At 48.2% G+C, this 252,404-nt stretch overlaps 7 protein-coding genes and 1 non-coding gene across 28 annotated transcripts; 5 read left to right on the forward strand and 3 right to left on the reverse strand.

Annotated features, from left to right (window-relative positions):
• Positions 1-8,267: 8,267 nt before the first annotated feature.
• On the forward strand, positions 8,268-8,339 carry TRNAD-GUC (transfer RNA aspartic acid (anticodon GUC)). Its single transcript has one exon. It is a non-coding gene; the product is annotated as a tRNA-Asp (tRNA).
• Positions 8,340-13,483: 5,144 nt separating this feature from the next.
• Positions 13,484-19,603, forward strand: APBB3 (amyloid beta precursor protein binding family B member 3). Its single transcript, XM_065030167.1, has 13 exons — positions 13,484-13,644; positions 14,530-14,720; positions 15,020-15,096; positions 15,356-15,431; positions 15,596-15,736; positions 16,118-16,245; positions 16,364-16,369; positions 16,457-16,571; positions 16,658-16,745; positions 16,898-16,981; positions 17,165-17,280; positions 17,448-17,630; positions 19,400-19,603. The coding sequence occupies exons 1-13, from the start codon at positions 13,596-13,598 to the stop codon at positions 19,601-19,603; spliced, it is 1,458 nt and encodes a 485-aa protein (XP_064886239.1). The 5' UTR covers positions 13,484-13,595.
• Positions 19,604-19,608: 5 nt separating this feature from the next.
• Positions 19,609-21,822, forward strand: SRA1 (steroid receptor RNA activator 1). The gene is made up of 5 exons (XM_065030164.1): positions 19,609-19,795; positions 20,262-20,387; positions 20,835-21,064; positions 21,256-21,364; positions 21,471-21,822. The coding sequence occupies exons 1-5, from the start codon at positions 19,771-19,773 to the stop codon at positions 21,677-21,679; spliced, it is 699 nt and encodes a 232-aa protein (XP_064886236.1). The 5' UTR covers positions 19,609-19,770; the 3' UTR covers positions 21,680-21,822.
• A 771-nt stretch (positions 21,823-22,593) lies between these two features.
• Positions 22,594-138,064, reverse strand: ANKHD1 (ankyrin repeat and KH domain containing 1). 17 transcript variants are annotated; one of them, XM_065030152.1, is made up of 39 exons: positions 137,584-137,989; positions 122,571-122,724; positions 94,667-94,823; positions 91,895-92,042; positions 90,885-91,032; positions 89,646-89,879; positions 88,087-88,181; positions 85,062-85,299; positions 84,665-84,856; positions 83,131-83,240; positions 78,440-78,499; positions 74,121-74,208; positions 73,401-73,528; positions 73,091-73,234; positions 72,270-72,372; positions 61,090-61,833; positions 53,334-53,479; positions 53,087-53,198; positions 51,649-51,794; positions 50,538-50,680; positions 49,599-49,812; positions 48,238-48,413; positions 47,446-47,608; positions 46,237-46,332; positions 45,383-45,499; positions 44,514-44,688; positions 43,710-44,163; positions 43,197-43,274; positions 40,969-41,115; positions 39,408-39,518; positions 37,751-37,900; positions 35,824-37,442; positions 30,683-30,829; positions 29,367-29,621; positions 27,885-28,060; positions 26,656-26,820; positions 26,159-26,205; positions 22,995-23,168; positions 22,594-22,814 (listed from the first exon to the last, which is right to left on the reverse strand). In XM_065030152.1, exons 1-38 carry the CDS (start codon positions 137,857-137,859, stop codon positions 23,015-23,017), a joined length of 8,010 nt encoding a protein of 2,669 aa, XP_064886224.1. In that variant the 5' UTR covers positions 137,860-137,989; the 3' UTR covers positions 22,594-22,814; positions 22,995-23,014. The 17 variants fall into 17 exon arrangements, with proteins under 17 accessions (XP_064886224.1, XP_064886223.1, XP_064886219.1 ...); XM_065030151.1 differs by having other exon boundaries at positions 27,885-28,057; positions 30,698-30,877; XM_065030147.1 differs by having other exon boundaries at positions 27,885-28,057; positions 30,683-30,877.
• Positions 138,065-138,205: 141 nt separating this feature from the next.
• Positions 138,206-152,944, reverse strand: SLC4A9 (solute carrier family 4 member 9). Its single transcript, XM_021289176.2, has 21 exons — positions 152,180-152,944; positions 150,260-150,420; positions 149,914-150,063; positions 149,724-149,785; positions 149,490-149,647; positions 147,661-147,748; positions 147,221-147,375; positions 146,468-146,584; positions 146,081-146,255; positions 145,653-145,786; positions 145,267-145,538; positions 144,543-144,598; positions 144,266-144,448; positions 144,059-144,172; positions 143,325-143,486; positions 142,942-143,120; positions 142,626-142,698; positions 140,988-141,056; positions 139,957-140,130; positions 139,368-139,517; positions 138,206-139,026 (listed from the first exon to the last, which is right to left on the reverse strand). The coding sequence occupies exons 1-21, from the start codon at positions 152,446-152,448 to the stop codon at positions 138,976-138,978; spliced, it is 2,952 nt and encodes a 983-aa protein (XP_021144851.2). The 5' UTR covers positions 152,449-152,944; the 3' UTR covers positions 138,206-138,975.
• A 2,461-nt stretch (positions 152,945-155,405) lies between these two features.
• Positions 155,406-162,637, forward strand: HBEGF (heparin binding EGF like growth factor). 2 transcript variants are annotated; one of them, XM_065030165.1, is made up of 6 exons: positions 155,406-155,563; positions 155,909-156,079; positions 158,523-158,700; positions 160,707-160,862; positions 160,972-161,064; positions 162,155-162,637. In XM_065030165.1, the coding sequence occupies exons 1-5, from the start codon at positions 155,521-155,523 to the stop codon at positions 161,042-161,044; spliced, it is 621 nt and encodes a 206-aa protein (XP_064886237.1). In that variant the 5' UTR covers positions 155,406-155,520; the 3' UTR covers positions 161,045-161,064; positions 162,155-162,637. The 2 variants fall into 2 exon arrangements, with proteins under 2 accessions (XP_064886237.1, XP_064886238.1); XM_065030166.1 differs by having other exon boundaries at positions 160,972-161,059.
• Positions 162,638-166,946: 4,309 nt separating this feature from the next.
• PFDN1 (prefoldin subunit 1) lies at positions 166,947-197,818 on the forward strand. Of its 3 annotated transcripts, none has more exons than XM_065030208.1 (4): positions 166,947-167,077; positions 167,257-167,423; positions 180,555-180,639; positions 197,483-197,818. In XM_065030208.1, the coding sequence occupies exons 1-4, from the start codon at positions 166,985-166,987 to the stop codon at positions 197,642-197,644; spliced, it is 507 nt and encodes a 168-aa protein (XP_064886280.1). In that variant the 5' UTR covers positions 166,947-166,984; the 3' UTR covers positions 197,645-197,818. The 3 variants fall into 3 exon arrangements, with proteins under 3 accessions (XP_064886280.1, XP_005503601.2, XP_064886279.1); XM_005503544.3 differs by having other exon boundaries at positions 166,966-167,077; positions 197,598-197,818; XM_065030207.1 differs by lacking the exon at positions 197,483-197,818 and adding an exon at positions 197,434-197,469 and having other exon boundaries at positions 166,966-167,077.
• A 3,155-nt stretch (positions 197,819-200,973) lies between these two features.
• Positions 200,974-227,815, reverse strand: CYSTM1 (cysteine rich transmembrane module containing 1). Of its 2 annotated transcripts, XM_065030209.1 has the most exons (3): positions 227,657-227,815; positions 215,465-215,718; positions 200,974-201,433 (listed from the first exon to the last, which is right to left on the reverse strand). In XM_065030209.1, exons 2-3 carry the CDS (start codon positions 215,697-215,699, stop codon positions 201,327-201,329), a joined length of 342 nt encoding a protein of 113 aa, XP_064886281.1. In that variant the 5' UTR covers positions 215,700-215,718; positions 227,657-227,815; the 3' UTR covers positions 200,974-201,326. The 2 variants fall into 2 exon arrangements, with proteins under 2 accessions (XP_064886281.1, XP_005503605.3); XM_005503548.4 differs by lacking the exon at positions 227,657-227,815 and having other exon boundaries at positions 215,465-215,722.
• Positions 227,816-252,404: the final 24,589 nt, after the last annotated feature.

Here is a 252,404-nt window from a genome sequence, read left to right on the forward strand (position 1 = left end):
AAGACTAGATGGTACCTTACGTGTTCAGTCCTTAACCCATGTTAATGCCTACATTTACATTCAAGAAATATTGTTAAGTATCACTTTGTTCACATTCTGGATACGCGCTGCCTGTGATCCTGAGGAAGCGGTTGAGTTCAGAGCAGAGATGAAGGTCAGTGCAGTTCTGTTGAGCTGGTTGTGGTCAGCGTTTTATCCTCAGTCCATTTGCACACGTTATGAGATTAGTGTTTTCCTAGTTACAGGGCTTTCTACGTGCTTTTTTTAATTATTAGTATTATTATTATGTAGGCTTAAAACACGTCATAGAGCTTTGCTTACATTAAAAAGTGAACAAAAATCTGTGGATTACAAGTACTGACCGAGACCTGTAGGTCACAGTGCAGAGCTTGGCATGCGCTTGACACATACAGTTACTGGGTTGATGTTTATTAATTTTTCCATTTCCCATTAACGCATAGTAAGACGGGGCAGACTTACCAGTCCGTGTGGATAAAGTGGGTGAATTAAGTCCTCAGACATGACCATGGGAGATAAAAACATGATTTATCACAGGATAGAGGGATAATTCTCTGCTTACATTCTTTAGGTTCTACTGATACATTCCAAAGTACATCACCAGTATTCTGTCATCTGTGATCAAATCACTAGTTCTTGAATAGGTCTGCACAGAGGCCTGTTTTATTAGTTTTCTTTACTTCGCACGTGTAAAGCATATTAAGTATTCTTAAAAACACACTTTCTGAAAACATCTCAAAAGATGCTGTAATACATTTGTAATTATTAACGTGCTAATGGAATATGTTTGAGCAGCCTAGGTTTGCATAGCTGAGTGCCAAATCCTGCGCACCGGAGTTCCCTGAGCAGGTGATTCTCTTCAATGGGGACAGTTCTGAACTGATGAGCAAGATTTGGCCTTGGGGAACACGGTAACGCTACTTTACATATTCCTGCTGGTGCTAAATTGTTTGCTGAAAATCAAGATTCTAAATAGAAGTTGTAAATAAAATGTTTATGGCCTGGTCCTTTTGACAGACTTAAAATGTATCAGTTGCAAGTATTTTTTTGGCCTTATTTCAAGTTTCCCGTGTTTTTGTTTGGGTGGGTTTTTATTTTAGGGTATGTGGCCTGTGTTTGTTAATGTGACAAGTCATTGGCAGGTTTGGCTTCCTGTGCATTTCTGTAAGGCCCAAAACATTCGCCACGTGCACGATGACTCTTCATTGCTGGATTCCAGTGTTACCCTTCAGCTCGTCCTGTCATTGTAGCTGGTTAAACAAATCGTATCAAGTGGAACACGGTTGGCGTTTGTTCTCTGCTAGAAGTTCAAGAAAGTCACCATTTGGGGAAGTAGTCGAAAATGCAACAATACTCATTTAAAATCATTTTAAAAGCTAAATGTGTTAATTATTCTTGCCTGTAAAATGAACTGGAATGGTGTGTATCAGTTGCTAATCTTTGCTATAAATTGCTCGCGTTTCACAATTCTTCTACCATCAGTTTAAGAACATAGTAAATACGAGTTTTGGGAGGAGGTTTGTTAGTTTTGGGTGACAAAAGAATTATAGGACTAGAGAATTAGTATTTTGAGGAATATTAAATTACAACACCCGGAACCTGAAAATTAGTGTGGTGATGTTATAGAGACAGGATATAGGGGGCTTTTGATAATGTGCACTTTTTTACGTTTCTGATTTTTGTCATTTTATCCACCAAGTATTTAATTTTCCATCTGCTGTCTTGTCACACGCAGGCCTTCTGTTAATCACCAGCCGCTGTCTTCAAATATTGGTGTTGGTTAGCAAAGCGGACAGGCGGGTTTATGACTCGTAAACCCGTGCAGGATGGTCGTTGTCCAAGGAGCCGTTTGGTTAAATTGCCTTATTCGATTCCATTGCACTCACGTTCTGTCTCCACTTCCTTGTTTACCGTTCAGACACTGAAGATGTGATGTAAAAATAATGTGCTATAAATTTTTATTCATAGATTCCTGATTAATACCTTTGTGTCACCTGTTAATACAGCTCTTGTAAATGATACCCTTACGCCATCTGTAATACAGCTCTTGTAAATTGTTTAAATTATTTTTCTTTTATAGGTTCTCATTGAATGTACAGGTTAGATCCCTTTAATATGTCACAGTCATTTGATTTGGGCCCAAATACGGCCAGTGCCGATCATTCATCCCATCAAAACTGTAAATAATTCTTTACTGCTTGTTTGCATGAACGAAGTTTGGATTTCATTTGCTTTGTCACAACCCAACTCCTCTGTGATGGGCCTACTTTCTACAGTTTATTTTCCTGGTTTTATTACCATTTGTTCTGTATGAATGTTGAAACAGTACTTTGTCTTTTCCTAATAAATAATTTGAGATTGTTCTTTGTCTACATTTGTGGGGCCTTGGGGAGGGATTTCTGGGTGTGTTTTTTTCCTTTAGCATCGTAAATTGCTGTGATACTTGATACTGGGGCTGGTTGTGTAACTTTTCATACTAAGGAAACATGACTGGTGTGTTTTTCACCCTTTTCTTCTCCTTTTATTGAAGTCTGTGCTTTGCAGTTCTTAAATTTAGGTCTTGTTTTTAAAAAGATGTTTGATGCCCTAGAGAACCTGAGTTTTGCAGCCTTGAAGCAGCAGGTGTGCCATGAAGCTGCCCTAAGCTTTTGCCTTCCAAATTAACTAGAGAGCTGATTCATGCACACAGGTGATGTTTTCCTGTGGAATAAAATACCTCATGTATGAACCGCACGTCATACATAAACTGCACTGACTCCTCTGTTGGAATTGTTGCTTGCTTATGTTTTGGCAAAGCCAAATTGCACTGTGCTGAAGCGACTGTGAGCGGTGCCCGCCGGGCGAGGAGTCAGGACTGGGGTCTGTGTGCTGGAGGTGTGGCTGGTGGTGGGCTCGCCCTGTCACAGACTGTTCTTCAGGGTTCACTGGGCAGGTATTTCAGCCATCCGAACTACAAAGCGTTGCTTTAAACTGCCAAAAATGAAACCCTGAAAATTCCATTGCGTGTTGTGTCTCCCTCGAGTCTGGCACAGGGGAGCTCTGCACCACGGTCAGTCTTTTACCCGGAGGAAATGAGCTTGTAAGAAATACAAGTTCCTTTACAAGCTTAGGGCCTGTTCATTTGTTCGATTTGCCTTTTTTAAAAAAAGAAATGCAGAAATACCTCTTGTTTCTTTGCACTGTAGTATGCTTTTGTGGAAGCTGGTTTGCATTTCAACTGGGGACCTTCACTGCTTGCTGGTGCAGCCCGTGTGCAAGCTCAGGGCCCGGCTGAGCTGCGTGAACGACATTTAGTTCTGTCTTAGCTGTGGATCTGATTTAAACACAACCAAAAAAGTGAACTCCCTTTGAGGTAGGGCTGTTGCATGGCAGGCACAGGGTCTGGATGCAACCTCTAAGTGAAGTGGGCGCCGGTGTCTCCTCTGTAACCTCACTGGTCAGGGCCCGGTCGGGCTGGAGCAGGCTCCTGCGCTGCATGCAGGAATGGAAATGATAACAACTACGGGAGAAGCAACATCAACTTTCTGCAGGTCAAAATTCCTCTTCCAAGGGCACAACAGAGCTCTTCAGTTCCTGGAGGTGACTTTCTGGGGAAGGACGTAAACGTTTGCCACGCAGAAAGGAAATGTGTGTGCTGAGAGCACTTGAGGTCTGAGAAACGCGTTTTGAGTTGAAGAGCAACTTGGCAAATCTTTAACGTGGGGACAGATACCTCTGTGGTGTATGAACACTTGATCCTATCAACCTTTTAGCTCCTGGCTGAGCAGTGTTGACTGAGAAAAGCTGCTGGCCGTGGTTTACTGCAGCATTCTCCTTTGTTTTTCTTGATGTAATTATAAAGGAGGTTTACATATCATTCCTTTGCCCTAAAACAGCCTTACAGAGCGAGGGAAGCGTTCTAGCAGATTTTTGCATGACGAAACTCGAAAGGAAGAGGGATTCAAAATGACAGTGTATTTCAAGCACATAATAAAATACATTCCATTAACCAAGGGGGAAGAAATGCAGAGCAAAGACTCATTGCTGCAGAGGAATGCAAGCCTGGGAGCAGCGAGGGAGCCGCTGTTCTACGGGGGAGTGCAAGGAAAGGTGCTTTGCATGGTACATGTGAAGAACTAATGCCCAAATCGATGGCACTAGAGATGTTTAGGGGACAGAGGTGTCACCGGGGGAACTGGCTGTATAGCAAATTAAATGTGCTGCTTTTTAAAAGTCCCGTGACTCAGTGTTTCTTCCCTGGGAGCAGTGCCAGCTGTTAACTCCAGAGCTGCCCTTAGCTGCAGCATCTGACTCTGGTCTGAGCTTGCAGCCCCTTGTTTTTCTGTCACAATCACATTATTATGGGTTACCCCTTCATTTCCCTGGCCAAGTCCTGCCGGAGGCCATGGCAACAGAAACCGGAGCATTCTCCATTTTCTCGTTTTGGGTAGATACGCACAGAATCACAGAATGGACTGGGTTGGAAAAGACCTCAGAGATCATCAAGTCCAACTGTTGGTCCAACTCCAGTCCATTGACTAGATCATGGCACTAAGTGCCATGTCCAGTCTCAGTTTAAAAACCTCCAGGGCCGGTGAGTCCAGCACCTCCCTGGGCAGCCATTCCAATCCTGACCACTCTCTCTGCAAAGAATTGCTTTCTAATCTCCAGCCTCAATTTCCCCTGGCAGAGTTGAAGCCCATGCCCCCTTGTCCTATTGCTGACTGCCTGGGAGAAGAGCCCAATCCCCAGCTGGCTAGAACTGCCCTTCAGGTAGTTATAGAGAGTGCTGAGCTCAGCTCTAAGCCTCCTCTTCTCCAGACTAAACAAGCCCAGCTCCCTCAGCCTATCCCCATGGGGCTTGTGCTCAAGTCCCTTCACCAGTTGTGTTGCTCTTCTCTGGACCCGCTCCAGCACTTCAATGTCTTTCCTGAACTGAGGGGCCCAGAACTGAACACAATACTCCAGGTGTGGCCTCCCCAATGCAGAGCACAGGGGTACACCTCTTTCCAGGACAATCCCCAGCAGTCCTACCGCTTACCTGTCTGTGACTTTTCTTACTAAAACCGCATCTTCTTACAGCATTTCAGGCTGATGGATACACTGGACAAGTGCAGCCTCTCTAGGGGGGAGGCTGAGAGGCTTTGCTCAGTTCTGCATTGATTTTCCAGGGAGTTGCACTTCACTTGAGGAACACCCTACAACGGCAGACTCTGATTTAAAATATTAACTGAGATCTACAGGTTTGCTTATCAGCTTTGAGATCAGCCTACCACCCGTAATACAGCGCTGTTCTCACTTTTCTGAAGGGGCTGTTGTCACGGAGGCACCCCGAGGTTAGTTTAAGGGACAACAGGGTCCAAAACAACTTTTATTAAACCAGTGAGAAACAGGGTTTTAGCACTCCAAAGTGACTTGAATGCAGGTTCAGATATCAGTTGAGGAAAATTATTGAGGGGCAGCAACCAATAATTCAGGCGGTCCACAGAGTGCATGCACGTGGCTTCACCAGGAACAATGCTGGAGCCACCCGAGTCCAGGAAGAGTCCACACCTGCCTGAACATGGTGTGGGATTATTTTAAAGAGATACATGTACTCGTAGTGAGTACGGAAGGTGTACACTCACGATTGTGCGAGGATTAATTTATAATACACTTGCAATCCTGTGAGGGTTAATACACGTGCAAATGTGCACGGAATATTACACGTGCTTATGTGGAAGCACGGGAGGAAAATACACTCGCGATTATGTGAGGATTAATTTTACACGTGCTCATATTGAGCACGGAAAGTACACGTGCATATGTGCACAGAAAGTAAATACACTTGCAATCCTGCGAGGGTTAATTTTACTCACAGCCGTGGTGGCCAGGCAAGCAGAGCCTCCATCCCGGGGGGCTCTGGGCGGCAGCATCTCGCTCGTGCTCCGAGAGACCCGCGACAATGGGTGAAGTCTCGACGAGAGTCCTGTTTTTTTATAGGCTGATCGGATCTGACTGTGGGCATTCCAGAAGCTTCTCTGCACCCCGACCCTGGCTGTGGGTGCCCCTGAAGCCTCCAAACATCCCCCACACTGGCCGTGGGTGCCCAGCGGCTCCTGGCGCCTCAGCACTCCCTTCTCCTAATGGCCCTGGCCAGGGGCTCTGCGGCCAAACGAAGCTGTAGCAGAGAGAGGGAGATGTACCTACTCCTTCCATGATGAAGGAGGGAGGGGGAGAGAGGGAGGCTTGCATCCTGCCACAGCTGTATTAAATACATAAAAGGTTGTGAGGCTTTCATACCCCAGACATGCAAGTTGTCTCTGACATAACCTGTTTATGTACTTTTTATGTCACAGGCTTTTGCAGGTTGCAAACTGTGGCAAGTTGATGATGTCACCTGATAGAAGACCACTGAGATTTCCCAAGGAAGGTGTAGGAAGTGCAAGGATTTACATCAGTAATTAAAAACTAAGAGGAAAAGGCATTACTACTTAAGAAAGACTTTTCAAGCCGCTATTGGAGAGCTGCAAGCAGAGTATGGGCAATGCTGAACTGCTACTTGAATCTCTTTTCTGTCTATGACATTTACTGATTTTAGATTGCAATGGATTAATCTTTCAGTCTGGGTTATTTAATGGCAGCCAGTTGTTAGAGCCACCACTAGGCTGAAGCTTGACATCAGTCACTGCTCTGCTGGGAAAGGTGATGAATTTCAGTGCTGGGAGACCCTTTGATTACAAACTTATAGAAGGAATCAGTTCAGAAGCCGCCCAGCCTCTCTGGGCATCGGTTGCACCAGGTGCAGAGCTGGAAGCTGCAGCTGTGTCAGCTGTTCTCGATTAATCCATTAGTACCTCTGAGTTAACACCCTGCCTGTCTCTGGCATTTTGTGGATATTTGTTTGTCAGCTCAATGGAGATCTGCATGAGACAGGAAAAACACGTCAGTCCTGCAGCTCTCATGTCCTTTTGAGGATTAGGGTTTGATTGTGATACCACAGGAAAACGAATGATGTGGAGAATGATGGAGTAAAAAAAACCTTCAGACCAATAGATATTAGTTCTGCTATGGGACAGTTAAAAAACAAAACAAACAAAAAAACCCCCAAACAACAACAACACAACCTCAACCAGTTCCAGCTTCCACCAGGAAGGTATTGTAGATGTTACAATCATCTTTCACACTAAATGCTGCGGCTCTTTGCTCTGATGGGGTGAGAAGGCGACCTCTGGGGACTTCATAAATGATGTGCAATTTCAAGTTCTTCATTTTTGGCTGCTCTTCTCCTGTGTACTGGGGCCTGGCACAGGCAGGGGGGGCAGAGAGTTGCTCCCCAGCCAGAGAGGAGCCTTAGGCAATCACCACAATGTGCGGGAGCCTTCCTCAGCACACAGATGCAGTTACAAAACACCGCACAGCATGTTCCAGCCTGGGAAATTAATGCAGTGTTAGTTTTAAGCTGTTTGGTGACAGTTCACCAGCTGTGGTTGTGCTTTGGCTCTGCATCCACTTCCTCTGTGTCAACTGCCGGCCCCCAAATTAGTCTTGACACAGGAATAACAGCTCATTTCCCACCCACGGCTCCATAGGTGCTGCCTGGGTGTGGCGATTTCCCCCAGCTACAGCTGCATATGACTGATCAGGAGGGGTGGGAGCCCCCTCTTGTCTGTAGCCCATGACAGTGGCACTAGATGCTCACCCTGTGTAGTTTGGTATCATGTTTTCTTCTTGTTGTCTTCAACTCTTATGAGAACTGGCAGTCTCTTCTATTTTTTCCCTGTATCTCCAGTATGCATTTCCTTGTTTCCCCAAACTGGCAGCAGTTGGGATATAAAGAAATGTTTCTGAATCTTCACCAATATTGTTTTCAAACTTTTTGCTGTTAGTGATGGATCTTAACTCAGACACTGACACACCAAGCCCATGAAAATGGATGTGAGGCAGCATCATAAATGCAATGTCCCAAATTGCTTTGATAACAACAAAGCAGTGATTCTGCACCTACACTGCTGCAAAAAGTATCAGCACTGAGCTTACATGTACACCCTGTAGGTATATTATGGATATATTTGTGTGCAAATATATTTGATGTATTTTGTTTGCAAATATTGAAGCCCGAGCTTGGCCCTTGCACAGGAGGCTTTGAGGCTCTTCCAGCCGCAGGAGCGCGGGCGGTGTGAGCCTCTGCGCGGGGAGGGAGCGAGAGCGGGACAATTAACACGTTCTAAGGGGATAATTAACACGTTCCGGGGCCGCTCAGATAAGGGCGGTGCGCAGCGGACCCTCGCTCCTCGTTAGTATAGTGGTGAGTATCCCCGCCTGTCACGCGGGAGACCGGGGTTCGATTCCCCGACGGGGAGAGACCGTCACCTTTTCCAGTCCTGCCGCTCTGTGGTCGGTTTTTATTTGTGCTCCTGTCCGTCCAAAGACGAGGCGGGGGCCGTGCAGCCCTCTGTGTCCGGTGGCACCCATGAAACCACCCGTGAGCCCGGAATGATTGATGAGTGTAAATAGGCTGGAGGAGCAAAGGGAACGATGGGCTCTTGTGTGGTGTAACCCTGTGCAGTACACACCTCTGCTCCCACAAACCTTGCCCTTGGCAGAGTGTTGGAGTGAAACTGCTCAAACAAGTTCTCTTTAACGGTTTAGGCTTAATAAAATATTCCTTAAGCCTCTACATTGTTTCTGCAAAACCTTCCGTTGGTCCTTTTAGGTCATCTGTTGTCACCTTCTGCCCTGGTGCTGCTATTAAAGCAGCTGTGTGTTCCTTCACTGTACTGGCACCTCTCTGTAGCTGACACCATTCCTTCTGGGGCAGCAGCTCCTGGGTCTCACCTTCGTGCTCATCCAGTGGTTCTGGTTGACACCAGGTTAATACAGTGATGGAGACACCTCCAGCTGGCGCTTACATCCAAATGTTTGCCCTTGCGTGTTCCCAGCAGGCCAGCAGAAGAGCAAAATATTGAGTTCAGTGCACTCTTGCTTGCTTGATGTTTTTCTCGTTTAAGGCTTGAGACAACTTGTAAATGCTTAAAATAGCATGAAAATCCCTGTGCTGGCACAGATTCCCAGTCTTGTTGGAAGGCTGTCTGCTGTTCCCCCAGTGTAAAAGTTTCATATGTTCCACAGAACCATTATGGTAAAGCAGAATTTTAAATAACTAAAACTATATGACAATTATCATTTAAAAGGAAATCCATAGCTTAAGGGTGTTAGAATAATGAGTGGATTGAAAAATAGGAATTGATGACAACCATCTGTCCATTAAGTATCCTGGCTTCAGGGGTCTCCTATAATATAATACTATTGGTTTCTACAATTTTGCAGGAAGATATTAACTATGAATAACTACAGTATTGCCGGGTTCAGTACATTGACAATGTCACAAGCTGAAAAGCTTCTCTGAGCCAAGGAAGAAAGAAGCAAAGAGAAGGACAGGGAACTGCTGGAGAGAGTCCAGTGCAGCCACCAAGATGCTGAAGGGAGTGGAGCATCTCCCGTGTGAGGAAAGGCTGAGGGAACTGGGGCTCTGGAGCTGGACAAGAGGAGACTGAGGGGGGACTCATTCCTGGGGATCAATATGGAAAGGGGGAGTGTCAGGAGGATGGAGCCAGGCTCTTCTGGTGACAGCCAGTGACAGGACAAGGGGCAATGGGTGCAAACTGGAACACAGGAGGTTTCACTTAAAGATGAGAAGCAACTTCTTCATGGTGAGGGTGGCAGAGCCTGGCCCAGGCTGCCCAGGGAGGTTGTGGAGTCTCCTTCTGTGCAGACATTCCAACCCGCCTGGACACCTTCCTGTGTAACCTCATCTGGGTGTTCCTGCTCCATGGGGGGATTGCACTGGATGAGCTTTCCAGGGCCCTTCCAATCCCTGACACTCTGTGGTTCTGTGAAGGGTAATGGGCAGCAGCTGAGCATCTGCTCCTGACAGCAGCTCAGAGCCTGGCAAACCAGCACCATTCTGCATGCGCCGTTTTTGAGCTGCAGTACCAAATTTTTGTCACCAGGTCGCAGCACACAGCACCTTCAGAGGGACACTGAGCAAGGATGGCTTTCGAGCTGCCGTACTGAGTTCTAATCACCAGACAGCAGCACAGACGGCGCTCAAAGAGCGTCACTACAGCGTTGCGCAGCTGTAACAAATGTACTGAGATCGTGCTCCTGTTGGCATGCCTTTTGCAGCCCCAGTGTCCCTGGAGCTGTAGGCTTTGTGGCTCTGGGAACCTTAATTCTAAACATACCTGTACACCCTATTGGCAGCCTGGTCCTTGGCCTCAGGTCTCCATGTACATGGGTGGCTCAGATGTGAAAGGTGTGGGGGGAGTGGAGCTGGTACAGTGCCATGTTCCCCTTGTCAGGCCTTTTGCAGTCCTACTGTCCCGGAGCTGTAGGATTTTGACTCTCATAACTGTAGTGTTAAACATTAACCTAAAGGCAACCTGGTCCTTGAGCTCAGGCCCCCACATGTATGGGTGGCCCAGAAGAGACAGGTGTGGAGGGAGCTCCCTTTGGCATTCCTTTTGCCACTTCAGTAGCCCCGGACTTGTAGGATTTCAGGGTCTCTGAAGCCTAACCCTAAACCTAATTGCACCCAGCAAATTGGGTGTCAGGTCCCCATATGCATGGGTGGCCCAGATGATAAAGGTGTGCAAGGAGCAAACTTGGTGCAATGCCTTGCTCCCTTTGGCATTCTTTCACAGACTCAGTGTCCCTGGAGCTGTAGGATTTGTGCCTCTTAGAACTCTATCCCCCACCATGTCTGTATACCCTAAATGTAGCCTAGTCCTTGGACTCATGTCCCCACATCCATGGCTGACCCAGCTGAGAAAGGTGTGGATGGAGTGATGTTGATGCAGTGCCGTGCTCTCCTTGGCATGCCTTTTGAAGCCTCAGAGTCCCTGAAGCTGTTTGATTTGTGTCTTTCAGAACCTTTACCTTACCCCTAATAGCACCCAGCAACTGGAACTCAGGTCCCCACATGCGTGTGTGGCCCAGAAGAGAAAGGAGTGGGGGGAGAAATGTTGGTGCAGTGTTGGGCTGTCCCTGGCATGCATTTTGCATGTCCAAGTCTACAAATAGGAAAGAGCTGGTGGCTAAAGAAGGGCACCTTGTAAGCTGGGTAACACCAGCAACGCTGATCCACCTGGGAGACAGCAAATCAGCCATGCATGTGAACGTGCACGCTTACAGATTCTAAGCATGGGTCTCTGGTGGCCAGCATCCAGATGCTCAGGTTCCAGACTCTACATGGCTGGGCACCAAGATCTGTCTCACTGAGCAGCTCATCCTGTCTGAGGTTCACCAGCTGGTCAAAAACACAAGCTCGAAACAGGGAGAACAGTCACATGGAAGAACCGCAATTTAATAACCGTATAGAACAGACTGCAGTGATGAAACAAGATTCTCAGGCAGGCAAGCATACCTACCACTGCTTACAAGCTACTGAACCCTTTTCTCCTTTTTCTGTTTTCCCATGCTTGATTCTTCCGTGATCCCTCCCTGTCCCCTTCCTACATTTCTTCCCCTAAACATCCCACACTAAGTTTCACACAGTCCCTAGGTTCCTCTCTGCGCCATCCACAAATTCTCCTCCCTCTGTGTCCCACCATAAGTCTCATATCACTATAGGCCATCATTGCCAGGAGAGAGAGCAGCCTTCAGGAAGTCACCTTGGTGGGCTTTGCTGAGCAGGAAGAGGAGTGGGAACAGCTTGTTCCTGGTAAGGAAAAGGTCTCTCCTGGGCACTGGAAAAAGAGGAGGCACCACTTGGTCTGGGAAAAGCAGGGGTCAAGGTCAGGCCCACAACCCCCTCTGGCTCCTGTCACCTCAGACATGTGTGAATGCAGAGAGCCAGGAGCCTCCCTCGCTCCTGCTGTGCTGGGATGGGTTGTGTTGGGTTAGGCAAAACACATCCCACGGACACAGTGCTTGAATGGGGTCTCAGAAATTCCTCTATCTCTGGACAGATGCAGAATAGCTTGTAGTCACAAAAGCAGATGCCAACTGAAGGTACAGATTGCGGATGACTACACAGTTGCACTATGCAGCTGGTGCCTTTCTTAGGCTGGTAGACATGACCAAAGTTAAAATGCTGGTAGGAAGACTGTCTCACAAATGTAGGGGTATGTTAGCCCATGGAGTGCATGAATGAGTGCAAAGAGGTAATGCCTTGCTGAAAGAGAGGAAGCAGGCATGGAAAATTCATTTTGCACTTCCAAAAACGGCAAGCTCTGTGGACAACTGCATGGAAAGAAGTGGGGCAGCTGAGATGGCATGGGAGGCTCTCAAGGACACAGGTGACATCTGGGACTACTAACTTCTGGCTCTGAAGGGAAGGTTTAGAGGCCATGATGGACTGCCCATATATGTCATGGCTAGCAAACCACCATCAGACACCTGCATCTTGGAAGAACTTTATGGGTGGCTTGATGGGAGAACTGATGTGTACAACAAATGTCTCCAGAGCTTCTGTCCTCAGGTACTGAGCATCAACCAGGATTGTCAGCTCAGGGCAGCATGTAAAACAGAAGTCTCAGACTGGAGATGCAAAGCTCTTGTCCTCTGCTGAGAAGGGGAAGATGAGCAGGATGCACATTTAGTTGTCTTCAGTACTGACTGAAGGAGGCTGGACCCTAGGTGGTGGGAAAAGTGAGGACCAGAGCACGGAGGAGAATGAATGTGGAATAAGTGTGGATGGAGAAGAACAAGGGTGATTTGTGGAGAAAAGAAGGGGAATAGAGGAGGAATTTCGCATCTGGAATATTGTGTCCAGTTGTGGCCCCTCAGTTCCAGCAGGACAGGGAACTGCTGGAGAGAGTCCAGCGCAGCCACCAAGATGCTGAAGGGAGTGGAGCATCTCCCGTGTGAGGAAAGGCTGAGGGAGCTGGGGCTCTGGAGCTGGACAAGAGGAGACTGAGGGGTGACTCATTCCTGGGGATCAATATGGAAAGGGGGAGTGTCAAGAGGATGGAGCCAGGCTCTTCTTGGTGGCAACCAGTGACAGGACAAGGGGCAATGGGTGCAAACTGGAACACAGGAGGTTCCACTTAAACATGAGAAGAAACTTCTTCATGGTGAGGGTGGCAGAGCCTGGCCCAGGCTGCCCAGGGAGGTTGTGGAGTCTCCTTCTGTGCAGACATTCCAACCCGCCTGGACACCTTCCTGTGTAACCTCATCTGGGTGTTCCTGCTCCATGGGGGGATTGCACTGGATGAGCTTTCCAGGGCCCTTCCAATCCCTGACATTCTGGGATTCTGTGACCTAAGAGCACTTGGAAGGCAAGGGGAAGAAACGGGAAGAACTGATCGGCACAAAGGGCTGATCTGGACCCGCTCCTGCACTCAGAATCCTCCTTTCCCACCGCCGAATGCCGCTTCCCCACTCCAGTGCCCCATTTTCCTCACCAAAACACCCGAAGGACCTGACCGCCCCTCTGCACCCCGGTAACCCCACGGGCACCGGACACCGCGTCACCTCCCGCTCAGCGCCGGGACCTCCCCCGCCCCGCCCCGCTCCCCCCGCCGCCCCGCCCCGCCCCTCCGCCGCAGCCGCCGCTGGGTCCGGGCCTGGGAAAGCGGCGGCCGGGGGGGCCGCGCCGGGGTGGCGCAGGGACCATGCTGGGCAAGGACTACATGCTGGCCATCGTCCTCGTCAACTGCGACGGTCAGCGGGGTCGGGGCCAGGGTGCGGGGCCGGGGCGCGCCGGGGTCCGATCCGATCCGATCCGGTGCGGGGGCGGCGGGCGCACCGGGCGCTGTCCGCGGTGCTGAGCGCGGCCTGTGAGGAGCGCGCCCGGCAGGCCCGGCCCGGCCCGCGCCGCCTCCCCGCCCCTCCCAAGGTCGCGGGGGGCACTCCTGGCCTCCCCAAACACCACAAGCCCACCCTCCCCGGGTCGGGGTCTGGGGCGCACGGGGGTGGAGCCACGCACAGCACCGGTCCCCCGGCAGCACAGCGGGTGAGCGCCCAGGAGGGTGCGCCGATCCCTGCGGGTTTTGGGGTGTGTTCCCAGGATCGGAGCACCGCGGGCTCATCGCCGAGACTTCTCCAGGGCGGGGGGTGCAGGGAGGAGGAGGTTGATCTACCCCTTCTGGCTGCAACCCCCCCTCTAAGCGTGCTTTCCTCCTTCCAGGCCTCAGGGGTCTCTCCCCAAGCCCTTTCCCCAGCAAAGCCTCCTCGGGTGTCGGCAGAGGGCTGGGGGCCGCATGCTGGCAGGGAGCTCTGTGCTGGCAGCCCCAGGCTGGGCACCCCTGCAGGGTGCCGTCCCTGCCAGGCTCAGGCTGCTGCACCCTCTGTGCCCCTGCTGGGATCACCCCATTCCTCTGGGCACCAATGAGGCCGCTGCCTGCGCTGATCACGCGCCCCAGGTCCACCGCTACCGCAGCCCCTCTGGCGTCACGCCAGAACTTCTCTCGTGGGCCCTGTGCCCAGCCACGCACTCGGAGGCTGCTGCAGGGCCTGTCAGAGCTGGGTGAAGCTGTTCACTTCTCAGGGTACCCTGCGGCTGGTGGACTTCCTCCACACCTTGCCTCACAGTGTCCCTCTGCACAGACAACCTCTGGAGTGACCAGAGCCTGGAGACGGACCCCGACCTCCCCCCAGGCTGGAGGAAAATCCGCGACTCTCTGGGCACCTACTACTGGCATGTGCCAAGCGGCACGACACAGTGGCAGCACCCTGCATGCACCACCAGCCCAGGAGGGCACCCGGAGGCAGATGGAGAGGACACGCTCCAGGGAATGGTAGGGGGTGCGGGTGGGGGGAGAGGGCTGGTGGTGGATCCCACTCCCTGGCAGAATCCTGCTGAAGGGCCCTCTGGGCACTGCTGGCCCAGCCTCCCCTGGGAGCAGGACTGTCACCGTCATTCCAAAGTCTTGCTCTTGGCCAGGTTTAAGCCCCCTGAAAGGCTTCAACAGGCCCCATATTGGCTGCGTGGGATGCCTACAAGATGAAGTGCTGCTGTCCTGGAAGGGAGAGCTCCCACCTGGTGCCTCCTGACAGCCCCTCTTGCTGCCCTCCCCTCTTTCCTCTTTTCTCCCAGGACAGCCAGCCCCCCATGGCAAAGCACTCAGCAAAGGACAGGCCCATTCCCAGCCCCATGGCTTCGCTGTCCCGGAGGTAGGTCTGCCCACACGCTCTGCCAGCTTGTGGGGTACTGTTGACTCGTGACCACTGCTGGGTGTTGGGTCCCGGTGCCCTCCAACAGAGCAGCCCCATACATTGGAGCCAGAGGGACCATGCTGGGCACCCCCATGGGATTCTACCCAGCTGGTGGCATGGTGGTCTGCTGGTGCCAGGGTACCCTGGTGGTTCCTGAGTGCCTTGGGTCTGTCCTGCTGAGTGAGAGCCATCCTCTCACCACCCCGTTCCTCTGCAGGACTTCGCTGCCCTGGCACAGAGACGACTTCCAGCACAGAGATGACTTCCAGCACAGCACAGAGCCTGGCTCCAAGGTACCACACTCAGGGGCTTCACTGCAGAATCGTGGGCTGTGGCTGCCAGAGGAGGAAGAGAGGGATGGGAGCAAGCACGGGGGGACCACACGGGCATGGCAAAGGGCACGGGACAGCAGTGGCTGTGTTGGCTGGGCACTGAAGCCTCATGTGTCTCTGCTCAGTGCTTTGCTGTGCGCTCGCTGGGCTGGGTGGAGATTCCTGAGGAGGACCTGGCACCTGGCAAGAGCAGCATAGCTGTCAACAACTGCATCCAGCAGCTCTCCAACAGCAAGGGCCAAGGCTCTGCGGAGAACCGAGGCGAGGTGAGCGCCTGGGACAGTGCTGTGAGGCAGGGTCCCCTCCCGGGGCCACCGCTGCTGGGGTGACTGTCCCCACCAACAGGCACTGTGCCTGGGGGGGACAGGGACCAGCGCCAGTGGTAGAGTGAACTCTCCACATAGGGCATCCCTGCGGTGCTCCCAAATGTAGGGTCTGACAGAGGACGGTGCCAGGGTTGCTTGAGTGGGCTGTCCCCACACATGGCAATGGTAGCTGGGGACGACTGTGGGGAGGACGGCGCAGTGCCCGTGCTTGGTGCTGTGGGAAGAATAGGCTGGGGAATGAAGGGTGTCCCTAGGTGTGGACTGGGTGCTAGGGATGCGGGGGCCACCTGCCAGGCTGAGGGAGCCACTGACCCTCTGCAGGGCCAGGACCTGCTGATGATCCTGAAGAAGGACACCATGAGCCTGGTGGACCCTCTGGACCGCAGCCTCATCCACCACCAGCCCATCCTCAACATCCGTGTCTGGGGTGTTGGCTGCAACAACGGCAGGTGCCAGGGGCTGCGGCAGAGCTGGGGGCTGGGAGGTGGCTCTGCCCGCTCTGGGGCGAAGCATCCCAGCAGTGACCTGTCTCCTCTCCTCCCTCCTTGACTGCTACCGTGGCTGCAGGGACAGGTAAGGGGACATGGGGCTGGGGGGAAGCACAGGGAGCGAGGGGGCTGCCTTCGCCAGGGTCTCACCAGCTTATTCATGGCCTTGCAGAGACTTTGCCTTTGTGGCCAGTGACAAGGACACCTGTGTCCTCAAGTGTCATGTCTTCCACTGCAATGTGCCTGCCAAGGGCATCGCTAAGGCCCTGCATGAGATGTGCTCCAAGGTGGGATGCAGGGTCCCCAGCAGGTGTGGGCACGGTCCAGAGGTCTTGAGGGTGAGTGGAGGCACTGGGCCCCCCATTTCTTGCAGATCGTGGCTGAGCGAGCCATAGTGAGCAGCAGGCTGCCCTGCAGTGCCACACTGGAGCCCATCTCTGACACGGACCTGCCGCTGCAAGGTACTGTTCCCACAGTTCTGGCTGCTCCCCCTGCCCAGAGCCGTCCCTCTGGCTCAGCAGCCAGAGCCCCTTGGCCTGCCCAGCATGTCCCAGGGGCCCTTGGGGATGGGGGAACAACACGAGGGCCCCCAGCCCCTCTCCTGTCCCGGCAGTGGATATCCTGGAAGCAGTGAGGCAGTCGATGCAGACCTATGAGGCGCTGTACATCGGCAGCCTGCCTGTGCCCAGGGCCATGGGTAAGTGCCGCCAGCTCCGCTGCGGCTGGGGGACACCCGAGAACCCCCCCACCGTGGGGTGGCTGAGCAGCTGTGACCCAGCATCGGGCAGCCCCTGCCTGTGGGGCCAGCTGGTGGTACCCTGCCTGCCCCACACCTGCAGCTGGGGCAAGGGCCAACGGGGTGGGGTCTCCTGCTCCCCAGGGATGGATGTGCTGAACGAGGCCATTGAGAAGCTGATAAGGGGCCCCAGGCGGGAGTGCTGGACGCCCTCCCTCATCCATGTATCTGACACAGCCATGAGGGTGCACCCTGCGCAGGTGGGGAGGAGGCCGGGGGCTCTGGCCAGAGCAGGTGCCCTGCTGCCACCGCGGGGGGACAGGCAACCCCCGGGGGGTGCCCGGCCTCCTGGCGGAGGGGACCTGCTGGGGGTGGCGGGGCTGCCTGGGGCGCGGCTGGGGTGGATGGGTCCACGGGGTCCCCGCAGGAGGACGAGGAGGCAGCGCACATCTGGGAGTGCCAGGTGCGGTACGTGACCTTCCTGGGGGTGGGCCGGGATGCCCACACCTTTGCGCTCATTGTGGACACGGGGCGACGCTTCCAGTGCGCGGCCTTCTGGTGTGAGCCCGACGCCGGCACCATCTCGGAGGCGGTGCAGGCAGCCTGCATGGTGAGCAGACGTGGGGAGCCCCCTCAACACCCCCTGCTTCCCAGCCCTCTGGGGATGCCCAGAGGTGAAGGCAAGGTGTGGGATGGGGGAGGGTAAAGCTGGGGACAGCTTTTAGGACACCCCACCCTGGGGAGGGCAGCGGGGATGGGAGGGAGTTAACCCCACAGCCGTGCCTTGTGGGTTGTGTCCAGCCCCACAGCGACGCCACATTGCGCTGCGCCCCATGGCGACACCACATTGCACTGCGCGCCATGGCGATGCCACATTGCACTGCGCGCCATGGCGATGCCACATTGCACTGCTCACCATGGCGACGCCACATTGCGCTGCTCACCATGGCAATGCCACATTGCACTGCGCCCCATGGCGATGCCACATTGCGCTGCTCACCATGGCGATGCCACATTGCACTGCGCCCCATGGCGACGCCACATTGCGCTGCGCCCCATGGCGACACCACATTGCGCTGCGCGCCATGGCGACACCACATTGCGCTGCGCCCCATGGCGATGCCACATTGCACTGCGCGCCATGGCGATGCCACATTGCACTGCGCCCCATGGCGACGCCACATTGCGCTGCTCACCATGGCAATGCCACATTGCACTGCGCGCCATGGCGATGCCACATTGCGCTGCTCACCATGGCAATGCCACATTGCGCTGCGCCCCATGGCGACGCCACATTGCGCTGCTCACCATGGCGATGCCACATTGCACTGCGCGCCATGGCGATGCCACATTGCACTGCGCCCCATGGCGACGCCACATTGCACTGCGCGCCATGGCGATGCCACATTGCACTGCGCCCCATGGCGATGCCACATTGCGCTGTGCCCCATGGCGATGCCACATTGCGCTGCTCACCATGGCGATGCCACATTGCGCTGCTCACCATGGCGATGCCACATTGCACTGCGCCCCATGGCGATGCCACATTGCGCTGCGCCCCATGGCGACGCCACATTGCGCTGCGCCCCATGGCGACACCACATTGCGCTGCGCGCCATGGCGACACCACATTGCACTGCGCCCCATGGCGATGCCACATTGCACTGCGCGCCATGGCGATGCCACATTGCACTGCGCCCCATGGCGACGCCACATTGCGCTGCGCCCCATGGCGATGCCACATTGCACTGCGCGCCATGGCGATGCCACATTGCACTGCGCCCCATGGCGACGCCACATTGCGCTGCTCACCATGGCAATGCCACATTGCACTGCGCGCCATGGCGATGCCACATTGCGCTGTGCCCCATGGCGATGCCACATTGCACTGCGCGCCATGGCGATGCCACATTGCGCTGCACGCCATGGCGATGCCACATTGCGCTGCGCCCCATGGCGACGCCACATTGCACTGCGCCCCATGGCGATGCCACATTGCGCTGCTCACCATGGCGATGCCACATTGCACTGCGCCCCATGGCAATGCCACATTGCGCTGCTCACCATGGCGATGCCACATTGCACTGCGCCCCATGGCAATGCCACATTGCACTGCGCCCCATGGCGATGCCACATTGCGCTGCTCACCATGGCGATGCCACATTGCGCTGCGCCCCATGGCAATGCCACATTGCACTGCGCCCCATGGCGATGCCACATTGCGCTGCTCACCATGGCGATGCCACATTGCGCTGCGCCCCATGGCGATGCCACATTGCACTGCGCCCCACAGCCGTGCCGCGGTGCGTGTGACCTCCCCGGGGACGCCACGCTGTTCCCCCACCCCACGGCCACGCTGCGTGTCTCGTGTCCCTGCAGGTGCAGTACCAGAAGTGCCTGGTGGCCGCGGCACCGGGGGCTCGGGTGAAGGCCGGCCCGGCGGCCTCGGGGGACGCTGCGGGCGGGGCGGCCAAGGCGAGCGGGGGCAGCGGAGGGGCGGCGGGGCCCAGTGCCCGCAAGCGGGGCTTCTTCTCCCTCCTGGAGGCGTTCCGCCTCCGCCGAGCCCTGCTCCACTCCCCGTAGCGGGCCGGGGCGGGGGCCGGGGCCGCGGCCGGACGCTCCATCCCCGGCCCCGGTCCCGACCCCCGCCTCCCCGGCGGGGCGGGGACACGGCAAGCCCCGCCCCCTCAGGGCCCGCCTTGCCCCGCCCCGTCGGGCGGAAGGGGCGGGGCCAGGCGTGACGTGGCGGGATGGCGGAGTCCTACGTGAAGCCGGGTGAGGGGGCGCGGGTGGAGTTCCGGTGCGGCGGGAAGGGGCGGCCGGGGCAGCGGGTGGTGCGGGGCTCAGCGGCCCGGGCGGCTGTGGGCATGCCGGGAGGACGAGGCCGGGGGTGTGTGGGGCGCGGGGCGTGTCCATGGAAGGGGTTGTCAGGTCCCCGTGTGCGGAGCCCCGAGGCAGCCGTGTCCCGGGCGGGTGTGGGAGCCCGTGGGGCCGTGTCTGGGAAGGGCAGCGCTGTCCCGGTGCGGGGGCAGCGCCGGAGGTGCCATGTCCCGGGGGGGGAAGCCTTGGCGCGGCAAGGGGGGATCCGTGTCCTGGTGAGGGGCGCGTCTGGTGTGGGAGCCCCAGGGAGGTGGTGTCTGGGGAGCGGGAGCCCTGTCCTGGCACAGGAGCCCGCGATCCTGAGTCTGGGACGGTCCCCGTGGTCCCCCACAAGGTCTCACTGTGCTCTTTGCTGCTACAGGGAACCAGGAGCGTGGCTGGAACGACCCCCCCCAGTTCTCCTACGGGCTGCAGGCTCAGGCCGGGGGTCCCAGGCGAAACCTGCTCACCCGGCGGGCCCCTCTGCCACCCGAGGAGGCTCCCCCAGGTCAGCGCTGGCAAAGCCCCCAGCCCACCCCGCTGCACCGCTGCCCGGCTGGGTGCTGCGCCGGGGAGCCGAGCCCCAGCACAGCCCCGAGGCTGTGAGCTCCGCAAGAGCCTCTCCTCTTCTTCAGGTCCCTCCTCCCACCTGGGTTCGGTGGGAACTGCAGCCCAGCCGGGGCATTTGGTCTGGCGCTCCCTGCTCCATCGCAGTGGTGGTGGGGGAGCAGAGCAGGTGGCACCTGCCCTTGCTGCCAGCCCTGGGGTGCCGAAGCCATGCAGTGCCACCCCTGTGCAGGCAGAGTGGCAGCACGGGCTGGGGGCGCTGCAGCTTGAGCCCTTTCCTTCTGCTGGGCTTCTTTAATGGGGGTGACAAGTGCGTGGTTCCCCACACCTGGCTGCTGTTGCTGTGTCTGGGCTGATGGGGCTCTGTGCTGATGCCTCTTCCCTGCAGGTGCTCGTCCAGACCTGACCAGCGCCCCAGCTGCCCCCACCGCACCACCCCCCCGAGCACTGGGACCACCCCCCCTGGGGCCCGTCAGCCCAGCCCTGCGCGCAGATGGCGGGAGGCCGAGCCCTGTGTCGTGCCCGAAGGAGAGTGGCCCGCAGGAGAGTGCTGTGCCCGCCACCACCGTCCTCGCCCCGCTGAGGGAGGCCCTGGCCGCCTGCCGCCCTGCCGTGCAGGTGAGGCCACGGTCCCTTCCTCCGCCTCTGCCTCGCGCCGCAGGGGCACCGGAGGGACAGCGGCTGGGAGAGCCAGGCAGAAGCTGCCTGTTCCCAGGATGCGTGTGGGATGAGGGGAACCACAGCTTCCCTGGGGGCTCCCCAGAGCTGGCAGAGGGCAGATACCCCTTCCAGCTCATCTCTGCTTCCAGAAGCAAGTGTGCGATGACATCGGGCGGCGGCTGACAGTGCTGGAGGATGCCTGGGCTCAGGGGAAGCTGTCAGCCCCGGTGAGAAAGAGGATGAGCCTCCTGGTGCAAGGTGAGGGGTGACGGGGCTGGATCCGGGCCTGCACCAGGCCACTGGGCAGGGGGCACCTGCAGGAAGACTGATCGCCCCACACTGACAGGTTTCCTCTTCCCGGCAGAGCTCCAGCAACAGCACTGGGACGCAGCTGATGAGATCCACCGGTCACTCATGGTGGACCATGTCAACGAAGTGAGCCAGTGGCTGGTGGGTGTCAAACGCCTGATCGCCGAGACGAGGAGCCTGCCGGCTGTGGTGACGGATGGCAGCGCCGAGGCTGGGCCTGGCCAGGAGGAGCCCCAAGGCCAGGAACGGGGCTGTGGACTGTGAGCAGGGCAGGAAAAGGGCCCCCTGCCTGAGGGGATCTGGGCACCTCTGCCTCCCAGTCCTCTCCCAGGAAAAGATGATTTTAATAATTGTGACATTTTAGTGGCAATTCACTATGTTTAATAAACAGCACGATTCTGCTCCTGGCCACAGCCTGCCCTGGGGTTCTGGCGCTGGATGGGTCCCGGTTCTCCCCCACGAGCAGCAGGAGCCAGGACTGCCGGGCAAGGCCACAGCGGCTTCAGGCTTGGCCAAGGGGCTCCCACCCTGGCAGGGTGCTCCCAGCTCACAAGACAAGAAGGGCAGGAATCGCTCCAGCGTGACCCAGGTCCAGGGGGCAGCAATATGTTTCCCTGCTGCCCTGGGTGACACAGAGCTTGGCCTCCCTGGGCTGGCCACATGGCCCAGCTTTTCTGCTGGAGGTGGCCCCCAGGTCCTAGGCCAGCTGGGGAGGGTGACCTGTTGCCAGTCCAGAGCAGCCTGGCACAGCCAGCGTTTGTGCTGCAGCTACAGCCCCTGCTCCCCATCTGGGCTCCTGCCTGTCCTGGCACAGCTCACACCCACGTTAGGGACCCAAGAAACCTGGGTGGCCTCAGGGAGAAACATCCCTGTGCCAGTGATGCCCACCAGCTCAGGCACACCCAGGAGTTGTGTTGACCCTGGACAGCAAGCAGACTGTGCTGTGCTGCTCCCTCTCTCACTTGCAGGGAGGTGTTACCAGCTGCCCCACCCCAGCTGGGGGCATGTGCAACCCAAGCCTGGCAGCAGAGGCCCTGTGTTCACCACCCCTAGCATGCAGGGTCTCAGTGCAGGAGGAAGATCCTCTGCACCCTCATAAGGCTCCCAGTGCTGCTCCCCTCCCCAGGGTGCTGAGGACCCACACAAGCCCCAACGTAGAGACGCACAACATTAGCACAGGGGTTTCATGGTGTTTATTGATCAAGCATGAGCTCCTAGGCAATTGCACCAGCCAGTTGTGCTAGAGCCTGAGGTGTCACATGTCCATCCCCAGCATCAGAGAGGGCTGCAGCCAGCTGGTCACGGTGCCAGCACCTCCACGAGGCCCAGGAACAGGCCCAGCCATGGCCTGGAGACTGGGAGCTGGAAACCCAGATGTCCATCTCAAACTAGTCTTGATCTGCAAGGATACAGAGGGATACAAGGCGAGGGTTAGGATGGGGCTGCCTTGGGAGAAACATGCAGGCAAAACAGGGGAGAAGCTGGAACCAGGGCTGAACTGGGATTTCCCCTTGCCCTCGCTGCCAGGTGGGAGCCCCAGGCAGCAGGTAGGCAGGGGCTGTGTGGCTGGGCTGCTCACCTGGCATGGCTTCTTCGCTCTCATTCCGCTCCTTGAGCTCCTCCAGCTTGACGAGGCTGGACGGGGCCGGGGATATGACACCGGGGATCTGGGGCAGGCAGCAGGGAAGGGTCCTGGCCACGGGTGAATTCTTGCACTCCAGCAGGAACTTGCGGTCGTAGATGATGCGGGTACCTGCCAAAAGCAGGGGGTGTCAGGCACTGCCAGCCCCTGGCCACTCCTGTCTCCGAGCACCACGGCCTGAGCCTGGAGCAGGGGGTGCGACCCAGCACTTGGCCGCAGCTTGCGGACACAGCTGCCTCTGGAGCCACTCGCCACATGGCAGACTCTGACACTTGTCCTGCCCAGCAGCTCTTCCCCACGGTGTTCCTCGCCTTAGCTCCTGGAGCTCTGCCAGGGCACAGCACAGGGGGTCCAGCCCTGACGTGAGTGCCCTGTGGCAGCTGACACTGCAGCCACCCTGTGCTGCCCAAAGGCCGGGCTGGCACTCGGCCAGGCAGCAGGCAGGCCCCCAGCACACCCTGCCCGAGGCGGCTCCCTGCAGCTATCAGAGCAGCAGAGGCTGGGTGTCCTCCCCAGCACCGCAGGCAGCTGTACCTGAGCACCCATCCCCATCGGCTCAGCGGGCGAGCCACCAGCTGCGCCCCACGCCAGGACAAGGCGGCGGGTTCAAGAGGACAGGTCCTGCAGCGTGCCAGCCTGCTGGGCGCACAGCCTCAGGCAGTGCCCCCGGCCTGCTGTCCTTGCAGCCCAGCACAGACGGCCCTTCAAGGCACCACGAACACCTTATGCAACCCATGCCTGCCCCAGGCCTGGCTCCCCAGCCCCAGATAAGCTTATCAGAGGCACACAATGGAGCCAGCACCCACGGGCGGCTGAAGCAAAACACGCCCAGCTGAAGGACAGGGCACATGATGCCCTGCCAAGAGACAGCAAAGAAAAGGATCTGCTTGACAGCTGAACCACGAGCTTTGGCGGGGGGCAGGGTTGGAAAGGGGACATGAGGGCAGACCTTGGGTACTCCTGGAGGGAGCTGTGCTCCCCAGTACCTTCCTGCAGGGCTGGTGACCTCGGGTGGGAGCAAATGTCTTGCATGAGCCCCCCGCGCCTCCCCCAGCCAGCTGTGCCTGGGCATGACCTATCCGGGAGGGCCCAGCGCCGTGTCCACCACCCCAGCATCAGTGCCGCAGGGCCCGCAGCACCTCTGCCTGCTCCCACCCGGACCACGGGGCACTATTGTCCTACAGAGATTTGGGGTTGCCTTTTCCAATGCAGCCCTGGGCTGCCAGGGAAGCCGCCACCCCATGGACCTGCCTGGATCTGATGCCCAGAGCAGTCGCCCGTGCACAAGGACCGAGCTGCAGGGTGGAGAGCCCAGGAAGAGAGTGGCTCAGGAAGGAGCTGCCTAAATTAGGCAGGGATGGGGCAGCTGAGGCCACTGTTCCGTTTAATGGACAACCCCATCCCTGTGCTGGGTCTTACCCCCCGGGCTCGGTGGAGTAGACGGTGCCCACGGGGCGTGGGACAGGGAGATGATGGTGGCTCCCTGGATGGGGCAGGGGGTGGTGGTGCCCATCATGGCCATGGAGCTCACACAGGTGGGTGGGGGCACCGTGGGGGCATCCCCTGCGACTCACCGCAGGAGCAAACACTTATTGCACTACAATACCATTTGTTTTCAGTGCAAATAGTGTTAGCACAAGTGTTTCTCCTTTGGTGTTTGCACTACTGGGTGCAGCAGCAGTTCAATGTTTTTTTTACATTTCTTCCTTGAATACTAGAAATATCTGAATATATCATCCAGTAGCATTTCTGAGGTTTCTTTGCCTTCAGTACTCAGATATTGCTTGTGCACTTTGGGTTTTCAGTGCCTCTCTTCCTGGGGAAACTGTTGCTGCATGTCAGGATTTGTCTGGAGCAGGTGCAGGAAGGTGGAGAAGTCTCTGTCTCCTCCAAGAGCACCGAGAGTGGCCCATGAGACTGGACACTACGTGCACTGTAGTTACCTGCTTGAGGAATGGACCAAATATTCAGTGTCGTTACTGCACTGCCACCGAGCAAAAGCAGAAACAGGCACAGTAGTCCAAATGCAGAAAGAGGAGAACTTCTGCATCTGGCTAGAGAATGACCATTCTTCTTAAGCAGTATGCAAAAATCCCTTCCGTCCTCACGGAAAGGACTTGAGGAGCTCTTACCAGATTTAAAGGGTTACAAGAAGCTTTGAACCGAATTTTTCTCTCGTGGGAAGTGGTCTCTCTTTTCCTAGGAGCTGCTTCTAGGCAGCTGGTCCCAGTGTGCCAGGTGAAGAAACCCTGCATTTACCTACGAGCTACCTTTTTACTTTCGGTACATTAAGATGCCATCAGTTGCCACACTGTCAACTCAGCCCTCATCTCCAGCCCCTGAACAAAACCTGATCTCTCAGGCAATTCACCTGGAAAAAGAGCGCTAGAAGCAGCAGAACTAATCCAAAAAGAAAGAAGAGTAATGCATAAATGTTTCCACACGCAGACACACACACACACACACAAGGCTAACGACCAGCAGGGGAAGGACTCAGCAGACCTCCTATTGCAGACAACAAGCCTCCCCCAAACCCTCGCTGCATCCACGTGCTGGTTACGTGACCTGAGCGGATCCAGCACCGGGCACAGCAGCAGCTACTGATGACAACATACATTCTCTTCCAAAATTCTCACGCACAACCTACAAATACTGTTCGCCTTTTATTGAATATTCAGGTAAATATTTCACATTAATACAGGCTACATAAAGTAGAGCCACTATACGACGTGAAATTTACTCAGCTTTTCCTTTTAAGTATGTAAACAATTATACACGTATTTACCACCCCCTTTTAAAAGGCTGAAATCATATAATCAGTTAGTTCTCTGCTGCACACACAGAGCATGCAGTAGTGTTTAGCCAAAAGCATTAGTTTCGTCTTAAGTTCAAAACAGCTAAACTAACTGGAGAACTGAATCACTTTGTGTAGGTAAATCAATTTGTTCTTATACAATGGGTAATCGAGTTTCCATTGGTACAGCCTACAAAAAATTGCTTAGTTAGGCACATTTTAAAAAATCCCCAGTGTTCTTCAAGATCATAAAGATTCCCAAAATACGGCTAAAAAAGGAGAGACCCCCTTAAATCAGTTGACGTACTTGAGATGCATGTTTCCAATGTGAGGTGCCCAGGTGCCAGGCCAAATCTACAGCAAGAAATAAAAAGACAAGTCTATTATGAAAACAGATCAAGGTTCCTTTAACAGTGTTCAACAGAGCCACCAGAGGGCAAGCTTAAGGCTTCCCCCTAAAATACAAGCAGACCGTTCAAAGGCCTCTTCAGCTCTGGCAGAGGTTTGACTGACAACTTGCAAGATTCTGAGTACAGATACAAACCCTCTCCCTTATAACAAAGTCAATTACCTGGCTGAGCAGTCTTGAAATGCTGCTTATTTTACCTGAAAGGTTTGGTACAGATAGCACTATATAAACACACACTAACTGGAGGGGAAAAGTCATGCAAACAATCTCAATTCTGGTATCAAAGCACTGAAAAAAATAAATGGCACCTATTCAAAAACGAAGAGAACCAAACCAAAGCACAACACCATAAAAAGCCTCAGGTAAGCAAAGGTGGAAAAAAGCAGCCACACTACCTGCTGAGCATCAGTACATTCTGTTGAGTTCTGGACAACTTTGATCATGGGATTCCAGGCGGGATCTGGAGTATGGAGCCCGTTAAAGAGGGGCCCTCCCGGGCCATCCGCCAGCTGGGGGTGCGAGGGTATTAGAGTGCCGCCGTACATGGAAATGGGCAGGCCCTGGAGGAACAAGAGGAAGCGCTGTCAGTGAAGCAGGCCGTGGTCGGGAAGGACCACGGTAGTACTGCGGTTGCCAAGATGACAGAGGCAGCTCACATCCATATGTAACATTTGCCTACTGGCAAATATCTTAGTGCTGCGAGGAACCGGTGTCACCACACGCCTAGGCAGAGTACGGAATACAGTGACTCCTCAGTGCTTAAGTTTCAGGTCAGTTTACCCGTTTTTCTGGAACTACGCCTCACCAGCGAGCAGTGGCACAGCGCTTTCAGCCAGACACGGCAGCTGTACGGTGATCTCAGTGCTCCCTCCCAGGCTCTAACCTTGGTGCACGCAGGACTGCAGCCAGGGGCTGCATTTCAGCAAAGCCCCTATGCAGCTGGAGCCTACAAGTCTCCACACTGAAGATTTTCTATGAATTACTAATGGTCATCTAAAATGTTCTGCCGGTTCAGAGAGAGAAAGAGAGCAGCTTTCAGCACCTGTCAGATTCCTTTCCCATCTCTGAATGACTGCTGCTCTGCAATTCTGAAGATCCCAAGAGCACACGCTGTAGCTCCTTCTGAAAGATGCTGTGAACACGTCAGCTGAGCTGACTATGGCTTGGCTGCATCCGTCTGCCTCAAGCTGCTTTCCAGCATTAACATACAAGGCACAGGCTCATGAGCGGTGCTCTCATCCTGCCGCTTCCTTAAGAAAGGCATGAAGCCTTCATGGGCATGATTTGTACTCAAAGCCTTAAGCAAACCTCTAAGCAGCCTCAAGAGCTGAGCAAGCCTTATGAAATGTTTCCAAGCAACTAAGCCCCTGAGAAAGCAAACACTGGCGAGCAAGGGAGGTAACCAGCTACTTGACAAGAGAGCAACTGCAATCTACAAATTCTGGGTTTGTTTACACATGCCATCAGGCTTGGGCACCTTTTCTAGTCAGTACTGGGATGAGAGGAGGCTCAGGACTATGTGTGGCAAGCAATGGTAGAAGAGGCACACTAAACAGAACGGGAAATAAAACAAAGGAAGTCCTTGTGTAATTTTATAGACTAAATCCAATCCTCTGAAACTTACTTTAGAAAAATCCACAAAACTGTTTGGCATAGGTTGGTGGAAAATATTCGAGGGAGCCACTATTCCGGAATCATCCCTCTCCATTGGCTGATGCTGAGAAAATGTGCCTGGGTCTGACAGCTGCTGATGCATCGGATGATTTCCTATGACAGGCTGAGACCAACCCGACAAGCCTTCTGGAAAGGAGGAGATTGAAAATGGCTGATTACAATTCATGCAATATACGTTGGAGGAGAATTCAGCATCTGTACACACCTACAAACATCCAAAGGCTCCCTGGAAACACACAGCCACAGAGCTACCTTAGGGCAGTTTTTAGGCTAATAACCCATCACAGACAACGCAAATCCCCCAGTCTGATCTGTAGCATCAAGGCTTGTCACAGGGAAGCTGCAGCAGGTAACACTATCTAAGGCTGGCTACATGCACACACACTTTCATTCCCTCCAGCTCTCACATGCTCTCATGTATCATAGGAACATGGAAAAAAGTTTCACTTAGGACAGAGGCAAAAAAAGGGAAACAGAGGGACTGGTGAGGCCATGGAAGCCTGGCCAGGCACGTGCTGTCTGCATGTAGGTGCTGTCTGCATGTTCGTCTGCATCTTGATCCTCCAGACAAGCACAGAGATAATGGGGACTGCTAATGACTGCATGTTTCAGGTGTCCACAGCAGCACAGCTAAGATCCTATAAACCTCCAAGCAGCGTCTCCGAGCACATCCAGGCTGTTACTGAAAACATACAGTGACACTGAGACACTAAGTTAATTGAAGCATGGAGGGCTTCATTGAAAAATGTAACACATACAGGACTATTAAATATTTGTCTTTAAAGTTAACAATGGAAACACTTTACACCTCAAATGCTGCAGCTCCTCCTTTCCACAAGAACCTCAAGCTATTGGGAAACCGAATGTAAAACTTCAGCTGTTTCAGAGTTATTCTGAAACCGGGGCTGCCTGAAGCAGAAGTCACCCCATGCTATTCAAGAAGAGATCAATGCAAAAAATCAGCATCCACAACTGTTTGGTTCTGGATACATTAGCTGCACCACAACTGACATTTGAAAGTGTTAACAGAAAGCAAGCTAGAAACATGGACAGAGGCAGCTGTGCTTTTAGGCCAAGGGTCAGACTTGGAAATGAACCCCCTTAACAGATAAAAGTTGTTTATTTTAAAAATTCTGTATCATTAAACACACTTAACAAGACATTTCTGAACTGTTGTCAGGGCTCACAAGTGTATGCGGACAGACAGTCTAGGTCGGGTGAGAATCACCTACGTTAGGAACTGAAACCACAGCACTTTCATTGATACACACTCTCCCACTGACACCAGTTTTCCCGTTAGGACATACCACATGAAAGCTGATTACTCTCTGTGGAACTTCATTCCTCCTCCTCAACTTTCTTTTCAAATGTAGTACTTCTAAAAGGCCCTACGAGTTTATTTGGGCTACCCCAGGCTGTACAACAGACTTACCAGACACGCTGTTAACTCCAAAGGACCAAATACCGCTATGACCAACAGGAGCCGTGAAGTTGGTTCCTAAGGGCGTAGGAGTGACAGATCCTCCCTGCCGAATTCTAGCGAGCCTTTCTGTCCCGATGGGAGGGGGGACCTTGCGATCTTGATTGGCGCTACCCGTTTTTGGCTGGCCCAAGTTAGAAGGTGCAGAAGCAGCTGAAAGGGGCGAAGATGATCCTGAGGAGACTGATGGAATAGGAGATTCACCTGCTGGAAAGAACATTTCTCTTGCTTAATTGCACACAAAGCACGCAAGCTAGCAAGCATCAATGCTACCCGCTCTATGCCCCCCAAGATTATGTCAAAGCAAATGATAAAAGGGTTTGAGAGGCCTTTTGTGGCAAGTATTTTTCAAGTCTTTCACAGAAATTCTGCTTAATTTTAACTCTAAAAATCAACAGTATAACACAAATGCTTTCAGCCATCAGAATCCAGTGATATTCTCATGACATAGCAGCACAGCTAAATTAATTACAAGAAAGAATAAGAAACATGGAAGAGTTTCAGGAAGAGGTGAAAGCATCAGCCATCATACCATAAATATCGAAACAGCCTGGTTTTGGTATCTACCACTTCCAGCAGAAGAGAAATTAGACAGCTTCCCAAAGCCACGTGTGTAACATAGGAGTGTAAGTCCCACCAACTTCAGAAGCGTCACTGACTCTTCTTGGGAAATCCAACTTCCTTTGAGCACTCATTTAAACGTTTTGGATCTTAAGCTCAGAGTGGCAATGAAGTTGCATGCAGTGACATGAAAAGCCTCTTCACTTCAGATTCTGAATCAAAGACCCACATTTTCTGTAAAGCTACTTCCATGTTCTTCCCATTAGGAGGAAAACCCACTGTTACTTCAGATGATGCTTAAAGATTTTGGAACATTTTAAGTAACATGAAATAATCCCAGAATCCCAATTAAAAAGAAAGAAAAGAAAAAAAAGGCAAGCATAACTTCAAACCATGGCAATTGCGATATTTTCACCTAATATTATACTCATGCTATTTAGAGGGGATCTTTAGTTTGGTATAATCACCTCAACTCCCCCACAGCTTCATGCCCGCTCAGAGCCTACGATGACTGATTTTTTTTGCCCAAATACGCCTATAGTAATCCTACCAGAACTAGTGGCATTTTACATGGGAAAAAACACATGCCATCCTCACACCTGCTAAAAGCAATTGGAAAGCATTTTGTGTATCACTGGCTAATTTCCCCTCCAATTACAAATCTACTAAAGACAATAGCTATGAATTTATAGTTAACTAAGACAGACCCATGAAGTTCCTACATGAATTTGTTGCGCTTGTCCAAGGATGTGGTGAAAAATGCTGTCTGTTAAAGCTGGGAGTCCCAACAGGCGCTGGCCCTTGAAGGTAAACCCGTGCTCCTTGTATGTTTGCTGAAAAGCCTGTCAAAGGACCTGAAGAAGAAGTTGTAGAGCTGTTGGATGGATCTAGAGAGGGTAAGCCTGAAATAAACATAAATTTGATTAAATAACTCTCTTTGGGAACCTGCTTCAAAGCACCAGAGAGAGCTAGTGCTCCAAATATAATTCAAGCATCTCATCACCTTTGGGGGTATCTGCACATAGCAAGTTCATTTTACAGGTGCACGATTCTCCTCCCTTAGAAACCGACAGAAGGCATTGCTGTATGCTCTCTGTTTTGGTCTGAACTTTTAACAAAAACAGCCATCCCTTTGGTCAGTGAAAGGCAATGATCTTAGCAGGGAGCGCAGAGGAGGAAAGCTTGGAGTGGCAAGGATCTTTGCTTACGAAAAAGCCACACAAGTGAAACAGGGATACAGGGCTCTGTCAAAGTCCCAGGGGAATCCAGCACCAGGAAAGCAGTTCTCTGCAGTATGGGGGTTTTTTGCCATCCTATAGGTACATTCACATATAGATCATGCTGTGCCCACAGAAACAGGGCTGACGCACAGCATGACGGTTGAGGGGTCTTCTTTCTACAGTGTTGCATGAGGAAGGGAGAGAAGGAGAGAAAGTTCAAAGTCCCACAAAAATCATTAGCAAGGGGGAATTACAGTTTTTTAATAAGCTGAAGCTTTTAAGCACTTTTTCCAAAATGTTGTAAAAACTCTTATCACACATTACTACCTGAAAGCAGAAACGGGCATGGCTGTGGTTCACCTGAGTTTTGGGTTTAGTTTCAAGGGCCTATTAAACAAGACTAGTTTCAAAACCATTTAAACGTTTCAAAATGACCACAACCAGGACCAGCCTATATTGCTGCAGAGCAAGGTTGAGGGTTGTACCTACGTACCCCAGAGCAGTCTGCAAACAGCACTGGTGACAGGCAACACCTTAACTCAGAGACTAGAGGTGCACCCTTCACCATCTGGATCTGAAAGCCAGGTCTTCTTCCCCCAATATTATCAACCAAGCCAACCTGATTTACTGCTTCCAGAAGTATCAGATCCAACCTGACGCTGACAGAAATGACTCGCTGGATTTGATGTAGGTATTTTTTTCACTAGCCTCATCCCAAAGGTTAAAAAAAGATAAGTTTCCATTACAGATAAGGAGAAATAAATCACCGCCACCGCGGGGTGCTCAGATGAGGGGACCTGAGTGCGGGAGGACCAACTTTCAGGGTTTGTCACAGCACAAAGTACAAGACTCCGTGGCTACAAGGCGGATGCTAATGAGCGTGCAGGTTCCCTGCAAACACAGTTTGCTTGATCTGCGTTTGTCAGGAGCTGCAGACTGGTCTCCAGCATGGAGCCCGGACATAAAGACACTGCAGCAACTCCAGCCGAGGCCCTTCCCTGTGCGTCTGCCGTGAAGCTACTGATGGGACGCTCCTGTTAACCCTCCATCCACAAGTCAGCTCAGAGGTAGTCCAAAGGCCCCTGTGGTAACCGACTCCATCGCATAGCAAAAACAAGTCTCCAGCTGGCTGACAAACCATCGAAGGTCCCGAGTCTCTGCCTCATACAGAGGGGTAACGGGGCTGCTGGTTTCCTAAACAGAACAAGGCAGAGATTGTGACGAAAAGAGCTTTTCTGCAGAAGAGAGATGCTCAGCTGTGCCTTTTGGAGGCTTGGTAGGACAGGTACACAGCTATCAAAGTGCAGTGACTGTACAGCCAAGACCACTCAGCACTGCTGGGTAACTTTCACAGGTTGCCATAGACGATGACAGCCATGGATGCACAAATTCAGAGTGATCTGTTTTCAAGTTGTAAAGAACAGTTTTTACAATTATTCTGCCTTTCATAAAAGTGGGTGAAAAGCACCTTTGCTCAATAGTAAAAATGGCTTTTATGAACAACGACTTACAGAATCCTAATATCAGTAATGAGCTTCCTATTCACGTACCTAGCCACAAAATTAAGCTCTGCAATACTAAAACCTTTCGCAATACCGTACTCTGCAGTTACGCTGGCTACGAATTCAAACTCTTCATCATGCTCTGAAAGCACAACTGAGCTTTTCAGACGCGTGTATCAATCTCACACAAACTCCACTCAAAATGCAGCCTATCAAAGCCCCCAGGCACTTCTGCAGAAACTGGTTACTCCATGAGCTACCTCGACCTTTAGAGAAACAGCCACGACACTTGGTCACGCCATGTAAAACTGGAAGGCCAGTCATTTCATACAACTTCGTACTCATGCGCTTACTTCCTAAACTGGCGTATTTCATGTTTGTGGTACCTTCTAATGCCACATGAGCAAGGTCTCAAACCTGTTCTTAAAATGCACAGGGGAAAAAAGTAACAGATACACTTCTTTTGGTCTTCTCCACAGCCTTCCCAAATGGTTGGGTCAAGTCTGCCCTCAATCTGCAAACTGCTAGGACAAGAGGTCTGAAGACATAAGTGAGACAAAAGGCCATTTCCAGAACAGACCCGCAGCCGGTGAGGAGATCTGCACATGTATCTGTGCCTCAGAGGAGCCACCGAATCAGAGAAAATTCACACTGCGAACGAGCTTACACATGAACAGGTAAAGCAGAGCACCCAAACTCCACCCACCCTGTGGTGACAACTTGTTACGAAAAAGCTGGTTTATTGTACAATTAAATTATATTAAACCTCCACAAAATCAGCTTAGAGGTGACCACTAAGAGACACTGCCTTGCGGAAAAATTTGCCACAGTCCCACTGTGCAACCAGACACAACAGACAAACCTCTGCTCTGCGAGGCTTAGAGTCACAGCTGAGGTTAGGGAACGTGCATCCACCTGTTCTGACAGCCGTTACTGCTCCTCTCATCGCACACAAGTGCCCTGAATGGCCAGGCAAGGCCCACCCTGCTCCTTGCTCATTGTGCTGTTGGCCAAAGCGCGAGCCAGTAGTAACAGACCCTTTCCCCCAGCTTCTCAACATCTCATGAAAGCTGCCGCTGAACACGATGGAAACAGCCACGGTTGTTCCCAGTTCAACCCAGCTCGGAGGCTGAGCTGAGCAGAAAGGCCCAATCCCCTGGGAAGAGCAGGTGAATGAGACGAGTGGACACACCACAGCACCACACCTGCACCCCAGGGGAAGGCATGGGGAGGTCCTCAGCGCACCATCCCCTCTCACCCCTTCTCCCCAGGCTCCCCCCTGCCTCCCACACAACAGACAATTTAGACTCTGAAACGAAAGTGATATAAAGGAGTATTAAGTAGAGTGACATTAAATGAATCAACTAAAGACCTACGTAATCAGTCACCTCCTGTCAGGCAGAATTTTAGTGGCACATCTACCAACTTGTAGTTTTTCTTCACTTTGCAATATCCTAATTGAATTCCAGCTCAGAAAAAATGTATTTGGTCCAAATATTTTTTGTGTGTGAGGTGAGAAGAACTTCACACTTATCTCCCCAGAGACAACCACATGAGCTCTCCTTGAGTACCCACCTAACCCTCCTAATTAAGGGAAGAAACAAATTTAGACTACCTTTTCAACACTTAGGCTCATTTAAGGGTATATAAAAGGACCAAGAGTTCTTTCCCAATGACAAACAGATGACCTTGGCATAAAGGTACAGTAAATTTTTTTGCTGCTATGGGAAGTCCCAGCCAGCCATATTTGTATATGCAAGATGCAATCATCAGAAAAATCAGCAGATCCCACCTGCCATGAGCTTCCTTCCGCAGGGGTTATTCTAGCATTAGCCAGCTCCCGGTTTAGAGCACTGCAGAGAAAAAGCTGAGGCAATATAAAGTGTTTCTGAAGTCTGCTGAGGAGGGTCTGGCAATTCTTTTACTAGCAGCCTATATGATGAACAAGGTGCAGTTACTTTACCTTCCACGGCCTTACATCTGGTTCTGCTTATTGCTCTGGGACCGCACGTGGCACAAAAGCTCTAGGTATTCGCTCGCTTTGCAGAGCTATATGGCCCAAATGAAACTACTGAGAAAACTTCAGTGCTAGCAAACATCCAGTTTTGTGGTTAAAGCTAGTCAGGGAGATGTGTTCTGGTTTTCAGAAGTCCTGCATGTCTGTTAAGGAACTGAGGGAAAGGGAATGCCCCCTTCTCCTTTCAGTCTGAAAGTCAAACTACTGGCCTTGTCCCAGTCCAGCATTCAAGTCCTGAAGGGTTATTCCAAACATCTAACATGAACTGCAAGACTAGAGACACCTTCAAAGCAAGGCTCTCTAGCTACGCAGCTTCAAGGCACCATAAAGCCGTTACGGCAAGATCGAAGGGGAGAACAGGGTGGCACAGACTAGATCTCTTGAGGGTCCCTTCCAGCCATGTGGGTGCAGCCACTTGCCCACAACATAGTCTGAACACTAAGATGATAATAATCCTTTAGGCAGAGCACAGCAAGGGCAGGGAGTGTGAGAGCAGAGTGAGTGTTCCTAACCTATTTCAAATATGTGCAGGTAAGCTTGAACTGCTATACTTCACAGCAGGAGGACAGTAACTTCCTAATAAAACACACCATGCAGCACATCGATTTCCCAAAGCACAACGTAAGCTTATTAAATCCCAGAGCCATATCATGAGACAAAAAGAACAGAGTTTATCCTCACTGAGTCAACTGGAGTCTCAGGTGAAACAGTGACAACTGCCTGCAGTCACTCCTGCGGCTGGAACCTGTCAGGAGTCCTGGCCCCACTATTTCAGGTTTGTTATCACCCGACCCAATGTTCCATTCCAACCCAAAAGCTAAAATCAGTGCTACTCTGAACTCTACAAAGAGGTGGAAGCACTCCTGTGTCTTACAGAGGACAAGCAATGCAACATCTGCAATGTTCCAAACACCTAACATCCTAGAGGAACTAAAAAGGACAAAAATCGTCATCAACATTTTAAAAAGCACTTGGAAGAAACAAGCCATCCTTGTTACATTTGTATTCTCTAACTGTCCTTTGTAAACTACTTGTCAATCAGTTTGAGATGATCGAAGTGTAACGGTTGGAGAAAGAATTCTGTCCAGCGCATGCTCTTAATGACTTACCTACAGGACTAGTCGAAACCCGTTGGGAAGGTGGCCTGAAACCAGGAGCCTTGGAGTTGTCAGGATGTACATTTTCCACGTGTCCTAGCACAGAGTTATTCAGAAAGGTAGACTGAACAGTGAAAGATGGGTCAGCTGCTGCTCGAGTGGACAGTGGACAGTCTCCCCATCCTTGGTTAGCTGGCACCTGGTTGCTATCAAAAAGACTAGTACTAAAGTGATTGAAGAGCGTTGCTGGCCCAAAAGTAGGAGGCAATGATTTGTTTGCTGGGTTAATGTGCATCTGAGAACTGTTCATAACATTCATGGCTGACGAAAGCTGCACTGCAGCAGGTGGACCTTGAGAAGGTGTTAAAGGAACTTGATTAGTAACAAAAATAGACTGAGGATCTTGGTGGAGGTTTGCATTTGGTACCACTGAATAGAAAGAACCTCTGGACTGCATCCTGTGAGTAACTCGAGGTGCTGGTACAGCTACTTGAGGTAAGTTACTGTTGTCCTGATTATCTGCAACAACTGACCTGGGTGATGCTAAGCTTAAAGAAGCAGGTTCTGAGCTGGATGAAAAAGGCATTGACATAGAAGGATTGATCTCCGACACGCTGGTTGGCAGTATCTCATCTTGGACATTATTTAGCGGTGCAGGACTGCTCGATGGGCGAGTTTCAGTGACTCCTGAGTTGCTGCTAGCTGACATACTGCAACTACTTGCAACTGAAGATGGTGTGCACGCATTTGCAGTGGGCTGGTCCGGCGTTGACACCTTCTCTTTGGGTGCTGAGACAGCCGAGAAAGAGTCCGCTTTAGGTGCAGAATGCTGTGTTTGTGGAGCATTAGGTGGCAGAAATGCTGTGGGCACTTGCCCATTGTTTGGGGGGGCAGAGGAAGTTGAAGGCAGAGTGCTACAGGTGCTCGTCACAGTTGAGATCGCCGTTGCTGCAGCACTCGTCTTGGGAACGCAGGCAAACAACTGCTTTCTGACGGAAGAGGGAGTCCGATTACTGGTTACACATAGTGGTTGGGTGGAAGCAGCTACAGAAGAGACAGTAATGGGACAACTAGAAGTAGCTAATCCAGGAGACTCCGTCTGTAAAATATTTCCATTCTGACTACCTACACGACTTGAACTGTTATGCTTTGGAGAGCTGTTTGTGCTGCCAGGGTTAACTGGTCTCACTGGGAATGGTCCCCAAGTGTTCGGTGAAGGTGAAAAAGTTCCTCCAAACTGGGCCATAGGTAAGCGAGGGTGCCGGATCTGTTGCATAGTTTGGGCAGCCAGCAAGGCAAAATGAGGGTGAGAATAAGCTAGAGGAAGAGACACCGGAAAAGATGAGCGCACATTTGCTGGGACGTTCTTGTTTAATTTGTTAGCAGGCTGAAAAGTAGATAGTGTTGATGACTGCGATGTGACTATGGGCGGTGCTCCGAGAGGAAAGGAGTTCTTGTTTGAAGCAGTCGCAGTGCTGACTCCAGATGAAAAGTTTGCATGGATTGATTTGCTACTCGAAGCAGGCGTTCTTATATGAGTTTTAGGAATCAAGTCTTCCAGTTCCTTGGCAGGATCTTGAATGAGGGCATTAATGAGTTGCACTGCGTATCGTGTTGACTCTGTACCGCCCCTAGATTAAATACAGACATATTTATCTTTTGCAAAAGGAAACCCCACTTTGTGCAATGTTCCATAGGCTCAATTTGATACTGATCTGCAAGTCTATTTTCTGTTTACTTCAAGAATTTATTTACTGAATTTTGTGTTTCTTAAGGATTATCGTTGAAGAAACAGACCTTCAGCGTATCTTGGCAGCAGTAATGTAACGTTCTATTCTAGTAGCAAGAAGCTAAATATGTTCCATCTTCAAATCCAAACAAACTTCTTAATAAATGACATTGTGGATTAACTCAAGACTTTCATTTCTAGATACTGTACCTTATAGTGATCATTCTCTCTCCATTCTTATCTTTTTGCTTATCAACATCAATATGGGCACCAGTGACATCTTGAATTGCTGTGATGTTGCACCCACCTCTTCCCATTATTCTAGATACGACAGAAGCTGGGACAGATAATTTCTTTGACCTATATCACAAAGATTAGAAATCTGTGAAATGTATTCAAATTTTACAGGCACACAAAAATCCCTTGCTGTCTGACAGGTGGTATATTTTTAAGTTTTGGGGCAGCAAGTGGTTTTCTGCTGATATTTTCTTCACCCTTTGGAGCCCCTCTAGAACTCCCCCACTCGAACTACTCATCATCCTCAGTACCCGATGAGGATTCTCCAGAAGCATTCATTCCACCACTGTTGTAAAACAGATGTATGTACCTCACCCTGCTCCAGAAACATTTTTGGATTTTATCTTATGTACCTTTGAAGTGAGACATATCCTTAGCTTATCAACCTATATTTATATAAACAGTGTTCTTTTGAATATCAAAGCCCATGGCTTAGCTACTTCAACCATTTATAGTAAGGAGAAGGTGGTTTTCTGATGTTTTCCCAGTGATCAGCTTGGTAATAACACTCACATCCACCTCTCTCCAGGCCTCGTGTTCTGAAAGTTCATGTGTGACACTACACAACAGCAGATGGTTAAACTGTGCAGCTCTGTGATTTAAGGAGCTGCGGGAAGCCACTGTGAAAGCAGCACAGATTTGCAGCAGCAGGCCCACTGTCAACCTACAACACTGCAATCAGGGAAATAAGTCAATTTAGGATTTTTCTAGTTGACATGGTATCAGTGGATCAAGTGCAGGGAAGTCTCCGGTGACGGGGCACGCTTGCAGCCAGACCGCAGCCGAGGTCTCGATGGGCCATCACTGTTCCCAGACTGTCCAAGCAGAACCTCTCAAGCCCATATACCGCTCTCAAGCTTGCCAGTGATGTGCAATAGTTCAGCAATTAGAGGGGATTCAAAGGGCTTTCAGAAACCGCTGTGATCACAACACAGATACCTCTGAACACTGTACGCACAGACCACCAGCACCCCCCCTGAAGAGGCTGCCGGCTTCACCCAGCTATTCCAGTCTCAGAAACTTTGCAGTAACTTGATCCTCAGGAAACTGTTTCTAACTTAACAGGATTTAAAGGAAACCCAATTTATCTTAAAAACATCTAAATACATGGAAATGCTCTAAAGCATCACTTCATCTTGCCAAGGTGAATATTCTTCCCCCCTCTTCTGCCAGGAGAGCATGCTACAACCCTCCCCATCCCCAGCAAGCAGGTTCTCAGAGCATGCACCCAGCTCTCCTCCCAAGGCTGTTTGATGCTTTGTGCTTTCTTCCCCTCTCCACCTCCAAGTCTCCTCTCTCAAGCCAGACATCCCAATCACTCCCTCCTCAAACCAGGGCTCTCATCATCACCTCACTTTCAAAATACACCCACATAGGGCTCCTAACCATACCGTGGTCTGCTTCCACCTCAGCCCACGAGGAACCCCATGCCACCACCCACAGAGACCTTCCTCCTCCAAGAAAGCTTGTCCCAGTGCCCAGGCCCCCACCTGCCCATCACCCACTATCATTTCCCTCCCTACCTGCCAAGCTTGATGGTTTTTACCTTGAGAAGTGCCCCAAACAGTACCTTTTTGCTCCAGAACAGCAGCGACCTCCTCTCTGCAGCTGAAACTGTTCGATTGGTGTTGGCTGCAGATTGTTGCTAGGGGGAGGGTCTTTCAAAACTCTGCCTACTTGCCTGTCAAGGGCAGAAGGGATGTTTTCAGTGGGCATTTCTTTGACAGACATCCACCCTAGCCAGGGGGTTACTCATGGAAAGTGGGGAGAAGACTTCTTGTTGAGACCAGGAGAGATTTTTAGGAGAGGAAGGCGTGCAGCTCCTGGACATTTTGCATACACATCTAAAATCACCAAAAAGCTCTTTGACGGGCCACATGTTTTGATCAGCCAGGGCACAGCAAACACCAGTGCAGAACACTTTATGGGCACAGTCTTTAGGAGACAAGGCCTGATTCCTCAGGGGTGAGGAAAGGCGGGGTTTTGGACGCCATCTCTAGAACCCCACCATCTCCAGCAAAAGAGCAGACAATACCCAACCAAGCGGTTGAGTTGCGCCTACGTGACCCGAGAGACCCAGGAGGACAGACGGAGCAGCTCCAGGGGCAGTGGCAGGGAGTGTGTGCAGCCCTGGAAAAGTCAGCCGGCTGTCGAATGGTTTAATGTCTGCAAGACTCACCAAGTGTGGGCTCTCTGCGGCCACACATTTAGCAAGGTCCCGTCCCAGTGGAGAGCCCCATTTGGAGCACAACAAAAGGCAGAGACTGAACCAACTCGCTAAGGGTTCAAACGCTTGAAGATTAAAATGCCTTTTTAACCTTTATTAAGAACAGTCTGTGGCTTTCACTAATCTCAACGCATAAATGCTCCGCACAACTATGTTCTTTGCACATAGCCTAAAATTCTCTAAAATGAGCATATGTGGCCACTAGCATTGCAGAACACAAAAGCAGGAGGGCATCATAAGTGAAGCCGAAGCATCTGCCATTTGTATGTTCATGCTGTGTTCCTTTTTGATAAAGGGAACAAAAAAAGGAAAGCCAGATGATCATTTCTAGTTACAAGCAGTCGACATCATAAAGATTATAGAAAACATATTGGGGTGTGAATGGCCACATAATAAAAAATAGTACATTTTCAAAGGCGACGTTTGCTTTACAGAAAATCTCTGAATCTAACTTCACCTCTAGCACTCTGAGGTTACAAAACTTTCCATGCAATTGGCAATCGAGGTCACAGCCCAAAGCACTATGAATTTTAGCCTTGAAGAGATCATCTGCCTCTACTAGCATCCATTCTGCTTTTAGTTCATCTGCTGGGGGGGCTTTTCTGCCATCTACTCATTCCCCCCTTTATATTATTCCCACATCCTTTACCCCACTGGAGTCACAGGTGAAGAAAACCCTTGTGCCAAACAAGATGTTCATGTCATCCTGATGTGAAGTTAGCAAAGAGTCACTACAAATTAGGACTGCAACTTGTTTTCACAGAGTAAGGGGGGGTAGATGTTTTATAAATCAACTTTACAATTAAAATAATTAAACTAGCTTGCTGGACATTCTATATTTGGGAATAATTTACAAATTAAAAAGCTCACAGACAGTTCCTAAACATAGAATTAAAGTCTTTACCTTCTAACCACTTCTTTCCAGCCTTCTTCTCTTTTCTGGCCTCTTTTTGGACTAGTCAGATTCAGCTTTACATTTGGAGAGGTCAGAGGCAGGGAAACAGGCTTGTAAGTATTTGACAAAGAATTTGAATGACCTTCACCATCAAGTCTGGGAACAGAAAAGTGCCGGTTACAAATTACAGAATAAAATGACAGCATTACAGTATATATTTTTTTCAGCTTTTTTACCTTCTAGTCCACATTCTATACGCTTCCTCCAGAAAGTGAGGTGCTAAACTGAATAGAGTAATACCAGAAACACTAAGGACGTCAGATTGAAATAGTTTATAACAGGTGGCACGCAGCCACTTAGACACATCCTGATTACGTGTCTATACTGCGTTCTCCTTTTTGAATAGCTTTTTAAGAAAATGTACGTTGGTCACAATGTCTTTTACTTACTAAATACTCGAAACTGTCTGTTTTTCAGCTCTTACTGTTACAGATTCCCTGGAAAGTGCTTCCACCCCTCACCCCTCCATCTTATGAACAGGTAACTGAGGCACAGATATTTGAGCATATCTATGTATTTAAGTCCTAGTGATATCAATTTGGAAGCAGATACCCAAACATTACCTGTATTAATACAGCTGTAGCAATAGTTTAGTGATGCAGACAATGCGAAGTTTGGGGGAGAGAGAAAAAGAGAGAAAGAACGAGCCGTCTCTTGTTAAGCCAACTGATCTATGTGGAGGTAAAAATAGCAGCACTGGGAGTGCACAAGTTCATGTGCAGCAGTGAAACAGTCTGCAGTCTTCAAAAGTCACTGAAAAAAACAGCCTTATGTGATTTGCCCCAGCAAATCTATGGCATAGCTGGAAACAGCTGTCCTGCTAAGCATCACTCCTCCTCTCCACTATACGCAAGTTTTTATTCTGCCATTTTATTCCCCATTCTTTACAGCATTTTATGTTCATTGCATCTTCTTGCAGACAAACTGTTTACTTATACTACACTTTACACAAACTTCCACGATCTACCCACACTTAATTAACCCAAGCATACTGATTATATGAAAAGCAACGTCGAGACAATATGCCTTTTTAAATGGCAGCCTTTTCTCTCTTACCTTAGTCAGTTCTAGCGCTCTCATAATACACCTGCCTGAGGCATTTAAAAGTTCTATGGAGAACTCTACTTGTTCTCAGGTAAGACTGAGGCAAAGAGAACAAGAAAATGAATATGAAAGAAAAGAACAAAGTCCATTGTGGAGCAGCACAGAATCACAGAACAGTGGGGTTGGAAGGGACCTTCAAGACTCCTCTAGTCCAGCCCCTGCCACGAGCAGGGACATCTTCAGCTCCATCAACTCCAGAGCAGACTTTTTTCTGCTTTGTTTAAAAATGTTTTCCAAAAAGCATCATTATGAGTTCTGCGTTTCAATTACAATAGCCTTGACATCAGTGTGTCCATGACTAAAGGGAAGAGGAATTCAGGAAGAGCAAATTTAGAAACCATTTTCAGACAGCCTCTGTAGCGCAAGAGCCAAAGAGCACCTGCAGAAGCTCATAAATTCTACTAGCCCCATTCTGATGCTTATATACTGTCTTGTTTCTAAGGTGAACTTTATCTAACAGAAGCACCACCACTACGAACAAGGAGTTCCAAGTATGTGTTTAGTTAGTCCTGCTGTAGTGACCTGCACAGGATTCCAAGGCTTTTGTAGGAGACCTTGGACAAAAGGTCCAAGGCAGAAACAATATCTGTTCATAAAAAAAGAACATAGACAAAAATCCCATTTTTAACATTTCTAAGGGTAATCCAAAGCGACCCCCACAAATCCATTCGTTCTGCACCTAAAGAAAAGAAACCCCAAATTTCTGACTCTCTTCCCACTCCCAGACAAGTGCCTCAATCAACTGGCCACAGCCCTCTCGCTTGCTGCCCTTTTTGATCCCATCTTTGCGTTCCTATCGAAGCTGCGTTCTCAGTCAGCCAGCTGCCCTGTAGATCAACCTCCATACCTGCTCCCCTCCCTTCATGCAGGAAAAGAAAACAGACAATTACAGAGGATTAGACTCATACTACTTGTACGTAAAAATAAGCAAAGACTACAGATTCAGATGGGATATAAGCTTTTTGATTCATATATATATTATAGAAGTTATTAGCTCGTTCTGTGGCAACTGAATGGTTTTCCAAACAATTCATATGGCCCTTGTACATTCACAGAGTTCTTTTGACTCTCACCTCTGGTTTGACAAAGTTAAATCAAACTGGCCATCGACCTGGCAGCCGAAAGGCTCGGAGTCATCAACTTCCTCCCTCCTTAAAACAAAGAGAATGAATTCAAACGAGTTAATGATGAAACAACCAAAACGTAATGAAACCACCTCTGTGAAAAGATTATAAGCTAGCATTTCCTTTTTAAATTCCCAGCTTATTCACTTTCAAATCTATTCTGATAAAGCTGACAGTGCAACATGGATACCTTAATAGTGCAGAGAGAAAAGTGGCTGTTTTCTAAAGTAGTATAAAAACTAGCCAGCAATCCAAAATAGAAAAAAGCTTTTCATTATGATTTTAAAGAGGTTGTGTTCAACAAACTTGACAGTATTATTTAACAGCCACGCAAATAAAGCAAATTCAGTCTCTCTAGACTTCAGGAATGTACCAGCTGGTGTAAAGCTTAAGCTACAGAGAATGTACAACGGTACAGGTAAAACCCTGTGAATCAGAAGGGAAGCAAGACAGCAGTCTCACCTTGTTGGTGTTTTCGAAGCCGAGGTGCTCGTCTTCTCTTCCTGGGTGGGGATAAGCAACGAGGCGTAGCGCCGCTCAGAGGCATTTGTATCCATCGTGAAGTTCAGCTCTTGGCTTTTACTTCCACTGCTACTTTCGCTATTGCAATCCGTGCTGTCCAAGTTATCTGAATCGCTATTCCCACTTGCGCCACCACCTCTTGGCTCTCCGTTTATTTTATTTTTATCTGCTTTTTGCTGTGCTAGAGATATATGCTGATCTGGCAAAATTATCTGCATATTCTGAGGAGTCTCTTTTGTTTTGTTTTTCTTATTTTTTCGGTTTGTGCTGGGGGTAGTCACCACATTAGCTCTCTTCTTCCCAAAGGCGTTGGTGAAAGTAGTTGAAGTCGCAGAAATTCCAATTGTAGTTGTAGTAGTTGCACTGGGAGGCTCTATAGGAACTTCTTGCTCCACTGAAAGAAAAACAGTCAATGTACAATCAAAACCCACAAAATACAGAAATCAGTGCCCTGACTGAAGTCACTGCAGCTGAAGTTCTGCTCCTTGCTGAGCTGTCAAGAGTATTAGCACCACATTCAGCTGTAAATCCTCCAAGAGCAAAATATTTTGGGAACAAAGGAGGGGGGAAGAAAGTGAACAAAGCCATTTTGCCAGGAATTCTGACTGCAGAGGGAAGAACCAGGGCAGAAGGTATGCAACATCACAGCACCAGAGAGCAGCTTTCAGAGAGATTTCCTTACATAGACGGTTAAAAAAAGGCACCTGCACAACTACACTGTTCATAGAAACACTTGTTCTTTACCTTCATCGTCATTTTCTTCTTCATCATCATCTTCTTGCAGTTCCAGCGTTTCTTTAGGCTTGTTTTCTTCATCTTCTTCTTGTTTTCTTTTTTGTTCCTCTTTCTTCTTCTTTCTCTTTTCCTTTCTTTTCTCCCTTTTAGCTGCAAGAGCTTGTTTTCTGCTCTCCTCTCTCGACTATGTAGGAGAAAAGGATCCATATTTAAACATTTTCACACAGACTAAATTATAGTTATAATTCAGATCTTCCCTACACATCTGGGAGGAAGAAGAAAGGAGAGGAACTAGAATGAACTAGAATGATTTTGTCACATACTGAATCATTACGCAGAAACTGGGCAGACCTTACGGAACACCAGGACCAGCTGGTCACAAATAAATTCTAAAGAATGACAACTTAAATAACCACCAAAACAGGGGTATTATAAAACATAATTTAACTGGAAAACCAAAAAATGCCTCATCACTTCAGTCCTTTTTCAAAAAACATTTAATAGACGGCCATACAATGCTTATAGTCTACATGTTACACAATATATAACATGCCATGTATATACCGCCAAGAAGACCTCCCTTATTCACACATCAGCTGTGCTGAAGTAATGGAAGAGAGCTACTACCTAAAGTAACTATTGCCAAGTCCAGGCTTTCCTAAAAATGACAGTTTTTAGGCTGAAGAGAAGTCTGTTCTAATTTGCCACCCTCAGTATACATTTCACTTTTTGTATATTAAAGGAAGGAAAACACATGCAGTCAACAGCATTAAGAACTATGGCCCCAAGCAGCACCACAGGAAACAGAGATGAACACAGCCTATAGATGAACACACAGTTCAAACCATTAGGCTACACAACAGCAATTCTCTACTCACTTTTTCGAGGTCTAGCTCCTTCAGCAATATAGTTGCATTCTTGTTTGCTTCCGCAGCCTGCTGGTCTTTAGCTTTCACAATCGTCTCCACACACTGGTGACACTTTTTCAATAGGTCCTGGAATGCAAACTTATTTTACTACCTCTGTAATAAACTACAAGTGATGATTGAGGCTTGCTCTACAAACAGGAGATCAGCTTCCCTGTGTTCATAAACATGCAATCTGTATCCACAGAATAGTACTCTGAATCCAATGTACGTGAGCAAACATGTACATTCATTTTTTGAATACTTAAAAATTTCATAGAATCATTTTGGTTGGAAGAGACCCTCAAGATCATCGAGTCCAACCATTAACCCAACATTGCCAAGTCCACCTGTAATCCATGTCCCTGAGAACCTCATGTCCGTCTGTCCAACCCTCCAGGGCTGGTGACTCCAGCACTGCCCTGGGCAGCCTGTTCCAATGCCCCACAGCCCTTTGGGGAAGAAATTGTTCCCAGATCCACCCTCACCCTCCCCTGGCGCAACTTGAGGCCGTTTCCTCTGCTCCTGGCGCTTGTTCCTGGGGAGCAGAGCCCGACCCCCCTGGCTCCAAGCTCCTTTCAGGCAGTTCAGAGATCAGAAGGTCTCCCCTCAGCTCCTGTTCTCCAGCTGAACCCCCAGGTCCCTCAGCCGCTCCATCACACTTGTGCTCCAGCCCCTCACCAGCTCCGTTCCCTTCTCTCCACTCGCTCCAGCACCTCAAGGCCTTTCTTGGCGTGAGGGGCCCAAAACTGATTTCTCATTTATATTTCTCATGTACATTTCTGCAGAGAATAAAGGACAGGGTCTTTTCCTGAAGTTAAACTCACCTTGTCAGTTATTGTCGCTATGTATCGCATGCATTCAATGTCCGAAGGAAACTGGTTAACTTCTTTCACCAGGAACTGAACTACTTTCACATGCCCCTAGAATAGTAAAAAAACCCTGTAGTCTCTTGTATACAATTGTCAACATTCAGCATCAAAATACAAGTTCGATATATCTTCATCCAATACAAAAGACTGAAAAAAAAGCCAGAACATTTCTGGTAAGCTGCTCTTTGGGAAGAAACAGTTACTGCGTGCTCAGTGTTGACAGCATGTTTGCTGTTGTACATCATGGTGGCCAAGACAAGCTCTCCCACAAGTAAAGACCCTCTTTTGACTCCACCTGTCACGCCAATCCACTCCCTTGTCACTTAAACCACGGAGCTCACTTAGATTGTTCAATTCCAAGGTAAATCCGATCAGGGAACTGCGCCCCCTGAATATTATCCTGATATCATCCTGGCAAAAACATCCCCTTGCTGCGGGATCCACTCGTTGACATGGCACACTGTGCAACCACACAGAAGATACGCAACTGTTGTCCCCGAAACTATTTGAATGCTGCGGAGGGACAGCAGTGACGTGCTCAGTGTTGGTGTTTGTCAAGAAAGCTGTACGCTTGTTTGATGTCTTGTTAAAGGCAAAGCAGCTACAATTAATAAACTCCTCTGCTATAGCTATGGTCCTTGCATCCAACGACGTAAACGATGAAACCACCACAAAGCAATGTTCTTCCTCCAAAAAGGAAAGATGATGACAAGAGAGCTGACTACGCAAAGCGTCCCACTCAACAAGAGATTACGAGTGGAACAGGAAAAGCACAAAGGAGTCAGGGCAGCTTACTACATACTGGTAGTTTGTTCATCAAGAAAGCAGGACTGAAACAAGCAGTATAATCTGCAGAAATTTAGAGAGGACCATGGTAATCTCAAGATGGTAAAATCTCAAGCAGTGTAAGTTTTTGGACAGTGTACAACTGGAAATAATAAAGTTAACATACTTAATGGAACAAAGCTTTTCACCTCTCACAAATTAGATCTGTATGATGGACACAGATTATGGCTACTTTAAAACAGGCATTTTATCACAATACTAATTTTGCTTTGTTACATTGAATTCTTCCAAACCCAAGCATTCAGATTTAAGAGTAAATAAGAAACTGTGTTTTGAAAACATTTAGCACTGAAATAGAAAGTTAGGTTGGTCTCCTACCTTGCGAAATGCTGACATGAGAGGTGTAATTTTTCGGTTATCTGCAGCATCCACGTCCGCTCCTGCCTGCACCAGCAACTGAACCACGTCATAGTGCCCACCATTAGCTGCCAACCACAGAGGTGTGTTTCCTTTCTTGTTACGAACGTCAATATGTGCTCCTCTAAAAAGTACAAGTGTAATTGAGAGAAACGAGGTATAACTAAAGGTGGAATCTGGGAAGTAACACCATGAAAGATCAGAGTAAAATTGGATATATAACTTTAATTACTGGAATGTAGCGGCTAGATAGAGAAATTCTGCCCCTGAGATCTGCTGTTTAAGTTGTAACATAGTGACACAAGGGCTGTTTAAATCTCCCTTACAGAAACAAACACATAATGTAGCCTACTGTACCACAGCTATGCAAGCAGCAGCCATAGGTCCTTTAAATTATGATTAGTGTGGTGACAAGATTTCAGCTGCACACAGCATTACGCTACTGCCAGGCTTCGCCCCCGACGTGACGGCGGGGAAATGCCCATGTTGGAACTACTAGACTAATGCACAGCTGACAGAGCTGTCAAGCCAGACACTGTTTGCTTACCTCTGGACCCAGCTGCCTGCTTAGATTAATTAACACTGGAGTGGCAGGATACTCCAGAATACACTGGAGAGGAAGGAACAGATACAACTACTTATAGAGCTTCCCATTCCCTTTGCTCTCAGATGCATGAGGCAATGTAAACAAGGGCAGTCTTGCCACAGAGGAATACAGAACGAACGTGCCTTTAATGAGAAGAAGTAATTTACCGATTAATCAGGAGCTCACAGAACTTGTAGTGACCCTTATCTGCTGCAATTGTTAAAGCTGTATCTCTTGAGGAAGGCACAGGTGGAGCATTAACATCTGCTCCTTTATCAAGGAGAACCCTTCCGACCTCTGCATATCCTCCTGAAGCCGCTTCCATCAGAGGGGTGAGGCCAGTCTGTGCAAAGAGAACGACTTACAGAGTGTGAAGTTTCTACAATACACTTTGGATAAGACATAAATGATTTCTACGTGGGGGAAACCAGGTTCTTTTTTAAGCTGTCTATATTTAGTTTAGAAGCCTAAAGTTCAAGCAGTCTCTTTCTCAAAAAAAAAACCCACCCCAAATGAAACAACCCCCCCAAAAATCCCACAACGCAAAACCCAAATTCTCTTGGGCTTTGATTTATACAAACCCAGGCAAATGGTTGACTAAGTACCAACAGATACCTGTCTCAATAGCAAAAACAAAGTTTACAACAGGATCTCTAAAACAGAAGTTAGAACAGATGCAAATGAAGACACAAGTGTTTCTACAAAAATGTCCAGAAAATGGCTTTATAGCTTTTCTCTAGTCTCCCTTAGCACTGAGACTGATCTGGGCCCAATTTATTTGCCAGGCTAAACTGTTAAATAAACTTATACTAGCTGCTAACATGCCCAACTGACCATTTGAGAGCTGGCTTTTATCCATATCCCCTTTTCTCCAGCCACAGTCACTCCAGAAGCAGGCGGGGTAGACAGACACAGCAATTATTTCAGCAGCCTTAGGAGTTACCAAAAATTCCTTTGTGCTGGGGAAATCAGTCTGGCTGTCTACACAAGCTTTAAGCTTGCTTTATGGCAGGAGACACAAAGCTGTCCCAGAGTACCAAAGGATGGGACCTGTGAAGCATTTCAGAGGCACAGAAAGTCACAGTACTGAAGCCACGGGTTCTACAAAGCTTTACAAAGTTTGATTGCACTACTGCTGTTGTAGACAAGAAATCTGCTCTACATGAGAATCACCATAAGCAACACTATTCTTTTCCTGCCTAAACTTCAGTCATGTGTAAAAAATATGTATATCTATCCATTCTGTTAATGAATTTCACATCAAGCTTAAGCACTGCAGAACAGAGCCAATCTAAGCTTCATTATGAACTCAGAAGGACCAGTCAGCTTTCCCTAATGCAAAGAAAATCATCATCATCATTGATGCTTTCTGTTTGTTTGGTTTTTAAACCAAACTTGTTTCAGAACTTTTAATAAATCCTCTGAGCTCAGAGAGGCTCAAAGCAACAGGGAAACTTGAAGAAACTCAAAGACTTGGAGAAACCACCTGTTAGAAATAAGTCATAAGACAGGCGACTCACACACTTACCTTTGCCCTGTGCTCGACGTTGGCCTTCCTGTCCAAGAGCAGACTGACCACCTCTGCTCGGCCTTGGAAACAGGCCAGGGTGAGGGCTGTGTTCCGGTTGGTCTCAATTTGGGCGTTAATATCAGAACCCATATCGAGCAATAGCTTCACAGCAGGTACGTGGCCGTTCATAGCAGCCAGCATCAGAGGAGAAATACCGAGCTTGCTCCCAGTCCTGGAGGGAAAGAAAACACCGCAGTTCTCAGAACTGGAGGAAGGCTCTGGGAAATGTAAGTGTATCTACATTTTGCTGTAAGCCAGAAAGGAACACATAACATATATAAATATAGACACTGACCTAAAATACTGGCATTTTTTGAATCGATTAGGAGAAACCATCAGAGTAACTATGTGCAGTAGACAATTACAATTTATAAAAAAGGAAAATACATTCAGCTTTTAGACATTTAAAAGGCTGAAGTACACATAAGCCTTAAACTACATATACTAAAAATCAAGGCTGCATCTGATTCATCCAGAAAAAAAATGCTGCAGTTTTAACTTTCAGTAGTGATAGAATATACGTAAGCTTTGTAAATTTGCTCCTCTTACTGAAAAAGACATGTTCAAACACACACATAGAGCTGCTCTGAATGCTTTGCCTGGCTCCTTTACCTGGTTCTACTGGAAATGCAGTTTGATTTCTAGATCCTAGAATGGTGGAAAAGGGAAGGAGTAGGTTTGCAAACGAGAACAATCCCTTAAAATTTCGGTATAAGGGAGATAAAGTTTGTGGTAGTTAAAGGCACTAAGATAACAGGAACATAAAGGATAACATCAGTGTAGAAAGGCTGCAAGGAGGTCTGCAAGCACTAGAGATTCCACCCTGCGCCTCGACATGTAGACAAAAACGGATCATCTGTGCTACAGTGCATTCACCCAGTGCACATCATACATTACCTTGAATTAATTTCTGCCCCAGCATTGAGAAGAATTTTGATGATATTAACATAGCCACCAGATGCAGCAAGGCTTAACGGTGTATAATCAGACACATTCCTATGTTCCTTATTCGCTCCCCGGGCCAACAGCAAATCAACAACCTGAAAAGACAGCATGCATGTTAAAAAACATACTGTGGCCTTCACTATTATCTAGGAAGTGAAAGGATGTTATAGCATGTTCAAACCTTCCAGTTTCCATTGTCAATAGATAAGGTTCTACAGGAAAACCCCTCTCCTCTCTTGCTTTACTTTTACGTACACGCTGTACAGACTTAGCAAGGAATGAATACAACAGCTAATCTGCGTGGGTTCTAGCGGTGTAGCACTTGTCTACCAGAAAGATTATTTTACCTAATCAAAAATGCAAGGCTTTAAAGGGAAGATCTTTGTGTGAATCTTAGCTTGGCAATAAGGGATCTATCCCACTCCCTAATGGCTCACACTGTTTGAGTGCCTCTTAACTCCTACTACTTCAATTCAAATGACATTTGAACCAAGTTTGACCATTTTTATTATATGCTTTTTCCAACAAAACACACGGTAAAAATCAGACTGACCGATGTTACTGGAACAAGGATGAAGAAGGACTTCTCTATCAGAAGCTGATTTATCAGCCCTGCAGATTACCACCAACACCATGGATTGCCAACACAAAATTGGCGTTTCTGTCCTTCTGTGCCTGCCCCGGCTGTTTTAGTTTTGAGAGCACGGAGGATGCATAAGGTGAGTGTTCAATGAATAAAGTTATTCATTAAGCATCTTTACATCCCTCACAAAAGGACTTACCTTGCAAGGATACATGGACTGAAGAATGACCACAAGTTATAACAACCATCAGCTAACAAAACTAGGATAGCCAAGGGAGAAAAGAATAAATTCCCTTTCGTCTTAGAAGAAGAAAAAGACTTCAACTGGCTACACTTATAAAGGCTAAAAACCTCCCAGAAAAAGGATCATCTATTATACCATAAACAAAATAAAACCAAAACCAATCAAACAAAAACTCAAAAAAACCAAACTACCTACAAAAACCAAGTCAAACCCATTGAAGACAAATAAGTCTGTACCTCTTGGCGTCCACCGGAGCATGCCAACGAAAGCGGAGTATCCTTTGTGCGCTCAGACTGTGCTTCTATATCCCCACCTTTATCTAGAAGAATTTCCACTACCCCAACATGTCCAGCAGTTGCAGCCAGAATCAAAGGTGTAAAACCTAGTTACAAGAGATCATGTTTAAAACAACCTTTAGACTCGCAAAAGTATTATTAAGGAGCAAAAATGCACAAAAGGGTTAATTCACAAAGACTTCTGTTGATCGGATGTGTCTTCCTCAGACTAGAAGTTTCCTCATATAGGTCACAATCTCAGACCCTTGATAGGCCTCTTCTGACCCTTACACATTTAGGCTCTGATTCCAGCCAAATATAATCAAAGGCTCTTCAAAAGAAATCTAAGCAGTACTTGCACTGATAATTTGGAGTGTTCCAACCAACTCATCTCTTTCGAGAAGTCACAGCTTTCCACTTGATTCCTGTTTAATAAAGCTCCAACAAGTGAACACATCTGCACTGTGCATGCTGCTTATTTCCAGTGGCCAAGGTGAGTTCCGAGGAGAGAGACATGGTTTTGTTCTCCCAGCTCTAAAAGACTTCAGGTTTTGCTGAACTCCGTTAGTGGGAACAATATGATACACAACCTGGCGACTACTCCCCATTCACTTTGAAAGCCAAGATTTGGTAGTTACCACCATTAGCCACTCTATCTAGTATGCTAAGGTCTTTTGTAGATGATGAATCACAAGTACAAAAGTGCTCCATATTTCGCACATCTGCTTAACATATCGCTCAGATGCACTTCCCTTCAAAAATACACAGAAAAGGTCATGCAATGTCACTGGCTTTCTATGGCCAATATTTCTAGATGAAATGTAAGAATGCAGTTCCATATTTTTGCAAGCTTTGGTCATTTTTGGTCAATTACTGGAGGGAGTCCAGCGGCGGGTTACAAAAATGATGAGGGGTCTGGAGCATCTTTCTTATGAGGAAAGACTGAGAGAGCTGGGTCTGTTCAGCCTGGAGAAGAAGCTGAGAGGGGATCTCATCACTGCTTATAAAGATCTGAAGGGTGGAGGTCAAGAAGATGGGACCAGACTCTTTTCAGTGGTGCCTACTGGGCACAGACTGAAGCACAGGAGGTTCCATCTAAACGTCACGAGAAACTTCTTTCCTTTGAGGTGCCAGAGCCAGGAACAGGCTGCCCAGAATGTTGTGGAGTCTCCTTCTCTGGAGACATTCAAAGCCCATCTGGACACCTTCCTGTGCAATCTACTCTAGGTGAACCTGCTTTAGCAGGTGGGCTGGACTGGATGATATCCAGAGGTCCCTTCCAACCTCGACCACTATCTGACTCTCTGATTTTCTGAAGCAAAGAATCCCAGATCCCAGTTTGAAATTCTCTGTTTCAAGTTGTAGTTCACGGTCAAACTGTTCTACTGTTTCAGCTTACCCTTCTTGTCTCTGTGTTCAATATTGGCACCACGTGCTATCAGCACAGATACAAGTTCTTCATGACCTCCTGCGCACGCGAGGGTCAGAGCAGTGTCGTGATTACTTTCGGTCTTCATGGTTGGGAAGAAAAAGAAATATATTCCAAAATTAAAATAATTCAAGAGAGCTTTAACATTTTAAAGACAGTACTAGAATTAGAACTTAGCAGAAAGCAAATCCACTCTAAACCAACTGCAATCACTCACGTGTGCATCGATGTCAACCGAAGGATACATGGGAAGCACCGACTGGGAGGGCACGTTGCTCGATGCCTGTGAACAGGGCTCAGGCGTAGGGGACTCGGTGGTGTGCAAGGAGCTGCTGGAGCCACTGGGCACTCTGCTGTTCACAGCTGAAAAGTAACAGTGTGTTATTAACCCACTCGGAGGAATGCCACACTTTATATGAATAAAGATTTAGTCGCATGAAACTGCAACAGTCTAATATCAAAACAGTAACGGGGGAAACACAGCAAGTGTTCCTAAACAAAACCAAGTTGGTGTCTTGTGCAAGGAGGTTTTGCGGCAGTTAAACAGTATAAGTATCATCTCCAAACTGTGTTAAGTTAGAAAATAATTTTATTAATTAGTCCGTATGCATTATGAGTATGAAATACAAAGATTATTAGTTACCCTTCTTGAATTGTACCCTTCCCTGTTAGAGTTTAATCATAGGCTCAGTCTAAGCAAGCAAACGATCGATCGCTAAAACACAAATGGAATGTTCAGAAATACAGTCTAAATCTGGAATTCCAAAGTTTTTCATGTAAGGTTAGTGCACACCTAGTTTTCAGAGCAGGTTTTCAAAGCAAGATAACCGACAGCAACTTACACCATTAATCACGTCTCAGAGCTAAAACAACCCAGGAAAGGTGGAAGAGAAGCAGACAGGAGGGGGCAGTCAACAAAATAAGCTGAAAACTATCTGTGCTCCCTACAATTTATTCTGACTGATCCACAGCCTGTAAAAGATTTCATCGTGAAGATCTCAGGGACACACGGAATGCAACTTTATCTTCTTTAAAAAGCAAAACCAAAAAAGCCTTAAACCAAACAAAAAAACCAAACAAACCAAAAATGGAGAAGATTTTATTCAACTGGTTTTAAATGAGACTTGAGCAGAACAAGCAGAGAAATATCCCTGCACATATATATCACGGGGCCAAGAGAGTCTGAGGGGAGCCCAGATGAATCTAAGGCTCAGCTGGGATAATTGGCAGCAAGGTTTAACAAAGCTCTGTACGAGCTATGAATGCACTTTAACTCTAGTAAGCCATGCTAATATAGCAGCTGGATTTGACAAGTGTTTTGACTTTTGGATTGCCAAATTTCTATCCCGTGCAGCTTCATTAGATGGAATACCTGGTTAGCTTTAATTACTCCAAAACACATGGTATTCGGAGCATTTCTAAAACGAGCAATTGATGGAAAACACTAGCTGCAGGTAAAAAACAGCAGCATTTTGCTTTTGTCCAGGTGTTTCAAGCAATAAGGGAAGATGAAGGATGAACTGAAACCTGTGTACGTCGGAGAAACTTGCAAACCTTTCCCAGCTCCACCTTCCATCGAGAAATGACACACCAGCCGTTACTCATAGGAAAATGGTGCAGATGGAAAGTCTTAGAAAAATCCTCAACGTGATCACTAATAGCACTAATTCAGCCTACAGGACTGTGTATGAGCAACAATGGAATCACAGGCTGGAGCAAGTGCAGACGGGTCACCTCAGCTGGGTTCTGGAACATGGGTGTCGGGGGGTTGTCACTGAAAGTTTGGGAGGCGACAGTTTTCAATCGTATTTTTTAAGTAAAGCATTCTCCTTGACCTACAGGCAAAAGGCAGCATTAACATCCAGCTACTACATTTAAGCAACAAAATATTGTATTCAGAGTTGACATGACGATCTTCACAAACCAGGTTGGTATTAAAGTTCCAAACAGAAAAGCTCCAACACTTCATCTGCCTACTACGGATTAGCACTTCCAGCAGCAGATGAGCATTAATTACTGCAATACGATTGCTTCCTTGCTCAATGCACTCAAGTGCAAGATACTAATTGGATTTCTAAAGACTATTCCTTCCAAAATACAAGACACCAAATCACTCCGTTAAGGACCTAGATGAAATCAAACTGGTCTGTCCTCATGAAAGACACCGGCTCAGTGCTTTCAGACCTTGTAACTACAAACGTACCTAAAAATATGCACACAAAGCAGCAGTGTATAGAGGGAGTCCCTTGAGCCAGTTTAAGAGTCCTTAATGTAATATATTCAGTGTTGCTGTTAGAGGTTCCATTAATTCTCTACACTTCACAACCACGACTGAAAATGTCCAAGTATTTCTTGCATACTTTAGATTTTCATCATGTGCCTGAAATATGAGTGTGCACTCGGGACTTCACGTGCACAGTAACAACATCAAATGTGAGAGAGAACACCAAAGGTGGCAGAAATGCAGACGAACCAAACTCTTGATTAAAATAAAATCTTACAAGAAACAGTCCTACAACACCCACTGACAAAACATCCTCTCTATAACTGCTGAGTTTGCAAAACTGCAGGACTTTTTGAAGCATCATTTTCTATTTCTTTAGGGCGGCTGGCAAGCTGGCCCCATGGAGCACCAACGTAATTCATGCTCTGTGGAGCAAAACACGTTTGAGAACTTCCACCTGCAGTTTCATGGGGCTGACTTAGCTCAGCCTAAGCTACATAAAAACATATAGACTTTTAACTCAAAGATGACCTTGGAACAAAGGTTCCAACATCCCTTCACAGACATTTGTATGAAATTGCAGCTAACTCCTATTTCCCCAAGTATGTTTCTGCATTGCCAAACACAACCGTGGGAGGAGAGACCAGCTATGGCTCCTGAGAACCCCATCCAGGGAGATGAGGCTGTCCTACCAATGGGACACACACCAGGAGAGCCAACTGCAGAATATCAGGGATTGGAAGAGACCTGGAAAGCTCATCCAGTGCAATCCCCCCATGGAGCAGGAACACCCAGATGAGGTTACACAGGAAGGTGTCCAGGCGGGTTGGAATGTCTGCACAGAAGGAGACTCCACAACCTACTTGGGCAGCCTGGGCCAGGCTCTGACACCCTCACCCCCAACAAGTTGCTTCTCACCTTTCAGTGGAACCTCCTGTGTTCCAGTTTGCACCCATTGCCCCTTGTCCTGTCACTGGTTGTCACCGAGAAGAGCCTGGCTCCATCCTCCTGACACTCACCCTTTATATATCTGTAAACATGAATGAGTCCCCCCTCAGTGTCCTCTTGTCCAGCTCCAGAGCCCCAGCTCCCTCAGCCTTTCCTCACACGGGAGATGCTCCACTCCCTTCAGCATCTTGGTGGCTGCGCTGGACTCTCTCCAGCAGTTCCCTGTCCTGCTGGAACTGAGGGGCCACAACTGGACACAATATTCCAGATGTGGTCTCCCCAGGGCAGAGCAGAGGGGCAGGAGAACCTCTCTGACCTACTGACCACCCCCTTCTAACCCACCCCAGGTACCATTGGCTTCCTGGCCACAAGGGCCCAGTGCTGGCTCATGGTCACCCTGCTGTCCCCGGGACCCCCAGGTCCCTTTCCCTGTCACTGCTCTCCAACAGCTCGTTCCAAGAGCTCATTCCATTGCTTCTCATTGAATAGGCATTTTGTCTGTTCACCAGGAAGGGTGCAGATAAACATGCTGATAGCCAGGCACCAAATTAAAAAGAAAAAAAAAAAAAAATCCATTTTCACAATGTCCACCTCAGATCTCTATAAAATACCTATTTTGTGACACAGGTTTTGGTTGTCTCCATAGACTTTAGTATGAAAAAGACTTGTATTAAAACCCCAAATTATTCTCCACCTGACAAAATCCAGGTCCCCCACACTTTAAGAAGGGCGTGCAAGTTTCCAAAAGGACTTTCTTTGAACCAGTGTGAATTCAAAGACAGGTCTCCAAGGACACGGATGATCATGTTCCGAAGTTAAGAAAAAACACCACAGGAAAGCTGAGTAAAACAAAATGAAGCAAGAACTCAGTATTTTATGTCAGTATGACTGGGGAGGCACTAGCAGAACCTCACGCAAATAGCTCTGGATGAGTCTGCAGCTGTAGTCTGAACCTGCGTCTGGATTTGAGTTCCCCTTTCCTCAAAGGAGCTGGGATTTCCAAGACAAAGAAAACTATCTTTGTTCACGACCGAGCAGCCTTTCAGTCTGTCCACCCAGTAACGTGTTACTGCCATAGGCTTTTGCCCATCAGTAAGTGTGTCTTGTTTTAAGAGTCACCATTCCAGATTATCCTAGTAACCAGCTTTACTCCAAACAGCAATCCTAAATACAGTAGCTCAGGTGTCGCCTTCCAAACCATTACCTTAAAATATCACAGTTCCGTAGAACTGACCACAACTAGAGTTTCAGAAACCAAATAACAGTTAATAAAGTTTCTCAAAACACATCTGGAATTTCAGCATATGAACGGGAGCTCACAGAAGACTGAGAAGCACAAAGAGATGCCACCTCCTGATGAAAGATACCAGCTGAATAGAACAAACAGGAATAAAAATATTCCAGCTGGAGTAGAAAGGCAGCAACAAAGAAAAGAGAGCTCCTCATCTTGAGTTCCCTAAACCAGTAAAACACCCCAATTCAGATGCTGCCAACTAAGAAATCTACTACAGTAAATGCATAACGTGAACTGAAATGAAACTCCAACTATGAAATGCAAGACACTTCAAGAAACCACGTGTGCCAAGTAATGAAAATTAGATCCAAAACATCCTCTTCTACTGGAATATGTGATCCAAAATAATTTATCACTTTCCCACTCTAAGCAACACAGCTTTTGTATCTTGTAAACCAAATTAAAATCTTGACCGTAATAAGTCCCACCTACAAAGATAAGATTAGTTGCAACATTTTTCTTTTAAGCATATCTGTGTAAACTCCATTACAACCAAAACGTTCTGAAGTGGAAAGAGCTGCTTCAGTTTTAGGTTTGATGTAACTTTCCAAAGGTTGCTCGGTTATGTCTGCACAGAATCACAGAATCACTTGGAAAAGCCCTCAGAGATCATCGAGTCCAACCCTTGGTCCAACTCCAGTCCATTGACTAGATCATGGCACTAAGTGCCATGTCCAATCTCAGTTTAAAAACCTCCAGGGCCGGTGAGTCCAGCACCTCCCTGGGCAGCCATTCCAATGCCTGACCACTCTCTCTGCAAAGAATTGCTTTCTAATCTCCAGCCTAAATTTCCCCTGGCAGAGTTGAAGCCCATGCCCCCTTGTCCTATTGCTGACTGCCTGGGAGAAGAGACCAATCCCCAACTGGCTAGAACTGCCCTTCAGGTAGTTCTAGAGAGTGCTGAGCTCAGCTCTAAGCCTCCTCTTCTCCAGACTAAACAAGCCCAGCTCCCTCAGCCTCTCCCCATAGGGCTTGTGCTCAAGTCCCTTCCCCAGTCTTGTTGCTTTATGAAAGAGGGGACTCAGGTCCATGTCTATCAGTGACTTACTGCCAGTGAGACTTCCACACTTAGCACCTTGATGTCAACCATCGCAACACCTCGCAGCAGACTGGCGAGATAAAACACACCATTTATGTATGTTGCCTTAATTAAGTTAAGCAGGGAAATAAAGATTCAAGGCTTTGTAGAAACGCAATTTCTCCCTTACAACTAGTCTCAACTGAGGCTTTAAAAACTTGCTTCTTACTTCACCGCTGTTAAGAACAGTAAAAGGTATTTCAGTGCAGGGGGTAAAAAGCTAATTTAACATTTCTGTTCTTCTGCAGTAGAACTGATACAAACTGGAACAGTCGGCAGAATAAAAACATTCATACCCCTTCTAAACCAAGAGTTGCTCCCCACGGTTCCTGCAGCTCCAACTTCCCGCATGAGAGCCCCTGAACGTTACCGGTGTCTGTAGCACGTATGGATAGATCCGCTCTCAGAACAGTTTCTATTGCTCCAAATTCTTGATAAAATTAAGGACTCATGGGGAAATTTGTGGAAAAAGCTCAAGTGGATTTTAAATACAGACAAAAAGAGTTTGGAGTATGAGTAGGTAGATATATGGTTTGTTTTTAGATGCGCATAAATTAGAGATACAGTAGGACTGTAATTTACACAGAGGTCACTTTTAGTCTGGATCTAAAAATTCACCAAATATCTAATTCTGTTTGAACAGTTTTTTGGAGGGAGGGAATTAAAACAAGCATGAATTTCAGAAGAAAATCTATTTCAGTAAAGCAACATTTTTGCAGGAGCGTCTGGAACTGGTTGGCTAAACTTTTTAAAGTTGCATTTCTGTAAATACCGTTTCTAACAGTTGTAGAACAGCATGCTATTGGTTTTGACTTTTGAAATAAGATAACTTCTTAGCAAAAAATGTCTTTAATTATTAGCAAAAACTAAATAAACAGCTTCAGAAATGAAGGTTTAAAAATTATTGTGAAGACCAAATTTTTCTGGTTGTTGGCCATCTCTTCTCCAATGGCACCGTTCTCACTCAACTCACCGCAGCACTATTTCATTTGGGTGCACCGAATGTTTTGGATGCAATACACAGCTGCCAACCATGGAAGGGCATAAAACACATGGTCTTGTGCTAGGTATGTTAGAACTGTCAGCAACAGGAACCGCTCCAAGAATTAAGCTCTTGTTGATGATGTTTTGCATCAACGATTCAAATTTTTGCTCCTCACACGCACCAGTACCAAATCTTCAGTAATAAAATTCAAGAAGAATCCAATTGTATTTTTGTTTTAATGTTGGCTGAATAGTCTGAAGGGCACTGTAGAGTGGTGGTCGGAGACACGTCACAGCAGAAAAGGGGGAACCAAGACCAATTCTCTCTAATAGAAGAGGATCTCTGAATGACAGCGTATGGCAGAATGGTACCACACGCTGCTCTGTCCCAGCAGCTCTGGTTTCCGCGGGCTGTTGCAATGTTGCAGGAAGACTCAACTTGCATAAGCTTCATGCAATGACCATTCTAAAAGTTCATAGGAATAGCTAACAAAAGGTCTTACCGCATGTTTCTACAACTTCGAAATGAATGTAAGAGGACAGGGCAGTGACTACAAGGGGGGTTGAGGGAGCAGGAATATAAGGGCTGAGGGACAGACACAAGGTGCAAACAAAAGCTAAAAGCCACTGAATTAAAACAAACTACAGACCAAACAACACTGGCTATATCCTACATACCTCTAGAAGCAAACATCAATCCTAGTCAAATCCACGAAACGAAGTCAGCCAAAACAATAGCTCTTTATTCCATACGGAGATTCACACAACCCAATGTGTAGGAACTTCCATTCGTCTTCACACCATTATCAAGCAATGGAAGGATGTTTGGATTTTTGCTTTTCATCCACAGAACAGGACACATTTTTGCCAAATGTTACATCTAACAAACAGATATTCTTGTGCAACAAGCGGGGTTTAGCGTGTATTCCGAAAACACAACCATTACACAACGGAGCAGTTGCGTGCGGTTTCCAGGCTGTGTTTAAACTATAGCAACACCTCCAGCAGCACGGACAGGGACACATTTGCCCATACAATAATTTGTCATTTTCTAGAGATGGCTACTACACTGAAGTCACCGAGGTATAAGCCTGTATAGAAAATCCTACAGAAGATATAAAACTATCATGCTTTCAGGTTTCCGAATGGACACTACTTATCACTCACGATAGGGCTTTTTAAAGCAGCACAGAGAAAAAGATGAAGCCAAAGGGGCTCAATAGGTCTCCAGTACAGGAAGTTTTGCACTTTGGAAAAGAGGTATTTCAAAGTCTCATGTTAGAATTGGAAGTCACTGTTAGGATTAATAGCACTAATCAGGAACTTCATTCTTAAGCAAGTATTCTCAAACTGGAAAACCCCAAGATGTTTTTGGAGGGAAGGAGAGGAAAGGGGAAACTGAGCACACAAATTAATGCAAAAAATAGGTATATTTCTTAACCCACCTGCTATTAGGTCATCAAGAGTGTCGGTAAGCGTCTGTGCTGGAGTGGCAACCATTAATCCGTCTGCTTCTTGAACTAAGAGCCCCTGCCCAGCAATTTGCTGCTGCTGTCCTACATTCTGCTGATTCCCTAATGCTTTCTGAAGTTCAAGAGACTCTGTTCCATTATAACCCAAATTACCAGAAAAATTACATTGCGGTGCTGGCAAAGGCTGGATAGGGACAAACTCTATTTGTTCAGCAGGTGGTGGAGACTGTTGTTGCTCGTCATCTTTAGACAAGATTGTGTCAACCTGAGGTAACCCTGACAAGTTATCCTCTGGCAGACCCTTATCGGCTTCCACTTCTGGGAAGACCCCTGTAAGTGGGCACTGCTGCTGCACGGGAAGTGGTGTGTCTGTCTGCCCTTTGGTCTCCAAATATTCTTTGGTAAACTGCTGTTGAGTTTTCATCTGCAACTGCCTTTCCACCTTCTGCAGCTCCTTCAATATTTTCTTCTTCTTCTGTACTTGTTCTTCTCTGTTCTTTTTAAGTTCTTCAATCTTATCTTTATTTAAAGGTTCACCTTGAATTAATTCCAATGATTTAAGTTGTGCTTTTTCAATAGCACTAATTCTCTGTCCAAGTTCATTCAGCTTGCCTTCAGTCTCTTCTACTATGCATTCCAAAGGCTGGTATGGGTGAAAAGGTGGCAGTAGGTCCTTATCTGCTACCTGCAGGGAACTTGACTTCTGCTTGGATGCACCTAAGCACATGAAAAATGTTTGAAAAAATGCCATGCTGAAGATATCCCAAACCTCCCCTCTCACCCACCAAAAAATAAAAAAAAATAATTAAAAAAAATATTAAAAAAATCTTTACAACTAACACTTCACATCTGTCAAACCACAGAAAGGTAAACCCTGCACTCCATGTTAAGACAGGAAAAGACAAAGCATACAGCTGGAATTTTCAATGTTGATCCTAATATCCCTTTGCACACAGCTATTTTAATACGAAACCTTTACTTTCTGACATACATAACCATGCATCTGGGAGGTGAAATCAGCAACACGAAAAAGGCAATTTAAATAACTTACTGAGGTCCCAAAGTTGTTCTGGTGTGTGGAGCAATTGAACTAGAACTAACTAACTTCCAACAGCGAGGTTACAAGCAAACCAGTCTATATTTGAGAGAAGACTATCTCGACAGTACGATCAGTTTTCTGCACCAGTATTTGTCCAACCACCACAGCATTCCACCTTTTCATTACAACCAGAACCCTGCCAGTGCAGACTGACTGTATACAAATACATTATGAAGCTTCAGCACCTTTTTCAAAGTTCTCAGCCAAAATTCATAGCTTGCTTGTCTCCCTCTCTCCAGGAACAAATTAACAATTCTGCTCACTATTAAGACTTGTTAAAAAATAACCTTCAACATGAATCTAGGAAGGAACACCAAGGCAGGGCAGCGCTCCGAGTGCTCGACAAGCAACCCAAAGCTGCTCTCCCCAAAGCCACGTGAAACCTCCAGTCGGATCCTGCTAGTAGCACTCTATTCAGTGCTGAAATGTTAATTATGACTTCAGCACAAGAAACTTTAATTAACAAGGTGGAAGGTTTTGGCCAGATCAAATAATTTTCTATGCTAACACCCACCTGCTATGCCCAAACAGGGACAAAACACACACAATAAACTGGAACACACAACAAAGCAGACCCATACAATTGATCCTTAAAAGGGAACACAAATTACGCACAGTTTGAGCCACGGCTTCACAAAATTACCTAAATATCACACAGTTCAGTGAAAATCTGGATGCAAGAACTAAGTCCCAAATCAGTCGCTAAATCTGGAAGGATGAAGTTTCCTAAAACACTGACTGAATCATCTGTGGGCCTTCCTTCACCAAAATGCCAATCCACAAGAGATTTCATTTTGCATTGCTGTCAAAACAGAAGTCACATAAACCTCGCCCTGAAATGAGGCTTTTTTAGGGGAACTCATGAAAAAAGCAAAGCAACGTGAGAATTTTCTCTTCAAAGAGATTTTTCTCTTAGAGAGAGAAAGAACAAATATTAAAACAGAATTGAACCAACTCTGTGCTGAATGTGTTCACCACACTCTCTGGAGTGAAAGCAAACCATATCTAAATTCAAGGGGAACAATAAAAACTGTACTAACCCCAGGAAATAGCCCACGAACACCGCAGATACCCCTCAGTGAGCTCTTTTTCCGCAGTTGCCTTGCGTAGATCAGCAGTTCCAGCCGCACACCTATCCAGTCACTACCATTATTTTGTCTCTGAAGCATAAATGAGTCCCAAGACAATATCCCAGAAGACGATAAAGAATTTGTCTGAAGTTTAGCAATAACTTGCTTTGTCCCGGCTGGCAGATATGTAGCTCAAGCCTTGCTTACTTTCATTTTTAACAGTGTGAGTTATAATGGAAACTTTGTGGACCACTCTTGAAAAACGTATTTGCACTCACCAAAAATGACAGAGTGTCAGGGGTTGGAAGGGCCCTGGAAAGCTCATCCAGTGCAATCCCCCCATGGAGCAGGAACACCCAGATGAGGTTACACAGGAAGGTGTCCAGGCAGGTTGGAATGTCTGCACAGAAGGAGACTCCACAACCCCCCTGGGCAGCCTGGGCCAGGCTCTGACACCCTCACCAGGAACAAGTTTCTTCTCATCTTTAAGTGGAACCTCCTGTGTTCCAGTTTGCACCCATTGCCCCTTGTCCTGTCACTGGTTGTCACCGAGAAGAGCCTGGCTCCATCCTCCTGACACTCACTCTTTACGTATTGATAAACATTAATGATTACTGAATCAATTAAAAAATCGACAAAGTGCTTGTCTATATCTGTGTTAGAAACTAATAAAAGTCAATTGGGATCTTTTGAAACTAAGCCACTCCACTGCTGAAGTACCAGAAACATTACAGTAATTTAACTGTAAATTAACCCTGCCTTTAAAGTGCGACTAAGATGGGAACCCTTTGCACTGCTCTGTTTAATGTCTTTCCTAAGGTTAGCGGATCTATTGCTTCCCTCCTAACACAAAGCCTTCCCATGACCTGGCTTCCATCACTCCGTAGGAAAGAAAAGCTGCATTTCAAAAAGCCTCCAGATACTAAAGTACTAATATTGTCCCTCTCAATTCAGCCCCACCTGGGCAGAAAACAGGCCTCTCAGAGCAAAGCTCTTCTCCAAGGACAAGAGTGAAGAGTAGAAGAACAGCCTCATATTGAGACCTGGAGTGAAGTGAGGAGCTGGGCTCTCACCTTCCACAAGAGGTGCGGAGAGTTATTTTAATCAGCTTCTAATTAGTTGGCAGGGCAGTTTGTTAGGTTCCAGATATCCCTTTCCATACTAGAAAATAGTTGCAAACTGCAATCTTGGGGACACTGGAAGAGGATGGGGGGTAGGAAGAAAGATCTGCTAAACCTGCCATGCACACCTGCACAGCCAGCTCAGACCAGAGGTGGAGAAGATGCTGTTGGTAGATTCAAATATGTAAGCACTGTAATTTAATAATGTTGCAAGTATTTAAAAGTAGCAATTTCCTGTTTTATCCAAATACCTTCTATATTACAATACCCTGAAAAATACCATGCCTATTTTAGTGAATAATTATGAACAAGACACTACTTTACACGTTCACTTTTGAAATATGGAAGTGCAGTAAGACTTAAAAATCCAACAACAGGCCAGATCATAATTACATCAACTTTTCTTCCCCCTACCCTATTTTTTTCATTTACTTTTTTGGTGGAACATCAACCTTCTACACAACCAACCTTCTGCAAAATTAAACCTAGCAATATTCAGCAGTCCATCTATCCTCTAAAGCAACTCTTCTGGCCACCTTTAGAAGACTTCTTTAGTATCAAGTGAAGACTGAGGATCAATGAGAACCAGATATTGCTACACAAATACCACCTGCCATCAGGTAATCATGATTACAGGACAAAGAATTGTTTGGTTGATAGAAAACCCACAGTGGTTATGGGTATGCCAGGGAAGCCAGAGAGTAAGGTGACGACTGTTGCCCAATTTATTTTGTGAACAGTAGCATCAATTGCTCTTTTATTCATATTTCCGTATTCCTACAGGTCCTGGTCACTAACCTGACCAGCTCGGCCTCGACCAGCGTTCCTGCAGAGCACGCACATGTCTTCAGGTGCTTTTCTGACCAACACACGACTCAGGGTAAGACCAACTGTGCACAAACGCAGCTTCCCATCCATTTCTCTGACTTCTAATTCTCTTCTCTGACTTTTAATTCTCTCCAAGAAATGACAGCTGAATGGTTCCTATGGAAATCTCCTGTACTTCTCCTGTTTGCTGTAGATCATCTCCTAAGAACCTGAGTTGCAACAGTGTCTTTACCCAGACGAGCCTCCTCCAAGCACCACTCCTGGTCTCTGGAGCACATAACATGTAGAGAGGATGTCATTACCAGTTTTTAATGCCTTCTGGCTGCAAGTAACATTTAAAGGTCCTAGACACTGCGAGCAAAAGTTTGGAAGAGTAACGTTCTTGTCTTCAGGTGGCTCTCCTAAGCAATTTAACTCTTCTAATTTCAACTTGCTTAAAACTCATTCACTCTTCATAGGATTGCTGCCTATGAACAAGTCTGACACTGCATTTCATCCCGAGTGCTTATGATTCTCGAGACACTTGCTCTTCTAGCCCTTACTTCTAATGCATAGGCTGTCGTCTTCTCCCAGGAAAGAAGTGATTTATATGCCCCTTTCACAATTAATAGATCAGCAAAGGTGCGATGCTACCAGTCAAAACAGAACCAGCCTATTGACCCCAATGATGGTGTTATTAGATGTATCGTCTCCATTTGCTAATACCCAAACGACAGCCTCGTATTTGAGATCAGTAGCACAGGCAGGTACTTGTGTTGTCCTCTGCAAGTCTGAGGACTGAGATATTTACTCGGAGGAAATGTCCAAGAAACAGGAAGATGACCAATAATTTTCCCGCTTAAACAAAGCCCAATTCTGATCTTACCCTAAATGTACTAGCTGATGAATTTGTAAGGGCAGATATCTGTTGTATTTTAGAGCAAGCCACAAAAGGTTAAGAAAAATCATTAGTTTTAAGATCTTTTCAGAAGATTAAAAAGGCCAAAGGTTTGGTTTTACTATTTCTTGTGCTCATCAGGAAGTTTCTGTCAACGAAATATGCATTTCAGCTTAGTGGTTTTCATCTCAGTCACCACTTCAGACAGTTACATTATACTTTACTTTTTCTTAGATGAAATTCTGGGACTTGCTGACAACTCCCTAATTTCTAGAGATATTTAAAAAAATAAAAAGAATGGATCAAAATGCAAAACATTACATTCAAAAATAATTTTTCCAGAAAGAGAAAAAATGGCCGCAAGAAAAACGTTCAGCTGTGTAATATATGTTTCTACGTTTAAATACATCATCTCTGCTGTAACCAAAACCTAGTAGATTGTGCTGGTTTGACTGAAAAGGGATTAATTTTCTTCATGCAGTTAGAAACCTTTTTTTTTCACAGCATGGTCATTGTTCGGACTTAGATTGAAAACAAGAGAGAACACCCAGCACAGAGCTAATGTTTTGAATTGCTCTGGTCTGAGTGCTCTGCCCACAGGTGTGAGAAGGGGGGCAGAGCTTGACTGCCATCCAGACTGATCAATGAGAGTATTGCCGCCCATTAGCATCATGCTAGTTATTTAAGAGTGGGGCTTTCCAGTTTCTGGCCCCTTTCTCTCTCGCTCTCTCTGGGGCACAGCCGGGGCAGTTCGGTTCGGGACGTTTAGTTCAGCTTTCTACCACTTTGCAGAGGCCTCTCAGCCATTCACCTTTTTCCTTGTTTTCCTCTTTTCCCTCTCTGGGATGGGCTGTTGGGATCAGGCGCTGTTTGCTGGGACAGAATTCTAAGGAATTGCCTTGAGTATCTTTTATTTCTATTTTATATATATATTTTACTAGTAGTGTATAAGTATTTTGTTATTAAACTGTGTTTCTCTTAATCCAAGTTTTTCCCCTTCCCTTTCCATTCTCACCTCTATTTGGGGGACCAAGAGAGGGAGTGAATGAGCAGCTGTTGCAGTTGCTTGGGTTAAACCACAACATATACAAATCTCTGGGAATCACCACATCATCCTGATAGGTAATATTACCTAGAACTTAAAAAATAAAGGCAACACAAAATCACCCAACCCAAACCAGCCAACCAAGGAAACCAGACTCAACCTGTTCCTCACTTCACAAAAGGCAAATGTCAGGAAGCGTCAATCTGTCCTAAGATCTTTGTGCTTTGTTAACAGAATTGCTTGTCCACTGTTCTTGCACTTTAGAGTGTTTTAAAAATCTGACTTGACTCGGAAGTAGAGAGTTAGATTTGCAGTCAGCAATTTAAATTCACCAGCCTTAACAATAATAAGGTGAGCTCAATATTGAATTTTCATGAAAATTCTGTGTTTAGCTGTGATTTGTATCTGTAAGAAATTCAGCTATAAGAACCAAGGTAACAATCAGGCAATCCATACACGCACAAATGCGAAGTACAGTATTACATAATCTGGCTAATTGGACAACAAAGAAGTAGTCTACTTGTCCCAAGTAAATTCATCTTTGACACTGGGTTTAATACATACTTCATTCTTCTTTATAAAGAGAAGAACTATTTGTGGAGGGCTGAACGATCAGTTGAGTTGGCATTTTCACTATGTATCGGCAGTGTTTTTGCCAATCTTTATCATTCCTGCAATGATTTCTCTGGAAAACTCGCAGGGAAGAGGTGCAATAATACCCAAGAGGCAATGGTTAACCTCCCTGAAATCAAGCCAAACTTAACTCCGTTTTTTGACATTCAAAAATTACTTTGCAGTCTTAGTCTTCCTCCCAAGTTTCTTCTGGTGGCTTGACAGCCAATAACTGGAAAATTGCTAAGATGTAATTAAATTAGTTGGTGGCAAGCAGGTGACTGAAGCTTCACAGGAGTGGAATTGCACAAACGACTGGGAAAAGATTTGTATATGTTTGTGTCTTGGTTTTCAATCATCTGCCTGCGCTGCTAACGATTTGCATTAAAAAGTAACAAATCTTTAAGTCCACTAAGCAAAGAGTGGCCAAGTTAGAAAGCCATGAGGCACGGACCGTTGCGTTTCGCTTGGTAACTCAACCCGGATAACGGGGTCAGCCGCTGACCCGGGGAGAAAACACGGAGGAAACGGCAAGAGTCAATCAGAGGATGGTAAAGTCCATGAAATAATGAACAGGTAGCTGGACTGTGCAGTGGAGAAGTCTAAAAGGAGACAGAATGGAAAAGCAAGAATATCAGCTTGCTTTTTTAATGCCTTGAGCTCAACGAGAACAATATAATCTCACCAGTTCTTCCGTTAACCTTTTTCAATTAAATCACACAATGTGTGAGATCTCTGCCAGTAAAACACTCAGTGTGAAGCATAGAAGGCAGATATTGAAGTTAAAATATGTATTGAATTGGTAGCTATTGAATCTATGTGGAGTTTGTTTTTCTTTCCTCTCTCCAAGCCATTAGACTGTTAGATTTAGCACAGGGATGCAGGGGATGCCATATACTGAAGGTCTAACTTTAAGAGCTTACAGATTCCAAAAATGCTACAAGTTCAAGGGAACTCTGACCCTTCCCAGGGATCCAAGGCAGCTTTCACACGCACAACTTTAGTCTACTGGGTCTTGCGGAACTCTGAAACACATGCACCCCAACTGAGACACTCTCCAAGTTACTGCCCACTGCAAAACAACACAGGAGAAGTCTCATCACAGTATGTTGATAGGCTTTAAGTATTCAGTCAAGGTCAATTAGTTAATTTGCAAGCAGAATTTCAGATAACCTATGAAGTAAAGCAAATCTGGAGAAAAACTTACAAAACAACTGATACCACAGCCTCCAAAAACAGACTACATTTTGATATGCTTAAAAACGCCTTATGTAGTTCAAATATTTTGACTCAGAAAACAATCCTGCTGCTTTCCGCAGACTCCCTGAGCATCCCCTTGTCGCGGTCGTGTGTTGGCTTTCTATAACGTCCTGAAAACATGCCGTGGGTTCAAGCCGGTGCACTCACCAGGCAGACTCTGCGAAAGACTAAGGCAGAATCACAAACACTGCTAGGAGCTCCAGATCCCACCCTAACTAAACATCAGCTTGCATTGCCAAACTAGACAAGATTATAACAGCAACACTCTTACACTGGCTGATTGCCTGAAGCAACCCAACAGCATTCCTCTGGAGCATCCCATGTGCTGAGCACCCAGAGCCCGCGCACCAGGGAACCCGATGCACACAGAATCCCAGAATGTCAGGGGTTGAAGGGCCCTGGAAAGCTCATCCAGTGCAATCCCCCCATGGAGCAGGAACACCCAGATGAGGTTACACAGGAAGGTGTCCAGGCGGGTTGGAATGTCTGCACAGAAGGAGACTCCACAACCTCCCTGGGCAGCCTGGGCCAGGCTCTGCCACCCTCACCATGAAGAAGTTTCTTCCCATGTTTAAGTGGAACCTCCTGTGTTCTAGTTTGTACCCATTGTCCTACCATTGGTTGTCACTGAGAAGAGGCTGGCTCCATTCTTCTGACACTCACCCTTTACATATTTATAAACATTTCCAAACTAGCCAAGATTATCAACAGCAACACTATGACAGCAGCTGATTGCCCAGCAGCACTCCTTTGGAGCATCCCACGTGCGGGGCACCGAGAGCCCTCGCTCCAGGGAACCCGCTGCAGGGGCAGTGGGAGCTGCAGCACAGCCCCTGCGCTTTGCAGCCCTCGCAGCCCCAGGCAGAGGGACCCGCTGCCCCCGCAGAAACGGCACGTTGGCTTTTTGTAGCCTAAAGCCTGTGTGCAGCTGCTGCATCAGAACCGCTGCCGAGCAATCCCGACCGTGTTCAAGCGAGGGCAGCAGCAAGTGCAAGATGTGAAGGAAGGAAGGAACCTTCTGCCTCTCCCCACAAAAGCACAAAGAGCTGAACTTCACTGGGATTTCACTTTTACATGGACACAACAGACACATGCTAAACATAGTCCACTAAAAATAACCCTTCCTAAGAATGAGTTGAGCTCTGTTCAGTCTCGTGAACTAATTCTGCTGCTTCTTTCCCCTGATTTTTCCGCAGCTCTTTAGGAGGTTACTTTCTGTGCATATCACCTTTATCTGAGTCTCTCTTGATCCACCATCAGCTCTGAAACGTTTCTCTTTTCAGTTGCTAAACATTGATATGAAATCCTTTGCCAAAGTTATTATTCCAATGGCAAGTACTCCGTAAGCCTTCTTACTTTACTGAAGAATAATAATAATGTAAATCAAAAGGAGACCGTAAATTCCTCTTGAAAAACCTCACACCATATTTCAATCATAACAATAACAAACAAGTGCACTCTAGTTTTACACTTGATTTGCCAAGAACTCTTCAGGAAACAAGCTGTTACTATTGCATTACTATTGCTCCTCTGCTCCTTCCAAGTAGTTAAGTGTTAGTACAAAGACTCAGGGGGCTACTTCTAACTGTGAAGGCGAGAAATTTGTCTTCCCCAGGATAAACAGTTTTGTTATATGAGAACTTAAGACTGCTCCCCCCAATCATGGAAATAATGCACACGTCTTTATTCACACCCTCTTTTGCCCCTCGTCTCCCAAGAAGTCTAACGATGAAACTCTCATATATTAAAGCCACGTGTGTATAACAAGTTCAGAATGGCAGTTCGGCAAAGAACACTAACTCTATTGCAGTTAAAATAGCAGAGTGGTATCACTACAATGGCCACACGGTGTTTGTGACAAAAATACCATTTTTCCCCTAAAAATTTAAGATACACAAGAGCTTTGCACATAGAGTTTTCAGGAATGCTTCATCAGCCCAGTGCCACATTTCGGATTGCTACGCCTCTTACAACGTATCACAGATGAGCTTTGTCCTGAGTTTCTATGCCAGTTCCGACAACGCGGAAACATGCTTAGAATACGCGCTGACATTTGCAATCATGTGTTTTTTAATTTTTTCCGATACTACAATCAACTAAAATAATGAGACTTTAACCTTATAACCTTAGTCAACTAATCCCTCATTGATTTCCCATGCGTCACAAAACATTCTTCCAGAACACTGACCCACTCGCAACACTAATAGTTAATTGTCAGGGCACACATACTGGTATATATTTGAACTAGAAGCTGCGTATTCTTTTCACTTGTTTGGTACTCATTTTTATGAAATCCCAAATATCGAGTGTTGCACACCCTGGGAAAATGATACAAAAAGTGCATTTGAGGCGTCACACGCGGCATATATGCCACACCATTCAGTACACGATTATTTTCTCTCTTCATTTGTGCCCCTGGGCTTTTTCTGTTTGTTTGTTTGTTTTAGGAAGCAGGGAGCATTTCCAGAATAAAGGAATTAAGTAAAACTAGCTAATAGAGCTTTGGATACTATAACGTTTAACATCCCCATCCAAAACTGTAAATCAATACGAGCTGCAGTTTGTAACTTTCCACTTGAGAAGCTGCTTCTGTTTCTGAGGTGACTTAGCAGATGTGAAATATTCATTACAGAACCCACAGCTGGGAAAGAACTGCTAAATTCACCATTTAATGACTGCAAACATTTTTAACCAGTCAGTTCAACCCTGTTCAAAGCAAAAACCCCAATGTTATAATTACTTGCAAAAGTGTTGTTACTAATAGAAGAAAAATTCTCCTGTCAGCAGATCTGCATTGGCATTTTGCAGTGCCCTGTGTTTGCATCGCTACTGCAGGAACAGAAAAATGTTGATGTATCAAGTTCATGGATAATAGAGTTGCAGCTATTCTAGATGACCACCATCCAGTATTCAAAGGTTAACATTAATGAACTCTAGGTGTGGTGGTTTTTATCAGTCTGCACGATGGCAGCTACCACAATCATTTTCTTCTAAAAAAATCAGAATAAGCGCAATTCTAATAAATTAGAATAAACATAATAAAATTAGAATAACCAGTGTTCCTGTGCTGTAGAAGAAAATAAGCAAAACCTATACACTACATAGAATGCTTTTAAGTCCTGCTTCATGAGAGGTGTTCAAGAACTGATGAAGTGGACTATACTATGTATGAACTCTAATAAAACTGTCCCCAGCCTATCAGTTTCCAAGTTCTGTATATTCTCTAACAGCACATACTAACCTTTCACCACTCCCAAGAGAGGTGGCGAGTTCTCTTGAGGGGTCCTGTCAGGTTCCTGGGGAGGTACAACCATAGCGAGCGTATGCACCGGTACACGTGGAACCTTCAAACAAAGTCACAGACACACGCTCAGATTAAAGCAAACAAAGCCCCCACAACCAAAAAAACCCAAACAACTTTGGAATGGTCCAGACTTGAAGTGGTAAAACAAAGACCCGTTTCTCCAGCAGACCTCCACTGCACTTGTCCCAAACTCCGTACGCTATGCTGCCTCTTGGTATGACCTGTCCCATGCTGGTTTATTGTGGATAATATGTCGATGTTAACTATGTTGCTCTTCACAAAATCCTGGGCTGCGTAGGCTAGAAAACTGTTAACATCTTTAGACTTTTAATCAACTAATTCCACTGGAAGGCTATCTGTCCAGCCAGCAAAATTCTAAATTTACACAATATCTTTTCTTCGATATAACAACCAAACCCGGCAACAATATTTGAGCAGCACTGTCACAAGTGTTTGGAACTGTCGAAACAAAATACTGAGCAAATGCAACAACAGCAGCAAATTCTTCTGAGATTCCAGGTTTGGGGCTACCCCGCGTAAGGAGCAGAAACGGGAACACAGTGCACACGCTCTTCAGGACACTGCGGACAGGACCAATCCACTTGCTCACTCTCTACCATTTCCAAACACACAGACTTTTAAAAACTCTTTCCGCTGTCTGTGTTCACGTCTAAATTGGCTTCAGAATTTAACTAGTGAGGAAGTGCTTCTTTGCAACGTTTATGGTGATACTTAAATAAAAATTCCTTTTGCCTTACCTGAGACTGATCCTGAGATGGAGGTGTGAGCTGAGACAGGTCTGCTGCAGGAACCGACAGAACATTGTTTGGGTAATCCAGCAAGTACGAAACAACATTTGTATGTCCTCCTTTGGCAGCTTCAATGAGCATCGTTGAGCCATCCTGAAGTGATATTTCAGAAACAAAAAGCCAGAAGATGAATTTTGCTACCTGGTGCAGCATGTAAGATATGAATCAGACCATTTAAAATTGCACGTTTATTAATGTACTAAATCAACGACACGATTTTTTTGGTAGCTATGATAAACGCATGGTTTAAAGTGAATACCTTGAGCCGATGAGTGGGATCTGCCCCGTGAGCCAGAAGGAGCTCAACCACTGCCAGGTGACCTCCCGCACAGGCCAGTGACACCACCGTGTGGTCATTATTGGCTGTAGCCCTGTTCACATTGGCACCTAGAAAGAGAAGATATCTCAGAATTAAAGACGAGGAAATTCTTTTTAAAAGAAAGTATCAACAAGTAGAGTATTTTCTGGAACAGAGAGAAAACTTTGCTAATCTTCCTAATTCCTACACGCTCTGGGGTAAAAGCAGGGGATTTTGGATAACTGGTGGTTTCTACACATCATCCTCATCTTGTAAAAACAAGGCAGCAATGACAGTAACAGTGGGTCTCCTAAGTGGGAAGAGGGAACACTTGCAGTGTACAAAGTACAACTTGTACATTTTCATTCTAAGCACTTATCACGGTGCAATTTGTGTTGTTTCAGACAGTACTTGAAGATGTGTTTTTTCTGAAGAAGGGAGTTCATTTTAAGAAATGGAAAATATTTGCTGTATTTCAAATCTATTTATTAATCTGTACAACAGCAGGAAAAGTAATGAGCGAAGTATTTTGTGATTTGTTGCATCACGAGCAAAATGAAATTCAAAAAACCCTTAAGCATTTGGCAAATGTTCACAACCAGATTGATTTTGAAGGATCACAAACATGCATTATTTTTAAGTGGCATTTTAAGGTTTTAAATCCTTTAAACTACTATTTACCTTTGCTAATAAGGAATTGCACAGTGCATAAATGACCAGCTCGTGCAGCCTTCATTAGCGGGGTTCTCCCACCTTCAGATTCATGTTCCTATTGTAAAGAAGAAACAACAGGTGTAAAGAAATGGGCAAAACTTGGACCATTTTTTCAGCTGTTGAACCATCTCATGATGGGCCAGAATTACCTGTATCAGCAGAATATCTATCTGTAATCAATACAAATGTTACCTTAAATACTGAATCACAGAGTCAAAAAGCATTAAGGCCACATCCATACTGTTATCGCACAATGAAGTTTCCCTGTTTACATACCCCTTTTTTGTTTAGTGTTCATAACATACTTGAGAACAGTAACATCTTGCTTCCCCCTCAAGAAGGGACGACTATTTAACACAAATACGTCCGGCATCAGCAAGTATACAAGTAACTATGAACTGATGTGCTACAGTTCCGAGAGCTGTCACACGCTGCACAACAGACCTTTAACATGGCAATAATGGCTGAAGTGCAGAAAACATATTTAACACACTGAACAAAATCAGCAATAAACAGGAGACAAACCCCTGCAAGTCACCACATGTCTCTGAATAAGAGGGTTGGACAACAAAGCAGAAAAACGACAAAAGGATGATACAAACCAACATGAAAGGAACAAGCAAAAAGAACAATTTGCTAATTTTAAAAGTTTCCAAATACTGGAAAGATGTGGCTGGATACAACTGCATTAGGGAAGTTACAGAACTAGAAAATTTGCCCGCTATGTAGACATGATCAATCCCACAAAGAATGCTGACTAATACACATCAACCCTCCCACAGCAACATCCTCTTCCTGGGAGCACTTGTATTTGTGCTTTGAATATTCAGTCTGATCAATAATATATTAGGATCTTGGGGTTTTTTTTAATTAAATACCTGGGAAGCTAAGCTCTAAATTCACTGTTTCCTTCTGGAACTGCCTATATACCTGCCAGTGACAGTTAACATTCAGTACCAACAGTGGATGATGCTGATAGTTACAGACATAAAAGGACAAGGATAGATTTGACAGAAAAAATCAACTCCTTCACAGTTTCAGTGTTCCTGAAAACTCTGCATATGTCCTTCGACGTATGGCTTGCCTTGGTTGCAATCTGTACCTTAAGTTAGCTTTCTATTGATACACTCAAGGAAGAAATCTCTTGACTGGATATTCTATTAGAGAAAATACAAAACGATGCTTTGCCATAATGAAGGTTACACCACCCCTCTCCTATGAGCTTTGGAAAGAGCAGAAACACTCTGCTCCTGAGCCTTCATAAGAACTTTGTATTATTGCATACCACTTTAACACACATTTAAACTCTATATTTGTTCTCTGATTTCTTTGCTTACTTGGTAGCATAATGCACAAATGCAGAGCCAGCACTGGGCCCTTGTGGCCAGGAAGCCAATGGTACCTGGGGTGGGTTAGAAGGGGGTGGTCAGTAGGTCAGAGAGGTTCTCCTGCCCCTCTGCTCTGCCCTGGGGAGACCACACCTGGAATATTGTGTCCAGCTGTGGCCCCTCAGTTCCAGCAGGACAGGGAACTGCTGGAGAGAGTCCAGCACAGCCACCAAGATGCTGAAGGGAGTGGAGCATCTCCCGTGTGAGGAAAGGCTGAGGGAGCTGGGGCTCTGGAGCTGGACAAGAGGAGACTGAGGGGGACTCATTCCTGGGGATCAATATGGAAAGGGGGAGTGTCAGGAGGATGGAGCCAGGCTCTTCTTGGTGACAACCAGTGACAGGACAAGGGGCAATGGGTGCAAACTGGAACACAGGAGGTTCCACTTAAAGATGAGAAGGAACTTCTCCATGGTGAGGGTGGCAGAGCCTGGCCCAGGCTGCCCAGGGGGTTGTGGAGTCTCCTTCTCTGCAGACATTCCAACCCGCCTGGACACCTTCCTGTGTAACCTCATCTGGGTGTTCCTGCTCCATGGGGGGATTGCACTGGATGAGCTTTCCAGGGCCCTTCCAAACCCTGACACTCTGGGATTCTGTGAGATACAGCAGATAGGGAGCCTTACAGACTTACTACTGAAGTTGCCATTTTTGGCTTTGGTGTGGTTGTTTGTTTGTTTGTTTGTTTAAAAATAAGGAGATTCCACTCCCAGGGGAGTGCTTAGCTGTCAGTAAATACATGCATACTTTTGGATTGTCTGCATATCAGAAATATTTGCAGGACATCTAAAGCTAATTGTGTTAGTATGTGGCCCAATGACGTGCAAGAATTAGTAGCATGCCCTTGAGCTCTGACACTTACTTTGGTATTTGGCACAGATTTTCCTGCCTCAGCCGCTGCCAAGAGATCATAAAAAGCCAGATGCTGCTGTTTACCTTATGTACAGTAAACCCTTAATACTGGTGGCAAATCACTCACAAAGCAGCTATGGACACAACAAACTACTGAACACCACTTCACTCACTGAGCAGGGCCAGGACACGACTGCCCAAACAATCTAATACACATTCCTACATCCCCACTGATGCAGCAAAGAAGCAACATTTATTTTTCAGTCATCTTAGCTACAGTCAAGATAGTGAAAAGCCATCCTATATTGCATTCAGATGTAGCATTTCTGATAACTAACAGAAAGACAGCATTATTTGCAACATACTCTATTCCTAACAGACTTCGCAGTTGAAATCTCACCCATGGATGTCAGGAGGCTGCCTCATTTAAATGCAATGCCGCTCTTCTGCCCAGCGTAACCAACTGTCACTTCATCAAGCAGGCAGAACTTGATCCTCAACTATTATCAAACACTTGCAGTACAACACACATCATCAGTCCGGCCAAACTAAACCATTTGTGTGCCCACCTGCTGTGGATCTTCAAAAGTTACTGCGTTGTGATCGCATTTTTCACAGTAGAAGACAGAAATGCATAATTTAAGATGAAATTAATTCTGATTTCACCACTCTACTTAGTCCTACTAAAGGTCAGCAGATAGGGTCAACTCAAGCTTTAAGGGTAAGCATCTAAATAAGGCAAAATAGGCTGATCCAGCGCAGTGCCTTTGTCTACTTGCATCCATTCTTTCACCTGGAATGGCCATGAATTTCAAAGACACTTTTTATAGCTGCAGTGGATAATCAAATCAGCACATAGAAAGCTGTCCAAAAGCGGCCCCTCTCAGCTTTCCAATGCGCTTCTTCCTTGTATTAATATGAAATACATGCAAATGCTTATTTTGTAAGAACAAAAACTAGCAAGGAGCACTCATCTCCAAAGCCAATTTCTTGAGCTCTCTGCACTGCAGGACTCAGCACAACATTCTGTCTCTCCTCACTGTTCCCATCCTGAGAAACAGCGCAGATAGTACGGTCAGAAAGAGATAGAAAGGAGAACAGCTATGCCAGTTTTGATTAGAACAGCCCGTCTCTACACACTTGAGCGATGTGCTTTCCTGCTAATTCTGCTTCAATAGAAAGAACACTTGAGAAGAATTTTCTGTAGGTTTGGGTACGGGATTGGAAGGAAACGGACAAAGTGAGAGTATTACCCAAATCAGGTAAGAGTTGACATTATCTGCACCTTTTCCACTGGGACTCAAAAAGGAGATGAGAGTCCAGACAATTACAATATTTTCCTTCATAGGCAAACCAATAGTTCAGAAAGTATAATACTTCAGAAGCATCTTTCGACAATAATCAGTATTTGTTTAGTCTTGATTTTGAGTTCTGTTTCAGGCAATTCCAAGATCCGCTACATAAGGGGCTCTCCCTCCGCGTCATTCTCCTTGGTTCACAAGTGTTCACGGTTGCCAAGTATTATTCACTAGGAGTTTGTTTCCAATGTTGTATGTTATTTAAAAATTCTAGAACAAAACCTGCATTTTCAAAGGACTGGTTGCTCTCTTCAATTTTTTAACCAGTTTCTCTCATCCATGACAACAGTGAATATTTACCGGAAATCCTAATGCTATTCTAAGCAAAATGATTTCGACAAAGTTTTTCGAAGCAAAACAATAGCCAAACAATACGTTTTTTAACACTATGCCACTTTGCCACCACCAGAAATATGGTATTCTAACAGTCATCAACCTAATTGTTCCAGATAACCTTCCTGAGTCATGGAGCAAAGTCGTATTTCAGAGGCACTTGAAAACTGAACTTTTTATTTTTGTTTTAAACAGGGCTTCAGAAAACCCAAAGGAAGGGAAAATGCAGGACAAGGATGGCCTGTCTAGTCTACATGGCGAGTCTTTGTATTTTTTAAGGAACTGAGATGCGTTAAAGCCATGCTTGTCGTTAGCTTGTATCCTGAGGCTGCAGCTTACAAGCATCAAAGGCCAACCTCACCTGATGCTTGCCCGGCTCTATGCCCTCCAAAATAGTCTTCTTTAAGTCCTCCTGCTTGTCCTGCGGAAGGAAAAAGAAGAACTCACGGCTCTTGTTCTACAAATAAAGGTTCTCCTTGGTCATGAAGACCTGGAACGTGAATTTAAATGGATCAGATCCACCAGGTTTTGCTGCAATTAGGCAGGTACAAACGTACGATCAAGCAATGCAGCTCTTGCCAGTTAAAGACTTCTACCACAAGCCACTCAGATTGATGAAGATAGAACAAAGGCCATATGCAGCATCTTGTTAAATTCAAGATGACTTTTTGTTCACCACTGGCCAAAGAGAAGATTTAATTGTACTTTGCACCACGCAGAGACTGCAACATAACATCCAAAAGGTGTTAACTGCAAAAACCAGCTTTGTGTCTTCTGCAACATTTGGCTTTATTTGTAGAAGACAGAGGGCAAAGCCTAAAAAAGATCTGAAATCCCTGACGGTTCAAGAAACACTATGGAAGAACATGACAGCTTTGCAGACCCCTCACTGCAGTGACAACGTAGCAATCTCCAGCATGGCTCCACTCAAATCCGTATCGCTTGCTTTTGTAGATGTTTACATGCTGCCTTTCGTGCAACGGCATCAAACATGCAGTGTGTTATACACATAAAGGAAAGCGAGTTTCTTAGTAAGGAGCCGTGTTAGTGTGAGGGACGTTAGCAGCTGGGGGCAAAGCAACGATCCCTGCAATGAAAAAACGTGTGTGTGTAAAATAGGTGGCCAGTTTGAGTTTTCAAGGAAAGTCACGCGTGGAATTTTAACGGGTACAAAGAGCTTTGGGGAGAGCCTGACGGTGTAAAATGAGAAGAACGCAAGGATGAAGCTGCCCTCAGGGTCCTCTTCCATCTCTCCATTTCAGCATAAAAGCGCTCGTATATCTTCCAGTAGAAAGGTGAACTCCAGCATGACATCAGCTCCCCCGTGCAGCAGAGCCTCACATGCAGCTTCAAGGCAGCCCAGATCGAAAACCCCAATTTAAAAGGCTTTTCTGCACTTCCCAGCTGAGAAAAGCTGGGATCTTCTTGCTGCTCCAAAAGGAACAATCTCTTTTGTTTTCAGCTGCACTGAACCAAGCAAAGATGCAACCAGCTGGTCAAGAGCAGTCTTGCTTTCACTGGAATCTCCAGTCAGCATTTCATCCAGGTCTGAGTCAACACCTAAGGGGAACAGGCACCCCAACAGGTGCTTTTAGTTCATAGAAAGGTATAGAGCTTAAGAGCAGGATATTACCTCTCACTAAATACCACCACTACTCTTCGCGAGCTTTACAGTCCTTAACCTAGGCCCTGTGGGAACATATGTACACCATGCATGTCTTACCTTATAAAGGCTTGGAGATAAAGGTAATTGCTAGCAAAGACATGAAGAAGGAAAAAGCAAAAAGAGAACTCTCATAGGAAGAACAAGTGCTTCCTCTCACCTTTGAGATTAGACAAACCTTTGCTGCACAGGTAAATAACTGTATTGCTGAAGTGCTGGTTATTTTCTCCTAACACCATTAAACCATACCAGCACTTAAGAAAAATGCTTTTATTAAATCATATTTCAGAGCTCTAATCGCCAAGATTTTGCTCCTATTAGTCACAAAATCTAAAGTAGGTGTTTTGTCCCCAGAAAGACAATCGTAAACAAGTAAAATTTCCATTGGGTCCAGTGGCAGGAGCTCAGACTGAGAGCCTGAAAGGCTCAACTCCTGCAGGCGATAACAGAACTAGAATGCAACTAAGGCACAGATGGGATCACAGGCTGAAGTCTTCAGATGTGCCTCCTATTAAGTCACTCATATACTTGGCAAAAGCGAGCCAATTTCAAAATGCATACATTAACAAGGAAAGGTACCGCACTGCCAAGCTAGTTTTGCTACAGATTTTTACAAGCCAGCTTTGTCCCTGAAAGGACATGGAAAAGCCAGATCCCTTAAAGAAGGGCATCAGAAAAGCATCAGAGTAATTGGTAAGAAGCCAGACTTCATAAACAATTACTCATAAGGAGATACGAATTCATCAAAATACCATACACGACTGTGCAGCTCTCCAGCAGACAGAAACAGATGAGCATGTGCTTTGACACCGCAGAGTTTTAAGGAAAAATTAACATAAGCCAAAGAAATTTCAGCTCAGCCATCATTTTCTTTTAGTTCTCCTGCTTATAATGAAGCCACGTTCCTTAATGAATCTAACAGAGATCTCAAGATCTTCACTCATTCTTGAACTGAATTATCTATGTTAGAAGATCAGTCCCTGAAAAGCAAGAGTTCCCATTATCTACGTGCAAAACCAGCAGCCTTTCTGTGCTGAGATGTGGTGGTAACAACCTCTCCCTGTTCAGACAAAACTCTACGAGGACTAGAATCACTCATCATATTGATCATAGAACAGTTTGGGTCGGATGGGACCTTCACAGTCCATCTAGCTCCCCCTCTGGCCATAGGCCACTGGATCAGCCCCAGCCAACCTTGAGCTTTTCCACGCATGGAGCATCCACAACTCCTCTGGGCAACTTGTTGCAGCATCTCACCACCCCCATCGTAAAACATGCTCAAACTTTAGCTCAAAGTTCTATTTTGAGACTGAGAAAACTTCAACTGGACATGACCAACAGCACTCAGGAATCAGTTCAGTAGAGTGATTTGGGTTGCTGATGTTTCAGCAAAGTTGGAAGATTCCATTTCTCAGTGAGCACAATACAGGGAACACCCTGACAGGAACATCTCTTGCCCTTTGCCAATTTGGCTCCTCTTCACACCTGCAGTCTCAAAGTTTGCACCTCAAATCCCATTCAGTCCTGAACTCCTGGCAACTGATAGAATCACAGAACCATTTCATCTGGAACAGACCCTCAGGATCATTGAGTCCAACCACAACCTCACTCGAGCACTACACCATGTCCTTGAGAACCTCGTCTAAACGCCTTTTAAACCCCTGCAGGGATGGTGACTCCACCAGTGCCCTGGGCAGCCTGTTCTGACTTCAGAAACATTCCTCTGAACAATTACAAAGATAACAAACCTATTTAAAACAGCTTACAACTTCTAATAAAGCGAAACAACACAGAGGTTTGAAAGGAAACTTCTCCAAACCCAAGGCAGCTGTTGTAAGCACCGCTGCACTTTGGAAGGCATTTCCCTATTTACTTACAATCAGAATTCAGAACTGGTAGATTTCTATGGCAGGTGTCCCTTTCATGTGTGATTTTCCTTTGCTTCCTTACTGTTTTTATTTTGGCAGCTCCCCATTTTGATTGGCAGTGCAAGAAAATGAAGTAAAATAAAACTAAACTTTAGAAAGGCACGAGACTTTTCTCAACAATCCTGATTAGAACTAGATGCTAAAAGCCATGAGCACTGCTCACCTTAGTGATGAGGGGGAAGAAATCAAAATCGCCTTTAAAAATATCCAATAACACCCCAAAAACTTCTCCTGCCTCTACTGAAGTGGCCGATGCTTGGTACCCAACACCGACTTGAGCCAAGTGCAGCTGGTGTGCCAAAAACCCCAAAAACGCACACACCCCCCATTAACATGACCTTCCTCCCGCTAGAAACAGATGAAGCAGAACTTCACTGCAGAAGCACGAATAAGGCCTGAAAAGAAATATACTCACAAAGAAGGGTGGAAGCAATATTAATTCACAATTATAACATGAATTTGTATCGGTAAATATAAACTTAAATAATAAAGTACTTCATTTAAAGCTGAAATTTAAGTTACTTCATAAGGATGTTTATTTATCAGGTTCAGTGATACAACCACCAAAAAGACTCAAAACCCAACCAAACCCACCACACACCCCACACAAGCAGAGAGTGCAAAAAGAACAGAGAATTGTGGGAGAAATAAAAAGGGCAACCAAAATAAGAGTCTTTCCTGCTTTGCCCTTAAGGCTTTTAAAACTCTTTTAGAAGACTAACGTATCCATTGCCTTCTAATGCTTAAAAGCCAAACAAACATGATATCCCTGTAGCAAATGAAGAGGCAGTTTTAGGTCTTCCACTGCATAATACGAAAAAAGTCAATACGGTTATGCAAACAACTTATGATTAAATGCATTTCAGAGAACAAACACTGTGAAAGCAACACGCTGATACCAAGAGTTATAAGAAAGAAAAGAGTTCTGGACCAAATAAAAGAGATTATCTTACAGTGGTCATTTAAAATCCATTGCCTGGTTTGGGTTGGTTTGTGTTGTATTTGTTTAGAAAGTTAAAAGACACAGAGTGTTGAAAACGTAACGCATTAAAATAGAGAAGCAGAAGTTCCCAACACTAAAATATTTTGAATTTCGAGCAGTGCAGCAGGTAAACTCTAATCCAAAAGAGTTCAGCAATAGTAAAGAAGCCTAATGAAAAAAGGCAAGGCTGAAACACAGCCTGCCAATCAATTCACCTTATGGACTATATTGAAATTAAGATAATCAACTGTCACAAGTGTAAACTACAGCTAAAACTTTGCACTTAATGGAAGAAAGATTGCTCAATAAGATCTTTTATTAGTCAGACCAAATGGAATATGCATGCTTTCAAAAAAGTTCTTCCTGACTCTTTTCACACCCATATACAAAGGTCAACTGCTTAAATCAGCTTCCCGCTCTGTAGGCACAAAAGCTTTGGCACAAAGCACTTTCCCCACAAGCTGTAGCAGAAGCCTTACCAAATCAGCACCGGCTTGAAGCAACACATCTGCAACATCTGTATGGCCGTTTTCACAGGCGTAGGTCAAAGCTGTGTCTCCTGTGGCTGTGGTGGCGTGAACGTTGGCTCCTAGAAACACAACATTTCGGTTTTTCTCTTATTGGTTGTCTCGTTATCAAGTATTTCGTACCAGATAAACACAAAAATCAAGGCGCTTTCTCTGTGACAGTATCTACATCCTACCGATGAACGGCTTCTGCAGCCCAAGGGCATGGCTCTCGTGGTAAAAATTGCTCTCATAGTAGAAATGCTCTGATGGGAGGGGATGAGCCAAGGCCTGGAAGAGGCATGACTGGCAACCTCAGCGCTTAAACCTATATACTCACTTATTCCTACACTCCCTCTGCAGCAATGAAGATTTCAGTTTTTATAACAAATAAAAGTGAATCCAGACAGCTGTCTAGACTATCCGTTTGACAAGGAGCTCCATGCCAAGGAAAACCAGACAAAATGCACGTTATTGAATTAATATTAATACTACAAGACCACACACTTCTACAAATTTCATTTCTTCTTTATAATAATTTGCTTTAAAACCACTTCGTTGAAATAATTTGCCTAGCTTCACCTACACGAAAACTACGCATTACTCTTACTATATAATGCATTATTCTTAAAAAAAAAAGCCAATGTGATTAGCCATTTTCTTATTTGCAAGGTGTGAGATATATTCAGAGACTCCCCGATGCCAAAACCAGGTTTCTCAATTAACTCTCGACATGATCAGCAATGGAGGGCAAGCAGCATTCCAAGTGAGCCGGTGACGGGGGTCACATACTGGTATCACCGCACAACGATTCACAGTTGTTACTGTCCCTTGATGAGCGGGGGTATTACCTTCTAGAACTACAAATCCAGGCAGTTTTATGCTTATTCTTAGAAAAGGGCATACAAATATATCACGTCCCACACCACAATGCAGCTCCTTTTATTTATTATTCTATTTATTATTTTGATCAGTATTACTACCCCTTAGCCTCTACCGCTGCAATTTGACAGGTGAGCACTGAAGAATCATATCCTCTCCAACTCCAGCAAAATCTAATTTTTATTACTATATAATGCACTAGTAAAACTCATTCACCGCGGAAATTCAGCACATTCCAGAATCTGTATTACACACTATTTCACAGGGCACAATTCCTAATGTGCTGGTTATTCGGGGAGACAGGCTGCACATTATCAGGCTCAGTCAAAGCAAGAGTAACAAATCAAACAAGTATGATCTGTATTAACATTTTGTCCTAAACGCAGTCAGCTGGAAACAACGTTCCCAATCAACCTTGATGTATTTTAGATATGCAACAGAACCCAGTGAGGCACTTTGTACTGTTAACAGTATCAAACAATATTAAGGTATAACATACGCTTTTTTCTTCTCACCAAGGTATCTGAGAATATAGTTTCTTCTTACAACACTGCCACCATCAAGCCTGTGTATCTTCTAAATCACATAGAACATCGAGTCTATAATACCTGTGGGCTGCACATACCTGCTGCCAGCAAGTATTTCACCAATTCCAGATGACCCTCTTGAGCAGCTTCCATCAAAGGCGTTGAGCAACCAAGCTCGATATCGGCTCCTGCCTTAATAAGGAAGTCGGCTACTTCAGAAAACCCTCCGCAACATGCCAAAGTAAGAGCCGTTTCCTGCGTTTCTTCTGTCTGCGCATTTATATTTGCCCCTGGGAAACAAAATAGCTGTTATTTTGACTGACCAGACACAGGGTCATCACCTCCACAGTTTGGGTGGTTCAGCGCTGCTCTGTAGTTACACCAACGAGCAGTGAAAACCACACACGACATCAGAGGAATTTGCACAGAATACCTCATTGCAAATGGTCAACACTACACTCTTCACAACAAACGCTCAAGAAACAGTGAGCTCACCTTGTGCCAGCAGCAAGGCGACCATCTCTTCATGGCCTTCCCGGGCAGCTTCCATCAGAGGAGTGTAACCTTCATCATTAACCTCCTCCAGGTTGGCTCCCCTCTCAATCAGAAGAGCTGCCAATTCCACGTGGCCACCGCAAGCAGCCAGAGTGAGCGGAGACTCAAATGAATCCGCAGGCATGTTCACTTGAGCACCGCTGTCTAAAAGCAAGCGCGCCACTTCCACGTGTCCATCCTACAAAACAAAGGCGAACACGCAAATCAGAAACACTCAAAGTCAACTGACGCTGGGGTTGCAACTACTATCATACTAGGTCTGAAAATGATCCTAAAAAGACATGGTCTTTTTCCTTATGATGGTTCAATTTATGACATAGTTATGGTTATACTTGGATCAAACTGACATTTAGTTTTCCACCTACATCAAAGTTAGGTTTAAATGCATGAGGAAATATATGTTGGGGTTTTAATCTTTCTCGGGGGAGCAGGGAAAGTGTTATGGGATAAGACTTTCTTAAATATCCAGCAAAACACCTGGGACACAAAAGTAATAGAGATAACAAACAAGTACCATAAGTAATAAACCCACTCCATGACTAAATCCCCAAAAAAGCATCAGAAAAGAAGATTTTCTCTGCAGTTGATTCATGGCTAAAACAATCTTTGCCACAGAGGGAAGAAAATGAGGATTGCCAGAGCAGTCTGTCTGACCCCTTACCAAAGTCTATGAATGCAGCTGTCGGCTTCTCAAGAAACTATCACTAAACTCCGCAAAGTTACTTGATAGAGACCAAATACCAAAAAACGCATGTTTCACCTAAGGTCTCTCAGAAGAAAATGTCAAGAAGTTTGGGCACCAGGAAACTCAAATGCTTTCTCCCTCCCACATAAGTTAAGAAACTGGGACTCAAACTTGTGGAATAACTTGGAGAAGAGATTTTGGAAAACTGAAACAGGTTACAGACTGCATCTAATGAAGGAGGAAGGTTCGAGACACACGAAGGATGCTCACTGAGATATAGCGTGTTTAAGGGCATTTCATACTGATCTTTCTTCGGCATACACAATTAATAGGATAACTTAAGGATGGAAAGGGAACTCCAGCTTCAGTGGAAAGTATCAGATGTTTTTATGTGGTGGTTGTAGAAGAAAATCTAAATAAAGTTGGGCAACACTAAAGGGCAAAAAACAGACATTAGAAGATCCCTCTGCACAAGGTTCAAGCCAGAGCTGTCCAGGCTGGGGCACTAAGTCACCTAAGGGTGATTTATAAAGTTATAAAGCTAAGAATTCCAGTAATTCCCAGAATTCAAGAACTTCTTATGTATTAAGAACAGCATCCTCAAGCAAACTACCAGTTCCCCATTCTGATGCCACTAGAATTGTCAGCCAGTGACTCCAACAGCTACCACAGAGCTATAGAAAAGGTGGTAAGAGGGATCTCAAACACGCAGCTCCTGTCAACACTTTTCTTAAGTTGACCATGAAGCAGGTACTAAGTAACCTGAGACTGACGGCAATCGAATCTGTCAATTAAAGACCGGCCATCTGTTGTTCTCAGAGGAGCTGGCTAAAAGCCAACAGCAACCTCGTCTCACTCACAGCGTTATCCTAGGTGTGGCACTCCGTCTTGAACAAACATACTCAAACGCAGAGGCACTTACAAGATAATTGGTGATCAGAGACCAGACGTCTCAGCTTCCTGTATTTGTAGCACTCATTAGCTGGAAAATGGTGAAGACTGAGAAAAGTCACAATAACTTGGTGGAACGGTTTCCTTCTGCAAAGGTGGAGTCAAAAATATAACAAGGAACGAACTCTATCATTCAACTTGGAGTTGGGACCAGCTTATTCTCTGTTGCTTTTAAAGGTCACTACACATTCTGTAATACAAACTAGCCTGAAACATCCAAGAGCTGAAAACGTGCAGGTGACCTCAAAACTTCATCTTCTGCAAGCAAGACACTTCACAGCCTCCAAGTCAACCCAGGGCTCGGAGTGTATGACCATGAAAGAAAACAAAACCCTACTAAACCTGAACAGCAGGCTGATGATATCACTTAGTTTGCAGTCATGCTACAACCTCCTTTAGGTGACAGCCTACCGCCAAGAAGGAATCCACATGGGAAAGATTATTCGAGGATACTATTACCACTTCACTATTGGAAGACTTCAACACAGCTTGAGACGTTACAATCTGACATTGGTCCTTTGCATCATCACCTCACAACTGCACTGAAAGAACACTTGATCCGCCAGCTCTCGGGAGACCGGAGGAACATTGCAGCCTGTCTTCTAGGGATTATAGGCTACTGGGAACAAATTAAGCTTTCCTCTGTTCGCTGGGCTTCCTATGAAAACAAGGTCACTGTTCTTTCTTCAAAGAGGTTACCCAGCTTGAAGAATAAATAAAAGGTCGCCCAGGGTCTGGACATCAATGGTTGCAGATATACTTTGACACAACAGCATGCTATTTATCAAGATGAAGCTCTTCAAAAGGGAGGTTTCTCCTTGATGACTGCTTTGGAATGATATGAGTTGCTCAAGAACTTAGAATTAAACTACTTTTGACCTACTGTTTTATTTCCAAAAGAAAAACCTCACAGCACCATTTACAGAAACCAAGAAGAGATGCAAAACTCTTCCCATAGTGGTGAAAGGCCAAGACAATGCGCTGGTCAATCCAGCTGACTGCCCTTCTGGAAGGCTCATACCATGATGATCTGAGAGGTCTTATTTCTAAAGACAAAGGTGGAAAACTAACTCTTACACTGCAAAAGAAACAGAGAGCACTTGAAACAACACATCACCCCCCCCAAATTAGAATAGTTTTTCTCTATGACCAATTAGACTGATAACCTGGCCTCCTGTGGTACCTATAGTAAAGGATTTCTTATGATAAAAACACATGGTCACTGCAGATCCAAAGCAGCTTGTTAACAAAGGCTCGCTTTATTTTATCATCTCTTTTATTCATTCCTCTCTCATTGAACAGGGAGCAGTAAAAAGAAAGGCTGTTTACCATGCAGGCCTCCATTAGCGCCGTGTGCATCTCATCTGTTTTGTGTTCTTGATCAGCTCCAGCTTCAAGCAAAAACCGAACCATATCTAAATGGCCTTCAAATGAACAGATCAAGACAAATAAGAATTTAATAGCGTAAACTTTGAGTAGTAAGGACAATACACTTAATGAAATTTTGATTTTCATAGCTTGCTGTTAGAATTTTTACAAGTTATAATTCGCTAATCTGTTCTTTTTAAAGAGCAATGCAAAACGGAGAGCCAGACGAGACGGTCGTTCCCAAAGATGCTGCTCAACTGCTAGATGAAGACAGTCCTCTCTAATCCAAGTTTACTCAACAGGAACCTTTCCTTCAGACTTCAGCCTATAAAAGACTGTGCTTACTCCTTGTTCAATTGTAAAGTGATGTTTCATTTAATCATTCCATGGCAGCATACATTTGGGGGGGGTTATCTTTTAGAGATAGGTCCACATAGATCTGAACTTAGCTTTAAGCTTTTTAATCGTAGCATTCACAGACATTTCTGAGAACTAAGATACACACATTATGTCATATTATCTGATACTATCTTTGAAAGCTCCTACTGAACTTTACCAATACTTGTTTTTTAAGTCTGTTATGGCTCCTGTCATTTTAGAATTTGTCCCTTACAAGTTATTGATTTTATCCTTAAAATGAGCATCTTCCTCCAAGACAAGACTTAGTTTTACATAAACTGATAGGAAAACAAGCTGGCTCAACCATCTTGCCAAAGATAATACAGGAAATCTCTAGTCCATAAAGATTTTACATTACATTGCTCTAAAGTTTTAGGTCACAAGAAACAAGAATGGCCCTCCAACATATCCAGGAGAATTATTACAGAAATTTCTCTATAAGAAACTACTATATGCTGCAGAAAATCCACGACAAATCCAGATGCAAGTTTTCGGATGGGTTACACATAGTATGGTTCCTCCAATTCTGACCACACAGGCAAAACCTGACGTTACTATGACAATAATCCACATCCTTAAAACTTCTATTAGTAGAAAAACAATTGTTGGAAATTTTATGGAGGTTTTTGGAAGCAAAAGACAAACTCGGAAGCACATTGGATTACCATTGTACTAAGTTACTTTATATAGAAACTTTAAATAGCAAAAGAAATTAAGTCAGAAGTCCATAAAAGTTCATAACACATAACAATTCATAGACAACCTCAAATTATACCAAAGGAAAAGTATCCACTAATAATACTAGCATTTTCACCCCATTGGGTATTCCAGAAACATTGGTTCTAACTTCACATTTTCCTAACAACTGATAGGTGTGTTTTCAGATCTTGCAGATCATTGGTAAGTGGAATCTGAATGAAACAGACACTACAAAATTGGGGGAAGGGGATGGTGGTGTGTCAGAGCACAGGCTTGTATGCAGCCCGTCACAAGTTCTCCTCTGCAGCACGTCAAATCCATGTCTACCACATTTGGATGCAAGTAGACAGGCTTAATACCACTACAGCATGGATGAGCATTTAAATTTAAACAAGAATACAAACCAAAGCAAGAAACAATACCTTTATAGCATGCAAGTGTAAGTGCACTTTCTTTGAACTCGTTGGAGTGAGTGTTGATTCCTGCACCATATTCCAGCAATACTCTTGCAACCTCGACATGACCTGCGCTGGCCGCTTCCATTAAGGGGGTATGGCCGTTCTCATTGTGGTCTTCTATATTAGCACCGGCTTTCAATAGCACCTTCACTATGTCAACAAAGCCCCCAGCACAAGCGTAAGTGAGAGCTGTGTTCCCTGCAGAGAAGAAGAATTTGACATGAAAGCCCTTTCCATCATCCTAACACAGGAAACAAAACGAGTTTGAGCAGCTCTGAACAAACCCAAGTACATCATGAGCAGGAGCCTTTTACCCCACAGCGATGTCACTCCAGCCAATCATTTCAGGCTGGGTACAAAATGCAACACAGCTATAACATGAAGGAGTTTAGATGCTAATATTACAAATCAGCAATTCTTTGATTACTATGTTTACTACTCAGCACGCAAAGAGAGATCAAATACACAAAAAGATCAACAAATCATCTTCATGCTCATTGTAGAGCTGGGCAGAGGGGCGATGGGGAGGTTGGGTTTCTTTTGCCTCAAACTGTATCCTGTCATCCCTTGAAAAACTTCTACTGGCTGGAGGAAAATCAATTTATAATGTAAAACTCTGGTACTGTAAGTGACTGACAATCACATATGGCTCATGTTTTAAATGCTACAGTCAATTTTAAGTTGAGTTCTGCTTAACATGGCTAAACATCAAGATAAAAAGAACATTTCATAGTTCAGGCTTTCAAAACATTTGAACCAATTTTAAATTCTATCTTAATATTAGCAGAATATAACTGCAGATTAATACTCTCAGTTAAGCTGTGGTCAAGCATCAGCAATGTAGACAACACTCAATGCTCAAAGAATTGTAGCTCCTCTTCGGTAAAAAGCAATTGACCAAAAGAACTGGTCTTGGCCAGATGTATCCCACGGTTGTCTCACTGCGTAACTTTGGATTATACAGATGAGAAAAACTAAATTTAGTGTATTTTTCTGGTCAACTAACACCACAGTGTATTTCACAGGAACTGTGTTAGAGCTTCTGCTAAAAACAATCTTTAATATCAGCCAGGTAAGATTCTAAACACATCCACCATGTATCTGGCCTGCTCTTAATAGCTTCTGTCACGTTTTCTTGTGAATGAAACCCAGATGTTCAGAACAGCTGCACGTCTCATGCGCTAATCTTCACGTTCCAGTTACCTGTTGAAGACTGTGCGTTGACATCTGCACAGTGAACAATGAGAAGTTTAACAATATCTACATAGCCTCCACTGGCGGCTGCCATTAAGGGAGTTATGTCTCCTTTATTCCCTCGATCTTCAACGTTGGCGTGCATCGCTAGTAGCACCTAGAGAAACAAATTAACTTTAATGAGTAATTTGGAACACCAATACTTTGCTTTCAGTTCAGCGGGGCCAGCCATGCTACGCCCTTGCAGTAATCCCCCCAGTGGGGAAGCACTGGGGACCACTGAGAATTACTGCCCGCACCATGCCCCGCTTCAGGAAATCTTGGGTTTTTTCTACATTTGTTCATATCTGCTAAAAATCAACATTAAGTTCCAGTGCAACACTGACATTTCCAGAAGTCACAGGGCAATTCATGAACCAGAATGACAGCAGATAAACTATAAACTTGCATTAATGACCACAGCACACATTGGGTCAAGCTTCCAGTTTTCCCCCTGTACTCTTGCCCTGCACCAAAACTCCAAGCTGGCCAGTTTGAGAATTATCACCTTAACATCTTCAATGAAGCACAAATTCCGCCTTTTGATATGCAAGTATAAAAGCCAAAATTAACAAAGTTAATGCATTGTTGATACAGATGTGATTATGTGACTGAGATGTGAGTTTTTAGAAGGTAACCACTTGTAATGTTTGATTTTGCTGCTATTTGAGATCCTTTTGCAATGTCTACTTGGCAGAATGGCTTGACTGCATCTAGAACAACGCCAGAAAAGTACATACATCATAAAACATAAGATACGTTTCCTCAGATAAGCCCACTAAACCTAAAGGCATATATGACAGTATTTTCCATTAAAAATACAAACAATAACTGGAAGCCCTCAATAGGAAATATTAACTGATACACTGGTTAGATTATAAAATATTATTATAATCAGAATAGCTAAAATGTTTGCCTATCAAAGAAGCCCCTTAGACAATGCTTCACAAACATTTAGTTGGGATTATTTTTTTACTTACTTGCGCCAATTCATAATATCCTGCTGAACAAGCCAAGCAAAGGAGACTCTCCCCTTCTTCAGTATGTTCATTTACGCTTCTTCCTTCATCCAGCAGCTTCCGGACAGCATTTACATCCCCATCTGAGCATGCTTCTGCCAAACTGCGACTGCAAAAGCCAGTTACCACACAATAAGCTCAAAAGAAACCTGCAACAGATGGGTAGCTTTCCTATGCAACAAAGAAGTCTTTAAGACTCATGACAACAGTACTAAGCCTTACTAGAAAATACACCTTAGAGATTTTTAAGTATTTATATATATATATATGTATATATATATATATATATATGTATATATATATATATGTATATATATACATATACACACACACATTATTTCCATAGGTGGAATGGAGATAAAGACCTTGCTTATGTCTAAATCACTACTAACTACCAAGGCAAATTTCCAGTAGAGATCTGGAACATTACTAACTCATCCTGAAGCAAAAAAAGTCGACCCAGGCACCTCAAGACGTCTCCCAGTTTGCTCCCTGCCCAGGTTCCCTTTGAGATATTCCCAAGACGTTTTGTAAAAGTGACACGAGTGACATTGGGATGCTCTTCTCAATGAAGCACAGGATGCTGTTGACCTTTGCTCCAAGGGTGCATTGCTGGCTCATGTTCCACTCCTTGTCCACCACGAAACTCAGGTCTCTTTCTCCGATGTCGATTTCCAACCATTCAGCGCCTCCCATCTGTTCCAATGCACAGATATTCCTCCACAGGTGCAAGACTCTGCGTTTCCCTTTGCTATATTTCATGAGGTTCCTTCTGGCCCCTTTCTCCAGCTTGTCAAGGTCCCTCTGAATGGCAGCACCTGGTCCATCAACCACTCCTTTCAGTTTTGTATCACTGGCAAACTCGCTGAGGATGCACTCTGTACCATCCCATGGGCCACTGATGGAGACATTAATCAGTACTAGTCCCAGGACCATCCCCTGGGGTACAGCACCAGCAACGTGCCTTCGCATGGACTTTGTGCTACTAACAACTGTGAGCCTAGCAGCTCAGACAGGTGGCAATCCACCTAACTCTCCACCTACCTGGTCTGTACTTCATCAGTCCCACTGAAGCTGTGGGGTACGGTGTGAAAAGACTTGCTCGAGTTCAAAGTAAACAGCATCCACTGCTCTCCTCTGCTGTACCAACACAGCTATCTCATTGTGGAAGGCTCTCGGGCCAGGCTCAACCTCCCCTCTGTAAAAACATGCTGACTACCTCCCATCACGATTTTGTACTGACTATGTTAGGAAATGGCTTCTAGGAGGATTTGCTCCGTCATCTTTTCAGAGACCAAGTCCCTTGGATTCTCTTTCTTGCCCTTCTTGAAAACAGGGGTGACATTTGCTTTCTACCAGTCTTCAGGAACCTCCCTCACTGCCCATAGCTTTCCAAATAAGTAGACACTGGCCTCACAGTGACATGGGCCAGCTCCTTCAGTACTCATAGGTGTGTCCTATAAGGTCCCATAAACTTGTTCACTGGACTATTTACAGCCTGTTTAAATGTCCCTTGACCTGACGCCACCCAACGACAAGTCCTCCTTGCTCCAGACCTTCCCGCTCCAATGAGGGTTTGGGATTCCTAACAGCAAATCTCACCAATGAAGTCAAGGCAAAGGCAGCATTCACTACCTCCCCCTTTTCTGTGTCCCCATCACCAGGTCTGCCGCATATATTGAGGCAGACCCACATCTTCCTTTTGCAGATGATACACTCCTTTATCTTGTTGCATTTCATGCCATCTGACAGATTCAACTCCAGGTGGGCTTTGGCTTTCCACATCACATCCCTATACGCTTGGATATTGTCTCTATATTCACCATGAGCCACCTGGCTCGTTTCCACCCCTTGTAAGCTCCCTTTTTACATTCAAGCACGCTTCCCCAGCAGATTTTCATATGTTTTGAACCCCAAGTAATTCCTCTGCCTTCACTTAGGAAATAAAACTCTATTTGTCCTATATTTGTATTCACATTTTAAACAGTGACTCGAGATTACTGCCTTTACCGTAAGCATTTTGTTTTGCAACTCCTAAGTCTGAATTTCAAGAGGTTATCCATATGAAAGGAAATTTAAAGACTTAATGTTTTTGATCCTAGATCTGAAGTTCAACAGTTTATGTAGTGACACTATCCCAACATTTTAGGAACTATTTGCATCACTTGTTTCAGGACCTCTAAAGATGCTTTGAAGTCAGTGACATGGCAGAAAGCTTTTGACGATGTAGGACAAACTCTCAGTTCTGTCATGACGGACGTTAACTATCATCCTCATTAATTATCAGTTACAAAAAGTTACCTGATAATATAGTTTTGTTCTACCCCACATTCCTGAGCAAGATCCTGGGGAAAATCGCTGCCTTCTAAGTATTAGTATTCTCTTCTGGCTTTTAATATCATGAACTAGATTCCTTAGTTTCCAAAGGATGCAGAGGCATATCTCCAACTCCTCTACAGATAAGAATTCAGCCCATTTTTTAAAAAGAAATCAACTGTCTAGTACATAGAAAGAGCAGCAGGTTAGAAAGTAACTTTTTTATATACTCTCCTCGTACACTTGGAAGCCAACAACCCTATGGGACAGTAGTCACACCTTCAGATTCAATAACTTTGCTTCTACTAGAAGTAGAGCAGATCCATTACTGAGTACTAACCACAAAACGAAATTCAAAATACAAACTCGCATCCTCTAGTTGGGAAAATGGGGGGGCAGGGAGCAACCAATACATACTTGTCCACTTGTCCTGCGTTGTGATTGTTCTCTGCTCTCATCCGCGTCAAAGCGGCCGCAGCTTCATCCAGCGCGCAGCTGACAGAGGACGTCAGTCTCCGGAGAACCTCGGGATCTGCGAAGGCTTTACCATCGGCAGTGGACAATTTACCAATTCCTTCAGTGCACGTTCGTTCAGTCGGGTTAGTACGAAAGTCACACAAAAGAAATGCAAAGACACTATTTTAGATTTCAGCCACATGCACTATTAGTCAAAAATAATTTGCAAACATGCCAGAAAATTAGCTACTCAAAAGTAACTGTTAACGTTTGCCTAAGACATGAACATTTAATTAACCATAATATGGCAGTAAGAAAACTATTTTTCAACTGGCAGCTTCATCATGTCCCAAATTCCCAACTCACACTTTCAAAGAATTAAAAATAAAAGTGTCTGTGGAATAAGAAAAAGTCCAGAGGTCAAGCCCCAAAAACACAAGGTGGGGACACAGATATTATTCCAGCCTTGGTTTCATATTTTCTGAAGGTGAAGAATTTTTCAATTTAAATTGTATACATTTAAAATGTATAGTTATTACCCTTTTCCCACCCAGCTCCAACCAAAACGAAGTTGACTAATCTCTAACATACCTTTTCTTTTTTAAGAGTTTGAATACAACTTAAAAAGCTATGAGCTTCAATTCTCAATAATTTAACATTCTGAACTGCACAGCTCTAGCTACAAACATTATGAAACAAAATTTCAACTATTTTAAGTATACTTATAACCAATGCCTCCTCTACACTAACATTGCACAGTAGAAATACTTATCCAAAGAACTTTTCTAACAGCTTCTTTTTTTAAAAAACAGTTTTTTTGCTGCAAGACTAAGGCTGAAGGCCAATACAGAACAGCACCAGAAGCAGATACCTATCCCACTCATTTATATGGTTGATACAAAGTTATGGTACAGCTGTTTTACTCCACATGGGTTTTACCCTATATAGTTCATCACAAACTTGAGAACAACCTATTTTACATATGCAAACAGCACTGCGCAGCTGGCTCTGCAGTGTAGGCAGGACTTATATTTGCATATGCAAATGTGCAAATAGTCTAAAGAAATGCACTGATGAACAGTATCCCCCGATCTCACGCTCCAAAAAGTAAAGGGTTACTGGTTTATAGATTAGCTACCTTCACCAGTGATGAATCAGTCACTTTTCAATTCCTTAGCTGTTAAACAGGGTCAAATTAGACATAAATCTTACACCTCAGATTTGCTATTTGGCATGCACATATCTCTCTGAGTTTGATTTACACCACCTCTCCCACAACCCAGCTTGTAGGTACTACAGAATACTGAAATCATACTTTGAAATTTTCCAACACTGTCCTCAGATAATTTATTTCCCCAGTTTGAGAGCACCTATTTTGTTTGTTGTTAATGTAAGAATCAATACATACCATATTTCTCCATCCTGAAAACAATTTAGGCCAGCATACGCCAGGCATGCTCTGTTACATTATCCTACAAGCACTGTTGGTAAGTGTTGGCTTATAGTATTCAAACTCAGTGTTGCTGGAAATGATGCAGAGCCCCTATCCTGTCACCAAGGCATACACCTCGATGGGGTGCAGGAGGTTACTTGGCCACTTGAAACCAAGCATGGACTGATGGTTGAGCTGAGCTGCCCAACACACTTGGTCAGCTCCAAGGGCACCACCGACCTGGCTCCAGCATCCTCCTCTGGCTGAATTCAGCACTGTCAGCAGGTTATGAAAAGCAGTTTATAATAAATTACCCACTCGATGATAAAATGAGAAATTACAACTAGATGTGTCCACACCACACCCATCTGGTTTTTGAGATTGTTTAGTGCACTGCAGAGCAATTAGAGCAGAGAAATGTCAGGTCACAGGCTCTTGACTCCATATACTACCATCCACATGCCCCCTTCCACCTCCAAGCTGTTGAGGCCATAACCTTTGTAGCCACTGCTGTTAAATATAGGGAGGCTATAAATAACAAGCCTCAAACACCACAGCTTACACCTCACATATCAACATCAACCGAATTTGTTGTTGGTTTAAAAGGGGATGTCAGCTCTGCAGTTGCGGCAGGTGGGACAGCAGAGAATAGTCACCGTGAAACTAAACTGCGGCATCAATTTAGTACCTAACGCACAGCAAAAGTGATAGTTTTTACACAGATCTGCTTCCCCAGGACTGCTCATGGAGCAGCTACACTAATGTTTACACTAGCTATTTCTGGTGGCAGTGCTGGCTTACACTGGCTTGCAGTGTACATAAAAGTACTGCCTCAGGAAAGACAGGGAATTAAGTCTTCACAAGTCAGCAGTGAGGCTTCAGCTAAGCCCACTGCAACCCAGGCTGAACACTGCAGTAAGCAAGGTGGAAAAGTACCCAAGAGAAAGCCACAGGATTTAGAAAAACGACTCCTGAGCAAAGGCTGAAAGAAGCAGCAGATTTAGCTAACAAGGAGCAGCACAACGGCAATTACCCTCCACTTAGAAATGTCTCATGAAGGAGCTGGTAGACAGTTTTACTGCTGGTAAAAGAAGCGGGACATAAAGGCCCGTCAAAACAAAACAAACACCTGCAGGGCACAGGGAGCTGGACACACCTTTGGTTTGTCTTTGTGGAGCAGTTCTTTAGCCCAGCACCTTCTCCTGAAGCCACGTGCCAGTGTGTTCACAGAGCCTGGGGGGCCCAAGGCTGGCAGTGCTCAAGGTCGGGCTGGACGGCCCCGAGCAACCTGATCTAGTGGAAGATATCCCTGCTGTTCTACCGGATGGTTTGTGAAGGTCCCTTCCAACCCAAAACCATTCGATGATACTACAGTCTTCCCTGACTGGAAACGGATGACCCAGCTCCTCCCCACCCAACACAGTAACACACAGTAACATCTCTAAATCAGAGAGAAAAGTACGCCAAGAAAACAGTTCTGATTTCCCAGATCTGCAAGCAGATTAGTCCTTCTGCTGGCCCACGAACCACCAGTTCTATGGTACACAGATTGGGGCTTGCATCTGTAAAGTGTATTTCCATGAATTTACACAAGTCAACAATTCACCAGTTTAAGAGAGATGAAATGTCCAGTACAACTGCCTACTATGTGACTAGGTTTAGTGTGCAGCACACAGCACGACTGAACTTAGTGGCAGATAATGCCAGATGTTCCACAAGTTAGTGCCGTACTACTGAACTACTGAACTATTTAAATGAGCCTGAAGTTGATTAGAGAGGTATGTTAGAACAAGAAGCTCACCTTTCAAGGGAAAAGCTTGCTCATCAGACACTACACACCTATAATCAACACTCCAATTTGAAGCATGGGCTTCCTTGTTGACTTATATTCCTACCACGTTAACTACAAAGGTTAGAGTTTTAAGGTAAACTGAAATGAGCTGGTAACCTCTCAGTGTGATCTGCCTCAGTTTAACCAGTCGAAGATACCTGTACCAGCTCAGAGAAACTGGAACACAACCGGGTTTGTGTCTTTGGAAAACCCCAAAGGGCAGAACTTGACACCACTGGTGGGATTTTGCCATGAGGAATTAGAACCTACATTCTCTGAAAACTGTCTGTATATTTTCACAGTCTGAGCACAGAAGTTGAAAGCCATGAATAAATCTTAAAGAAGCAACACAAATAACCAAGGCCAAAGTTGTTTCAAGTTCACTGCAGTAAAGGAAAAGGTCAGACATCCACACATCCACACTAGAGCAACCACTACCTTCCCTTCCATTTCAAGAAAAGGAACATTCTCACAGGAGTATCAGCTGCTCTGCCCTCCCTAACTGGAAAAAAATCATGTAAAGGATACAGAAAATACTTAAATGTAGTTTCTAGCTAATAGCTCATAATTATCACCATTTAAAATAATTTAAAAGGAAATTATTCTGGTATGGAACCCACAGTTAAGTTCCTCATACCATACACTAGCGTCAACATATATATGTTTTGAACATCAAAGGAGATTGTTCCAAAGGGATCAACACACCTAAGTGTAAGACGTAACACCCAATAATCCTCACAAAAAACTGCAGAATCAGTGGCGATTATGTTCCTTCACGGTCAGTTCCACCACACCATATGTTCTAACACACACTTGAGGCCATTCACCTGCTAGCATGTCCAATTTATGGCCTCACGTTCATGACAAAGTCCATCTCAACTTCAGCTCACATGGAATCATTTGCTGGTCCCAGAAGCTTAGAGGGATCCTCCTTAAGGTCTTACATCCCTTTTCCCCAAAAAGGCAGGTTTTGACAGGAATGTGGACAGCTTTAAAAGCCCAAAAGAAGAATGACATTAGAATTGTGGCCCAGAAATGTGTCTGTCTTCAATCATATGTCAAGAACCTGCTTTAATCAGCATGGTGTACAAGTGGCACCTCAAACAAGGTGAAGAGGGTTCAGGGAAGGTGAGAGGAGACTCTGTTTTAGCTTCTTTATTAGAATCCCCATTCAGAGAACTGAGACGTTCTAGACTGTCAAAAGCAACTGCTAACAGCCTTGTGCCAACAAGCAGTAACTCTACTAGAAAAGTATTAACTCTGGCACATCATGGGTGCTACCACAAGGCAAAAAGACAGCAAGCAGAACCGAGCACACCCTGTTCTGTAAAGTCTCAGGTGGCTTAACTCAGATTCTCAACACAGGTATGGCTCCCTGAACAGCACATCACAGGAATCCAGTTCAGACATGTTAAGAGTAGAACCTAAGGGAAGTTTTCCTAAAGAAAAGAGATTTCTCAGGACCTTTTGATCCGCACATTAGGAGTTTATTTCTGGTAACACTTAGGAGCAGCACAGCATCTGCATAAAATTACCACATACTATTTTCTGTAAATTCCAGTGATGGCAAAAGCAATCACAGATGGTATCCGTCACCTACTGAACAGCACACTGCTCAGCTCCGCCACCATGGACCCTCCTGCTTTGTGCATGTTCACAAAAAACTATCTCTAATTTCCCATGTAACTAACAAAAAAAGTGTGCACTTTGCTCCCCTCCCATGACATCCAAATATTTTCCCAAACATTAGATTCATATTATATCATTTTGAGAGCCAGCACACCCAATTATAGTGCTGTCAGCACACTCACCAAGATCCACACTGATTGTCCAGCAAACCCAGGAAAACACCATGTCAGCTCCAACCTGCTGCCCATATCTAATGCCTAAGCAAGGCTTGCAAAATTTGAGTTGCCCTGAACAAGTAGCTTAAATTAGGAGCCAGGCTGGGAAGCAACTGGGATTGGCAATGATAGAAGGTGCCAAGAGCACCCTCACTGCCAGTTTTGTCTCCCCAGTTTTCTAGTACAGCCCAGCTACAAAGAACAACAAAACCAAAACCACCCTCCCACACCACAAAACAAACCTGGGTCCTGCTGATTCTGTGATCGCGCACCAACAGAAAGACAGACATTTGAGTCTTGCAAAAGAGATTTCAGCAAGGATGCGACAAATTATTTCAGCCCATCTAACGTGAGAATGAATCGTGCTGGCTCTATGTTTTCTTGTAAAAAAGAAGCCCAAAGCCAAACAAATTAAAAGGAATAACCATTTTCAAGATTCACTGTTTCTGCATCAAAATATCTAATTTACAACATCAGAATGAGGGACATAATATATTTACAATTTTTTAAATATATCTTAAATATTAAAAGGTGTTTTATTGTATGCTGATCGCTCAGACTAAAGTCCTCAAGGAAGAAAGCACATGTTGAGCAGTGCTCTTTGTATATAGTCATTAGGAAAAATACTAATAACTCATTCAGTGTAGTAATCTTGCCAAAATTCATATGCTTTTGAAAAGTTTAAGATAATGTGTTGCTAAAAAAAAGGTAATTCACACTAAGCTAAAGAATATTAGTTACAAGGGAAGGTTTACTTGCTGTGTAAGGTTTAAGTCAAGAGTACAGATGGAGCTATGCCATTGGCATTTGGGGTAAAACATTTGGCTTTAAAAACAAGTTTCTTCATTAAAGCAGTTAAAGGTTCAAGTTCTCTTTATTAACCATGCCATACTTAAATTTCCTTATGATTCTGGCTGAAGAATTCACACAATATTTACAGACCCTAATCACATGTAATGCAGCACCAGGGACCACGTGTGAAGGGAAACCTTTGGGAGTTTAATCTGAGGATGCACAAAGAAGAGCTGCACTGAAATCTGTTAAGATTTTGCATCTGGACTACCCACATCTCTAAAAAACACACACAAAAAAACCAAAGCGTGACACAACAAAACAAACACCCACCACACCCCCAACTAATTACTTCAGACACTGTATTTTGCCTTAACTGCCTACATTTCATTGCTACCATTATTTGTATAATGACATAAACCAGATTCAGGAATAGCTGGTTCTTCTTTGCCTTTAAAAACCTCATATTTTGACACCAATTTCATACCACACAAGCGTCCTCCTGACATACCTGCCCTTAATAAATACACTGGTAGCAAACACCCTCTTACCATAATTCTTTTTACCTCATCTTTCACTTTATTCAGAATAAAAATGAACTTTGAACAGAAACACTTTCAAAGTTCTTGAATTCTCACACATTTAAAATGCCACATACTTCTGTGTTGCAACAAATTTGCTTATCATCTTACCCTGTCATCCCAGCCCAAGAACACTTCCATTATCCTGGCACATCCTCGAAAAGATACCTAAACCACTTGGCAACACCCCTTCTGATCACTGTAACAGATTATCACACACTCCAGTGCCTTTATGTACGAGATTACCCATTAATGCTTAAATCAGCAGGCAGCTTCATAGATAATAAGAATCTCTTTAAACACCAATAATTATTTTGAAGAAGAAAATATCATGAACTAAATTGCTTAGGTCCCCCCTTCCTGATTCTGATTCTTCCTGAACTGTGTAATACTCCAAGAGAGGAAACCTTCATCGCAATTCAGCAGAAAGGGTTCTTCCCAAAAGACAGATGTGAATGCAAATCAAAGTTACGGTGACACATATTGACCATCTTTCCAAAGGCCTGCTCAGTCCTCATTCAGACTAAAGTAGTTCCCCAGCCCATCTTCGTCAGGCAGCAGCAGGAAAGAAGTACAATTATATACCTGCCCTCTGCGATTGAGTCTATATATTGTCTATATGCTTAAATTGTGACTCAGCTGACCATAACTAAACTTCTTGTTAGAATTCACAACACTCTCTCAAATAAGGCAGGGCTGGATTATTCAAGTGAACTAAATGGCACATATGCTTTATGGATATAATTTTTGTGCTCCTATAGCCTCCTCTTTACTAGGGCAAAGTACAGTGCCTGACTGATTTGTCTTACAATGAGCCATAACATAACCAAAAGATTTCTCCTTTCTAACAAATACAGAGGGTTCTACAAAAGCACCTCCCAAAGTTTTTGCACCTCAACTAGCATCACCCGCTAATACTTGTGGAGAGCTAGTATCATTCTCTGTTACCACACTGATGACAAATCAAGCTGTGTGAGGGCAGTGCCGCTCCCCGGGGAGCAGGGCCCGGGATCGCTGCAGTCCCACACCTGCTGCCCTGGCTCGCTCCTCCATTTCCACAAAGCCAGGAACTCCTCTTGCACAGCGAGCTCAGCAGATGATTTATCAGCGGCAGGTGATTTATCACCTTATAAAACCAAATGGGAAACCCAGAGCAGGAGAACGTCCCTTTTAACTGTATTCTGTGTTTACCAGATTTCAACACAGTGACATTCCCAGATTGAAATGGGAAGCCCGAAGTTTACATGTTGCCAAAGAGATTCAGCTCCTTGGCTGTTTTCTGTTGGTTTTAGTAGTAAACCTATCAGCCTGTGAAAGTTCAGGTTATTACAAAGCAAACGTAATATATCAAAAATACTGGTTGTCTTCTGCCCCAAAAGCACTTTCTAAGATAAACCCCAATGAATATTTAAACACAAACACACCCCTACCCCAAAGCCAAAATAGTTCAAAATCGTGCCTCAGTAAGACGCCACCTTCTAGTTAAGATATAAAAATCTTCAGACCGGCACTGAGTTTTCTGTTGGCTACTCCCCACCTGCAAGTGCCAGATTTCGAGGGGAACTCAAAACTCTAAGTCTTCAGCAAAATGTCATGTTTGTTTCCTCACTACAAAATCTATCACCTAGACATGATTCTTTCATACAGAACTAGATTTGAAGTTTTGCAACCACCTTCTTCAGATTAAAAAAAAGTTCAGCACTTTCACTGGAAACAGATGATGCGATAAGGTAAATGAAGCATCTTTGTGACACGATTGGTGAGCAGATCACCACTGTTACGCTCAAACAAAATCTCACTCTAGAAACCTTTAGAACAGACTCAGTTGTTGCTGTCTCATGGGATTCCTCCAAACAAACATATGGGCAAAAAATCCTGCAGACGTCCGACCTGATCACCTCATGTGCAGCCAACACAAGCCATAAACCTTCATAGAACCACAGCATCCCAGAGTGTCAGGGGCTGGAAGGGCCCTGGAAAGCTCATCCAGTGCAATCCCCCCATGGAGCAGGAACACCCAGATGAGGTTACACAGGAAGGTGTCCAGGCGGGTTGGAATGTCTGCAGAGAAGGAGACTCCACAACCCCCCTGGGCAGCCTGGGCCAGGCTCTGCCACCCTCACCATGAACAAGTTTCTTCTCATGTTTAAGTGGAACCTCCTTTGTTCCAGTTTGTACCCCTTGTCCTATCACTGGTTGTCACCAGAAGAGCCTGGCTCCATCCTCCTGACACTCCCCCTTTCCATATTTATCCCCAGGAATGAGTCCCCCCTCAGTCTCCTCTTGTCCAGCTCCAGAGCCCCAGCTCCCTCAGCCTTTCCTCACACGGGAGATGCTCCACTCCCTTCAGCATCTTGGTGGCTGCGCTGGACTCTCTGCAGCAGTTCCCTGTCCTGCTGGAACTGAGGGGCCACAGCTGGACACAATATTCCAGATGTGGTCTCCCCAGGGCAGAGCAGAGGGGCAGGAGAACCTCTCTGACCTACTGACCACCCCCTTCTAACCCACCCCAGGTACCATTGGCTTCCTGGCCACAAGGGCCCAGTGCTGGCTCATGGTCACCCTGCTGTCCCCAGGACCCCCAGCTCCCTTTCCCCTACACTGCTCTCTAATAGGTCATTCCCCAACTTCCTAATGCTGCCATCCTTTACCCCAATATATCCACAGAGGAGCAGCAGCATTTCTTAGTAAATACTACAAATGGAATTCACTGGCTGCAATTTTTATCTTTATTCTTCTCAACTGATTTTTGGGCATGCTAAAGAAGACTCCTCTAGCATGAAATTAAGAGCTACAGCTTGGGTGTTTGGTGGGTTTTCTGAGTAATTAGCATTTTACAATACTTCATATGTCATCATCACAGTTCCTCACATATTTCCAGAGCAGCCGAGTTTTCAATTTCTACAGATCAGATTTGTGACAGCAAACTATCACACTCCAAAATGACATTTTCAGTGTTATCTGAAAAACAATGTTCAATGTTCATCTGCTAAGCATTTTCTGGACATGGCAGAAATATGATTTTTTTTTCCTGGGATGTATTTCATGGTCTTAATTTTAAAATATCCCTTCTTTCACAAATCCCCACTCCTGCAAATAACAGGAACTCACCTACTTGAGCAAGAGCCCCAAGCGAAAGGGGATGTCTGAAAAAACCTAAAAGGTCATTGTGACATACACATGCCTTCGGAGAAAACTGCTGCTAAACCCAGCTTCTGATTTTTCACTTGTTTGACACTGCAAACTCTTAATATTACATTCACATTTACATATACTGCAATGTAGTTACTAGAAGAAAAGCCAGAAATCTCGATGAAATTTCTCTCTGCTTTCCAGTATGGCAAAAGTAGCAGTGAGATTTTTTTCAGAATCAATAGCTAGGAAGTACTTCTCCGGCTACAATTAGTTCTTATTGTTATTTTGTAACATTCTGATGACAAGGGTTCCTTTTTGGGATCATGTGCTTTTCCATCAGTGTGCTCAGATATTTCAAAATCATAGAATCATAGAAACATTTTGGTTGGAAGAAACTCTGAAAATCATTGAGTCCAATTGTTAACCCAACATTGCCAAGTTCAAGTCTAAACCATGTCCCTGAGAACCTCATATACGCATCTTTTAAACCCCTCCAGGGCTGGTGACTCCAGCACTGCCCTGGGCAGCCTGTTCCAATGCCCCACAGCCCTTTGGGGAAGAAGTTGTTCCCCAGATCCAACCTCAACCTCCCCTGGCGCAACTTGAGGCCGTTTCCTCTGCTCCTGGCGCTTGTTCCTGGGGAGCAGAGCCCGACCCCCCTGGCTCCAAGCTCCTTTCAGGCAGTTCAGAGATCAGAAGGTCTCCCCTCAGCTCCTGTTCTCCAGCTGAACCCCCCAGGTCCCTCAGCCGCTCCATCACACTTGTGCTCCAGCCCCTCACCAGCTCCGTTCCCTTCTCTCCACTCGCTCCAGCACCTCAAGGCCTTTCTTGTATAATCACAGAATCATAGAATGTCCTGAGCTGGAAGGGACCAGGAAAGTTATTTATAACTATCCCCTCATACTTTACACCTTATTTAAATTCCTGACCATGACAGACTTTGCTACAGCATTACTCTATTTTTTGAAAAAAAAAAAAAAAAACAAAACAAAAAAACACAACAGTTTGATTTTTTCAAGCTTTCACTAGGCATTGCTTTTCTCCCACTGTATGAAAACTGAGTTACCTTTTCTAGAGCTGAAATAACATGAGCTCTTGTGTGCTGATCTAATATTTGGCCACTTCGCGGGTTTCCCCAGGTGCTCCAAGCAACCCCATCCACTCACAGGTAAAGAAGAGGGAGCTTTGTACCAGCACAGCAAGACTCATTTGACCAGCAAAGGGTCTTTCTAGCCACCACCAGAACTGGCAAGATGAGAGATAACTGCGATAACAGAAGATTCCTGCCTGATGGCAACAGCAAATAGCCACTAAAATACCTCATCCACCTTACACACCTTCCCCTTGGCCACTCATACAGAATGTGCAAAATCTTTATGTTTCCTAATCAAGTGTCTTTATAAAGAAACCCAACCTTTCTGTTTTTCAAGATTCTGTTCTAAATAAATCTGTAGCAAAGAAACATTTGCTTACTACAAGGTGACAAGTTTCCAGATACAACCGTCAACTCTGCTGATCCCTTACAGGAGCCAGGCCCTGCAGACACATCACATTCATCCTATATGTGCATAAAGTGATGCTGATCACTCAATCAAATGCACTTTGATCCCATACATATTAAATGTAGCTAAAATGGAAGCATCATTAATTACTCCTGTATCATAGCTATAGAGGCACTTCATCATCAACAGCTTCTTCACCCATCTCACTGCAGGTAAGTGTCTGGAAAAGGTATCTGTCTCTTGGATTACCACATGCTATAAAGCAGCAGCTACAATTAAATACAATAATACAGTAAAAAATCCTACCAGTTCTGTCACAGCCATCATTTAAACTGCAATTCAATGGCTGAATTGCTTTAAATAAAGCCAACTAATGCTCAGGGGATAATACAAGAGAGCTTGTAGTTCAACACAAAGCCTGAAGAATTATAATCAAGAACGTGGCCATATTTCCTCTAGCAGAGAAGTAAAAACTTAACACAATTATGAACAGGCACTAATGTTAAAGTTGTCTGGGTTGGTCTGGAGTGTTCACTCATTCCCTCCTTTTTCTTTGGGTTTTGGGTTATTGGGGTTTTTTGGTTTGGTTTGTTTTTTGGGGGGTTTTCAAGTATCTTTGGAAGAATTAAGCCTTGGTCCAAAATCTAGTGAGTTTCGTTTCTTCAAGGAACCTAGTTTTGGGTTTTGTTTGTTTTTTTTTTTTTTTTTAAAAAAAAAAAGAAAATAAAAAACTGTAAGGCAAAAGAGATTAAGCTCAACTAGATCTTTTCAATGTGTGCCAACAGAGATTCCTGCAAAAGAGGTTCGTTCAAACAATCTGAGTTTTGGCTTGCAAGACACATCAAATGCAAGCACAGATATTTGAATACGGCCTTGGAGAAGGACAAAGCTGCTATTTATTCATTATGAGTTAAGAGCAAAAGTAAAAAACAAACCACCAAAAGCCCGACCGACATCCTTAGAGACTGCTAGGCAAGAACCGCAATGGAAAAGTCAGACAAAGCTATTACTCGTCAAGCATTTGCTCTAACCCTGGAACAGGTGCAACCCAGTAACTACAACTGTCAAGCCGAGGATGATCCCTGCAGCACAAACTACTCTTTTCCCAGATTTGCTCAATCTGTAAAGATCTAATGTCTACTAGGCATCTATATCTCTCTTCATAAGAAAGGTGGTCTAGGCCCCTCAGCATCTTTGTGTCCCACCACTGGACTCCCTCCAGTAACTCCTTGTCCTTAAACTGGGGAGCCCAGAACTGGACCCAGAACTGCAGACGTGGCCTCCCCAGGGCAGAGCAGAGGGAGAAGATTCACCTCCCTCAGCCTGCTGCTCACTCTCTTCTTCATGCACCCCAGGTACTGCTGGCCTCTCGGCCACAAGGGCACATTGTTGACTCATGGTCAGCCTGTTGTCAACCAGAACACCCTCGTCCTTCCCTGCAGAGCTGCTTTCCAGCAGGTCCACCCCCAGCCTGTACTGGTGCCGGGGGTTATCCCTTCCCAGGTGCAGGACCCTACACTTGCCCTTGTTAAACTTTATCAGGTTCTTCTCTGCCCAGTCCTCCAGCCTGTCCAGGTCTCGCTGGATGGCAGCACAGCCCTCTGGTGTGTCAGCCCTTCCTCCCAGTTTGGTGTCATCAACAAACTTGCTGAGGGTGCAACTCAGTCTCTTCATCCAGGTCATCGATGAACAGGTTGAACAGGACTGGATCCAGTACTGACCTCTGGGGAACTCCACTAACTACAGGCCTCCAAACAGACTCTGCACCATTGATCACAACCCTCTGAGCTCTGCCATCCAGCCAGTTCATGACCCATCTCACCGTGCATTCATCCAGCCCGCACTTCCTGCCTTGCCTATGAGGAGGTTGTGAGGGACGGCGTCAGCAGCCTTGCGGAAGTCAAGGTAGACAATGTCCACTGCTCTTCCCTCGTCTACCCAGCCAGTTATACCATCACAGAAGGCTGTCAGGTTGGTCAAACATGATTTCCCTTTGGTGCACCCATGCTGACTTCTGATAATCTTCTCTTCCTCCACATGCTTGGAGATGATGTTCAGAATGAGCTGCTCCATCACCTTTGCAGGGATGGAGGTGAGGCTGACTGGCCTGTAGTTTCCTGGGTTGTCCTTTCTGCCCTTTTGGAAGACTGGAGTGGCGCTGGCTTTTTCCAGTCCTTAGGCACCTCTCCTGTTCTCCAAGACCTTTCAAAGATGATGGAGAGTGGCTTAGCAACAACATTTGCCAACTCTCTCAGCACTCCTAGGTGCATCCCATTGGGGCCCAGGGACTTGTGCATGTCCAGATTGTTTAAATGATCTCTAATCTGATCTTCTTTGATCAAGGGAAAGTCTTCCTTTTGCCTGACTTTCTCTTCTGTCTCTAGGGTCTGGGATACCTGAGGACCAGTTTTAGCAGTAAACATGGAAGCAAAGAAGGCATTCAGTAACTCTGCCTTCTTTGTATCATCTTTCACCAGGACACGCACCTCATTCAGCAGCAGACCTACATTTTCCCTAACCTTCCTTTTGCTGCTGATACACTTGAGGTCCTTCTTGTCCTTGATACCCTGGCCAGATTTACTTGCAGGTGGATCTTTGCCTTCCTCACTGCATCCCTGCATACTCTAACAGCCTTCTTATATTCCTCCTAGGTGGTCTTTCTCTTTTTCTTAATGCACATTACATAAACATCCTTCTTCCACCTGAGTTTTGACTGGAGCTCCTTAATCATCCATGCTGACCTCTTACCCCCTTTACTTGAATTCCTCCTCATAGGGATCCATCACTCTTGCTCCAGACGTGAATTTGTTGTGATGCTTCTCTAGGATTAAATGGGAGGTATTTTATATTGCAGTTAAACAGGGGCTTATTACTTCATTTTTGAACGACCAAGTCAGAGATTTCTTTAGGGATTTTTTTCACCCTTACCATAAATAAAAACCAGCAATACACAGCCAGAAAGATTTTCCATGACAGCAAAATTGCAGTAAAGTACTTGGTTGCCTGACGCCTTTCCCATTGCCAGCCTTCTCTTCCCTCCCTCGCCACCTCCTCCTGGAACATCTTTTCCAGGGCCGCAGCATCAGCAACTATTCGAGTACATTTATGCACTTAAAAAAAATGCTCTTCTGGTTATATCAGGCTCACCAGTGTTACTGTGATTAGCTAAGGGAAAACTTCAGCCACAAGCTGAATTGTTTGCCTGGCTTTGTTTAGCTTTTAAAGCGACGCAGGCTCAACCAGCAGACTCAGCACATCTCCCCTAGAGACAAGCAGTCACCTGCTCGGCAAACGAGGCGTGAGAGCACACACACACATACCAGCACATCGACCGGGTCGGAACGACAGCGGACAGCGCTAAAGCAACATGCAGCAACTGGTGTCATTTACTGAGTGCCCCAGCAAGAATCAAAGGAGCCAGGCGCCAAATTCAGAGTTCTGGACATTAGCTCTGACACTCCTGTATTTCAGGGAAGCATCCAGGCTAGAGACCAAGAAAAAAAGAAACTGATTGCTTCTGGTTGCTTATACAAACTAGTATTAAAACTTCAAGTCACTCCTGGGGAATTTATTGTATTCAAATTGAGACTGTAGTGCTTACAATATTTACCCACACAACTGTAAAGGCCGTGACTTTGTAAACGAACCAGGAGCAGAAATTGTGAGCTTTGTAAGGAAAGCTTCAAAATAAATCATTTCACAACATCAAATATGGCAAAATTTACACGGTTTATTTACTTATTTTACAGAAAAATACTGAGGCTAACAGTAGGCAATTACTCTTTTAATTCCTGGTTCTTCCTTTCATGCCTTACAGATAAAAAGCAGTATTTCCTCATTTCAAGTCTGACAATTCCTGGACACCTTCCTGTGTAACCTCATCTGGGTGTTCCTGCTCCATGGGGGGATTGCACTGGATGAGCTTTCCAGGGCCCTTCAACCCCTGACATTCCGGGATTCTGTGAATTGCTTGTCTCCAGGAATGTGACAGATACACCCCGAAGAGCTGAGCCTGCTGCTGAAACGTGGAAATGAGGAACATGGAAATGGTGTCATCCATCGCGGGAGGGTAAGGAGCAAAGAAAAACCTCACACATCCCCAAGAAATGGCAAGAGCAGAAAAGAAAAAACAACTATTCATGCTGAAGAAGATGCACAGAATTCCTCATCTTGACTTTTAGCATTCTGAGTGAAATATTTAAAGTCTTATCTACTGTAGGGGTTCTGACCTTTGAAGATAAGTTACTTCACAGACATGTTCTCCTATTTGGTGGTAGAAGGAGAAAAGAGAAGAATTACTTTCTGCTTTTTGAGTAACCTGAGAATCATGGAGGAGAAGCATCATACCCCTATGGAGACTAACGCCAGAATATGACCCCCATGCACAACAGGGATGCAGGAAGAAAACTGAGATAACCTTTGAGCACTATTTATAGGCAAACAGCATGCTTGGACTCTTTTCTCCAAACTTCTAGCATTCAGAGGGAAACTGAGTCCAAAAGGGCTGCAGGTGCCTCCCCGAATCACAAAATGGGAAAAAAAAAATTGAAAATACTTCTGCATTTTCAAGCGAAGAACTAAGAGTAAAGTTTGAGGGCCAGTAATGTCATCAACTTAACACAGAAGCACACGGACTTTTAGACCCAAGTTTATGCCAATTATGTACAGCAAAGCAAGTCAAAAATACTGAAGTATTTTCAGAGGCTGACCAAGCACGCTGCTGCTTCAAAATAGAAATCACTACTGTAATGGTATATAGCACGGACTAGTGTAAATCCATGTTTCCAACTGAACATTTGAGAAACTAGTCATAAAATCTCTCCTCTGCCTCAGATCCACAGCGTTTCAGGGTACTGTCATTGCATACATGCTGTGTATCCTGAAAATAAGATCTCTGGGATGCCAGAGTAGATTGCAGAGTACAAAACAATGAATGGATGCTACAGTCTTCAGAAAGAAGGTGATTTTATTTTACCACAACACAACTTGAATAAAGAGCACACCCATCTACTGTTACACGTTAGAAAAAACACCCCTCTACAAGAAGAGTCCAGGAGATTCTTACCATCACATCTTTTTTATTCTTTGGGGCACCCTCCTAAAGTTCAAAAACAAAAAGGGAAGAGGATGCACGTGCAACAGGAGATGCTCTTCCACCTCGGTCCACGCCTCTGAAGCTCCGCTTTGTCAGACGGAGTTTTAGCCCCTCGGAGGTCACAAAATCCAACACGTAGCACCACAGAGCACAAGCTGTACTGAGCTTCTTCAGCACACAATGCAGGGAGAAATCCTAACAAGTACTGATCCAACGGACAGCTTCTGGATAGAGTCGCTTCAAATAAAAACTATGGAAAAGCGAGTCCAGTTAAGATGTTACTAAAAAACACCTTTGCTCTTACCTGCATGAAGTTGTTCTACCTCTTATTCTGTCTCTACAGTCTCTGAAGATCAGCCACCGGGTGTGCCCATGATAAGAGAAGGCTAACAACCAAAAAGCACGGCCACGCTGCACGCTGCTCTGCTTTACATTATTAGATCTTCCTACATGCTCCTTTCCCTCTGCAGACTTCTAAACATGCTGCTTGCTTGGTTTTTGCAAAGTGAACTTTGGTTGGTTATTGGCCAGGTTACTTAGAATATTCTTGCTCACTGTGCCCTTCCTCTCTTACTCAAAAGCTACATAATTCTTTGAAAGGAAAGACAGAATTGTAGCCTTTATAACAATTCAGATTCAAGAAGTTTTTTTGAAGGACATATCCAAACAGGAGTGTCAGTAAATATAGATATATCTAGAGAGAGAGATGTATACATTTATGCATACAGGAATAATCAGCTGCACAAACACAGAATTTGTTCAGGTAACAGTCCTTCAGAAAAGTATTGGTAGATTTGAAATCAAATTCAACTTGAAAACCAACATTTCTGCTGCAAAAGGCAGACAACAAACTGAGATGTATAAACAAAAGCACAGCTTGCGGGACAGATGAAATAACACTCCTACTCTCCGTGCATCAATAGAGCTCAACTTGAGTAATATGCTTAATCTGGGGTAAGAAGCTACAAAGTACAGAGGTCACAGAGAAGCTCCAGAGGAGAACAAGAGTAGATTGAAGTCTAAACATAAGAGCAGAGAAAGATTTCATGTTATTTAACCGAAACAAAAAGAGAACTAAGGAACGTAACAGTAGAATCATAGAATCATCAAATGTCCTGAGCTGAAAGGGACCCACAAGGATCATGGAGTCCAACTCCTGTCCCTGCACAGGACACCCCACAGGTCACACCATGAGGACGTTGTCCAGTCTCTTCTTGAACACTGTCAGGTTGGGGCCGTGACACCTCCCTGGGGAGCCTGTTCAGTGTCCAGCACCTCTGGGTGAAGAACCTTTTCCTCATGTCCAACTGACCCTCCCCTGGCACATCTTCTGCCATTCCCTGGGCTCTGTCACTGTCACAGAGCAGAGCTCACCCTGCCCCTCCTGCTCCTGCTGAGGAACCTGCAGCCCATGAGCTCTGCCCTCAGTCTGCTCTGCTCCAGCTGAACAAACCCAGGGACTTCAGCCGCTCCTCATACAGCTTCACTCCAAACCCTTTACCAACCTCATAGCCCTAAACAGTCTGCAAGCTGGTTCTGGGGATGGCTGCAATGAAAAAGGGAACACTGGACTGATGCATAAAACAAGCAGCCAAAGCAACTCCACTTGAAAAAAACGCCAACTGCTTTACTGTGACAACTCTCTTCCGTGGCGAAGCTCTTCCAAAGCAGCTCGACGCCCCTTTGGCCCCCAAGTTTCGCATTTCAGCACGGAACACTGAGGACTGATCCTGTTCTCATGCTGCGGCGGCTCAGTGTGCGGAGCTCCCGGCATCGCAGACACTGTCTAACCAGTTGTCAAAGCCACCCGTCCGGAACGGCACGAGCACAGCTGGATCTGCCTGGGGAGAAGGGAGAGGAGAGAAAACTACATCTACCGAGCTTTCAGGCCTAGTTCTGAAAGGGTTTTAAGAAGCTGTGGAGAACTTGAGAAAAAGGTGACGGCTAAATGGCAAGTTAGTAATTGCTGGTTTAGAGATAATGCTTTGTTACACAGGGGAAAATTAATTACAGAACTGCACTGTGCCTTTTGTTCCCACAGCAAGTATTTTCTTGATGGATGTGAGGATAAATTTATGTAATACAATCATTTATTTTTTAAAAAAGTTTCCCTGTATGTGTTGAATCCTCAAGTATTTTAATACATCAAATTCACAAAGAATATGAACTCCATTTTGTGCAAAATGATTTAAAACAAGCTGTAGTACATTAAGATATTTAAGTTCTTTCAAACTTAAGTTCTTTCAAATTTCTGAGCTTTCAAAATAACGTATTTAAAAAGGCAGAAAATAAATTATAACAGGCAATGAAGGTGCCCCATTGCAAAAAAAAGCTACTTGCTTCCATAAGTAGAATCAAAGATGAGTGGCAGTATATTTTACATAATTTTTTCTTTAATGTGGTGAAAACTAGCTTGAATTTCCAGAAATAAGCAGAATTGGATCATTTACACTATGCATATATTATATTATATTATCATTTATTTTCCTAGAAACATGTTTATTGTAATTACTTCTTAAGGACACAATAGTAATATTTTATCAAAAGCAAGCTCTTAACTGAGAAAAGCAACAGATTTACCTGTTACACCATATAAAGTATTCATGACTCAGTATAATCTGTTGTTTCTGACACTCAAGACCAAACAAACCCTAACAGCACCATAAAACTAATACAAGAACAATGTGTTGCAGGTCTGCCAACAAGAGCTCAGTTAATTCCTCTCACGTGTGCAGCGATGCTCAGCACGCCATGCAAACCAGACGCTTTCAACAGCCCTTACATAAACAGGTAGCAGGAGCCCTGCTCCCAGTATAATTATGTTAACTCTCCCAGTTAATACCTCCAGTCAGGCCCTGAAAGGGGTGGACACGTCCAGATTACCAACCTGACCTACCAGCCTGTCCAGTATGGAGCTCAGTGGCTGGCACTGGGCACTGCCACCACACTTTGCCATTAAGTCACAGAACATCCAAAAAGGGAACTCTGAGCAAGGAGATTCAGGTCAGATCATCAAGTATTCACCTGATGCACTCTGCTCTAAACACTTCTAAACTCACAGTATCACAGTATGTTTGGGATTGGAAGGGACCTCAAAGGGTCATCTAGTCCAATCCCCCTGCTGGAGCAGGAACGCCCAGGTGAGGTCGCACAGGAGCATGTCCAGGCGGGTTGGAATGTCTGCACAGAAGGAGACTCCACAACCCCCCTGGGCAGCCTGGGCCAGGCTCTGCCACCCTCACTGACAAGAAGTTTTTTCTCAAGTTTAAGCAGAACCTCTTGTGTTCCAGCTTGATCCCATTACCCCTTGTCCTATCATTTTTTGCCACCGAGAAGAGCCTGGCTCCATCCTCATGGCACTCATCCTTTATATATTTATAAACATTAATGAGGTCCCCCCTTAGTCTCCTCTTCTCCAAACTAAAGAGACCCAGCTCCCTCAGCCTTTCTTCATAAAGGGAGGTGCTCCACTCCCTTCAGCATCTTCGTTGCCCTAACTAAACTCTGCTTTTAGCATGTGCTAAGGAAACTACATGACTGACAAATGCAGAAAACAATTAAAATAATGCAAGCTTAAAACTCAAGTCTGTGTAACTGAGTTTTTAAAATGAACTACTAATAGAGACTTCTTGCAGGAGACACAAGCAAGAGACACAGGATACCCCACCTCCTCGCTCCTCCTCCACTCTGCCGATGTGCTTAGGGAAGAAGAGTTACCTTTGGATCAGCTCGTATAGGAACTGCTTCATTTCACAGAATCACACAAAACACAGAATATCAGAGGTTGGAAGGGCCCTGGAAAGCTCATCCAGTGCAATCCCCCATGGAGCAGGAACACCCAGATGAGGTTACACAGGAGTTTCACAAGGTTAACATCTACGCTCTCCTCTTACACAAGCATCACAAAGCAAGCATCATACCAGTAGCCATCTGTTTAGATAAAGCATGCACAAGTATAAAAGAAAAGAACACAGAAAAAATACTGTACCACGCTCAAATAAGAGACATTCTGTGGTAAGACACCGGGCTCAACAGCAATATTTACCAGATACTAGTTTTGGGTGACCTGTGGTTTGAGCTAGTGTTCTATTATTTTTTCTGTAACTGATTAACACCACAGACCCACATAACCAGCTTTCCTGCAGTATTACCATGCAAGATCTTGATTTACCAACTCTAGCACAAATCTCAAGACAACCAAACCAGAAACTTCCTTCAAGGTACTGTCACCAACCAAGAGCCCTTGTCCCCAGCCCAGCTCCCAGCCCCCAGGACAGCACAAAGCAGCACAAGCTTCTGCACCCACTGCAAAGCCTTTGAGGGATGTGGTAAAAAAACAACAAAAAAACCCAAACCTAACCCACAAGAACAGGCTCCTCTTGGTACCGGTGAAATTCCATCTCTATTCAGGTGTTATGTCACACTGGCAATAAAGCATCGCTGCCTTTCTCCTGTTGAAACACTCCCTGCTTTCCTTCTTTGGCTGAGGCTACTCCAAGTACTAACATAACAAGAAGTGCTGAAAACAATCCCGAATGGAAAATAGATTTTAAGCAGGAATATCCTCAGATTGGAACAGGAGAGCAAAGGGGATTTTATCTTGCAGAAGAATTCAACTTGCGTGAAAAATAAAAGATGGCAGAAGTCAAATAGAAAGGTGAAGTACATTTGAAAAAATATATATGTAGGACGTTGAAAAAAAACTGTGTTAAAAGGAGAATTGCACAAGTTGTTTACGGTATGGTCATAAAGCACTGGCTGATTAACAATGACCTCTGAGTTCTATACAGACAGATATATATATATATATAGATACATATAAATATGGAGACAAGAGCTTGAGGAGTACCCTGGCCAATTTTAATACTTTACAAATTAAAACTCATCTCTTCCCACTCCCCATCCCTGCAGAGGAAAAGTTAAAATCTCAGAACTATCTTATTTGCTAAAGTATTCCAAAAGCACTAAAGTTCAAATCTGGTAAGATAACTTAGCTGTCTGATACCTAAAAGCATCAATTTAAGTGTTATGACAATGGAACTGTTCTTCACAGCAAAATCCAACTGAAAGAAAACCAAAAAATATGAAGCTGGTACACTTAACGCATTTTCAAAGAATGGAAGTTAATTTGAATAAGAGCAGGATTAGACTTGATTTGTTCTCATCTAAAAGCCTACTAGGATTAGAAAAATATATTGAAATCATGCAAAACCTCAGAGAAATAGAATATTAATAACTCAATTACATGCACAAAATTCAGACAGTTTATCCAACTTACTCAAAAGCACAACACGTGTATGTTTCACATACCATATATTTCTTCCCACTCTGAATCTTTAGACGGTGAAGAAAGAAAATGAGCAAGTCACTGTAATGTGCCAGTATCTCAAAAGGCAAAAGTTTTCCAGTTAACAACACAGTGGCAATTTTAGTAGCAGTACAGCTTTGATCTCTAAAGGAACACCCAAAATGAAGCCTGTTTGAACTTCTGAATGAAAACTCTTCCTCTTGTTTAATCTGTATCCTGCATCCATATAAAACCAAGTATTTCAGATCAAATTAGAGTGAAAAGCCTTTCTTGATATAAAAAAAATAATCAGGCCAAATAGTCGGACTAAGGTAAGGCTTTTGCCATGTTGATGGCAGCTAAACACACTTCAAATTTGATATTGCTACATTTTTACAATAAAGTTCCATCTTGGCTCAAACGCCAGCAATCCTCCCTCATACTTATCTTCTTTTTTATTCAAGAACATACATACAGATATAGAAACGTACGTTATATTCCACGAGCACAGAGATGCAGCCAGTAAATTGACAAACATGAACTGCCCATTTTTTGCAGCCCTCCATTTCTCCAGATTGAAGCAGAGCTTGGATAACCCTTCAGAGCTTAAGTTTCTAATGGATTAGATGCCTACCTCCATTTAAACCACAGGTAAGTTACCCATCAGCCCTAAGAAAAGCAACACCAGGTTCACACATGAATCTTATCAATTATAGACAACATGATCAAAGAATTGATCTAGCCCGTCTCTGACACCATCCGAGGTGTCTCTCCAATGTAGGATAAAGCAAGCCGTGCATCTTTTGTACTGTTCTTTTAGAACCCCCGGAGTGCTGGATCACAGGTCTATCTCGGCACACGCAAGCTGCCTCATGTTGGGGGAAACAAACATAATTTACTTTATCTTAACTAAAACAAACAAACATACCCCACCCGAGCAACTACAACAAAAACCACACACAAAGAAACCCGCACAACAACCTTGCTGTTAGTGAATAATGAATGGGTTTGGTCACATCACCCAAAGTTGCTGAATCTCACTCTATCCTCTCAGTTTATCCTAAAGCAGGCAGATTTTATCTGGGCCCATTTGTATTTTGACCTGTGTTCTGTATTTCCACTAAGTAGGTGATTACATGCACTTTTTGGCTTCCACAGCCCCAGAATACACGACCCATTCCCTCCCCACTTCATCCTACCAGCTTTCCAGAGAGCAGCATCACGTCCTCATGCCTGAACCAACTGCTGAAATTCACTCGGGATTAACAGACACTTCTTAAAACTACATTTCTTTCTCACAATTTACACTGCATTTAATCCCCCCAAGTCTCAAATACAGCAAACCATCTATGAGAGGGTCTCTAGTCACCTTTAATCCTGTATTTCAACAGAAAAAGGATGTATATAGTTCTGCCCCCTATTTGAACGTAAGGACAGACTACTTGCATCTGTTTCACTGAGCAAAGCTTTGGCGGAACACAGTTCCTCTCCAAAACACGCCAATTTTCCTCACAAACCTCTTATAAACAATAGCAGGACTTCTGAAGAACTCATTCCTAACGAAACTCCTCCCTGAGTAGATACTCAACAGGAAGACCAAGTGCTCCAATGCTAGACAAAGAGTTTCTTTACCACTTTCTTCTGCATCTAGTTTTTGATGTTGTATCGGCCAAGTGCAGGCTGAGAAGGAACATGCTCAAAAGATCTGCTGGTAAGGATACAGGTGATCAGTAATGTTCTATGTCACTTCTTAGAAAACTCACCAAAATCATGCTGAAACACTACAAATAGGATATTTTAATTGCAAGAATCAATATTTTGACATTTTACACCTTTCTGTGGAATTCCATCTTTTGGGTGCATCTGGAATTTTTGACTGCTTGCTTCAACCAACACTTTTTTCTGTCCTCTTGAAGAAACAATCTGTACTCCAGAAAGAGGACCGCACTACATTTTCCCTTCCTAATGCCTACAAAAGGTGGGACCAGAAAACAAAACAGCTTTAACCTGTCAAACTTTCCCCAATTCTTTGGAGGCAAGTTTGCCCTTTAAAGAACATGTGCCGAGGGACCCACAGAGGAACCTGCCGAGAAGAAGAGCTCTGAACACTATAGCCATTCATCCACACAGCAAAGAGCTCTCATCCTCCACTGGCCAACTACTGCCCCTAAAAAGGAAATCTAATAGGAAACCTTACTGAAGGTCCACAAAAACCCCATGATTTTTCAGAACTGGAATATTATTTTAAGAAATCAACAGCATCCTAATTAACAGTAGAGCTGAATGTTTCCAGTGCAGAACATGAATCCACTGTCAGAATACTGAGAATCTGTTGAATCACAGTCTGAAAAACAGAAGTATCTCCAAACAGTATGGTTCTCTTTCCATAGGTTATTTTACCTACAATTCTCTTCCTTGCTACTAAGAGTGAAATTGAGGGAACGTATACAAAAGACTTGGGTTTTTAAGGTTAACTTCCAAAGAACAGGATTCAATTGTTTTAGTTTATCTTCAGTTTCTGAGGATGAAAACAACCCACACTTATGATGGTCATAGAATAGTGAAGTCTCTCTGTCTTCAGAACGTAAAACTAGTTTTTTTGTGAAATACAATCACTGACAGTTGTTTAAAGATAGTTTTTCATCAACAAAGTGGCTGTGCTTTGCTTAAACAGAGTACTGAAGGAAGTATGGTTGTCCAATGCAAAGCAAATCAGCAAGGTTTTCAGAGAACCTAGTAAACAGGAGGAATCGAACTGTTGTGTACACATGTATATGTTCACAACGTGTACACTTGCTGCTTCATTACAGGGGGGTGAGGCACAACCCTCTTGCTAGAAATTCTGCTTAAGGCTGTCACCCTCAGCATCCAAAACCAAACCACAAAAGATTTTAAGTCTTCTTGAGAACAGAATAAACAAGCTGAACTGTGAAAAAATATCCAGTAGTCTTAAAATGGGTCAATATAAAGTACAGAGGTATTTTAAACAGTTCAACTAACCTCTTGCCTCTACACTTGCATATGCAGACCTAACTGGCTCTCCAATCAAGACAGCTACTTAAAAACAGATCTCCCACAAATTTTGAAGAGTGCAATGGTTGAAAACTACTTCTGCATAAGTAATTTGAAGAACATCCCATCTGGCTGCAGTTGCTAGAACTTCCCTTCCAGAATTAATAAGCAGTATGTCCATGTGAGATCTGAGCTTTAAAAGATTCATAAAGAATGAGAAAAACCAGTTTTGCAAGTCGTACTCATTAAGATCCTAGTGACACAACCACAAACCTTGCACGTGAGAAACCGTAAGACATCTGAGACACTAAACACAAGATTGATTTTCCACTGGGTTGTAAGTTAGGATCAAGTCTCTCACAGGAGAACAGCTCACCACAGCAAAGGCCAAGCTACCCTGGAAACCACATAAGACAAAGCCGTGACTAAAGGTTGGAAGAGACCCTTAAGATGTTTGAGTCCAACCATAACCTAACTCCAGCACTAAACCATATCCCTAAGAAATTCATCTATATGCCTTTTAAACCCCTCCAGGGCTGGTGACTCCAGCACTGCCCTGGGCAGCCTGTTCCAATGCCCCACAGCCCTTTGGGGAAGAAATTGTTCCCACATCCAACCTCAGCCTCCCCTGGCGCAACTTGAGGCTGTTTCCTCTGCTCCTGGCGCTTGTTCCTGGGGAGCAGAGCCCGACCCCCCTGGCTCCAAGCTCCTTTCAGGCAGTTCAGAGATCAGAAGGTCTCCCCTCAGCTCCTGTTCTCCAGCTGAGCCCCCAGGTCCCTCAGCCGCTCCATCACACTTGTGCTCCAGCCCCTCACCAGCTCCGTTCCCTTCTCTCCACTCGCTCCAGCACCTCAAGGCCTTTCTTGGAGTGAGGGGCCCAAAACTGAACACAGTATTGGAGTTTTGGCCTCACCAATGCCCAGGACAGGAGGATAATCACTGCCCTGGTCCTGCTGGCCACATTATTCCTGATACAAGCCAGGATGCTGGTGGCCACCCTGGCCATACGCTGGCTCATGTTCAGCCACTGTCACCAACAGCCCCAGGTCCTTTTCCACCAGGCACTTTCCAGCTGCTTTTCCCCAAGTCTGTTGCGTTCATGGGGTTGTTGTGACCCAAGTGCAGGACCCGGCACTTGGCCTTGTTGAAGCTCAGACAATTGGCCTCAGCCCATCAATCCAGCTGGTCCAGATCCCTCTGTGTGGCCATCCCACCCTCCAGCACATCAACACTCCCACCCAGGTTGGTGTCATCTGCAAACTTACTAAGGGTGTATTCGATCCCCTCATCCAGATCATTGATAAAGAGATTAAACAGAACTGGCCCCAGTACTGAGCCCTGGGGAACAGAAGTTGTGACTGGCTCCCAACTGGATGAGACTCCGCTCACCACAACTCTTTGGGCCTGGCCCTCCAGCCAGTTCTTTACCCAGTGAGGAGTCTGAGGAATAGTTCTGCCACCTAAATTTGCAAGCTAACCTTAATGCCGGGTTCTAAAATGTAAATAACAGGAGAAATCACTTGCTTTTGCCAAACTGCAAAACATACAGAGTCCCAACACTAGGCTGCTTTGTTTGTTGCCATGATGGAAACCTAGAAGCTCACGGTTAGAAAGGGGATTTTCAGCCAAACCAGCCAGAGAATTCCAGTGAAGATTTTAGAACACCTCCCAGAAACACGAGTTTCTTTTTTGATCACTTTCAAATTATGGCTTTTATTAATAAACTACCAGATTGTCAGTGCCTCCTTTAGGTTAGTCTAATGATATTTTTAGTGTTCAAATTTGTAGTGGGAAAGACCAGTACTGCTTAACTGGAGGACTTTCTCAAGTGTTTTCAGTCTTTTGATCTCACACATCCACCAAGAGGCATTTATTTTGTCCAGTCTTTTTGGAGAGGGTGATGGCGACCCCAAACAAAAGCACTCATCTTTTTGATTTGCTTCTTTCCAGATTCCTTTTGTTCTGCCCATTTTCTACATCCCTTCTCCAAGCACTCAGGGAATCAAAGCATGGAAACCTCAGATTAAAAAGAAACCACCTAATTCTGGGGACAAGTGGACGACTACTGCTTAGAAATCTAAAGAAAGCATTCTCACATGCATTACCACAAGCAATGGTACGTCCTAGATTTGTTAAACACCGTGAAATCATTTTGTAAGCACTGTGAGACTGCCTGCCCTCTTAACGCTATAGCCAGCAGACATCTCAATTGACAATTTGTAAAGGCAGCAAGAGGTTTAGTCAGTCACCAGGTACATGAAACAAACTGCCACTGATTTCCATTTTAAAAAATGCTTAAAAAGGGATCAGATTATTCAAATTCTCTTAGTGTCTGGAGTGTCCCAGAAACAGTCTATCTTCACCACACAGCAAAGTTTGGTCCTCAAGAGTTATATCAGGTTTAGAATAATTTGAGGGGATCACCTTTAATCAGGCTGCTGCAACACTCTCCTGACAAAAGCTATGCTATGTTGTAAGGTGAGTTTTTTCAAAATCAAAATGCAAAAGGAGCCCTTGCCCCTTCGCTTCCTCAGAATGAATGTTTCCTTTAAGACTGTACACAGCTTCACATCTAACCACCTACAAATAAATGCTATTTTATCTAACTCTTAAGTGTGTTCAAAGCTAAAGTCTGAAAACCCCATTTCAGCACAATCTCACTAGTCTGAGTATGCATCCATAATAACCCAACCGGATCTGTTTCAAAGCAGGGTTTTTACATCTTTGTCCTTGGAATTTTGAAACTGACAAATAAAACCCATTACAACACCTGAGTCACAAACCTTAGAAAGACTTAAATTAGCAAAGCTTTCACTATAGAAGTAACAAATGCAGTGGCGCTATTTTCATCCAGTCTGGTTCCAAAACACGAACATTAAAAGTGTATTTTCCAACTGTCATATCTCAGAATTATAGAATAGAAAAATACTTTTCTGGAAGTTAAAACAGAGAAATAAGTATTTAACCTGTAAATTTCTGGAGTAATGAATTAATAATTATATATTGACCCAAGCAGCAGCAGAGAAAGTCATTTTAGCCAGCCTACTTCCTTCCATTCTCTCCCCTTTAGTTACCACAGGGACAACACACGAAATCTCATCTGGCCAATGAAATACCATTTAATTCAAGTTGACTTTTGTAACTCTGTATGTACAGAAAGAATGGACCAAGCCACCCTTAACACCTGTAAAAATCATGAACTTGTTTTCCGTGTTCCACGTTTCCACGTACCATCATCATGGTAAAATTTTAGACTTGTGAATACTTCACTAGGCTCAACATTTATAGGTTGCCAGATGCATGTACAAGTTATGTTCAATAAAAAAACCCAAATGAACTATACAAAGAAAGTACCTGCTGCCTCCAGTAAGGCTTCTAGTCTTGCTTGTGTTTCTGGATCCACAGTTCTCAAGTCCGCACCTTCTGCAGCACTCGATAAGAATAACTCCGACGTGGTTTTAAGTACTGGGTTATCAAGATCCTCTTGGTCCAAAATAAATGATTCAACCTGTTCGCCAAGTTAGAAAAATAATTTTAACATTTTGGATATTTTTTACTTAATCTAAAATACTAGAAAAAATAGAAAATCATGTAACCTTGCTATCATAATAATGTTTTAACTGTACAGATGATAGGGCAAAATTGTGAAAATCATCTGGTCAACTCGCTGAAAAGGTAGTTGAAATAACAAATAAATTCTACACGAAACACAGTTTACTGTAAAAGTTACAATTAACAGGATCTTAAACTATAGCAAGGGCAACTCGGATCACATAGTAAAAAATGTTACACGTTTGGAAAGCGAACCACCAAACCAGACGGCCACAAGAGGCTGCAGCATCTTTGTCATCACAGGTCTGTCTACCTTGTTATTCAAAAAGCTGTCAGTAATGACTTCAGTATAGATGAACCTAGATGGGCACCAGTGAGGGACTGAATGATTTCCCAAGATACCTTTCAGTTCTGTTTTTGAAGTAATTTCAACTAATGTAGGACAAGGATTTTGTTTGTTTTGAGTAGAAACACAATTGTTGACTAAAATGCACAATAAAAAATTCTGTTTCCAAGCTTGCACTTAGTATCACCCAGTCATTAATGTCTTCTACACAAGAACAGATACGTAGAACAATTAAGCAAGCAGGTATTTGAACCGAGCATCAATAATGCCGTCCCACCAGTTGCCCACACAACGTCCAAATACAAGCTCATGGAATTACTCAACAGAACACACTGTAATTTTAGGACAGCTTGCCAGAGTAAACAAGGAGCATACCTGACTCATACTCTAACGAGAGCACAACTACATTTCAGAATCCATCCCAAGTTCAGACATAGTTTCCTCTATGTTGAGTGATATTTTAAGATAAAAACACTTTCATAATCAGACGTTACCTGTTCAACACTTATCGGTGCCTTAAATATGCGGCAGAAACGAGACATGCTCACCATACAGTCATTGCCACCCTTTCCCACTCCATGCCCCAGACTCATCTTCCTTTCTCTGCTTTCTCCCTAATACTTCCCCGTCTTTCTTATGCCAGCAGTAAACTACCATCATATTCAGCCCTATCACACAACACCCCACAACACCTTAAGAAACAGGGTTTATACTTCAAAATAATCAAATTGGACCATCTGCAAACTCATTAAGTGCCCCATTGTGTGAAGAATGTTAATGCTGAGAGCTACATAGAGTACTGCAATTCAAGAGCAACTTGCGCTAATTTTTTCCCCTTTTTGATATGTAAATCTCCTGCAACATTATCCTCCAGTGGTCAAGCCAATCCGCGGGTGCCCAGTGAAATACAGTGTTAACATATGAATACAGTGGGCATGGGGGGGTGGAGAAGAAGTGGCTTTTAGGAACAGGGAACATGAGTTCCACATCTCAGTGGACATGCATGACTTGGGCAAACTTATGAAAGCTAAGACAGAAGGCTCAAAGAAGCAAGATTTCTACGTTAGCCCAGACAATGATCCTAAAAGAAGAGAACTGTTACTGTGAGAAAGAGTTGAACATTAAACAAGCAGAAAATTAGTGACCCAAATGTGTGATACGCATTTTCACTACAAGCAAAGAAGAGTTATTTACAACTCGAACCAACACATATCTCAGCAGTAAGATTCAGTAATCCACCTGCAGTGCTGGTCCAGCTCTGAGTCCCCAGCATGGGACACACATGGACCTACTGGAGAGGGGCCAGAGGAGCCACAGGAATGATCCAAGGCTGGACCAGCTCTGCTGGGAGGACAGGCTGAGAGAGTTGGGGTGTTCAGCTGGAGAAGAGAAGCTCCGGGGAGACCTTATTGTGGTCTTTCTGTACTTAAAAGGGGCCTATAAGAAAGATGGAGACAGACTTCTTAGCAGGGCCTGTTGTGATACGACAAAGGGTGATAGTTTTAAAGAAAAGTAAGGGAGATACAGGCCAGACATGAGGAAGAAATTTTCTACAATGAGGGTTGTAAAATACTGGAAGAAGTTGCCCAGAGAGGTGGTGGATGAACCATCCCTGGAGACATCCCAGGCCAGGCTGGACGGGGCTCTGAGCAGCCTGAGCTGGTGAAGATGTCCCTGCTCATGGCAGGGGGGAACTGGGGGAGCTGGGAACGTCCCTTCAACCCAAACTATTCTATATTCTATGATTCTCCTGTGCAGAACTCAAATTCCAGGTCAGGTCCATCTAGCCAGCTTAAGGACTCCCTGCTGGCTTAAGTTCTGACGCAAAACTGCCTTCTGGAAAAAATCACCGCTATCTACAGGAGTACTTCAGGGTTTTTCATTCCCCCCCTGCCCAAGACTACATAAGGCACTTTGTCTCACCAATATGCTAGAAACATCATTCCTAGTGCAACAATGTTTGTGTGATCTGTTGACTGGTAGAAAACCCCACCCTGTGCATGAGCGACTATTCATTATATGTAGTTGTATATACAAGGAATTAAGATATGGACCATTTTCTCCTGGACTGCTGCCACCCCAACCTCACTGGTACATATTTATAGGACATCACCTGCAACCTGCTCTTGAACCTGAATCAGCGTCAGTTCACCATTCACAGATACTCTGTCAATTTGGGAGGAACTTCTATCTCTCCCCCCAACAGTAGGAGGTATAACTTGTTTTCACGAGTCTCTAAAACAAGGCTATCTTTTTAACATCCATGATGCAAATGCTACTTATTAAAGCAAACTGCAGATACAGCTTTTTCTAAGGCTACAAGCTGGGTAGTGCTGGTGCAATCTGCTCTTTTCACCACTGCCTTTCAGCTCTTCTTTACGTTTGCAACTGTACTTCCAGAGACCTCACACATTTAAAGTCTCACACAAAAATCTCGCTTCAAATATAGTATTTTCATCTTAGTTTTCTATCACAGCAAGAAAAGGCAGCTGCTTTCATTATTTCTGTGCATGTTGAGCATCAAATTTTAGTTTGTTTGGATTTTTTAGTAGGAACTCAATAACATACCCACAACACAAATATAACTTGAGTGTGAAAATACTGAAAATCCCTATGCAATATGTTAAAATAGCTGTACCATTGCCAGTCTCCCAGAACAAGTTTCAATGCATTTTCAAGTCAGAACATCTGACATTTCCATAAATTGATGCAGTTTCTTACACACTAAGAGACGGCACTGAGAGGATGAACAGCTGGATACCTTATCACCAATAGCAAAGAAATTACCCCATCAACCAGATGCCTTTTGTGAATGGAAGTGACCTGCGATGATCACATATTAAAATATTAATAATAACAAGTCTCGAACGACTCCAAACATATCAAACGTTAATTTATAAACCAAAAATAAACTTTGTTAAAAAAAAAAAAAACAAACACACACAAATATATTTCACGTTAGCATTCCTGGAAGACTTAATACACTGCTCATGTTGCAAAATTTAGGTACTCCGCTCTATCTTAATCAGATCTGCAGCAAAGTGATAGAGTAACCAGTCACCGAGCTATTTTTGGATTATTTTGTGAGCTGCTTTGGGCAGTTAATAAGCTGGTAAGGCTCATTAGGAACACATGGATACAAGACACTATTCTAACTGCCAAAACAATCACAACTAGGAATAATTCCCAATAAAAATCCCCAAAAAGCTGCTAGCTGTGTGGGACCTGAGGACAGGGCACTAAACACCAGCACACTTCACTACATTGTTGTGTTTCACGCTCATCCACAGTAACGATGGAGCTTTCCTGAAGTTCTGCCAAGGACTGCAGCAGCCTCGCAGCTCTGCAGATCCAGTTACACCACTGGTTCCTCCCTCCATAGCAGCTACATTCAGAGCTATTTGGACTGAACTAAATCAGTATTTGTATGTTAATACATGATTGAGTTTATCTCAGGTCAGGGGTATGTAAAGGCAACTTTGCAAGCATTAACATCACAACCAACACTACCAATTCTTGCAAGATGGGCAGTGACATACAGAATTTGAAACATATTTCTAATATTAAGTCTAAACTGATCTTTCCTACATTGCATTGCTGCAAAAAAAAAGCACTTTTGCCAGAATAGCCTGGACCTGCTCACAAATAGCACCTTTCTCTCCTCCGCTACTGCAGGCAGTATGCAGGCTCATTCCACATTCTCCTTCCATTTACACCACACTAGTATTTCTGGGAAGCCTACCTTTACAAAAAGTGTTGATAGGAAAAAAGAGAGCTGCTGTTAGGCCACTTTCTTGAACTTTCATTTTCCACATAACCCCAAGCTGTGACACTTTTCTGGGGTAACACCACTACAATGCTTCTTGTGTCTCCAAATGAGGACCTGAACCCTCGACTGGGACTCCTGAACTCATCTTCATTATGCAAATAAACAACTACCTGATTTTTGCTTTTGTGTTAGGTAACCCTGCCTATGTTTTTCTGTAACCACTCAATTTCAACTTATGTCTAAATACATGTGAACATATGCAGAGGGACTTTGGCTTCCTTAAGGCTAATACAGGCCTGTATATCAGACCAAAAGTTCATGCTGATGGAGTTGAAATAGATCATCTACGTTTAAACTATTTTCATTCCATAATTAACAAGATGTGTAACACTGCATTAGGGACACGCTAGGAAGATATTGTAGTTTTGTCTGATAAACCCAACCTCTGACAGCTGATGCTGCCATGTCCTTTATTACGCTGGAGGCCAATATCTGATTACTACTTGCAATCCTGCTCTGAAAGTTTCAGGGAATGCCGAGAGGATGTCAGATACCATGACACTAAGTCAAGACTGAAAATCAGTTTGTATTTCAAATTGAGAACCAAGCCACTTCAAACTCCACGTCTGAAGAATGTCAGTTTTAAAACTATTAAAAATAATTATTCCAATGAGAAAGTAAAGGACTTTGTCACTGACACGGCACTCTCAGGAGCTTCCTGTGACAAGTGCACCACTACACCCTGGTGTAGCCTCTCCATAGTGGCCAAAGGCCTTGCTTTGCTTTACCTTAAGAGTCACCGTCCCTGGAGGTGTTTAAAAGGTGTATAGATGAGGTTCTTTGGGAGATGGTTTAGTGACAGTTAGTTTATGGTTGGACTCTATGATCCTGAGGGTCTCTTCCAACTAAAATGATTCTATTATTCTATGTACTTTTCAACACTGTCCTGTCCCCAACCCAGCCAAGCCAGGCAAACCTTTCTGTACCTACTTCAGGGATCCTCCTGGCATTACTATTTCAGTTTCAAGCAATGACATAACAGAAGAAGAAACAACACATACAAATGCTGGTATTTTCACAAAACCTTTCAGTGACACCTCAGTACACTACCCTTTCTTGCCACACCAAAGCTAGAGAAAGAAAAACACGTCTGAGTTCTTCACAGTCAGTATATTGGAACACAATATCATCAATGTAAATAACAATTTAGGTATAAATAAAGACATAAGACCATACCCACCACTCTGTTAGGCTTGAACTGTAATTTCCAAAGACAGCTTATTTAATTAAAAAGAAGTTTCAACCCCAGAAGACCGAAACTGATAAGATCTGTGTATTGCCAAGAGATCATCTTCCAGTGCCGGCCCAATGGATCTTGTGATTACAAATGACCCTTGGAACCCAAGGGAGCCACAGGATGCTTGGGGACATTGCCACCTCAACGGAGAAAGCATGAAGTGTCCGAAGCACCATTTCCAGTCACCACTCATCTTGTCACCAGGTATGCAGTTATCAGACACTTCCATCAGTTGATTTAACACAAAAGGATAAAAATCAGGTGGGTGGGATGGAGGGGTGTAAAATAATTTTCTACCACTTTCTGAATTTCATGGCCTTACAAAGGGGTCTGATGAGCTGGAACACCATCTTCTTAGATCAGCTCAGCTCTCTGCTGGGCTACAAAGCCCACAGCCCCCACACTTATGCAGAGCTGTTAGTACCTGCTTGGCAATCTATAACAGTTTTGTAGGCAGTAAATTAGATAGGGAGGGTGGGTGAGAGGAGGGGTGCAAATCTATTTAGCTCCAATTACAATAGGAAGTTGGCTAACTTGAGGAAGGATTATCTAAAGGACAGCCTTTATTCCAATATAGATATTAAGCAATTATCAGATAATGAAACAGGCAGCTATAAGATCCAGGCTGCAATAAATTCATTCCAAAACAAAGATTCATCTTGCAAATGCTGCTACAGATACAATGTAAATAAAGACGGACACAACTTTATGCTTTGTCACTGGAGACAAGGAAAGTGTGGTCCAGAAGCCTGACAATCATGTATAAACCTGTGCTGTATCTTCTCGATGTGTTAGCACACACTCAAACTGATCTTGGCACTAAGGTGACTAAAACAAAGGGCAAGACAAGCAGCCCTGAGAGGGGCCTGACACCTGCTCAGTCCAGCCCCAAAGGATCTCAGGCCCAGCACCACAAGTCACTAGAGTCAATTTTCAAAATTACGGCTAGCATTTGAAACATGCAGATAAAACAATAAATCAGAATTAATGCTTTATGGGACTACTCCTCCATGCCACAGATTGTTAATTTTCTTCATGCATTTAGAAACCTTTTTTTTCATAGCTAGCATGCTCATTATTTGGAATTAGATTGAAAACAAGAGATAACACCCAGCACAGAGTTACTGCTTTTAATTGCTCTGGTCTGAGTGCTCTGCCCACAGGTGTGAGAAGGGGGGCAGAGCTTGACTGCCATCCAGACTGATCAATGAGAGTATTGCCACCCATTAGCATCATGCTAATTATTTAAGGAGAGTCAGGATGTTCTGGTTCCCTCTCTTGCATTCTCTTTGCTCTCAGAGACCTGTTCAGGGCAGCTCTGTTGGACACTTTCTTTAGATCATCCCTTGCCATCCTCTCGTTTTGCAGAGGCCTCTGGGCCTGATTTTTTTTTCCCTCTTTTCTGGGATCGGCTGTTGAGACCAGGAGCTGCTTTCTGGGACCGGCTGCTGCGTGTGAACGGAGTTTGTGAGGAATTGCATTGAGCATCTTTTATTTTATATTCTATTTCTATTTTATGTATATATTTACTAGTAGTGTATTGGTATTTTGTTATTTTATTGAACTCTTTTTATCTCAATCCAAGTTTCTCACTTTCGGATTCTCTCCTGTTTGGGGAGGGAGAAGGGGGTAGAGTGAGCGAGCAGCTATCGTGGTTGTATTGCTAGCTTGGGTTAAACCACAACATAACATATGTACATTTATACAAGGTATTGAGTTTAACAAATCCTAACTGCTACGCATCTCCTCCATAGCCTCTGTCTTCCCCAGGCTACCTTGTCACACTGTAGATGAACACGCGCTCCTAAAAGGTGATGCTCTGAAGCCACCACGATTGAGAAACAAGGCTTGGAAGTAGATCATTCAGCCCTGAGCTGATCTCCTCTTTTCCCTTGATGTGCAATATGACTGATTTACTACCTTAGCCATCACATGACACCATTAGCTTTATTCATGATTTTGGAAAGGGAAGAGTTCAACAGGGTTAGGCATCTTCCTAGAAGAAAATCTTAAATCAACTAGTAATCTCTATGTTTTACTGAACACAAATGAGAATAACTTACGAACCTACCTGAAACTTAATGCCCATGAAACATTAAAACAACCAGAGAGGCACTTTTCAGTTGGCCCACTGTTCATCAGCCAGTAAAACATCCATTTTCTAACTTGATCAACAGGGAATCATTTTTCCTGCAGGATGGCCATGCAGTTAGGGAACTTTCAAACCCTCCCCTGGTCAGAAGAGCCAGCCACACGTGTCCCTTCTCACCACCAGCATTCTGACTAACACAATACAGTAATTCAACCATGAGCAACCCCTCTCAGTCTAGGACACTCTTCCTTCAGATTCTGGGATGCTCTGGAAGAGCTAGAGATGAAAAGAAGTTTGGGAAAAAACATCACATGATTCCCTCTTAAAAGCGAAAGGCAAAAATTACTAAGTGTTCTCATCCCATCAAGAGCAACTAAGAAGCAACAAGATCCAGCACAGGACCAATTCTTGTATTTCTGTTTTACAGCAAAAAGTGTTTTCTATATGGATTTGAAGAGAAGATGCACCATCCTGCAAAAATTGAGAAAAATTTCTAGTACTTTGTAAAACTTCCAACTAATCAAGGTTACCTAAGAAAATATTCTTAAGTAATGAGTTGCAAGAGTAAAAGGAAGACATTATCCTCTGATATGATGTATTTCCGTAAATTTCACTTGCTCAGCTTTCCTCTAAAAATATGCAAAATGAAACCTCTGCACCTTCATAACAAAGAAAGAGAGCTAGTTGTTAGAAAAAAACAATACAGAAACTATCTATTAACAAGGTATACCAAAAGGTTAGAGCTCAGAGAAGCTTATTATCCTAACTAAACGAACACTTCAATCCAAGTATTAATTCAGCTGTATCCATTTTTTCCCTCTTATGCAGAAGGTAGTATGGTTTTGTAACACCTAATACAGTAACAAGGTTGCTACAAAAAACAGTATTTGTATCATTCGAAAGTTAAACTAATCTTCAGTTTATCAAAGATCAAAGTCATATGAAGTATCAATGAGAAAGTTTCTGCTTAAGATAACCCCTGAGACCAGGTACTGTTCAAAAACTTCCTAAACTTACAAAAATACTTGAACAAATTACTGATTGCTGAAGTTTTACTTACAGTATTCCATTCCTCATGTGGACATTCCCACTAGGGAGATAAGCTTTATACCAGTTACTTGCATGGTGTACACTGACTGCTATTAGGAAAGGAAGTATCCACAGAAGGAAAATGAAACCATCCTACTGAAGACTGAGGTTCCAGAGCTGAACTTGTACACTGAGTTCTTCAAATAGTCCTCAAACAAGATACAAAAGTTATTTTTCTTGCTTCATTAAGTTGGAAACAAATCCAAGAAAGGTTCATTTTTCCATATAAGTCAGACCTGGCTCAGTTTTAAACCCAAGACTCATTTTTACCCCCCAACAACAGCTTAATACTTCTAAGGTATCTTCATAGATTTTACAAGAACTCAAAATGACCTACTAACATCAAAACTATGCAGCCTCCTCACCTGCAGGGTCTAAACACCAGTGCTGAACTCCTTCAACTCCAGTTCAGTAATGTTGCTGCTCTCAGTTTTAAAGGCCAGGCCACATGTAAGCACTGAAACATGTTCCCCTTCCATCCACATCTACCCCTCTGTCGTGGCTTAACCCGAGTTGGCAATGCAACCACAACAGCCGCTCACTCAGCCACCCCAATAGGGGAGAGAATCAAAAGGGAAGGGAGAAACTTGGATTGAGATAAACACAGTTTAATAAAATAACAAAATACTAATACACTACTAGTAAATAGATATATAAAATAGAAATAAAAGATACTCAAGACAATTCCTCATGAACATGCTGAGTAGCCAGTTCCAGGAAACAGCATCTGGTCCCATAGCTGATCCCAGAGAGAGAAAAGGGAGGAAAAAGGCAGAAAGGCTCAGAGGCCTCTGCAAAATGGCAAAAAGACAAATTAAATGTCCCGAACCAAACTCCACCAGCTCTGACAAAAAGAGCAAAGGAAAAAAAACAAGTGCATGCAAGAGAAAGCGCCCAAGAGAGAGAAGAGCAGAAGAGAGTGTCCCAGAGAGCCCAACTCTCCTTAAATAATTAGCATGATGCTAAAGGGCTGGAATACTCTCATTGATCAGTCTGGATGGCAGTCAAGCTTCTTCGCTGCCTCACACCTGTGGGCAGAGCACTCAGACCAGAGCAATTAAAAACATTAACTCTGTGCTGGGGTGTTATCTTCTTGTTCTAAACTAAGTCCAAATAATGAGCATGTTAGCTATGACAAAAAAAAAAAAAAGAGAGGTTTCTAATACCCGTTTTCAGTCAAACCAGCACAACTTCTTTGAAGTGAATGTCACAGGGATGGTTTGAGCTCAAAGCGCAGGACCACGTGGCAACAGCATCATCCAGCTGTCCCCACCACTGTGTTTCAGGATCCTCCGGGCCGAGGGAAGGCAGGAGGAGAGCATCCCAATGCCAGGCCCACTGGGGAGCAGCTGGGGAGCCCCAAGTTAAATCAGAACACAAGAACTCATGATTCTCCAGCTGCAGTCTTGCCTTGTGTTAATGCCCAAATGAACCCTTGCCAGATTGTTAACTATTTGACTAGCGAAACCTACGTGCAAATTTGTAACTAAATATAGATGTTCTGCTAAATTTGGTAAACCTCTCCTTACCAAGGGGTTGCACTGCATATTTATATAATTATATAGTAGTGTTTCACATCTTTACTTTCTACACCTATCATTAGAAAACGGTTGCTGACAATTATTTTAGGTCATGTACTCAACTGGGTCAAAGTTGTACTGAAGGGAAACCAGAGTTCTGCAAGAACCTTCAGAAATCAGTTCATTTTAAGTGCTATTGAATAGTGAGTATTAACTAGACAGACTGTTTCTGGCTACCACAGGCCAGGCTTTCAAAGTTACTGAAATACCCACCAAGATTTTCCCAAGAATTAGATGCCTAATCAGGCCAGGCATGAAGGAACACCCTACTTACGAGCTCTCTGCATCCTTAAGCGTCATTGCAATGCTTCTGGAAACCTGAACCCATCATCCCTTGATGTCTGCTAAGCAGTGTATAATTCTTGAATAAAATTTTCCACCTTGTACTTCCTCAACTTTAAAAGTGCCAGTCTAAATAAGAAGAACATCAACTGCTAAACTGAAATTTATTTTTTTCCAGAGAAAACGCATTTCTGCTTAATATTATATACTTTAATTTGCATCAACTTCTTGAATTTCTATTCTTATGGCCGAGAAAATGCTGCTATTTACATAATTTCAAATATAATACAGGAAACTAAAATGTGTAAGCATCAAATTAATATCAGAATTCCAAGATATATTGTGTCCACCATTTAGGAAGCAGTGTCACGTTAAGGTTCACTGACACATCAATGACTTTAATAGATGACATTGCCAATTTAAAACAAACTAAGTATTTACTCTGAATTCAAAACACAGTTTAAAAATTAAAAGACCTTGGATTTGGCAGGGGATTAAGCCCCAGACAAAACCTCCTAGTGCTGAACTGATCTGGAGTGTACACCATTCAACTTCATTCTACTCATAGTAGGATGTAGGTTATATCTTGATTTTTAATTATGCTTTATGTAAATATCCCCAGAGGCTTATGCAATAGGTACAAGCTTAAGTAAGGCAAGCTGGTGGAGGCAGGCAGCCTGCTTGGGAAAGGGAAGCCAAGAGCTGAGTTGACTCTGTGGCCATGGGTGGGTGAGCTCCAGTTGCCATTGAAGGCCTCCAAACCCCTGAATTACAGAACACAAGAGAATTCCTCCATTTATACGCTTGCCACCAAAAGCCACTTACTGAACTGATCCTCTAGTACTTTTGTAAGCACAGCTGGTTTCTCCTACTTGATTTACAACAGATCAGCAAACCGCAGAATCCTGCGAGCACTAACACTGCCATATTTATCACTGCCTTCAACTCTATTTCTACAGCCCAGTTTTCTGCCATGACGGTTTTTGATATGAACTTGTGTGCTCTATGGCCAGAAACCCTCAACCACCAAGGACCCTAGGGACTTCACATACGTGCACTATTAATCACCGCCCTGCCAGCTCACCTTCACCTTGACCTACAGGCTTCACAACTAGCATGGAGGAGGCTGTTTAATACTCATGCCGTTGGCACCGTTTCAAGTGCCGGCAAAATTCACAAGAAGCAGTAGTAATATACTTAAAATTACACCAAAATCTCACTCTAAACAAGCTGCAGGCTGTGTCCAAACCCTGATCAACCTTAGAAGGGAACCAGGCAACTATTTACACTGAGGTCAAAACCAGCTCGTCCCTCAGACTGCAGCCACTGACAGAAGTCTCTCTGAACACCCACAAGAACCACGGCTTACCCCTCTTTAACACCCAAACAGCGCAAAGCCTCCTGCCTTCGTCCTTCCATGCCCAAAGGCGTGCTTCAGCTTGCTATTATTTCTATTTGCATGTGATCATTTTAACTGGTAATTCTAGAAAATATTCCATACACTTGCATTTAAATTTCACCTTGCAGACCTGATACAACTGATTTATACAGTGTTCATTTCAGTCGCTGGTTTCCCAGCCAGCAGCCTGGTGACTACCATAACCAGGCAGTGAGCTAGGAAACCAGAAAGCTTTGATTTTTCTCTGAGTTCTGCAAGGCAGGATAAATGCGGCATGCTCTGTCTTCACCTGTAAAATGGGGACAGCACTCCCACTGTAAAGAACTTGAAGTTCTGTTGTAAGAAATGCAATATATTTTTGAAAAAGCTACGCTAAAATGCATTGCTCCTTTCATTCTCTATATAAACCCTTCATTACACTCTTTGTCCTGCACTTCCTTATGTTTTTCTTTTCTACCTAATACACCATTTTGACTAATGTGATTATTTTAGCATATTAAACTTAAGACTAATACAAGGATACAAAACCTAAATAACACTGCAGACACACAGCAGAGCCTACAGAATGTTGTACCATTATTTTTATGGCTTCAAAAGTAGAGAAAATAATACAGATCAGGGCAGCATGGCAAGCACTCATCTTATTTATTTTAATTCTCTGTTTTAGTTCTCACTAGTTCCACTCACTGGTAATAGCTGAAGGCATACACCCAAATCAGTGACTCATGGCACAAGACAACAGTCCAAACAGTGCTGTTCAAAAATTGCAATGTTCCATCCCTGGAGTTTTTTTTTCCTTTGGTAAAGAAGAAATAAAAAAAAATCACACACCCCACACTGGCAACAGGTGCTGCTTTAGTTCTCATACATACAGAAGAAAACAATTGTGAGGGGCAAGCCTCTTGGCCCTCCCAGCCATACCCTGTAGCCTCGCAAGGCGATCCTTCCCACCCATGCCTCTTCCCCAGGTTAATCTCCACTACCAGAAACGCAAGACAGAACAACCCAGGTAATTTCAGCTTTGAGATTAGCCCCACTCCTCTATATGTGTTCTGAAAATCTCCAAGTGTTTTAATTCCAGCTGATTTATTACATATTTGAAATAATAAAGCTTTCCCTAAGTTTTTCAAATGAGTAATTTTACTTTAGAAGCTGTTGGTGAACCTTTATATTTCTGACCTCAATGCCAACCTCCCAGACCCATTTATAATAGGTTGGCTTTCTTAATACTTGCTATTGGTCAAAAGACCAATAGTAAACACCTTAGCTGTTCAATCTTCACCTAATTTAAAGAATGGGGTGGGTTCAAAAGGGATAAGCAGAACTCTGTTCATTCTGTAAATAGCCACAAACACTCTGATACAGCCCATTTCCCATCATTTTCCAGGTTCTGTAACTACTGCTCTGTATCTTCAGAGATACATTAAAATGTGACATAAAAGACAGCCTAGAGAGTGAAAACTCATAAATTACTTGTGTACTATTCTACCTACAGCAGGTCTTCCAGCTTTCCAGAACAGGTACGTATTTGAACACACAATCCCATATTATCATATGTTCAGGATACCAATCACACAAGGAATGTCCATCCACAAGTGTTCATCTGCCTGATCATTAGACTTTTAATTTAGTTAAATGACCTGCTGTAGATGAAATTTTTAACTTAGGTTAGGTGCTCACAAGCAAAGTGCAGATGTGTGTTGGCATCAGCTTAATGACTTTATTCAGATAAGACCTGTCCATTCGGGTTTCAAGAGGGCTGGGCAAAAGATCATCATCAATGCAAGGCAAAAAATTTAGACATGGGAGGATGAATGCAGGCTCCGCTTCTTCCATTTCTTCAGAATAAATGTGGACACATATCAAAGGGCCTGCTTCTGGCCCTCAAAGAAAAAATGGCATGTATTGCCTTGGCTACCATCTTTCTCCTCCTGCAGAAGTACAAAATACTGGACCTGCAACACCTTCCCCTGCTTTCCACTAAGACTACACAGGGACTTCAATAGTAGTTGTGATCTCAATTCTTCTTTCTAAAAGAGGTAACTAAGGAAATAAGTTTCACCTTTTGGTGTAGGATGAGCGGGCAGTAGCAATAGATAAAAGCCTTAATTTATCTTCTCTCCCTGTGCTACATAGGGCATTATGAGATGCAAGTTTACAGGCCCAGCAATGCTCCATGTGGTTTGGAATAAGGCTCCAGTCCCTCCCCCACACCTTCCCTTAAAACCCTCTGCAGGTTTGGAAGATCAAAGAAAGACACCTCCATTACACTCTACCATTTTGTTGGATAAGAAATATTTCTATTGCATAAATATGTGTGTGTGTGCGTGTATACGTATATCTCAGGAATTCAGCAGAGTCTATGATGCCCATACCCTTCCTCGCAAGAGCACGGCACCAGTACCGGAGGCTTTACTTTGTTCTTCGCTGGGTGGAGGATCTCACCTCCCCCTCCAAACCTGGTTCCAAGTGCAAACCACTGCTAGAGGTCAGGAGGCAGCAGCACGGAGACATCTTCCCCCGCCCTCCACACGCAGAGGAGCAGAGGGCCCGGCCGTCCCAGGAGGGTACAGGCCGGGCGCCCAGCCCTCTTTCTGCGGGGCCGGCCGGGCGGCGCGGCGGTGCCGAGACCCCCTCCCTTTCCTCTCCCCAGCCTCAGCTGACGGCCCTGGGCCGACCTGCCCGTGAGGGGCCACCGGGACCCCGCCCCCGCGGCTCCGGTGCGGCCGCTCACGCCCATGGCGGCGGGGAGGCCCGGGCCGGCTCGGGGTGGGGGGGGAAGCGAGGGCCGTGCGGCGCGGCCCGCGATCCCCGCGCCCGGTCAGGGTGGCGCCGAGCGCCCGGCTGGCGGCGGCAGGCCCGGCGTGGCGAGCGGGACGGCGAGCGCCGGCCCCGGACGCCTGCCGGGCCTGTCAGGAAGCGGCGGAGGGGAGGGCTGGGCCCGCCGGCGGGATCGCTCACCTCGGACACCTCGTCCTCGTCGCTGGCGGAGCCGCCGCCGCCCCCGCTCCGCAGCACGGCGGCCGCCAGCTTGAAGTCGAGGGCGGCCTCACCGGCCGCGGGCGCGCCGGGGCCTCCCGGCCCTCCGGGCCCGGCCTCCCCGAAGAGGCGCACGGCCCGCAAGCCCAGTGGGGAGGGCCCGGCCGCGGCGGGCGGCTCGGCGGCGGGCGGCGCGCGGGGAGCGACCGAGTCGATCTCCTCGTCGCCGATGGGAGCGGCGGTGCCGTCCGTGAGCATCGCGCTGATCCGGGGCCGCCGCCGCTCACACAGCCCAGCCGTCTCCGACCCCTCACGGCACCGCAGCAGCGCCACTAACTTCTCACACCCTACCCGGCCGCGGGCGCCGCACCGCCCACCCGCCGCTCCGGCCGCGCCCATTGGACGCGCTCGGCAGAAGGCGGCGTGCTATTGGGCGCGACGCCCGCCACTTCGGGCGCGTCACGCACTCCCAGCATGCTGCCCTGAGAGCGCACGCCGAGGCGGTTAGAGCCCGCCGCCCCGCCCCGTTCCCTCAGCCTCGCTTCCTGAACTTTCCAGGCACTGATTTGCCACCTGGAACATCAGTCACCCGCCTTGCCAGATCTGCCGCCGCCGATAGGGCGAGCGGGCTGTCGGCTAAGGAGAATTCGAGAGTCGTGGATTTCGATTGGTCGGAGGGCACATCACTCACAACGCCAGGAGTCTGGCGCCACTCGATTGGCTCCTGCCGTGCCCTGGGCCTGTCTTCTCTCCGAACTGCTCTGAAGGACTTCGTCAGCGCGAGAGATCGTCACACGCCCGCCGGTCCCGGGCGGCGATTGGAACCGGGCGCTGCCCGTCGAACAGAGCGGCCCGGCCCCTCCGCCGCTGCCCCCGGCCCGAGCGCGGGCCGCCATTGGTCGATCGCGCCGTCAGTCTGGCCGCCGCGCTGCTCCGCTCGCCGTGACGCCACTGGCGCGGACACGTGGCCTCTGTCCGCGCTGCCGCCGGGCCTGGGCAGCCGAGGGACGGGCGGGGCCGGTGCGACAGGACACGGGGCGGCCGCTCGGGGCTGCTGGAGGGCGGGGGCAACCGGGACAATGCACTGCGGGGTGAGGGGGGGGGACCCCGGGACACACCGCCCGGGGGGCTCTCCGTGCCCCGTCCCGGGGGGCGCTCCGGGCTGGGCTGGACGGGGCCGTGGGCAGCCCGGCCTGGAGCGCGATGTCTGCACCCGGGGGTGTCCTGGCAGGTCCCCTCGGGCCCAGACCACTCGGTGGCTTGATGGTGCCCGCCTGCCGTCACACCCACGTGGGCCGCGCTGGAGGGGAGCGGGAAGGCTGGTCTGGTCCAGCCCGGCCTCCTGCACCCCTCTGCGTGCCCCGTGCTGCCGGCCTAGTTCACGGAGACGTTGATCTCTGGTCCTCGGCGGGGCATCAGCCCGGACTGGGAGGAGAAGTAAGAGTGGGACAAGGCTGGTAGCACTCCCAGCCTGTGCCAGCAGCCGCAGCCCTACCAAGCAGCTCACAGAAACACACAATGTTAGGAATTGGAAGGGACCTCAGAAGATCAGCTAGTCAATTTCCCTGACGGAGCAGGAGCACCTAGATGAGGCATCCAGGCAGGTTTTGAGTTGTCTCCAGGAAAGGGGACTACACAACCTCCCTGGGTTCAGTTCCAACCCGGCTTAGCCTTAGCTCAGGCCAGGCTCAGCCCCCACACCCGAGCATTCCCGGGGACAGCTGGGACAGCTCTTTCACGAACGCAGCATCCAGGACATCACCTACCTCCTCGCTGTTGCTTTCCTCTTGTTCCCTGGACTGTTTCCCATCTGCCTCCTTCCTGGCTGTTTCGGGCAGGAGGCTGTCCAGCCAGCTGAGGTCATGCAGGGAGAAGATGCGCTCCAGCCCCTTCCGGATCCCCACCAGAGCCAGCAGCTGGGACCCAAGTGAAGCACAGATCAGCATCACACAGTTCTTGGTGTGGACAGCCAGGCATGCCGGGCAGCACGATCCCTGTCACACCCCCTCCACCCTCCTGGTAAATGCCAGGAGGTGGCATGTAATCTCTCCTGGCTTAGTCCCAGGGGACAATACTTGCACAATACCTGCAAAGCAGTGACATCCACACCAGACCCAGCCCAGGAGGTGAAGGCTGGTGGCAACACCATGTCATGGCCCTGCAGGGGCCCTGCCAGCTCTTGGGGGTCTGAGCACCCATGTACACGATCTGCCAGGGCACGCACCCCCATCCAGGGCAGCTCCCACGTCCCTTGCCCAAGGCGAGCACTGGGGCTCCGGCGATGTTCAGCACACGTGTGGGCAGCACCCAGCCGTGCACCAAAGCAGTGCCACCCAATGAAAAGGGCTGTCATACCATCACTGGGAAAATAATAGCAGCCACGGTGGACTTGAGGACCCAGAGCAGAGCCAGGCACAGCAGCTGGATGATGGTGAAGAGGTGCACCCGGCGCAGGGGCACGTGGCGGAGGTAGGCAAGGTCTGGCTGGTGTTTGGCTGGCATCAGGAGCAACCGCACGCGGTCTGTGAGCTGTAGCGAGAAGACAGCATTTGGATCACACACCTCCAGCTTTCAGGCAAATTTCACTCACCACCCTGTTGGGAACACGGTGGCAGAATGGGCTTTTGCCACCCTTTTTACAGTTCAGCCCTCCTGCTGTCTGTGCTGGCCACCAGCACGATGCCTGTGGCACCAGCATCAGCCCAGGCGCCGAGAGCGCTTTCTAGACGTCTAGAAAGGGCTCAAGCTGATCTTAAGGATTTAATTGAAAGATAACAACCCCTTGATTTCTCTCCCTACATGCAGGAAACTGCTGCTGCCTTTGCCAGAGCACAACGTGATTCCCCAAGCAGAGAGAGGGAGGGGGTTTCCCAGCCTGTCATCCAGAGCAGGGTAATTGCGAGGAAAATGTACAGATTAGAGAAAAACAAACAAACAAAATAGATAGATGTTTCCAGCGCGGGATTTTTTTCCCCTCTGTGGGTTTCTCAGGAGAGGAATGGAGCTGGCACATCAGCAGCAATACCAGAACCAAAGGACTAGCAGGTCCCAGCTCTGCCTGAAGCTCCCAAACAGGGGTGTCTGTGCAGCTTCAGGCTCAGGTCTGGGTCATCTGCTGGTCCCTTTACTGCTCCCAAACCACCTGATCCATCAGTGCAGAAGTCACTTGTACTCCTCAGCATCCCAGACACCACCCTTTGCTTTCCTCTGATGTAAAACAGTCCCTCTGTCTCTTCTTGTCCCGAGCCTGAAGCAGACCCATGCCACACTGCGCATCATGCAGAGCTAAAATCCCGGCTCTGCTGCACTGTAAGAGCTGGTATTGAGCAAAACCCCTCACCCTCAAAACAGCTCCCACCAGCACCCTGGGTGCAGCCCCTGCTCACCTGAATGCTGTTCAGCGCCGCCACCCCCATGTACAGAAAAACCCCGTAAAGCACCGGCATCGGGATGTGCTGCAAAACAGCAGGGTGAGGTGTTAGCAGGGTGCGACTGCCTGAGGGGGCTGCACTCCTTGAGTGTCCTCTCCTGTATAAAACCCTGCACACATCGCTGCAGCCTTTGCCTCCTTCATTTCCAACAGCCCAGTTTAATTTCATGGCTTTTTGCTCTTCATATCGCTTTGAGGTCTTTAAAGCCTGGATGTGCTCCTGGCTGTGCTGTGCTGCTCATGTGAGTACATTGCAATCTTCAGAGAAGGGAAACTTGCCCCATTTTCCAACACATAGTGAGACCAATCCAGGCTGGAGATGGAGAACATGATGACAAGCCCCTTGGAGATATGGCTTAGGATGTCTAAATGCCAGGGGGATCCTGCCTCCCCAGCACAGTGCTTCTCTTCTGCCGGCGGAAGAATCCCAGCTCTCTCAGCCTCCCCGCACAGCAGAGCTGCTCCAGCCCTCAGACCATTTCTGTGGCTCCTCTGGCCCCACTCTCACAGGTCTACATGTGTCCTGTGCTGGGGACCTCTGAGCTGGACGCAGTGGCATGGAGGGGTCTCACCAGAGCGGAGCAGAGACTGAGCACCCCCTCCTCAACCTGCTGCCTACGCTGCCGGTGATATAACCCAGGAGACATTTGGCTTTCTGAGCTGCAAGTACACAGTGTCAGCTCCTGTCCCATTTGTCACACACCAGTACCCCCAAGTCCTTCTCCACAGGGCTGCTCTCAATCCCTTCATCCCCCAGCCTGTATTGACACTGGGGTTTGCCCCCATCCAACTACAGGACTTTGCACCTGGCCTTGTTGAACTTCATGAAGTTCACATGGGCCCACATCCTCCCAGGTCCCTCTGGATGACATCCCTTCCCTCAACTGCACCGCTCAGGTTGGTGTCATCTGCAAATGTGCTGAGGGTGCACTTGATTCAACTGTGCTGATGATGCAGGTATTAAATTCCACAAAGGACCACCCTTGACACCACTTGTTACTGCTTTCCACTTGGACATTGAAGTGCCGACTGTAGTTCTTTGGACGCGGCCATCCAACCAAATCCTGATCCATCTATCTCTCCAATTTGTAGGTAAGAATGTTGTGGAGGACCATATCAAAGGCTTTACAAGGCCATCGTAAGTTGTGAGGACAGAAGTGGGGGAAAAGGGACCTCCTGTCTGCCCCCAGGTAACCCAGATTTGTCCAAGGTACACTGGGAGGGGCTCTGCCTGATGTGGCAGCCATGGCAGGTGAGAGTCAACACCAGCCAGGCTCAGCCGCCCATGTGGCTGTGCGGAGGGTTGTGTGGGGTGTGTTTGGGGACTGCAAGGGACCCTGATGCGCAGAGGGAGGCTGGCCACCTGACATGGGGCAGCAGTGCACTGGTGGGCCAGCCATCCTGTGGCACCCAAGCCAAATCCTTTGCCAGCCCCTTCCCATGCAGCGCGCAGCTCCCTGCCCACCGGTCAGGCTTCCCATGGTGGATTGATGGGATTAGGGACGTTTGGGTTAGGAACCCCCCAGCCTTGCATGGTTATGGCCACCACCCCCACCTTGGAAAAGAGGCCAAACGCAGCAGCCAGGCTCTTTACCTTGAGAACAGGTGCCATGAAGACAGAGACCCCTGTCAGGACGAAGACAGCCAGGCCAGTCAGCCTCTGCTCCCTGTGGGTGGCAGCACAGGTGTCATGGATGCCCTGGGGTCCCTCGGGGCCTGCAGTCCCCACCTGCCCTCCCAGCCCCCAGGGTCTCTGCTCTTTTTGGCTTTGCTGGCCATGGGGACTGGTTGCATCCCTGGGGAGAAACAAGCAGCCCCAAAGCCAGGTCTGCCGGCCAGCGTGGGCACATCCCTGTCCCCTGGCAGCCATGGGCAGGGGGCCCAGAGCAGGGTCCAGGCCCATTGCGCACCTGATGCCCAGGAACTTGGGGTGCTCGCCGGGGGCTGAGGTCGTGCTCTCCTTCCTTAGGCTCTCCATGTGCGCCAGGGAGATGACGGTGGCCGATACATACCAGGGGAGGCCAGTGACAGAGGTGACGACCATCAAGAGGGAGACACAGAGGAGGTCCAGGTGAAAGCCTGCTCCTTTCTGCAATGGGAGAGACAGCGGGGTTGGGAGCAAACCATCTCCCCAGCAATATCAGAAGGCAGGAGCAGGGGAGTCTGCCCATCTTGCCAGGCAGTTTGGGGTGCCGCTCTTCCATTATGTCCCCGCTGGCCCACAGGGTCCAGGTAGGACCTTGGTCTTCCACATTGGCTGGGTGCTGCCCATCCCCTGTTGTCCCCTTCTCACCTGCAGCTTGTACTCTCTGCGGTTAAGGATGACAGCTGTGATCTGCTGGTCCATGAAGATGAGGATGGTGACAAGGACGGCAGGCACCGTGGACACCAGGCACACCCACCACGGGTTGGCTCCGAAGGGGAAGATGATCCAGCCTCGCGCTGGGTTCGTAGGCTGTGGAAAACAGAAGGGTCACAGCAACTGCCACCCATCTGTGGGGTGTGTGGCACAGCTGGGTGACAGGACCAGCCCTGGGTGCTCAGGCTGGAGCCCTGCAGGCACCCAAGGTTGCTCCACCTGGGGAGAGGAAGAGCATCCTCTGGGCAGCCTGAGATACCGGCCCCCCACGAGGACACCTGGGCTCTGACAGAGCAGGGAGTTGTTCCTGGGCACCCCAAGCCAGGATGCAGGCACATGGCCCCAGGAGCCAGTGGAAGAGTTGGCATTACACGTGGATGATGGCAAGCCTGAGGAGGTGGCTGTGGGTACAGGTGCTGCTAGCCCTGCTCCACACCCAGGGTGGGGAGACCAAGCCCAGACTTGAGCTTGTGGCTCCCGCTCCAGTGTGAGCTGTACCATGATACGGTTAGTACAGGACCGGGCCAGGTTATTTACAGACTGTGGAATCAGCCTGCATGCCTCTAGGGCTGGACCTGGTGGTGGGAAGGGCAGATGCAGCACAGCAAGACAGCCACCATGGGGGACAGACCCACTCCCCAACAGTGCTGTGCCCACCCCGCCAGGACCTTCAGCTCACTGGGGACAAGCAGTTTGGGGGTCTCCAGTCCCAGGGCAGCGTCGACAGCGCAGGAGGCGAGAATGGCCAAGATGATGGCGAAGTCGCTGACCACCTTCCGCACCTGCAGATGGAGAAGGCTTGGCCTGGGCTGGCCAGGGTGGGGGGCTGCCCCAGGAGCACCTCTGGTTTGCTGGATTGGACTAGGGATGCTCACCCCCACAGGGAAGTAGTGGCTGCTCCTGAAGCGCTTGAGCACAGTACAGGAGAGGAAGGTTCCCCCGAAGAGCAGGAAGGAGAACAGGGTGACATCGGGCACATACTGGCAGCTGGTCCCCAGGAGATACCCACCTTGATCCAGGCACTGGGTCCTGCTCAGCATGGCCAGGGCGGCAGGAGGCTGTGAGGACAGGGGAGGCAGCAAGGAGAGGTTGTGCACGGACACCCTGGAGCCCCCCAGCCCCTCACCTGCCCACCGGGAGCAGGGGCTGTACCTGCCAGGGTGCCAGGGCCGAGGGGAGTGGAGTGTCATTCCCTGTGGAGCTGTGACCTGCAAAGCGGATGGGGGTTAGAGGGTGCCAGCACCATGGGAATGCTCCATCAGGGATGGCTGGGAGCACACTGCCATCAGGGCAGCTCCCCAGGCTCTCCCCAAGTGCTCAGGGTGCTGGTTGGGGCCCTATGAGATCCCTGAGACCCTGGCACTGGCTGATACCTGGGAAGCACCAAGAGAGGACACTCCCAGGATGGACTTGGCTGAAGTACTAGCATGCTCAGAGGCACCATCAGCCCCAGACTGTGCCCAGCACTGTTGCTTTTGGTACACGGTAGGGGTCCCATTTGAACTATTTCCACCACCCCCAGGAAACACCCTCTGATTTACAGACCAGGCTAGAGACAGCAGCACAAACCCAGCCAGGTGCCCACCTCTAGCCCCTAGCATCCCCCATCCTGGAGCTGTGGGAACTGGCCCTAGGCTCTCCCTGCTCCTGGCACTGCCCTGTGTGGTATCTGGGCAGTGCCAGGATGTAGGGACAGATGGATAGACAGCATGGAGGGGCATGGAGGGAGGTGCTGATGAAGTAAGGCAGGCAAAGATGGGATTGAGCAGCCTCCTCCAGTGCCTATCCCATCCTCTGTCTGTGTGTCAGGGTCCCAGTGGGGTCCCAGGGCAGCAGTTCCCTGCTCCCCACGAGCCCCATGGCTGCTTGGGCTCACCAGGGCTGGACAAGTTGCAGATGCAGCTGTAGGAGGTGACATTGTCCAGCCGGTACTGCCAGTTGATAGGGAAGGTGTCCGCTAGGCTCAGCATCTTCTTCAGGGAGTCGTAGATGAATATCAAGCTGATGAGGGCGCAGAAGCCTTCCTCAGTGAAGCGAGTGAAGTACCGTACCAGGTGACTGGCCTCAGTGGCCACCAGGACCACGCCAAAGAAGGCCACCCAGAGCCCAATCCAGAGGCGAAACTCCAGGTAGTCCAGGCCATAGTCCCTGGTGGGAAGAGTGACCCAAAGCCTCAATAACAACACCCACCTGGCGTGACAGTGGCCTGTGCCCCAGCCAGGGGATGGCAGCTCGTGGAACTGCCCTTGGCAGGATACTTACTGGCTGAAGGAGAAGAGGAGGCGCTCAAAGACCAGCACAGGACCGGTGCTGCTCAGGATGGTCAGGGGCTGGCCAGAAAAGAGGCAGAAGACAAAGCCAGCAAAGGCTGTGCCCAGGAAGCTCTCCAGCACACCCTGAAATGCAGGGGAGGGGTGGCAGGCGCCAGGCAGGCAGTGGGGATGGGGGTCCTGGGCCTGCCCGCCTCAGTGGCACAGCAGCTGGCAGCTGCCCACACCTCCTTGCACTGCAGGGTGCAGGGTCAGGGCTCAGGGAACACAGCGGCTGGGAAAGGACGCAGGATTTGGGTGATGCTCAGGATGCCCTGGGGGCACCGCTGGTTCCCTGGGCAGAGGCAAGAGGTGGGCACAGTGGAGACCTGCAGGCTGGGCTGAGGGGAGCTGGTGGGGGCATCCCACGGTTGCACCAACCTGCATGTTGGCAGTTGCATCCCCCAGCATGCCCCCGAAGGTGATAGCGTTGGTGACAGTCGCCAGGTAGATGTACAGCACTGCCGAGAGGCACTGAGGGTGCAGGCCATCAGAGAAGTCACTGCCATACCACCGAGCCTTCCTCCGGATGTCTTGCAGCAGCCCCCCAAAAAGCCTGGGGCAGCAAAGCAAGATCTCAGAGCAGCCCCCCAGTTGACCATCACCCCTTGAGAGATCTGCAAGGCAGGGGACTGTCCCTTACCCAGAAGACATTAGCCCAGGGTGGTTTGGACGCAGTGGCCCTATGTGCTGTGGAGAGCCAGCACCCTGCCCTGAATTCGGCATCCCACTGCACCTCCCACCACCCTTGTCCTTCTAGGCACCCACCTGCCCGTCCTCTCCAGCTCTTCCCTGGAGTGTGCACGCCTTTGGCCGGCTCTGTCCCCAGCTGCTGCTATGTCCCCATTGCCATGAGACTGCCCATCCGGCTGGTGCACAGTGGTCCTGTGGCAGAGCAGAGATGGAGACAGGCTTCAGAGATGGAGACAGGCTTCAGGCTGGAGCCCTCAGGACTCAGCTACATCTAGGAGATGCTATGAGGGGACAGGGAGAATGGAGGCAGGACAAGGGTGAAAGCAGGGCTGGACAGACCTTTTATATCCAGTGACAAGGAGAAGAAGGATCTAGAGGAGGAGAGATGGGAGGGGGTGGACTAGACAATCTTCAAAGGTCCCTTCCAACCCAACCATGGTCTGCTCCAGCAAGCTTTGGACCCAGCCCTAGCAGGACTGTTTTTTTATGGAGGGGACAGGCAGAGCTGGAGGTGCCCTGCTCAGAGGATGAGTTCCACATCTGAGTGCTGAAACCCGGTGCTCCTGGCAGGTCCTGCTCAAAGGGCACGCAGGGCGGTTTTGCCATCTCGTGTCAGGTGAGAGAACAGGACTAACAGCACTGGGGACCAGAGCTGTGGTCGTTGCTTGGAGCTGCAGAGGAGCTCGGCTGGAAGCACCTCACTGGCAAAGGCTCCTGAGTGCCTTCATCCCCATAGAGATGGAGATTTCAATGTCACAGGCAGGGCTCTCCACCTGAGACCCTGCAGAGGGGCTGGCAGAGGCTGTGCATGCCCTCCCTCCAGCCCACCTCCTGTGCGGAGATGGCAGACAGCTTGGCGGAGGAATTCGGGCACTGGGGTCCCATTTCCCAGGAGGAAGCACAGTCAGCTCATCCAGGAACGCCTCCATCCCTGCGATGAGGTCCTCCCGCTGCTCAGCCTGCCAGGCAACCCTTTGGAAGACCTGCAGGGAGAGGCTGTGGTTTAGCCATCACATCTCTGCATTCAGCTGCTCGGAGCCTTCCTCCCAGCCTGCAGCCATCGCTGAGAAACCCACCCATCCACTTCAGTGCGACAGATGCACCTACATCCCGCAAACCCACCCCAAACCTTTGTTTTCTTATCCTGGGCAAGGAATACCACCAGCTCACCCCATCCTCTGCCTCCCCCGCTGCAGCCTGCAAAGGAGACGAGCCCTAGTGTGCTCAGCTCAACCCCTTCCCACCCACGGGTGCTGCACCAGGCTCACCTCATCTGTCAGCAGTGTGGCCATGGCCCTGCCAACCTCATGGTAGGCTTTCGCTTTGGCTCGAGGACCCAGCAGAATGAAGAGGAACCTGTGGGCAAGACCACAGATGTCCCAAGCAGCCCTCTCCTTGCTGGGTTATGCTTCTTCCAGGAGGGACCACGGTGCTACCGGCATGCCTGGGACAGTGGCTGGGCCGGTGTGGTGAGCTGCTGCCACCCTGAGGGGCGGTCACCCTAAGCAGGGTGTTTGGGACAGAAGACAAGACACGTGTCTGCTGCCCACTGCATGGAAACCCCACTGGAGACCATGGGCCACCAGGATCCTGACTGGATCATGGAATCTGCAGAAACCAGTGGCAGAGGGGTGACAGGTATTTGGGGCAGAGAAGGGACACCCTTGCCTGGGGATCTCTGTGAGGTCATTCTTTCAGCTGAGGGTGTCTGTGGGATCAGGATCTGGGATGGGGATGTCTTTGGGGTCAAGGTCTTGACTGGGGCTGTCTGTGGGATAATGCTCATGGGAATGTTGCTCGCAGGTGGGATGTAGGAGCATTAGCCTTGGGAAGCAGAGCTGGCCAGCTGCACGCTATAGGGACATGGAAGGAGATTGGAAAGACCGTTCAAAGTCCTTGAAGAAAGATGGCTAGCATCCCACACCTCAGAGGGTGCTGCAAAATAATAAGGTTCAGAAGGACAGCCCATCCAAATATTTAACCAAGCCCTCAGCTCCTTTCCAAAACTGGAAAAAATGGTTACAGTCCTGGTACCCTGAGTCTGCACAGTGGTTCCAGTGATCATACCCCAAGCAAATCTCCAGAGAGGGGGTAGGGAAACTTCTCCAGCAGCACGAGTGGGGCTGAAGGTGGCCTGGCAGAACCTGCTACAGCCCTGATGTGGGGCATCAGTGCTGGAGGCTTCCAGGTACCCACCTGGGATTGATTTCACCCAGGCATCTTCACCAAGTCAATGGGGAAACCTTAAGATCCTGGAGATGGACCTGGGTGGGAGACAGCCCCAAGACAGTGGATGTGCCCGCAGGACATCCTGGGGTGGCTGGCAGAGAGGATGACAGCACGGGCAAAGGGATGGGTAGGGACAAGCTCCCCTTCTCCTCCTGTTTGAGGGAGGAAAATACAGGGCAAGGGCTTGTCGTGAGACCCTCAAGACTGGCAGGGGCTCCCCAGGGACCTGCCACTTGTCTCCCACCAAGAAGAGAGCAGAAGGGGGATGAATGTCCTAGCTCCTGGAAGATGGGTGCTCTGGGCAGAGTGACCAGGAGGTGGCAATGTCCCTCCTGATCCTCCACACGCTGCCTGAGGAAGTCCCCAGCTCAAGAGGCACACTGACCATTTCCCTCTGTGGCTTCAGACGATGCGTTTCTCAGCCACGGAGAAACAACTCCTGCCTTGCTCCTTTCTCCCTGCACCAACAGTGCTGCAAGAGCCACCTCACAGCTCAGGAGAGCATCTCAGGCAGTGGGAGGGCAAGAAGCTGCTGCAAACCTGTGTTACTTCCCATCCACAAGCTGCCATGCTCCTGGACAGCAAGTGGAAAACATCCAGACCCTCCTAAGGAGCAGAGTGAACACAGAGCCAAGGTGGGGTTAACCCAGGGGGTGTTCCCCCAGGCTCCACTCTCAGCACATCCTGGGATGCTCCTAAGGAGCTGGGAAAAGCAGGAGGGGAAGCAGCAAGCCAGGGTTCTGGGACTGCTTGCAGCATTGAGTCCCATACCCTTTGCTTTCGCCAAGCAAAGCCTTGTCCTGTTTGGGAGGGAGCAAGGAGACCAGGACAAAGGAGGGCGCAGGGCCACCAGCTGTGCTCCATTTACCTGCTGGGGAGAGCGACTTCAGACAGCGAGCCGAGGGCCACCCCTTGCCTGAGGCGGATGAAGGCAGTGAAGGGCTTCTCCAAGAATTCAACTTCACCGACAGCAATGTGGGCTGCTTCAGCCCCTGGTGGGACCTTCTTCTTAAATCGGTTTCTCAGCTGAAAGGAAAGGGATGCAGTGGCTGGGCACTTGGGATGCAGCAGCTGCTCTCAGCCCAGCTCCATCCTGCCTTACCTGCTCCTTAAGAGGTGTTTTGGAGAGCTGGGCTCCAGGCTCAGACCAGCTTTTGGCCTTCCCTGCAAAGAAAGGAAGCAAGCAGCAAAATATGTATGCAAGTGAATAGCCAGCATGAGTGTTGCACCAGGCTGGTGCACAGGGATGCCCGTTGGCACAGCCGTGTCACTACCCGTGGTGCCATGCCTACCTCGGCAGGGAGAGAGGCCAAGCTCAACGAGGAGCTGCAGCAGGGATTTGGTGGGCTGGTGCCGTGGCTGGCAGAGCAGGAGGGCTGCCAGGCGCTCCCTCAGCTCAGGCTGCAGCTCTGCTTCCTCAGGCTGCCTGGAAAGTGCCTTGTCTGCAACAGGGATGGGGACAGCCCTGAGTCCCCCTGGACTGCCCAGTGAAAACCCCACTTTGCTGGAGCAGCAGACAGCCACACCAGTTACCTGGCCATCATGCATCAGTGCTTTTATATAGGGACCTCCTGGTGGCCTAGTCCATCTCTGGTGACCAGCCTGTCCCAGCAGGTGACCTTTGCATTCTTCACGTACCGATTATTTCCTTGAAATTGGGGGCATCCAGATCCAGGAGCACTGTACCCTTCTGCAGGCATGTCCTCAGCTGGAAGAGGCTGTGCAGGGGGAGGGCTGGGACATGGGGCACACTCCAGCGCTCCCCGCCATCCTCCACCTTCTCCTCGAACTTTATCCACCTGCCCAGAGAGATGTGCAGGGTCAGTGGCAGGGTGGTCCCGTGCCAGGCAGCAGGAGCTGGAGCTTGGGTCCATCTCCGAGTTTGGCATGGGGCTGGCACAGGCAGGGAGGGGTTTTGGGTGGTCAGAGGTGGCTGCAGTGGGCTTGCGGAGCAAGGGAAGGTAAGCGGCCTCAGAGGTCACATTTCCATTCCTGCTGACCCACACCTTGGTCTGATCCCCTGATCAAGGGGATTTTATCAGTCTTGGGATCACAGAAGAGTTTGTGTTGGAAGAGACCTTCACAGACCATCCCATCCAACCATGGGCAAGGGACATCTTCGCTGCATCACGTTGTTCAAAGCCCCGTCCAACCTGACCTTGAACAACTCCAGTGATGGGGCATCTAAAGCCTCCCTGGACAGCCTGTTCCAGTGCCTTACCACCCTCGTTGTAAAACATTTCTTTCCTATGTCCAACCTAAACCTGCCCTTTGTGAGTTTAAAACTGTTGCCCCTTATCCCATCACTACAGGCCCTGGAAAAAAGTCTCTCTCCCTCTTTCTTACAAGCCTCCTTTATATACTGAAAGTGCAAGTTCTCCCGGCTGAACAACCCCATCTCTCTCTCCACAGGAGAGCTGCTCCAGCCCTCGGACCATTTCTGGGGCTCCTCTGGCCCCTCTCCAGCAGGTCCATGTCTGTCCTGTGCTGAGGACCCAGAGCTGGACCAGCACTGCAGGGGGTCTCACGGGAGCAGAGAACAGAGCATCCCCTCCTCGACCTGCTGCCCGCACTGCTGGGGATGCAGCCCAGGAGACATTTGGCTTTCTGGGCTGCAAGCACACAGTGTCAGCTCCTGTCCCATTTGTCAACCACTGGTACCCCTAAGTCCTTTTCCGCCGGGCTGCTCCCAACCCACCAGTCCCCAGGTTGTGCCGGGACTGGGGGTTGCCCTGCCGTTAGCAGCCCTTGCTGGAGTCAGAACAGAAATGTCTTGAGCTGCTTGCCACGCTCAGCCTGTGCCAAATATTTTAACGCTGGGTGCAGACAGAGCTTCCCTTTGTCCCCATGGGTGGGCGCAGTGCTGCGGGGTGGCTCAGCGTGCTGCACGGGGACAGCGTGCCCGGCAGAGCAGGCTCCCGCTGACAGGCAGCTGTGCTGGGGGGAGAGGGCTGGGTGCTGGGGAGACCTGTCATAGGCACAGCTCAGTGGCTTTGCCCCCCCAGACCCTCTGACCCCTGAGGCAGACCTATCACTACCCCCAGACCCCCGCTACCCATGTTCCTGTGCCCCTGTCGAGCTTCAGAGGAGTGGTGTGGGGTGTGGGCACATCGCAGCCTGCCCCACACCAGCACCCAGCTGGCCCCAGCTCCTCTCTTTTGGGCCCCATTGTCCAGCAGCCAAGCCTGCCTTGACCTACCTCCCTGGTCACCTTCCGAGACATGCTGGATCTGGGGAGCATCAGAACACTTTCCCAGTCCCAGTGCAGCCACTGGAGCCTTGGAGAGGCAGCAAAGGCAGAAGCAAAGGCAAGGGCGCTCTGCCTGTGCAGGTCACTGCCTGACACTTTGCCCTCTCCCGTGAAATGAGTCAACTTGAGCCAGGCAGAAACAGTGTGGGCACTGATGGGAGCAGAGGGCAGCAAGCAGCCCTGTTTCGGGGCTGAGTCTGAGGAACCACCAACCTTTGGAGATGCCGTGGGCTCCATCAGAGCTGGGCTTTTGAAGGCTGGGCTTCCAAAGCATCACTAGGCAGCTTGGCCATTTCAGTTGTGCTTACCTGGCTGTCTCTCTCCACTCCAGCCCGGCTGGGGTGCTGAAGAGCTGGTTGAGCTGGATGAAGAGCACTGGGTAGGTGATGTCCCCCCATTCCTCCCGCTGCAGGGTGGCACCAGCTCGCTCGGCTGCTGGAGCCATGCTGGAGGGGAAGATGCTGCAGCCAAAAGCATGGTAGGCAGCTTCGGGCTTGCTCTCCTCTGGTCCGGGCTGTGAGCTGGCATCTGCTGCCTGGAGAGCTGCTCCCTGCGCCCCAGGCACGTGGGCTCTCATGGCCAACAGCTCCAGCAGCCACAGGTGTGGGCTCCCTTCTGGAGCTGCCCGCACTCACAGGATCCCACTCATCCCACAACTTATAAAAGCTGCAAACCAGTTTAAACTGGCCACAAAGAAATAAACGGGAGCCAAGCCCAAAACAACGATCCCAAAACACAGGTCAGCCTGGCGGGTCCCAGTGTGGCTGGCTCCTACCATCCCCAGCTGCCAACTTGGGGACCCTCCTGCCTCCTTCTACGGGCTCGCATGGACAAAGCTGCACTTGCACTCTGGGGCGCAGGGTCTCCTCAAGTCCTCCTGCACCCCACAAGGCTTCGGTGAGGGGATGGCAAGGCCAATGCTGGATAGCCAGTGGCAGCGTTGGTGCCTGCGCCAGGGTGTATGTGCCCATGGCAGGAGGGACAGCACTTGGCAGCTCTTCCCGAGAAAGAGGATGTGGGGACATGTGCTGGGGAAGGATGTGTCACTGCTGAGGAAATCCAGAGTGGGGCAAGAGGGGGCTGCTGGTGGTGGGACCCATGGCAAGGACCAGGAGTGCATCAGGGCTGCAGCCACCCTGGCGTGTGGAGGGCAACCGCGTGGGCTGCGGTGCGCGAGCGGATGTTGCAGAGCGTGTGGGAAGGAAGGATGCGGCACAGCCTCATCACCCTGCCAGGCACAGGGAGATGCAGTGGCCAGCAAGGTGCTGCCGGTGGAGAGCAATGCCCTGTGCCTGCTCTGCCTGCAGCATGCCTGCTGTCGCTGTCACCAGGCTTGGCTCCCTTGGCTCTTTGCAAACAAACAGCCAGGTTGTGTGCAGTGCAAACACGGCGGCAGGCAACACAAACACACAGCCAGCATGGGTGGGTTGTGCTGGAACCCACCAGATCTGGGCAGGATTGAGCCCCAGGAGCAGCCTGGCATGGGGCCAGGCACCACCACAGCCAAAGTCATGTTTCGGGGGAGTGTGGGTGGGCACACCCTGGTCCCCAGGGTGCTAGTACCTGTCTCACAGCAGATGGGCCGGGAGCTGAGGCTGAGGAGTTGCTGGTGCTGGATCCAGCCCTGGGGAAGGCAGTGGGGGACACCCCTCCCCATCAACACCACTATTGCTAAGTACAACCGAACCTCCTCCATGTCCATCCCTTGCCCCATGGTTGACTCCCAGGGCTCCTTCCAGCCGCACAAACAGCTTCTCTCCAACATCACCAGCTGCCAAATGGGGTTGGCCTCATTCTGCCCCTGCACTGTAGGCAGGAGGGGTGAAGGCAGCAGCCTGCGGCACAGCGGGGGCAAAGCCACGCCAGGGCACCCTGGGGTGCTGAGGCATCCCCATGCCGTGTGGCACTGGGTTTGGCTTAAGCCCCGGCCTCTAGAGACCCCCAGATCCTCCAGGAGGGGTGTGAGTTGCGGACAGGGTGGTGGAGGGAGGGTGGAGCATGGGGACAGGTCGGGGCTGAGACTGCAGGCTGGGGGCAAGGCAGGCAAAGGGGAACAGGCAGCAGAAGGCAGCAAGGCAGAGGCAGGGAGGCAGGCAGGAAGGTAGCCTGCAGCCCCCCTGCCCTTGCCTACTACCAGCCTTATGTGCCAGCAGCCTCCCTGGCAGCTGACGTGAGCCAATGCCTCCCTCTCCCGAGGTGCCAGGTCAGCCAGCAAACACTGCCTGTGCACGCTGCCCATGCACACCCAGCCTCGGGGATGTCCTGGTGAACTGGCAGGGGGGAAAACCCTATCCCCATGGAAGGGCCTACTGGGGAGCCACCGTGTGGGGCTCCCCACGAACACAGCCCTTTGGCCAGGCCAGAACTGACCCTCCTGGCTCTGCTGCCAAAGGTTTTCAGGCTTCTGACGGACAGAGGAGGCGGAAGGAAAAACATCCAGCAAACAATTGCAAAAGTCAAGTCTGAGCAAGAAGGAGGGTGTGAGCAGGGGGGTTGCCAAATCCGGTAGTATTCCTTGGAGACGCTGACAACAATGGCAGGAATATTTAATCACGCCTTGCTGAACCCAAAATGGCAGCGAGGCTGGTGGCTCAGGACCTCGAGGAACCAGCAATGTCCTGCAGCCGGAGCGTGAGCTGGGACAAGACTCTGGGCTCGCCCAGTGCTGGTGTCAGCAGCATTTTCTGGGCCATCACCTGGGCTGAGGACAAGGCCAAACACAACAAGCAGTCCTCAGAGCGGTGAAGGGGACCCAGAAGTGATGGTAGTCCCCAAACACAATGGTCACAAAAGGCTAGGATGGAGGAGACAAGGACAGCAGCCAACTAGGAGAGGATTTCAAGCTGAAGCTGTGACTGAATTGATCAGGCTCTCCCTCAGGGCTCAAACGTGAACTTGAGGACAAAATGGGTCTCTGCCACCATCTCAAGCTGCCACTGCCACCCCTCTCCCATCACCAGTACAGTATGGCAAGTGGCTGGAAGCCTGTCCTCTATTAGGGTGCCACCCTATCACCAAGGCCAGGAGGAGGTTTTAGCTCTGAACCATGAGGTCCTGCCTCTTGCCTGATGCTCTTCTGGTGGGGTGCACTTGCTCCTCCCAAAACCTCCCAGGCCACCTTTGGCACTAGTCCCAGCAGCCAGCGGATGCCCTCCAGCAGCATCCCACGGTGCCCATTGCGATGCCCCCTCTTCTGCCCCTGCCTGAGACCAGTCAATATAGTTTCCTTTCTGCTTTCCTGAGCCATCTCCTTCCCTCCACAGCTTTACCGCAGCCCTAAAGAGACCACGAGCTCCCCTGGGCTCTCCACGCCGCCCAGGCCCACTGCGCTGGGTGCCCTGGGCTGGAGAAAGAGGGGTGGTACCGCTGCGCCGTTGACGAACCCGCCCAGCCTCGGCAGCCCCGGACCGACGGGTGCCCCCCGCGCCACGGCCCCTTTCCCCCTGCCCCAGCTGGCTCCGGCCTGCGGGACCCCCCCACGGCGTCCGGAGAAACCCTTCCCGGGGGCGGGACGGCCAGGAAGACCCGCCCCGTCCCGCCCCGTCGCCTTCTACCCGCCGCGGGGCCGCGCCGCTGGAGAGCGGTTGCCGGTGCGGGGTTGAGCGGAGCGGGGTCTTGGCAGCGGCTGGGACGCGTGTGCCCGCGGGTCATGGACGGACGGGCGGTGCTGATCCACGCACTGCTGGCGGCAGGTACGGACACTCGGGGGGCGTCCCGGGCACGGGCGGTGCGGCCTCGATCCTGAGCAACGTGTCCCCCAAGTGAAGGGTCCCAGACACGTGTCGGGGGGTGGTCCGGGAAACGCAGGCGCGGTCCTGGGTGAAGGGTCCCAGCCCTGGGCACTGACAGCGCGGGCACAGCCCGGGTTCCGGGTGAAGGGTCCCGGGCACGAGTGGGGGCGGACAGAAAAATTGGTGCCCTGTCACGCGGGAGGTCCCGGTCACAGGCTAGGCGGCTCTGGTCCCGGGTGGGACATGTTGTGGGGGGTTCCGGACACGATCAGACCGCCCCGTCTGACCGTGCCCCCCTCCCCAAAGTGTGTGCGGCGGCGGCGGGCGGGCTGGATCGGGACGAGCTGCACAACGAGGTCCTGCACAAGGGCGGCGGCGGGGCGCCGGTCCCGGCCACGGCCCCGCTGCTCGGCGGCAGCCAGGAGAAGGAGAGCGGCGGAGCGGCGTCGGGGGACGACCTCAGCGAGCTGCCGAGAGGTACGGGCAGAGGGAGCCGCCGCCCGGGCGCTTGGGACGGCTGGGGGCGGATCGAGGCGGGGGCTCCGATGGGTTCGGGGTAGTGGGGCCGGTGCGGTCCGGCGAGTCGGGCTGGCGGTGGCTGGAGCCGGAGGGGCCAGGCTGGGCTCGGCTCAGCACCGCGGGTTCGCCGGCAGCAGCTCCGGCTCCCGCTCTGAGGGAGTTGCGGGGGACTCCTCAGTCGCCGGGTACTCAGTGCCCATGGCAGAAGCCCTGAGTGGGGCCAGCCCGTAGACCAGTAGCACAGAGCAAATGGGCTTTGGTAGCTCCTCACCTCGTGCCAGGGGCTGTGTCCCTGAAGTCCCTGGCACGGGTGTCCCGAGAGTTCCTGGGCCCCCTATTCCTTGGCCAGATGGAACGCAGAACCTTTCTGGGCGGCACGGCAGCCCCTGCCCGCAGGTGCACAGCCCAGCCCGTGGGACCGTAGTGCATTCCGGGTGGTGGCCACGGTTGGGTGGCCGCCGGCGAGGGGATCACTGTGACTCACCCGCTGCCCACACATGGCTGCTCCTCATGCCTAGGCAGGGTTAGTCAGCCGGCAGTCCCTGCTATGGGGGCGTTGGGGACACTGTTGATTTGTTAGGCTTGCTGGGCATTCATGCTTGGCTCTTTTCGCCCAGCTTGGGACCAGAGACTGTCCTGGGGACTCTCACGAGGGTGGGACAAGGGGCCCATTGCAGGTTGAGGAGCATGACCTGTACCTGTACTTTGCACGTGACATGCTGAGATCAGTAATCTGGCCCCAGGAGGAGCACACTCTACCCTGTACAGTTCACACTTTTTTTTTCCATGTTTTTCTTTGCTTCTGGCTGTGCCATCAGACCGTGACAAGGAACTTGCAAAACCAGGCTGACCCCCTTGCATTCAAGGGCACGCAGCCCCCGGGAAACACTGTTATTCCTCCTCCTGGGAGGGAGATGCTCCAGCTTGCTCCTCTGTGCATCCCTGTGAGGAGGGCACCCCGTCCTAGAGCAAGTGATCTGGCAGGCATGGGCTGACCTTTGTCTGTGGGGATGGGGGATATTTGGTTACTGAGGCCTCTTGGAGCACTTTCTTGATATCTTGAGCTGAGCTATGGTCAGAAAAAAATCTGCCTTTTGTGTTGGAGGCACCTTCCTCTGTGCCACAGCCCCCAGGGTATCTGAGCATCCCGTGCCCACCTGGGCTGCACCAGTTTTCCTACCAGCAAGATCTTCCAGATTTTCTGTCTGTTTTAAAGGACGGAGCCCTGGGGAGGAGGAGTGGTGACAGTGGAGGTGGCTTGGCAGGGTCAGCACCACTGTGTGGCCACTGGCTGTGGCTGGGAGATAACCTGCAGGGGAGGGGACAGAGCCCTGCGCCTCACCTGGATCCGGGAGTTTCTCCAAGCTGCAGAATTTCCTGGAGTATCAGTTTTCTCCAGCGTGAAGGATGTCGAAATCATGAAATAACTTTGCCAGGTGTGCAACCGGCGTGATGCAGCACAAGAGGTGCTCGCCGGGGAGGAGGAGATGGGCTTGGTTACGTCAGGAAGTGGCTGAGAAGGAATTAGGCAGGTTACAACTTGCCAGGTTAGACTTGGCCATCCTCTCCTTCCCGAGCAGCACAGGGCTTAGTTCATATTTCTCCGGGCTCACTGGAGTTATTAAGCGCTGTGGTTCCGGGACAGCTGAAAGGTCTCTCTCGGAGCAGTGAGCACTCTCTAGCATCTCAGCACCTTGCGAGATCAAGCTGGAGGCTGATTTTTGGGCTATCAGCACGTCTTTAAACTATTCAAATAATGTTGCTGGTTTCAGTCTGTCTCCAAGTGAGGAGCTCAGTGCTCCAGTTCCCACCAACCCAGCTGGGAGCTGGCTTTGTGCCAAAAGCCATGGGTCTCTGCACTGCAATTAAATACATACCTTTGTAATTCATGGGAATGCGGCCCTTGCCATCTCTTTGGCTCTGCAAAACCAAAAATTAAGCCAGGCTTGCTCTCTTAATCCTGCTTTGGGTGTGCAAAGTGTCCTTGTATCCATAGGAAGGAGAGTCCATCAGAGCCATGAATAGGGTCTTACAAAAGACTGCACTCATCAGGGGAAAAAAGAGGCCAGATAAAGGGGCAATTAACAGTTTTCTGTGTTCAGTGGAAACTGGTGCATATAATAGCAACTTTTGAGATGCATAAAGCTCTGTTTCCCCTTCACCCTGGTTCCTTTCTTTCCTTGAGAATTGTTCTTATGAATCGGAAAGGCCATGATATTTGTGAGAAGCTGAAAAGAGAAAAGGAAAAAGTCCTCTGCTTGGGGCAGATCACGGCACAAAAGGCTGCGGGAGTGCCAGGGCTGCGCTGGAGCAGCAGCCCAGCGTCTGCTGCTCTGCCTTCTCTTCAGCTGACACGCGGAAATGATCTGACCCGTTTTCTTCTTCCTAAATTGTTTTGCAGTTGCTTTCCTGTCAAAGCCTCAAGGCTTGGTTACTCCCAAGAAGAAAGGGAACGGGAATAAAAGAAGAAAAGGCAAAGGCCTGGGGAAGAAGAGAGACCCGTGCCTGCGGAAGTACAAGGATTTCTGTATTCACGGCGAATGCAAATACATCCGAGAGCTGGGAGCTCCCTCCTGCATGTGAGTTGCTGGCGTGTGCCTGTGCCGGGGGAGCCTTAGTCATGGTTCCTTCAATTCTCCGTGCTGTGCAGAGGAAGAGCAGAGGAGATATTTTTAGTGCATGTCCCCATCCGTGCTGGGATGGCTCTGACTTGGCCTCTTCCCTGTGCTTCTTGAGCAATGTCCAACCCCCACCAAAGATTGTCATGGACTTAGACCCAGCATTCCCTGCCGGTGCAGTGCGCTCTGGCTGAGCTGATGCCTGAAGAGTCCTGGCGGTGGTGGGGTTAGGAGGGTGGTGAGCAGGGGCTGGGGTCTCGCAGCCAAGGTCTTTTGCGGGTCTGGTTGGCGAGACCCGTCCTGGCTCTGTAGCACTGTGTCCCCCTGGCTGCTGCCAGCCTTGGCTGAGAGCTTGGGGCTCCCGCAGCTGTGGGGATGTACTGCTGCAGGCAGGAGGAACATCTCTGCCGCGGCACCGGCAGGGAGGACTGGCCTTTGGGGACAGTCTGCCAAAGCCATGTCCATGCCATCCCTCGGCCCTAATGAAATACAGGGCAGTGCATATCCCGCTCTGCCACCCGCCAGGGTGCAGTTACAGACCAGAGGCGAGGCAAGCAAAGGAGAAAGGGTTTGCCTGCTGCTGGGGCACCTGGATCCAGCACTGCTACCACAGGAAATACCCAGTGGTGCACATTTGATCCCTGCTGACGTGGGCAGGGGTTGAGCTGGCAGATATATAAGAGGCTTTGTTCTTTGCTATCAATCCTCTGAGCCACCCAGCCCCGTGCCTGAAGCCTGGGGAAGATAATAGCTCCCTGGCTTATAGTGCCCACAAGATCTCATGCCCTGCAATCCGCAGGGATCAGGCTCCGCATAGCTCCTTGAACCGCTTAGTTTCTCTCTGCCTGGAAGCTGTCTCGAAGTTGGGCCCTTGCGCAGGGGGCTCGGGACTGCCAGCAGGAGGAGATCTCTGTTGGTGGAGCTGGTGGCCCAGTGCGATGTGGGGTGCAGCAGCCCTGCCTGGGACTGGGACAGCCCCGTGTCCCCTGCCCAGCCTCCTGTCCTCCCCAAATCCCTGGGGCTGGGTGAGGACCGGGGACACAGGCAAGCACCTCTCCATCCAGGTGGCCTATCCCTGGGTGACATCTGCCCAGAGCCATCATGGTTTTTAGGAACAGTAGCTATCTCCCGCGGTCCCCTCTGATAACAAGGACTTGTGTTGGCTGGTTTCACTTGGTTGTAGCTGCTCTCGGTGACGGGCTGCCCATGTCACAGGGTCTCCTGGATCACTTCCTTGGGCTGGTACTTGGGGTGTGGAATGCAGTGAGGATTCTGCTAGGCTGAGTCCTGCACCTCTGCCTTGTGCCCAGCCTTGCTGCTTGTGGCTGGGAGGTGACACTGGCATGTGGGATTGTTGGGAGCTAGGCAGGAGGACTGGGTTGAGACCCTGTCTTAGAGATAAGCTTGAGGGCCAGTGGTGCTGGAAATAGGTAGATATATATATATCTGGCTGCATCAGTGTGCTTTGACTCACAGGAAGGGTTGGCAGCCTCAGCTCTGTTGCAGAGCGTTATTTCTGTTATGTGAGTAACCTCCCGAGTCTACAGCGAGGTGGCACCTCTCTGGCTGGCAGGGTGTGCAGGGATGTCCTGCTCCAAGGGAAGGGCTGAGCTCTGGTCCAGCTGCCTTTCTGCTCCCTTGTGTGGGATTTCCCACTTCCAGAGGTGGTCTGGGTAGCCTGGTGATGACTAGGAAGAGCACAGACCCTGTGTCTTCTGCTGGGGAGAGCTCACCATCTCTAGGAGTGTTTGCTTGGTGCTTGAGGCAGGAGAAACTTAATTTACCAGTACCAGGGAGGTGATGGTGACACCAAACCTCCCAGCTCAGGTGAGGGGGACCAATGGGAATGGGCAGGTTGCTGGCTAAGGCTGAGCAAAGAGGCAGCTCCTTTCCACGAAGGTCTGAGGGACTCAATGACCTTCTGTGCTTGGTGACCACCAACCTTTAAGACTTTTTGTCTTGCCCAGATGCCAGCCAGGATATCATGGAGAGAGATGCCACGGTCTCTCCCTGCCTGTGGAGCATCCCCCCAGCGCATACGACCATACCACGGCACTGGCTGTCGTTGCTGTCATCCTGTCCTCCCTGTGTCTCATCATCATCGCAGCCCTGCTGATGCTCAGGTGAGTGCAACAGGGCTGAGTTGTCAGATCCTTGTCCCTGGAAACACCATGTGCAGGGGAGGGTGGCAGGGACTTCATGCTGTGAACATCTCTTTGCTTGGCCTCACAGGTGTCACAAGAGGGGTGTCTACGATGTAGAAAATGAAGAGAAAATCAAGCTGGGCATCACTGTGAATCACTGAAGATGCCGAGTGCTGGTGAGGTGAGCCCCTGGCTGGGCATGGGGCAGCAGTGGGGCTGGTGGGCAGCTGGAGGCTCTGCTTGTTCATGCTGGCTGGGACTGGTGTGTGGGTCCTGTGCCAGGGCCAGGCAGGAGTTGGAGGCAGTTTGGGCCTGGAGAATCAACTCATTGGATTTGGACCAAGAGCCTGGGCTGACCTGTGCGGCCCCAGCCCTCTTTCCTCCCCTTCCTGCTCAAGCCCCTGTCCCTTGACATCCCCAACCACCACCACCACCTCCTCCTTTCTAACCCTAAGTCCCTGCTTTGCCCCGTTGCCGTGTGCTTTGGGGATGTTTCGAAGTGGAGAAGCCGCTTCTGTTTGTTTTCTTTTTCCCACTCATTCTGCTCTCTCTCTGACCCTCTGAGTCACTTCCCTTCCTTAGATATTGCCTATGTGTATATATATCCCCATCCTTTTCACTCCCACTCTGCTTTTCACTTGCACCAGTGTAATGCCTTGCAGCTGGGCATGGGGGAAACTTGCTGCCGGCCCCATGCGCTGTTACTCTGGCTGGGTGGAGCGGTGTGCCCTGCCCCAGGGGTGGCTGTGGCCGGGTGCTGGGAAGCTTGCAGACTTCCTCTGGTCTGGTCCAAACCCTGACATTAGACGTCTTTTAAAAAGAAAATTCTTTGTTCTTTGCGAGGATGAAGTAATGCCTTCAAAGAATTTCTGTAACGTTAGTAATAGTGTTGGGGGTGGGATTTTAGCTGTTTGTAGGAGTTGAATTTTGGGGAGGGTGATTCAGCACAAGGATTTTCATCGCTGTCCACTCTGTGCTGGGGATTATTGGGGTGGATGTGTCCAGGGGAAAAAGTGCTGCGGTCCCTGGGAGGGAAGCTTGCTGGTCCTGGGTGGCGAATGCTTACCCATCGCTGCCCCAGCCTCCGGGGTCCAGCCCGGCAGTGGCTGGTGCTGCTGGGGCTTCAGTGGCCATGAGTTCTGCTGGGCTGGGTTGAATGGGATGGGATGGGATGGGATGGGATGGGCACCTTGGCCCTGCCACGCAGGAACGGCTCTGCGAGCGGAGCGGCCCAGGGCCCTGTTGTGAGTTCTTCTGGCGCTGTCTTGCAGGGCTTGGCACTAGCACACTTCTACCTCCTGGAAGAGGCGAGAGCCGTGGAGCCAGCACTGTCTCTGGGAGCCCACAGTGGCAGGAACTTGCTGGAGCAGGAGGACAGAACCAGCCTGGCGCTGGTCGGGCAGCGGCATCACTGCAGGGAACTTCATGGCCATCTCCGGGATGGAGGAGCCTCAGAAGAGGCTCTTCAACAGCTCTCTGTCCACTGCGGTGCATGCCGAGGAACAAACTGTGATAGGCGAGGAGACCGGGCTCGGGGCTTTCTTAGGCGCAGGAGGGGTGGGAGGGTAACAGCTATTTAACAAGATATTTTTCATTTTAAATTATATATTTATTTTAGATAAACTGTACATAGTATTTATATTTATTGCAGGTCTGGCTCTGCATCCTTCACGTTAAGTCAAGATGACAGGGTCAGACCTCCCTTATTTTTTAAGTGCAATGTCATATTCTAATAAATAACACTTTGTTACAAACGCTGGGGTTGTTAATTTAATGACAGAGGTGGGAAGGGGTCAGACCTCTGAGGACTTCATGTAGCAACATGCCCTGGCTGGTGGGGTATTGCAGACAGTGGCAGAGATCCTGGGTTTGCTGGGCTGGCTTGTGCTGTCCTTGGGGGGTGGCAGAGCAATGTGGTACAAGGGGCTGGTGGCAGGACCGTCCTGCAGCCAGGCCAGCCCTGTCTGTGCTGCTTTGGAGATCTGCATCTTTGCCAGACGATTCCCTGTGAGGGATGTGATGTTTGGGTGCCTGCTCATCAAGCAAAGCTGCCTCTGGTATGAATGAAACTACTCTGGCTGTTGATCAATCCAAATGAGGCTGATTCCCGATTTTTAAGCCAGATAACAAAAAATCAAGCGGTGGACTTGTACCTCCCTTGCAGAGGATTCCAGCAGTTCTGAGGTGGCTACAGGCTTCTGGGGCTGCAGCCATTCCAGGGAGCATTGTTTCAGATGGTGGTTTGGGAGTGATTCCTGACTTTACAGTAAAAATAACTCACAAATCGCTTCTTTCCTCTTCCCTGATCTTCCCCAGAGGGAGCTGAGATCAGGGTGAGATGCTGGCTCTACTGGAGAGCCTTGAAGCAGAGAGAAAGTGCTTCACCTCTGCAGGAAACCTATTTTCCTCCAGCCCCTTTCCCTTCAGCAGATGTCAAACTTCAGTTTTCAAAGGGGAGTGCTAAGCTACTGCTTTCCATTCCTGTTCCTGCAGTGTGCACTGAAGCCAGGCAGTGAGTAGCCTGCAGAGCTTTTTGGCTTAATTTAGCCAAAATTTAGCTCTGGTAAAGCATGAACTAAGCTTCATGCTCACTGCAGGAGGGGTTGCTTATGAAGTGTTTATGTAGGTTCCTCCCTCTTATGCAGGCAGTATGTTTTGTGGTGCCATGGGAAGGGAGAACACAGCCATACTTTGGTTTTCCAGTGCTTCCTGGGATAGAAGGGCTAAAGTACATGGCTACAGCAGATGGGAAGCGAGTGGGTGACAACAGGCACCCTCCTGTGTTATCACCCCAACAGCTCAGTGTCCTGAGTCCCAGAGCCAGGGAAACAAGTTACTGGCTCTGCTTTGTGCAAACCTGAACCTTAATGCTGTGGGAGTGCCAGTTTGATCAGAGACTCCAAACTCTGGCCTTTTTCAATGTCTGTTAAGCAAATGATGCCTCCAGCTGCTGTGCAGGAGGCCCTTCAGCTCCAGGTTGCCTGGCTGCATCCCTGCCTTGCTGTGCTGCTGCTGTTTCCCTTCCCAGAGCTCCTGCAGCCCTGCCACCTTTCTGCCTTTCACGGTGGGCAGCTCTGCACGCCTGGGGCTCTGCGCTACCCTGGCGAGCACTGGGAGCAGCCCTGCTGGAAGGCTTTTCTGCAGACAGCTGGAACTTCTGCCCGGAGCCCAGCTGCCCTCTGCCCTCCCTGCAAGGATGTGTTCTTGTTCACTTTGCTCCTCTGTAGGCCAGCAGCCCATCGGTGGCAACTTAACAGGCCAAGGGATGGGAAACGTTTTAGAGACGTAGGGAGTGGGAGGCTGGCTGGATCTGTGGGCTGGCTCCCTCTGCCTCCCCTGGGCTGGGAAAGGCTGACAGTCCTACAGATGCTCTTGCCCTGGCTAAGGCAGGGATGAAGAACCCCAGGGCAGCTCCCTGGTCCAGCTGTGCTTGTGACCAGGAAACAGGAGGTGTCCCACAGCCTCTGCCCTACTTGGGGTGCACACACGCTGCGGGGGGAACCAGGCTGCTCGCCCGACTGTGCCTGCAGGAATGGGGTGCCAGGAAAGCAGTGTTCACCACCCCGCCATCCCCCCTGGACAGGAGGGGGCCGCTGTGGCAGCTGGTCAAGCTGAGCACTAGTGGGTCCTGGGGAAGGCAGGTGGTGGCCTCCAGCAGCCTGGCCTTCCAGCCCCCTCCAGGCACACACCCAGGAACACAAATGTGTCACCAGCCAGTTTGCTGGCTGCCACCGTGTCAAGCCCACTTGCTGCCTCTGTCACTGACTCCATACTGTGACCTCTGGCATCTCCCTTCAGATCCTACTGATGCCTGCGCCTGGCTTGTCTACGGATGACACAACACGTACCCAGCCAATAAACACCATCACCTGGTGTCCATTTGGTGATGGACTCATGACAGTTCATTTACCTTGATCTTGAAGCACAAAATTAAGGCAACCAAAATGCCAAGGGGTAATAATTAAATCAAACAGTGTTACTTTATTATTTTGCCTGTAAAGCAGCACGTGATAGAGAGAGAGTAGAGAAAAGGAGAAAGGAAAAAGAAAAAGGGAAAGAAAAGAAAAAGGTGTAAATGAGGATTTGCTTACCACCAGACGAGTTCCAAAGGCATCCCTCTGGTCCCATAGAGTCCTGCTGGTCTTGTGTCATGGTCTGGGATCCTCTGGTGGGAAGATCTTAACGGTGTCAGTTCTCTCAGTTCCTAATGATGATGTTTCAGGCAAATACTGCACCATCATACGATCATCTTATGACTCTTACACCTCGGGTGCCCCCCAGCCCCTGACCTGGGCTCACTTGGTTCTGTGGCGGGCAAAGACCACGTACCTGAAGGAGAGCCCTGCGCCTTCTTCTCAGTCTCTTCTCTTGAGTGAGGGTCAAAGCTAGGAGACCTTCAAAATCCCAGGTGTGGATTTAATGAAAAATTGCAATATATTGCATCTGTCAATTTAATAACTAGTTCTCCCCTGCCTGCCCCAGCACCTTGGCAGCCGTGCGTCAGTGCCTTTTGTCATCACACTGAAGCAGGGTTTGGATGGAGGAGGCAGCAATGCATGAGTCGGCATAAGAGACCCCCCAAAGGTGCCCAGATAAAGAGACCGAGCCCTGTGTTTTGGGGCCCAGAAAACAGAGACCTTTGGAAGCGGGCGGTGGCACCCCTGTGCCTGGCTCCATTCAGCTGATTTTCCTCCTGAGCAGGGTTGGTGGCTTTGCCCAGCTCCTCACCCTGAGCCCCAAGCCTGGAATGGGCTTTGCCACAACGAGGCACCTCCCATGGATTCGTTGCCACCACAGAGAGGTGACACTAATTCCCCTAGTCACCTGGGGACACAGCAAGAGGCCTCACACCGGCACGCAGCTGCCCTCGCAGGCAGGGGGTGCAGGCAGTGGGGACTGCCCCCAGCTCCAGCTCCGCACTGGTGAGTAGCAGTGCTGGGGGGATGGTGGATGGGTGGCTGGAAAGAGCTGGGAAAGTCACTGAAAAGTGCAGCTGAGCTCTGGGAGCAGGTGGCAACAAGAGCTGAGAGTCCCTGAAGGTCAGATCCTGCATTTTTTAATAGGGGTGTTTCAGCAGGTTCCCCCTGCCTGACTCTGTCTGCAGAGTGGCACACCAAACACTTCAGTCTTCGCTGCCTTCACCCAAAAGGCATCTGATGGCCTCGTAACAATCTCACCCCTTGCCCATCTGGGAAAGCTCCAAAGGAAGCTCTGGGGCTGGAGGAAGCAAAGGGGGTTCATTTGTGGGCAGAAGCTGCCAGGTGCTGTGGCAGCAGGAGACGCAGCACTGCCAGCGCCTCCATGGGGAGCCCCCAGCCTCTCCCCACCCTGCCTGGCGAGCACAGCACAGGTTAAACCTCCCTGGGCATTCACAGAGTCACAGAGTGTCAGGGGATGAAGGGCCCTGGAAAGCTCATCCAGTGCAATCCCCCCATGGAGCAGGAACACCCAGATGAGGTTACACAGGAAGGTGTCCAGGCGGGTTGGAATGTCTGCACAGAAGGAGACTCCACAACCTCCCTCTGCACCCTCACCAGGAACAAGTTTCTTCTCACATTCAAGTGGAACCTCCTGTGTTCCAGTTTGCACTCATTGCCCCTTGTCCTGTCACTGGTTATCACCGAGAAGAGCCTGGCTCCATCCTCCTGACACTCACCCTTTATATATCTGTAAACATGAATGAGTCCCCCCTCAGTCTCCTCTTGTCCAGCTCCAGAGCCCCAGCTCCCTCAGCCTTTCCTCACACGGGAGATGCTCCACTCCCTTCAGCATCTTGGTGGCTGCGCTGGACTCTCTCCAGCAGTTCCCTGTCCTGCTGGAACTGAGGGGCCACAACTGGACACAATATTCCAAACGGATGCTCCAGGACCCGCTCCCGGGGCCGGGCGAGGGTCCCCGCGCCGGTGCTGGCGGGCGGCACAGAGCTGGCTGCCGGGCTCCAAGCCCTGGCAGAGCTGAGGCCGCCAGCGGGGAGGGGTGTGCGCTCCCCCCAGCTGGTACCGCCGGGCTCAGGGGGCTCCCGGAGGCCACCGGGACAGGGAACCCGCGGGACCGGGCAGCGGGAGCACCTCGTCCCACGCAGCGCGCCGGGGGCCCTGCGCATGCACAGTAGGAGGCGGGACCGGCGCTGCCTCAGCGCGCAGGCGCCGTGCGGGGACAAGATGGCGGCGCCCGTGGATCTGGAGCTCAAGAAGGTACGTGCTCCCCGGGGCGGATCGTGTGTGCTGTCCGTGTCCTCCCGTGTCCCGGAGGGTGTGTGCCCGGTCCCTTCCCGCCCTGCAGCCCGGAGGCGGTTCGGCCCCGCCGCTCAGCTGTAGCAGCGCAGGGCCGCCGGCTGTCAGGGCCGCCCCTCACGGCCGTTGCTCTCCCGCAGGCCTTCACCGAGCTGCAGGCCAAGGTGATAGACACGCAGCAGAAGGTGAAGCTGGCCGACATCCAGATCGAGCAGCTGAGCAAGACCAAGAAGCACGCCCACCTCACCGACACGGAGGTCATGATGCTGGTGGATGAGACCCGCATGTACGAGGGCGTGGGTAGGATGTGAGTACTGGGGGATGCAGGGGTTTGTGTCTGGGGGTTAGCTGCAGGCAGGTAGAAGTGCTTCCATGTGCTGGGTGCCTGTCAAAATGATAATATTTAAACACTGAACTGTTCATGGGCTTGGTTGTACTAGTCACTATGTAAATACAATGTGTTTTGATTAATTTCCTCAACGCTCTTCTGTTTGACTTCAGCCCCTGATAGGAGACTGTACAAAGTGGTTTCAAATCTGAAGAGTGCTCACTTGGTAAATATCATGCTAGGCTTCAGTGTTTCTAATTCAAGAGTACTATGGTTTATCTCTTGTGTCTCTTGAGTTGGGTAATAGGCATGACTCTGCCCAGCTCAGGATGTGGTGTTGTGAAACACTGAATCTGCTCTGACTGCTGCTAAAAGGGGTGTTTGTACTGACCTGTTTACCCACCCGCTCCGTGGTGAAGCGGATGATCACAGAGTTGAGCAGGAAGGCAGGTCAGGCTGCAAGTATCCTGGTCCATCAGACCTTGCATTCTTCAGAGTGAGTTGCAGGGAGGCAGCAGGACTGGGAAGCCAGGAACGGTGCGTAGTTTGCCCTTTGCTGCGAGTTTTCAGATGAAGCTATACCCAGGCTAGTGGATGTATTCAGCATGATAGTCCTCTTCTTGGCCCCCAGTAGATAAACTTTTCCATGTAGGCAAATGAAATATTTGGTTTCTGTGGGTATACTAGTGACTGGTACCTTAAAAGGAGAGTGATTTTGGTCCCTTGCAAGAGGAGACTGATTTGAGCTGGGCAGCTGTAGATGTAGTGAACACTTTTGTTTGGAACAGTCAGGAAACACACAGAATGCTTCTTCATAGGGTAGCAGATGTTTTGGCGCTGGCTGAAATGCATTGTCCTGCTTTCTGCTTCTGCCTCCCATTTAGGAGTAAGAGACACTTATTTGTGTCTAAACCATTTACACTTTCTCTGTGTGCAGCAGCCGCAGGAGTAACAGTCTTCTGGGGAGTCTTTGTTGGCTCACCTTTCCGTGACCAGCTGGGGTGGCTCGGGCATGGCAGGCAGCTCTTGCTCCTCAGGGGCGGCAGGGGTGCCGTCAGAAAAATATTTACATTATGATAATATTTGAACACTGAACTGTTCATGGGCTTTGTTGTACTAGTCACTATGCAAATATAGTTTGAGTGCTCTTCTTCTGAATACTACTAATTCATCTTTTTATTATTATTATTTTTTTCTGCTGCCTTAGCTTGATAATGATGTTTCTGTGAGCTCTGCCCGTTCTTGCCTTGGGGCTGGAGGCTGTCTTGCCAACTGGCAGTAATGCTCTGCTGTGATCTTTGTCACTCCCTAGTGTGGAGAACATGCACCAAGGACGTGAGGCTCTTCCTGAAGCCCACGTCAACCCCTCGTAGAGAATTTATTGCTGAAGTCTGGGCTTTTAGCAAAGCAGGCTAAAGCAGTGCTTGAACAGGAGTTAAAATCCAAGGGCAGTCTGGCATCTTGTGTTCCACTAGAGACCAAAGGAGGTGGTTGGTTGTTAATGGTTCTTCTGGACATATGAGCCGTGTTCTGCGAAGTGGAATTGCAGATTTTGTAATTTTTTGGCTTCACAGGCTTGCACAGACGTGGGAGTTCAGCCACCAAAGGAATACTTATAATGGCTCCATTTCTTTTGCACAGTCTAGCAGGCAAATGTTGGAGCTGTGGAGGGTTTCAGTCATCCATAAAGGGTGGAGGTCTGCATCAGTGTTAGCTCTGATTATCAGTCTCATCTGACAGCTTGCTTGAATAGCTAAATTCTTTGAAATAAGTTTTGTGCTTCCATTCCTGTGTGTTTCTCTGTGTGTTGTTTTTGTGTGGGTTTGTTTGTTTGTGTTTTTTTTCCTCTTTAGCTTTGGTGGTTTGGTGTATGTGCAGGAGACTAGTATGTACACTTCTGTAGGATAAGATACTCCAGGTCTTCGTGGAATTTGAAGGCTTGAGGAACTGTGGTGATGTGCTGCATCCTGGGAGGAAGTCTGCCTTGTTCTGTACTTGCTTCTGTACTACTTGGAAAGCAGTTGTGTGGTTTTTGTTCTCTGAACCCGTATCTTGAGCTTCCTTCCTTTCTGAGAGGCTTTTCCTGCACTGCTGGTAAATGCGAAAGTCCCTTTGTAGTTCCTCTATTTGATCTCTTTTTTTATTTTTATTTTTTAAAAATATATTGTAGTGTGTATAACATGCAGAGACCCTTACTAGCCTCCACATGTGGGGCTCAGTTTACTTTTGCTATAGCTATTTTTGGTTTGACAGAAGAAATGTCAGTGCCACATAGTATGAGATGATGGACTGCTGCGTACTGTACATATCCATGAGGCTGGGATATCATCTGAGTGGTGGCGTCTTGCCAAATACATTTCAATTCTGTTACTTCATACTCTTTTGAAAGGCACGTTACGTAGCCTGAGACAACTCCCACTGTGCTGGACTTCTGCTTAAGCTATTTGTGAACTGATATCATCATATTTCTTTGAGAACTATGCTAAAAGTTTAAGCTTCAGAATTCTGTCTGAATATTTCAGACCTTTCCTTTTACATTCTTTTAACCCGTAACCTGGACAAGATCCCTATTTACAGACGGAAAATGTCTGGCACTTATGTTAGGCACAGTGAGGAGAGCACTGCAGTTTTTCATGCCGTGCCAAAATACATGGTTAGTTTTGGTTTGATGTTGCTTTATCATGAGTTTACTTCTACACCGCATAGTAGAACACTCTCAAAAATACAAGATAGTAAAAATCAAGCAAATGCTGTAGCACAAATGTATGTTCAGGGTTTTCTGCAAGTATAGGGTGTTTTTACAGCTGTCACTATAAAATGACTTTGTGCGAGTATAGTATTTTATGGCACAGCTGTAATAACATGATTTTGACTTTTTTTTTTTAAGAGCGGTTCAGATTTTTGGTGGCTGGATCATCCACAAATGGAATGTTCCTGGGATTTAAACACATTACCACTTTTGCTGTGATTCTTGGTTTTGTTTGAAAATGAGACCTCATAAATTTATTGCGAGCTCTTTCCTGAACCCCTGAATCCAGCAATTGCTACCACACATCCCTCAATACAGCTGCAGTAGCTGCATTTTGACTTTGTGTGTGTGTGAGGTTGGTGTTGGATTCTACCAGCACGCATCATTTCAGAACAGAGTGGCTGTACTGTGCTTCCCGCTCGCATTTCAAAAAGCTCACGAAGAACTGAAGGACACGCAAGGCTTAATCTTTATGGTTCAGTTACTAACTATAGGCTGGTCTGTGAAATCCGAGTGGCTTCTCTCTCCCCAGTCTCCTTGGGTAAGGCTTTGTGTGGAGCTGGGTGCTGAAGCCCAGCTGCTGAGGAGCTGACAGGTGCTGCAAAACTTCAATAAATGCCACAGACAAGCATGTTGCTCTCAGCCTCTGGTCACTATAGAGTTCATAAACTTGAAGCTCCTCTATAGCTATTGAAACCAGGAAGATTTTATTTTCCGCAGTAAGTCTGGTGTGTCTAGTAAATACAACCAGGCACTGAACTGTGAAGAAAACAATTTGTGTCCGGCTGCTTGACCACTGTTTGTGCTCTATGTTGAACAATTCAGGGTTGCTGGTAGATGGTGCATGGGGAATCAGAGGTTGTGTGACATGATACATGTGCGTAAGCCGCAAGGGTTTCTATCACCCAGCTGGTTTTTATTTCAGCTTTTTCTGAAATGAAGCCTGAACAATGTTCTTCACAGGATTATGTGTGAGTGGACCTGTAAAAGTTTGCAAGATCTTTTTAGAGAGCTGTCACAGAAAGCAAAAATCAAAGTGGTGCATGCATGGGGGATGCAGTAGTTGGTCTGTACAGGTGCCTTTGATGTGAGCAATGAAGTAAGGGGCAGCTCTTGCTTGTCATATCCTGGGAGTCTGGACTCTTGGATTCTGTTCCAGGTCAGAAACAGAGCTTGTTGTCTTGGGCACAGGCTCCTTTCCAACTTGACATCTTCTGATTTCACAAACACATTCCCCCCTGCCCTTCCCTCACTTGGTTCTCGATTATATTCCTGCTGCCTTGGGAGGCTCATTTGTCATCTCTTGGATATCTTGGTCTTGTTATAGCTCTGCTGCTCTACATAATTTCTCCATGGGATGCTGAAAGTTCAGAGAAAATTTTCATGGCTTGCATGCAAGATGTGTGTCAGTTCTAGGAAACAGCTGCATTTCATTAAAAAAACACTTTTAGACGGAGAACTGGTATAGAATGGACACATCTGATAAGTCAGTGTTTGTCAAATGTATAAGCAGCAGAAAAAGGGGTCTTCCAATAACAATAATAGCTAATTTAAAAAAATAGGTGTTTTATTTAGCCCTACTTGGAATAAACCTATTGGTTATAGTTCTTCCACTTAGCCCATGTGCATTGTAATAGAAGATTAGCAATAGAGCTTTTGTTTGATGCTTGTCTCCCTTGCCTGCAGGTGTTTAACTCTTTAGGAACATACTTTTTGTTGGGAGTAGGAACATGACATTCAAACAAATCTGTTCCATTCATCTGGATCCCTGACTTTTTCCCTGCACAGAGGAAGGAGCTACCTGAGGAAGTGTGAAGGTGATGAAATCTAAACAGAGAAGGTGAGGGGCAGAACGGAGACAAACTACTTGTGCAGGCTGTTGTTGCTCGAAAAGGCAATTTGATCTGTGATCCAGAGGCAACGTGCTTGCACATAAATGCCAGAACCTTCAAGAAGTTTCGCAGTTGCGGGGCAGCAGTTTGGAGGTCAGGCTGGTGTGGGGAGCGAGGGCCGTAGGAAGGCACCGTGATTTTGTCCCTACCCCCAGAAAGAGGAAATCTGCGATCTATTTCAAATGCAACCTGTTTCTTCAATGGTACAGACTTCTCTTTGGATACATGCTAGACAAGTACTAAATGTTTTAGGGAGCTTGAAGTGCACCTGCTTTTGTGGCTTGCGGTGCCAAATGACTTTGCAAAAAAATTATGGAACGTTTCTGAAGTTCTCCAGACACTTAAAATGTCGCTCTGATATTCTGAAGAAGCAGCAAAGAACTTCTCGTTGTGGAGTCCAGGGGTGTCTGGCCAGGGTGACAAGGTCCCCAATGCTCAGGGACCCCAGCTGTGGGGTGGAGGTGCCTGGAGTCCATCTCCGCTCTGATATGCATATGTCAATGTAATAGATAAACTTTATGTGGAATCGTCTTAATACAAATTAGAAATCTAGGTCTGAGCATCCTCTAACCTCTGCCTGGTTGAAGCCTGGCAGGAGGAGAGCTTAATTCGTGGCCCCTGCGTTAAAACACTGAAAGAAAATATGAGAAAGCTAATCCTGTGGGATGCGATTGCTATTTTACACAAATTTAATACAGAGGCATGAGAACCAAAGTGCTGAACTCAGGAATGCAACAACTGCTGTCTTGAATTTTTATTTTTGTTTTCTCCAAAACCATTTGCTGAACTAACAGAATGTTTCAGACAGTTAAAAAAAAAAAAATAAAATAATCAGACTTTTTGAGAAGAAACGATTTTCCAAAACAACATCCAGCCTCTTCTGTCCACAAATGCTGATTCTAAAGTTTGTTCTTACTGATTAGGAAACAACAGCAGGATTGTTCTAGCGCTAGCTAATTTAACTCTGGCCTCCAGAAATATCTCTTTATTAGGGTTATGCTTGAATTCTTTTGAATCGCTTATCTGTACATCCACTTCAGTGATGTTTGCTTTGATGCTTTGTTGTAGAAGGCGTTGCCATGTGCAGAAGCTGAGGCTGCGCTATTGAACAAACCACAGGTTGAAAGTCGGGTCTCCCTTCTCACTTAGCAGTTCAAAGGTTTCTTCCTGGGCAAGGCATGAAACATTTATTTTTGTTTTCTTGCAACCGTGGATGGTTTTGCTTTTCAAAAGAGGTGTATCCTGATTTTGCCGCTTTTCCTCTATAGGTTCTTGGTGTAGGGTGAACATAAATTTGCCTGTCAGAATATAGCAGTGTCTGCATGTCGCTTCATTTCCTACTGCAAAGTTCACTTTTCTCATCACAGAAGATTTACCAATAGAAAAAAAACACCCCAACTTTTTTAAAGCAGAAATTTCTTTAGGATTGATTGACCAGGGTGTTCCCACCAACATTTTGCTCGTTTGCGTTTTTCTAGATGTGTGCTCATTTGGTGTTGTGGTGGTTTTGTAGCTTTTTTTTTTAATGCTTTTCCTTAGGAATATGTGAAGAACTTTTAAAAATACAGGAGACTTTAGAAATGGACCTTGATTTTCCCCATTATCAGAAAAATTGTTTCCCTTTTCCGCTGCTTGCAAATTTCAAATATGGTACAACCTAGACTGCTAAAAACGGATTTGAAGTGCATGTTCTAGTAGGCATGCTGTGGTCATTCAAGTCTTCTTTGCTTAAACAAGCTACAGGTCCTCATTGCTACATACTGAAAAATAGCATTAAAGCACAATTAGAAGATAAAACCACTAAACCAGGGATACAGGGAGGAAAAACTATGGAAGGAAGATTTCAGCTCCATGAACTGCAATCATGTGTGCGCTGTTTTTCCCACCCGGTTTCGATCTCAAATGTTATTAATTCCTGTATGGTAGAGGGGAGGCATTTGCTTTCCTTTTTTCTTTTTTTAAAAAGAAAATTCCATTTATTTTGCTTGAGCCTTCAAAAGGAATTGATGATGTGATGATCTTTAAACGCGGACCACAGCACTATTTTATTATTTTGAGTTGTGCTATATTTAGCGCACGCTTAGAAGTATATTCCTGCTTTCTTTTTTAAAGAAGCAAGCATGAACAATGGTATAAATCTAACATCTAGTTAAGTGTCTGGCAATGCAGAAACTGCTGTTTGCAAGATGTGTTACTATCTTGGCTTGAGGTCGTGTAATACGCTGCAGCTATTGACAGATCCAAAAAAAAAAGTGAAAACTCGATGTAAACACGGCCTGAAGTGCCGTCGGAGGGAGCACTGTTGCTGCGGCGCTTTTTGTTCTCTTCCTTTAGCTTCTTAAAGTAAATAGGTTTATGGCTTACCAATGTTCATCTGAGTAAAAGTTCCCCTTGTTGTGGCCTGTGTCAGGCTGGGTTTGGACGGGTTCCAGTGCCACTCCTCGGGCGCCGCGAGGCTGAGTTTGCGCAGGCTCTGCTCAAGCCATCTCTCCTTCCCAAACAGCTCCTGCTGTATATCCACATGTGAACTATAAACTGCTGCCCCTGGAATGTATTCATATATAATCCTCCCAATATAAGCTGCAGGATTTGTTTTGCTTTAAAGCATGTGCTGCTTTGGTGGGGGGAAGTTAGGTTTAGCTATATCGAGAGTGACCCAATTAAAGCCTGACCACTAAAATAAACGCAAACATAGGAAAAGCTTCAGCTCATCTGTTCCAACTCCATCTGTTTCTGAACAAGCTCTAGTTAGAGTATATGATCTGTTGAATGGGAAATTCAAAATCAGACTGAAAAATGTGAAACCCTTAGACGTGAAGGGTGACAGCAGAAACTATAGCTAGTCATGATTTTACTTTTGGTTGTTTTCTTTTTAATGTTGCTTCTTTGGCTTGTTTGGACCTGGGTAATTCATCTAGGATGGTTAAAACTGGAATTTGCTGGGGCATAAGCAGTGCTTGTTATGAACTGCACAGGGAATAATTTACAGAAGCATAAGCAGAGCCCAGGGGAGTCCTGGGTGCTCCAAGTTGTGCACAGCCGGGTCCTGGTCAATCAAGCTAGATTGCTTGGGATCAGATCGTGTGAATCCTCTCTTCCATTGGCTTTGAACAGTACTTAAAATGCAGTAATCCCCTACTGAGTATGCTGAGAGCTTGAACAGCAGTGCAAGTTGAGAATTAAAAAGTGTCTTTAAATAGATAAGGGCATGACTGGGCTTAGCCCAACTTTTCTCATGGAGTAGTGTAATGAAAACGCTTGGTTTCAAGGATATTCCATGTACATGACTGTGATGAATTATAGCACAGCATGTTAGTTTTTTTAGAAATACAGTAAACATGATAATGCTATGGCATTGTACAAAGTTGTTAGGCTTCTTTTCAGTATCTTAATTTTTTTAGAGAGGTTCTTGCAGCGATTAACATGGACCCAAGTGGAAAGAGCTGTTTGCAGCCTGGCAGGAGGGAGTCCCTGCTGTGCGAGTCCTTCCCTCCTGGTTTGAACGCTGTAGTACAAGCTGTGCCGGAGAAACACCTGAGCCACGTTCGCTGACCAGCTGGGGAAGAGGAGAGAGCGTTTGTGTCTGGGACAGATGCCTGACACCGAAAGCTTCAGACATAAAGGCTGAAGTTGGCTTCAATTGCAAGTAATTGAAAATAGGGGTTCTTAAGGGAAAACCTGAACTATGAGCATCACTGCTACTCCACCTTTAATAACTTTAATGACTTGTATGTCATAATGAAGAGTGGCGTGTGCTGAACAAACATCTCCATAACCTCATTCATTAAGAGATGAGTCTTTCAGTATCTAATATTACGTCTTAAAGTCAAGTAAACAGGACATTTTGGTTGAAACAGTCTGAGTTATGGAATTACTTACAGTGTACGAACATCACTTGGTGGGTGTGTCGGTGTGACATGAGGGAGCAGACAGATGATGAAGCTGATGGCGTTGCCCACCAGCCTGACTACAGCCTCAAGACCAGGGCGTAAGGGAGTGCTGTCTAAACACTGAACAAACGGGCACCATATCTAGAAATTTCCGATTGGGAAGGGGTAAGAGATCCCTTCAAAAGAAAACAAGCAACGACTCTCAGAGAGAGTATATAAACCACTTTCTCTGCCTTAGGGAAACAAAATCCCAATGTGGAGATAGCAGCAGGAGGAAAATAGAAACAAGTGGGAATATTTAGAGCAAGGTTTCTCTTTCAGTTCCCTTGTGCTCTATTTTTGTTCCTCATATTACACTTGACAACCAGTAGTCACCGAGAAACTGAAGCGTGTAGGTACAGCTGATTCGCAGACACTTTACTGTTAAAGAGCTGCTCTCGTTGGCAGCCCAGGTTTGACTGAACATTGCTGTCCTTGAGGACCCCACTCCTCTGGAGCTTTCCTTTCTAGTTTTATTTGCTTTGTTTTGAGTTTTTACCTCTGCCTATGAACATTGGAAAAAAATGCGAAATATCCTGAATAGGGCAAATCCTATTCTGTTGAGCTGGACAGTCTAGCCATTCCTTTTGAAACAGGTGGCCACTTGAGATGTGGTGAACTTGTCCATTCTGATCCAGATATTTCTGGTGTTATTTAACAACAGTGAAGAAGTTCCTGTGCGAAGCAGTGATTGTTACTAAGCTTTGTAATTGCCACTGTGGTGCTGAACATTTTTCTGAATTGTTTCATGTTTGACAGTGTAGGTGTTGTGTTTGACAGATCTATTAGCGTGCGCTGTGACACTCCAGTGAGAGAAGGCAGACACAAGTGAACTCATCTGGAAGAGGATTTGGTTTGCTGCTTGTCTTCTGTGGACTATTGATACTTAAGCCATCCCAGTTTGACACACAAACTCCCAGAACATGGAGCCTCCTGTGATGGGCTTCAGCAGAGCAATGTGAGGAGGCAGCTCTTCAGTGCTCATCTGCACCAAAGGGTTGGTGTGAGTTGTGTCATGTACCACGATCAGTGTCATGGAGCAGAAAGTGGCTTCTCAACTCTCTGATGTGGGGCCAGTTCTCAGCTGGTGGTGTACCTCTAGGTGGTAAATGAAGTTCATGTGTTTGAAAGGCTTGTTCACCAACTCAGGGAAGAACTCTGTCCTTGGAACCTCCCATGGTTCTTTCGTGAGCTTAAAAATTCATAAATAAGATAAACACATTTAACTAAAACCAGGTAGCAGAATGACACAGCCATGTTTATTCAGCTTGATGAGGATAAGAAAAAGTTATCAAGTGGGTGTTTTACTTAAGGTAATTGGAAGAATGAAATCCAGATTAAATTTAAACTCTGTTTTATTACGAGTGCCCTGCAGCACCTCTTATTTAATGCGCAAAACAAGCTTCTGCTTTTTCCAAGCGCTGCCATAAACCATGTTGTTTCCTTAGGTAAAAACTTTGGCCAAGATCTCCATAATGTGTCTCCCAGGCTAGAAGCTAAAACATCAAGTTTTTTGAGCCCTCCTGATGTTGGACGTTGAAGCCACAGATTTAAGTAGTTAACTGTGGATGTGGATTCATAGCTTCAGCTTTCAGAAAATTGGTCTTGTGGCAGGGAATTAAACTGGGTGGCTGGAAGCCCATACTGGTGAAGACCTTCTGAAGCATGCTGCTGGCCAAGTCAAGGACACTTGACTTGCTTCTGAGCCAGTGTGTGAAGGGACATGGGTTCCAGCCCACTATTTTATAGCAAATAACACTAATGTGGTTGTATTTGTGCCCAGCTGTCTGCATAAGCCTTGTCAGTGCTAACTTCAACGATCCGAGTTTAATTTGCTGTTGCATGTCTGCCAGAGTATGGTGGGAGGGAGGATGTTTTCCCCGATGACTTCTGTTGACATTTGCAGAATAGAAGTGAAGTCAGCCATTTGTTGGAAGATTTTTCATGCCTGTAGCAGCTCTTGGCCAGCACCTGTAGCCCAGCAGGGACCTTCCCAGTTGTAGCATGGGCAAAATCGCTCCAGCGGTGATGGTGTTTGTTTCTTAGACCAGGGCATCAGTGAAACCAAAAGGGTCGGTCTCGCTATACAGTTTGGGGAAGCAAATGAGAAGGTATTCTATTCTTCTTGGCTGCCCCCACAAGAGAAGGAAGTAATTAAGGAAACGTTTATATGCACACACACAGGCACAGGGAAGCTGTGACATGGGAAAGGACCGATGGGCTTTTTTCTTTTACTGAGGGCATCTTGCAGCTTTGATTTTTTTCACTAATGGCAGCTATTGCAGAAGCAAGGCAAATTTTAGTCTTCACCCCAAAACCTACTGGGGCTGTGTGTGTGAAGGCTGAAGTTTGTTCCTTCTGGTATCACAGGCTCAAGGGAAGAGCGTCAGAGTGACATGGTTGCTGGTGGTCCTGAGAAGTAGCTCTTCTCTGGCTGGATCCAGGCTCTGCATCTAATAGCAATGTAAATAACTCCCCTGTCATAAAAGGGTGGTCATGGACTTGATTTTCACGAAACTTATTTCGTTGGGCTGTTGTGTGCTGGGACCTGGAAGCGTCATCGCTATGTAAATGTGGGGGCACCTAATGGAAAGGGGGGATTGAGGGGACAGTGAACATGAGTGAGCTGTGTTGTGAAGAACAGGAGCAGGCATAGAACAAAGATGGCACCAGTAACAAGCATGAGCTAAGATTGGGAAGAAATGAGAGATTTGAGAACTTTGTAACGTAAAATACATAGCGGAAGTTACTGTAGAGAAGAGGAGGTAAAGTGGAACAAGGAGAGAAGTGGGAGGAGGAGGAGGAAGCGATTGCTAAGTGCAGTTAGTAGCAGCACCAAAGAGACTTTTAATTGGAAACCTGTTACAGTTAACTGCAGTTCTGCTCCCATGTGTTTCAGGAATGCATGCGGCAGGTAGTTTTCCTTTTGTCTGTTGTGTTGCTGATGCAGGTTATGCTGAGTTTAAAGCTAAGTAGTAGATCCACATTTGTGTTTACCAGGCCTCGAGCAAGCATGTCAATAATGTCATTTGTCATGGGAGATGGCACTACAAACTGATTTCAGATTTGTCTGTAGCAGACAGGGAATGCACCCTGATTCTGCCCTGTCTAAAGCTGCCCATTTTAACTGTTCGAGCATGAGCTCTTGTCACCTGGCAGGAAGACATTGACCCTAGTTGGTGCTGGAGGGAGACCTTGACCTCATTGGTATGACCCGTGGAGGCTCCTTTTAAATCCCCTGAGGGACTTTCTAAGTTGGGAAGGGGTGAATCTGCGGCTTTTACATTCTTTATGTCTGGAAGGATGAAAAACAACCATGGAGGGTTCCTAAAATTCATTTGAACTTAGTTGTCCTTTACCTCTTTGCGGGATGCCAGTGCCACGTGCTGGAGAGCTGCTTTGGATGCTGCTGCTCCTTTAGAGGCTCTTCTGAGCAAGTCAGGCAGCTTTTTGCACGCTGGTGGATGCTATGGATGCATCTTTCAAATCCATTTGGCAATTAAAAACCAGAACAAGTGGAAACCAGTGGCTGCAATTACAATTAAAAACAACTGCTTCCCACACCACAGAAAAACCCTCTGAATGTAGAAAGCCTGGGAATTTGGGGGTCAGTGAGAGTGTGTTAAAGACAAGCCCTGAGCAGTGGGAGTTGTGAAAGCTCATGTAAAGGCAAGTGTACCATGGCTCTGTGTTTCTGGTGGAAGCACTGGGCTCTGTATCGTCAAACCACAGAAGGGTTTGGTTTAGAAGGGACCTTCACAGACCATCCAGTCCAATCCCCTGCCATGGACAGGGACATCTTTTGTGGGTCAGGTTGCTCTATGCCCTGTCCAGCCTGGTCTTGAACACTTCCAGAGATGAGGCACCACAGCTGCCCTGGGCAACCTGTCCTAGTGTCTCACCACCCTCATTCTAAACTGTTTCTTCCTTATGCCCAGTCTAACACTCCCGTCTTTCAACTTAAAACCATTATCCCTGGTCCTGTAACTATAGGCCCTAGTAAAAAGTCTCTCTCTGTCTTTCTTTTAAGTTCCTTTTATATATTGAAAAGCTGCAGTAAGGTCTCTCTGCAGCCTTTTCTGAGCCAGATCTCTCAGCCTTTCTTTGTAGGAAGCTTTGTTTATATTGTGCGGGTTTGTTTAGCTTGTGAGCACTAAAATGGTAATGAATGGCTTTTACCTGTTGAAAGGAGCTTCCTTGACTATATGCCATCAACTACTTTAGAAGGCATGTGGTGACAGACTCTCCTTGCTGGCTGTGTGCAAGAACGGCTTTCGAATCATTCAAGGACACTGAATGATAGAGGGAGATCTGTGTGCATCCCTTTTCTTCCTCCTCCGTCATGGGTGAGGTCAAACCCTTGAGGCCAGTGGGCTGGTTAGTGTGAGCCATCGTAGCAACTTCTGCTTCTGGCCACAACGTGCGGGCTGAGGACAAATGCTTTGCAGAGGTCACTGTAGTTTAACTTGGTGTGCAGCTTGGTGTACAACAGATGTAAAACATATCCAACAGTTGTCTGTCTCTTATTTTTCACTTGTAGGTTTATTCTTCAGTCTAAAGGAGTGATTCATAATCAGCTCTTAGAAAAACAGAGAATAGCTGAAGAGAAAATTAAGGAATTAGAGGTAAGTTTTTGGCAGATAATGATGCTGAAAGTAGAACATTGAAAGTCAACAAGATGCTGTTTGCTACATCCCTTGTTTTTATCTGGTACTTTTCATTCAGAAGGATTGTAACTAGGTGAAAATAGCACCTGTCACGAGTAACCTACAAGTAATTCATGTCGCTTGGTTTCTTTGTTAGATCTACAACCCCAGTAGGGATGGGTTGTTTGCTCTGTGTCCTGATATTGAATCTAGGGGTGAGGGATTCAAATAAGATTAGTAGGAACAGGGTTTAAAACTAGCAAAATGATGTTAGTGTGGTTATTTGCAGCAGATAGGTGGTGTGAAACTCCACCAGTGCTTTGCTTATTAAAAGTTTACACTGGCTCAGAACAATTGCACAAATTCATGGAAGAGAAATCCATTGAGAATTACCAAATATGTAGAAATAGCATCCTGCTCAGGAAGTCCTGAGCTAAAAATGTCTGGAGGCTGGGAAAGTACGATGAGGAAGTTCTGTGTACGCCTGCCCTGTCTTTACACTCTGCCCTGGGCATCTGCTCGTGGCTGCTGTTGCAGACCGGATCTGGGGGGGAGATGGGACGTTGTTTCGACAATGTGATCAGAGCACTTCTGTGTTCTTATGTTTATCTCGCTGGGGTATTCAAGGCACAGAAGAACATCTAGGAAATATGTAGTATTTAGTGTCTGTGCAAGTTCCAATGTTCAACAAGTTATCTAGTGAATCTTGACTATCTCCTAGTGACTATGTGTACAGCTTACGGTTCTTCGGAGAAGATGTTCAAAATGTACTTTTCCAAGGCTGTTAGTATATTTTTTTTTCTTAATGTCCCAATAATGTAATTAATACAAAACCCTCTTCCTTGGTTTTTGAGGAACGACAGGAAAAGAAAAGATCGAGTTATGTCAAGCTGCTTATCACCTGTTAATGTTTTGGAGAAAGTGAACGTGCGGACCAGCTAAGTAGGGACAAGCAGGAGTAGGAAGCCAGTGCTCCAACCTACTCAGACCTGTGCAGTTCTGTCTCCATTGTGTCCTACTTACACTAAATCACAAACAGAGTTTGTATTTTTTCTAATTCCTTCTTAAAACTCAGCTTACCTGGGAAGCTGTAGGGCAAGCACATCACTATATGTTGTGTTGCCTGGAGTGTTTTCTGTGCCAGATACTAAGGGGTTTTTGTTTCTGGCCATGAGAAGTTTTTCTGTGCGGGGAAAACGTGTAGTCCATGTATAGGCTAGATATTTAAGGTGGTGTTAATTCAGACAAGGCACAGTCATTTTTATGGTTATATGTTAAATGTCATTCTATTGTGGCGACTCTGGAGCCATCCCAGATGCCAGTGGCTTTGCAGAAGGACAACCCTGGGGCTGGGGTTGGAGAACTTCACAGTGGCATGTTTGGCCTGGGAAGTGACTGGAGTGTGGTTGGCATCCCCTGTTTACAAACTGTCCATCGGGGCCATGGTCAGCTTTTTGGCTACTGTGCCCTTCAGCTGTGCGTTTCAGTTTCTTCCTGCTCCTGGTGGGGAATGATCTTACCCCCTGAACTTTCTGGTTGCTGAGTTCAGCAGAATGGATGGAATTCACCCCGAAATTATAACCTTTGCCATTATTACACAAAGCCCCAGAGCTGGCTGCTTTGCAAATGTGTTTTTCTACTTTGTAGCTCCCTGTTGCTTGAGTCTCTGGTTGTGACCACTGAAGTTCCCAGCAATAATGACTGCCTCAAAAGGTGCTGGGAATGGGAAGGTTGGGTTTTCTTTTTAAGTGTGGATAGTAGGGCTCAGATTGCCAAAACTTTCAACAGTTTTGAGTGAACATTCAAGTCCAGCAGAGAACATCATCCCTGGAGGGGTTGAAGAGATGTGGAGATGAGGTTCTCAGGGACCTTGGTGTAGCGCCAGTGTTGGGTTAATGGTTGGATTTGTTGATCTTGAGGGTCTCTTCTAACCAAAACGATCCTATGATCTTTTAACTACTCTGCTTCCAGCTGGCTGGCAGTTTTGTGGGAAGGATTTTCCTTAGGCTTGGGATTCCCTGCGGAAGAGGACAAACTCTTAGACTAACAACTGCTGGAAACTGAGATTTCAGGGGAAATACCTGAGTCCAAGTCAGAGAGCACTTATCACAGGAGTAGGGGATTTTGCTGTCCTGAAAACAAGTTGTGACAGAGGCAGGAAAGAATGTGAAACTTTGTGACCTTGTGCTTCCACTGCATCATTGTAAAACAAATATCAAACCAAGATAGGTTTGAACTTCCCTCCATCCGTTATTAAAAGTGGAAGAATTTTAAAGCTTAGGTTTGTATTTTACATTGTTAACTACTTTATTACCTATTCACATTTCTCACTTTGCATAGTTGAGTCAAGCTGGTCATGGCAATCCTTCAGTATCCACATGGTGTGGCTGATCTGGGTACTCATGTAGTATGAGCTTGAGTCAATTATGCCTTGCTATTACGACACTGTTGCCAAGGTATTGTGGAATGCATGTTTTTGATACAAGCCTGATTTTGAGCGATGCTTTCAGCACAAGCTTAGTGCTGTTTGCATAGGAGCACAGCACAGCGGTCTGGTTTCACTGCTAAGCTCTTCGGTAAATCCATCCAGTGTTGATGCAAGAAGAGCTCCTGAGTGCTGACCATTTGTGCACATGTGGGCTTTAACCTGCTTCAGAGATGGGAGATGGGTTTCCCGAGGTTCACAGCTGGCAGAGTGAACTTTGAAAACACTGAGGTGTTTTGCATCTGGTTTGAAAGCTTCTTTTATCCCTGCTCTGATAGTCTCCATTGCAATGCATGATTGCAGTTATTCCCTTTCCCCTCTCTTGGGCTCCTCTGCTGCTGAAGCGATGCGTTGCCTTTCTCAAGGCAGCACCACAAAATTGATGTGATACTGCTAGTTTGGTTGTCCCTGCTGCTCATCACACGGCAAAGCAGCAAGGGGAACCAGACCTGGCTTTGTACAAGGCTGGGAAAATAAGACTTGGCTGGGATCTGCATTGGATGTGCTCAGTGAGAGGAACTCTGTGGAAACACCGAAAGGTATGGATGTGGATGAGGGGTAAATACACAGCCGGTCTGTTACTCTGCAGAAAAAGCAAGGGAGCTTTACCCTTTGTGTTACAGCTAAGGTATGAATGTGAATACATATACGTACATATGTAGCATTCCTAACTTCACGAGTTGTATATAATCATTTGGAATCCAAATAGACTGCCCAGGCTTGCAGGCAAAACACACATGCCTGCTTAAAGGCTTTGCCAGCAAGGCTTACAAAAACCTGCTTGGGTCTAGCAGGGATTGATGGCATAGACTCGCTCACATACTGGCACGGGAAGCGTCCTGCTTAGTAGTAGCAATTGGATTTTTCCAGTCCTGATACTATCAAATTCTTATTGTGTTTCACAGTACCAGGGGTATGTGTTAAATCTATTTTGAAAGCATTCTAAAGGGATGAGCACAGACTCTTTTTAGCTCAGCAATGTTTGTGCAGTATTAGGAGAAAAACCAAGTAATGTTTTTCTTCCCTTGTTTGTAAGGAAACATGATATGTGAGGGGTGGAACAATGCTTTGTTTCAGGAAATGTTATCCGTTTCCATTGTAGGGCTAGATGGATTCTGTTTTTAAATGTGGCATTTTAAAAAGAACAAACTCTATGATGTTGTAAAGACATGGAAAATGGATTCTTCGTTAGGGGTGGAGAAAGTGATTATTGCTGTGTTTTCTCTGATAGTATCTGGTAGTCCCCTTCTCTCCTGCTATATTCAGCATGTTTAGTTGTCAGGCGTTGTCAGACTAAATTGCTAAAAATAACAAATAAGGAGGAGGCTCTGCTGGGCAGCTCTGACTACTGTGTGCCACTGAATTTAGCTCCTATGTGAAAAGGGCAAAACCAACCTTCAGCTTTCTTGTTGAACTGGATTTCTGTTTGAAACTCCGACCACAACATTGTTGTGTGCCTGTTTCCCAGACAATTCTTCCACATAGTTGTGGGAGACTGAAAGTTTACTGCTGCGGAGATAAAGGGTTGGTTGTTTTCTTCTTTGACTGCCTGGAGTACAAAATAACAACTCGGAGATCTATACCTAAGTGCTTGATTTCTAATTCAGAAATTCGTTGTGTGATCTCTAAAATGCAATGTCCAAATGCCCTATCGCACACATAAAACTTCTTTGCTCTTGTTCATGGTAGAGAAACAAACACTCTGTTCTCAAACACCGCTGTGCTTCGTGTTTAAAGGCTTAGATGGTGTTGCAGGGCTCCTTCCTGGTAAAGTTAAAAGGTGACTGTGCTGCGATGCCTTGTGGTGACCAGCCATCAGAGGTAACAACTGACTTCTTCCCTGGTGCTGCCTGACTGCAAACTTGCTCATGCTGTGGCTTCCATTTCTCCAATCTTCTTTCTCTAGGAGCTTTAAAATGGTTTTGCTGCAGCCCTGAGGTGTAATGGTGCTGCCCCCTTCTTCTTGAGTCGACTGGGCGGCTCTGGTTGCCACAACAGCGTTTTCATACCCTGTGGGAACAAAGATGTTAAGCAGGCGAGGTGTGGCTGGGGAGAAGTGCCCGATCCTGGGAGCTGATGTTCTCCGAGCAGGAATGGCTGGGCTAGACCTGCTCCGTGTGGCCGTGTGCTCCTGCGACCGCTCTCTGGACGGCTCTTCGTTTTTTATGTCGAAATCATCACCGTGGAGGCCGGTTCTGAGGGTGACTTTAACGAGAGGAAAACAAGTCCCTTGAGATTTGTGGTGTGCTTTGCAGACCACTAATTGACCATCAGAAGGTAACAATTGTTAGGCTGTTCCCAAGATAGGTCAGTTTCTTCCTGGGATTTACAGCATCGAAGCTCTCATCCCATGGTTGGCTTGGGATAGACCAGTGCCCAGGAATGTGCGGTGGGCTTTTTAAATAAACAGGGGAAAATAAGGAATGCTCTTATTTGCTTTGGAGAGGGGAAGCCTCAAGAATAGTCTTCTGTGCTTTAGCCTGGAGCAGATTTTACTTTGGATGAGTGTGCTGTTCTCTCATTCCATTGCTGGCATACACGCACGTACTGAGGACATGATTTTAAACACATGTGGTCATGAAGCTGCCCCTTATTTCTAAGCGTGTGCATGGACAAAGTCAGTCCCCGGTTTGGTGTCAGCCCCACTGGTGTTGTGGCTGCCTCTGCTCTAAGCGACAACCGTCCATGCAACCTGGCGGCTCGGCCGCAGTCATGATTTGCCAGCCTGTACAAAACTCCTTTGACATGGCTCGTTTCCAGATTTGGGATGTTGCTGGAGAGCAGATTGATCTTTATTTTCTCAATTTGCTTTTCCTGGAAGGTGGTGTGATGTGTGCTGGGGTTTGTTTGTTTGTTTTTCCCTCGTTTGTTTCCCCTTCTCCCCACAGTATCTGATATTTGAGAATTCAGAGTGGTGGTATCTCCTCCTCCTCTTGCCCCTGAATCGCACGTCGGAGTTTCATTAACTCTCCCTTGCCCTCTATGAGTCAGGAGTCCAGATGTTCTCTGAACTTAAGAGAGACAGTAATTACATCTGGAGGGTCACTTATTCCTAGAGGTGATCTTCTCCCTCCGCTCGCTGTAGCGGGGAGGCTGGACGCCCGATGTGGAGTGTGGAAGTGACCTTAACAGCTAGCATTTGGACTTGCATGGGGCTTTTTGGAGGAAGCTGTGGGAGATCCACAAATGATGGAGATTGGTGTGAACGTGAGCATGGAGCCTCACCAGGCCCCCTGGGACAGCCAGCCACGCAGTGGCCTTAAGCTTCTTCATCTTGCATGGCTTTGGGTGCCCAAGGCAGGTGTCTGGGAAGATCCTTCTGGGCGTGGACATCTGGACTTGGTGACGTTCCTGGGAAATGTGTTTCATCTTGGCTCTGTTGCCTTCTGTCATCCAGGCCTGAGCCTGTGCCTTCACTAAGGGCTTGCTCCGGCTTTTCAGGCTGCAGAGCTGGAGTCTCGGCAGTCTTGGCTTGCTTTTTGAGGACACGGGTGGTCTGGCTGCCTGCCCGAGCTCGCTGTCACCTGGGGAGCATCCACAGGCACGACGGAGCTGTCAGCACCGCTCTGCCCTCTCTGGTGATGCTTGTTTGAACAAGGGAGTAGCTGAAACTCCTTTTTCCCTATGGGTCTGGCTGCCTTACAGGGAGGAAAATCTGCATTCTAATGCCTCTTTTTTTTTTTTTTTTCAATGAAAAGTACTCTGAGCAATGAGGAAAAATAGGATTTAAAATAATAAAATGGTGAGAAGCTTAAGAGTGTAATGGACACAGAGCTAACACTATCAGGACAGAATAATTCTTTATGGAGGAGACCTCTGTCATTGGACTGGGGCCATACAAATTTTAGGTAAATACTGGAGGAACTGGGGCATAGCTAATGCTGCTCTAATTCTTTCTGTCCTCTAAACTGACTGTGCTGATGGTAACATGAATAACAGGCCTTATTTCTTGCTTTTGAGGCTGTAATGAATCACTGGCTTGACTTACTACTTCACGTTTCAAGCCTAACAGTCTTATTGTCACTTGTCAAAAGTGAGGCCAGCAGAAGGATTGCATTCCTACAGTCTAACTTAACATGCACGTTATGCTGTTTCTCTTTTATCCAAACTGCATTGTCTCTCATCCCAGGTAAATGAAAGTTGACTGTGCAACTAGCACCTTGCAGCTCTGAAAAGGAACAAATGCTTTTCAGTAATCATGAGAAAGGAGGTACAATTTTTCAAAGACTGGTTCTGATTCCTGGGTAGATTTGTTAGATAAAGGTCAACTAAGAATATGTTCCGCTTTGAGAATTGCGTAAGAAGCTTGTCCTATGTTAGGCAGTGCACATGTCACTGGTTGCAAAACATGATGTAATCTTAGAGGCACAGAAAGAAGAAATCATCACATTTAAGAGGGGATTCCCAGCTCTCTGAAAGGATCTTCCACTGGCTTAGACCTGGGATGGCTTATGAAAACTTTAACATCTCACCACATTTTTGTGAAGAGCGGTTGTGGATGATGCTGATTTGGCTGGATCTTTCAGCTGGAGCAGCCATTCACCCCACTAAGTTTTCAAACTCCCAGATTTTTGCAAGCAGCTGCTTAATTAGTAATTCTTTGTTAGTCTTCCCTGCACTGCAGACTGCAGAGTAAGCACACAAACCAGCTGAGAGGGCAAGGGCTTCACCAAGGGACAACTGGAATTTGATGACTCCTTATTTTCACTGTTCCTACCTTTATTTTTAGGTGGATAATTGTAGATTTAAAAAGAAACGGAGAATAATTAACATGCGTGTTGGTTGCTTCCTTTTAAATCCTCTATGATCTAGTTATAGAGATGCTTTCAAAATAAATGTACCCCTGAACTTGTGTTGAGATCTTTTGAGGGGGAGGATTCCTCCAATTAAAAAAAACTAATTTGAAAAAGCTTTTCAAGCAAACATTGCTCACATTCCCTTGTAATCCAGGTGAAAGTGATATACATTATGTGTTAATTAAAAAAACACTACTGCTGCATCTAAATGATTTTGTCCATCTGGGAGCCTACATTTAGTTGTCTGGGTCTGAAAACATTGCTTGTTTCCTCTGATTAGCATTAAGCTGCTCTTATGATTACACTGAAATCATTTAAACACAAAGTTGGTAGATAAATCAGTCTTTGACAGTGAATCAGACCCTGGTATAAAATGACAAAGCTCTCTTTTGTGCTTATGGCTGCGGAACTATCCAAAGCAGAGAGCCGAGCTGGACGCGGGTCCCTCTCCAAATTCCTCCTTGCATGAGTAATGGTTAGTCACCAACCCAGTGCCGCTGTCCTTGCCTTAGTCACCGGCCCTATGCGCTCGCTTGTTGCTGCCCTTTATGCCGAGCAGCTCTGGGAGGGGGATTATCCGTGCCCGATAAACCTTCCTCCTGCCCCATCTCCTCCATCTGGCCTGGGGAGAACAGGAAACGATTATTTGGAAAGCGTGCTCCTGCGTGTAGACCTGACCCAGCCCTGAGTCAGCTTTGTAAAGCCGCACCTTGCTCGCCAGGTATGCGGGGCGGCTGTCACGGCCGCTCCCTCCCTCCGTAATGTGTTCCCAGCGGGGATGTGGCTGCTTTCTGCCTGCCAGGCAGCCGAATTAAGGGGGATGCTGGTTAGCTGGGAGTTTACATCATGGTTTTATTGCTGATTTGTTGAGTCTGAAATTTTTTCTTTTAAAATGGCCTCATTTGGCCAGGACTGTGAGAGTGGAAAGGTGTGGGATGGCTTTGCAAAAGCCACGTTGCTAGAAGGTGTTCTGATGAGCTGTACTGGCTCTGCAGGGCCGTAGAAACCAAAGCACTGAATTAGGGAACTTAGCACATTTTGCAAGAGGCGCTTTGGTGCGGGAAACTTCCGCCAAAGCAAAACATAGGGGGTTTTGGAATCTGGGTGAGTTTCCCCTCCCCAGCATCTGTGTTTGACCTGCCTCTACTGTCCAAAGTCTGTATAGGGTGCAGCATCTGACCTGAAGCAACGTGCCTCCGAAAACCACTCTAAGTGGATAATTTTGCCAAGAAGGGGTGTCTGTAAAGGAATCCACTGAGTTGATAATATATTTCTGCTGCCACCTACTGAAAGGCTCCCAGCAGGTTTGATTCTTTAGTAGTTAACATCATGTTCAGCATCTACATTGCCCTTTCTTCTCTTGAAAATAGCCTCCCTTGGTACCAAGTGTGCAAGCAGCAGGTGCTTTTCCAAATTGGCTTTCTCAGAGTGTCAGGGTGCTGTGATAATGATGGGGAGGCACCGCTGGTTGTGTCCTAGGTAGGATGGATGTATGATTGAAGTGGATTGGCACCAGCAGTTCTTTAGGAAGATGCTTCTAAAGATCCTCCTGAGTTGGCAAGTGCACTTGTATGCTTGATGTCTTTCTTCACTCTAATCCAGATGGTTTTGAACTGACCAAGAGCCCCCGTTACCTTCTGGAAAGAATGGCTAAGGGAAAACCCGGGGATCTGAATCATCACTTCTCTTAGGTAAATGGTATCATCATGCTTCTGTAAGCAGCTGTCGTCAGAAACCAGCTGGGCTCCCTTCCTATTGCAGTTCACTCACTCTTGAGCAAACTCTGGGCAACTTCCTGAGAGCAGTAACTCTGCTTGGGAAGTCTTGAAGTGTATCTAAATATTTGGTGGTTGCTGTAGTGTGGTAATTCCCGATGTGTGCGTGTGTGCCACAGTGTTGCCCTGGGTGAGGACGGGTGCTGGGTGGACTCCTTAGGGCGTGGGGCTGCCCACTGCTGTTCTCCCGAAGCAGCGGCAGCCGTGGGCTGTTCAGCAGGTCACCTCCTTCCCCCTGATGGGTTCCGAGTGGAATCCTGTTAAACAGAGCGCACGCCCTAGGCGCATCATTGCCTGTGATCTCAGGCTGACCAAACTGTTTTCCTTGCCCACGATGTGTGTGATGACGGCTTCATGTGCTGTTCTCCAGCAAGGGGGTTCGGGCAATTCCAGCCGCCAAAACAGGGGTGTTGGCCTTGGGAGCAAGGAGCAGCTCACCCTTCTGCTTTCCTCTCGGGGAAGATCCTTCCCCAGACAAGTGTGTGCTCCCAGCTCTGTCTCAGGTTCTGCTGATCACTTTCCCAAAGGGTGCGCACACAGAGCCTTTGAGGAATGCCAAAAATGACCTGGGTTAACTTGGGGAGATACAGAAACTCTTGGCTAGCAGATTTATTGAGACAGTGTCACAAGATGAGCTGTATCAGGTCTCCTATTTGAGGCACTGGGTCATGCCTGAAGACTCCGCAGCGTTCCTCGACGAAAACCTTCTAAGCGCAAGTAGTGGGATGCCAGCATGTGGTGGCTGGTAGCCAAGCACGTTGCGCACTGCGGGGCAGGTGGTTTTCTGTGCCAGGGAATCTGCCAGCCTGCTTTGTCCTCACAAGCTGGATGTAAAACCAGTTTGTAGAAAAACAGTTTGTAGTTCTTTGTTTTTTCAAAAAAAAAAGTTGAAATGAGAAGGCATGTTCCAATACCAGATCCTTAAATTTCCATGGAAACATTTTTGTTTGGGTTTAAGCATATTTATGTTTTCAGGTCAGGGGTTGAAGCTCTTTTTCTCTTGCTGAGGTGAAGAGGGAGAAGTGGAATTTGAAGAGCAAAAGGAGTAGATGTTGAATGAGAAACCGCTACTTGAAATGGGAAATTCACCTGTGAGTGCAAGGCGTAATGCAGCGTGAATAAGCTGTGGCTGCTGTGTATTGGTGTCCTGCTGAGAGCAGAAGTGCGGTTCTGGCTCTTTGGGCTACACGTGCACCCTGCGCAACACCGGGCTGAACTGCCACCCCGACAGGCTCTGGGACACCTGGGTCTGGCTGCCAGGCTCTCTCTGAAGGCAAATGCGTCTGAGTCACAGTGCTGGGGGAAGTATGTTGCTCTGATCATCGAAAGCCCGTCTGAGAGGAGCTGATTAATAGTTTTTTTTCTTGCTGTGGAATCTGCGATGCCGGCTCTTTAATCTGCCAGGAATGTGAGGTCTGGGTGCGTCATCGTGCTTCTCCAGCAAAGCACCGGTCTCACTGGCTCTGTGATGCGGCGGGACTGGAGGTGGAAGGCTTGAGGATGAGGTGGCTTCCCGCCGTGTCAAGAGGCCACAGGCCACCTCTCTTAACCATAACCCCTTTTCTTTTTCGGGGTGTGAACTGTAATTGTATTTGCATTAAATCTAGTATTTCCGCAGCTGCTGCCAAAACCAAATAGTGCGGAGCGGGTCAGGGCACAAGTTTTGCTCATGACAGGGAGTGAAGTACAAGGGAGAGACGTGGTAAGGGACAGTGCTTGGGTGAGCGTTTGTGGTGTTGATTTGCCGTAACCAGCAGTGCCGGGGCACAGGCTCTGTGTTCACCAGTAAGAAGCGTGCACGGTAAGGGGGTGGCTGCTCTACATAGCCCCTGGCTGGGGCTCATCAAGCTGCTGCTTCCCAGAGCTTGTGCTTTGTATACAGGAGAAACGATGGGGCAACTGGGGGGGGAGAGAAAGGGCCAGGCTTGGTGGCACCATCTGTGGTCAGGTGCAGGAGAACCTCAGAGCCCAACTTCAGAGCCCCAGGAGTGCTGGGACGTCCAGCTGGTGGGGTTGGCTCTGCTGCCCAAAGAAGAGTTTGTGGCCATCACTTGTTGCCATCTGTCTTGGTGCCAGGCAGCCATTAGCATGGCAAACCGGCTTCCGGAAAGCAGATTTAGGTCAGGACATTTCCTTTTGGGCTAGTTCAGACAGATCATCGGGGCTGTGGGTTGTCCTGCAGCCCTTGCTGGCTGGCGAAGGTGGCTGTTGGCAGCAGGATTAGTTTAAAAGAATTATAGAACTACGGGCTGGGAGACCTTGACAGCACTGGCTTTTTGGGGGCATCTTCTGCAGTTTTTCACCCTATCAGCTGTTCTGGATGTGATCCAGACCTCGCTAGCCTGTTGCAGTATCCGTGTGTTTGTCTTGTGTCCCAGTGCAGATGTCAGTGCCCTTCCTGTGTGGGTACAGGGAGGCTGTCACCACAAATAAGGGGTTGGATGAGAACCGCTGTATTACTTTTTTTCTACAAGATAACATCAAATATTGAGGTTAGTTTTAGAAGCACATGAAAATAGATGAGAAAAGTAAGAATTAAAACAGGTTTACCCTTAGAAATGTGGGGAGTCCTTGGTCATAATACCCAACAGCAAAATAGTCTGCTTTAGGTCTCAGAATTTTCATGATGTTTTCATAGAACTTTGCTCATTGAATGTGAAAGCAAAACCAACCACAATTACTTGTTTGGGGCTTTTTCCCATTTATTTCTCAACCTGTAGCGTGGTGGGAACAAGTGAGGGCGCAAGAGCTCGTCCTGTGCTGGAGCAGGACAGCTGCCTTGATCTGAGCACATGTGAAGCGTCTTGCCTGCCTGGAGCTCTGTACCAGCAAATCCTGCTGCCTTCCCACATTTCTTCAGCCACCTCTGAGGTGTCCCCCGTCTCCCCTTCCTCCTGTCTGTGATGGAGAGGCTTCTTAGAACCTTGGGTCATTCCTCCCTGCGTGAGAGTTACTGTGCATGGGTCGTGCAAACAAAGTGGCGTTTCCCAAAGCTGTGGGGTGGCTGCAGGAGGGGTGCACGCACTGCCCTGGCCAAGCGAGTGTTCACAAGCTGTGCCTCTTATGTTTCAACTCCAGTATCAGTTGGGGAATGACCTATTAGAGAGCAGCGTAGGGGAAAGGGACCTGGGGGTCATGGGGACAGCAGGGTGACCATGAGCCAGCACTGGGCCCTTGTGGCCAGGAAGGCCAATGGTACCTGGGGTGGGTTAGAAGGGGGTGGTCAGTAGGTCAGAGAGGTTCTCCTGCCCCTCTGCTCTGCCCTGGGGAGACCACACCTGGAATATTGTGTCCAGTTGTGGCCCCTCAGTTCCAGCAGGACAGGGAACTGCTGGAGAGAGTCCAGCACAGCCACCAAGATGCTGAAGGGAGTGGAGCATCTCCCGTGTGAGGAAAGGCTGAGGGAGCTGGGGCTCTGGAGCTGGACAAGAGGAGACTGAGGGGGGACTCATTCATGTTTACAGATATATAAAGGGTGAGTGTCAGGAGGATGGAGCCAGGCTCTTCTTGGTGACAACCAGAGATAGGACAAGGGGCAATGGGTGCAAACTGGAACACAGGAGGTTCCACTTAAATTTGAGAAGAAACTTGTTCCCGGTGAGGGTGGCAGAGCCTGGCCCAGGCTGCCCAGGGGGTTGTGGAGTCTCCTTCTGTGCAGACATTCCAACCCGCCTGGACACCTTCCTGTGTAACCTCATCTGGGTGTTCCTGCTCCATGGGGGGATTGCACTGGATGAGCTTTCCAGGGCCCTTCAACCCCTGACATTCTGGGATTCTGTGACACTCAAAGTGTGTTTTGCAGTGTGGTAAATAAATATCTAGCAAGTGGATGTGGTGGCCATGAACCATGAGGCTGAACTTGCCCCAGCTGCTGACAGAACAGTCCCTTCCCGCTGCGCTGTCTGTGTGTTCCCCTTCCTGCCTGGCCACGCTCTCCATGCAGCTGCTGGGGCGACCCCAGCACCCCGTGGCACTGCCCGTCCTCCCTGCAGAGCGTGGTCCTGATTGTGCGCTGGGAGATCACGCTTTTCTGTGTCACCTTTACCCTGTCACCTTCCCAGAGCAAGTCTCCTTTCTCAGTCCTGCCCTGAGAGTCCATGACTCAGGCCATGGTATCTCTTGCTGGTTTGAGTAACCACCTTGTCTGGCCAGGAACTGGTGGGTGGGTGGGCGGGGGCCGTGTACAACACTGCTGGCGTGGGGAGCAGGTTGGGGCTCTCGATCTACAGCTTGTAGGTTGTGTGGCTTGCTGTGCAGGGACAGTGTGCTGCCTTGTCCTGTTGGGCTCCTGACTGGAGTTACTGGTGTGGAAGTAACATCAGATGCTGTGGAGAGCAGCACCTTTGCTTTCCTGAGGGACCAAAACCAGCAGTACAGTTCTGGCATTGCACTGGAAATTCCCTGCTAGCTGCACTTGCCTTGGCACAGCCAACAGAGAATTAACACTTGAAGCAGCGAACACACCTTCACAGGAAAATATATGCAGCTAACTGGGTGATGATGTAAAACCTAGCAGCCAGAACGCGGGGTCAGAGGACGTGGGGTTATCTAGGGCTGCAGGCCATCGTGGACACGTGAGTTGGTGGCTGCGGTGGTGCTCGGGCCGCAGGGAGCAGGGCCCGCCGGCCCGGCACTCGTGGCTGGAGCAGCGCAGCCTCCGGCGAGAGCTCAGAGCTGCGCAGATCTCAGGCGGAGCTGGCGTGGCTGGGCCGTGCGTGTCAGCCCGCTTGCTCACCGCGCTGCTCCCCGGGAAGGCGACCAGGGACAGACGGAGTTTCCTGTCTAGACCCCAGTAATAGCGGTGAGGAGGGGTTTGCACGCAACCTCCTGCTCTTTCTCCTGTGGTTACCAAAGCAAAACTGAAGCCACAGCTCCTCAGAGACGTACACTGTCTCAGAAAATGCAGTGACCATCTGCTCCTCGCCCCCCCTTGCTCCGGGCTGTTATTTGGAGTGAGAGCCAGCTGCTGTGCCTGCAGGAGAGCTCAGAAGTTTGCAGCCCCCAGCTGCAGGTTTCCCGTGATGCTCAAGGGATGCTCCTTAAGCTTGGAAATCGGTCTCCCTGGAGCTGACTTGTGGAAGGAAGGGGTAAAAGCATCAGGACCAGCCCAGATCCTCTTGCCCCAGAAGCTACATGACCAAGGAGAGTGATTGAAGGAAATACAATTTCCCTGAATCCTCAGCTGCCTGGGGCTGCAGGTGGTGCTTAAGAAATGGCATTAAACCATGTCCCTCTGCCATGCAGCAGCCCTGTGCATGGGCTGTGGCAGCCGTGAATGCACCTGCGCTGCATCAGGCCACGTTAGTGCTCAGGGTCCCTCACTGTCAGGGGCGGGGAGCCAGAACCATTTCATAAATTAATTGCATTAAAAAATGCTTTAGTAATAAATGAACACACGGAATTCAACAGAGTGAGGAGGAGCTCAGGCATACACAGGTTTTATGTGACCTGTCTCCTCGTGCAGCCTTCAGATTGGTTCCTTAGATGTGACATCCCCCGGCGTCGGTCCGGGCAGCGTGAGAAGGGGTGGCGGTGGCAGGAGTGCTGCTCGTGCGTCAGCAAGTTGCCGGCAGTGGGAACCCCCGCTGCGCCTCCTTTCCTGGTGGTTTCCTGAAAAGCAGCTCTTGTAAGCAAGAGGGACCGCGTGAGAGGGACAAGGAACCCTTTGGTGTACCCACGGCCCTAGCTGTCGCTAGCAACCTTTACTGTTTAGACAAAAGCCCTTTAGTACTTAGCAGTGAGGCGAGAAGAGATGTCCTCATGGCACGGGCATTTCAGCTGAGTGTGCACAAGTGTCACTGCAGGTCTGCTGTGAGCCGATGGATGGGGAGTGATGGCAGCAGGACTGTCCTGTGTGCGGGTGGATTTTCCTTCAGTTGTGGGTCCCGGCAGGGGAGGCTGGCAAGGGAGCACCACCTGGCAGGGGCAGTGTCCTCTGGCCCACACAGAAGCCCCCTCTGCCTGCCCCCCATAGCAATAGGGTGCTGTTGGCACAGGCCAGGGGGTATTTCTGCTGCAGGCTGCACCCATGGGTGCTGTTCTGCTCCAGCCTTCTGCAGCTGGGGGAGCAGCGCAGAGCAGCATTTTCACAGAATCCCAGAATGTCAGGGTTTGGAAGGGCCCTGGAAAGCTCATGCAGTGCAATCCCCCCATGGAGCAGGAACACCCAGATGAGGTTACACAGGAAGGTGTCCAGGCGGGTTGGAATGTCTGCACAGAAGGAGACTCCACAACCCCCCTGGGCAGCCTGGGCCAGGCTCTGCCACCCTCACCCCCAAGTTTCTTCTCATATTTAAGTGGAGTTCTCTTGTGTTCCAGTTTGAACCCATTGCCCCTTGTCCTGTCACTGGTTGTCACCAGAAGAGCCTGGCTCCATCCTCCTGACACTCCCCCTTTCCATATTGATCCCCATGAATGAGTCCCCCCTCAGTCTCCTCTTGTCCAGCTCCAGAGCCCCAGCTCCCTCAGCCTTTCCTCACACGGGAGATGCTCCACTCCCTTCAGCATCTTGGTGGCTGCGCTGGACTCTCTCCAGCAGTTCCCTGTCCTGCTGGAACTGAGGGGCCACAGCTGGACACAATATTCCAGGTGTGGTCTCCCCAGGGCAGAGCAGAGGGGCAGGAGAACCTCTCTGACCTACTGACCACCCCGTTCTAACCCACCCCAGGTACCATTGGCCTTCCTGGCCACAAGGGCCCAGTGCTGGCTCATGGTCACCCTGTTGTCCACCAGGACCCCCAGGTCCCTTTCCCCTACGCTGCTCTCTAATAGGTCATTCCCCAACTTATACTGGAACCTGGGGTTGTTCCTACCTAGATTCAAGACTCTACACTTGCCCTTGTTCTGTTTCATTACATTTTTCCCCGCCCAGCTCTCCAGCCTGTCCAGGTCTCTGATGGCAGCACAGCTTCCAGTGTCACCACTCCTCCCAGCTTGGTGTCTTTTTCCTCCAGCCCCGCTGCCCAGCTGAGCAGTGCCAAGGACCTGCACTGTCCCCCTTAGCTGTCCTTGGGCTTGGTGGGCTCTGGAGGTCATTCCTGCCATGCTCCTCTGCCTGTGGCTCCCTAGGGGTGCCCCCAGCCCACAGCAAAAGGCATTTGGAGCTGTGCTGTCCCTCAGGAAGGCTGTGTCCAGTGCTGAGGGCTGCCTGCGCTCACACAGCAACGCCTTCTGCTGCTCTGGCGTCCACTAGAGACTGTTGTGTCTGTTGTTTGGAAACCCAGAGAAAATAGTCAAAAGAGCCAAGCACTGATTTTTTCAGTCACCTAGGAGCACCCAGACTAGAAGGAAAAAATGCTGCATGCAGAATTCCTATCTTGGGATGCACAGCTTTGGGCTGCTGCCCTGCCAAGCGCAGCCTAATTAAAGCTGTTTAAGGAGCCACCACCGTGTGTATGTGGTGATGATGCCAGGGAATTTCTGATGGAAAGGAGGATTTAGAACACTGGCTCAGCTGAGAAGAAGAGCCCTTTTCACCCAAGTGCAAAAGGATTTTGCTGTTGTCTCTGTAAGGAGGCCGTAGCATGTTAATTCCTCTCTAGGTTCCCAGTGTTACAGGACCTGATTTCATTTTCCTGCCGCTCTGTGGTTAATGTACCCCACTTTTTGTAGCTCTGCTGTTGCAATAACCCTGGTAGTTCCAAGGAGAAGTTTCAGAGGGAACAAAATTTGAAGTCTGTGTTAAACGTTGCCCAGTGTTAATATTTAACCCTTCCAGGATGCCTCTGGAAATGAGTAACCGCTGTCCTCCCTTGGGAACCTCGCAGGGCCGCGCGTATCCCCAGCAGGCTGCTGGCAGCTCTGCACCGGCCCCAGCGGCCCAGCACGTGCTGTCAGCACCAGGGTGGACCTTAACTCTCCTCTGGGATTTCTGCCTTGCAGCAGAAGAAGTCGTACCTGGAGCGGAGCGTGAAGGAAGCAGAAGATAACATCCGGGAAATGCTGATGGCCCGAAGGGCGCAGTAGCTGTGCGGTTCCCCCCAGGCCTCCCCAGCACCCTCTGGGTGGTTTTGGGCAGCTCGGCCTGCGCGCTGCTCACTGCTGCCCAGCTGCACGAGCTCCATTCTCCAGCAGTTTCAATAAAACTCGTCCGCGAGGCCTGAGCTCGTGTGCCTGCCGCCTCGGTGTCTCACAGCAGCTGCTCTGCCTGTGTGGGTTTGATGGAGAAAGGAGGCGGTGGTGGGATTTGGGGTGGGGGGCCCTTCAGGGAATTCTGCTTCACTTTAAAGCAGCTGTAGCCCTTGCCCTCCAGAAAGAGCCCCCGTGCTCCTGGCCGCTGGGGAGGCTCGCTGCATTGTTCTGCTGGAGCGGGCTGGTGAAGCTGCAGCAGGGAGGCGGGCACAGCCCATCACTGGCACCTCTGGGCTTATGCGGGTGGTCACTTGTTCTGTCTCAGCAGGGACAGGCCTTGGTTCCCTCCTTGCACACGGGCCTGGCGGAGCCCCAGCGCAGCAGTGAGCCTGTGGAGGGCCAGTGCCACCCTGTGCTTCGTGCTCGCAGTGCACCAGCCCTGTCTCTTCCTTCCAGCTCCTGGGGATCCTGGAGCCAGGCAGGAGTTTGCAGGTCCCATTGCTGACACCCCTGTGCTCTCCCCTGGTGGACACGCGGCCACTGTCACACTCTGGGCTGGCCCTTCGCCCGCTGCCCCCGGCTCCCAGGCTGCCTCACCCGCTCACCGGTTGCTCCAGCTTCTTGGCTGCTGAGCCTGTGCCGCAGTTCCGTGGTCACTGCCACATCTGAGCTGGTCCCCTCACACCCTGCGCACAGACATGCAGCTCAGTGCAGAGTCCTCGCCCAGGACAGTTTAAGTGGAATTTAGTAAGACTGGACACACTCTGCTGATCGGGTGCTGAACAAATGTACTGACCAGCTGGACCAAACGGTCCTTTCATCCCCTTACATCACTATTTTTTCACAGTTGTTCCTCCCAAAATCACCTACAGCTCTGCCTTAGGGTCCTCCACTAGACATCCCATAGCAATTCCTGTGTAATTCCAAACAGCTTGTCCCTGCTCCAGCCTTTCACCGCCAGACATCAACCCTGTCTTCCAAAAGGCGATCTGGAGAGCTGCCGTGGGTCAGCCCTGGGACGGGGCTGTGGCTCTGTAGGGCCAGCCCTGGGAAAAGGCCCCGCACAGCTCTCTGTGCCTCCAGCGTCCTTGGGTTGGGTTCCTGCCTGCCCCTGTGCCCATGTGCTCCTCCAGGCTGGTGGTTGGGTCTGTGAGAGCCTAACAGACCCTGGGTGTTACTTGGGCTCCCCTCCCGCTGGGTCTCCTTGAGCTCCTGTGTGGGTGTGCAGAGGTGCCTTATCCCACAACTGATGGCAGCACCAAGTGAAGGTGCAAGCGTGGGGGAAGGAGGTGGGTCCTGGACCAGGTGTCCACCCACTCTGGTCCTGGGCACTGATCAGCCCATAGCCGGGCTCAGCGGCCAGGGCATCCCCGCAGCAGGGGCTGGGGTGCACCGGGCTGGGCTGAGTGTCACCCCTGCCCAGCCCTTGCGCTGGAACGGGACAGGCAGTGCCCAGGCGCACTGGACTGGCGCAGCCCTCTCTTCTCTGGCACTGATTCCCCCCACAGCCCCAGGCAGCTGGCACCCGGGCAGCTAGAACTCCAGGCAGCCCTTCTGGTGGAGCAGGAAAGATGTGTTATTCCCTCCGTGTCCCCAGGCGCAGGCACCATCGCACTGAGGACTGTGTGCTGCTTGTGATGGGTGCCAGAGCAGAAGACAGAGAGCAGCACACCCAAGTCCTCGCCCCTTCCCACACTGGGAGCAAATGGCCCTAGACCAGCTCCTGTTCCTACCTGAGCAGAGCAAGAACCAGCCTGTTGCTCAGGGCTGTGGGCTCACCTGGTGGACAGCAAGGCCATTGCTGGGAGCAGCCAAGGCCAGGCTGGGTGGGCTGACCCCCACACTGGGACGAGGGACTGGTGGGACGGAGAGGTGGCAGCCGGGCAGGGGCAGCTGAACACTCACCCCACTTTTCCCCCCATGCCAAGGTGGGGTGAGCCAGGGCCGCCCTCCTGAGCCCCAACGGCTGCTGAGCTGGCAGAGAGGTGACAGTGACCATTCCCAGGGCAGGGAGCTTATGGGTGCCCCCAGCAGACCTTGGGCTGCAGCCTGCAGGGGGGCAGCCCCACGCAAGGGGCTGGAGGGCTCCTGGGGACAGGTTGCTGCCAGGGGCCCTCATCAAGCCAAACCAGATCGTCGTGCCCCAGAACAGAGCCCCAACACTGCAGGGGTGTACCAGAAGCAGCAAGCACCCAGCTGGGCACAACTCCCAGCAAAAAAAGCACAGAGGAACCCATCAAGGTGCCTTGTGAGGCCTGTGAAAGCCTCGCAGCACGGCAGCCACGTCCCTGCCGTGCAGTGCACGGCTCAGCCCTGTCCCTGCATCGGTTCCCTTGCGCTGGGATACTGGACCTGGGCTGATGCAGGAGCAGAGACTGAATGCAGCGTACACAAACCAAGGGACACTGCTGCAAAAGGGTGCAGGATCGCCAGGTGATCTTCAGGGAACACACAGCAAAGCCAGTATGTATCCACCCATCAGGACCGGTTTTGGTCCCAAGGCAGGGAGAACAGCAGGGAGCCGGGGCCGTGGGCAGGAACCAGCCCCTGTGGTGATGAGCCGCAAGTTTCCCTTCTGTTCTGCAAACAAAAGCTTTTTAATCCCTCTGCTGGCCAGGCATGTCATGAAACAGCTTCAGCTACAAATCCTCAGAGCTAAATTAATCCCTAGCCTTGTTTCTTCTTACCCATTAATAGACCTCCCACGAGCCTATACTCTGCAGCAGGGGGATGACGGATCAGTGCTGAAATCAAGCGGGATCAGCCATCGCCCAGGAGCACACGCAGCAGCTCAGCTTGTGCCACCACAGCTCTGCATCCTGGGAGCTGCTGGAGAGGCCCCTGGTCCCAGAAAGGACCTGCATGTTCCACCCTGAGTAAGCAGAGAGATGAAACCCGACTGAGCTGCCCTGTGGGGGGCGAGGGGGTGATGCTGTCAGAGACAGGCACTGTTCTCACTGCTTACACACGGTTGCTGCAGAAAACCCTCAGATGCTGGTAACTGCAGTGCCAGATGTCCCCAGCCCAGTCCCCAGCAAGGGGTGGAGGCACAAACTTGTGCAGCAAAGCTGCTTGAATCAAGTCCGTCATTGCTGCTGCAGAGTCAGTGCCCGTGGGAGGCTGAGAACAGACGGCAATGGGGGAAGCGTACCCTCTACGGGACAGATTTATTCAAACAGCCGGGACATAGTGAAGAAAATCAACTGTTGGCTTTAATTATTGCGTACGTCTTCATTTCTAGGACTAGGAAAATTTCAACTGATAAATATACATTTCATCAGAATGCCTTTGGCTGAAATATACCATTAGCACATTCTTCAAAGTTACAACAAAAGTCTTAGAAATGTTAAAAAGGGATTTTTTTTTCCTTTACTAAAATAAAGGAGCGCACCCCCACCCCAACAAGGCGCTAGGACGGACAGATGGGAACTCTTGGCTGTGCAAAGCAGAGCATTGATTACAGTAACAGAAAGAAGTCAGGACAGGAGTGGGGAGCCTGCGGAGCACCCTGCGAGAGGGCCGGGGGCGGCTGCAGCAGAGTCAGGTCAGCATGTCCCACAGGCAGCAGCAGCAGAGCGCAGTCCAGCACGCCGTCAGGCAGGCGCTCTCGCCCGTGTCGTCCCTCCGCCGCTCCTCCACGACATACACTGCGGGAACAGGAGAGCTCGGTCAGTCCGCGTGCAGCGCAGCGACACCCACAGCAGCCAAGCACGTCTGCTGCCCCGGCACAGCCACCGCCGGCACGGCCATCGCCGGCACGGCCATCGCCGGCAGGGCCGCGGTGCCCCGCTGCACCCAGCGCTCACTTGCGGTTGCCCCGCTGTGCTGGGGTGGAGTTAATTTGCTTCCTAGCAGCCGGCATGGGACTTGTGCTGGAAACCACGTTGGTAACACAGGGAAGGTTTAGTGCACAAGAAGTGGGGGGGGGCACAGCTGACCCAAAGGGATATTCCGCACATCCTCAGTACATAAAGCCAGGGGAAGAAGAAAGACAGGGAAAGCGTTCAGAGCGATGGTGCTTGTCTTCTCAAGTAACGGTTACCCGTGAAGGAGCCCTGCTTTCCTGAAGACAGCTGAACACCTGCCTGCAGATGGGAAGCGATGAATGAATCCCTTCGTTCGCTTCACTTATTAAACTCTCTTTATCTCAACCCATGAGTTTTCTTTTACTCTTCTGGTTCTCTCCCCGATCCCACTGGGCAGGGAGGGAGCGAGCAGCTGTGTGGTGCTTAGCTGGCAGCTGGGGTTAACCCAGGACACCCGTGCTTGCTGGAGAGAAGCTGGTGCGTGGGCAGGAGGGGGGTGCTGAGGTGCTGTGCTGGCTGTGGCAGCCACTCGGGCCACAGTTTCCCCAGCACAGCAGCACCCCATGAGGACGCACTGCCCGCTCCCACCCCTGCAGCCCCCCGCAGACGGGAAGGGTCCTGGGGCACCTGGGGTGCTGGAGGGAGCACGTGCAAGGAGGGTGGTGGGTCAGACATGGCTACAGGCCAAACTCACAACTTGCTGTCACTCCTCAGCAGTGCGAGATGGGAAAACAGGCTGAGAAAACTTGTGGGTCAGGTAAAGACAGGGAGATTTCTCACCATCATGGGCAAAACAAGCTCAACTTGGGGAAAATTACAATAATTTATCACTGATTAAAATAGATTCAGATAGCACACTAAAACAGCACCTTCCCTCCTGCCTCCTCCCTCTCCTCCCCTTTGCAGCACAGGGGGAACAGCAGCTCCTCTACTCTCCAGCAGCAGAGATGGGCTGTGTGAGTGGGACCGGTGAGCTGTGCGACAGGAGAGATGATGGGCTGTGTGACCAGGAGAGATGTCACAGGTCCTTCTGGAAAGATCCACCTGCACCATAGTCCTCCACAGGCTGCAGTGAATACTGGAGCATCTCCTCCTCCAACCTTCTACTGTTTCTCACTCTTGTCCCCTCCTCTCTCTGGCATTTTCTGCCTTTTCTCAAATACGTTCTCACAGAAGCACCTCCAGCTTTGCCGATGTGCTCAGCAGCGTTCTGCGGTGACCCTGCTGCAGAGCCTTGCCCCCTACCGCAGGACAAGGAGGTAAGGACCCACGTCAGACTCGGCAACTGTGTGCGAATGGCCATGGCGAGGTGGTGCAGACAAGCCCCAGAACAGCTGAGGTCAGAGGCAGAGCAGTGTCCCTGCTGCCCCTGGAGGCTGGACAACGCTCCCTCTGCATTTTGGGCACTGGGCAGAGGGTGCTGTTGCACCAGCGGCAGGGAGAGCTCGCAGGCCCCAGAGAAACGGCAGGACCAGCTCTGGCTGACTGACCTGCCCGATTGTAAACCCACCGTGAGGAGGACAAGGGGGAGGCGGCTGGGGCAGAGCTGGGACGCATCCGTCACCTTCAGAGCCTCCCTCTCTCACAGCCTCCGCGGCTGAGGCCACGGAACACGGTGCCCGTGTCTAGAGCACTCTGGGACCAGCAGCAGGCTGACTTCGAAAACGAGCACTTGTTGGGTCACTTCCATGTTCAAACAAAAAATGCAGTTTTAGCACAGTGAAGATGACAAGAACATGCCTGCTTGGCTTGGCCTGGCAGAAGAGACCGGACATGCACCTCAGGCAGAGTTTTCTGGGACATCCCAGCTTCCATAGCTACAAGTGCATCTGCAGCTTGTCTGCTTGCTGTCTGCTTCGACTGGCACCGCTAAGCCAGCTTGTTTGCATTACTGGCTGTTCCCTGGGGCTGCTCCAGCCCCATCATGCACATAACTGCCTCCTCTCCTTGGAAGTCAGGGCAGGGACCAGTCCTTGCTCCAGCTCGGTGTCTATCTTGCATTCCTTGGGACTTCCAGCAGCCCTGCCACACAAGTAAGGAGCACAGCACAAGGTCCATGACTTGTGAGCCCAGCACCCTGACCCCGCCTGTGCCCCTGCTTGGCTTTCCTTCACTGACCAGCGCTGCCGAGAGCAGCTGGACACCCTGATGTTTGATCCATTTGCCCTCCGTGGCCGAGCAGCAATCACAGAATCATGGAAGGGGTTGGAAGGGCCCTGGAAAGCTCATCCAGTGCAATCCCCCCATGGAGCAGGAACACCCAGATGAGGTTACACAGGAAGGTGTCCAGGCGGGTTGGAATGTCTGCAGAGAAGGAGACTCCACAACCTCCCTGGGCAGCCTGGGCCAGGCTCTGCACCCTCACCGGGAACAAGTTTCTTCTCAAATTTAAGTGGAACCTCCTGTGTTCCAGTTTGCACCCATTGCCCCTTGTCCTGTCACTGGTTGTCACCAGAAGAGCCTGGCTCCATCCTCCTGACACTCCCCCTTTCCATATTGATCCCCAGGAATGAGTCCCCCCTCAGTCTCCTCTTGTCCAGCTCCAGAGCCCCAGCTCCCTCAGCCTTTCCTCACACGGGAGATGCTCCACTCCCTTCAGCATCTTGGTGGCTGCGCTGGACTCTCTCCAGCAGTTTCCTGTCCTGCTGGAACTGAGGGGCCACAACTGGACACAATATTCCAGGTGTGGTCTCCCCAGGGCAGAGCAGAGGGGCAGGAGAACCTCTCTGACCTACTGACCACCCCCTTCTAACCCACCCCAGGTACCATTGGCCTCCTGGCCACAAGGGCCCAGTGCTGGCTCATGGTCATTCTCCCCTGCCACAAACAGAAGTGCCCTTTGGTCTGGTTTAACACCCTGAGCTGATATGAGAAGCGAGCCCTGGAGCCACGCAACACCTTTGTGCAAACCCAGGAAGGAAGAGCAGCAGGGCAGAGCTGCACAGAACAAGTTCAGCTTGCAAGGACAGAAGGAAATGCTGGTGTTTCAGGCTGGGAAAAAACCTTCGGGCTTTTTTCCCTGGCAGATCCAGAAGCTCTGGACAAGGAGCTCGCTCATTGGTGCCCCTGTTTCCTTTGAAAAGGTCCTGTTATAATGAACAAAGGCAAAACGCATACTAAATGCTTCAAGAATCCTGTATAATCAATGACATGCAGTTGAGGCAGCTCTGGTTTCTAACCAGCTGCCAGGTGCTGTTCAAGCTGTTCTGCTTTGAAGTCACGGAGAGCTGGATGCTGCTGCCAGAGCATCGCCATGCCCAAAACTGAGGGTCACAGTGCTCTGAGACATACAGGTCTGCACAGCAGAAGGGGGCTGGGACGGTGTTTAGGAAAGCACTGGCTCCTGGTGGTTTGGAGGGAGCAGCATGACTCTGACCTCTGGAAAACACCAGCAAAAACAGATACCACACAACCTGCTCCAGAGCAAAGTCCTTGCAGCTTCAGACTGCGTGAAGCCCAAGGGAACCTGACACCCCTCCCTGCCCCAGAAAAAGCTCTGCAGCATCTGACGCTCCCAAACCTGGCAGACAGCATAAGGTTACACTGCTTTGGGGTGTCTCATGTACCCTCAGCTGGAGCAGCTGAGATGGACTGAGACCAGCTGGTCCCCTCTGCTCCAGGCACTAAGGGACAGCACCTCACACCAGGCCCATCTCCACCCTGGTTGAGCGCGGCCGTGTCTGTATCCGCAGCCGAGGCACCATCTGGGGAACAGGTCACACCGCTGCCTTTCCGGCGAGAGTTAAAGCCACTTTGCTTTCTGGTAGCTCAGCGCTAAGCTCCCAAGGAGCAATGTTTGAGCATCCTGAAGACAGGAGCTGTCAAATGATACACTAACAAGTCCTCCATTGTAGCACACAAACCAGAAAAGGATTTTGCTGGTTAGCTGGCAACTTCCAAAGAAGCCAGTGAAACTGAGTCTACCTGTGTACTCTGCTGGAGGATGAGTCTGTATAACCTTCCCCACCACAAAGCGAAGTTCAAATGGATGCTGCAGTTTATAGTAAGCTGTCCATGACTGCAGGCATACAAGAAAAGTTTGCCTGAAGTATTTATGATTAATCCATTAGAAGTTTTAAACTACAGCCAAGTGCCGAGGACATAGTGGCAAAGCGTGTTCGAAGTGCTGTTATGAAACACTTGCTGAAATATTAAAACAGCTTTTCCAAGCGGGGCTGCGCAGCGGAGACCAGCACTTCCACTGCACAGCTGCTCGGCTGCCTCGTGGCACCACCCGAAACCCATGGCGAGTTCCAGAAAGGTCTGCACCCAACTGGCCGATGCAGGCACAACCACCCACTGGCAGCTCCGGGCACGACTGCGACAGAAGAAGGGACGGCAGCCACATCAAAGCCCTTCCGGAGCTCCCCATGGGTTTCGGGCTGTGCCTTTCTGTTAGAAACAGCGCTGGAAAGAGACCACAACCCTTCGCTCTCTCCTGCTGAAAGCTGGAAGTCATTTAAACCAGCAGCACACTGTGGCACAAGTGCCTTTCTGCAGAAACCCTCCGCAAAAGAGCTGTGTTATTCCTCGCGCAGGGGGGTACAGTACTTTACCAAACCCATTCGCCTTTCAACTTCAGGGAAAACCCCAAATAAGACCTTTTGAAAGACCTTGAGAAGCCGCTGCCTTCCACTGCAGAGCTCCTGTCCCAGAGACGGCAGAGCAGATCTCTCGTGGGATCTGCTGCGGTTTGGGAGGAAATACAGTCGCCACTGAAGTTTTCAGACTTTGTGGGCATCTGGGCAACAGTAAACAAAACACAACCACCTCTCTCTTACAGCTTGAGTTTAATGACTGCTTTCTGCGAAGATTCATCAACACTTCAGAAGCTGCAGCTCTGTTGCTGTCACCAAATGGCCAGAGAAACTTAACACACCCACAAGCATTAATGCTAAAAAGCTTTTCTCATCAACCAGTTGGGTGCAGGGCCTATAAAGCAGAGGGTAAGAGCAAAACGGGTGAAGGTGGGTCAACCACACTCCTACAGCTACCAAAGGGTTAAAAGCGGTTCAAAGGAAGGCAGATAAACGATTACCAGCTCATCCTACACCCATCCTCTCATTCTGGACACTGTGCAGGTGATCATCAGCTTCAAAGCACTGACACAAACACAGCTACAGAAGTACTCAAGGAAATCAAGAGTGTGCAGTAGCACCTTTATTTACTCTTCTCAGCCTATGCATTAGTGCTACATTAAAAGCAGAGGATCCCCTGTAAACAGCACAGTGTGAGACAGTGTTTTACTGATCCAAGCCACCCAGCACCTTCCCAGCCCACTTCAACCAGCAGCGTTCCACCAACAGAGATCAGGTTTGCTACTGGAATAGCTTTGCCAACAAAACCCCGACCCAAAATCTGTCCATTAAAGGACATGCTGGTTTCATAGGTTTCTTGTCACAAGTCTGAATGCCTCCACGCTAAACCCACCCAATTTGCTGTGGAGGAGGCTTCATTAGCTGCTCTGTGCCCCTCTTTTGCCCAAGGTCAGGCGCTCCCAAGGTGTCCCATGGCACGCCAGGGTCCTTGCCCATTAGCACTTTGGGACTGGTGGCCCAATGAGAGAAACAAGGGTGATTTCTCTCAAAGGCACTAGACAGCGCTCAGTTTTAAGCTCAAGTTTTGACGCTTCCATTGTTTTTTGTCAAACAGGATGGGAGAGGGTGAAAGCTGAGAAGGACCTCCCGCCTTCTAACCAACCTTAAAAGAGCGCAGATCACAATGAATCACGCTTGCCCCAAAAACGGTAGCACTCCCTGTAATCACACAGTACCAGCCTGTACAATCCAGTGCAAATAACTCCCACTTTGTTTTTAAAACAAATACTACAATACCTTGTTATTTTATGTACCGTCTGCTTTATCTTAAGCATACACATTTTGTTTCTTCTCATGCCTAATTAATACGTTAATCATTAGCTCCAGGAGGGAAAGGCATGAGCAGTACTTTTCCCCCAGATTGGTATAAAATAAAACTGTGACCTTAGACTGCAGTGCTCCTTATCACAGTGCTTTCCTGGGTTTACAAGGATTGCAGAACTTGGATGGTATCTGAATGGCTGTTTGCCATAGTAACAACTGTTGAGAGCAGAAGTATGTGTTAATACCACAGTCTTGTGTGGAAGGAAGCACAGCAGAGAAGGAACCAAAAAGTCTTTTCCAACGTGTGAATAAAGTGGTTTAACACGAGCCACTTCTGCACCAAGAGTTCTGTTTCTACCTGTCCAGTCAGCACGCAAGAAGTCTTGCTTAAAGCCGCACAACGCCATTTTAATAATAAATTCTTACGACATTAAGTGCTGCCTGCAGCAGATTGCTAAGCCAAGCCCCTCTGTGCATCTGGTTCTACCTTCTAAACATCCTTACCCCAGTCGTTTGAAAGTCTTTCCATGCAGGATGGAGACCAGAGAAGGGAAAGTCAGCACAAGGGCACTAGTGGCAGCCAAGGGACACAGAGGCGACAGCAGTTAGAAATCGAGTATTTCCGAGCCACTCTTCGGGGTGAGCGCTCTAGGTCTGCACACCCAGCCCTGACCTCCCAGCCCTGTGTCCTGCAGGAAATCCCACGTGGGCAGCAAGTGCAGCAGAAGACACTGCAGGATCAGGGACCGCAGGACTTCAGCTAAACCTTTCATACCTCCCCCCTTGCCCGAAGACCTCCAGGGTGAGCCTGGGCACAGATGAGGTCAAGTTCCCTTGGCAAGAAAGGCATTTACTTATTTTCTCTCCTCTCTGGGGATATTCGCTCATGCTTAACAGCTTCACGCCTGTCACGTCACATTCCGCAGCCCCTTCCTGCCCAGAAGCTTTCACTGTACGCACAGTCTCTACCGACAGCACGTTCAGATTTCAGGAAATACCTGAGCACACTCCTGAAACAGATATCAGTCAGAGCCAGAGGAACATGCAACAGCTTTCTTCCAAGCAAAAAATAATATTCCAAAGCTGCAAAATGCCCAGAGCAAACTTCACAATTCCTAGCTCCAAACACCAACAACTCTACTGCCACAGCCAAGCGAGCAAAAATCAAGTATCAAGGCAGCAAGTATGGGTGGTTTCACCTGCAAACCCCCTCTGCCACCCAGCCCAGAGCTCAGCCTGGGCTCAAGCACAAGCGACTGATCTACAAGTCCCCACTGCGGTGTCCGACCCGCCCTCGTCCACGCCTGTGAGACTACAGCCAGCAGGTTAGGAACATTCCTGCCTTTCAGTTCCCGCAAGTCTGAGAAGCTCTTATGATCACCCTAGAGAGCTGCTTCAGGTTTCAGGGAACTGAACAGGCAGCACATTTAGGGGAAATGACCATGCAGGTGTGCCAAGTGAGCGCTTTCCAAACCCAATGCCGCACCGGCCACATTTCACACAAGGGTAAAGCTGTTCCCCTCTCACACACTGCACATGCGCCATGCACAGGTTATGTCTGATCATCGACCCCGCAGAAAAAAATCATTGCACTTGAGCTCAGGGCTGGGAAAGAGGCGAGTTTCTTCGCCCGAGCACACAGGGATAGGATTCATAGATCTTTAAGATAATGGAAGTAATTCTAATCAGCATTTAAGGAGAATAGATGTGCCAGGAAGGATTCAACATCTCTAAAAAGCAGGGCTGCAGTCACTCCTTACAGCAGAAAAGCATTCCTTATGTAGTAAGTCTTGAGTCTCAGCAGGATGTCAGCAGGCATCGGCCAGCTCTCCAAAGCACTATAAACCCCATCGCACAGGTTAGAAAGTGTACGTTGCATAAGAAACCTGTTTCCCCACAGCTCAAAAGTGGAGCGATTCAGCACTTCAGACTCCTCAGCTTTCTTCTAGACTGCAACACATGCAGAGACATCTCCCAAAGCTACAGAATGTGAGATCTTCCTGTAACTTTTTTTAATCAGTGAAATCTTAATTTCCTGTTCAAGCAAGGAGGCATTTTCCACCACCTCAACTCCAGGGCTAAGAACGAGATGTTCCTCAGCTTGAGTCAGTGTTTTCACTGAAAATCAGCATCAGTCCTAGATTTAAACAAGACCTGGCTCAGATGGATTTACACAGCACAAGCTCAGGTTTACAAGGGTCTTCTGCAGGAGAGTGTTCTGGGTGACAGACAGGAGGGACAAAGTCCAGTTTTAAAGCAAAGGGAACATGTCAAAGTCACTCAGGGTAGCAAGACTCTCCTTGAGCAGTTGCTGCAGGTACCACAATCTGTGCAGGACTTGCAGTGCTGGAAAAAGGCTTCACACAATTCGCTTCTCACCCAGGCTGGGTGCCCCACCAACAAGGGCTGCTCAGAACAGCAGCCTCATTTAGTTCCATCCACAACGGAGCCAACCTGAGCCTCCTTCGGCCAGTTTGTCTGAAGCACCGTTTTCAAGTACAGCACCTGAATTTGAAAGCCCTTCTCTTTGCATCAAAGATTCTCAGATGATCTTCTCCTCAGGGGTGAAAAGCAGTGCTGGTGAGGTCAGAGCTGAGCTGCAGGACAGCACTGCTTGCCAGCAACAGAGGGAGGTATGATACAGCGATCTTGGGGGAGAGAGAACACCAGGTTTTAATGCACACTAGAGGATGAGAAGCAGGTAAGAAACAACTGCCAAGTGAGGTGTTTTTTTTGGCAGGACACCAGCTGTCTGGAATTGCAAGTCCTGAAGGTACAGTAACAGTTAAACTAAATGCTCTGACAGACTGCTTGGAAAGGGTCAATATACAGAAAGAACTTCTGCTGGAGTTGCTACATGCTGCCCTTCAAGTCAGCTTCTGCTGGGGATGGCTCAGCTCAATGTGGTTTGAGAAGCGAAGGGGTAACAACTGAAAGGCACCAGAGGGCCGAACCAGAGTGACTGGGCTCCCCTCCTTTCCACACTGAAACCTATAAAGACGAAAAATCCACCTCTCTGGCAAAAGGCAGGGATGGTGTCCAGGTGACCTGTTTATTCTTGCAGCTGGGTAAACATTAGGAGGCAGGTAGCATCACTGTGACTATCACTCTTATCACAGCTGGCTTTGCTACAAGTAATCAACTCCAGAAGTAAGATTTCCACCCCGTGCATACAATAGGTCAAACGCAATACTGAGCTTTGTTTGCCTTGTTGGAAAGAAGGCTGCTGACAGGGCCTGGCTCCCTATGGCACGGCACAGAACAGCCTCATCCATTACACTGTTATATATCAACAGCGGGTGGGGGGAGGGAGAAACGAAGCTGGGTAAACTACTAACACCAGCTAGCGCTTTCAAAATTACTATGTCACTTTGCACTTTGGCTCATTCCTCTTCTTTATAAAGCACACGTTGTCAACAGCATTGCATTTCAAATCTAATTTACATAGACAAGGAAGTACCTGCTGACCAGTCAGCAGATACAGTGGTTTCTTTATATCAGTTGATACTGAATTATTCCATAATGACAATACCAGTGGGGAAATGAGATATTTTCTGGATTGTGATACTTTCTTCCTCCTAAGGAAGCCCCTGCAGCTCAAGAAGGTCCCAGCTTTGTTCTGGTGCAGGCGAGTTCCCTCTAGTTACCCAAAGCATTGAGTGATGCCAAACAGCAGATCTACAGTTTTCCAGGAACTCACATCTGGACAGACTTCACGTGGACAGACACAAAGACCTCGGTTTATACAGAAGGGAAGATGCAGACAGAAATCAGCACAAGACAGTTCACAGCGCTAGGAGGCTGAATCAGATACCCTCAAGGATAACATCTCTCAGGCTCAGCAAATAAATTATCAGCTTTGAAGGTAAAGGTCAGGTTGTTACTTCTAACGAACAACAGCCAAGGCAGTTATTAGCCCTCGCAAGATGCAAAAAGCATTGTTGCCTTGGAGATTTTGCTACTGGTGGCCTGTGCAAGCCCAAAACCCAGTTATCAAAAAACCAAAATCATCACCACTAAGTCTTAACTCAAACCACACGCTTATTTGTGCAATTCAGACCATCATCACGGCTAATGCAGCTTCCTTTTTAATACAGACAGCAAGCCATATGAGGAATTTTTTTCTCCAAGGGCCAACTGGACAGGCTATGTCCATTACTGCTCCAGACGGGCCACAAATTGTTAGATTAACAAACATCATCACCATTAAACGCTCCTTCGCCATCAGATTTTGACAGCTCAACAGTTATTATTTCCATCTGTGTGATCCACTCAAGACCAAAACATGATGCATAATTACTTCCACACATTACCACAGAGGCTATAATCTGCACCAGGAGAGCCCACTTTGCAGTTTGCCTACACACTAAAATGACTTAAAGCATAACATTTGAAGTATAGCAAATTCCCTGGTTTTCGATGCAGACACACATTTGTTCAGAAGTACTAATGCATTACATGGAGCACCTTAATTCGTTAGATTATGCAAAGTCATCCAGGAGAGCAAAACATCCCCTCTGAATGCATGCACAGAGCATCTCTTCCCAGATAACTGCTTGGAAACACCACAAGAACTGACAAGCCAGCTTAAATCATGCCAGACCAGCTAAGCAGGCTGTAATGACTTGATTAAATCGAGACTTCCATTTTTTATATTAGAGGTTCAACCACACTAACATATATAGCATTGGTATAACAGATTTTTTAAATATTAGCTTTTATATGGACATCTGTTCTATATTAGACACTCCTGGAGGTGATCATTAAACAAAGCCTCATTGAACACTCTTCTCAGGCTTCTGTTAAAGTGTCACAGGGCAAAAATCAGGTTCCAGTTTGACAGACCAGCCAAAAAGGAGCAAGGGGCAAAAAGGATGTTTAACAGAGGGAGAATCAAGAAAAACGAAAAGCTTTTGCAGACCAACACAAAGTTATAACCCTGACTTCACTTTACATGCATTAAATGAAGGTTTTTGCCCATCACATCCACTTCAGCAAAAGCAATGCAAAGTGGAGGCTCCCAAGGTGTGTCCAGAAAGCGCACCTGGCGAAAGGCAGTTCAAAGACAGGACTTACCAGAAGATCTTTGGTGGGCAGGTTAGGGCACTGCTTCTGTCAAACTGCAGCTGGGTTAGCTCAGGTTTAACAACAAAACCATGCCGTCTGAAGCGTAAGCCTGCGCTCTCAGTGAAAGACGCTCAAACTACTCATCCTCTCCCATTTCCCAGCCTGTTCCTTTGTGCTCGTGCACAAGTGTGTGAGCAGAGACCTGACCTGAGCAGAGGACATTCAGTGTCATCGGTTCCCTGATCCAGTCTGACACGAGATCCTTTAGGCCTCCAAGGCAGCAGATCTGGCTCAAAGCCAGACTGTCCAAAGCAGCAGACCCACTCTCCTCTCAGCTTCTCCTGACACATCCCTTTCTGCGGCTATAGCAGCAAAGTGACACTTGCACTAACCAAAGACGTTCTACATGGGAGACTAGACATTTTTTTCCCCCCCTAGTACTGCAAAATGCCTGTTAGCCACCCCAACTATGTGCATTTCCCAGAGAAAACCCTGATTACAGGTCCGAGCCCCTGTGGTGGTAGCAGTGGGAAGCATCACCACGCTGCTGCCGCCTTCTCCAAGGCAGACCCTTGAGGTTTTCACTCTTTCACAGAGAAAGCTGAACTCACAACTTGCACTTGTTCAGGTTCTTATCCACTCACACTAATTATTCACTGCTTATATTTGGGTCCTCTGCCCAGAACCACACCAGAATATTCCTGACATCTTACATCAGCTATAAATCCAGGGATGCTTTTATATACCCTGGTCCAGTAGTCCACCATTTCAGTAAAGAATACTGGAAAAAAAAACAACAGTTCCTGAAAATGCCGTCTCCACAGTTCAGCCTGTCCACCCCTCACGTCACATCTCCTTTGGATTTACCACAGCGAAAAACTCTTGCTGGGAACTTCGCAATTTCCAGCTTCCCAAAACATGAGGGCTTTGGAAAGACCATTGTCATAGCATGTTGCTGAGGCAGAATAACAACGAGGCAGAAGAGGAGCACAGCAGGCAGTTATCTCAAAATACAGCAAATGCACACAGACCTCAGTTCTGAGCAGGCCCCAGGCACAAGCGCACCTTGTCCCAAGCCATGGCAACAACAGTATGTGGAAAACGAGCTTGCTGATAAGGGCCAAAGAGAGCTTCGCATGGGGGCAAAGGCCTTGGGGGAACTGTCTGAGTCATGACAATTTTTCAAGTGATGTCAGCATTGATACCCACTTTATCAGCTGCTCTTTACAGCGGTGGTACCTGAAGTGCTAGAGCCTTGCACAACTGTAAAGCATTAGGTTTTGGTTTGAGATACATGTTAGTCTCATTTCCTTCCACCCCAGGTTAGCCTGTCTGTGACCAGGCCACACAGACCCAGCACATGCAAACCCCGAGCTTCCTTCCTGAGAGCAGCTACCACCTAAAGCATAGTGGCCAGGCAGCTCCTCTACAGAAGTGCTCCCCACACTCCCTCCCACAGAACAGCCCCTTTGGCAGCTCCAGCCACATCCTCCACCACCCCAAGGCAGCTGGAACAGCTGTAGGTACTTAAGACTCTTCTCAAGAGCTTGTGATGTTCACTGCAACAGATGAAGAGAGGTGACGATGGTTTCTGGATGAGTATCTTTATCACTGAAGAAGCCTGAAAGAAGGTATGTGAGATGGCATGACAGCATGCTGATGGTGAGGGGGCAAGTACACCCCCATGATGTTCAAGCAGAGATTTTTCCAACCAAAGCCTGTGAAACATTGACAAGAATAAACTTGGTCTCTAGGCACGTGTCCTTACCAGCAAGACAAAGAGTTAAAAAACCCCAAGCTAAATCCTCCTCTTTCCAATGGGGAAGACAGGGACCACACCCAACCCTGCCCAAACCCCAGAGTTGTTGAGGTTGGAAAGGGACCTCTGGAGATCATCTAGTCAACCCCCCCTGCTCAAGCAGGGCCAGGTAGAGCAGGCTGCTGAGGACCACTGTCCAGGCAGGTTCTGAGCATCTCCACAGAGACTCCTCAACCTTTCTGGGTAACCTGTGCCAGCGTTTGTTCACCCTCACAGCAGAAAAGTGTCTTCTCGTGTTCAAAAGGAACACCCTGCATTTCAGTTTGTGCTCATTGCCTCTTGTCCTGTGACTGGACACTACCGAGAAGAGTCCAGCTCCCTCTCTTCCCTTCCCTCCCATCAGGTCTTTATACACATGGATAGGCCTTCCTGAGCATTCTCTTCTCCAGGCTGAAGAGTCCCACCTCTCTCAGCTTCTCATATAAAGATGCTCTGGTCCCTTAATTATCTTCTCAGCCCTCATCTGACAATCTGAGCCTGCACCATGCACTGCAGCAAGCCACATGAGAGCTATGGGTGCCAGAGTAAACCGGCACACCATATTGAGGGGATGCAGGACAGATGGACCAGCTGGCTGCCAAGCTAAGTTACACCGTCCTCCTTCCCTTCCCCAGAAATCTGTGTTTTCCCACATAACGATAACAGCTGCAAACAAAAGCCCAGGGATTATTCCAATGCCACTACTAGATCACTTGGACAGATATTGATGGGCTCAAGAAAACTGAAGCACATTAATTGGTAGGAACTGTACACTTGGATATTACAAGCTTTAACTGTGCAACCTTCAGTTGGAACTTATTAACCAAACGACAGACAGAATGAGAGTTGTGGCAAATCTAAAGCCAGCAAAAAGCTTGTATAACAACCTCAGTGTAGGATTCCCTTGAGGAACCAGCAGTAAGGATGTTCAGCAGTATCTTCAAACAGCCAGCGAACTGTTAGAGATACAACAGCAAAATAAAGCAGGAAAACAGTCTATAAATAGCATCGCCACTTCAAACAAGTCTCCACCTCCCACAGTCCCATTAGGGCCAGACACCAGTAACCACGTTACTTCAAGGTAATCATGCGATTTGCAAGCCAGAAAGGGTCACATTTCCGTCGCACCGTGGCCGCTAGGCATACCTGTGTTTTTCGGCCCATCTGCATACACTGGTCCTGGAGGCGGAGGTGCATTTTGCCATCCATACTGGGGATAACCTTGATAACCCGGCTGGCCTGGCGGTGGCGGGTACGGCCCGGCGGGTCCGGGCGGATAGCCGGGGTATGGGCCGGGAGCACCACCCGGCTGCTGGGCATAGGGCGGGTAAGGGGCGGTTGGGCCTGGGCCGGGGTAAGGTGGAGGATTTTCGTAGTTCATGTGGGATGCAGAATCTGTCCTGCAAAAGGAAAACAAACAGAAGAACTGGTTTGCTTTTGTCTGCTTCATCCACAACCACGTGATTCCCATTTCAGAGTGCTCTTGGGAGGACCCTGCATTAAGCATGAGAAATAGACCTCGAATACCTGAGTTTATTTTTAACCCTATCACAGGGACAGAGACTAAGCTGAAGTGATTTCTTTTGAGCAACTTGCTGCTTTCCAGTCATGCATCAGCTACTCACCCCAAGACATTTAACAGTCTTGGAACTGTAAAGCAAAATCCTCTACTTTCACTCACGATTAAATTGCTTTTTAGAGATATTTAGAAGTGATTACTTTGTGTTTCTGTCAATACTAAAAAAGAAAAACATGTAGAAATGCAAGACTGTTCCAGACATGTTTGATAGCCTTGACAGGAAAAAGAGCAAACGCAAATGTCCATTACACTTCTGCTGTTACAAGCATCTAGACCAGCACTCTGGAGCAAGACAGTACATGAATAATTTGCTAATGACACTGTATCCCAGCACATGGCATATTCTTCCAGTAATATGCAACTGAATCATTTAGCAGCCACAAGCAATCAGGACCTTGGGCTCGGTCTCATTCAAAAAGCAACATTAAAGACACCTCACAGAGTTGATGTTCATGAACCCCATCTAATGTATTACTCATGGCACAGCCATCAAAAGACAAGACTGCCACAACAACACAACTTTAATTAACCTTTAAGAAGCATGACTTAGTAAACCATTTCTTACACTAGGTTTCTGAAGTGTCTCCCTGTTTGAGAAGTGTCAACGCCATGTGTTCAGGAACCATCCCAACTGAAATAGGTGTACTCTGCTATCTCTTACCATCACAGGGTGCAGAAGGGTGACCATTCCCTCTTTGCTGCACGCCTCCTCCCACATGCCATTGGCTTCAGGGAGAAATACCAGGAGCATAATTTGCCCCCAGTGAAGCTTGCTGCTGCCAGCACAGAGCAAGAGAGGCTGACGAGCAGGAACCTCCTTGGATGGTGTTAGGGTGAGCAGCCAGGCTTGACTGACCTGGATGCTCAGTACTGTGCACATTTTGAGTCCAGAGGGGAGGATTAGCACATCTCGACTGGGCTCTGGTGTGACGCAGATTAAAGAATTGCACCTTTTCAACTCTACAGCAAGCCCAGAGCAGCCATCTGCCAGGCAGAAGCCAAGTGAGCCAAGCCCCTGGGACTATGTTTAGCTGCTGCAGTCCCCAACAGAGTTGAAGTGAGCTTTGTTTGTTTACAGCTTGCTATTTCATCACCTCAGAGAGTGCGGAGTGTCCCTCCCCAAGGAAGGGGACTGTCGGTCCCTAGGCTCTCTACTTATTTACCCAACAGTCCTGCCCAAACGTCGCTAGCACAATGCTCGCTGCTGTCCGGGCACCACGGGGCTCTCCCCCATGCGCAGAACTGTCTCACTCTCGCACTAACAGCCTGACTGATCACACAGCGAGCCCAGGAGGGCACTGCCAACCTGAAATGGCTCCAAGGGGACAGGGCTGATGTCCCTCTCACGATGACACCAAGAAGCCCTTCAGCCTTGGCAGGCTGTCTCTTCCCAGGCCTCGCCAGCCTGCAGCTGTCATTCACCTGAATTCATTTGAATGCTCCTCTTGCTGTGCAAGCCAGGCACAGCTCCAGTTAACTGTTAAGGCAGTGCTGTTACCTTTCAAACAATATTTCTTAATGTCTTTGACAAGAACTTTTAACTGTTTAACAAAGGCCAGGGATTAGAGGAATTTTTTTTCCCCATTGCCAGGCCAGGCAGACCACTTAACTGCTCATTTTAAAATGGACAAGCACAACACACATTTAACTTGAGGCTCTTTAACCACCCTTCTGCATTGCAATTCCTCTACCAAGTCTGCAGCAAGGAATTTCTCCCTCCAGAGCGCCAGTGAAAGGCAGGCAGCAAGCCCTAGAACTCACTTCAATGCAACAAACTAGAGAATTAGGACATAATGGGTCACTAATGTTCATCTAACCCAGAAAATCACCCCAAAATAGCAGCCAAAAGCAAGTTCCCAGGAAAGAACAGGGCCAGAGTAAGTGCATGCATACCTACACACCATTGCAGGTATCAGGGTAACCATTTGGTGCCCAAACCAGACAGGGCCCAGGCAACCAGCAGACCCCCCTGAGCTCCCTGCATTTGCTCAGCCTCCTCAAGCTGGTGCACAGCAGTAGCACCCACTCCCACACAATCACAGTATCACAGAATCACAGGATGTCAGGGGTTGGAAGGGCCCTGGAAAGCTCATGCAGTGCAATCCCCCCATGGAGCAGGAACACCCAGATGAGGTTACACAGGAAGGTGTCCAGGCGGGTTGGAATGTCTGCAGAAAAGGAGACTCCACAACCCCCTGGGCAGCCTGGGCCAGGCTCTGCACCCTCACCCCAAACAAGTTTCTTCTCATCTTTAAGTGGAACCTCCTGTGTTCCAGTTTGAACCCATTGCCCCTTGTCCTATCACTGGTTGTCACCAGAAGAGCCTGGCTCCATCCTCCTGACACTCACCCTTTATATATCTGTAAACATGAATGAGTCCCCCCTCAGTCTCCTCTTGTCCAGCTCCAGAGCCCCAGCTCCCTCAGCCTTTCCTCACACGGGAGATGCTCCACTCCCTTCAGCATCTTCATGGCTCTGTGCTGGACTCTCTCCAGCAGTTAAGCACGAAGGATCGCCAGCTCTGCTGTGGCCTTGTAAAACACCGGCCCCTGACCCAGCAGGGTGACTGCGGGACGGAGGGATCGGCAGTCACCCTCCTCAGTTTGGGGATTCCCCAGACCAAGGAGGAGGCATGTGGGAGCCCCCATTCCAGGCCAAAGAGCCCCAGCCCACTGCCTGCTCCTTGGGCAGGAGCCAGCCCCTGTGCCCACCTCCCCCGTCTTAGCCCCTCCAGGTGTGTCCTAGGCTGTAAGCTGGCATCCTAGATACATGTATATGTGTATATATATACACACACACAAGGCATTCAAAGCCAGCAAACCACAGAATACGTTTTTTGTTCATAAATCTTTTCTTAAGAACCCCCAGGACTCAGCTGCATCATCATTGCCAAGCTCCAGCAAAGGGTCACATTTGTTACTTCGGTTTTCTAAAGCTGTCCTACCTAAGAGGACAGTCAGCTTGGCCCCATCCTTTCCAGTGGAGATCAGTTAAGTCCAGTCTTCCTGTCTGTCCCTTCATACACATAAATCCACATATCTACATTCATTTTAGTTCTGTAGCAAGGCTTAAAAGACATTGCAATGCTTCAGTCGGCTGTGAACTCAAATTCAGGCAGTGAGTAACTTGAACTCAGAGCTCACACCACTCCTGTGCCATGGGGACTTGTGCCCATCCTCCGTCATCAGGGCTGGCCATTTGCTCCCTTCCCTGTTCCCTTTGGTTCCCTGCCCACTGTTCCGACACTGCCTGGTTTCTGTACAAGTGCTCAGCATGGGTCAAAAGCCCTGGGAGAGCTGGTACAATGGCCACTGGAACCACATATGTAGAAAACAATCTCTGCAGAAGGTCTGAGATGGGTATCAGCTGTGAAGGCTGTACCTGGTCAAGCTTGGAAACCACTGAAAGCGTGTGCAATGTGAGAGTCTGGCTAAAACCAGCAGCTGTTGGGGATGAGTAAAGAAAACTGCACATTAGCAGCTCTGCAGAAAAGTCTGAGAAAGTGGACACAAGTTAAAAATCCAAGTCTGGCAATGGCTTGAGCAAATAGGGAAATGGTGGTACAGAGAACAAGAGGGAAATACCAGGGCTCTTCGATTAACAACTCCACGTTAGCCATGTCAAAACAGTTTTTGAAGTAGAGGCAGGTTTGGAGTGGAGCTAGTAACTGAACTTCTAACCGCTAATGCAAGGAGAAAACTGCAGAGAGACCACTAAAAGCTAGACAGGTGCCTGGACAGAGACCTCAGAAGAACAACAGAACAGCAAAAAAGATGAAGAATGAGATTAACAAGGGCATATTTCACCAGGGAAAAGCTTTTTTTTTCCCCTCAAAGTTGAGGGTAAAGTAACACAACTGAGATTAGGCATGAAGGAGAGCGGCCAGCAAGAACAGCTTCAGCAGCAACTGTATCGAAGATTTATCTGTGATGAATGAGAAAACTCCTGAGGAATTTACCAAAGCACTCAGCAAACCCACAAGGTGGTTGTGGAAATCGGGTGCTCCAGAGGTCCTAGGTTCAACTTCTGTCCACTCCCCCCCAGCTCCGCCTCAGCTGTGAAGGTCAGCCTTCTTGCAGTGGTCTTTGTCCCCACTTACATTCTCAGGAAGAATTTTTCCTTGTCTCCCCGCTTCCACCCTCCCCTACTTGCCCTTTTTGAACTGTGTGACAATATTTAGATTTTCCTCATTCTCATACATGATTTTACACGCTCTCTAGCCCTACTTACTCACCTGGGTATCTGTTTGCAAGACAGAGCCTTGAATCATTAAGCAGATACTTTTCAGAGACATACTTGAGCTCCTAGTCAAACATATTATTAAGATTTGCTGTGGGTTCTCACCTCAACCAGTAATTCCATGTGAGCTGCAACCAAGACCAACTCCTATGAGTTTGCATCAGGGCTCATGTCTGTGGGTTTCACAATAAGACAAAACTCCAAACAAAGAATCACAGAATTTTAGGGATTTAAAGGGACCAGAAGCCAATGCATCAGTAAAGCCCTTTGTTCTTCACAGCACTGCAGGTCCATCAGGAAGTGCCAGTACAGCACTGCACAGTCTTACCTGATACGAAATTTCATTTAGCACTAAATCCAGCAAACAAAGAGATTTCCTTGATTGTCACTAAGCATTTGCCCTATCTGTTGCTGGTTAACAACAGAGAAATTACTAGTCCACCTGAAGAGAATGAAAAAACATGTTTCTGTTCCTTCCCCTCCATCCCATTAGTACTTTTGCTAAGAGGTAAGTTAGTTAATATATCATTAAGCTATCTTTGAACTCCTGTTCCACACTGCTGAGCAAACATCATTTCAACTACCACAGCAAGGGGTTTTATTCTTAAACAAGCAGCTTATCTTACCCCAAAAGGCTGAAATGTCTCCCAGAAAGTCGGCAAAAAAATAAATCACTGAAGTATGAGTACACACACAATATATCATATAGAGCATACATATGACCCTATATGTGTGTATATATAGACACATACAGAGATATCAATATATAGGAACCACAATCCTACATGAGAATGTAAGTTCCTCTACATTGGTAGCCTGTCTTTGACTAAGGCTTAGAAAAAGGTCCAAGTACATAACTGTGATGCTTTGTATACACAATCTATATAGACTTATGATGCTTCGTATACACTATATATATATATAGAGGGTTTTTAAAACCTGTATATTTTGGCAACCACCACACTTCAGAGAAACCAATTTTATTATTAAGCTTTGAAAATACCTACTTCTTCCTGATTGCTTTAAACTTACTGCCCCTACCAGATCAGCATACCAGTGCAGCTGTTACAGAACTAGCGCTCACTGCTCCTGACTCTCCTCTTCCAGCACACTCATTAATTTACTATCTTTTTCTTCTCCAGGCATCTCCCCTGAGCTCAGAAGTCTCTGCTTCTACAAAGCTTGTCCTGTTCCTCAGTCATTCTTGCCACCCATTGCTGTGCCTTCGGTTTTACTCTTTGTCTGAGAGGCAGCGAGCAGGTGTCATGTCCTTGCCCACTCAAATCTCATAATTCAACAGCTGCCACCTATTTACCCCTTTTTACAGACCAGCATATGGTGGATTATGAATCAAGCAAGAGCTACATTTAGCCCATCTATGTTTAAGAATCAATGGGAAGGATTATTTTTCCCCTAATCAAGGAAAACAGAAATCGGTAGCCTCATGTAGGTATCTGACCATTACCTCACTTTGCAAGAGCAGCCCTGCAGCTCAGCATGAGGGCCTGAACAGGTAGGACATTTGGTCAGAAGATAACATGATGCAGGAAAACAACCAAAAATCAAGAAAACAAGGGAGAGCATGATGGAAGGAAAGCTCTTCTGTTAGCACAAGGGGTTCCCAAACAAGAAGCCTTCACAGTCTGCTAAGAAGACCCAGTTTTACCCTTTTCTCTCCTCCAAAAAGCCACTTACAAGGCTGGGGCTCCCAAGCATCTCTTCTGAAGCCAGCATAATTTTGGCCTTCAGAATGACTGAATACCAGTATGAATCCACTCTACCTGTTGGTACTGATGACACCTTGTTATCTTGGCAAAATTGAAAAAGGTCTGCCTAGAAGAACCATCTGCATTTTTTACACAGTAGGTGTTCACAGCTGCTAATCCACCTGCAAAGAAATACCAGTCCCTACAGACAGTTGCCTGCAAGTAAGATTCTTCAAATACAATCGCCTATGCAAATGACTGAATTAAATAACAAGTTGTGTATTTGGAGGGAGATGACAATCTAGTCTGGGTACTGAAACAGGGTTAAACTCCCTCTGTTGCATAGCGAACAATGTAAGAAATAGCCCTCTGAAAATAAATAGAGGATAATAAATTAAAGAAAGCCCACAACAAAACAAAGCAGATCAGCAGTCTGAACACCTAGAAAACCTCCTCCCCTCAGAAAAACCCAACTAGCAGATTTCAGGAATTTAAAGGCAATAAGCTGTTTGTTTTCAGGATAGCTACTGCACCTCACATGCTGCTGTAGTCAGGAGGAATCACATTTTGGTTACGTCAGATAGTGATTCAGCTGGCCTTTGCACAGATGAAGATGGAGGGCATGGTGAGAGGCACGGATCCTGAGAAGGGCAGCCAGGGCGCCCCGATGTAACCCACCCCTTTCAATGCCTGCAGCACTACAAAGCAGTTTTCCAATACAGAACTCTAATGGAAAGTACATTTAACATCAACAAACCAGTCCCTGGCAACCAGCCTAGAATTTAAATTACATTTCAAATGAACAGTATCCCAATGAAAAAAAGCACAAGTGGCTTTTAAATGGCACTGGTTCTGTGTCTCCCTCTTACCAGCTTCTTTGCAAGCTCCATTTAGTGATTGCATGAAAGGTAGATTAAGGATAAATGTTAAGAGATTCCTCTCTTGCTTGGTTCACTTCCAGGAACAGCCTGGTTTACCCACCCGCTTCACCAGGCAGCAACACCAGCCTGGAGTAACAGCTGGAAGAGAACTGCACAAGAACTGCACCCACCTATTCTGACAAAAGCAGCCCAAAACTGTTTTACTTCCCAACATCCCAAGTCTAGGCAGAAGTGAAAAGCTATTAAAGGAAAGGCTAGAAAATGCTGCTTTGTTCAAACCTGTTTCCTTAATGTCTTTGAGGCTTTGGGATACTCCAGCGTCATTAGGAAGATGTGCACTTCCTTGCCTTCACTCAAGTGGCTTCCAGGCATTTCCTGCACAAAAAACCTCGGCTGCTGTTCTGAGCAGCTGAAGCCACCACATCATGCAGCTCCGCAGGGCAAACAGCAGTGGTTTGGATGACCAAGCACGTGGCCTTCCCAGTTCCCTAAGCCAATTGTTGCCTCCTCCCAGCACCCTCCAAGCCCTCTGGAGGCCTAAAGTCTGCCCATCAAGTGCAAACAGAGAGCACACTCAATGTATGAGGCGACGCTTGTGTCCCTACAAACTGTCCAGCCTCTCCAGTCTCATCATCTGCCCTGCCTTCTTGGATTGATAGGCCTGTTTCCAGGCGATTTTGGTTTCAAAAACCTGCATATTGATCAGCTCTAAAGGGCCTGTAATGGTGTTCACAGTATTTGCCGCAGACACTGCATCCTTTGTAGAGCTTTGCAGTCACAGGATCTGTCCTTGCTGCTCCATTTCCAGAGGACTCTCTAACAACGCAGCCTCATGCCCACACAGGTTTAAATGTCAAGAGTTTCCTTCTGCAGACAGGCTTCAATGTCTTGCAAACTGTCATGAACATACAAAACCTCTTGAGAAATACTACTCGTAACTTATTGCCTAGTTTTCCTGCTTGCAATATGCCGTCCACTTACATGTTCCGCATGGCAGAATTAAAGTACGAAGCTGAAATAGCTGCCTGTGTAGTTCCTACAATAAAGGTGTTGGTGAGAAAAAAATAAAATCCAGTGCTCTGCTACTGTTATTACGTGAACTGCAGTCTTATGGGGAAAAATGTTCAAATTTTTCAGACATCTGACTCAAAGTTTTAAGAAAAATATGATTTAACACCAGGGCCTCACATTTACAATGCCAGTACAGCCCCTCTAGTGTTGTAAGCCAAGGCAATCACTGCTGACACACCAGCTGAGACTCTGCCCAGTTACAGAAAATGTGGGAAAATGTACAAAAAACAAAGCCCTTTACACAGAAATCACTGCAGATATGGGCACTTACACCATGGTTTCAGATTTTGAATGCTTTTGCATGCACTGCTCTCATTCAAGTCTTTGCATAATGTGCTATATTACATACTTCCAGAAATACATAAATATATTTTGTTCTTAAAGGGTTGTATTAAGACAGTTTTAGGTGCATCAAATACCAAAACGAAAATCAATGATAAAATCTGATTGTCAAGTTAAACTAGACCCTGCAAATAATGAAGAAAGCAGCTTTGTTGGTCCAGCTGGGAAGAGTATGTGAAACAAAGAGTATGACTGGCAAAAAAATTAATAAGCACAGTTAATACATTCATATATGTTATTCAGATGGTGTTCTGGCAGCATCCCAGCAATGAAACAGCAGAAGTCTTGCATGATAACCTCCCAGTTCTGATACACCGACGGATTTAGTGGAAGATACTACCCAGATTGCATGATGATCTTCTACCATCACAGGCAGGAACTACACTGAAGGGCAAACATACAGCTCCTAAGACACAGTAAAGTCAGCGTACACAGATAGAAATACATTCATTTTCTACAGCTAAGATCCCCTGACACTTTTGTGACAGGCTGGAAAATGGACTACGAGATTTTTTTTTTTCCCTCATGTTTCCTCACTTCTACTTTTCTGCATCCTACATGCAGTTGTAACAGGATGTTTTACTTTGCATATGGAAGAATCTTTCAATGGCTCCTTGTCATGGGGCAAAAGCAAGTACCTCTGACAGCAGTTGTCAAGAAAGCCTTTGCCTTACCCTGTCAGAGCCTGACGAGAAGCTGTGACAGTTCAGGGCACTGCCCTCAATTGCTCATGAGATCGAATAAAGCCACAACAATGCAGTATAATGCTAATGTAGAAATATATCTTTCTGATATGCAAGTGGAAGGAACAGCAGCTTTTGTTTAGCAGTGGCGGTGCCTGGTGTAAGGAATACCATAGACCAGACACTTTCAAGTAGGTGCATTCCTCGAAGCCCCCTGCAACCCGAAGCACAGCGCCACCTCCTCTCCAAGAAAGCAGTGTAGTGGCATCATTAACACACAGGCGTGAGCCCACATAACCGGGTCCCAGCTCCCTAGGACACAGCACGGGCCTGCCCCGCAGCATGGGTGCAAAGCCAAGGACTTCATCCCTACGTCTGGAGAAAGGCGACCTCTCCCATCCAGGGCAAGCAGCCTACGTGGCTCCCAGGCTGCAGCCGGCAGGACGCCAGACCCAGCAATACCGTCTGCTTGAATGACTCGGGCTTCTTGCTCTCTTCCCCTATTCCCAAAAATGACAGAGTGCTATTTTCTAGTCATTAAGCCATATGGTTTCAGTTCAGAAACAGGAAGTTGAGAAAGACAATGCACAACCAAGAGAGTAGAAAACATCAATATTGAAGGCAGGCATTTGAGCCCTGCTCATTCAAGTCTTCAGCTCTCACTACAAGTTTTCACGGCCCTCTGCTAAGCTTACGGCCACGCCACAGAGAGATCGTGAACAGGTAACAGGAGAAACGCAGACCTGTTTGTTGAAAATCCAGAGTTACACAAGCTTGCTCTGCCCTCCCAGAGTAACATATTAATCTGATCACGCACAGAACTACCCTGAAAACAGGTAGTTCCTCTGTTTACCAGAAACACAACCCTCTAGGTAATTCTCCACCATCCCACTGCAACGCTATGAGCAGGAACATCACTGTTTATGCTTACAGGAACTACTCTGCTTTTCCGAGCAGCAAGCCACTGCCAGTTTTAAATATAACATGGACCTGGAAGGACACATGGCAGCAAAACACTGGAGCCCTTTTCTCTAACTGACACTGGGATACCACCTCACAGGGTCTGATCAGCCCATGTCAGAGACCCCCACTCATGTTGGAGCCACTTGTTTACAGGACATTCTCTTCTCCTCTTCATTCTCTGCAGTGAAGACACCCGCCAGCCTCTGCAGATTATCAGTTACTGCTCTCAGACCGTTAGGGGAATGACAAATCAGTATTTTAACAAAGATGGCCTTTATAGCACATGAACAAGGGGCAGAGAGTAACAGACTTAGTGCTGAATAAGTTTCAGTATTTGGTAAAAACACTGTTCCGTGTAGTGCAGAAGATTATTATCCAACATGCACACTAACTCCTGACTGTCCCCAAAAAGCACTGAAATATAATCACTAAGAGGTATCAAGTCTCAGCGTCTTCTGCCTCCTCCTCAGTCTGATACAGCAATAGCATTCTTATCACCCAATGTTTCTAGTAAGAGTCAGTCTTTTTATTAAAGCAATTGATGCAGTTGAAAGAAAAACACCTATTTTCTGGCACAGTAGCACTTCCCACACCTTGCAGTTCATTACTGTATTCACCATAGCACAAAGGAGGGGGCAATTACTCCATAGTCATTTTAACTCACTCACTACCTTACCGAGTCTTAACCTATTTAGACAATCAGGTTGAACCCTCTGCTCACACAGGTCTTGTAGCAAAGGTAAAATCATCAAAAGCAAAAAGCACTTTTTTTCCCCCCCCTTTCCTTTCAGATAGAGCTAAACACGAATCTGAGGTGACTAGGACAGATCTTGGCAATGCACTGGGCAGTCTCCCCGCCGCTATCGGAAGGGGCTGTCAGATCTGTGGGGCAAAGGACAGGAGGTGAGTACACCCCTTTCTTTATTCTCCTATTTCACCATGACATTTAATTATCCAAATGAGGTCTCCAACAGCTTTAGGAACAGGAAGTACAAATCCAGGACAACCACAATGGCTTTTAAACACACAATACAGCATTATTATTATTTTTACTCAGAGAGTACTAGCATGCCTCTTGCTCTAGACTAAATAAGTGTGTTAGTATTAACCGTGCCCATGTGCTCTGAGCACAGATGCCTTCCTCTTCTCCCCCCATGTTGCATAAACAACCGCAGCCAAGCAGCCCTGTTCTCCCCAGCGCACAGGGCAGGGCTGTAAGACCCCACCGCACCCCACTCCCTGCCACAAAAGCTTGAAAGACTTGAAAGCAACTTTTCAAAAAACAACACATCATTAGAGCTGGCAGGCAGGGGCAGACACCCCCAGGTCGGCAGCACCACGGCCCAGGTTCACTGGGGGCTTCACTGACCGTCCCGCTCCAGAACAGCGTCCACCTGACCCGACCCCTCGGGGACCCCACAGCTTGGCCTAGAGGTGGGACGGGTCCCTCGCTTCACCCCGAGATGTGTTTCCTCCTCATCCTCCTCGGGGCAGCACCCCTGACCAGCACATTCCCCTCACAGCTCCCCCAGCACACGCTGGGGCACCGGCTGCTCCCGGCCCCACCCTGCTCCCACAGCCCCCCCCCGCACACCTGTGGGGGGTCCCGGCCCCATACCCCCTGACAGTGCTCCCACAGCCCCTCACAGCCCATCATTCGCACCCGTGGGGGCTCCCGGCCCCACACTCCGCTCTTACAGCCTCACACCCCATCACACACACACCCGTGGGGGCTCCCAGCCCCACACGCCGCTCCCACAGCTCATCACGCACACCCGCGAGGGCTCCCAGTCCCACACCGCGCTCCCACAGCCCCCCACACACACCGGTGGGGGCTCCCAGCCCCGCACCCCTCTCGCCCCCCGCCGCGGTACCTCAGACACCGCCCGTCTCCCGCCGCCGGCAGCACCTGCTGCGCACTCGGCGGCGGACGGTGACGTCATCAGGGGGGGCGGAGCTGCCGCCCCTCGCCGAGCGGCGCTGAGGGGAGAGCGCGTCACAAGCCCCGGGCCCGCATCCCGCCCCGGGGGGCGTGGCCAGGCGGGAGCCTCTGGGCAGCGCCCCGCAGCGGCCCGCCCGCGGACCCGCCTGCCCCGGCCGCTGGCAACGGGAGCGGCCGCGGGGGCGTGAGTGGGAAACGGACCGTGTGGGACACGGGGCTCCCGTCCCCTGCCCGTCCCTGCCCGCGGGAACCGGAGGCTTCCCGAAAGGGGAATTTAAAAAGTGCAGTTGAGTAAGAACAGAAGGAGGGAAGAGGAAGCAAAGCGGCCGCACAGGGATGGGGTCAGGGTGGAAACGAGGGGGCTTCGAAACCAAACAAGGGCTCAGTGTCAGCAGCAAAGGGCCGGTCGGGGTCGGGTCGGGCAGCAGCGGGGCGCGGAGAAGCCTCGTCCCTCCAGAAGCCCCTCGGACTCGCAGCCCCCAGACGCCTCCGGCCTCGTTCCCCTCTCGTGGGGACGCTGGGGTGACGGGGACGCGCTGCCCGTGACGTGGGTCTTCACACGGTGTCTTGTCGCCTTCTGCTGATAACGGGAAATATGCGTAGGAGCAGGTCCAAGCACGGAGACTGGCAAAGCAATTACTCAGGTTTGACCTGATAAAATAGGTCAGGGACACAGGTCAAAGTATTAAATCACTGTTCCTGCCCTTGGCACATGACCATGACTCACTGGGTTGCCTGCTGGCCAGGGGATGACAGAATCACAGAATCCCAGAATGTCAGGGGTTGAAGGGCCCTGGAAAGCTCATCCAGTGCAATCCCCCCATGGAGCAGGAACACCCAGATGAGGTTACACAGGAAGGTGTCCAGGCGGGTTGGAATGTCTGCACAGAAGGAGACTCCACAACCTCCCTGGGCAGCCTGGGCCAGGCTCTGACACCCTCACCGGGAACAAGTTTCTTCTCATCTTTAAGTGGAACCTCCTGTGTTCCAGTTTGCACCCATTACCCCTTGTCCTATCATTGGTTGTCACCAGAAGAGCCTGGCTCCATCCTCCTGACACTGCCCCTTTTCCATATTGATCCCCAGGAATGAGTCCCCCCTCAGTGTCCTCTTGTCCAGCTCCAGAGCCCCAGCTCCCTCAGCCTTTCCTCACACGGGAGATGCTCCACTCCCTTCAGCATCTTGGTGGCTGCGCTGGACTCTCTCCAGCAGTTCCCTGTCCTGCTGGAACTGAGGGGCCACAACTGGACACAATATTCCAGGTGTGGTCTCCCCAGGGCAGAGCAGAGGGGCAGGAGAACCTCTCTGACCTACTGGCCACCCCCCTTCTAATCCACCCCAGGTACCATTGGCTTCCTGGCCACAAGGGCCCAGTGCTGGCTCATGGGATGGTGGTTGGCACCCGCAGAGTGATGCTGTGCTTGGGGGATCAAGGTGGGGCTGGGGGCTGCAGGGGACCAGGGGCTGTGGTGGTGGTGGGAGTGGAGGGGGTGATCTTTCTCCTGCATTGACATGCATGCCTGAGCCGGCTTCCTCTCCCAATTCATCAATGAGTAGATCTAATTAGACCAGTTCGATACTGGGTGCCTAAATAGGCTCAGCCGGGAAGCTGCTATTTGAATTCATTATATGACATGTTATATTCTTGCGTAAGAGAAAAACAAGGTATGCAGCTACTGCTGCTCTGTATGAAGAAACCAGCACCCTAAGTGCACTGTAATGAAACCTTGTGGCTGGAGGGAGGTGTGGGAGGTATCAGAGAGCCCTTCCCAGGCAGACAGCTGCCCTGGGGAAGGCTGTAGGACCCTGGATACAGGGCATGAATTGCCAGTACACCATTCCCCAGCCTCACTGCCCTCCTCGCATCTGGCAGAGCCTCCTAGAAGACAGTTTACTTTGCAAAATGGGAGAAAACCAACAGAAAACAAAATAAAACCAAAACCAACCAAAACAAATCCTCTGGATAATTTTGTGCCATGCCAGTGAGCCCAAGAGACTTCTGCAAAGGGTGTGATGTATGGGAGAGGTGGCGCGGGGGATTGAGGACACGTGGGCATGAGGAGGGTTGCTGCTCCACTGGAAGATGCAGACCAGTTCCCTAGAGCACAGCTTTCCTTGCGCTAGCGTATTATTTACATATGCATTTGTAAATGATACTGCCTGGCCAGGTACCTTGCAGCAGACATAATATCCATTGTTCCGCTGGTTAACATTAAACTTGTCTTGGTCCTTTACTCTGGTGCGCACGCGCCTTTGTCTTGTTAAACATTAACTGAGAAAGCAGCTTGGAAAATGTTACTTGGCTTCACTAAAATCTTAACATGATACTTAAATCTCCTTATTACCCAGTTTGCACATACTTCAAATATTAATGCAGTCCAGGCTTTATCACTCTTATTACCCTTCCAACAGAAATTATACATTGATTTCTAAGTGCAGATGTCTTTATCCTGGAAATGAGTCGGGGATGTAATGCCATACAACAAACTGAGAGTTAGATCCTACAAAGAGTTATCAAGGCAGCTCTCCGCTGGGGCAAGAAGAGGCAGGACTCCCACTAAGCAAGGATGGAGGGTACGCTCAGCCAGTTTCCATCTGCTGTGTTAGCACATCCGCAGAAGCTAGCCGAGAGGTGGTGGGAGCATCCAGGAGGTGTTACACACATAGAATTAATGGGTTCACGTGAGCTTCACTGTGCATTTGCGTGTGAGTGCAATGTGGCCAGTACTGAGTTGTAGCTGAGGGCAGGAAACCCCCGAGATACACTAATTTCATTTGAAACTGTTGCCTGAGGTGCTGGAAGACAGAATGGCTTTTGCACCTATGAAACTAGTCCTCTTCACACTCTTACTGGTGATTTTCTCCCTTGCTTTCTCCTGTTCTCTAATACGAGCTGCTGTTACTGGCAGATGTGGGAAAGGAGATGTGAATCCTGTTTACTGGGAAACCTGTGCTGCCTGGAAACTCTGGTTTAGCAACATTTATCTCCTCTAGCCCTCTCCATGCCTGGCAAACTCTGGCTGTACAATCACAGCTTTTGTCTTTGGTGTTTACTTTCTGTCATTCTGATTGCCTGAAAGACACAAAACAGAGGGAAGGACTTGACCTTGCAGAGGACAAATGCTGGACCCACACAGCACGTCAAGCTGCAGAGAAGAGGTGAACCATAAGAAGGGGAACAGCAGATTGCAAAACCATTGCCCAGAGGACTCGCCACAGTTGCTTACCCCCATTTTTGCTGTCTTTCACACCGCTTTCCATGCAGTCATTTGGTTAAACCTGTTGCAAAAGCCTTGTGAAATACCCCACCGTCTTGCAAGATGGTTATGGGAGACTGCAGGTTGCAGATGTCCTCATTGCTTTGTCTGTGACAGTGCCAGCTGATGAGATCCCAGTCCATCCCCACACTCCCACCAGCCTGTGTTCGTTCCTATCACATACCAGCACCTCCGCACAAATATACCATTAACGACCTTGTGGGCAGATCCAGGATCAGTCTAACACTTCAAAATGAAAATGCTGCCTGGGAGGATAAAGTCAATGGATCTGCACTCTGTGTATTGAAATTCCAAGGCCTGTCTAGGACGGTACTTCTTACCCATCACCTATACTATCTGGAAATTTTTCTGACTTGCTCGATGAAAATTAGTGGTTTAAAAGTTTGGGTCCATAGTTTCTCTCAGGAACATGGATGGCTTCAGAAGAAGATATTTGTCTGTCTTGCCAGTGCCTGGATGTCTGATCCAAATCAAGTAAGTGCTGCTGGGGCTGGGAGTGAGTGGGGCTGGTACTCCTGATGGCAAACCGTGGTTCTGTCAGCAGAGGAGCAGCAGCAACCCAAGCTGCAAAACCCATGTGTGGAGCAAGTCACTGCTGTGTTGGCTGGTCCAGCCTGAGTCACAGATTCCTGGTGTGATGGTGTTGAACAGACACGATGTCGCTTTGCATCTTGCCAGCCTCATCTGGGTCAATTTAAGCCCTGCACTCTAAAAACCGGCTCTGCAACAGGAAAGTGGTGTTTGTTCCTCGTTTTTCAGAATGGGTTCTGGTGTACCTCCTGCTGACTTCTGAAACCCTCCAGTTGCCCTGTCTGGCAGTGAAATGCAGTATTGCTGTTAGGTTCTCCCTCTCTCCCTTCCTCTCTTCAAAGGGCTGGGAAGCACCACATGCTAGAGCAGTGAAGAAGGCTCTTACATTGCTCACTGTGCCCTGATCCCATGTAAGACAGTCCTGAAGTTGATCTGCTCTTCTGCTTGCACATCCCAGGGCTCTGCGTCCTTCCCAGGCTGCTGTCTGGTTCTGGGTCTCTCCGGAGACTTGTGTCTCTGTGCTCCATCATGCTCAGTGTCTTTTGATCTCTGCCTGCTTCATGCTCATCTCTCACTCCCACCCCGTAAAGTAAGATTTATGCTGGAGGATAAGATAGGAAGGCTGTTATGTTTGTGTATGTGAAAATCAGACATCATCAAGAGCCAGGTTGATCACTAATGGAAAGAGAGCAGATCATCTGGCAAGGCCCTTGGCTCAAAGACCCCCATGCGAAGGTGCAGGGAAAGCTAGAGCCATTGCTCTGCTGCTGATCTACCAGGGTAAGAGAGGCTTGGGATCTATCTTAAATTCATGGATGCTCCCTGCACTGCAGTGTGGCTGGTAGAAGTAGATAACTTTGCTGTGCTTCCGTTTTCCTGTCTGCGAGAAAATCTGAGCACAGGCCAGCCCTGAAAGTGTGGATTTCAACTCACCGTCGTTTGAAAATGAGGTGAAGAAACACAAGGCTGGGTGCCGTTGAAAGGACAACATCATTTGTACAGGAGAAAGCGTGCAGCAGAGCTGCAGGGTTGAGTTCAAAAGGCAGACGTGATCACTTTGCTCTCCAGCTGGTGCATTCTCAAGGGCTGTCACCAAGGGGTTCGGGCAGGCAAACCCTGGTTGCTCTCAAGGGGATGGGTTAGTCCATTGCTCCTACAGCTTATGGCTGTAGGAAATACCTGCTACCTCCTTGACTGGGTCCTCTGCAGCAGCTGAGGCAGGGCACATTTCAGTTCTGCTGACTCCGCTCCAGAGGCGTTTAAGCCACGGGAAACCAAGCCAGCAGCAGCAATAAGCCAAGAACAATACATCATTTCTGGGCTGGCCTGACTGTGATTCAGCAGAAGAGATGAATGGAGGCTTGGCAGAGTAGATGTGGGCTGTGGAAATCTTACCTTTATTTAGGCCACAGGGCCCCTGTGTGGTTTTCCACAGGAGCCCTGAACAATTCCAGAGCGCCCTGCGGGCTGCATGGGACTGCAGGGAGATGCAGCGAGCAGCACTGCAAGCCTTGGATGCAAATGAGTGGAGAAGGCATGGGAATGGTCTGAAAGTGCCACAGCAGCTAGGGAAATTCACTTATGGACACAGGATTTGCAGACCTGTTGTATCTGGGGTACGTGGTGCCTGCGATGTTGATGCTCTGCAGAACATATGGGCTGCTGAGAGGCTGGGCAGCAAATGCCATAATGCCCATAGAGAGGAACTGTCCCCAAGAGGTGCTATTTTAAGAAGGGCCTTACAGATGGGATAACCTGTTCTCACTGTAGTCCAGGCTGTCGTGGCAGGGCCATGTGGATCTAGTCCTCCAAAAGGCCAGGATCCTCTTTCATTACTCTTACGCTGGCCCCTGCACAGCTAAGAGGCTGCAGCCTGGTGTTTAGAGGACGTTAGGGCAAGCCAGCACTGCTCTCACTGTAAACAGGATCTGCTCAGCTGAGCTGGCACAAAAGAGCTTCAAAGCAGCCATAAATCAGCCTCAGGGCTGGGTCTGGACCCTCAGGCAGACCCCAGCCGCCTCCTTGTGCTGTAGGAGTGAGGAGCACCCAGCCCTACCTGCATGGCCAGGAGGATGGGGCAGGGCTTGGGGTGGTCTGGACGGATCAGCTGCTGACACTGCAGGGAATGTGATGTGCACGGAGGGTGGTGTGTGTCCATGTGGATGCAATGCTCTGGGGAGAGCAGGGGGTGCAAGATGAGACTGAGCACAGGAGATGTCAGCGGGGATTTTAAGAGGGTCCTGCATGATGGCTGGAAAGGGGGGAGAGATGAGATTTTGCAGGGGGAATTATATCTTGATGGCTGCAGTTTTATGTTGTTTAGTAGGCAAACCACCAGCCTTCAGAGCAGACCAGCTGCAGGTACCCTGCAGTATTCAGGAGCCCTTGGCTCCTGGAAGACAGACAGAAGAACATTACAGAGCAGGCAGTAATGTTGGCGCGCTCATAACAGTGCCTTGTGCTTCCTACAGAGCATTTTATCCCAAGAATGCCAAGTGCTTTGCAAGATCCTAAATAATTAAGCCTCAGAGCTGTACCACACAAGAAAGAAGCATCTTCGTCCATCCTAAAATTCATCTGTCTCGGGTGGCTCGCAGTGCTGTGACCCAATGGGCAGGGCAGGAAGTGAAGGATTGTCCTAAGCTTTCCAGCTCAATGTGCTGGGGGGCTCAGAGTAAATACTGAGCTGGGATTTCCCTGGGACACCCCCAATTTTACATGGACATTTGGTGAGCTCCTCAACCGTTACCAGGGTAGGAGGCTGTGGCTCAGCAGCAGTCCTCTCTGGACCTTGATTCTGTTCAGTGTTTCTCTGTTCGTAGCTGGAATGATCATGGGTTTTGGCCCTGGTCCTGGAAGAACTGGGCATGGCACATACCTGGAGAACAGACCTCCTCTGTCCAAGGGCTCTCAGTGTTGCATGTGTGAGTTCAAGCCCAGCGAGCACTGTTGGAAGCTCCCGTGCCACCAATCAAAGGGTTTTGACTCAAGCAATACCAAACTTCACAGGACACCCACACAATCTGCCTACAGCCCTTCTGCCAGCACTGCCCCATGGCCATCCCTGACCCACAGGACCTGCTGACATCAGGCCCTTGCAGAATTGTGCCCTGGCTGCTGGCAGGGCTCTTCCCTTGCACTTGGGAATCTCATTCGCACACAATTTATATCTCATGGGACAGCATGTAGGCACCACTTTCTATTAACAAAGGGCTGTGCCAGCCCCTTTTCAGCCAGATCCCCTCTTGCTGTGGGCTGACCTTACTTCCAGATGCCTCAGCAGCAATTTAGCAGGTTGATAGCACAGGGAAGGCCCATGTCTCTTTGTGGGTGTTCTGGTTTGTTTCTGACTTCGGCTTTCCACCTTCCAGCAGTGGAAGCCAGGTCATTTCAGCCTTGTCTGTGCTGGAGAGACATGGCATAACAACTTCTGCTCTTGAACTCCCTGTTTCTGGTGTGAACAGCATCACTGCTGTGTTGCTACACAGCTCAGCCTGGGAAAACCTCCTGCTCTTTAAGATGCTTGCACAGAAAGGCAATGGAGGGATTTCAAGGCTGAAATCACTCTAGGAAGTACTGTGAGTAGCAGCTGAGCCTGGGGAAAATCCCAGTTGTAGAAAAGGCTCCATCTGAATGATCTTCACTGCCAGCTGAGCCTGTTTAGGTGTGGAGGAGCTGGCTGGGGCTCTGGGCGCTGTCCCAGATGGATTGACTGCTCCCTGAGCAGCAAACACTCCACTGAGCCCCACTGCATGGCCTGGGTGCCTGGCCTCTCCAAAAGAGCAGATTGGGACCCCGTGGTTCCTGGGCCCTTTAGGGCACCCAGGCTCCACTTCTTATGCAAGACTGGGAGGTTTTCTGTGGAAAGCCTAGCTTGTGCGGCTCTGGTCCCTGTTCTTACACCTGCATTTCTCTCTGCTGGGATGCTTTATTCCTCACAGGGCCTGTCCTCTGTTGTACAGCCCCTTGTCCCCCGTGGATTAATGGGAAAACTCTTGAGTCCTCGAACCTGTGCAGGGAGAGAGGGTCCATCAGCAGAAGCCAACAGTAGCAGCTAAGACCTCTGCTTTATGCAGCAAAGGGGACTGAGGTATTGGTTTGTACCAAAGTCCCTCCAAGGTACCTGCTGTAGTGTGGTTAGTGCAGACAAAATGTTCCTCTTCTGATGTCAGGAGGCTTTCCAGGTGTCGAGGTCATTGTCACAGACACCCATGGCCCTAGAGTCCCCAAACCTGGCTGAGTGCTGCTCACTACCTTGCTCAGCAAGCCAAGCCCTGCAGCTCATCAGAGCAGGTTTTGGAGCCTGTGGACTGTCCTTCCAGGGGGATTAATGCAGATTTGTGTTTGCTGGAAGCTCTGGAGGCGTCTCTCAATGGGGTCCTGACATTAGAGCATACTCACAAGAAAAGCAAGCCATGGCTCCTCTGTTGTGGGACATGTGTAAGTCCTTGACCCCATGCAGGGGCCTGTTTTGATTGTTCCTGAAGCCAAGCACAGCTTTGGTTAAGCCTTTTGGTTGAGGTTTATCAGGCTCACCAGGCCTGCACTGCCATGGGGAAGCTTGGGGAGGTCTGCAGTGCTGGATAGTTTGTTTTTCAGTTGCTCTGTGCCTGTTGTGAGCTCACTGCCCTGTTGGGTGAGCCAGTGACCACAGTGCTGCAGGTGTCCTAGCATGGATGAGGCTGAGTGACCTCTGCAAGAGGTGCTAGAGCCACTGGCACAGCTCAGCTCAGTGCTCAGACTTGTAGCCACCACTGGTAGCATCCCTGTGTCGTACTGGGTTCCCCTGCCAGACACCCTGGCCTTTCCATCTGCTGCTCGAGTCCTGTGGCTCCACTGCCAGGCTGGCTCTAGCATGTGAACTTCTGAAGAAGGAATTTAGCTCCGCTGTCCTCACAGCACCACGCAGCCCCAGGACCCCTCCTGCTGGAGAAACCCTTTGTCGCAGCCGGGACAGGTGTGGGGACCGGCTTGTTCTGCAGCTAATGCACTGGCACCCTCTAATGACAGAGTTCTGTATCTTCAGTGGATGCCTGGGTCACTAACCCCTGTCCATATCACTGGTGCACTGCTCGCAGGTATTTTGGAGGTTTCAGTGGGGCTGGGTGACAAGCTGGGCTCCCCCTTCTTCCACCCTGCTCTGCTGCACATCCTTAGCCTCAGCTCCCCCCGCTGCAGTTTCCCAGAGCATAAACAGGGACCGGGCGAGACAGCAAGAAGGGTTTGTGTTTGTGCATTGCTCCTGCTAGTTGCAGCGTCAGCAAGGACTCTGTTCCCAACCCTCTCAGCCAGCTGTGATTGCCCCTGCACCACTGGAATGGGAGAGCTGGGGAGCCTGCTGCCAGGTCATGTAACCCCGGATTTTGGCCGTGCTTCCCAGGGTAGCTCAGGAAACCCCTTTGCTCCAACTTGTCCTGCCATAGAGGCTCTGGGAGAGTTTGACAGCTTGGCTCCAATCTCTGCTTCCCAGCCCACTTTGCAACAAAGCCAGAGTGAGTGCGTCTGAAATGAGATCACTCAACTTCATCTGAAATGATGATGAACGTAATGAAGGATAATGGGTTCAAACTGGAACACAAGAAGTTCCAGTTAAATTTGAGAAGAAACTTCTTCCTGGTGAGGGTGGCAGAGCCTGGCCCAGGCTGCCCAGGGGGTTGTGGAGTCTCCTTCTGTGCAGACATTCCAACCCGCCTGGACACCTTCCTGTGTAACCTCATCTGGGTGTTCCTGCTCCATGGGGGGATTGCACTGGATGAGCTTTCCAGGGCCCTTCAACCCCTGACATTCTGGGATTCTGTGATTGAGAAACTGGGCTGCACGTCAGCCACCACATCTGGCTGCTGGGTAACACTGTGCTTTGGCCAATGGTCTGGGTGGCCAGCATGGCCTTCAGAGCAGCTCAGCAGGGTGCTGTGTCCTGTATGGCAGACTGGGGGGAGCCTGGGCTCCTCTGCCAGCTGCCCCACCCCCACTGAGCCCCTACAGCATGGCTCTGAAAGCCCAGTGGAATGAAATCCACTGCAGCAGAGTCCTTGCTCAGCAAGATTGGTTGAGCCGTGCTCAGCAAGGTGCCAGGACCTGCTGGCAGAGCCTGCCACATGGCCCCTACAGCAGGTCTCTTGGCACAGGGTGGACAAATACGGTTGGCTATTCCCTGGGTGTTGTGTTAGGTTGACAGAAGGCTTTGTTGCCCTGAATTTGAATTTGGACATGTGGGCTAGCAGGGCATGTCCCAGTGCTGTCCTGACAGTTTCATGGCCAAAGTCAGCATTTGTCCACCTGTCTCCACTGGGAAGGAGCTGGGAAGTAGCCCTGGGGAAAACAGGACTGTGCATCCGTCTACAAATGGCCCTACAAGCCTCTTGAACAGTGAAGCAACAGCATGAGCAGGGCCAGGGTGAAGTGCTCTGAGATGCAGAGGAGCACACTCTGGTCTGTGGCCCAACACACCCCTCCAACAGCTGCCCAGCACTATCGTCCTCCCAGGAAATGTCCCCAGAAAGCTCTCCCTGCAGAGGTGGATTGTTGTGGTTGGGGAAGCCTTGGGGGATGCCATAAAAAACAGTAGGACGGGGATAGGAAGAGAATGGGCATGGGGTGGGGATAGGGTTGTAAATGGGATGAGTGGGATGTGAATGGGATGGAGATTGCACATGGATGGGATAGGGATGGGGATCGGAGTGGGGTTGGGAAGGGGATGAGATAAATGTGGTGTGGGATGAAGATGGGGAGGAAAGCGGAAGGGAGGGGGATAGGAGGGGAAGCAGTGGAGCTGAGAGAGAGGAAAGGAAGAGAATGGGAAAGGGGATAGGACAAAGTCATCTCTCATTCAGAGAAGCACACGTTCAGACAGCAGCTCGCACTAGCTCAGCCATGACGGACACAAGCAGCGTTGGAAAGCACTGAATGCCTTTCTCTTCTGTTATCCCAAGGGGCTGTGCTGCTCAGCCAGCCAACTGTACCAGCAGGTTTTTATTTTACATTTATTTTCCTAATGGCTTGGGTGGCCTGAAAACTTGAGCAGTGAATTGTGACTGCTCAAGATTGGGTAAAAATCCACACAATGGATGTGCACTGCAGTGTGGCACCAGGGATGAGTCACCGAAATCGTAATGAGGGAAGAAAATAACAGTGGGTTTACAAGCTTCTTTCCAGGAGCGTTGCATTTCTCCTGAATTGCAATGTTGTTTTCGACTGGTTTATGAGACATTTCCCATGTCAAAAAATACATAGAAATGGAAGAAGTGGTAGCTGATATAAAGCGGTTTAACGATTAAGGGAGGAAGAAAAAAACCCCATTGATTTTTACAGGGACAGTGCAGGTGCAGTGCAGGAGGGACAGGTGGGGTGGGCAGAATGAACCATTACAAAATGTGGGACAGCGGAGTTGTGCTCTGACATGGAGTCCAAGGTGATGCAGGTGACCTGGGCAGAATGGGCGCTCAGGGGAGAGTCCCCAGGAGTGAGCGGAGTCCCATGAGTGCCCCCTCCTCAGCTACACAAGTCTCAGCACCTTGCTGGAGAGACCCTCTGCAGCAACCCAGGAAGATGCATCACCCGCGGACGACAGCGCTGCAGGGAGCCCAGGAAAGCAGAAGTTGATCTCTTCCAGTAGCTTTATTTTATCCTTCTAGAAAGCCACACACTGCTTTGCAATGAGCAGGGTTGTAAAGCACTGAGCAAAGAGCCTCTGTTGTGAATGGGCACGTATATAATCTTTATGTCCTTGCACTAGGTTTCAGCAGGTCCTGCTGACAAGGCTGAATGCAGCCCTCCAGTCCACATAGTGCCAGAAAGACTTCTGACCCCTGCGGTTGCTGTCACCTCTTTAACAAGCTGTCCCAGCGCTGGGAGGAAAGGCCAGCAGCTCCCAAAGGGCTCAGATGTGCTGAGTACATGTGCATTCCTTGGGCTTGGCTTTGGTTAAAGATCGGCAGCTGCATATGAAGCTCTGCAAAACCCAGGGCTCTGGAGACTGAAATCAGCACCTCCACCCCAGCAGAGACACAACTGTGCCATCCACACAAAGCGCAGGCCAGAGGAAAGTTGCTCCTCACCTGTCCCCAGGCTTCAGCCAGCTCCAGCCTGTGGTCTCCAAACAGCCCTTGAGTTCATCTTCTTGGATTTACATTTTTTAGTTATTTTAATTAAACACAGAGAAGATGTTCCAAGGTGGAGACCTTGCTGACATTGGGAGGCAGAGCCTTGCCTGCTTGCTGTGATCACTCTCCTGCACTGTCTCCATCCCCAAGGCGGCAGGACATAACACTAGGAGGGGGCCAACAGCACAAGGGTTATTTTCCTGTGCCCTGATGCTTCCAGGCAGCCATCAGGAAAGGTGTCTGGTCCAGCCTCTGAGGACAGGCTTCCCAGCTCATGCTGTCCCTAGGAAATCCTGGCAGGAGGCTCCTGGGGTACTGGCATTTCTTCTCTCTGGATTTCTGTCCTCTTCTGGGGACTCCTTCCTCATGTCTGACAGGCACCATGCCCATGCCACTGCTGGCAAACCAAAGCAGTGTGTCCATGGGTCTTGGTGCTGGTGACACTATGTGATGGGATGCTTGACACCTCCTGCCTGCTTTCAGTCCTCTCTGACCTGGGTCACCCAGATGCATGAGACCTGAGCCCTTGTTGGAGCATGGTTGGTATCTCCGTCATTAAGAACACAGGAAGAAGCAGATGCTAGTTAGTCCGCTCTGTCACCGGAGACACTGTTCTGGTGGTGGCATCTAGCAGCAGCTTTAACCCCAGTGCGGAAAGTCCTTCATTCTGGTTAATACTCAGTTGGCTACTCCCAAAGAGTTTGTTCCATCCCTTGAGAAGGTCGCTTTCCCAGAGAGGCCAAGGACCACAGCTCCCTGGCTTCTGAGAGGCGGTCACAGTCCCCTGCCCCTTAGTGCCAGCTGCTGCTGGGTCAGACTGTCCCCAGCCCATTCCCTTTCTGGTCAGGGCCATGCCCCGCGTGGGCAGCCACACATGGTCCTCAGCCCCAGGAGTGCAGGAGACCTGTAGCTCTGGGCACTGATGGAACAACCATGTCACTTAAGCTGAGGAGGCTGAGCCTGGCTTATCCCTGCCACCTCTGCTGGGTGGGTGAATGCAGTGGGGGAACTTGGGAGCCTCCCTGAGCATGGATGTTTGAACCTTTTAATGTCCTGTTGAAGGAAACTGCTGAGCTTTGGTGCTTGCCAGGAGATGCAGATCAATAATTTACATACCTGACAGCAATTATACAGGGTTTGCACCCTATAAAGCAGCAGCATGGCATGCATCCTGATCTCCAGTGAAGTGCCTGTCTCAGAGTGGCAAAACCCCAGGGAAAGCTGTGAAATTGGATGTTTGTGCAGCACTGCATCCCGACATGCGACATTTGGCTAATATAACTAATCTCAGCCTAATTACACCTTATCCTTGTCCTGAGATCCCAGGAATGTGCTCCACAAGAGCACTTCATAACTTTGACTGCAGGGCAGCAGCAACTTATTGCTTTTAGAAGCCCATCCCGGTTTGTGAGGAGCTCCGTGTGCTCACTTTTGAACACCTCCCTCTGGAGACAGCCAGAGCCCAGCTGAGGAGTGGTGAACAGGGCTGCAGGACACGGCGGAGTGAGGAGCAGAGCAAAGATGCTCGGTGTTTTCAGGTTAATTGGCACAAGGGAAGACTCGGTCCTGGTCAACACAAGGAGAAAATATGGAAGGTCCACAGCTGGCTAGACAGGTTTGGACTAAAATTACCCTGTCTGGCTACTAAGGACTGATGGAGGATGATGCCTCATATCACATGCCTCATCCTGAAGGTCGGGACAGAGACCGTAGACTTCAGGATCCTGAGGAGAGGGAGCAGGATGAAAAGCAAGCTCACAACCCTGGACTTCAGGAGAGCAGACTTTGGCCTCTTCAGAGATCTGGTTGGAAGAGTCCCATGGGATAAGGCCCTGGAGGGAAGAAGGGCACAGGAAAGCTGTTTGATTTATTGTATGGGCCAAGAGAAATGATCAGTACTGAAGTATCTGCTTTAGTCTATATTTAAACAGCTACGTTGAATTTTCGAAACTGCTGTGTGCTGAGCTGCTCCTGTGAGATACAGACTGTTTGTTGAGCTGGCTGAAATACAAATCAAAGAGGTCAGCTTCAGGCAACTTTATTTCACAGGCCTGGGGCTGGTATTTAACACAGACATGTTTCATGCGAGTGTATCATCTGAGCGCCAGGAACAGCGTACACAGAAGTGAAGCATTGTCAGCCTTGCCCCCAATTTAGAAGGTTTTCAGCCAGCCAAGTGCTCCCTGCAGAATGAAAGCTCTTGGCAAAGCAGAGTTTTAGCCAGACCTGCAGGGTCACTTGTCGTTTTGCTGCTAAACCAACCCATAGCAACACACAACCCGTAGGTGACAGCTCTGCGGTTCCTGAGCAGCAGCTCGGGTGGGGAGACCATGTCCCCATGGGGACTGATGTGAGAGAAGAGGGATGCGCACAAGGGTTTGGAACATGCAGTTTAAACATGTGGGTGCAGCCCATACGTGGTGGCAAGTGGAGAAGCTGGAGCTCCTGGGATGCCACATCCCACTGGTGTGCCCCAATGTCTGCCCGGGCTCCGCAGGATCCCGGACTGGGAGGATATTCCTCCTTAGACCCGCTTTTACTTTGCAGTTCCCCACTTCCGCTCCACTTATATAACAGAGCAGAAAGAGCCAGCATAAGCGTGTCCCTTGCTGGGGGAGCTGGGTGGCACAATCGTGTGATTAAAAATGCCTCTTTCATTTTTAAGTACATGGTCAGGCTGGATTTTGATCCTGTTGTGAACATAGCACACATTTTCTGTTATATCCCACTTCTCCCCCACAGCAGTCAAAGCTACTGTGCAGGCATCTCTAATGCTTCATTTTTAAAGAAAAACTAAGGGGTCTGTAAGGTATTTTATAGAAATTAAATAGAACAGTGAGTTGCAAAAGGAGTTTTGGGAAAAGCAGTGTTATGAAACCTGGTTTCTTGCAGCGTCTCTGAGGGCTTGTACTGCAGTTGAGCTTTCACTGCATTCTTTCCATACGGGAGGAGCAAGTTTAGGTTTCATTCTCCTGCCCAGCCGCCACTTTTCATGCAGCATAGGAGAACGTAATTACCCTGATATCTCGCACATCTGAATGTTTACTAAAATCGGCTGAAATACAAATATTAGCGGGGAAGCAAGGGGCTGTGAGAACCGACTCTGAGCATCCTCAGCTGCGCGGCTCTCTGCTGTTGGACGGTGCAGAGGATGATGAGCTAACACGTGGGCAGCAAACTAGGCCAAGTGCTCAGCTCCCGGGGCTGTCCTGGCCGTGGCAGGAAGGGAAACAGGGACACACGGAGGATTTTGCTGCAGAACCTGGCAAGGAAGCAGGACGTGAAGCGCCTGTGAGTGCACAGGGAATAGCAGAGCAGGAGCTGTGCTGGTACCAGTGCACAGATATCCCAGCAAATATCCCAGGAGAGGCTGAGCAGAAAGGAGAGGGGGAAGGCTCAGCAATGTCATAGGGAATTGCCACCAGAGGGCACTTAAATATTGCTCTTGCTGAATGGTGTTTCCTAACAAGAGGCCGGCTCTGGATTGCCTGACAATATGCATCCAAGCCTGAGTCATTGCTGGCACAGAGAGCAAAGGAAAGCACTCAAAAAGGCATTTCAGAAATCACGCATGAATGGGAGTTTACTAGCGAGACAGAGGACTGAACTTTTCTTCCAGACATTTTCAGAGAGGGCTGCCAGTGGGTCTCTACCCTGCCTAGTCCAGCAAGGTGAGCAGTGCATCGTTAGGCTTTGACCTGCGCAGTATCCACAGGGCTTGGCACAGAGGAAAAGAGATTGTTTTACACCTCCATTTTGCTCGCTATGAATACGTCCTGTCTGCTATTTATCTTAAGTGCTGAAGAGACAAGACTCCAGCCCTGGCAGAGATCCTGGCTCAGCACCCGCTGTGGTGCTCACCTGGGAGCATCTGTGTCCTGCTTTTTATTCCAGAGCTGGGCAGGGATAGAAATATTACCTGTCTTCTAGGAGAAACTACAGTGAATGGGTAAGGGAGGAACTGGGTAGGATTTGAAACACAGTTCTGAGAGCTCCTCAATACCCATGAGGATCTGGGGGGCCAAATAAAGTTTGCAGATGTGAGGAAGGATGAAAGAGAAAAACTTCCATCCTCATTTTGGGAGCAAGCCAGAGCGCCCTGTTCATCACTCACGTTCGTCTTCGGGAAGTACCCTGAGGCTCAGCAGTGGGATGTGATGATTTGGCCAGGGTCCCACTGGAGCTGCAGGTCTTGGTGTCATGCTCAGAGATCTGCTCTGAGCAGAAAGAGCTCCATGAGGATCCTGGGGCTGAAGCTGAGGTGATGGAGAGCTAAAGGGAGTGTGGTCTCTAGAGAGAAAAAGAACACTGCAGGCCACAGGAAGCAGATGCTGTGTTGGAAAGGCTATTTGACTTCAAATATCTGGTGAAAATGAGTTTAACATGGCCGAGAGAGGAGAGATCCCAAGACCTCACAGGAGCACCCATGTGCACTGAGAATCTCACCTGGATGGGCCTGGGAGGACAGGAGCAAGGTTTGCTTTGGGATGTGGCATCTCCCAGCATGTCACCCAGTGATAGTCCTGCCATTGAAGTAGCCAGAAGCCCAGGGAGGACCAGCAGCCTGTCCTAGGATTTGCAGTAGTATTTCCCAAGATGCATAACATCTTCTGGCTAAGGGAATTGCTTCCAAAGGACGTGGGACAGCAGCTTGCGAGGAGCCACACGCATGCTGTAGCATGCAGGCACTTCTGTCTGGATGCGGCACGTGAAGAGTGGGTGATGGTGTGGGGAGGCCGTGTGGAGTGGTTCTCCCACCACCACCTGCCAAGCAAATGCCATGCTCACTCCAGATGGAGCTACTGGCTTTGCCAGGACTAGGTTCCTTCATGCTCTTAGGTCTGGCTGATTACTCGCAATTAGCACTAATTAGTGTCTCTTTTGACAGTGCCTTGTCCTTACTTCCCTGTGTCTTGTCCTTGACACATCATGCTGGGTGCTGGACCTCATTTTGTCCCGAGGCATCTCCACCAGTCTCAGCAGCAAAAACCGAGGGTTATTTTGGGGCTGAAACCTGTTGTCCTGATAGGCCTGCCCATAACAGTTTCAATTTGGGGAGGGGCTGTTGCATCTTAGCTTTCCTGGAGGCTCCCTGATTTCTTTTGCGCTGCAAAGCCGTAGTGCAGGGTGTGCTGAGCCCCTGCCCAGGCAGTTTTGGCTTTTCCCCAGGACAGGGGTACCAAGAGCAGCATTTTAGGGTCTCCTCAACTGCTGCTGGCAGAATGAGACCGTGACGAGGACTGCTCGGTATCCCTGCTCTTTCCAAGAGCTGGTGGGAGCAGGATGGCTGGACCTGCCTGCCCCTGCTCCTGGCTCCATGGGAAAGCTCGTGCAGGTGCTCAGGATGCTGGGATTCGGTGCATGAGTGGTCTCAGCAGCAGGTCACGTTTACAGAAGCAGTCTTGCCCTTGGGGAGTGAGATGGGGTGGCAGTGAGAGGAACAGGATGGTCTCAGGAGAGACCCTCTGTGAGCAAGCCCAGGAGAAACAGAGGAAGGATGTGAGAAAACAACTTGCAAATAATATATATATATATATATGTGTTGACTCTGCAGAGTTTTTTGGAGAAGGGGAGAATAAGAAACCCTCAAATGATGCTCAGATGACTTGAGCAACTCCCCAGGGAAAGCTGATTCACAAGTAACATGCCATTGGAAACCTCCACCCTTCACCACAGCCGCTCCCTCCCTCGTGTCGTGATGTGCTGCCATGCTCTGGATGTCTGCCATTCGGACAAGGCTTGGGCAGAGCAGACACGTCCATCCAGCCCCACTGGGATATTGCACTGTCTGCAGGAATTTACCTTCGAGAGGTAAGAAGGCAGGTCTGCCTGCAAAGTGATGTACAGTAACAGAGCCTCGGCTGCAGAGTCCTCCTAAATCGCAGTTTTCCTGCATTTTATCAAGTATCCCTGATATCAGACTGCTGGGAATAAAAGAGGTGCTGAACCCAAGATTTTTGTGACTATCAGTGAAAGAACTAAAGAATTATCTGCTAAATCCACCGTATTTTATAGCTGATCAATCTAAAAGGCTGCATAGGAAAGTATTATCACCTCCTTCTCACCAGGCTTGGAACTTGATTGCGTCTTGTAAATGGATTTGTACTTTTATCCGGAAATTATTTAAACAGGTGAGCATTTTATTTAGTCTCACAACCATTAAATGTTTTAGGGCTAGGGGAAAGATCCGGGCAGAAATAAGGTCCATCACATTTGGGATGCGGCCATTTCAGTGGGGGAGTGAGGGCTGAAGCCTTTGCACCATTTGTGGTCTTTGAGCATCAGCAAAATCCTCTGTGCTGCCGGGAAGCAAAAGGGAGGCCCTGTTCTTGCTCCAGGGTGCTGGGGAGCCAAGCAAGGGATGTCCCAGTAATGAAGTTTCATTTGGATGTTGCTGGGTTTAGACACAACTCCATGCACGTGCATTGGTTTTGTAGGCCTGGTTGGATGAGTTGCTCAGGACTACCCTGAAATCCCAATTCTTTGTGCTTCTATTGGATTGGAGGCCTGAAAGGCTTTGATATGTATTTTTTTTTCGATGCTCACAATAGCGCAGTTTGGTGCCAATAAATGGGTGTTTAACATCAGAACTCACAGTGGTCAGTGTCACTCGTCTTCTAGAGATGCTGAAATTAGAGTAGAAGTTTTAAAAGGCAGATAAAAGGATTAAGGAAAAGGCGAAAGGAGGCAGAGTCAGACCAGACGTGAGCACCCCTGGAGAGCCAAATCCAGCTGTTCACTGGCAGGAGCACAGCTGGGAGCAGAGGGCAGGGAAACCTGCGTGGCGTCAGGGCTTGGAGACACACTGAGCCTCACGGGAATCTTTTGCATCTCTGATATTTTGGAGCACCAAAGCCTCGAGTCACCTGCATTTTGTCTTACCTCCCAACCGAGGCTGAGCACCTTGCAGGTCTCCTTTCTTTTCCTCTTCAAATTCACCTTGAGCACCCAGTGGATGGCATTAGAAATGCTGGTTTTGCACACAGCTTGCTCACAATTAGCTACTGAAGTGAGTGGAAAAAACAGCCTTTTACCTAATTTCAAAGCTATTTAAGCTAAATGTTCCTGTTTGGGTATTAGGTGAAAATAATCACATTGTTTTGAGCAGGAAATTGGCTTTCCTACAGTCGAAAAAGAAGAAATTTGTAGCCAGCCTTCTTGGTTCGACGCTGGGATGCAGCAGGATGGCTGCACTCTGCGTCTTGGGAAAATGGTCTTCGTGCAGCCTGGAGGGACAGTCCCCTTGGGCCTGGGACAGCCCCATAGACCTCTTAGGCTATGGCAACGGCAAAGGTTTGGCTGGAGAAATAGAGTGTGTGGAGGCAGCAGGGCAGCGGGTGCCCCTTCCCCACACGGCAGCTCCCACAGCACCCAAATGTGCGCAGTGTGCCGGCATTTCACTGCTGTAAATAATTACTTAAGATCAAAGCCCATGTGCTGGGCATGCACAGAAAGCAATGAGTTATTCCCTTCAAAAGAGCAGTGTCATTAAAAGAAAACTTCAGCTAACTCTACTTTGCCCAAATGAACAGGTCTTTCGAGAGCTCACATAGTGAATGATCCCAGAGGTCTCTGCTGTTACGCTGCTCAACAGATGGTTTACATTCTTCCGAATCACTGATTCCTGTTTTGTGTCAAGGATCTGTCTGGGGAGAATTACCTTAGGGTGCACGACTGAAAGGCAAAAAAAGCCCCAAAGCCAGTTCTGTTCTGACCAAACAGAGGGTCCCAGCCCAGCTTTGCACCACAGTGTGAATGTGGCTGTCATTGTCCTTGTCCTCATCTTCCTCAGGCACCACTCTCCTAAGAGACTGAGAGCTGCCCCAGTGCATCCAGCTGCACCTACTAACAGCAATTTGGGTGCCTTCATTCAGGTCCAGCGATCCTGGTCCCGTGGGCAGTGTCTATCTGTCTGTCTGCCCATTGTCAGGGCTTGGGCTGCATCTTTTCCAATAACCTGCAAGAGAGAGCTTGTGTCGGAGGTGAGCGCATAGGGCCAGGCCACCCGCTCTGCTCACAGCGAGCTGTGGTACGGACTGAAATTTGCCGTTTGATGCAGGTTCATTCGCCTGACAAGTGACCTGAATCGCACATGTTCCTGCCAGGACTGGGCTGGTGTCAAACTCAGGCTTAGAAGCGGTGACCAAGGCGCTGACCAAGGACACGTGGGCCATCACAGCAGGGAGCGCACAAGATGCCTCACTGGACACATTGGTGTGTAAAGTGGAAAAAAGAACTGGAGATTTGTTCTTCATTTAGCTTCCTGACCCATCCCTGGAAGACTTTCCGTAGGGGCTTGGCAAGTGGGAGACACATAGGCCACTAGTGCTCCAGCCTGAGGTTCATTCCTCCTCCCCAGAGGGGTTTGGTTAGCGTGTGGGCTCTCCTGAGCAGCTCAGAGGTGTTGGCTGTTCAAACCATACGCCTCGTGCTCCCCATTACCGGCAAAATTAGGGTAGAAGATGATGTTGCTCGTAGGGAATGAGCCTGTGTGAAGGACAGCAGAGCTCAGGAGATCCTGCCTAGCATGCTCCCAGTTCAATGGCACTGGAGCTGAGTGGCCTGAGAGCAGGCTATAAGATGGAGCCAAGAAGGTCCCTTTCCTGCCTGTTCCTCTTGGCATCTCCTTCTGTGGCCAAGGGGGGTGCCAGGTTTGTGACAACAAAGGGAGTGGGGATTAAGGGGATTAAGAGAGTGGAGCATCTCCCGTGTGAGGAAAGGCTGAGGGAGCTGGGGCTCTGGAGCTGGACAAGAGGAGACTGAGGGGGGACTCATTCATGGGGATCAATATGGAAAGGGGGAGTGTCAGGAGGATGGAGCCAGGCTCTTCTGGTGACAACCAGGGACAGGACAAGGGGCAATGGGTGCAAACTGGAACACAGGAGGTTCCACTTAAATATGAGAAGAAACTTCTTCCCGGTGAGGGTGGCAGAGCCTGCTGCCAGTATGTGCACAAGGGGTTAAGTATAAAAATAACTTTCTTTGTGAAGTAAATTAAGCTGGTATTTAGTTTACTAATTACAAATTATTGAATGATTATTTGCTATTGCTGTATCCACTGTTACTATCACAGAGAAACAGAGGCTTGCTGAGAAATTGAGCTGCAGGCTAAAAATGAACTAAGGGAAGCTCACTGCAGAAAATGCAAGGATTACAGGCACTTAGTGCCATGGGGCATCAGGAGGGCTGGGAGGAGAAGCGGGGCCAGAGGACACCAAAGCTGGGCAGAGGGATTCCCTAAGACCCTGCTGTTCTCGTCCTGCACACATTAGTGTGTTCGGCTGAACATGTATCTGCAGCAGTGCGGGGCTCATCTGTCCTCAGCACCCTCCACTTCACCCTCTATTAAACTCTCAATCTCCCTTCTTCTGGCCACTGGTCTAAGAAACATGTCAATCACAACATCTTCAGGGACATCAGCATCTGCTGTGAGCCACAGCAAACATTTACAGGGTGGGGTGATACAACCAACCAAAGGGAGAGTCGTTGCTATTGCTGCTAGAGGTGATTTTTGTCGAGGAGATTGTAGCATGGAGGGTTTTGGTCTCTTCTTCCACGTAGCAAGTGACAGAATGAGAAGAAATGGCCTCGAGTTGCACCAGGCGAGGTTTAGATTGGATATTAGGAACTATTTCTTCCTGGAAAGGGCTGTGGGGCATTGGAACAGGCTGCCAGGGCAGTGCTGGAGTCACCATCCCTGGAGGGGTTGAAGAGACATGTAGACGAGGTTCTTAGTGATGTGATTTAGAGGTGGACTTGGCAGTGCTGGGCTAACAGCTGGACTTGATAATCTTACAGGTCTTTTCCAATCCAAACGATTCTGTGGTCTTCCGGCTGAATGATATTGGAATAGGTTTAGTGATTGGCAAAGCAATGGGGACTGTGAGCTTCACAGATCCTCCAATGCCGGAGACTGCTTGCTCTTTGGGTGAACTGGCTCCTCCTGTGCTTATGGGGATCCCAGCAATCACATCAGGCCACAGACTGCTCTGGTTACTGTCGGGAGGTCATTTTGCCCCTCTGCTGGTATCGCTAGGTGCTTTTCCATGGCATTTCCTGGAAGAGACGCTTGAAGCAGGTTCGTTTTCCTGACCAAGGCGAACAGCCTCAACTGGAAATGCTTTGCGGGATGCGAACCGCAGTGAACGTTACAGCCATAGTTACTGTTCATCTCACCCAGCAGGGTCGGGGAGATGGAGAGGCTCTCCTGCTTCCAGGGCTACCTCTTTTAGCACAATTCAGTTCTTCTGGTCAATCCTCAAAGGCGTTTTCTCCACTGTCTGAGCAGCCCAGCTGTGCTGGGTGCAGGCTGGCTCAAGGAGGCACTTCTGGGAAGGAGGGCACAGGAAAACCAAGTGTCTGTTGTATGGGCAGCAGGGCTTGGCTGGGCTTTGACATTTACAACCAGCCCCTTCCTTTTTCCCTGTGTTTCCCGCTCTCTCAGGGCATCTTTGTTGTGGGTCAAGCTCTTCCAGTCGTCCATTGGCATGGAGTGCTCGGTGCAAGTGCTAACAGGCTTTTGCTGCCCTGCAACACAAAGGCAGCGTCCCAGGGCAGCTCCCAGCGCGGGCGGCTGCTCCGGAGCAGCCAGGGACGCTCGCACCAGCTCGTCCGGGAGGTGCAGAGCATCGACTCGCCACCTTGGAGACATACACCTGGAGTGAAATAAGTAAATGTATGTCTTTACAGACACTATGCTCTGCTGGGTTGAAGGGGAAGCTGTTTGGAGATGATCAGGTTCACGTCTACGCCTCCTCACTGCAATTATGCATTTCTTGAAATGAAGTGCAGTCTCCACTCCAAACACCTACATAGCAGCACTGGGCAGCTACCAGTTGGCTTTCGAGTCACCTTTCCAAGCAAGCAGTGGTGGTGGTGACAGCAAAAGTACCTGCTCTGGTTTCCTATATCAGAATAAGCCACCATGCAGCTCTTCTTTCTTGAATAACCTACTCTATCCCATTTCCAGAAAAGACAGCAGGTTCTCTGCATTGCCAAACAAGCCAGCGTGGAAAGAATTGCTTTGGTTGGAAGCCAACGTGTTCAAGCCGGTTCAAGATATGTGAGTTACTGGAGTGTCGCCCCATCAGCCACAAACAAATGCTAGCAATTACTAAAAGCACAAGTTTGTGATCATCGTTTTGGCCTGATATTTCAGTTTGGGTTTTGTTTTAAGCACTAAAATCCTAAGAGCCACCAGAGGCAGCAGGACTGGGGCTGTGGGCACGTCCCCATAGCGGGTCAGGCCATCCGCCTTGTTCTGTCCCGGTGCCTGTATTAAAGCATCGTTACAACTGTGAGGCTCAGCAATGGGCTGAATAATTTCCTGAGCTATGCTTGTCATGCCTCATACTAAAAAGATAGTGTGGGGGCTTGGAGAAACATCCATCCTAAATAAGTTTCCTGATGTTACTCAAATGTAGTCTTTTTATCAGTGTGCTCAATCTCCCCCAAACCAGAAAGCAAATTACTAGGAATACATTACTCGTAACCACGTGCTAGCTCTCATATGAGAAAAAGATGTGTATAAATACATTATTCAGAAGAATAAGCAGAGGGCAGGATTATTTCTGATGGAAGCGGCGTGGCGTGCAGTGTGTTGTGATCGGTGAGCAGCTGCAGATGAAAGGCCCTGGGAGAGCTGGGACTGCACTGCAGGGCCAGGGGAAGGAAACCTCGAACCTTTGCAAACCGGTGTGGTGAGAGGAGCGGGACTGGGAGACGCTGGTTGTGTGTGGAGCTATGTATCTGTGTGTGGAGCTATAGATCTGTATGTGGTGCTATATATCTGTGTGTGGAGCTATAGATCTGTATGTGGAGCTATATATCTGTGTGTGGAGCGAGCTCTGGGCTCAGCGCTCCCCAGCTGAGTCACGGCTCCGGCGGGGTGAGCACGTCCAAGGGGGACGGAACCCTGCCTTGAATACAGAGCACAAAATCCATTAAAAACAAAGAATTTCAAATGGTGCATAATATAAGCATTTGATGGGTTTTTCTAACTGGGGATCTAGCGTTGAGAGCATTAAATTAAACATTAGGTGACTTAGCAGTCTGTACAAGAAAGCCTGGGAGATTAAAAATGCGGGTATAGACTGCATTATTTATGGTTTCATTTCCCCCCCCCCCAGTTTTCAGTGCCTAAGAAAGAACAAGCGTATGCAGTGCTGAGAGGGGGACACGGTGTGGCCAGACTCTGCATTTGCAAGGACTGCCTGGTCTTTTAACAGGGATTTCTCCATCCAGCCTCTCACTAACCGCACTCTGCTGCTTTCCGCCTGCAGCCAGAAAACTGCGGGAGCTGCTGGTGCTTGGAGCACGAGGGCAGAGCATCACCTGCTGCATCGCCACCCCAGGAGCCCCGGAGGCCTTTGGTAGCCTTGCTCCCCCATGTCACAGAGCAGCCCGGTGTTTGGAGGGAGTGGGAACCCCCCAATATGCCTTAGGCCTCAAGGATGACCCAAAGCACTTGTCTGATTTGGCTTCTCGTGACTGCCCGGGGACCTCGAGCTGGGAGCAAGGGGCTTTCCCTTTAACAGCCTTTTAACAGCAGGAAGCAGGGCCGAGCCACGCTGGAACCGAGTTTGGCAACTTGCTGCCTTGAAGGACGATGTTTTACTACTATCTCACTGCTTTCTGCTAAATATATATATCTATATATTTATATATATATACACACAGCAGGACTCAGACCGGTGAAAACTGCAGCTAAGCGGTGCCATTTGCCGCGGGGCTTTCGGTTCAGAGCATCCTGCTCTGTCTCAGCGATGCA

The sequence above is a fragment of the Columba livia genome, chromosome 14, assembly GCF_036013475.1.
Source record: "Columba livia isolate bColLiv1 breed racing homer chromosome 14, bColLiv1.pat.W.v2, whole genome shotgun sequence".
In the NCBI taxonomy this organism is placed as follows: Eukaryota; Metazoa; Chordata; class Aves; order Columbiformes; family Columbidae; genus Columba; species Columba livia.

What these genes read in the sequence shown, in the direction of transcription:
- APBB3 (XM_065030167.1), top strand. Translation starts at nt 13,596, where the DNA reads ATGCTGGGCAAGGACTACATGCTGGCCATCGTCCTCGTCAACTGCGAC. An exon ending in CTGCGGAGAACCGAGGCGAG is followed by an intron (nt 15,737 to 16,117) that starts GTGAGCGCCTGG and finishes GACCCTCTGCAG; the next exon opens with GGCCAGGACCTGCTGATGAT. An exon ending in TGAGGGTGCACCCTGCGCAG is followed by an intron (nt 17,281 to 17,447) that starts GTGGGGAGGAGG and finishes GGGTCCCCGCAG; the next exon opens with GAGGACGAGGAGGCAGCGCA.
- SRA1 (XM_065030164.1), top strand. Translation starts at nt 19,771, where the DNA reads ATGGCGGAGTCCTACGTGAAGCCGG. An exon ending in GGAGTCCTACGTGAAGCCGG is followed by an intron (nt 19,796 to 20,261) that starts GTGAGGGGGCGC and finishes TTGCTGCTACAG; the next exon opens with GGAACCAGGAGCGTGGCTGG. An exon ending in GATGAGCCTCCTGGTGCAAG is followed by an intron (nt 21,365 to 21,470) that starts GTGAGGGGTGAC and finishes TCTTCCCGGCAG; the next exon opens with AGCTCCAGCAACAGCACTGG.
- ANKHD1 (XM_065030162.1), bottom strand. Translation starts at nt 137,859, where the DNA reads ATGCTCACGGACGGCACCGCCGCTCCCATCGGCGACGAGGAGATCGAC. An exon ending in GATATTATGAATTGGCGCAA is followed by an intron (nt 91,033 to 91,894) that starts GTAAGTAAAAAA and finishes TTGTTTCTCTAG; the next exon opens with GTGCTACTAGCGATGCACGC. An exon ending in CGGTTGACATCGATGCACAC is followed by an intron (nt 53,199 to 53,333) that starts GTGAGTGATTGC and finishes CCAACCATGAAG; the next exon opens with ACCGAAAGTAATCACGACAC.
- SLC4A9 (XM_021289176.2), bottom strand. Translation starts at nt 152,448, where the DNA reads ATGAGAGCCCACGTGCCTGGGGCGCAGGGAGCAGCTCTCCAGGCAGCA. An exon ending in GAAGTCGCTCTCCCCAGCAG is followed by an intron (nt 147,749 to 149,489) that starts GTAAATGGAGCA and finishes TCTTGCCCACAG; the next exon opens with GTTCCTCTTCATTCTGCTGG. An exon ending in GCAGAGAGTACAAGCTGCAG is followed by an intron (nt 143,121 to 143,324) that starts GTGAGAAGGGGA and finishes CTCCCATTGCAG; the next exon opens with AAAGGAGCAGGCTTTCACCT.
- HBEGF (XM_065030165.1), top strand. Translation starts at nt 155,521, where the DNA reads ATGGACGGACGGGCGGTGCTGATCCACGCACTGCTGGCGGCAG. An exon ending in CTGGGAGCTCCCTCCTGCAT is followed by an intron (nt 158,701 to 160,706) that starts GTGAGTTGCTGG and finishes TGTCTTGCCCAG; the next exon opens with ATGCCAGCCAGGATATCATG. An exon ending in GCAGCCCTGCTGATGCTCAG is followed by an intron (nt 160,863 to 160,971) that starts GTGAGTGCAACA and finishes TTGGCCTCACAG; the next exon opens with GTGTCACAAGAGGGGTGTCT.
- PFDN1 (XM_065030208.1), top strand. Translation starts at nt 166,985, where the DNA reads ATGCACAGTAGGAGGCGGGACCGGCGCTGCCTCAGCGCGCAGGCGCCG. An exon ending in TGGATCTGGAGCTCAAGAAG is followed by an intron (nt 167,078 to 167,256) that starts GTACGTGCTCCC and finishes GCTCTCCCGCAG; the next exon opens with GCCTTCACCGAGCTGCAGGC. An exon ending in AGAAAATTAAGGAATTAGAG is followed by an intron (nt 180,640 to 197,482) that starts GTAAGTTTTTGG and finishes GGAACCTCGCAG; the next exon opens with GGCCGCGCGTATCCCCAGCA.
- CYSTM1 (XM_065030209.1), bottom strand. Translation starts at nt 215,699, where the DNA reads ATGAACTACGAAAATCCTCCACCTTACCCCGGCCCAGGCCCAACCGCC. An exon ending in AGATGGGCCGAAAAACACAG is followed by an intron (nt 201,434 to 215,464) that starts GTATGCCTAGCG and finishes CTGTTCCCGCAG; the next exon opens with TGTATGTCGTGGAGGAGCGG.